The 242,457-nt window shown below is 46.8% G+C and overlaps 1 protein-coding gene across 50 annotated transcripts; it reads right to left on the reverse strand.

The window, feature by feature from the left end:
• Nucleotides 1–12,727: 12,727 nt before the first annotated feature.
• On the reverse strand, nt 12,728–238,511 carry SORBS1 (sorbin and SH3 domain containing 1). Of its 50 annotated transcripts, XM_035724152.1 has the most exons (35): nt 238,338–238,505; nt 176,523–176,607; nt 130,251–130,305; nt 125,696–125,764; nt 122,827–122,922; nt 120,330–120,458; nt 111,042–111,068; nt 110,811–110,923; nt 105,222–105,908; nt 104,249–104,611; nt 100,390–100,534; nt 96,564–96,593; nt 91,125–91,297; nt 89,003–89,066; nt 87,190–87,264; nt 86,804–86,866; nt 76,932–76,979; nt 76,677–76,806; nt 74,455–74,569; nt 69,469–69,552; nt 65,339–65,404; nt 64,667–64,768; nt 60,598–60,647; nt 51,826–51,998; nt 49,060–49,145; nt 45,763–45,930; nt 41,942–41,988; nt 38,107–38,221; nt 37,816–37,941; nt 36,138–36,332; nt 33,799–34,572; nt 21,916–21,975; nt 21,145–21,203; nt 18,824–18,936; nt 12,728–16,089 (listed from the first exon to the last, which is right to left on the reverse strand). In XM_035724152.1, the coding sequence occupies exons 3-35, from the start codon at nt 130,258–130,260 to the stop codon at nt 16,022–16,024; spliced, it is 4,623 nt and encodes a 1,540-aa protein (XP_035580045.1). In that variant the 5' UTR covers nt 130,261–130,305; nt 176,523–176,607; nt 238,338–238,505; the 3' UTR covers nt 12,728–16,021. The 50 variants fall into 50 exon arrangements, with proteins under 50 accessions (XP_035580045.1, XP_035580052.1, XP_035580042.1 ...); XM_035724159.1 differs by lacking the exon at nt 45,763–45,930 and having other exon boundaries at nt 238,338–238,511; XM_035724149.1 differs by lacking the exon at nt 21,916–21,975 and having other exon boundaries at nt 21,145–21,335; nt 238,338–238,506.
• Between the last annotated feature and the right edge of the window lie 3,946 nt (nt 238,512–242,457).

Raw genomic sequence — 242,457 nt, forward strand, 5'->3', positions numbered from 1 at the left:
CCTGGGCTGAGCATTTCCTGCCGGGCAGAAAGGCGAGGGGGTGACCCCCAGACTACGCCTACGCGGGGATCTGAGGCCGGCTCTGCCCTGGGGCAAGAGAGAGCCAAAGCTCTGATGTCGCCCCTGCCCGGGGCGCGGGAACACAGCGGCTCCTGAGTCCCCAAAGCAGGGGTGCGACTGCCTCGGGGCGCCCTAGCCAAACATATCCAAGAGACTTGCTTCTCTTTTCTTTAAAAAGAACCGAAACCCATGCTCACGGGCTTGAAAAACAAAGGCATCTGTCACTGCCCAGTCCTATCCCACCAGTCTAGTCCCTTTTAATCCCCAGCCCTGCTCCGAGGGTCAGCGGGTCCTTTACTAGGATCCCACGCAGGGCTCGTCCCCGCGGAGCTCCAGGACCGCCTGTGGCGGAACCGGCCGGAGGGGGTGGGGCGAGGATGGCCTCCGCTCTGCCAGGGACCGGCGGACAGTGAAAGGGCTCCTAATTCTCTCATTTCTCCCACTTCCTGCTCCAGCCCCGAGGGAAACCCTGAAGTGGCCGCTTGGGATTGGGCGCCTCCCGGATTCCACCCTGCACAGAGCATGCTCCGTGGCGCCGCGGGCCAGAAGGACACCTAAGCAATGAACCTGGCGGCAGCCCCCTGCGGGCTGGTGAGGGTGTGGACAGGTGAGCGGAGCTGGCAGTCCAGGTTGGCCCTGCGCGGGGCAGACAAGCAGCTCTTTTGTCTACCTGCCTCCTGGCTCCCTTGACAGGTGGCACAAAAGTTATCAAAGGCAGAGAGACACCTGGACCACTACCATTTCTCAAGCATCCCTGCATATTAAAAGAAGAAGAAATTCCGAAACTGGATCACAGATAGGGGATTCATATTAACTGTTTATATTGAAGAAGTTAAGACAAAAAGACAATGTCATATAATAGTGTTCACAAGATAATTAATGGATTAATAAACAATGTAATTTATCTGCTAATGGGAGAATTTAAAGTTGTGTTATGAACATATTTCATTGCTGTTATTGTATTTCTGTGGCTTTACATGTAACCTCATCTAGAGAAACATCAAAAGTCTAAATTTGAGTCTTTAGCTCCCCTGGAACCACCCCTCGGCCCCCTCCCGCAAGGAGGAAAGGTGGCTTGGGGTCAGAGTTACCCAACGGACCCTAGCGCAGTACCCAAACAATAAACATTGTCCTCATTACTAAACAGTGACTGTGAGTCAGAGTGTGCGCTAGAACTTGACAAACATAGTTGCATTTCATCGGGACAAGAGCCCAGTGGAATGTCACGATGCCTTTCTTACAGGAGGAAGCAGAGGCACTGAGCGACTGCCCGGATTCCCTTCATCGAAGGACTTGGTCCAGCTCCTGGGAGGTAGACAGCCTTAGGCTTCCAGCCCCTTCAAGGACTGCCTCCACTGCAGAGAAGCCTTGCCCAAGGGCTTGCCCAGCCCCAGGCTGCCTGTGTTATTTTGAAGGGACAAGTCTGATGGATCATTCTGGCCCCAGAGCTGCCTGTGGAATAGGTCCAGCCTGTCAGGTCTGCGTGGCAACTCTTAACTTCCTCTCCTCAATCTGGTTTCGCCCCCACTCCCTTGTACAGACATTGAGCCCAAGGGCCCTTCTTAAGAAACATCTCACACGCTACATTCTGTCCCTGGGACCAGGGAATCCAGCCTGCAATAGGCCCAGAGAGGTTACGAGACTTGCCTAAAATCACTCAGTAACCAAGTAACAGGGCAGAGTCTGGGCTGGGAAAGCAGAGGAGGAGCGGTAGGGTCTGCAGAGCTTTGTAATAGAACAGGGAGGGGGTTATTCAGAGGTTCCTAGGATCCCAGAAAGACCCCTCAGACTCAGAATTCATGGAGTCCCCAAGGGCCAGATCTTCCTGCTTCACTGGCAAGGGCACCCACAGCCCAAGTGCCAGCAACTCAACTAGACTAGATCCTTCGGGAATGGCTCTTTGGACTTCCTTCTTGGAGGAAGTGGAATCTGCAACAAGCTTTAAAAGCATGAGCACATATAGAAGCAGAGAGGCCATACCAAGTGGCCAAAACAGGACGAGGTAGTAGGAGGGGCGGGAGATGGTCTGCTAGAGTGACATTACTGGATGACAGACGGGCTGGAAAATTCTGTGGGGAGGGCTCTGAATGCCAGTGATCTGATGTGGTGTGCAATGGGGACAGGCAAAGGCATTTCCTTAGCCTCATCTCATTCCAACCATTCTCTCTCTCTCTCTCTCTCTCTCTCTCTCTTTCTGTGTGTGTGTGTGTGTGTGTGTGTGTGTGTGTGTGTGTGTGTGTGTGATATCCTCCCCCAAATCCATTTCCTCTCGGGGCTGGCCCATGCTGCTGGCCTGGTCTGGCAGGGGCTGATACTGAAACCAACTATTTATAGCATTTGAGGACAGAGTGATAGGGCCAGTTTCCATGACGCCAGGGCTCCTAGATGGTGGCTTCCTCCCTGCTGAGTCCCCACCGCCCCCTCTGTGTCCATCTCCTCTTCTATATGCTCTGACTCTCTACTTCTATGTGCTCATTCCTTGGGCAGCATCAGGGGTGGTGCTGCTTGAGAACAGAGCAGGAGGCCAGCAAGGGATGATAATGCCACCCACTGTCCCCCTACTCCCTGTGTTAGACCACATTCCAGGCTGAGGAGAGGTCCCAGCCGTCACCACTGGGTAATGTGACCCTGGGGTCTTTTACTCCCAAGCCTGGCCACCTAGCCTCCGCCTTCACCTCCCACCGGCTGACCGCCTGAGGCTATAAATCCCAGTGTGCATGGGCAGCAGATATAACCTATGGAGTTCTGGAGGTAAAAGAGTTCAGAAAAAAATTAAGGTGCGAAAATGAAAATAACTGCTCTCCTAGCCAGAGGTTTAGCTCCTGTTTTGGGTCCTGGAAGCCAAAGGGAAAGAGAGTTCTGCCATGTGTCAGCTGTAACGATTTGGCAAGTCATGTAGCCTATTGTTTCTTTCTTCTCCGTCAGTCAACAACTATTTATCGAACACTTCCCATTTGCTGCGCACTGTTCTATGTGATAGAAAATCAATAGCAAACCAAACAGCCACAGATTGTCTCCCTTGGGAAGCTTACATTTTAGTGTAATGGACAAACAGAATAAGTAAACTATATGGTATGTTTTGTATATGTATGTTTATGTAGGTGTGCACGTGTTTAGTAAGTATTTGTATGTGTACGTGTATTTGCATGCATATGTTTTCCGGCCAAAAGGGCCCACAAGCGAAGATACTCCAGAGCGATGAGTACACCCAGCATCCTTTTTTTTTTTTTTTTTTTTTTTAAAGATTTATTTATTTATTTAAGAGAGAGAATGAGAGAGAGAGAGCATGAGAGCGGGGAGGGTCAGAGGGAGAAGCAGACTCCCCGCTGAGCAGGGAGCCCGATGTGGGACTCGATCCCGGGACTCCAGGATCATGACCTGAGCCGAAGGCAGTCGCTTAACCAACTGAGCCACCCAGGCGCCCATAGTACACCCAGCATCCTGATGTTGGCTTCTAAACACCATAAAAGGAATCCAGGGTTCTCAAAGAAGTTCTAGAGCTGCAGCAGGATAGCTACCAGAGTAGCCTGCGATAGCTTGTTAGGCAGAAAGTAAGAAAGGGCTTGAGAAAGTGGCAGGCACAGAAGCCTGTGAAAGGGGCTCTCCCTGGCCAAATCTGAGACAATTCATGAAAATAATAAGGAATTCTCGCCTATTGGGAAAAATAAGAATCTAAAAGTCCACACGGTAGATAGATGGATAGCTAGAGAGATTAGACAGACGGACAAAGGCAGGAAGAAAGGCAGGAAGGGGAAGGAAAGGTTCTTACTTACAGTAGGATTTTAAGTCCCAACTAGCAAATGTAGAGTGAGTACCAGAGTTTGAAAACCATCATTTTGCAGCTATCATAATAAAGATTAAATTTGGGCACAAGTCATTGTTGAAGGCAAAATCAAGAGTGAGAATGTGATGAGAAGCAGGATGTTTTATAGGTTTTTTTTTTTTTTTAAGATGTATTCATTTGAGAGAGAAAGAGAAAACACTGGAGGGGAGAGAGGGGCAGAGGGAGAGGGAAGGAGAGAGAATCGCAAGCAGACTCCGCACTGAGCATGGAGCCCAACACGGGGCTTGATCCCACGACCCTGAGATCATGACCTGAGCCAAAACCAAGAGTCAGACGCTTAATGGACTGAGCCAGCCAGGCGCCCCTGCATAGCCTTAAAGTATCTTCCCACAGATTGCTTATTAGATGCAAAGGGATAAATAACAATACGTGGTAAAATCTAACACCACCTTGCCAGAAGGTCAACATTAACATCACTGGTGAGGGGCAAAAGTACACCGTGTGTGACTCAAACACATAATCCCGAGAAGGACACAGTATTGCTTATGTAACATGCTGGCCAGGAATGCGTAACCTGACTCTAATCACGAGGAAACATCAGACCACCCCTTTTGAAATCTAACAGGATGGGAGAGGAACTATATTCTTCAAAGATGGTAATGTCATAAAAGACAAAGTTTGTAGAAATATTCCAGATTAAAGAAGAATAAAGAGACCATCTAAATGCAATGTATCTGGGAAGACATTTGACCCTGTACTGGGGGGGGGGGAATTAATGGAGGTGGGAGCTTCAAGCATTGTATCAGTGTTCAGTTCAGGGGTAGAGAACTAGATCACGGTTGTGTAAGAGAATATCCCTATCTTTAGGAAACGCACACTGAAGCATTTAGGGGTAAAGGGCCACGTGGATGCAACTTATTCTCAAAAGGTTCAGGAAAAAGTTATGTGTGTGTGAGTGTGTGCTTGTGTGGCGGGGGGGGAAGGGAGGGTGAAATGGGATAAAATATTAACAATAGGTAAATCAAGGTAAAGGATGCATGGGGGTTCTTTGTATTGTCCTTATTCTTGGAACTTTTCTGTGATCTTGAACTGATCTCCAAATAAAATGTTTTATTTAAAAGGAAATCATATAGAATGATACATGGTGTCACACTCTGCGGAGAAAAGTAAATATGTGTTGCAAATGTGAATAATAAAAGTGATGAGGGAGGACTTCTCGAGGAAAGTGATCTTGAGCCAAGACCTGAACAGGTGAGTGAGTATGTAGCTATCTGGAGGAAAGGCATTCCAGGCTGAGGAACTAGCATGAAGAGGGGAACCAGTCTGGCACCTTCCTCAGCAAGGTGGCGGGAGGGGGGACTGGAGCAGAGTGCATGCAGGTGTAGAGGTAAGGTCAGACAAACCCGGGCACCTAGCTGGGCGGCGCCTCCTGCGTGGGTCTGTGAACTGCCGGTCTGAGGGCTTTGTGCGGTGGATTCACATGCTCTGCCTTTTGTTTCCAACACTCTGTTTGCTGTGTTGAAACAAATGGAAGAGGAGGCAAGAGCTGCAGGAGGGGAGCAGTAAGTGGGCTGTTGCAATAATCCAGGCGACAGGTGATTATCGGCGCGGACCCAGGGTGGGAGCAGAGGAGTCCGTGAGCAGCGCTGGGATTCTGGCTATATTTTAAAGCATTTGCCGCTGGGTGGGAAGCGCAGTAGAGGAGGGGGAGTCAAGGATGACTCCTGTGTTCTGGCCTGAACAGCAGCTCCAAGGATGGAATTGCCATTAACTGAAATGGGGAAGCCTGTGGGAGAAGCAGCTTTGGGGGTACACTGAGGAATTGGGTTCTGGACATATGTCAGTGTCAGATGCCGGGTAGACAGTTCCGTGGAGTGGGGCATGCGGTTAGTTGTATGTAGGAGGCTGGGGGACCTGGAAGAAACCCAGGCAAGGGCCGGGCACATGGGGGGTTTTTATACCCAGGAGTGGATGAGGGCACCAGGGAGTGGGACGAGAAGCAGGGGGCCAGGGGGTGGGCCAGGGAGATGAGGGCGAGCTGCTGAAACAGACCCCGAAGGAGCCAGAGGTGAGTGGGACCAGGACTGAGAGACAGTGGGTCCTGGGAGCCAAGGGAAGACGGGTTCGAGAAGGAGTATTCAGGTGTGTCAGAGAAGTCCAAGGAGTTGAGGACTGAGAACCGCCCATGGGATTAATGCTGTTGAAGTCATCGAAGGTCCTGACTGAAGAGCTTTGGTTGGATGGGAGCAAAATCCTAATTGGAGTGGGTTCCAGAGCCGAACAGAGCAGAAGAGCCAGAGACAGCAGGTACACACAGCTTTCTGAGGCATTTTGCCGTAAGGGGAGGAGAGAAACGGGGTAGTCGCTGGAGGAGGAACAGGATGAGGAGAGGTTTTTCCTTAACTGGAAAGGGGACCTTTCTTGCAGGGTCATGGAAAGGTTTGCTGTAAATAACGGACTTCATCGTTTCTAGGTAAACGGGACGCTACTGTTTCGTAGTCTCTCCCTGGCCTGACCCTGCTCTGGGCTGACCCTCCAATGCCCCCTGGATGAAAGCTCAGCTTCCTCCCTGTCATGTTCCTTTATGCAAAAATTCTTGAAAGCTCCAGTCTCTTTTCCTGAGCCCCTCCCCACGCCCTCTGGCCTCTTTCTCCCACGGGGTCCCGGACGTCCTCCCTAGTTCCACGCCACCCGCTCTGGCACACCCCCTGCACGATGGCCGCCTGCCTTGATCCCAATGCTCCATGTTAAGGAGCCCCACTTTCATTCTTTGGAAACTTCTCAAAAATACTAGCGACCATCATCTATAACTGGACTCCCCAGCTAAGGTGATGAGGGCACCTCTAAACCCACAATCACTTTGTGGGTATGAAGCAGAAGATGTTTCAGGGAGTGGTATCAGTTGAGGGAGGGCATAAGAGGATGAATTCTGAGTGACAAAGAGGTAAAGACAAATCCAAGAGAAGTGCCAAGAAAGAACGGACAGGTCTTGTCAACAGTTGTACGACAACGTGCATGTGTTAAAAGCCTTAAATATGGCGTGCCCTTTGATCTTGCCATTCCGCTTCTAGGAATTTGTCTAGAAAAAATGTAGGCAATCAAGGTACTAAGAGCATGTAAAAGGTTCACCATAGAATTGTCCATAATTGCAAAATATTGGAAGCATCCTGAGTGTTAACAATAGAGGGCTGCTAGGTATATCATGGCATATTTATACCATGGAATACCATGTAATCATTAAATAAAGATGTAGAGGTGAATAGGTCTTGTCAGGAAAGGTGTTTATGATCAGTGAGAAGAGCGGGTTACACACACACACACACACACACACACGTAGGACACAAAAGAGGTTATAGCTCAGTGGGAATGATTAGGTGAGTTCTGTTTTGCTTCCATAACTTTGTATTGTTTAATTTAAAAAGTAGAATAAAAGCAACATAGAAAAAAAGGGATAATATTAGAGTTAGGAAAAGAGATAAGATTGCCCAGGCAACAGATTATGGAGAGAAGCTTGGGGAACATCCATACTGAAGGAGTCAATGAAGAGGAGAAGCAGGGAAAGAATTCAAAGAACCAGTGAGGGGAAAGGCAGGGAGATCTGATGGAAGCCAAAGAACAAGTGAGCCACCAGGAATGGTTTGCTTGTGATCCTCACTGCTGGTTAGCGGACCCAGAGTCACTCCCAACTCTCTTCCACCTTGCCGATGCCCTCTGGCAATTTCTTTACAGCGAGGAGTAGCCATGGGATCAGCACCAGCCAATGAGATATGGGAAAATGTCTGCGGGGGTGGGGGGGGGGTGCTTTTGGAAAAGATTTTCCTTCCTTAAGGAAAGCATGTACAGAGAAAACCTCTGTCCTGGCTTGCTCCCCGTTTCCTGCCTTCAAATGCAGTTGTATGAGGATGTGATGCTTGGAGCTGCCACGCTAGCAAGCTTGTAATCACGATAGAAAGGCCAGGGGAGTCAGATAAGACTAACCCAGAGCCTGTCTTCTTTTCTGTGAGATAATGAGACACATCTGTCACATAAGCTGTCACATTTGGGGGCCATCTGCTATTATAGTTGAAGTCATTCTTAATTGATAGATAATATGGAAAGTACAAAGTTCTTGGCGGGGGGCCTCTGAGCTTTGCAGATCTATAGCCCTACAGAGGGGAACCACAGTGCAGGTGACAAAGGATTGGTGTGGTGAGGAAGTATGAGCGGTGAGGCTGGACCACACTTTGGAGAGGCTTGTGAGTGGTAGAAGATAAGATGACATGGAATCAGCAGGTACCCGAAGGTACCTGAAGGTTCCTTCTGTGCCTTTGCTGCTATCTTGGCTCTGGTAGAAGACTGAGGAAATTGACCTGTTTTTGAACTTCTAATGTTTAAGCACATAGTAGGTGCTCATCAAATGGTTATCACTGTTAGCATTATTCCATGAGGTCATTCTTGGAGATGTTATAATCTCTAGGTAAAGTTTAGATATTCCGAGGTACACAGATCTGCAGACTCGTCCTGGCTGGCTGTCCTGGCTTGGAGGCAGCAGGGTGTGATCAGTGGAAAGGACACTGGCTTTGGAGTCAGACCGAATCCAGTTACTTGCTGGATACCCTTGGGCTGAACTCTTTTGTCTCCAGTGCCTCACCTGTTAGTGGAGATCAGAATGCCTACCTTGTAGGGTTGCTATGAGAAGTAAATGAGAAAATGCATGAAAAATGCTGGTACGGAGTGGACACCGGAGGAACAGGAATGCTCTGGGTTGGGCACTGCAAGTTGCCTTTCAAACATCATGTCCTTTTCCTCCTTCCCTAACAGAACCCACCTTGGGCCAGGTGTCTCCCCCTCCCAGGCGAGGAAACCCCAGCTCAGAGAACTGAAGTGGCATTTCTGAGGTCTCACAACCCAAGTACCAGAAGCAGCACTTGAACAGAGGTCTTCTGACTCCCAGCCCATTGTCCTAATAGCCCTCCTTTTGGGAAGAATTAGCATATTTATCCAATATGACAACTAAGTCTTAGAACTTTTTTTAAAAGTTTTTATCTATTTGAGGGAGAGAAAGAGAGAAATCAAGAGAGAGTGAGCAGGGGGAGGGGCAGAGGGAGAGGGAGAAGCAGACTCCCCCTGAGCAGAGAGCCCGATGTGGGGCTCAATCCCAGGATCCGAGTTGACCTGAGTTGAAAGCAGATAGATACTTAACCAACTGAACCACCCAGGCGCCCCAGTCTTAGAACTTCTAAAGTGTGGTCTGCTTCTCCCCATGAACAAGGGACAGCAGCTGCAATGGCTTTTATGACCTAGTCTTGGAAGTGACATACCATTTCTTGTGCCATATTCTACTGGTTCCACAGACCAGCCCTGAAAGAGTGCAGAAGGGCGTGAATACTGGGAGGTAGGGATCACCAAAGGCATTCTTGGAAGCTGGCTACCACAAGCATCTTAACATTATTATTAAGACAGTTTTTGGCTTTAAAAATCTGCTGAAAGGGCCTGGGGACTCCAACAGGTCCACGGGCCATCTTGGAGATCCAGTGACCTTAATGATACAAGCTCAAGTCAATCTATATGGTTTATGCTACTATTTAGACGATGATTCTCAGCTCTACCTCTCCTTTGCAGATTCACCTAGGTTTGTCACCTCACTCTTTTTTTTTTAAAAAGGAATCTCTATGCCCAACACGGGGCTTGAACTCATGACCCTGAGATCAAGAGTTGCATGCTCCACTGGCTGAGCCAGCCAAGCACCCCTGTCAGTCTCACTTTAAAAACCAGTAAGCCAGAGGGCGTCAGAGACTTTTAATCTACCCAGTGTTTTCCCTCTGCTGACACCGAGGTGAGTGCTGGAGGAGCAGAGTCGTCTTCCCCCGGGACAGGCATCAGAAGCCAGCGTCACGTGGTCATTGAGATGGCTCATCACAGGCTTTTTCCATCTGTGAGTTCATCTTAAATTTTCTTGACTATGTTCAGTCTGAACCACCTGCCTGGCTAATCCATTCCACAGATGACTTGTATCAAGTAGTAACTTCTTTCATTTCTCTTAAGGGCCTCCGCTAAGCGTTCCTGAGACAGGTTTGATCTCGACATGCCAAGACTTGGCAAATACACCTATGTATGACTCATGCAAACGTTCTTCATGACTTTTGAGACGCTAATCCTTTTTCCTTCATAAGAGTCCTAGTGTTTTTAGCACGTGATACACTTGTGCCGTGTCCCCGTGGTCACATCAAACCCCTTGTCTGGGTGGCCATCCTGTGCTCTCCACCATGGTCTTCTCAAGACTTTGGCCTGCAGAGCTTCAGCACATAGCCTACATTCAGCTCACGGACATTTGTATTGATAGGGCAAGGGTATTCCATTTTCCAAAGCTTGTCACAGTAACGCTCAGAGTCTAGCTTGCACAGCGGACCACTGAGTTACCGATCCAGCTGCCTTCTTCCTTCTTCTAGCAGCACAGCCCTCCCCCCGCCTGCTCTTCTCCCCCTGGTCCACATGGTGCTGCTGAGGCTGTCACTCATACTACACCCGCTTCAGCCAGCGATTAGTCAAAGGAGGGATAACTACCCAAGTTGGACCTGGCAGAGTCTGGAATTGTTTTCAGGGAAGCGCAACAGGAAGGCCCTTTTCCCTAGAAAAGGGCGTCGGAGGCCCGTAAGAATGAGCCCAGGGCTGCCTATTGCTGCACTCGGTAGGTGACAATGTAGCCAAACAAGCCAACAGTGCCAAGAATAAGACAAGTACGAGAGTCTGAGAATCTGGATTCACTCCTGCCTGAGGCTGGTTCCAACTTCCTTTTTTCCAGCGATTTGACCCAAGAATGGCCCGTAGTGTTAGGTTTCTACCACTTATCATAGATGGGAGCCCCCATACGACTGACTCTTTCCGCCAAATTACATTGTGAGGGATCTACTCCCTGAAGGAACAGGTGTTAAGATAAAGTAACAGACGGCTGGGAATGCAAGTAAAGATCTAGAAGGAGGGCTGGCCAGTGAAAAGGCAGACGAACCAAGGAACAGCGTTCCATGGAAGCAGATTAACTGGGTGGTGGGGAAACAGACACTCCCATACTTGGCAGGAGTATAAACTGGTGTGATGTATTTTGGAAGGCAATTTGGCAGTATCTCAAGATTTGAAATGTTCTTGCTCTTTGAGCCAATAATTGTATTCAATGCAGCATTGTTTATTGTGGGGGGAAAACTGGCAATATTCGCATCATCAATAGGGGATTGGTTAAGTAAATTATGGAAACATGTCCAAGCTCTATTGTTAAGGGGGGAAAAGTGTGTAAGACCATGCAAAGCTTTTGTTTATAGACCATGTGTACTATACAAAGAAAGCTCAGAGGACCATAGAGCGGGTAGTCAGCAGCAGTAATCTGTGGGGAGGTGACCTTAATTACAGAAAATTCTCACCTGCTGTTTGTATGAGCTCAGAGTAATTTGAGGTTAATTGCTGTTCTATTTCTGCTGCTATAAGAAAAAGGACTGATAACGCATCCCTTCCTTATTAGTATTGTGAGTTCTAAGATCTCTGGCCCCAGGGGTTCATTTATTTACGCATTTACTTGATCAAGTGACTGAGTGCCGACTATGTTAGGCACTCTTCTTGGTGCTGGGCATATAAAAGGCAAATGGAATCATTATCCTCATGGATTTTACAGGATTGTGAAACACATATCAGATGCTGATGAGTTATAAAGCACAGAGGATGAGAAGGGGGAGAGGATGCTGGGTGGAAACGGTAGGGTCCTGTTATATATAAAGTGGTCAGAGAAAGCCTCGTTGAGAAGGCAACCTAAAGATGTAAAGAGAGGGCAGAAGAAAGCCACGCAGCTCCAGCAGAAAGGGTCTTCCGGGTACAGAAGACAGAATGGAAGATCCTGAACTTGCAGTGTGCTTGACGAGTCTGAGGCCATAAGGAACAAGAAGAAATGAAGCCAAGGTAAGGGAGCGGGGTGGGACAGTGTACCAATGGACCTGAGACCATGGTACCACTCAGTGATGTGAGAAGCCACGAGAGGGTTTTGGATAGACTTTAAAATGCTCACTCTGGTTGTTCTGTTAAGACCGGAGTAGAGGTAGCAAGGGTGGAAGCAGGAAGGTGAGTTAGAAAGCAAGCACAAGAATCCAGAGAGAAAATGGCTTTCTCCAGAGAGAAAAGGTTGGGTTCTGAAAGTACAGCTGACGGATTTGTTGGAAGGGATGAACGGCCTGAAAGTAGTGCCCATGACCCCGGACTCAGTCCTGACAGACCCCCTAGAAAGCAACCCTTCTCCCATGACTGTTTGAGGCCTAAGTCTACCGAGAGGGATGTCACTGAGTCACCCCCGAGAGGTGGCAGTGCTGAGTTGACAAGAGGTGGAGAAGGACAGAACCAGGGGAAGGTGGAGGTTTGATTTGTGCACAGCAGGCCCTGCCCCCCAGAGATGGGTGTGGTGCTAGTCATGGGATGCCAGGTATGCCACCATCCTGACACACTTGGTTTGAGAGGGGACAGACTGCATTTTCACCCATCATAGCAAGAGAAGGCTCATAGCCGATTTAACTCGATTTAGGAAAACCAAATGCTGTATCATTTCCTGTACCCATGTCTTGCGGAGCAAATCAAGACCTGTTGCATGTATTTTATAATGTTTCACTTGTGCTTTTAAAGACATCATTATTTTTGCAATCAGAATAGAAAGCATGGTGAGATGGTCAACAGTAGTCCATTCCGAGAAGGTCACAGAGTTAGCTTATTGAGAAAGGAGTAAGGTAAGAAGTGAGGTCTTCCAGGAGCAAAGCAAGACGGTATGTGATTAAGAACGGAAAGGAGGGGATGCGCTATCGAAGCAGTGAATACAAGCCTCCCTTGAGAAACCTGGCAAAGGAAGGAAAGAAACAATGAATGGTAAGAACAAACATATGCCACGCAATTCTGAATAAAGTTTATTAAATAATATGTACAGCAAATATAGTAACTCAACACATCCATTTATCAAATCAATCCACCGCAATGAAGAAAAATAAATGAACAGGACAATCTGTGTCGGCATAGTACATGCTCTCCAGGTGTAATTAAAATGGCAACACTTTAAATTAATTGGTTATATATAATGTCAGTTATTTTTCTCTCAGAATATAATCTTCTCTGTAGTAACCTATTCTAGCAAAAGAACTTAATACCTACTGTAGATAAATAGGACTGCAAAAAAAATCAAAAAACAAAATTAAAAAAAACCTATTTATATGAGATAGCAATTACCTTCTCTCCCAGAAAGAATGATTATTTGAAATTTTAACACTTTACAATGGCTATTTTTGTGCTAAAAATCTGCAGGTGAGTTATTTGGAATTCCTTCATTTAAATAAAAAGGCAAAAAACTTCATGACTTCCTTATTTTACCCCCCTTCGGTTCAAATTTTTAAAATTATTTTTCTATACAAAGTAGGTACATGGGCTATACAAAGTTAAATATACATATTTACAGTCCTACTTCTTACGCATATGATTTTTTTTTTTTTTTTTTACTGATCCGAGAGAGACTGCAAAAGATAAGTAGTTGGGGGCTTGCCTTTACCCAGAAGCATGGCGATTATATCAAAATGTGTTGCAAGGCATGGTGCCCGTTAGTTGCACTTGCTATTAATAAACTTGTATAAATATTTCAGCATAAAAATAGGTATTTTATATTACTAAATGAGGACAAAAGAGCAATGGGAAACCTTTGTTCCTTGTTTTGTCATACATAGGAAGCTGAAGTTCGATGCAAATTTTGCAAATTTTAACATGATTTTGTTAAAGACGGGCAAATTGGTGAGGCATACCTGGGTTTCTGGAGATCTACAAATGCGTGAGGCTGGCATCATATGCAAATGTGGCTTTACAAATTGGTTTTATTTTCTAGCTGTATTTAAAGAGGTGTTCAAAATTACCTACTTAATCAAGAAGCACCCCTAAAAAAAAACTATTAAGAGTAAGATCGTTATTAATTGTTTGCATCTAAGACAGACCAGGAAACATGTTAGCCAATACAGGAGTTACATTCCAAAAGTGAGTGAAATGCTGTCGTGCAAAATGCACGTGCATATGCACTTGTACTATATCCCCTCGGAGAGAGTCAAACGGCACCCTCGGATGGTGAAGTGGACCTTCCAAAGCAAGGAGTCTGATTCAAAGACTATCAGAAAGTCTCCTTCTACCCAGGAAGCTCCTCCTCCTCCACCACCAGCACCCCCTACACCCACCGTTAGTTCCACAGCCTCACCCCTTGGGGTTAAGGCTCTGCTCTGTCCTAGTTAAAGACAAATGTCTCTGGGAAGAAGTTAACACATTCCTCTTATCAGTCATTTACACTCTAGTGTGAAGGAGTAAGCAGCAGTTTCCTTCCTGAGACCAGGACTTGAAAGGAGGACAGGGAGAGAGTGAGGCTGTGTGATGGGGAAGGTGGGAGTGCACAGCTGATGGGTGGCAGGTGGGTGGTAGAGACAGAAGGTGAGGCAGAGGCACTGAAGACAAACTCCGCCTACTTGTAAAGACTCCAGACTTCGGGACAATGGTCCGCCAGCAATTCTGAGCTACACGCGGAGAGCCAGGGTTCCTGTAGACACCTTACCTACCTAGAATTGCTGCTTCTATTTGTGACCTTGGATGTGTACTTGTGGGGAGGATGAGAGTTTGAAGACTCTGGAAACAGTTCCAAGAACTTCCAGCCATAAACTACCCTCAGACAAAGGTTCTTCTAGCAGCCTCATTGTTCAAGAGTGAGCGAATGGAGAGAGAAATACGACAATGCTTTCTAGAGTCTCTCCAGGGAAAGATAACCTCCATCTCTCTCATACCCTTCTTAGCACATATCACAGTCTCTCTGGACCCAATATTCCTGTGTGTCTGCCCCTCCCGTCACCTCTGAGTTCCCGGCAGGCAGGTGGGCCAGTCCCTATTTCTTCAAGGGGTCTACCAGAGGGGCTGATGAACATCCTCGAATTGGATGGAGTTGTGACCGAGCACCCCGGGCATCACACGGGCCTCCCTCCTCACACGTGGCCCCACAGAGGGCAGGCCTCCCGCTGCCTCACACATGGGGCCGCTGCCTGTGTGCCTTCTGCTCTGAAGAAAGGCCTCTTCACCTCTCTTCAGGGTGCATCGGGATTCAGGACCCCGGGCGACCACCTTGTGGGTGGTCCCTGAACTACTTCGGGGAGCGAAAACGAGGACGCAGTAGGCCTACGGCATGGAGCACGTCCTGCTCACCGGTGGCCCTGGCATCTGGTGTGCATCAGTGTCTATTAAATGATTCACTGAATGCCATCCTTGGTTCTCTGTGAGAACAGGCCTAGCGACCTCATACTGCCCTGGCCAGAAACAATCCAGAAAAGAAAGCTTAGCACTGGCATTCTGGTAAATGAAATTGTGCCGAAGGTGACCACTTACAAAAGTCAGTGATATGGGAAAGGACCACACTGCAAGTGACCTTGACAGCTACAGAACTTAACTTCATCACTTGGAAACACAAATTTAACTACCTGACCTGGGCACCCCATGCCCATGGGCAAACCTCATGTGCTTTTCTGTCTGAACACCAGGGGCGTCGAGGGCAATGCCGCATGCAGGCTGACTGCGCAGGGCACCTCCATTCTGCTTCCATTTCTCCACGTACCCCAGGAGTGAGGCACACGGTCTTGGGTAGCCTGGGGGGCCCCCGCCACTGTCCAGGGATGGCCTCGGCAGCCCAGGCAGATTTCTAGCAATGTTGGGAAACCGGTGGGCTCTGGGGTGGCCGGGGTGCGGAGCCTTTGGAGAATGGCCGGGGATCTGCCTCGTGCTCCGAGGGCTGCTTGTGGCTAAATGACTGCTTTGAGCCAGAGCTGGTCAAGGCCTGGGCAGCAGGAGACATTTCTGACCTCACTGATCCTGGACTGTGTTACAGGTCAGATTACCCAAGAAGGGGAAAGGCTGGGAAGGCTTGGAGTGGCTCCCAGAAGCAGCTAAGTAAATACAGATTTGCCTCATTCCTTTTTCCTCAGTTCGGCTTGCCTGATACACTGCAAGCGTAGACAGGCTCAGGCTTTAGACACAACACTTCTCTGTCCCTCTCTTTTGCTTCTTACTTTATCCACTGCATTAGTTTTCCTACTGACTCAATGTTTAAATAAAGAGTCCAGTTCATGAATTACGCTTCATCCTCCAATAAAAATAATCTCTGGTTTTCAATCTTCTTTATAGATACAAAGGCTTTACATAGTTGCCTGGAAAAGTACCAAACTGCCTTGTCCTTCTTGAAGTACCTATAAAAAACAAACAAACAAACAAACAAAAAAACACAAGCAAAATCAGAAGACTCACCCATGTGAGTTCAGAGAGAGCCCTTTGTTTTTTAATTAATTTATTTGAGAGAGAGAGAGTGCACATGCAAGCAGGGGGAGGGGCAGAGGGAGAGAGAATTCCAAGCAGACTCCCCACTGAGCACAGAGCCCAAATTGGGGCTCGATCCCACAACCCTGAGACCATGACCTGAGCCGAAACCAAGAGCTGGAAGCTTGACTGGACTGAGCCACCCAGGCGCCCCTGGATAACAACCCTGTAGCATGAAGGACAGCATATGGTTTCCAAAGCACTTTTCCCTGTCTTATCTCATTCAGGCTACAAAATAATGCTGGGTGCTAAGCCAGGCAGGCATTCTCAATACTGCCCCCCTTTTCAGATGAGGAATGCGAAGTCAGAGAGCTTAAGTCCCACAGTTTAGCAAGCATCAGAAGCAGACTCTGAACCCAGGACTCTTGACTCCCAGCCCACTGCTCTTTCCAATACTTCTCCTTTCTGGAAAAAATGAGCCCATTTATTCAACACAAGATACCAGGGATTTAGAATTTCTAAACTGTAGGATTTCTAAAAGTCCACTGGACAGGACCACACATCAAAAGGAAATTCCTCTCAGAAGCCTGTGCCTAAGCCCCGGGCTGACTCCCCGTCTCTGCTGCCAACCTTGTCAGGGTTCCCACCGAGCCAGGAACACTGAGCTACCTGGGCACAAAGGCCTTCCTGTGCTGCTCCACACCCGGACTGCCGGATCCCTAACCTAGCTTCTTCCCTCGGGACTCTCTCTAAGGCTGTGGGTGGGGGTGGTGGCAGATCCAGACCATATCATTATTCCCCACTCACTGGCAGACAGCACAATTTGACAACTGCATCCTTTTCCCAGTTGGCTTGGATGCAGCTTCAGAACCCCAGTGGACACAGCATTTCAAGCTGCCACTACCAGTAGGTTGGAGCTGTTGCCCGAAGCGAAAAGACAGCGTCAAAGCTAAAGACATCTAAAACAACTAATTGAACCCCCTAGGGAGGACCGCCGAGGAGGCTGCAGAGAACGGAGATGATGATAAGGGTGAGAGATGTGCTCCTATAGCTGGTTTGCACCTTTCCTTACGGACGAGAAAAATAAGCTCCACTGGGTTACTTGATTCTCCTCTGAGCACTAGGCTACGTTTTGAAGCATTTGAGGGATTGAATAATATTTCCTTTGCCTAGCTGCCAGGCATGCCCCCATTAGAGAAATGGTGCCCCTCACCCTACCCCACGTTCTTGTAAAAAATGTAAATAGTCCTGGAGGAGTTTAACAGTGAATCTGTACCACAGCTGCACTCTCTAATACGACAGCCACGAAACGTGGCTAGTCTGAATCGAGCTACGCTGTACCTATAAAATATACATCAGAATTCTTAACCATCTGAGCCACCCAGGCGCCCTATACATCAGAATTCTAAGGCTTAGTGGGATAGTTTATGTTCTTCTGTTCATATACTAACATTTTTTTTACACCGATTACATGTTCAAATGATAATATCTTGAATGCATTGGTTTTAATAAGATATATCCCCACAATTAGTTTCAAGGGTTTCATTTTACTTCTTTCAAGGTGGCTTCCGGAAAAATTTAAATTCCATTCACAGCTTGTATTCTGTTTCCACTGGACTGCACTCCGCTGGAGTGTTGCCGACTTCTCAGACTGGCTTCCTTCTGATTGGAGGAATTCAAGGTAGTGAGGGGCCACAGGCTTCTGGGGGCCTGGGGAGGATGGGGCAGCTTTCTAAGAGGCCAGTGAGGCCCAGGCAAATCTTTCTGGCTTCCCATTTCTGCTGAGGCCTTCCCATTCTTACTACCCCAGCCCTGAGAGGACTTCATGTTAGCAAAGATTTTCCAGAGAGATCAGGAAAGAGCTGGTCTTAGAGAGAAGATAAAGGTAAAGCCATTTGTACAAGGGGAAAACAGAGGTAAAAAGTGAGTCAGTGGCTCCCAATAGCATATTTATGCCTGAGGAGAAAGAACAGAGGCTTGGGGACAGATGTGGCTGAGTCCAAGTACTGGCTCCATGACTGGCTACCTGGGTGACCTGGGCTAGTTACGTCACCTCTTCAGGCTTCAGTTTTTGAGGCTGTGAACTGAGGATAATTCTCGTCTTACAGGCTATTTGTTGAGAACTCCAGTAACAAAGTATATTAAGCAAGTATCTGCTTTGTAACAAAATCTCAAAGAATACTGATCTTTCTCCAGTTCTATAAGGGTGAATCTTTTAATCAAGCAGGTTGCTTTTTTAAAGTTATGAGAAGGCTGAAGTAAATAAGGTCTTTGGAAGGTCTACACATATGCTTGAGTTTCACAGTTGAGATCTAGGCTCAAATTTTCTTGTGCTGTTTCATGAGAGTTTAAAAAAGGAAAATTTTCAAATGTAGAACAGATATACACACAATAGAAATACAAACAAAACTCAAGTAATGAATTTGACAATTGCCCTTCTGTGCAGTCGCGTTGGCATATTTGGTTTTTGGGTCCAGTATCATGAGCGTCATCCACACTGTCTTCAGAGCAAGCATAAAGTGGGTGGCCCAGCATTCCTGACAGCAGTACCGGATTTGAGAAAGGCTCTTTTTTCTGTGCAGAGAATATTGCCTTTTGCGTGGCTTATCACTCCTAGTTACTCCTTCAATACACAGCTAGTAAGAAAGGCACGAGGAGATCACTTACCAACGAACCACCCGTCATCACATTTTTCCATGACATCGACAATATCTCCGTCTCGGAGTTCCAATTCATCATCATTCTGTGGTGTGTAGCTATATAATGCTTGGTAACTAAATCTAAAAATGAGAGACACTGATTCAAACACTGATAGGACCGAATAATGAGTTTTTAAAGCTCAATTCTGTTAAATCAACACTTAGGTAGTGTTTCGTACTCATCAGTGGGGATGAAAGTATTTTATTGGCTATTTCCCTGATAGTGTAGCATTTAGGGAGATCCATTCAGTATATAATAAGGAAATGAAGACTGATGTCAGGGGATGGGAAGCCTCTGACAAGCAAGGTTATGATCAGTCCTTTTATTTAGTTTCATTTGGTTACCATAGCTAAACATTTTGTCTAGATGCCCCCTCTTTAAAGTTAACCAAGGCTTTTTCTTAACATAGGAGAATGTATGTAGATTATCAAGGATAATCAGACGTTACTTAGGTCCAAAAAAAAAAAGAAGTTACTCAGGGCTAGAGATAGACACTATATTCTGGACATACACATTGGAGAGCATAAAGCAATTGTTGTATATATATAAAATTGTTGCATTAATATAAAGATATAAAAAGTACATTCTAATTGCTTACCTTGAGTTTAATATGCTGATACATATTTCATTGATTGTTTTTATTTATTCATTTAAGTAATCTCTATATCCAAAGTGAAGCTGAAACTCATGACCCCAAGATCAAGAGTCACACGTTCTTCTGACTGAGCCAGCCAGGAGGTGCCCCTCATTAATTGTTTTTAAATGTGATGTCGTTTTTTCAAAATTCTTGAAAGCTTTTGCTTTCTTTCCATCCCAGTGATGTTTGGGAGTAAGATTTTTATTTACTTGTTAGTTGGCCTAAGGCAATCTGGTCTGTGCTGACAACAGCTCATGGGAGGAGGCTGGCCTACTTGTAAAATCCGACAAGGAAAAGTTTGTTTTCATTTATTCCTTTGACAAATATTTAAGAAGCATCTACTATGCTTCTGTGAACTAGTAAGTTCACAATTCTGTGTACTTACTATTCTGAAACACAACAGTAGAGGGCAAAACTTTGCAAATGAGCCAACCATCTACCATTTCCAGTAGATGCCAGTGAATTCCAGTAAGTGGGCAAATGAGACTAGAAACAAGTAAGAGGAGCCAGTCCCCAGGAATGAGAGGTTCATTTTCCTCTGCTGAAACAAAGGGCTCATTCACTTTTATACATTTATCCAAATGTATTGATAATTCACTAGATGGATCTGTCTGCCAGAAGGAAGTCTCCAATGAGCAGTTAAGAGATGCAGATAGATTTCCAGTAGGTAAGCGAATACATTTTTGATGTTTCCATACTTGCCTGCTGTCTCCAACCAACTTGGACTCCTCAGAATGCCTTATCTTCCTCTTTACTTCCACCATGGCTGCCTTGCTAGCCTCAGCTCTGGGAAGTAATCCCTGATACCTGCTTCTCTATGCTCACTCCCAGACAGTGGAGACTGAGGGGCCAAGGTCCCAGAACGTCGCAGCTTGGGTCCCCCAGTCAGCTCTAATTTTGGATGGGCTTCATGCTGCTCAGTGCGCCATTCCATTGAGTCCTTTCCCCACATGGGCCTTCTCCGAGTTCCCCAAACACACCATCTACCCTGGGTCTTTGCATGTATGGTTTCCTCAGCTGGGAAGACCTTTTAACTCTCAAATCCAGTTTGTCTTTCTTTCCTCCTTTCCTTTCTTTTCTTCCTCTCTCTCTCCCTTTCTTTCTTTCTGTAAGTTCTACAGCCACGTGGGGCTTGAACTCATGACCCTGAAATCAAGTTGCATGCTCTACTGACTGAGCCAGCTAGGGCCCTTCAATGTGTCTTTCAATGCTCATTCCAAATCTCTCTTCTTCTGGGAATGGAGTTTGCTCCTATATGCTTAAAACATAGGAGATATCCAATGATTTTTTTTTTCTTTAATGAGTGGGATCAACTCTATTCCTCTAGGCAGAACCAATGACTCCTTCCTCTATATTCCCACAACACTAGTACTGAAGCCAGTCAGCACTGCCCTCATTCGCCCCTGGATGGCAGTTCATTCGTTCCTGGTCTCTATCTCTTGGTAGTCTGTGACCTCCTTTATTCACCCGCCCACCACCTGTTTCATGTTGGCTGATGGGAAACATGGCCTCAACTAGAAATCCTCAGAGAAGCCGGGGGTGACTCGTCCATTCCCCCAAATAGCTGCCCCCATACTTGGTGAATGACTCATTCTCTAAAGCCAAGAGTCTACTGAGAACGTGAGAAAGGAAGTTCGCCAAGTGTACTTACATATCTTGTGAGGTTTGACTCCTGTCTGGGGTGACTCTTCGCTGCTGGGCTTGAGGTTGCTGAGAAATGATTAAAGATGATTTATTGTCAGAAGGGGATACCTTGTGATGAAAGTCAAGAGGATGAGAAACAGTGCTGCAGTAATGAACAGATTTTTCGGCAATGTTTATGATCTCATTGCAAACTGCTTCCTGTGAGTGGCCCCAAGATATCCAGAAACCCCCATAAAACAGTCAACATGGGGACAAAAAACAAAAAGAAAAAAAAAAAAAGAAAGAGAGGAAGAGATGTAACATTCCAGACGAAGCACATAAGTCCAGGGAAACAACAGAGTTGAAGATCCAGGTTAAAAAAAATAGATATTCCAGTAGTGGAGTGCAGGAGGGATCCAGTCGTAAGCATGGAAGAAACAGGTAAGATACAGAAGAATTGGGAATTTAGTATGAATATTAAAAACAAAGGCAGCAGCATAAAAGCCTGTAATTAGTGAGTAACTGTCACAAATGGAATAACTTCAGGATAGAAATGCAAGTATGGACCCCCAATCATGCACTAACCATTAATTTAATCCCACATGTAGGCAGAGTACAAGTATGGTCTCTAAACTCCTCTGCTTTCTGAGAGGGAAGGGGGTGGGCCTAACATTTCCCTCCAGCACAACCGCCATTTAATTCTTGCAAATAATGGCTCTGTGAGTCAGCCAGGCATTACTCCAGTCAAGCCTCTAGAAGTCAGTAAGGGTTCTCTTTAGAAAAGCTACAGGCATCTTACCACATAGCTCTTTTCAGATTCTGTGAGATCAGGTCCTGCTCTCAGTGAATGATGAGAAGGCTGTGATCACCAAGCAAATTATAAGGGAGACATTTTAGCAGATGTCACATTGGAACGGATTCAAAATAAAAGTGTGAGCAAATACACGTACCACACCATCACACTCGATGACGCCGGATACTCATGGCCTACGACCATCGAGTTTCCATGACAACACGGTGGGTGCACAGGAGAAAACGCAACGTAGAGTTAGAAGCAAGCATCCAGGCAATGAAATGGGAGGTTGGGAATATGAGCACAGTGAGTTGAGCATGAACACAGGGTCCCCAGATTGGCGGGAAAGAGACACAGAAGGGCTGTCTTAAGGAACAGTTATGACCCTCCATAAACACACACATTGGTCCTTTTGCTCTCAGCTGGCAAGGTATCTACGGAAGGGCTGCTGAACCAAAAGCCAGTTTCAGTTATCTGGTCGACTAGAAGCCTCCTCTGGCAAAGCAGGCTCACAAAACTAACAGGTATGCCACATCTGCGTACTTGTGGAAACAAACAGAAATGCTTCTGAAAAACTCCTTGGTGATATCTGAAGTATCAAACAAGACTGTTTCCCTGGAAAAGTCTGCACATGACACCCTCCAGCCAGGAATAAGTTCAGATATCTCACAGGGCAGAGCTTGCTTCCAGAAATAGGACTGGGTGTCCTAACGCAGCTGCAGAAATAAAACCACCACTCTTCACTCACCAGCTCAGGTACCACATGCTGACATGGAAACACAGGTGCGACTATGGCCAAGCAGACCCATTATTTAAAATGGGTTTCCCATAGGAGACCAGGAAGAGTGTCTGGAATCACTTCCCTGAGAAAGGATTCAATTCCAAGCTCTAAGAAATCTCCCTAAATAAATATTTGAAGAGCCATCCTTCTTGGAGAAACCCTCTCGGTAATGTGCACCAACAGCAACAAGCCATGATAACTCCAGGGCCTTCTAGAAGGGTGCTCAGATTTTGCGTATATGACCCACTTGATTCAGAGAGAGGCCCAGAGAGGCCAAGGGCCTCCCCTGAGATCACATAGCAAGCCAGTGGTAGATTTGTCTTCTGGATTCATTTACTGTCCCACTGGATCTTCTCTTTCATCCTTGGACCATTTCCCACATCATTAAGAGTGCTCACTGGTTTTATTTTCCATGAGTCCCACAGAAACCCTGGAGATAGGCAGAACAGGGTTTATCACCCTGTTTGCCTTTAAAACCCAGGAAGCTAATGCTCAGGGGGTTTAGTTCATGCTCCAATGTCCCACAGCTAGTAAGAGGTCGAGCTGCTGGGCGGCCCCTCGCACGCCACCACACCATCCCCTCGTGTTTAGCATGTCTCGCAAGACCAACTTTCACCCCAGACATCACTTCTATATTCCTGTCCTTTTGGGAAACCTCTTCACGTTCTCTAAACTTCAAAACGGCAATCCTTTAAACCCTGGACTCTGGCAGGAGTAAAGGAAGAGCCAGAACTGCAAGGGGCCTTTTCATGGTCCTTCTCCAAGGTCTCAGGACCTGCTGGTCTTTGCCAGGTGACCTTGTGTGGCCCCACTCACCACCCATCCAGCCTCCGGGTCCAAGCGTCTGTGTAACAAAGGAAAGTAATGACATTTCCGAGCACTTGCTATGTGGGCTTTAACGTGGCAGAAGAAGGAAATGTATTCTGCGTGATCCCTAACAGGCAGATTTTGACAGGAGGGAGAAGTCTAAAAGTGCAAGCTGTCCAGTAGAAGGGCTCCCTGGGGAGGAAGGGAGCTGCCGATCCCAGTGGCTGTGGAAGCCGAGGCTGAGCTATCACTCGATGGGAGGCTGTGTGGCACTGCTTCTCAACTTTTCGTGGATGCTGCCATCACCTGGGAACCCTGTTAACATGCAGACTCTGACCGGACACATGCACATGGGGTGCATCCTGAGGCTCTACATTTTTTTAATTTTAATTTTTAAAATTTTATTTAAATTCAATTAACATATAGTGTATTATTAATTTCAGAGGTAGAGGTCAGTGATTCATCAGTTGCGTATAACACCCAGTGCTCATTCCATCACGTGCCCTCGACACTCTACAATTCTGTTGGTGATGCCCCTGATGCTGGTCCACAGATCAATATGGGGGACTAAGGCTGTAGAGGACCTTAATTACCCTTCACTGAGATTCTTTGGCTAGAGTGGGTCAAGACTGATCAGTGTGGGTCATACCTCATGAAAATGAAAGTTCTCATAATAACCAAAATATTTCCAAACTGCGGCTAGTGGTCTAATGACCTTGGGTCAAATGCAGGACAAAGAGAGGATGTGGACCACCTCTTCACATTATGTCCATAGCTTACAGAAGTCCTGTAGCATCTTTCAATGAATTTAATCTAAAAGGAGTGACTAGAATCGATCATCAAGCAAATATTTGGTGCTTAAAAGAGGTTTGTTACATCAGATATAGTAAAAAGGACCTGAATATTTCACTAGCTCTTTTTTGCAAAGCACTTAAAAACAAACAAACAGTTTCAAAGCACACAGAGATCCGTTACCTCATCTGACTTTTACACTAACCTTTTGACTTAGGGTGGAAAAGGAATTTTAAGGCTCAAGGAAGTGTGAAGATTTACACAGGGTGACAAAGCCACCGAATACTGAGTCCTCAGTGTCTAACCAACTTACACCACCTTCCTCTCGAGTCCTGTTGGGACACCTATGACCATAGCAACACCTGGCTTCTGCCCTTTGTGACAAGAGGTGCAGTCGCTTCTCTTCCTGAATACTTTTTCTTTATGTAAAAGGTACAGTGTGTGGTAACAGATATGGTCCAGTCCTTAACTCAAGGATGCAAAGTACCGGAAGGGGTACTAACCCAGCTAATATCTTCCTTGGTCTCAGGCCATATCCAAATCAGATAATCGTCATCATCGGCTTCACATCTAGACAAAGTTGACATCTAGTATAAACTTAAGTCATCCCCGAAAGGTAAGGATGAATGGACTCCGTACTCACAGTTTGTGGAATGAAGGACAAAAGCAATAAACATTTATTCTATTAGCTAAGATTCAATTTCTTCCTGTTTGAAATGCATTTCTTACATTTAAATCGAACATTTCATATAGTTGGGATAGAAACCAGTTTTGGGGGAGGTGTGTGCAGCATGTGGATCCTCAGAGGAGAAGGAGACCACTGATATCCGAGGCAGGGATTCGCCCTTCACTTTGAAGGCTATTTACCTTCAGATTTTTTTCCTTTGGCATATATTTTTCTTTCCCTGGCCCCATTCTCTTATTTTATTTTATTTTAGAAAGAGAGTGAGCACGAGCAGGGGGACAGAGGGAGAGGGAGAAGCAGACTCCCCAATGAGCAGAAAGCCGGACGTGGGGCCTGATCCCAGCACCCTGGGATCATGACCTGAGCTGAAGGCAGACGCTTCACCAACCGAGCCACCCAGGCGCCCCCCGCTCCCGGCCCCCTTTCTAACTGTGTATAGCTTTCTGTATCTCTTCCTCTGAATCTATGCTGTCTAATATGGTAGCCAATAACACTTGAGTTATGGCCAGTATGAAATGTGCTGTAAATATAAAAATACATACTGGATTTCAAAAACTTAGCATAAAATATAGACTGTAAACTATATCATTAATAGATTGATTATGTACTATCATGTAATTATATTAATAGTTTAAATACTACTTTAGATATGTTGGACTAAATAAAATATATTGTTAAAATTAATTTCACTTTTTCCATCTTACTACCAGAAAAGTTTAAATTACATATGTGATTTACATTATATTCCTACTGGATGGTGCTACTCTGAACCCTCCCCTGCCCGTACTTAAGGCTAAAAGTAGACAAAGTTCTAACTACGACCTCATCCAGGGTTAAGAATAAAGAGAGTATTATCTTATGCCAAGTACATTTCAAACTCTTGGAGATACACACCAGCTTTTTTTTTTTTTTCCACATGTTTAGAAAAACAGCCATCAGACCAACACACACACACACAAACACACAGGCTGCACTCCGCCCCCCCCCCCCCCCCCCCCCGCCAACAGTAAGCAGGGGTTAGTTGCTGATCCAGAAACTGCTTTGCATCCATATTTGCACACACACTCACAAACTGTCCCCCTTGGCCTGGAGTGCCGGTTTTATTCTCTCCAAGTGAGCAATCCTGCATGAATCCTTGCTCTGTTGCCTTTCTATCTGCAGTTCACAGAAGACCCCCAGGAATGTGACCCCGGCCTCCCTGGGGCTATTAATCCCTCTGGATCCACGAAACACCTGGTGCCACCAAGGAGTTAGTAAGCATTCTCTTCCAGCTTTGGGTGTGTGCCAAAGCCTTGAAACCCCAAATAAACTCTCCACAGGGTAAAGAACAGCAGGAAGTCCTGGAGATGTGAACAAGATGTGAACAAGGACCTCAACCTCAGAGTGGCCCAAGCCCCTGGAAGCATCACAGGTCCCTTCTGCCCTCCTACCCTCCCCTCTACCCCCAACCTGCTCAGAAACGACATTCCTCAACCCACTGCACATACCTATCTTGTCATCTGCTCAGACCCCACCCCACTTCTCTTTCTGGTGACCCATACTGGCTTCCAGGGGGAGACCAGACTGGGTGCAAGGAAAAGTGGGTTCCAGGCCAGGCTATGACACTAATTCATTGTCTTTTGGGCAAAATGTTGAATTTCTCTGGATTTCAAATTCTTAGTAAAATAAGAGGATTGGACATGATTTACATAAACATCCTTTTCGGCTCCGAGGTTCTAACATAAGGGTCAGACAGAGTGCACGCATCCTATGACTTGAGAACTAGGGTCTGGGGGGGCAGGAGCTGACCTGGCTTAAGAACGCGGGCACCCCACTCACAGCCCCCTGAGGACTGGGTAGAGGGCTTCTGACTGCAGCCTCTAGATGTGGACGGAGGGCTTCCTCTGGCAGTTTGTGGGAGGCGAGGGGTTGCCCTGCATGGTAGCAGATTTGCAGCTCTGGGAACACCACAGGCAAATGGCCAGAGGAGCCAGAGGCCTGAATGATTTGGGTTCCTGGCTTTCAGCTCTAGAACACCTCCACAGGACCCTTACAACAGGACCAAGTTCTCCCTGCGTTTATTAAGAAAAAGATCCCAGCTTAAACATAAAACAAATTACAGCCAATCGGTTCGACTGTTTCCCACCTAGACACAATCCCCTTCCTTGCAGACTGCTCCTCAGAGAACACATTACTTTGTCGTAACTCGAATCTGATTACAATGCTAAACTCACACTCAGCCTTCTCGTCATGGTCTGTAGTGTGTGGTCTGTTTCCTTCCTAAGGTAATCAGAGAAATGCAAATATGTATTCAAAGATGAAGAAAGCAAAAACTTTCCAAGAGGACACCTTCATACTCGAGGTGAGAGAGAACAGGGACTAAGCACTAAGTTACAGAATGCAAATTCTCAGTTTTCTAAATTCCAGATTTGTGGAACACAAAGTGGAAGGATTCTTCCAGCTTATCTTCTACTTTCTTCTTTTCCCTGCCCGCCCCCACCCCACACCCTCATCTTCTTCTCTTAGGTGGAATGGGGTAGGAGGATAAAGCAAACTGCTTCTGTTTCTTTGCCCTGTTATATCAGCATCACGTAACAGGTATTTACTGAGTCCCAGTGACAGGCTCTGTGCTGGGCGTGTTCATCTCCATGGCCTCTCATTTCATCCTCGTAACTCAACAAGGTGGTCCACGTTTACCTCACCCTACAAAACTAAGACCCAATATGTGTGAGTTGGGAACTGAAGAGCCAGGACGTGAACCCCAGGCTCTCAGACCCCGAGCCCTGGGCATCCCACTACACCCTGATTCTCTGAGCTTGAGCTCTGCCCGAGGGACACATCAGAGTAGCTGGAAAGGTCACCGATCAGGAGGTCGCCTCAGGGAGTACTCTGTAGCTGGCATGATGGTTGCTATGGCTACCTACCATTGCTCCTAACGCCTTCTGAGGGGTGGACACTTCAACTTGAGGTCTTAGTTCCCTACCTCAGGTGTTGAGAGAACACCTGCTGGTTATTTTTGGAACTGCAGCCAATGCCTCTCCCCATCCTGTAAATTGTTATTAGAGATTTCCTTTCTGAGTGAGTCAAAGGAAAACGTTTCCCATTTTTAGTTGGGTTATCTTACCACGTTTGATTTCCTTAATTTCCATGCTCAAAGCAGGACTATGTCTTTGTTACCTTTCTGGGAACAAAGCTAGCTTCCACACAGTAAGGGGCATTCCCTCTGAATCCACCAAAGCCTGTTTCTGTCATCACCTGAGCAGCATTCTCTCCTCGCCTTTCTCTAAGGCTGTGCAGTTTGTTCTGGTGCTTCTCAGACGCTCTGAGGATAAATGGCTTTCCCGAATACTGATTTTATTGTTGATTGGCTTCCTTCCCTTTGGGACCCAAACAAGTATCACAAAAGTTTTTGTCACTTTTCTCAACTCATCATAAAAGTAGAATAGACTAGGGGCTCTTGACCTGGGGGGCACGGACTCCCAGGAAGCTCTTGGATGGACTCAGGTGTGGATCTCCTGAAACTTGATGCAAAATTGTGTGTGTGCTCCCCTTGTCGTCCCCAGACTACTGGCCCAGAGTCCTCAGCTGACCTCAGATTCTCAAAAGTTCTGTGATCCAGAAAAGGTTACAAGTCACTGGAGTAGATGATTTGTAAAGACTCTTCTTAATTCAGAAATTCTATGAGGATCTCTCATGCCAATTGTAGGAACTCTTAAAAACCAAGGCTGGATGCCAGTCAGCAAATGGTGCCTCTCTCTTGGGAAAGCTCAGTAAACCGCTGATGATGCTAATGACTGAGATTTGTAAGATGATCTTCCCCTTCACGGTCTTGATCACCCTAATCCTTCTTGGCCAAAATGATGCACGACAGAATCCAAGAATTTGGTTGATAATTCTGAACTCTCGGGCATTTTGTTTGTATGCATGTTTTTGTCCTAGCACACCCCCCAAACCAAGGGAAAACTTTTCATTTTTCAATTGTGAAGGTCTGAAGGTTTAATAATAAACCCCCTTCTTAAAATTTTGCATTTGTTTCTTTTTTCCCTTTATTCACACAGGATTTTTAGCTAATCATAAAACATCAATGCTAAAAAGACCTTCAGTTCTCTTGTCTATATCTTTTGTTTATGGATGAGGAGGCTCCCAGAGAAAGGAAGTGATTCATCCAAAGACACACAGCAGGCCAACAGCAGTGCCGGGCCAGAGCCCGGGGATCCCGACTTCCAGCACAGGGTTCTCCCCATGACATCGTGGTTCCCCTAAACATGCCCTGCCCTTCCTTCACGCCTTCCACTGTCTAAAGAACACACACCTAAAAACATGAGCAACTGACCCAATGTGACTTCAGTCTGGGAGTCTACAAAGGAGTGAAAAGCCAAAGCCTTTCACCAGTGTTCATCCACCCACAGAGAGTTGGGGGCGGCAGGGGTGGGGCTGGACAGGTGACGAAGGGGGGAGGAAGCAGCCACGCAGGGACTTAGCACCAAATAGGGAAGTTTGACAACTGATTCACAAGGGGCACGTGACTGTGAGGAAGGTGACTAGACGCTGCTGGTGGGTGTCTACGTGCTTCCCGGCTCTATTCCCAGCCCCTTCCCCAGACTCCCCTCTTCCATCCACCTGGGGACCTCCTAAGCCTCACCCAAAGCTCACAATTCCCCGCACCCCCTTTCCTGTTCCCACCTGTGGGTCTTGGCTGGGTTATTTGCTTGCCTTAATTGACATCCTCTTGCTGTTCGCCTATTATAAACCTCCCTGTGCTTGAAGCCCCATGTCAAATGCCACTTTTCTTTACAAAGTCTACCAGACCGCCACCTTCTCCCTCCTGTTGCTTATTCTTTCTCATCTTGAACCTTCAGGGTGAACTATCTGACTCTCCTTCCCTGTCTGCATTATAATTATATATATAATAATATACATATTAATATATATAATTATCTTTTTTCTTTAAATTTTTTTATTATGTTAATCACCATACATCATTAGTTTTTGATGTGGTGTTCCACGAGTCATTGTTTGTGCATAACACCCAGTGCTCCACGCAGAACGTGCCCTCTTTAATACCCATCACCAGGCTAACCCATCCCCCACCCCCCTCCCCTCTAGAACCCTCAGTTTGTTTTTCAGAGTCCATCGTCTCTCATGGTTCGTCTCCCTCTCCGAGTTACTCCCCTTCATTCTTCCCCTCCTGCTATCTTCTTTTTTTTTCTTAACATATATTGCATTATTTGTTTCAGAGGTACAGATCTGTGATTCAACAGTCTTGCACAATTCACAGCGCTCACCATAGCACATAACCCTCCCCAATGTCTATCACCCAGCCACCCCATCCCTCCCACCCACCACTCCAGCAACCCTCAGTTTGTTTTCTGAGGTTAAGAATTCCTCATATCAGTGAGGCCATATGATACATGTCTTTCTCTGACTGACTTATTTCACTCAGCATTAACACCCTCCAGTTCCATGTCGTTGCAAATGGCAAGATCTCATTCCTTTTGATGGCCGCATAATATTCCACTGTGTATATATACCACATCTTCTTTATCCATTCATCTGTCGATGGACATCTTGGCTCTTTCCACAGTTTGGCTATTGTGGACATTGCTGCTATAAACATTGGGGTGCACGTACCCCTTCGGATCCCTACATTTGTATCTTTGTGGTAAATACCCAGTAGTGCAATTGCTGGATTGTATGGTAGCTCTATTTTCAACTGTTTGAGGAACCTCCATACTGTTTTCCAGAGTGGTTGCACCAGCTTGCATTCCCACCAACAGTGTAGGAGGGTTCCCCTTTCTCCACATCCCCGCCAACATCTGTCGTTTCCTGACTTGTTAATTTTAGCCATTCTGACTGGTGTGAGGTGGTTATCTCATTGAGGTTTTGATTTGGATTTCATATATAATTATCTTACCCCCCCGCCCCTCGCAATGGAGATCATACATAGCTTTAATTGGGGTCAGTCACTTTTTTATCTCTTCTTTCACTCAACAAGTATTTATTGAGTACCTTCCATATATGAGGTGTCATGGTTGCTGACCTTAGGGCGCTAACACTCTAATGGCGACACAGACAAGCGAAGGTAAGAAGACAATAGAGCTGAGATCCCCCATATCAGGTGCCAGGGCCGTGGACGCACAAAGTCGGAACACTTAACCCAGTCTTGCAGGGGCAGGGGGAAGCAGTCAGGAGGGGCTTCCTGGAAGAAGTAACATTTAAGTGGAGAAGTGAAGGACAGGTGGGAATTATCGAGGCAAGCCAGCAGGGAGGCTGTGGAAGGCGAAGCCGGCTTGCTGTCTGAAATGGCCAGATCACATGAGGCCTTCGATATATTAGCAATGAAAGAAGAAAAGATCCTAACATTTTAGAATGTCTTTTCATTTAAGGTACTCCACTAAATTCCCTCTACTTACTGGTCAGATATTCAACCTAGCTTCCTAAAAACTATCATAAAATTGAACTTTTGTTCAGTTCCCCACAGCAAGGAGAACAGTGACTGGCGATTTTCCTGATCACACACGCTGGTCTGGAATGCATTTACCCAAATAAGTGACACAGCCTGAGGCCACAGCAAGCTCACAGGCCACCAAAGAACAGTTGTCCCTGAAGTCCTTTCCATCTTTAGCTCTGTCACCCCAAAGAGAGCCTCAAGGGGTGGGGAGCTTCTGCAAGTCCCCCTTCCGTGAGTGGCTGGCTCCTGTTCCCAGTCACAGGAGGGGAAAGTAGAGGTGTTGGGAGGGAGGTATGGGGGCAGGGGCCCCCTTCACACAACCTTCCAGCTCTCAGCAGGGAGCAAGGCCGGGGCCAGGGCCGGGCACACCCATGGAGAAGGGGCTGGCGCTGGAAGAGCAGGAGGAAGGGCGGGAACAGGAAGTGGTACACTTGGGTTCTGGAGGCCCACCAAGAAAGGAAAACCAATTTTCAACGGGCCTGTCTTTCCATGTTGCCAGTTACCTCCCCCCCCCCCCGCCCCGTCCTCCATTAGGAAGCGGGAAGTATATACCCCTCAACTCACCCGGAGTTCCCGCACTATGCGCACTTCCTGTACACACTGGGTCCTGGAATCAGGCTGTGCTGATGACTCACGGCTGACAACAATGAGGTCTCCAGGCACTGTGAGCTGACTTAGGACGTTTACAGAACTGTTCCCACATCAGAGACCTTGAATTCTTTTCAGCTAGCCCCTTCACCATCTCTCCCCAACCAACTATTCTTTGCTTAGCTGGACACACCCTTCTCTTCCACATTCCAGGAGCACCTGCTCTGGGACCAGGTTCTGCTATTTTCCCTAGGCCCCATGCTCAGAGCTGGAGAAACAATCCACTTTATGGAGCCTCCCCACAGGCCAGCCATCACTCTTAGCTCATTTAATCCTTACAACTACCCTATGAAGGAGAGACCACTTTTACTCCTACTTTGCACAGAGAAGACTGTGGCTCGCTGGCCTGATTATTTATCACTATCCCACACTGCTCTTCCCGGGGAAAGCAATCTTCTGCTCCTAACCATTAGGCTGGGGCCAGAGGTCTGGCCTCGTCTGTGTCTCCGGCCTCTGAGCTCCTGTGGTCTTTGAGCACTTCTCTGTCACTGCAGTCATGATGCCACTGTGTCTGTGTTGTTGCTGGAACACGGGCTCATCCAGCGCAGGGAGGCACTGACCCCAGTCCCCTGCCCTGCTGCAGAGTGGTGTCTATAGGCCCGAAATAAATACTTGTTGAGTGACTTTAGAGAAAAACTAGGATGGCAGGTCTGAGCATCGGGCGGAGTCTACTGCGGGCATTGTACACAGTAAACAATAAATGAGGCTTCTTCAAGAATTGCACCTGATACTAAAGGCATTCTAGGATGTTCTCAGTTCCAGAAGCAGCTCCAGATCGCCCAACATGGAGAGCTTCCAAAGTGCTGACCACGTTCTGTTCCCAGTCCCCGCACGGGGTATTTCATACCCATTCCTCCGTGGAACCCTCTCAACCACACGGTGAGCCTGTTCTCCAGGTGAGGCTCAGAGAGGGGAAGTGACTCCCAGTCACAGACGCTGAGAGGCAAACCGGCATTCAACCCCAGCTACTTTGGAGAAACTGCCCGAAGTCTTTGACTTTTAGGGTACTAAACAGCATTGCCAAAATTAGAGTCATGACCTAATTGCCACATTTGTCCTCATCCCCATGCCCAATTTTTCAGCCCTCAAACACCCTAAGGCCACTCTGGTCCTTGAAATCTTTGTAGCTGACCCAGAGAGAAAATGGGACAGTGACCTAAAAACCTGGTGTGCCCACTCAAGGACCCCGTACCTGCTGGGGCCCCAGCGCTGGGCCTGCATGCACCTCCTTAGGACCAAAATGCATTTGTTCACCAGTGAACAAAAGCCCCGTGCTCCCACACGAACACAAGACGGGACGGAGACCTGACAGAGCTGAGCACTGGCAGAGTGCCACGCGTTACGGAAACAAAGTGCAGCTCACACCAAACCAAACCACACGGAGCCAAACTGAAGCCTGGTGTTCTCAGCTGTGTTAGAGCAAACCAAGGGAAGTCTCCGAGGCATGAATGGACATGAGGAAGGCCTTCCTTCTCGTGGGGCTTTGGCACCAGGCCAGGAGGCACCCAAAGTGGGAGTGACTTCTGAATCGCCTCAAGAGGCCAGAGTGCTGACTACCCTCTGCCTCCAACTGCCCCCAGGCTGGTACCTTAATCGATGGCCCCTCCGTTCCCTCCTGGGTACTATTTCTGCCCCCAAGGCAAGCGAAGGGCTCTCACCGGCATCCGTGGGGCCGCGGTAGACGGGCCACGGGTGAGACATCCAGCCCACCCTGCCAAGGCACATGCGGTCAAGCTGCAGGCCTACCTGGCTCACAGCACTCCGAGCGGCCCTCCTCTTGGCCTGCTCGCCACCTCTATGCAGGTCTGTCTGCTCAGTCTCCCTTCCCGGCAAAGGGCTACCCGGGGGCCTGCCGGGCCGGCTCTCCTCGGGCGCGTGGAGATCTGAGAGTCTCTGTTCCTCGCTCAGGCACCTGACCACGTCTGAAGGTCTCAAGCAGCTCTTCTTAGAGATCTTGGGTGCTCCGGGGCATCTCTCACCTGCCTCCCGCTCTGCTCTCCTCTCACACTGTCCGCGCTCTTCTCGCCTCGGCTGCCGCTTACCCTGGCTGCTAAAGGCGTTGCTGAGCTCCGAGATGACCCTATCAGAGCTCCCCGGCAGCAGCTGCGAGAAGCTATCCTGGCGGACACCTGGCAGTAGCACGTGGACACCACTGTCCCCGTTGACGTGAAGGGAGGTGGGGGCACCATGTGCCAAGGAGGCAGCTTTGTGGGGGGGAGGCAGGGCCAGCGGGGAAGCCATCGAGCGTGGGGTGGAAAGATCAGACCAGCTCGAATAGGGAAGGCTGAGAGACAGAGAGGAACCAGGCCTCGCCCACGAGGCAAGGTGGTCGGTGTTATAGACAGAAGTCTCCGGCAGAGGAGGCAGGGGTGGGGTCAGGGCCAGAGGCCGCCTGCCTGGGACCCCAACAGTCAGGGAGATCCACTCAGAGGTGACAGCGTGCATCTCGGGGGACAAGGCTCGGTGGGAGTGGGGCAGGGATGAGGGGGCTGGCATGATGAGCTTGCTGTGACTGGCAAACTTAAAAAGAAAAGGAGAGAGGAAAACAAAGGAAAGAAGCAAAAGGTACAAGTGTCAGCATAAAGAAGAAAGGAGGAAAATAATCACAAGGGATATACAAAGAGGAATGAAATGCAGAGGGCAAGGACACTCTGGTGTCCAAAAAAATGAAATCGTTTGGTTAGGTTGGAGAGAAAGTGGGACGTGGGTGCCTGCGTGTGCGCGTACCGTGTGTGTGTGCACGGCGTGTGCCGGTGGTGGAGGAGGGGCGGGCGAAGCGAGTGGTACGGAGGTGGGAGGAAGGGGCCCACTGGGGCGGTTACAGATGGCGCTGGCCCGGTTTGCAGAATCAGACTTTCAGAGGGACACACTGGAAGGCCCCCATCCTACCCCACCCCTCCCCACCCCCGCTGCCACCGAAGAGGCCCTGACCCACCACCACGAAGGAAAAAAGGTGCCCTGCCACTGCCCTGCCCCTTCTGTGGGCTTTTATTCTCTCTAGAGTTCTCAGCAAAGAGCCTTCCAGACAGGGGTACGAGCAGTGGAGTCATCTTGTTTCACAGTTGTGCTTGGCTACAGTCAAGTGAAGAATCTCGCTGAGTTACTCAAATTACTAGGAAGCAGAAGGGCCTGCACTGACCCCATGCCCTCTCCCCATGAGATCGCAGGAGATGGATCTCGCTGTGCAGGAGCCCCGGGTCAGCCCGTCTAATGCTTTCTGCCAGGAACCATCCCTGGGGTCAGGGGTGGGCAGGTGGGAGAAGAGGAAATGATGAGAGGATGACAGAAAAGAGGCACCACCCAAGTGTCATCCTGGGTCCAGGTCCGGGTTCTGCTCTCACGCCTCTGGCCATTCTCCCTACAACTTACCACGGTGGTATGGTCAGTGGTCTTCACAGGAAGTCACCCCACCATGCCTCTTCTGAACCCAAGGTCCTAATTCTTTCTTGGCTTTGGGGAAGTGGGGATGGGTTTGGAATAATTTATATTTTTTAAAACAAGTCTGTTCATAATTAATGTTTAGGGATGCAAACATCTTACTATGCCTATAAACCTACTTCCTCTCGGCCCAGTGTAGACAGAGATGCTATACGTTTCTTTCCCAGCCTGGTTTCTTACTTGCAAAGAATACTCTGGATCTGGTCCATATGTCTGAGGATGAGAACGTGATAATCTCTCTTTCAATCTTTGCCTTCTGCAGGCCAGCCTTGACCGAAAAGATGATGAAAAGAACCATCCTGGGTCATGGTATGTATGGGACACTGGTGGTCCCTAGACAACCAGCTTCCCCCAGGGTAGGCTGCTCCTATACAGTTTTGGGCCAACTGCTCAAGTCTCTCATTTCTCTTGCCCTAATCATCTTATCCCCAGAGCCATCACCTTAAGCTCTTTCCTTTCCCCACGATAATAGTTCTCCCTCCCAAGTTCTCGAAACGTGTCATTTGTATGCATGAAAACAAACCCTGGTGTGTATCCTCTGCATTACTGCAGATGGTCCCTAATCACAGTGCTGCAGAACCACCCCAGAGGGGCCGTGTGGACTGGTCGTGAGGAACGTGAAGACCAGGGATGAGAAGCTTAGGTACCTGTGGGCTCACGGTGCCACTACGACTTGGGGAGGAGGAGAAAGGCAGGTCGATGTAATCCACGGGGTTTTTCACCAGGGGCCGCTTGATCACATCCACGTAGGTGATGGGGAAGATGCCTTGCCGGGACGTCCCTGGGACCCTCCCTTCGTACCAGTTCTCGTCCACCTGTCGGAGCAGCATGATCCTCTCACCCTGCAAGATATGCAAGGAAGGGTCCTTGTGCCACCACGCCTCAGCAGGTCTGAGGCCCCTGCCTGCACCCTGTGCCATCCTTCATTGTTTATCACATCCTTTGTCCAGAAAAACCTTCCTTGCTAGACCCGGATAAAATCCGTTTCACGGAGATGAGGTGCTGACAGCAGGAGAGCTACCTGGAGGCTGAGAAGTGAAGCTTAGTTTCCAAATATTACAGTAAAGGAGAAAGTCAGAGTCATCCCCCTAACCAACTGCCAAATGGAGGGGTTTTGCCTCATTTATCACAAAACTGATATCCCGTTTTCTCTAAAGCAAAGGTTTTGGAGCGTTATCTTTTTTTTTCTTCCTTTTTAGAACTTTGTTTTTTCCCTGTACCACTACAGAAAAGTTAAAACACAAACATTAAGCAGAAAACTAGTATTACCCAGAAGATTATCTCTCGGGGTAACCACAGTTAATATTTTGATATAGGTATTTCCCAGATTTAATTCTGTTCATGTGAATTAGACTTGCACATATTTTTTTCTTATGAAAATGGAGTATGCACTGTATTCCCCTTTCCAACCTTCTTTTTCACCCTTTATGACATAGTACAAACCTCCTTCTTTTCAACAAATAGAATTCTACAGTTTTAATGTTATTGCAGCAACAGCATAATGGCCCATTGCAGGCCGTTCTATTGTACACACATATAATGACTCAATTACTGGTCTCCCGATATTGGGCATGTAGGGTGCTTCTCTTTTCCATAAGGTAGTTCCATCTTTTTCTAAGGCATGTGTTCATTTCCCTAAATCCTCACTAAAATTAGTAACTAATAACACTTCAGTAAAGCCAGGGAGTTCTGACACGGGAAGAGAGCATCTGATCGCAGGGAAGGAGGGCATCCCTGCACAGCTCACTCGTGTGCAAAGCGGGCACACTGAGCTCCTTGCGGGCACCGACTAGATGCCATGCATCATGCTGTGGGCTTCACAGAGGTGGTTTCCTTGGATCCTCTTAAAACAGCTCTAAGAGAGGGTCATTTGTCTTCATTTTACAGATGATCAAAGGGCGGCTTGGAAAAGTCTTTAACTCCCCAAAAGTTGACTTTTGGCTTCAAAGGACTTGCTCTTCTTCACTGGGCCATAGGAATATGTTGTAAAACCTAGTCACAACCACTTTTCACATCATTGGATGCTCAAAAAATGTTGGCTGAAGAGGTCTAAGACTCTAGAAATACTGCCGTTAGTCAGTGAACTTAATGTTAATTAAACCCTGACAAAGCCTAGGGTTTATTTTTTAAATGCCTCACCTCAGAAAATTCTCCACCTGCCCTTCATGCAATCCTTGATGGGGCACATCTCTCGGGCACAGACGGTACCACGAGACTAGTACATGGGTATGTATGGGACACCATCCCATATGCCGTGACGCCCCCTCTTGGAGAGAACAGGGCCATCCAAACAGAGCCCCAGGGCTGAGAAGAGAGGGTACTTACCTTCCTGAAGGACATTTCTACTTGCGTATCACCATTAAAGTTGAACTTAGCGATAGCTTCTCCATATTCCAAGACCTGCACCGGTGCCAACTTCTTGGGCTGAGCCTTCTCAGCGGGAGGAAGAAGCTGAGAAAGGGAAAGAGGCAGAGGAGAAGGAAAAGAGAAGAAAGCGAGGGGGTGAGAGCAAGGGAGGAAACAAACAAAAAAACAAAAACACACAAGTTCTTGGTAAGTGAGTGGTGCTTTGGGCATGACCAGGCTCTTCTGTGGAAAGAGAAGGAGGGATGGTACCTCTATGTAGGTGCGCGGGAAGATCCCCACCCGGCCGTGATGCTCTCCTTCATACCAGTTCTGATCAATCTGCTTGTAGATGTACACAATGTCCCCCTTCTGCAGAGGAAGCTCCCTGTTGACAGAAGGTCAGAGCATGTTAGCAGATGTCTCAAAATGTGTAAGATGAAGACACTCCATTTTTTAGCAAAAGGAGACTCTGAGTGAGGTCAAAGGGGACAAATCATAGAAGAGGGGCCTCCATATTCGGAAGGGAGAACCTCACTTTTCAGGAAGTTACATCCCTTTTGGCATCCTTCCAGTCTTCCGTGGGATGGATATTAACTTTCAAAAGGACTCCGCACTCCAAAGTGCTCACAGGCTGTGTGAGTTTGTCGTGGTTTTCTCAATGTATTTTTTGTGAATGCTGGTCTTATGCTCAGAATATTTATGCAACACGTAACAATGCACCCAGTAGTCTCAACTGATGTCCAGTAAATGATGATAAACATTTCCCTGTAGATACTTTCACTGTCTTCACTATGCTCCTTCTATGCCCTAGCAAGGCATGCTTTCATTGCTTGAAACGACCCTCAAATTACTTGTGATAGACTGACATCCGTGTGACCTCCCATCCAGTCAGCCAGCTAGCCACCCACCACATCATCCTCCACCCGTCTATCATCATGCAGCAGAAAAGCTCTGAAATCAGGCAGATCCGGGTTTAAAGCCCAGTTATATCATTTACTAGCTCTGAGACCTGGGGCGAGATACGTAATCTCTCTGAGATACTTTATCTGAAAATAGGAGCTAACTCAGACTTGCTGGAAAGATGTAGCAACAAATTGCAAGTAAAACACCCAGCACGGTGCCTGTTACAGAGTTAGCACTCAGGAAATGGGAATTCACTACTTCCTTTTCAACATGGGAAAGGAACCTTGGAAAGAAAAGTGGATTTTCCTTAAAATGTTCTTCATGTATTTTTGCAACTTTTCTATCTCCATCCATCCCTTTGCTGGCCTTAATAATGATGCTGTTAACCTCTAACCAGGGTTCCTTTAAAAAAAAAAAAAAGATGAAAAGATAAATTATAAGCAAAACAAAAACTGAAAAGGAGGATAACAACTGTAACTTGAAGTTTTTTGAATTAAAAAAAAAATGACCTAGATCTTTTCCATTTGCATCAAACCAAAAGCAATGGAAAGAAAGGCTCTGACTGCAATTTGGAGGGGGTGGGCCTGTCTCCTCTGCAATGTGCCAGGAAGCCGCACGGTTATGTGAGGGGCGCTGGCTAAACAATGGGGGCACATCTGGAAGACTTTACACCAAGTCCGCACTGTGCTGAGTGCAAGAACAAGGCAGGCTTTGTGGCGTCGCACTGGTAGAGAAGATGCTAATCCTGAGGAGGCCCGTGGAGGGGATCTAGGGCATTTGTCTCTGTAAGAGAGAATGTTTCTGGCCAGTTTTTTGCTATAGCTCTCCTTGGGGGTGTCTGAATCCCCTCCTCTCTTTACTCCCCAACCATGGACACGTGGATGTGCAGGACCCTCAGCATATCCACCCCTGCTGGAGATCTGTATGCTCCACGCTCTCCCACCCTCAGTGACTTGCAGCTGTAGAGGCAGGTGGGAGTGTCACGGCCCCGGAGGTAAGCAAGGAGGACGTCAGCTTGGGGGCGGCTGAGAGGTCTGCAGCCATCCTTCCTGCACTGCGGACCACATGCCCATCTCCCAAAGAACCACAGCGCAAGGTCTGGTGGTAATGAGGTTCCAGAAGCACTGATACGATATTCTCCAGGTCTTTTCTGGAGTGTCACCATGTCTATTATCAGCACAGGAGAGGCTCAGAGAAGTCCTGCGGGTAAGAAACCTGTTTAACTTTGTTGACTCGAGTGCTCCTACAGGACACTTTTTTGAGTAACATACTTTGGAGAAAAGTAGAACCCAGTGATTAAAGACGTTTAGAAGACTCAAGTCAATGGATCTGTCCTTTACTCTTTTAAAAAAAAAGTTTTATTAACTTTTCTGGGAGGGAGCCAGGGGTAGTAACAGCACAGAGCCAGGCGGTAGACTCCTCTCTCCAACATTAGCACCATTTTAATTCTTTTTTTATTTAGAGAGAGAGTGTGTGCAGGGTGGGGAGGGGCAGAGGGAGAGAGAGAATCTTAAGCAGGCTCCACGCCCAGTGGGGAGCCTGACGTGGGGCTCAATCTCACGACCCTGAGATCATGACCTGAGCCGAAATTAAGAGTCAGACACTTAACTGACTGAGCCACCCAGGCACCCCCAGCATTATCACTGTTGATAAATGGTGACAATTCTGTCTCAATCAGCCTTCTCCCCTCTTCTATTGGACAAAGTTGCTCTAAGGAAAAAATTGTTCTGACTTTGTAATGAAATCTCCGAAAATATAAGATTATCATCACAATACCATTCAATGATTATAGGGACCTCTCTCAATTCAAAGGAGAAAGGGGGAAAAGGTACCATTTGATTAAACTAAAAATTAATTTATAGAACTCTGTTATCTTCTCTCTGGTTAAAAAGAAGGGGCAGGGGGAGATGCTGACTTTTGCTACATTATGCAAAATGTTTTATAACTATTACCTCAGCTGCCCTGCAAGAGTGGCATTTTTATGTCCATTTTATAAATTTGGAAATTTGAGGTGGAGGTTGGTGACTTGCTCACTGTCACAGAGACAGTAAGGGGCCCAGTCACGACTCAAACACAGGACTTCCTGACTCTAGAGCCCATCTGTCCAGCACACTAGACTGCCACCTCTTGTTAGCTGATGAGCTAAAGGACTGGAGTGATTACAATCAAACCCAACATACCAGAATTTGTGCCTAGGTCTGAAGACTGTGGCCTGGTCACTCATTTTGTGTTGGAGGAGATCAGAATCATGGCTGAGTAGCCTTCTCCATGGCATTACTCAGTGTCCAGTGATGGAGAGCTTCCCCTCTCATCACCAAGAATGGAGATGTGGGGCCTCCCATCAGCAGGGCAATGGGGTGGCTGCTGGTTATTGCTACCAATGGCAACTCATGGCCCATTTTAATCCATAATTAGATAGGAAGTGAGCAGGTTCCTCGTAGAACCCAGGCTTGCTAGCATTTTCCAAATTTCCATGGAATAGAAAGGCTTCCCGGTCATCTAAAATTAGGTAACACTGGGTTAAATAAGCTAATCAGGTTTCTTCATTGAGGGCCTTCTAGAGCCATCATATGCCAATAGCAAAGTCCGTCTGGGAGGAAGGGGGCATGGGAGGTATTGACATAGTGTGCAGTGGTTCCTAGACTCCTTGCTAGGATGGAAGACTTTTTTTTGAGAAATATTTTATGGAGCTAGCCCTTTTGAGGAACATACTGCTTTCCTGTGGGTTCCCACAACCACTGAATGTCATAAGATGTAGCAAAACTAATGAAGTTATCATTATAGATACTGGTTCTGGTTCCTGCCATAGAAAGAATGGGTCAGATTGAGCCACCACGTCATCAAGCAAACTGAGTCCATGGATAGGAGGCGGCAAGGTGGCACAGTGGTAGGAGCCCAGGCTCTGGCACCAAGCTGCCAGGGTTTGAACCCCCTGCGTCTATCACTGACCAGCTTGGGCAAGCTCCTTAACCTCACAGCCTCTCAGTTTCCCCATTAGTGTAACAGGGATAACAATAGCACCAACCCCAGAGGGTTCTGGTGATGGCTGAATCAGTTACCACATGTAAGTAACTTGAATGGTGCTTGGCACGTAGTAAACTCTATAAATTATTGTTTTTAATCATCATTGTTGTTCTCCATCTCTTTACAAGTGAGCTGTGTTTCAAAGAGACAGTTATAAAAACAAATTGGTAGTACTTACTTTAGAGTCTGAGCTTTAAAGTCAAACTTGGCTCTGGCAGGTCTCATCTAAACACAAGAAACAGTGAAAATTTAAAATCACAATTTATGTACAATGAAAAGGACACATTTTTCAGAAGTTTCCAGAAAGCAAAGCAGAAAAATTCACTCTAACTAGTTCATTCTGGTGGAGAAATCTGGGCAAAATTCCACTTATCTGACCTCAGCAGAACATTAGATGAATGTTTGATCAACTATGTCATGCATGAGAATCTCCCTAAGGAGGACCAGATTTGGGGAAGAGATGTTTCAAAAAGTCCCAAAGCTGAAGCGCTGGTTCCCCAAAGCTGACCATGGCTATTAAAAACAACACACACACACACCAGTCGGCCAGAAGTCCTCAGACATTCCTACTCTTTGGGGGACATCTCCTATTCTCCTGACTTAAATTATGATCTGCAAGTGGACGAAACCCTGATTCACCTCTCACATCATCTGTGACTCTATAGATTTCTCCTGGCCTGTGAGATCATCCCAAAAGCCAGACAAAGCGAGCCCTGAGTTCATTCTCTTTCTCCAAAGCTTCCTTTCCTTTCGGGTAGCCCTCTCCTTCTGGACCCCCAGGCCTGGAAGTCCTCCTCAGACTCCAGTTCCTCAAGTCTGTCACTCAGTCATACCGACCTCCCTCCAGAACCCTCCACAAGCATGCTCAGGTCTGACCTCTAGCTCCTACACACACAAAGCTTCCTTTGACTTTGTCTTCTCTTCACTTTCATCTACTGTCACTCAGGAGCACAAATAACATTCCTCAAATACTTCCGTCCATCACTTCCTTGCTTTGAAGTTGGCTGAGGCTCTCAAGTATCCCTCAGATCAAATCTCAATTCCTGACGTGGGTTAAGGTCTTTGGGTAATTTCTCCCCAATTTCACATACTTTCTCTTCAATATTAGAGGACAAAGCAGAGGGGGAAAACGGGAGACTCGGTGAGAAAAAAAAAAAAAAGGTATTTAAAAGCTCCATCAAGGGGCGCCTGGGTGGCTCAGTTGTTAAGCGTCTGCCTTCGGCTCATGTCATGATCCCAGGGTCCTGGGATCGAGCCCCGCATTGGGCTCCCTGCTTGGCGGGAAGCCTGCTACTCCCTCTCCCACTCCCCTTGTGTTCCTGCTCTTGCTATCTCTCTCTGTGTCAAATAAATCTTAAATAAATAAATAAATAAATAAATAAATAAATAAAAGCTCCATCAAGCTTAGTTTTAGGTCCTAAACCCATCAGTGATATGTACCTTATTAGTAGGCTCCTCAAGCTGGGATCTTGTAGGGATTTTCTTAAGGGTGGTGAATTCCCCACAGGAATTTATTTTTGCATTTTCATGTTGATGTTTCGCCTCTATCTATCTGCTCACATATGTATTAGAGGTCAACTGAATGACTACTTTACAATCAATGCCACACAATTTCAATGCTTGCATTTGTGTCCGTCTGTGACCGAAGAGCACAATTTAGTTGTCGTAAGCAAATAAGAAAAGAGCGGATGTGGAGTTAATGATAAATGACATGTTCAAAAGAGAAGGCCAGATAACCAACATTGTAAGGACAAAAATTTCACAGTGATTCCAATCAAAAAAAAAAAAAAAGAAAAAAAGATGGTCGTTACCCAAGGACAGCCAGCTGTAGAGCTGTGGGGACTTTAAAAATGTGTACCAAACAGCACCATATTCACACTTTGCGTGGCAACTGAGTTCAGGCAAAGGGATTTCACCTATCGGTTAAATTAATTAAGTTTTGCAGGTGTGTCATTAACTATTTAACTTGTAAATTGTCTTAGGCCAATACTGGGGATTGGTGAAAACAAATTTTTTTCCATTAATCAGAATCCATATGTTACTCAAAGTTGAGAAAAACACTGATTCCATGGAACTGTTAAGACATATTCTGAGTCATCGTTGCCTATGCAAAGTAGCATCTCCCTCTTCATCTACCTGTCTCCCTGAGGCCCGATCCATCTACCCCTCCCCCGGCTCCCACAGCACAGACCAAGGTCATGGGGGTGCCTCCCCCACTAGACTCCCAGCTTCCCAAAGGCACAGTCTGGGTCCTATTTCTGCCTCCACATGGGGTCTTGCACAGAATTACTGGTCACCCACATTGTACTCAGTGGGCCTGGGGTACTTCTACATAGCCCTGTGCACCTGGGACTCGTTGGTCTCTGTTCTCCCATGTCTGTCAGTCAACATCCAGGGCAGTGATTCTCAAAGTGGGGTCTCTAAACTGGTATTATCAACATCACCTGGGAACTGGCTAGAAAGGCAATCCTTGGGCCCCACCCCAGAATTAGAATATTTGCGGATGGGGCCCAACAATCTGTATTTTAACAAGCCCCTGGGAGATTCTGATGAGCACCCAAGTTTGAGAATCAGTGCTCTGGAAGGGAGGCAGGGAGGGTTAGGCAGTTTGCCTGCCTCTCTCCAAGGCTGTTCTGCCCCAGCTGCATTTCTGTGTGCATGTTCCTATACATGGATCTATGCAGCCCTATGGTGCCTTGCGTTCCATTCCCCTCTTCCCCATCACTAACAAGCAGGTAGGCCTGTGAATGAGGATAATCCATCACCAGAGCTTTCGGAACAGGGTGGTTCTGAGGAGCTGGAATGCTGAGGGCTGGGGGCTGCCTTTCCCTTGCATCGGAGTTACCCCTGCTAACTTCTGCCTCTTCCTCATTATATTTTCTTTCTCTTCATCACCGTAGAGCGTCCTTCCCTTTCCCTGCTTTTCTTTCATGCTGGTTCTCTTTTCTCTCTTTGTCACAGAGAGACATTTCTTTCAAAACAAAACAAAAAACAAACCATTTGATGAGAATAGCCAGTGCCTCTGTCTCTCAAAGGGTAGAAACATGAATATCAAGCTCCTATTACACTGAAAGATTTATAAACCTGTATATGCTTTGGTGTCACTTCCCCAGCTCCCTGCCTCCCAAGCCCCAGACACACACAATTCCCCAGAAGGAGCTAATTCTTAGCGGACCACTTAGGGTCCCACGGCAAAACATACTCTGACGCAGGCAGCAGTGTTTGGCCGGCATAAGAATTTCAACATGTTGGCCTGAGCACAGGAGGCCAAGGCCTGGATAAAATCGCTTCAAAGGTTTGTGCTCTCTTCATGCCTTTTATATTAAGTTTTGTAATCTCAGCTGAGAAATGTCAAAATTAAAGGAACAAATGAAATGTCTCTCAGAGAGCCCTCTTTCCCTCGGTGGGTATATCCTAACCACAAAACTCCCTGGGTTTCAAAATTTTTCAGTGAGGCTTCAGCACTACTAAACACCTTATTCAACTAATTCATCATACAATACTAAGCGACAATATTATTCTCTGATTTTCGGGACCTGGGGAAATGGTGTAAACAATGCATTGCTTGCTAACTTTTATAATAAGTTTCACGAAACCATTTCTTCAAAGAAGAATCTTCTAACTGCCCACACAACAGCTACTAAGACACACGGGCTAAGGTATAAGGTTTCTAGGCAGAATACACAGGCAACACAGTGTCATGATAAAATGCAGGATGTAGAGGACTGGATTCGTGAAGACAGCCGATGCTCTAGGCATGCATGGGGGGGGTGTGCACCAGCAGATCCCGGTCCCACAGCCAGGCATGCTTGAACATACAGAGCACAGGACATAATGGGACTCATGTCCATGACCAGCCACAGAAGAGCCAAAGCAAGCCTACGGAAGCCAGGATGACAGATGCCGTTTGGAGAACTAATTTGGCCTACAGAAGGCAATGCTAAGGGAAGGCAAATAATGCTTTGGGTCAAGCAGCAGACCGAGGCAACCAAAACAGACCTCTGACCCAGATTTCCTTTTGGCCGTATCGTCTATATTGAGGAGGTCCCCAAAGCGCTCATTAGTGATAAACTGATGGTGCGTCGGAATGACGCCCGTGTGGCGACGAGCTGCAATATCGGCCTCTTCTTGCTCACGCTTAAGTCGTCTCTGGTCCGCTAAAAGTTTCTGCCATGAAATTGCATAAAATGGGCAGTGAATCATCTGGTCCAGGGTGTTGGAAAACTGCCAACAAAACAACTAAGGAAAAAGCTGCTGGGTGAATGGGGGGAAACGCTGAGGGTCAGGTGTCAGAGGGGCTTAATGGCCACAACTACCATGTCCCCCTGTAGCCACAGCCCACATACTCTGTGGAGGAGGGAGACGGCACCACGTGGGAGACACCTGGGGAACCCTGGGCCACGGAGGAAGGATGAATTCCAGACAGTTACAGTCTAGGAAACTGTCTCCTGGTTCAGCCAAAAGCCTCCTGTCCCCAATACATGGCCACGAAATCCAGGCCCTCTGGGGGTGGGGGGAGTATCTGGAGCATCCACAAGCATGCTGGGCTGGAGGTGGGGTCTGAGGGTATTGCCCTCACCTCATTTAGGCAGTGATGAGTTCTCAGTGTCTTCCCATGGTGGGGCCAGGGCTGGCTGATTCCTCCTACCCGAATCTGGGCTCTTACTATGCAGGATCTATGGCAACTAGATCATTTTTGGGCTTCCTAGGTCTATTACTCTAATATGCTCCAGAGTAGAGATGCCCATTTCAGAAACTATGGCACCCCTTCTCCTAGGCTGGCCAACTCCTTTCCTGAGCACAATGTCTAGGAGGCCTTAGCACACACACCAAAGGCTATTTATGTGACTGACAATATCAATTACTTTCTTACTGTACTTTTTACATAACTACTTCTTCAGTAGGTGAAATGAGGCTGAGTTTAAAGGAGTGATGTAGAATATAAATATAAAGGATGAACTTGGAATAAAAACACCTCAGTTTAGAAGAATTATGCTCCCCTAAATTAAGGCAACAGTCATCTACTTCTATTTTTAAGGGCTTGCTCTTTTCTTCCTCTATTTTTAAAGGCTTTTTCAAATAAGTAAACAATGTTGCCTTTTACCAAATGTCCTCATGCCCTATTGAAGTGACGCTATGGAATAGAATTTTAATGTGTTTTCTTATTCCATTCTGGTCGTACATTCCTGGGATTACCATTCCTTGTAGAAAAGCATTGTGGGGGCCTAGTAATTCTTAGCATTTTCAATAAGGCATTAGTCTTCTTCCAGCAGGTAGTTAAATGCCTCACGTGACACCCAGCCCCAAAGGATGGTGAGCCTGATTTTCCCATTTGTCACCAGGGACTACAAATAATCAAGAAACAAATTCTCAAATGGCTGTGGGATGTCCAGTGCTCAGGTAAGTTGTCATAAAGATTACATGAGAAAAGACATGAGACAGTGCTTTGCAAAGCCCAGCGCCACTGAAAGGGCACTGGCCCAGGAATGTGGAGCCCTGGTTTCTAGCTGTGCCTCTGGTGTCAGTTAACTTGCTGTGTGACCTCGGGCAAGTCACTACCCCCCTGGAGTCCTTTCCTGGCTAACACAAGGGGGCTTGGCTAGAGGCCTACTAACGTCCCTTCCAGGACTGACATGTTCTCATTTTCTGCAATGCCACGATCATCAATGTTCGTAATAAAGTATTTGCAAAGAAAGCTGTCAGGACTGACACTCCATTAGCTGGTAGTGTGAGTTGTTTCTGTAGCAGTGGGGAGGGACTGCTGTTGGAGGCTCCTGTGACCCCCGGTGCTCAGGCCACGGTCACATAAGATCAGTGGAAGTGGGCAGCAAAGGGAGCAAAGCTCCCAGCCCAGTGCTTGGATCGGACCTCAGCAAATCCATCGTCCCCACAGTTTAACCAGAGAAGCCAAACACCATGAATGAAGACACAACTGTGAGCCAGTGTTATTCAGGGAACAAGATGCTCCCCTTCTGAATGCACCCTGTAATACAGCAATTGCTAAAAAAAAAAAACTAACTAAAATATGCCTCCCATGTAGTGGGCATGATCCTATCACAAAGCCTTCCATGTTGGACACTAGTATTTATACTAGTAAAACGGAATGTCATCTTCTTCCTTGTATCTCAGGGACAGCTACTAGAGGTGAAACGGTCTGTGGCCTGATGGACCCTCACTGTGAGTTTTTCATCTGTTTTTACAAGTAAGTCTGCATATCACATGCTTCCTTCTTTCTTTCCCCGGACAGACACCGTCTTAATGAATACTGTCCGTATTATGCCTGCAGGTGGGGAGAACTACAGTCTTTTTTGTCTCAGCAGCAATGACTATTATCATCCAGCCCCCCAAGGCCAGCTTTACCCTAAATCCTGAAGGAAAATCCACCTCAACTCTGACACCACTCAACAAAACTGAGTGTAGGAAAGGGGCTTCGGACTTTACAGGGAAAGGGACAGAGCTGTGTACACACGGGCACTCTCTCCTCCTGGCACCAGGCTCGAAGCAATTCTTCCAGCTCCTAACTTGACACGGGAAAATGGTCCCTGGAGCTGGTTTAGTCTATTGGACCCTTCCTGCTGGGAATGCAAAGTCCAGAAACCATGTCTCGAAACACGACTTTATCACAACAGACCCTTGTGATTTTGCCCCCTTAGCTGATACGTAGAACTGCCTCTTCTGAAATCCCAAGAGAACACGCTCTTTTCCCAGTCATTCCACTGCTGCGTAGACATTTCAGCTGCTGCTAGAAGTGGTGTGTGCCCGGAAGTTCCTGGTGGGGGTTTCCCGGCATCTATGGGGGTAGCTCTTCTTCTTCTGAGTTAAAGGCAACTTCTTCAAATTATTTTATAAAATGTATCATGGTGGTCATTATTTGTTACTTTTCAGTCTCCTTTTTCCTGCTGCACCCTCCCCAACAGGAACTGTGCTTTGTGCCAACAGAGGGGTGGGCAGGACTGGGGACAGATGTAGAGAATAATAAGGCAGGGACTGGGGAGGGGGTGAGCGAGTGGAGCCAACTGCGGGTTCCTTCACACGGTGCTGAATGCAGTGGCGAACCTCCCCCGCAGGGGCACTAGTGGGACTTGGCATTTAGAACCTAGTGCCTGTGGGGAAATCAGTCCCACTTTTTGGAAAAGTGGAACAATTGAGCTTATGCCGCATAAAAAGCCATTTGTGAAGACGCCAATCTTTGCTTCCCATTCTCTAGGTCATGTCACCTCTCTGACAGATGCCTAGAATGTTCGCTTCCTTCACATTTTTATCTAAGAGCTAAGAGATTTTCAAGATGGCATTTACCTCTTTATCATCATGACGCCTCCGAATAAATTCTTCCGTGGATTCCAAATAGTCAGCAGGTATAAAATGTCTTGGTGATTCTGAATCTTCAAAACAACAAAGTAGAATTAAAACATGCAAAGATTTAGTGGGAAACCAGACTTGGATAAGATTTCACCCTTCAGCCATTATCAATATCAAGTTTTCACTGCTGTGGATTATTGACCAATACTCAAATTCTGAAGAAGACCCAAATCCCACCCTCCCCCCGCCCCGACTTTTTGGATGTACTCGTAAGCCAGTTTAATACAAAGCAAACTCATCAGAAGGCAAAAGGTGAGCGGAGAGAGGACCTTCTCTGAAAAGTGTCCCTCCTAAGAGGCGTGCAGGATCTTACAGGGACACACCACACACTCACACACACACAGGGCCACTGGGAGAGGCTGCCTCTCAAAAAACCGCGGGGTGACTGTGGATTGGCGTGAACTCCAAGGGGTTCAAGAGTTCAAATGGACGAATTTCTCAGCTGAGCTAAACGGCCAATTTTTCTTTCGAAACAGAGTTTGGTGGTTAGTCTAAATGACATGGGGGGCTTTGTTTTTAAAGAAGTGCAGCCACTACGAGCCATGATTAATTGCCAAGCAAAACAAACAGAAAACAAAAGACAGACCAGAAAATGAGCACCGAGGGCACACGGAAAGAGGGGACAGAGCAAGCAAGGTGGAGAGACGGGTGAGGTGAGACTGGGCAAATACACAAATGCCACCTCCGAGGGATGTTCCCAGTTCACTGTGTGGGTTGTTGTTCCTGTCCAGGCCAGGGTCTGAGTACGGCATGGAGTTGCCATTATGAAAGGCCCTCAGGCAGTCCTCTGGGACTGCGGGTCTCCCCTGAGGGGGCTCCGAGATCCGGCTCAGCCTCGCCATGGTGTGTCGGGAAGACAGGCGTCTGGGAACCGAGGGCTTCCCCCCAGAGGGGGTCTCGTCCTGATGGGGCTGGCTGGGCAGGTCTGGCTTCTGGCCGGCCAGGGGGGCTGAGAAGTCACCAGGGGGAGGCTGCCTGGGGTGGTATTGGAGGGGCTTTTTCAACCGGAAAGGGAGGGGGCTCATTAGGTAGATGTTCCTGAGGAGTGTGCTCCTGTCCCCCCTGAGATCTGGGCGCCAGTCGGGCTGCCTGGACGTCTGCCGCTGCTCGTGCTTCCGGATGGTGGTGAAGCGGGTGTACGAGGCCGGGCAGGTGCCCTTGCACTTGGGGAGGCGGTGCTTGGGAAAGTCTCCGTGGACACTGCTGCTGCTGCCCTCCCTGCTGTCGCTGGAGATGTTTGAACAGTGGTCCAGCTCGTCAGAGCAGGCAGAGAGGGGCTCAGAAGGCACGAGGCCCCTCAAGCCCAAGGTGGGTTCGGCCATGTTGCTACACGTCGGGGCGGCATAGAGCCCCCCCGGGTTCATCCTGTCCACCTCCCGGGGCCGGAGCTTGGTTGACTCCAGGAGGGATTCAGCCGAGCGGGCTGAGGTCAGGCCACTCCGGGACAGCAGAGGCGTGGGGGACTTGCTCAGCCTCCCGGACAGGTCCAGGGATGGCATGGACCGGGAGCGCTGGATCAGCTGCTCAAACGCTGTGATGCGGGAGGAGACGGTGTGCTTGGGGATGTGCTCCGAGCCCTCCTGGCTGGGGCCCAGCTCGCCCCTGGCCAATGCCAGGCTGCTCCTTTCGAAGTGGGAGGCAAGATCTCGCACGCTCGAGGAGGAGAGGGAGCCCAGGAAGAGGCCGGCTCGGTTGATCTGGTGCATGTCCCGGTAGAACATGGTGAACTGCATTCCGGCCTTTCTGGAGAGAGGGCAGGGCCGCCTGGCGCTGGTGCCACACTCCTGGAGGCTCACGGTGCTGCTCGACTTGCTGTCCCACTCCCGCCGGGAGCGCGTGAGCAGGTTCTCGATGCTCCCCCCTACTCGGAGGGGGAGACCTCTTTTGGAATCATTCAAAGACAATGAAACACAAAGGTTCTCACAGCTCTGAGCCTTTTCTGCCGGCAATAAGACACTCTTCTGTTCCTGCAAAAGAGCGCTGGGAGCAGAGAGCCTGGGTTTGAATTTGGAGGGAAGGATTTCCGAAATGCAGGCTTTTGCAGCGGACAGGGGTTTCTTGTGCTTACACACAGGGCCTAATGCATTGCTAGTGCTAACCGTTCGGCTAGGAACTGAAGATGAAGAAATCATGTGAGCATTCCCACCTTTACGATCCACTGGAAAGCATGCAGAATAAAATAAACAGACCCATTAGGTTAAAGCTGAAAGCTGCTTAAAAAGAAAATAAAAGGAGAGGTCACATGCTCGTTTGTCATAAGGGTTTTTTTTTTGTTTGTTTGTTTTTTGTTTTTGTTTTGTTTTAATTTCCAGTCGATGTCCGGAAGCAAAATAATCTGAACTGCAAAGCAGGAGCAAAGATGCAACGAAAAATGGCCACCCTGCTAGAGTTACAAAGGGTTAAGGCTCAGCTATGTCCTAAGAAAAGGGAATCAGAACAAAAAAGAGAGAGATGCTTTAGGGAGAGCAAGGTTGGGGTTCAAAGGAAGGGAAAATAATACCAGAAAGAAAAATGGCCGGTGAAAAACTGGGGGAGGGGGCTCAGAGGGCTCAAAGGCCTGGAAATGGACCTGCACCAGGCAAAGGATATCCCAGTAGCTGGAAGTCACCCGCTGCTGACACCCCGACACTGGGCCTGGACGGGCGAGAGGCATGTGGAAAACCGTGCAGCTGGGCCAGAGCCCCACAGGCTTCACCCAGTTACCTTTAGTGGAGGCTGAGCTGGAGGGTCGCTTGAGCCCACTCAGGCCCTGGAGGGGGATGTCTCCACCTTCCAAGACGCTTTTGTAAATCTGCCTCTCGTTCTCCAAACTAGTGAGATCCCCGGGAGCCCCGTCTGATTCCCTCTTCACTGCGTGGAAGTTGGAAGAATAGATACTAAAGACAATGTAATTTTAAAAGAGAGAAGAGAGAAAAAGAACGGGACTTAGAATGTTTGACATTTTTCTCAAAAGCACATTACCACCTGAGGACAAGAGGCACACTTTTTGGCATCCTAATCAAGCACTGCTCTTTCTAAAGGGTATTCTTATTTAGTTAAGAGTTCTTCGGACAAGACAAGCCCAGGGGGTCCCCAAATGCTCAGGAATCTGACCAAACAGCGAAAGTGCTGAGATGACTGCATCTGCGCTTTAAAAGAGTAACTGAGAAACTCGGCCTGGGGAGGGTAGGCTGGGAGGGGGTGGGGAGGGGTGGGTGGCTGCTGAGGGCCCAGCAGGTGCACACAAGATGACACAGTCCAGGACGTGAGTGGAGCCTCTGACAGGTCGCCTACCAGAGTTGGTGACTTCAAGTTCACCACTTGGATTATTTTTCTGGATTATTCTTCACAAGCACTTTGGCTAACGGAGCATTGAAGTCAACCGTTCTCCTGGGTCTCCAGGAAAATCAGCCACCAAGTGAAAGTGGAACCCGGGATTCTATATGCTGTTATCATCTCAGCCACATGTTACACCAGCTTCTTTCAAAATTCCTAGTCAGAACCTTATACATGTAATAGGAGTATAAACGTGGCTCGTTTACATCTTTCATTTATTTTTATCTTGTTGAAATTCTAGGTATTTTTGCAAGTTACCACAAATCCTTTTAGGAATGAGGTGGGGCACAGAAAAAATTAAGAGCACTTACTCACTGAGCCCCTCCCTCTCCTAATCCCAGTTTTCTACGCCCTCACCCACTGACACACAGAGACACACAGACACATACTCAGATAAGGGAACGACCTCCTTCCCACAGAAGTACTCAGGCCTCTGCTTGGCTGCTTTTTGGTCTAACTGAATTCGGTTTACTGGTATCAATATGGATTTTTTTTTTTTTTAAGCTCTGGAGATGTAAATAGCTTGATAGAATTTCTCTATACCAATATTTTATGAGTAGTAGTATCAAGTGTACATAAAAACTTAAGTAATTATAATAGTGAACCTCCACCTATTCTGGGCCCCGAGACTGGACACAGAACTCTGGGCTTCCTTTGCTGTATCACACATCTTCCAATCTCTTTCCCTCTCCCCATCCCTCCATGATGGGATTATTCCTACATTTCACATAGCCTCCCGGTCGCCATGGTCACAGATAATGGCAGCAACAACTCTACTAAACGTGCTGAGATGTCCTATGTGGGAGGCTTGACGATCCTTCTTTCTTTAATGCTCACAAACAACCCTACTATCCCCATTTTTAGACGAGGGAAGGAGGCACCAAGAGATCAGGGCACTGACTGGGGAACGGCAGAGCAGGAACTTGAGCCGCATCGTTGGGCACCACCCAGCACCCCCAGCCGAGCATTTCCCCACGAATGAGGAGGCAGTGCCTCCCGAGAGCCCAGGTGTGCACACTGCGGGAGGCCCAGGGATGCTCGAGCCCTGCCGTGAATGTACCCCGGAGCACAAGAGGCCCCGGAGTCCAGGAGTCAGAAATGGAAAGGAGGAGGAGCCTCTGGTAGAACAGGCAATATGTCCACCCCCAGGGAGGGAAGTTCCCTGAGCAATAGTACCACTTCCAGCCCTCAGCAGCCAGCACTTCCTAGCCCCTTCCCATGTGCCCACCCTGCCTTTCAGGGCTTTGCATCCTCTACTTCAGGGGAGGTTGGGGTTCCCCCCCAACCCGGTCCCTTCTCCTCGTTCTCTCTGGCCTACGTCAGGGGATCAAATGATTTTCCCCTCTTCTCAGCCTAGACAGAAGAACATTACTGAAAATTTAAGGGGAAAGAAAACCAACTCATAAAGCTGAGACCATAAAAGCATGTAACTGAACGCAGTCGGCACAGCAGCCGCCAGGGTGTCTCAGAGGGGAGAAACCTCCAGAAGGGGCATGATGGGGCAAGCCTCTTCCCCCCAGGCCGTGCCCTTATCTGCAGGGGCCCACGAAAGGGTCCATGAGTATACCCAATAAATATTTGTTGAATGAATACGAGGTCACATTTTCTGAAAGTAAAATTGGCACACATGATCTGATTAAGGAAATGCTTTGATTCATGAAATGTGTTTAGAATTCTTCCGTAAGTATAAGAATTTCATCACATTCACTTAGGCTCCTGATGTTAGTGACTATGGAGCCCTCAGAACGGTGGAAAGAGAGAGACTACAGGGAATTAGCATGGCCCAGGCCTAGGCTGGCCGGCCTTACTGGTGCCCTGGCTCCTGACCGGGGGTGTCCACTCCCACTCTGCAGACAGAGGCCTCGGGACAAGGGCTGCCATCCACACAGTTTTCGCTCTACCTGTAGGGGTGCTTGAAGATGTCCCCCCAACCTTCTGATTGATAAAAACATCAGCCCCAGCCAGAGGGTAGGAGGACCCTGAAAGGTGACTTGCAAGGCTGTGGCACTATATGCCAAGTTCAGTCAATGTAAGCTCATCTAAACGGACTTTAACTTTGAATTTTGTAATTAAAAATAAATCTGCCCCTCTTCTCAGTTTCCCTTTCAGAGCCTGCCTTCACTTTGGTTGCATTTTCCGGTTCTGTCCTTCAGTTTAACCCCACGTTGCTCCTTTTTATACAATCTCAACTTCTAAAAGGTCCATGTACAGGTGTCCTTTAGCCTTGCCAACCAACTGCAGTGGTGAGAGGACAGTCTCTTAGGCCCTGTTTGCCCTGGTTTGGGGTCACTAGACCGCCCTCAGCACTGGGGAGGGACTGCCAGAGGCTTCCATCCTGCTGTCCTTTGAACTGCCTCAGCCTTGGTCAGAAACTCCAAGCCGGTCTTCTCTGGTTCCACCTAACGTCATTTGGTCATGACTCTCGCCACACCCAGCTGCCTAATTTCACACCTCCCCTACCTCACAACCTGTCAGAAATCCCCTCCTGCCCTCAGCCACTCTACTTTCTGGCTTTATTCCACCCATTATCACCATTTTGTCCTGCTTCCCCACCAGAATGACAAACCAGCACTCAGGAAATCTATCAGAATGGATTTGCTATAGCTAATTGTTTTCTTTCTGATACTGAAGCCAACATGCTTTTTCCAGATGGGCAACACTTCCCAACTGAGGCCCTCCTTGGTTAAAAACACATCTACAAGCTCTGGAACAATGTTTTCAAATGTATCCTCACCATCACATCTCCTAATGTTGGAAAGACAGATACCATTTGTCCCGTTGTACCAAAGGGAAACTGAGGACGAGAGTGCTGAAGGCAATTGTCGAAGGTCGCAGTGTTGCTTGGTCTCTGCCATGTTCAAAGAGATCAGATGGGATGAGAAACGCAGCAGGGCTGATGAGAAAGCCCAATCAGCATTGGCAGCTACGACCCCGTTAACAGAACAAGCCTAGTTAAGCACTGGAGCCCAGCTCTTAGCAGCCTGGGCTGAGCCAGTTTCCAGGTCAAAGACAGTAGGCTGGAGGACACAGTGCAGACAACTCGCCCTCTGGCTAAGATGCAAAGGGGGCCGAGTTTCAAGGGGATTCAACAAAAACACACTCACTGGAAGAAGAAAGTGAGAGAGAATGGAATGATCCTCTTAGGGTCAACAGTTTGCAACCCTGTAACCAGATGTGCTCCGGAGGACTCCAGCCTGACTCCAACGAGCAATGCGCATCAGCTAAGGATAACCTACTCTGTTTGAAAAACTTAGAAACAATTTGTTGCTCAAGTTCTTTCATCTGTAAAACCAATAGGTATGATAAGACTGTCCAAGAAATCCACCTTCAAATCTGTTATTATACAGACCTTCCTTTTGAGGTCCAGATGCATACATTCAACTGCCTTCTAGACACCTCCACCTGGGTATTCCTCAGGCATCTTAAACTCCACATGCCCCAAACCAAACCCAGCTCTGTTCCTGTCTCCCATGGCCCAAGCCAGAAAGCCCAGGGAATCAACCCCTTTCTCCCTCTCCTTGCTCCCCAAGCCAAACCAGTCACCAAGTACTGCTTACTCCCTGTCCTGACGCAGTGTGCATCAGTCCCTTCCCTCGACCTCCCTGGCCACCACCTCACCATTGCTCACCTACACCTCTGCAGTAAGCACACCTTCACTCCTGCCTCTTCAGCCCCGACTCGCTCTGGTCATCTCTGCAAATCACTGCCAATGATATTTCTAGAAAAGATCTCACGAGGTCATTCCACTGCTCATTTTATTCACTCAAATATTTACTGAGTACCTATTAAGTGTGAATCACTCTCCTTGGTAGAGCTTCAACAGTGAAAACAACAGACAAAAAATTCCAGCCTCATGGAATTCACTGTCCAAAACCATTTGTTGTTTTCAGCAAGGAAAAAAAAAAGTAACTGCTTTAAACCATGGCTTTGGGGAAAGAAGTCTAGGAAATCTGGGGAGGGCAGTTTCATCTTTAGCCTCTGTACTGCAGGAAGAAAATGATCTTTTAGATTTATAATATGTGATTGTCATTCCTTCTCTCCTGGGTCCCGTCACTGCGTTTACCATACTGGATTCTAACTGTGATTTACAAGTTTGTGTCCCCATTATACTCTGAGCCCCTTGAGGGCAGGCGGTTTATCTTATTAATCTTTGCATGCCTAGCGCCTAGCACTGCTTTTCAATAAATATTAGTAGAATAAATGATTCTATAAAATTAAATGCTCGCATGCAGATTTCTGAGAAATGAAAATTACATTTTCAAGGCCCAGTGGAGTCTCTAACGTTTCATTTAGTTCTTCAGGTAATGATTTGTGTTTTGATCCTAGGTTAAGAGAAAGAAGGGTTTTTTGAGGAAAAATCAGCTTGTTCTTGAGCGCCACTTGCTGGCCAAATAGAGGAAAGCTCTTTGGTTAGGCAATAAAATGTATGATTGCTAATCCAAGCTGAAATGCCAACGATGAAAATGAGTAGTCTTCAGGGCTGATTTAAGATCTGATAACTCTAGGGAAATAAAATACAAAACTGGACACTGTGATTGCAAGCAAAAAAAAATATTTTTTGAGAGTAAGGACTGGTAGTTCTACTGGGATATTGGGACTCCAGGTAAATTTCTTCCTCTCTATACCCACATTCTTTTAACATTGTGATATGTAATCATGATAATGAATAAAATTCTAAAACTGCAAGTCTGTCCAAGATATGAAAATGGATTTAACACACTTCTCCAGTGACCACTTTTTTCTTTTTTTTTTTAATTACGATGTTTTTGAACCTGAGCCATTCCTGCGTCTTCTCCTTCAATCCCGGGGGTTAAGTCCAGTCCTGCCAACGTTTTTTTCCTTCCATACGTCCTTCCCAACCATCCAGTGAGAGGAGCCAGATTCAGTCTGCAAGGTGCCAACCTCAGTGCGGAGCGCGTTGGATGCTAGTTAATTAAGACTCACAAGCTCATTCATTTATTCAGCAAACATTTGCTGTGCACTTCCCTGGGTGTCAGGCTCCCCACCAATTCCAAATACTGAAAAACCATACTTCCTTGTTTGAACAAGAAAACCCCGCCTGCCTTACTGAAAAATCCCCAACTGGAAGAATAGCAGGAGGATAAAAGTTATCTATTTCTGCCAAGTAGTTCATGAGAGCCAGGCTACGGCTGAAACACAGAGGTCTTTGGAGACCTATTTCAATGACATAAATAAGAGCACTTGATAAATTAACCCAGCAAATATCTTTAGGTCCACAAATACTCAGAATGGCTGAAAGCAATTTGTTCTTTTAAGCAGTTTGTGTTCGGCCTCTCCGATCCTGCTAACGGTATTATACATAGTTACTTACACTGTTTTTTTAAATCACTCAAAACCAGTAAACTGTAGCATGCTTTCTGTGAATTTCCTGCCCCATTCTGAATCAGGACGGTGCAGACGAGACCTTATCGCTAACACCATCCCCTGGCCTAGAACTTCAATGTCCCTCCTCCAGCTACAGCTCTGCCAGGTGCCAGCTGTGGAATCATGGGCATCACGCTGCCTTTACGGACCTGTTTCCTCACCTATAAAATGGGGATTGATCCTGGAATGAAAGGTGAAAGGATCGAATGAGGGAATGAACATACGACGGCTAACCGCAGGGCCTGGCACATAGTAAACGTCCAGCAAGTCACTGGGATTATTTCATTCAAGACCTGCATTCCTAACTATGACAGCCCATGGGTACTGCTTTCTCTTCTGAATACATTTATGATTTTCATTCTTATTTATTATATTTATTAACTTATTATATTGACTGATTACACCCCCAGGGGCCCAAACCTGAATACTTTTAATCCTTGGTCTCCTTCCTTCATTTGCCACTTTGCCTTCTCATTTTACCAACATTTTTGGGGGGGGTGTGTTTTTGCTGCCAAAACTTCTAAGGGACTGTATCTTATGCTATGATAATACAGAGCATGGGCCCTAGATCCAGCAAGAACTCACCAAGTGAACTAAGGAATTCACTCGGCCAGCCACCGGAAGCAGCCTTTCCTGTCCCACGCACTCTGAGGAGACGGGGAAAGGAAAGGGGGGTGAGGGGGGAGACTAGGCAGAAGGGTTAACACTGAGCCATCCTGAAAACAGGATTGTAGGGGCAGGGAGAGATCTGGAGCAATCAGTGGGCAGTCAGGACTGTCCAAGTGACAAAGGTGGCCTCAGGGACCAAGGAGAGTTTGCAGGGAGCTGTGGCCTTATTTACTTATTTATTTATTTGTCAGAGAGCAAGCGAGCGAGCACACACAAACAGGGAGAGCAACAGGCTCTCCATGGAGCAGGGAGCCCAATGTGGGGCTCGACTTGAGCCGAAGGCAGACACTTAACCACCTGAGCCACCTGGCGCCCCCGGAGCTGTGGCCTTTATCTGCAGGTAGCCTAAGTTCATCTGGTGTACTTCATCTCTGAAAGCACATCTCTGGGGACCTAGAGGACCTGTGACTTGTCATCCTTGCAGCTAAAGGCACAGTTCAACTGGCTCTTTAAAGAGAATGAGCCTCAGAGCCCAGAGTGGAGGGAGATCGGGAAGATGCTAAATCTGAGCTTTGCTGTCTGTCACACTGCTGGCCTGATGACCTACCCCACAGTAGGCAAAGACTTAATGCCTGGACTTTTCCGAAGGCGGACTGTCTCCTAAGGTAGCTAACTTCCCTTCTAGCTGCTGTTCTAATATATCTTCTCAATTTCTTCTTGCGCTGGGGTACATTAATCATAATCATTAACACACATATTTATAGAAAAAAATGAACAGAATGGATCTAGTGAGAGATTTGGTCACTAAAAGAATTAAGACTTTTCCAATTTGGGGGCGCGTGGGTGGCTCAATCAGTTAAGCATCTGCCTTCAGCTCAGGTCGTGATCCCAGGGTCCTGGGATCAAGTCCCACATCGGGCTCCTTGCTCAGCGGGGAGCCTCCTTCTCCCTCCGCTTCTGCCACTCCCCTTGCATGTGCTCTCTATCAGTCAAATAAATAAATAAATAACATCTTTAAAAAAAAAAGATTTTTCCAATTTTCCACTGAAATACCCTAATCCCAGCTGACTGACTTTCAAATGAAACTACTCTTGTTGAATTCATTCTTTGGCAAGGTAGGTAGGATATTCCCAAGTGACCACAACATTTGCCAAAAATTCCATAAACTCAGCATTCCGATCCAGCCAGGCTTCTATTTGAAGAGGTGGGTTTTGCTCATTGTGGGTGTACCCAACCCCAATGGAACAGGCAACAGTGGTGCCTTTGTCCCTCATCAGACTTCCAAGACTCAGATACAGATACAATGGTGACGAGAAGCTGTTTCCACCAGAACGAGCACCCAATTCCACTGGTGCACCGGGTACCCCAGAGAGGCAGCCCTTGCCTTCAGGGAGTTTCTAATTTATCAGCAGTTATAAAAATACATGAGTATGATTCAGGTACCCAGCCACAGAAGTGCCATAAGAGGCCTTAACATTAAATTGGGTACAAGGAGGCTCAGGGCCTATTTATACGTGCTCAGAGCTCGCCATGTACTGTGTAGGAAAGGGGTAGGGGACAGCACCAAGACATTTCAGCTGGGATAATGGCCGCATGGCAAAGTACTGAGAAAAGTAATCCGTACAGGGCTCAGGATGGTCTGGAGAGGGGGAAAGAGGCTGGTGGCGACTCCATGAAGTGAACGGAGTGTGCGCTTATCACCCAGGCAGAATCCTGATTGGTATAAGGAAATAAATCCACATTTCTCAGCATCAGTCAAGTCAGCCCCCTCTTGGCTCCATCTTTCCCTGTGACAGGTGCCACCCGAGGACCCAACCCCACCATCCCCCCACCTTTATGCCCAGTGCAGCCTGTCTCAGTCACACATCGCCTCCAAGAACCAGCAAATGAGGTGAGCTTGGATTCCAAACTCAGACAAACTCACATTCTAAAGGTAAAGATGCCAACACAGGAAAAAGCTTCTCAAAGGTAATAGGAGTCATCACAAAATTAATTTGGAGGAGGAGGAGAAAACAGAAGAAAAATAATTTGAGGACGATGATTAAATTGCTCCTTATCACTAAAGCCACGAGACTGATACAAATAAAACATACTCGGATCCAAAACACAAGCCTCTTCCCATCTCTGACATTAATACATCAAGCCACGTATGTGGTGGCAACTTACTATCCAGGAAGCTCTGAAGAAATTTCCGGGCTGGGGCTGACTGCCGAGCTCTGTAAATGTCAAAAAAAGAAAGAAAAGAATGTAGATCATTGATTTTGCATCAGATGTTCCAAGTCAAGGGGGAAAGAGAGCAGCCCCTTTCCTTTCCTGATGTAGCCAAGGACCTTTGGGAGATGGGGCCCTTGGCCGGAAAGGTCTCAGTGCTGGACACTTTCTGGGCCAGTGGGTGCTCTTGCTCTCTGGGTGAGGTGGAAAATGGCCCCTTAGCTTAGACTTAGCTTTCATATAAATATAGATCCACGAGGTGGATAGCCCACCATCTGGCCAACATGCATTAGTGACATGGACAAAACACCGCCGTCATCAGCTTATCCCCCGTCCTCAGAGCCCCTGGCCAAGCCCACCAGAGACTCCTTCATGCACCCCGGATGCCACCTCCAGAGAGAGGGTCACTCAACACCTTAGGTACAGAAAATACAAAAAATGCATTTGAAAAGACCACACTGTATTTAGATCATTTGTTCACCCTCCAGATTTAGAAAGTGGAAATGGGGAGAAATGCAGTTTCACAAAACCTAGGAGAGGGGGAGCATTTTATAAAATGACAGGCCATTATGCAAAAGAAAGAAAACAACCAAAAGCTACATGCAGAGAAAAGGCAATATAATTAAGTAGTTTAAGGTTTCTGTTGTCTTGGAGAAAAAAAAGGCAAAGGGCTCAATATATTTTTAAAAAAATAATGTGGTAGTTGAATAAATCGATGAAAAGGTTAACTTTTAAAAGATACTCCTATCTCTAATAATAATCCTTTCAAGGAAAAGATGCTATCTGGAAAAGAGATATTGGGGGAAAGGAGAGAAACAGCAGGAGAAAGAAAAGGAAGATTGTCCAAGGGGGAGGAGAGGACGGGAGGGGAAGCAACCTTTATCGGGGCTCACCCACTTGGTCCTCTACCTGCTGAACACCCACCCTCAACCTGCTGGGTCCTCTCACTTTGGAGGGTGCCTTTGCCCTAGCATGAGGACTCTACCCTCCCCCACTCCCAGTTGCCCACCATTACTCCTCAGAGAAGGCACCCCTCTTGCCTGTTGTCTCCGGCCCATCTCCCACCTCGGCACCTGTCCTATTCTGGGTCTTCATCCACTTTGAGGATGATGCTCTGGTCTCCATCTTGGAAAACTTTTGTGTGACCCTGCAGAGTCCTCTGGAACAACCCCCGCCCCTTCCTTCCACATTCACATGTTTTCAACAGTGCTGTACCCCTGGGGGATCCCCAGATGCTTCCCTACTCTCTAGCTCCCAGCAACCTCTAAAGTTTTTAGAAACCTCCGGGTCATCAAATCCACTGACCTTTCCTCAGAGTCTACTTTCGGGGACCTCTCTGGAGCACCAGGTAGTTGTCATACTTTCTCTTCTTGTTCTACTACTCACTTTTCCTCCTCCTTCTCTGAACCGTTCACCCTCTGATCCTCCCCTTCTTCCCCTGCTCCATGTCATCCAACACCCCAGTGGGGAGTTACTGCTCTCGTCCTTCCTGTCCTTCAATCTTCCATCTGCTCCTAGGACTTCAGCCTTCATTTCTCTTCAGGTGACTCCAACTGACTTTGTAGGCCCCTTCCTCTCTTAGGAGACATAGTCTTATATTTCCAGCTGCCCACTGGATATGCCCTAGGTGACACCCAGCCAATTCTTCAAGAATGAATCACCTAAAACTAGCTCCATACTTACCTCTCCACGGATTTTCTCCCCATCTTTCTTAGGTGACATACTGATGTCCTCAGCTTCCAGCTTCCTGGCCAAAACCCTAGAGTTGTTTCTGTCCCTATTCCATCCCCCAATTCTTTGTTCTTCACACCAATTAGTTAAAAATGTCCCATTGCAATTTCCTCTCTGAGCACTCTCACACCAACCCTCCCCCCCTTCATGCTGATGCCACTGGAGTGTGGGCTCTCATCACTCCATGCCTGGACCACCACACTAGCCTCCCTGCCCTCTGCACCTCCAACTGGAGGTTCTCCTTTCAATCCAGCCTCTCTAGAGTGAGGATGCCAGCCTTCCTAAAACAACTCCTGAACCACATCATTGGGCTGTGCACAAAATCATCTCCTAACTGTATTTCTGAGCCTCTATAATCCAGGGTCAACCCCCTTTCCTACACCTACCCATCACTACTACCACCCCCAATTTTCTATTATAGCTGAATCTTCTACTTTATTCCTTGAATACATGCTAAACATGATCACTTCTGTGCTCCTTTTGTGCCTCACATGGATGCCCCCTATTTCTACCACGTACCTACACTGCACCCAGCCTTTAAGGTCCCGGCCAACTCCCCTGAAAAGTCTTCCCTCCTGTTCCACAAGATCACCCTTCCTCCTGGCACTTAGAGCCCATACCATTCTTTTAGCTCTTCGCAGGCACTGCTGTGTACTGTTGGAGATCTTTTATTTATGAGTGTGCCTAAACGGTCATGTTCCTGAAGGCAAATTTCATCATTTTTGCTGGATTTAGAGCCTCTCTCAGCATGTCCCATACCTATTAGGGACTCATGGGGAACATGTAACTGAACCAATGTGAAGAAGACTCATTCATGCATCAGATCCTTTTTGGTGCCCACCTTGGCCTGGGCAGGGGTTCAGGTACTGGAAGCTGTCTCTGACCTCAGGGAGGCCTCAGTGAGTTCAGTAATTCTCCAGCTGCCCCTCCATCCTTGCATGTGTTACAGGGCTGCTCTTATTAGACTACTTTGAAAAGGGACCCCTGATTCATTTTATGACCTATAATCTTAGCACTCCAGTCCTACCCCGGAGCACTTTAGGACTTACCTGCCATTAGTTCTCACTCTTGAACTAGCTCAGACCTTCCATCCCACAGTGGCTATAGCTGGTTCCAGTCTCTGCCCTGGTTCAAACTGAGCATCCCCTTACCCTGCTCCACGACCTATCTGCTTTGACTGTGTGCACCGTGGCTCAACTTCATGCCTCCCCAAAGTTCTGAAGAGGGGCTGGAACCCCAGCTTCCTTGATCGGCCTGCAGTTCCTCAGCATCTGACCTTATCTCAGCCCACCTTGGCTGCTGCCCGTAACCCCCTGGTTCTTCACTCCTTCCCTGGCTTGAGGGTCCAGCACTCAAGACTTTTCATAACCTGAGTCGCTCATGCTGGAGGTCTGACCCTCCTTGTCTTAGTTCTGCTTAAATAGAACACGATCCATAGCATTTTCCACTTTTCCTGCCACAGTCTGTGGACGTTCCTAGCCTCTTCAGCAGTGTCTGCCTGCCTTTTTTATTTTCTGTAAAGATACCCTTTCCTTGTAAGAGTCCTTTTTGTTTTGTCAGGGAGCCCTGGGGGGGTGGTTCTCCAAATACTTGGTATTTTTCTTCCCCTTGGGAACCTGTTTACTTTGGACTCTCTCTCTGACATAGCCTTCAATAAGCCACATTTTGATATAGCCCCCTCTAAAAATGTCAATACAGGTTGAGTTTCAAATGCTTGTTTGTGGCCAGGCTGTCTGGTCTCTGGAGTACATTTTTTCATTGAGGGAACTTTCTGACCCTTTAAATGACAAATACAACTACTTTGCCAGTACATGCCATGCATGTAAGACGCACTCAAATCACCGCCACTGTGTTTCTGAAAGTGATCTCTGAGGTTGGTATCTCCCAGGGCTGCAAAAAAAAAAAAAAAAAGACAAGGGAATTGCCCCCAAAAATGGCTCCCGGAAAATCTGGAGCAGGTATACGGAGGCAAAGGACAGGAAGTTATAACGGTCCCCTCCCAAAAGCAGAGAAAGAGAATGACAAGGGGGCGGTGTCGTTTAAATCAACAGCCACCCTGCATATATTTGAAAAACTCCCTTTAAGGAAGATGCCAAGCTCAAAAGAAATCCAAGCAAAAATTAGCTTGGGGGGGCAGGGAGAGGAATCGAAAATAGGAGTCAGAAAGCCATGCAGCTTATAAAGACCCAGCATAATCATTCATTGCCTCGACTACATCGAAACCCGAGAGCAGAGAAGAAAACAAAACCAAGCTGGAAGAGAAACCGACAGCGTGAGAAAAACTAGGAAATACCTGGGACAGGTTTGCACTGGGTGCTTTATTAAGCGTCTCCGTGTTTCCTAAGTGTGCCTCTAACTCTGCTGGGCAGAGGTTGAGATCTTTTTCTAGATTAGTCTGGTTCAAGAAAGAAAAGATGGGAAAGAAGGTTTTAGTTTAGAGGACAGGCAGAAAGAATGGAAAGTTAAGTTTGAAAAATGAATTTGTTTAGTGCTAGGGCTTTAATAAGGCAAAGATGGCATGACCGAACACAAGAGCTCACTAGAAATCAGGTGAAGACGTGAAAACAGAGAATGCAACATTAGGCAGAGAAAATATAAATCCTGAAGTCATCAGAGCTTCAAAAGTCTATTCTACTTGCTAGAGAGAACTACAAATACCACGGAAACCTACCTTTCATGAGAGACCTATTTTTTTCTCTTTTCAGAGTATAGTGACTGTGACAAAAAGGATGTCAGGAGAATAAGGCATTGCTTTAAAAACCTCTCAACATTAGTAGAAGTCGTAGAGACTTTGTTAAATAGCTTTATCATCAAGCCAAAAGAAAAAAAAAAACAAGTTATCAAGTTAAAAAAAAAAGTGATTTAAGAAAATAAAAGGAAAAAAAGAAAAAAACCCACAACACACTCACACTAACCAGGCTAGAGAACACACACGCAGCCCACGGAGGAGGCACAGCAGAATTACCTTTCTATCCTCTCTAGGAAGGATAGAGCAGTCTCCAGGAGTATAATCCCATATCTTTTTGGGAGGCTGACGGGAAGCAGAGGAGGAAATGAAGAAATGAGCATAAAGACATAAAGACAAACATGGAGACTGGCTCAAACAAAGAGGGGCACGCTAGGAGAACTGTATCAACACGGAAAAGTGAACTCAAAGCACAGGGAGTGGGCACTCGGCCTCCTGAGGAGGCTGCCCAGGGAGGGATTCTGCAGAATTTAGGAGCTGGAAACATTAACTGGGAAGTTTCTATGTCTACGTCTCAAGAGTAAGTCATTGTTGGATTCTAAACATTGAAAAAGTAAAAAAAGAAAACAGAAGGAAAAAAAAAGCATTAACACCAATTTGAACAAAAATCAAAACTTTAAGATTCCTCATTGTTCTTTTTTTTTTTTTAATTGAAGCATAGTTGACATACATCCTCACTGTTGTTTTCAAACTAAGATTGACACCGAGATTCTACATTTTTGAAGCAGTCTACTCCAAGGCAAAATTCATCATGTTTAATAAACGTGTGACTTGGGAGATTTGGCCAGGGGAGGGCAAATCAACCAAAATGTGCTTTCTGTGGTTTGTGGCAATGAGATCCAGGTACAAAATGGGTGTTCAATAAGTGCACTGTGTAACTAGATAATTCCACTAGACAACACTTAAATCTCCATTTACAGCTTAACCAGACTTTGATAATACTGCTGGTGGAATAGTCATCCCTTCCGCCTGCTTTAGAGAACGGTTTATAATTTGAATTTGAACAGCGGGACTGTAGTGTTATGTTTTTCTCCTTTAACTCTTAAGTTAGGATGAGAGCTGCATTCCTAAAACTGCCAGGAGAACTGTGAATTTAACAAGGGAAGGGTTCGGAGAGTAGGACATCTGGAAGTTACAAGCCTCCTGTAATTCTTGAACCTCTCCCCCACCAACTAGACCTCCTTGTTCTGTCTATTTAGACCTGAAATGTCTTATACGATGACCCCTGAAAAAGATAAGATCATTAGTAGCTCCTGGAATTTTGTGCAAATATCATTGTAACTCTATGCAAGCATTCAAATTGGTTTACATTGTGACATTCTGCCTTGAGCTTACTTCTAGAAATCACATGGATTTCTGCAGAAATTAGAGGGGGGGAAATAACATCCAGACTCTTAGTAATGAATCTGCAATTTGAATCCAAGGGACTTAGTAATGAATCTGCAATCTGAATCCAAGGGACTTTCATCACTGACAGGGATGGGTCAGTAATGCCATCTCTGTATATGTATACTCGGCAATTTGTAAAATAGTGCTATTAACAATTACCATTCATCTTTAAGTGCTTACTACACTTGAACTCTTCCCCGGGAGAAGTAGACTTTTTTACAGTCACTTAGGATACCTACTCATTTCTTTCTTTACTGCAAAAAAATAAGACAGTGCTTACAAATTAAATTGGTTTTAAATCCTTCCAAAAATGATCCTGGGAGTCTTGAATTATTTGATATTCTACAACAACATATCGGAGCTAAAAGGTACTACAGCCAGGATCGTGCTGCAATTTCAGCTCATTCTGGGTGGTGGGCTTTAAGTGCAAGAGTTGAGGAAGAAAGGAGTTCAGGGTAAATGTCTAGTGTCCAAGTTCTGGCAGGCTTCACTTGGGGGAAGTGGGTCCTGAGTTGGTGTGGAATAAAGAATAAATAAAAATGATGATCCACGTGATTCGGTAGGAGTTTTAATTTCATTCTGCTTCTGAATGACTGAAAAACCTTCCAAAACAATTTCTGTGGTTTACACCACTTTGATTTATCTCTCTTATTTTTATTATAGCCCAGAGTGATGATGGTAGGACAGAAATGAAGAAAAAATTTCTCCCTACCACACCTTCTTCCCCAACTCTGGCCGTAAGAAGCAGTCATCAAATTGGTTCAACCGGATGATAAGCTCACCCTTAGGATGCTTCTGACCATGAGGAACGGTTCATCTTGACACTGTTCCTCAGGATATGGGCACTGATTAAGTTATTTGGGCAAGTCTTCCACAGTATTATCTTTTACTACTTTAAAAGACCCACTCCTTTAAGAAGGACTCTAAGGTCTCTGCAAGGAACATCATGGCTCAGAGGAAATGGCATCTTGGAAAAGCACCATTAAGTCTTTAAATAATTAAGAGGCAGTTAGAACAACAGAGTAGGGACACCAATTCTAGGAAGGTCCCACTACACAAATGGACTGTGTTCTCAACATTTGTTTGCATTTGGTTGTGCGGTGCTCAGACCATGGTTTCCAGCAGAAACAGTGTTTAATCTACCAGGCTGTTCACAGAGCCGATTTAATGTACGCTGGGACTGAAATACTGTCCTTTGCTAACAAATATGGAATTATTTGCAATGACAGATTCAGTAAAACAAATGAATTACAGTATAAAGATTGTTTCATATCTTTCCCTAAAAGTTAATATTTCAGATGAAACTAAATTAGTTATTTGGCAAAGGAGAAATGGCTAGAAATGTGTGGATTCTGAGAAGGCTTTGCAAAATCAATGGCATGGACTCTTTATTGTACATAATTTAAAGCTGATAGCTTTTTGCTTTCCCTGATGAAAGGACAGCATTATTATTATATATACCAGTCATGGTCTTACTTTGTTTGTTTGGCAGAGGGGGGAGGGGACCACACAATTCAAAAGTAGCTTTTGTTGTGAGATAATTGAGCAAGTTTTAAGAAAAAGAAAAGGGTTAAGATATTGTTCAATATTTGAGGGTGGAGAAGGTTGCCTGAGGTAGACTTCTTTGATGTCTGAATGGTAAATAAGAAAAAGGGAGAGAACAGAGAAATGAGGTATGCACCACAGATCTGGGGAGAGAAGGTGGTGCAGACTTCAGGTTAGACACGTCCCTCTGCACTGGTCACTAGGTGGCGCTGTTCATTCAGGACAGCTCAGGAGGAAAACGTTCCTACCAGCAGGAAGTTTGCAAGTCAGGTGCTCCTAACTCAGAAGACACCTCAACTTTCTAACAAAGCTCAGCCTTACTGAATCAAACTAGAAATTCCACAGCACCCGCTTCATTTCTCTTTGTCTTCATCTTAATGAAAAAGTTTCACACGAACATCTAACAAAATGTCTTATCTTTATACACTTAACTTCCTCCACCTGTAAATTCTTTTTTGCAGCTGTAATAAGACTTTAAAATCCACACATTTCTAGCCATTTCTCCTTTGCCAAATAACTACATTAGTTTCATCTGAAATACTAACTTTTAGGGAAAGGTATGAAACAATCTTTATAGTGTGATTCGTTTGTTTTTACTGAATCTGTCATTGCAAATAATTCCATATTTGTTAGCAAAGGACAGTATTTCAGTCTCAGCGTACATTAAATCGGCTCTGTGATCAGCCTGGTAGGTTTAAAGTCAGTTTCTAGTCCTCTCCAGTGGAAAAATGAACTCAACTCTCCCTTCTGTGTGATACACCTTTGGGTGCAGGGCTAAGAAAATCCTCCTGTAAGTGCCAAAAATCAGTTTGTGCCAAGGCAACTCAGTGACATCACAGGGAAATTCTAGTAAATATAGCATTCAGCCTAACTCCCATTTCAAGTTTTGGGAAATATTACACTAACTCATAGAAATCATTCTCCAAAGCCACCTATAACAGGGATGCATTCGTGGATGACATCTACATACAGAGGCTGTTTGGGGCACTTCCTTTGCATATGTACTTAAATCTTTTTAAAGCAGTAACAATGCTGCTCCTCTCAGTGTGTAATGCATTTTCCTGCTTTATCTTCAGTTTGCCATAAAGACTCTGGTTAAGTAATTGAACCAATGGACAAAATAATGCCAGCTACAAGATATGTGATATTTGTTTCTAGTGCAATGATTTAGTCTTGTTTCTCTGTGATTTTCTCGCAAGAAGTAATTCCAGGGCTCACTGTCCTTTCTTGGTGAAGTAAAGCGCGGGAAAGCTTACAGGTTGTAGTGAGAAGAGACAATCCCACGATTGCCCACTGAAATGGCTGCCCCCCACTTCCTGCATTCCTTACAAATAGATCTGATTCTTTAGCAGCAACAATGCACCAACAGCATTATTTAAAAAGGTGTCTATAACCACTGAAGCTATTAAACTTACCGGTTTCCCAAACTCCAATTCCGAAAAGAATTTATACCAAGGTTCATTCTTTAAATCTATCTCTTCTGGGCTTATATCCCGACTCTATAGGGGTTGGTGACAGGGAAATGGAAGAGAGAGAAGGATAACATTACGCAGAGGTTACATAGGAACAGGCCAGTAGAGATGCAGTGGTTCCCAGGAATATACAGAACTGAATCCAACAGCAGCAATCATCCATTTTACGGACATCAGCAAAAACAAGGAGCTACAACAGGCGGGAGGGGATGCGTTTAGAAAAGCAGAGAAACGGAGGCAGGGGCAAGGGAGTGAATCATCCTCAGCCCTGAGGCAGAAGGCACACGGGCCACGGATGGAGAATTCTGCACCGCACCGCTGCCCTCCACGACAGATCGGAATATGGGCATATTTCTCAATAACCGTATCAGGGGAGAAGAGAAAGCCCGTATTTCCTCTTTAGGAAGAACCGTTAGCGAGGAGCAAATAACCTGGTGAGCACACCAAACATTTAGCCATCTACGCCAGATGAGTAGAGCAAATAATCTTTATTGGCTAGTATAGTTTTAGTACTTATTTGCAAAGCTGCCTTGAGGGTTTTCCAAATAAATGCAGATACCAACACTTTGTAAAAGTCAATTTGTTAATACTGCATCTTTAATGGCACATGAGTAGGTGAGAAATCATGTCCTATACACAGTACAGTGAAAGATGGTGTAAGTAAAGAACAGAGGACACAAGTGCAAAAACATTTTAAACGAGCATCCATGGGGGAGAAATACAGACGGAATATACTTTGTGCTTTCACAAATAAATGTTAAAGAACTGAGAAAAATAAAGTGAGGGAAAAACTGAACAAGACAGACGACAGAACAGGGGGGAGAAAACTTCTGGGTTACGTTGCAAAAATTAAGTCAGATATCTCAACTTCATGCAACTCTAAGAGGCAGTTCACAGACTGATCATTTGATTCCACGGGGTTTCATATCGAATCAGATCTTTATAAAGTCTTAACACCTCGCTCTGTGGAATCACATGTGTTTCTGGAAATCATTAGTTGGAAAACGAATGCCTGGAAAGCAAATCAGGTTTTCCCTTCAGACACTGGAGATACAAGTGCACAGCAGACAAAAGCATGAGGGGCTCATGACGTCATGAATTTCATCTACGTAGATATATTTCAAAATACCTTGGCAGTCACTACATGAGAGAGATATGGTGATCTTTCCGACAACAATATGAAATAGAAAAGGTATATTTTGCACCGAGATTGAAAACAGTATCTAAGAAACACCACTCCCCTCAGGGCAATGACACATGGCAGGTCCTGTGGCCACATTTTCCAAGCCACTGCTTCACGGAGCAGCTCCTAGGGGGCACGTTTCTCTTCACATTCTGTTCACAGGCCTTTTGCAGTTTGGAGAAATGGCTGTCAACTTTCTTTGCGACCCTGACCAATCCCTTCTTCTAAAATCCTTCGAAGGGTCTTCACTGTTATTTCTACTTTTGTTTTAAAAGGAGGAAGACGCGGCAGAGAACTTTTCTTTACGTGACATGCATTGAATATAAGTTAGTTGGACTCAGAGGGAAATGTCTACTGAAACGGAGTCTGCCCCCTTGCATCCAGATTAAAATCTCCAGCTGTCTTTAGGGACTTAGGGGCCTGAATCTCGAAGGAGAGGGTGTGCTCCTTCTCACTGGATTCTGAAATGATATAAAATAATGGATTCCAAAAGGATTCTTAATTTATTCAGTGAACTGAGGCAGAATAGCTGTAAGGACACAACTCTTCAGGAGGGACAGTTCAGGCTCTGGGACGTACTAGATCCTCATATGATGGGAGTTTCATGAAACCTATTTCATGTTTATTATCTTTGAACACTATTTATAACCACTCCCTGGGAATCGGTTGGGTTTTTGTTGTTGTTGTTTTAAATAAAATGTACCAACTCTTTCAGGAAATGGCCTGAATGTCTTGGTACTCAGTCCTGAAAGAATTAGAGCCCATTTTATTGCCCAAGGTTGCTTGCAGATTGTTCTTACTCTGAAGCCTAACAACTGTGCTGAGAACTGAATCAGGAGGCATGTCAACTGCTTGGGCCCAGAGCAGCTGCCTGGGGAGAAAGTGAAAGAGCTAACACCACACAGCACTAACATCTGCATTTGGTTTTGTCATTTATAACTCGGCTGTAGATCCCATTATGGAAGGGACAAATAGGAAACGTCCTTCTAGACGCAGGAGCAGGATCTCCGTCCTGGCAGGCAGGGTGGATTCCACAAGGCCAGGCTGAGTTCTCTGCTACCGTGGGCTATTTTCCCCAGCTTGGCCAAATTCTTGGAAAAGGCATATGACCTGCCAGAAAAATGCCTGATTCTCCTTGAGGATGGTTTTGCTTCTTGGATGGGAGCCAGAGACTAGCTTCAATTTTTAATTAAACAATCTGAATGTGGTACGTTCATGTGCAGAGCACTTGGTAACGTTCATATAGTTCCCTTACACATTTTACCGCACTTGGTCCTCTCATTGGATACTTCGGTGAGTATGCAATCCTACTCAGTACTCACTTCAATACTCAGTACTTCAGTAACGTTGGCAGGCCAAGCAATACTTCTATTTTATAGGTGAAAACACTGAGGCTCTGAAAAGTTAAAGGACTTGCCCCAAGATAGCTGAAAGCAGTCAGTATTCGAACTCAGATCTTCCAATTCCGAGTCCAGTGCTCTGTCCAGTATGTAACATCCCCTTCTCATAATCCTGAGAAGGAGGCAGACCCTCTGTGTTGGCAGAGGACCCGGAGCTAAAATAGGGGTAAGAGACAAACTTGAAAAGCCAGGAAGGAACTCAAAGTGACCGTGCACTGGGGAGAAACCCCCTTGTTTTACACATCCGAATCTGTATCGTGTCTGTAATTACTATTTTAATGTCTGTCCTTCCCAATATATCCCTGTGGGAGCAGCAGGGACCCCAACCTCTAACCCAGGGCTTGGCACATAAAAGTGATTTTATATCTATCTGTTGAATTGAGCTGAAGTTCTGGAAGGTACTCTGGAGGAACGTAAAAGGGATAAAGCCAGAAAAAGGCCATTTCTGACAAAGCAGGGCCTGACCACTGGATCTCTAACCCCGAGGCCGAAGGACAAGACGATGGACTCAGACTATGACGTTGGGAGACTCAGGAGTTATGAAGAACGTCGTCATAGGAGTTTGCCACATGGCTGAAGAGGTTGTAAGGCTGTAAACCTACTGTGGGGGATTCTGAAGGTAGCACAGGGTTTCCTCTGCCTGTGATGGTTTGGGTTTGCTCCAAGGATGAGACGAGCTCTTTGGCAGCCTTTACAAGTCTACCACCAGCCCTTCCTGCAAACAATGGATAGATGTGCCCATGAGGTCGCTGTTTCAGTTGGCAGGCTGAAGCAGACAGGAGTACTTCAAATGGGAAAAACATTTTTCCCCTCAAAAGGAGTTGTGCATTTCTGAGAGCAAGTTTAGATTCTATATCTGTCATTAGTTAGCATACTCATCCACAGTTAAGGACAAGACAAAAGTGTGTGTGTATGTGGTGGTTGGGGGTGGGAGGTGTCCTCACATTCTGGCAAACTAGATACTGGATGCCAAAAGGCAAGCCACATGGACACATTCCAACTTTTCTGTTCACGTGGCAAAAACAGCACGGAAAAAATTTCAAAAAAGAAAGGACTACATCATTTAAGTGTGTGGACACGTGATGGTGCATCCCTGGCTTGTTATTCAAGTATCAGGAATGTTCCCAAGCACATGACTGTCACTCTGGGCACACCTGTGTGTGGAAGGCTAACTTCGGTGCGTATGATCTTCTAACAGGGAGAGAACCCCCAGGGCAGGGTGGAGTCAGAGGCAAAATTCTCTGCTCCTTTCTGAACTTTTTGCTTAAAATAACTGTGGTGCACAGTAAATGCTAAAGAATGACAACCCTAAAGCATTTCTGTGAACTGTTGACCTTTCTTCCTAATTAAAATCACTTTCTCCCTTTGTGCTTTTAAAGATGTCACATTTTTATTTTAGTAAAAGTCAAATCAATTATTACTTAAAACATGTAAAGCAGAAGAGGTGGAGGGAAAATAATTTGAACCTGCATTTCAGAGGCCTACTTAATCTGTTCTCAGTGTGGTAACCGCATTTTAATAAAAACCAATCCCCAGCATGATAATTCCATCCTGCTGGGATGGCTGGAGGGCTGCAATATTTGTAGAGCTTTGGAGAATCCCTTTAACCGTGATCTGAATTCTGAACCAGCTTTCCTAACGAAGGGTGAATAAAAGGAAGCGTGAGGGGCAGATATGAAACTAATCAGTCTGCAAAAATTCTTTCCCGTTTCACAGAAGAAGCCGCTTTTCCAGGGTGGTCTTCTATGCCCAGACATGCCATTTCCCCCACTTGCACTTGCTCGGCAATGTGAACATGTGTAGAGAATTAGAAACCAGACTGAATATGAAATTCGTCCTCCATAGTGCACTTGTCAGAAAAGGAAGACCTATAAGACATATTCTAACAGCCTGGGTTTTTTCTTCCCAAGTCACAACAACATATTATTTAGCTTCTAATGAGGTGCTCGTAACTTCTACAAAATTTATGCCTGTTCGAGTAAGAGTCACCTAAAAAAAAACACCTGACTTTAGTCCAGTTAGTAGTAAGCCTGATAAATTAACGGTTAGACGTTTTTAAAAAGACAGCAGCAAAATCAATCTTTCATTAGTAGACCATTTTAAATTAGTTCAAATCATGCACAAAAAGAACAACAAAGCTCAATATGGCATCTTTCAAAGCAGACTCTCAGGACTCATTTTATAAACACCTGCAGAAATGAAAAGGGTAAAAATACTTCATTTTTTCATTTGTCTTCGAAACATAGTGAGTCTATCTCAGGGGAGAAAGAATATAATCCAAGCACACAATGCATCCGATTAAAGAACATGGCAGGGGAGACAAAAGAACTTTAATATACACATTACCATCTTTTCGTTGGTCAGAACAGAAGACTTGCCCGGCTGATAGTCGTAAATGCTTTTGGGCTCTGCACGGTATTTCCTTGTATCCACTTTCTTATCTGGGGGCTCCCAGTCGTTTCTGGAGAAAGAAAATCCTATTAGAGCTATGTTCATGAAAATTGGCATCCGACACAGTCTGACTTTGGTGGACTGCAGTCTAATCAAGGAATTTTTGTATCGGAAGCATAAAATTGGACTCTGTGCGAAGCATTTAGTTGAGCTGGTTTCCTTCTCAAAATAACTAGTTACATCTCTGTGTTGGCTTCACAAAAGGCTTGAGGTGTCCCGTGCTCAAAACTGGGCGCCGGACGCGCAGAGAACGAGGAGAAGGGTGGGGAACAGCGGCAGCAGAGCTTGCTTTCCTCTCAGGAGCTCATCATTCCCCAAACATGCCTGTGCTTCCCACTCCTGCTAGTGCAGTGGGAGAGAATGAAGGTCCTGGAGCCCGTGGTTCCAGTCCCTGCTACAGCACTCGCTAGCCAGGCGAGCTGAGCCAAACACCTCACCCACGGCTACTTTAGTTTCCTCATCTGAAAAATGGGGATACTGGAGGGATTAAATGAGACAGTGCATGCAAATCACTTAGCAGAGCACCAGGCCCATGGTGTAAGCACCGAATAAATGTGATTTGCAATTAATAACCACGTTCTTCCCTATTCCACACCCTGCCCCAGGAGTCACCCAAATCACAGCCTTGGGTACAGATACTTAACCTGAGCCAGCAATGGGCTCCAGAAGTTACGTGAACCCTTGGAAGTTGTTGACAAATTTTTAAGGCATGTACAGTATTGCATTTTGCACTGTGATTATAGTTACTTTTTTCCTGCAAAGCTATAAACCTCTCAAAGGCAGGGACAGTGACTTATATATGCTTATATTCCCCCATAGCATCTGGTTCAATCTGCGCACAGAATGTACCCAGCAGATGCTTGATGAATGCACTTGAGTGTGTACCCACAAAGACTTAAGGGTATACCCAGCCTTTCTTTCAAATTAATTATCAAAACCCTCAGGCAGATGCCACTTGTGTATGTGTGGGACGCAGCCACTCATTTGTCTATGAAGATGGAAAAGGTATGGAGGGGTGAAACTGAGTGTGTATTTAGAGGAAAAAAAATAATTTAGTTTGGTCAGAGCCTTGTTGGGAAGTGGTGAAAGAAGGAGCCTGAAGATGCATGGGACACCAGTCCAGATGGCATAAAAAGTTTGCTCCATCGGGAATAAGAACTCAATCGAGAAAAGTGGGTCATTCAGCACAGCCATCAGGAGATGATTAACACCATCACTAGGACCACTCCAAGCCTTATCTTTCAATGATACACATTGCATAATTATTAATAAGTGTGGCTTTGGGGTGCCTGGGTGGGTCAGTCATCTTGATTTTGGCTCAGGTCATGATCTCAGGATCGTTTTTGAGCTCAAGCCCTGCATTGGGCATTGTGCTCAGTACAGAGTCTGCTTGCGATTCTCTCCCTCTGGCCCTCCCCCTGCTCGCTTATGCATGTGTGTGTGTGCGCTCTCTCTCTCTCTCTCTCTCTCAAATAAATAAAGTCTTTAAAAAAAGTAAGTGTGGCTTCATTTTAAAATCATATTCTCTGGTATGACCCTTTCAGAATGCACAAAGAGTATGAAAACACATGACAAATTTTAAACAGTTAAGATTTCTCTTGTGAGAAGGGTAAAGTCATGATCATTATAGCCAACATTTGGGGCGCCTGGGTGGCTCAGTCGTTAAGGTCTGCCTTCGGCTCAGGTCATGGTCCCAGGGTCCTGGGATCGAGCCCTGCACAGCCTGCACCGGGCTCCCTGCTCCGTGGAAAGCCTGCTTCTCCCTCTCCCACTCCCCCTGCTTGTGTTCCCTCCCTCGCTGTGTTTCTGTCAAATAAATAAATAAAATCTTTAAAATAAAATTATAGTCAACATTCACTAGGCCCATACTGTGAGCCAGGAACTACTAGAAATGTTATATGCATTATCTCGTTTTATCCTCGCAACATTCCTATGAATGTAAAATGTATCCCCATTTAACAGATGAGGACACTGAGATTCAGGATAAGTCACAGGGATTCAAAATTGGTTTTGTGTGACTCTTGCCTCTAAGGCTGCCTGACCAGCAGAGGGAGTGCCCGTCAGTGGGGATGAGAGCCCTAACTCTCAGAGCTGATTGTGGGTGAGGGAGCACTTACCTTTCTGGGCTTGATTTTAGTGAGGAAGAGCGGGCTGGGAGGGGAAGTGTGGCCGACCTCTTAACCACCTTCTCACTGTCGATGTAGCTCATTTCACTTTTTGAGCGAGGCACAGAAAGGGGAGATTTTGCTGGAGAAGAAAAGTGGGTACAAAAGACTTGCAAACACTGAGGAAAACCAAAAACAGGAAAATGTCTTCCCTCGTCCACCACCCTCTGTTCCTCCCCGGCAAGCAGAAAATTCTACATCACTTACTGTCTTCAGAAAAGGAGTACCGAGGTGAGTACAGATCTGAATCATCATCTAATGAACAAAACAAAACGTAATCAGGGTCAATCCGGCTGAGGTAAGAGAACCAAGTGACATGTCCCCCCACTTGCACCGTCCTGTACCAGCATCCAGCCACACTGGGAGCCTGACACACAGAGGAGGGGCCCAGTGCCAAAAGCTACACCACCGCAGACCCCATCTGAGAGCCCACCCAACCAAACAGGATCTGCCGACCTGCAGTCTGGAAGGTCCACTCATGACACCGGGGGGGGGGGGCTGACTGCCACCTGACACCAAGGAAGCATGGGGACAAATAGCCAAAGATCCTCCTCAAGACAATTTCCACAAGCAAAGCGAGAACACAGGGTCCCCAGCCTGGGCTGGAAATGGGTGGAGAGAGGTCCCCGAATACTCACGCTGACAGTCTCTGGTCTAGCCTGCTGAGTCCCCCATAGTCCGCCAGGCCCATTACTGGATGGGTTGGGGGAGGCCCAAAGATGCGGTTTCAGCTGCCCACCGCGGTTGTGACCTGTTTTATACGCTGCAGTTCCACACACAATACCCTTCATCAAAGAGGAGCTGCGGCTAAGGAAACAGGCTGAGAAGACCCTCCTAGTCTCTTGCTTTGATTCCACCTCAACCTAGTTGCTTGAGTAGCTTGCTTTCCTCGAGACACAGCACAAGCTGACAGGTCTGCTCTGCAAAGGTACTGCCTGGGCTCAGTGTCTAAACGGTGACTCTGGAACCAACCAAGACCCATGGTTTTGTGGGCTTGCTCTGCAAGGGCAAGGTACACGTCCCACAATACAGAGAACCCTGGGACACGGACACTTGCAGAACCGAGATGAGAGCTGAGCCCCTTGTGGAAGTAGCTGCCCTGAACTCAAAACGAGAGCACACGGACACTTACCGAAACGGATTTTTAAATTGGAACTGTCCTGAGAATGCAGGATGTTTAGTCACTACGCCCGTGATAATCCCCCCCAAAGCACTTCTCCAACAAGAGTCAGGCTGCATCAGTCAGCCTGTCCCGTTTTCTAGTATCCTGCCAACCCGAATTCAGAATTCTTGAGGATGAAATGAAGACCCAACTCCTTCCCTTAAAATCGGTACCAGCTTTAACAAAAAACATGAAGTAACCTGCAATTACAAGCCAAAGACTCCAATGTCACATGTTGACTAAGTGTTAATCAAGTCCTGTCTCTCTGCAAATCATTCTAAGTTTCAGAGCAAGAAAGGCTGGGATATTCTGTGAAGTATAAACGAAACTAACACTGCTATTATTTTGAGTATTATTCAAAGACGGCTTCTCTGGCAGCCCCCTCCCTTTTTAAAATGTTTTATTATCTGACTGAGAGCACAAGCAGGGGGAGCGGCAGAGGGAGAGGGAGAAGCAGACTCCCCGCTGAGCAGAGAGTCCGATGTGGGACTTGATCCCAGGACCTTGGGATCATGACCTGAGCCGCTCAACAGACTGAGCCACCCAGATGCCTTCTGGCAGCCCTTCTTAGTCCCTCCTCTCCTCTCCCTATTTTTATCTGTTCCAGGTCTCCCTCCAGCCCAAACAAATAAAGGAAAGGTATCAGGTACCAAGTTACCTTTCCCTCCCTCCCTCCTTCCGCTTCAAGGATAAGAACTAGTCGATATCAAAGTTGAACAAGACTTGCCCTGCTATACATGCAATGTGCAAGGTGATTTACGTTAACTTCTGAAAATAGGGCAGAAGAGGTAAAATGCATTTTTGTCTTGCCTATTTTTGTTTTTAAATAGAACTTCTGATTATTCTGCTGAAAATGCCATGATGTCAAAGAAAACTAAAAATCAGCTCTGACTGCAGAGATTTGACTGGAAAAACGGTGGCTGCCAAATGAGAAATTAGCTTACTTAGGAACCAATGTATGTAGTGCTTAAAATCCAGCCTAGCATTTTAGCTCAAAACCCTGTATCTCTGAATCATGGAATGACAAACTATCCGTAGACAGTAAGGTTAGGGTTAGTTTGTAACTGTTACCTAGTCCCTGGGGTAAGAAGCAATGTTTTCATGTGGGAAGCATGACATTTAAATATTCAAAAAAAACTGTTTAAAGCCTAAGCTCTTTTTAAACAATTTTTTCTCCCCAGAGCTTCCTTATGCAGAGATCTGGAAGATTTGTTAGAAGGAAATGAGAAATAGTTCTTATAAGATGGAAAAAAAAAATAGCACAGTTTGGGGAGTTAAATAATTTATGTATTTTGAAAAGTAGGAGGAGAAAAAAATAGGGGTGAAGGCAACAGATGTTGGAATGACTGAATGCTCATAAAGCTAATTCCTGGGGCACCTGGGTGGCTCAGTCGTTAAGCGTCTGCCTTCGGCTTGGGTCATGATCCCAGGGTCCTGGGACTGAGCCCCGCATCGGGCTCCCTGCTCCGCGGGAAGCCTGCTTCTCCCTCCCCCACTCCCCCTGCTTGTGTTCCCTCTCTCGCTGTGTCTCTGTCAAATGAATAAAATCTTAAAAAAAAAAAAAATAAAATAAAGCTACTTCTTATTTGACGGAAGTAGAAAAAGCAAAGTCACCCAGCCACGGCCAACGCAGGGCAGGAGCCCCTCTGGGGGAGCAAACTCTTCATTTCTGTGTCCACGGCATCCGAGTCCGATATGTGGATTTCAGTTTGCCTTTGAAGACGGCAGACTGAAGTCCCACGGATTCAACTGAACACTAGCCATCAGGGCAGGTCCCAGGGGATGCAAAATTTACTTTGATTGTTGATGTTTGTCTTACAAATCTAATGCAAGAAAATTTTACCTCTGCTTATGAATAAAAGCAATCGCGGCTTCCATTAAGCACCAAACAGTGGCTGGTAGTTTACTCACATCATCTCAGTCGATCCTCGCGAAAACTCCTGGAGGCACGTACGTCTCTCATCTCACAGATAAGAAAAGGAGGCCCAGGGAAGTTAAGAGAATTTGCCTTTCGCCTCACAGTGAGAAAAGGACAGAGCAGGAATGGACCCCAGGTCGTCCGGACTCCTCCCCTCCCTGCGCTGCCCCTAAGCCCTGTGACAGGGCTGGGGGCTTTGCCCTACTCCTCAGCCCTGCCTCATCTACCCAGTCCTGGGGAACTGTGCCTCTCCTCGGGTGATTTTTATTGTGGAAGAGGCAGGGGAGGGTGTTGTTTTGAAACTCAAGTCGTGCACTCCGGTGCTGGCCAGACTGACCTCCAGCCCTTGAAGCCTTTGCTCTCTTTTTCTGCATCATCCCCTCCCTGGTGAGGCTGAAGCAAGTTCTTTCTTTTTCTTTGAAAGATTTTATTTATTTATTTGACAGAGAGCGAGTAAGTGAGAGAGCACAAGCAGGGGGAGTGGCGGGCAGAGGGAGAAACAGGCTCCCCGCGGAGCAGGGAGCCCGATGTGGGACTCGATCCCAGGACCCCAAGATCATGAGCTGAGCCGAAGGCAGACGTTTAGCTGACTGAGCCACCCAGGCGCCCTTTTTTTTTTTTTTTTTAAGATTTTACTTATTTATTAGAGAGAGAGAGCAAGCGTTAGCACAAGCAGGGGGAGAGGCAGAGGGAGAAGCAGACTCCCTGACGAGCCGGGAACCCGATGCGGGACTCGATCCCAGGACCCTGGGATCATGACCTGAGCCAAATGGCAGACGCTTAATGACTGAGCCACCCAGGAGCCCCCCTAAGCAAGTTTTCTGAGTTACCCACTTCTAGTTTTTTGCTGGTTTCTAGGGACAGTGGGTAAAACTGAGTCACTCTTGCTACTCCATCTACTTGCTATTTCTCTTGCTCCCTTCTCCTGGCAGGCTAAGTCCACACTGGGGTAGATGGGTATGAAGTTAAAAATACCAATGAATGGGAAAACTGGGTACACGTATCACCCTTCTGCATTTCTGCACACTAGAGTTAGCCAATGGAGTGTATGTTTTTAAGCACAACTAAGACACAGTAAATGAAACATTTTTCAAGCTGTTTGTGAACACAGACATTGCCTGTGTCTGAAATCCTGCCTTTATGGTTTTCTCCAAAAGTTCTTTAAAACTGTGCCTTAGGGGGCTCAGCTGAGCTGGGATCTTGTGATTGCTGCTCATGGTGAAGCCACATGCTGACGGTGCCCCTTGGAGCCTTGGCAGTGACACCCAGAACTTCCGGTGCCAGCGACTTCCAGGAAGCTCTAAGGCTCAGCGGGATTTACTCAGGGTGAACAATCCACTTCTGGAACCCAAAGGCCCCTGCTGGGCTCCGATGTTTACACATCAGCGACTGCCCTCTAGGCTTTGGCAATCTATCCTTGGAGGCTCGATTTGGGGATGGCTACTCTCCTAAAACTGCCAGGAAGCACATAATTGCTCTTTCAACCACAGTGACTTTACGTGAACTTCTAAAAAAGACTATTCCTGGATTTGGGGGGTTTCTTTCTTGAGAATTTATAACAATCTTAGAAACACGGGAACAAGTGCTGGTTGAGAATGATTATTTTATAAAAAATATGTAACTGACTAAAATGAGATGCACAAAAAGCAGTATTTACATAATCATGGGCCTTTATCAATTAAATTTTAATTTTATGCATTTCTTAGTCATTTAAACTTAAAATCATTTTTCTAACATCAGGGGCTCATTTTTGACACAATCTTTTTCTACTGCTCAAATTAATTCCTTCTGCTTCATTCCACACACTTCGGAAGAGAAAGGGTAAAGGAGTCAAGATAGACACACACACTCACCCCACAAACAAAAATATTCAAAGAAAAAGATGTATGCAGAAGTGGGGACAAAGTCTGGGTGGGATCAGAGAGGAAGAATCAGCAAAAGGAGAAACGGGGCAAGGTGGTCAGGAAGAGTCCAGGGAGCCCGGGGAGACATTCCCAAAGCCGCCTATGTTCTGGTTAAAGGCAAATTTTAAGGGATTAGGAAGGAGGAAAAAAAAAAAAAAGATCCACAAAGGGTATAGAGTAGCTATAGAAAAAAAATACAGGAAAAAAAGAGAAGGGTCTGAAGGAGAAGAGAACTAGACAGAGAAGGAAAGAAGTAAGGGCAGGACCAGTGGGCTGGAAGGAGACTCACCGTCCTCACCTCCAGCAGCGTCCCTGGCCCGTGGAGGTGGAGAGGGGGTAACCGCACGCTCTCGCAACTATCCCGCAGGCTGGTCTAAGAGTGCACTTGCCGGGCGGAGCCCTCCTGCCCGGCTGTCCTCAGGAGAGCAAAGGGGACCGCTGCGGGCAGCCGGGCCCCGCCTCCCCTGGGCAGTGCGAGCTGCAGCGGGGACAGGAGGCACACAGAGCCTGGCCAGGCATCTTCACGATAGAACTACTTGCTTGAACTCAGGCAAAATGAGGCTATTCTTAGAAAGAATAAAGGCCTGTAAGGCCAGCAGAGGATTACTTTAACTCAAATACAGACGTGCCTGAGAGAAATCAGCCTCCCAAATCTTTGTCCTGGCGCATCCTCATCTAGGAATGAGGACAAAGGTCCATGAGACAGACCACTATGGCATGATCTGTCACCACGCCCTGGGGATGCCTTGAGACACTTCACCAGAAGGTGGCAGTGGTCACCATTGGCCTGACACTGGTGGAAGGAGCATCCAAAAGCAAGAGGAAAGGCTGGTCTCTGGGACTTCCCCCTTGGCTGATAGGACAGCCCTCGCCCCTGACATGGCCAAAAGTATTCTCACAGGCGATAGGCCATGGAATAACACACCAGATACCTGGTTTTGTGCTGATTCGGAGGCGTCATTTGAAAAGCACGGTCATTTTGTGGACACAAAGCATGTCGAGAGCCAACATCATTTGGCCATGTTCAGAGTGGAAAGGCTAGCTCTTTTGAATCTGAAGTTCCCTCCACCCCATTCTATATTCCCATTCCCCTGGATTGCACTGGCAAGTATCTTCTCCTTCTTGGAGGGTGGGAAGGGTGGTCTCCTCCATTCCAGTGGTTCTCAGTCCTGGCCATGTGTCAAATCACTTGGGGATGTTTCCTAACTGCATATCCCCACATGCCATCCCGGGAGACGTTGGCGCCTGGAGTTAGGGGTCAGAGAGGGTCAGCCAAGAACACAGCGTGCAGCAGGAGAGGTAAAGGAATCAGCAGAGCAGTAGAACAGAGTAAGAAAGAGCCCATGCTTGGGGGCCCTGTATATCTGTGTTTAAAACCTGGTTCTGCTACTTACTGTGTGATCTTGCACAAATTACTTAGCCTTCCTGAGCCTACACCCTTTATTGACAAAATGAGGACTTACCTTGTGGGGTCCCTGCGAGGATGAGACAAGGTAAGAGTTGTGATGCACTCAGCATGTGAGGCCTTGTATTCAGTAAGGGCTCAATAAATGGTGGTCGCAGCAGGCGCTGTGGTGGTTATGCTATTGTTGTTATTATTAATATTATTATTATTATGAATGGAATCATGCCTGTGAGCTGCTGAGGTCTGAGCCACCACACTGCTATTTCCTAAAGCAGGAGGCAGGGGATGAGGCCGCAGCAGCGGGTCTGAAAGACCCACCCTAGCAGCCCCTCCACGTCTGGGTGCAGTGGTGGGTGGGGCTGGCTCTGGTTGCTGTCAACGGTCTCTCTCCCCACCCCCCCAATCTTTCTGACCAGACATCTCAGATACTACAGAAGGACATCTCTCTGCCTTTAAGAGTGAGAATAGAATGGAATTCATAGACAAGCAGCTTTGGGTCACAGAGGAAGGAATGATGGGGAGGAGAGTGTGCTTCAAGTGAAGGTTAGAAAAAAAAGAAAGTCATACTCATTTGCTCAGCCTTACTTGAAAGTTATTCCCAAAGGATTTCTGGTAAGTTATTTTTGATAAGCTTTCTACTGACCGAGGTACATAGTGAAATTTCAAGAAGTCAGTCTCCTGAATTCATTCTGCTCTTCCTCAGTTCCCTCGCCCCAATCTCTCCCAACTACCTCATGAAACAAAGAGCAATCCGCTTGTCCCACAGTGGTCTCAGAGATCACAAAAGAATTAGAAGGGACTGCTCCCTCTTGGGAGTTTACAGGTTTCTTTTCAAGTACATTTTAAACTTCACGGGTTAAGACATGATAATTCTGTTTATCTTCTGAAAGTCTGGACAAGTTTGCTTTTTCATTATAGTTGGGGGAAAAAAAGGTTGCTAAGCCGGCATAAACAAACTTTCCCGTAGTCTTTTACTAGTCAGGAGAATCAGCTTTCAGACACTTAGAAATATTTTTTTTTATACTGTATATGCAACTAGAATTTGGACGGAGGAAGCGGCCCTTAGGCTAGGTTTTGATAGGTTTATTGCAAATAATTCTAGTTTCAAATTCTGAGTGCAAGCAAAACAAAAAAACCTGCAGCAACAACAGTCTCCTCACAGAGGACAGACTCTGGAATGACAGCTCATATTTATCAGTAAAGCGGGCTATTTTTTAATGCTCATTAAAATCTATGGCTACGTGTTAATTTGTCCTTAACACCTTTCTTTGAAAGGCATAAATATTTCCCAGGTTAAGAAGGGCGTGCAGAGCGCAGAAGCACGGGGCTGAGGGGGACCTACCAAAGCTCACAGACATCACAACCACAAGCCAGAGGATCTCTGATTACTTAAAAAAAAAAAAAAAAAAAAAAAAGATTCTTTAAAGTGATCTAGATCAAACGTTTCCCTCATTTGTAAAAAGCCTTCATGTGATTGAATACATCTGTGGTCTATGTCTGGCTCTGTCATCTCCAGCAGGAGCAGGGGTGAGATGAAATCCACTCTATTTTTAAAAGATCTCCGGGGAAGAAGACTTCTTAGACACTTGTGTTAAAAGCCTAATCACCTTGGTTATTATTAATCTTTTATGTTCAAACTAATTTTTCCCCCTTTTTATCCTTTATGACAATTTCATCCTTTTTGGTCTTTGAAAATAAAAAATATTAAGGTCTGCTTCCTACATTCTAGGTGACAGGTTACCATATCATCCCTTACTGTTTATGCCTCAAGGCCCAATCACCCCAATTCCCTCTTGAGCCTGACTTGATGTGTACCAAAAGGCAGACGTCATTGTTAGCCAGGGTTGCTAGGCGTGGCAGCTGATGACGTGGCAGCTGTGTGTGTGAGGCCGCGAAACCCCATCTTCAGACCAACAGCCAGGCTGCCCATGGAAGCTGCCAGCACTGCCCGCGGCAGGCCTATGGCATTCTTCCAGTCTGACGGAGTCTCTGTATTTCTCCACAGGACTTCTCCAGGTGGCCTTCCTCTGCCTATGGGACACTATGCCTTCATGCTTGCCATGCACTTGTCATCTTCCCCAAAAGGGAGCCTGGTGCTGGATTCTCAAGTCCAGATGAAGCACCAATCCAAAATCGCATTTAGTCAAAATCACCCTAAAAAAATAAAACGTTTCCTTCACTCAGCTCAGTCAATTGTTTCTTAAGCTATGCTTTTGGCTAGAATCAGCACCCCAGGATAAACAGACTAGGTTACTGCACACCAGACAGATTCTTGTTGGAAGTGAGGTGGTCACTGATAACAATGAAATCATTAGCTTCGAGTTGGAAGCTGGGTTTGTTTGGGAGATTTCTTTTCTTCCAAACCCAGATATGAAATGGTTGGAAACCACCGACGAGCACATCAAAGGGAGAACCAAAATGGAATCTGGTATTTTAACTAAAACTGTATCTAATACATCCCAGGACGTCCTTTCATACATGAGAGGCAATCAGGAAGAGTTTGATGAATGAGTGAATGCACGATTTTACCAGTGACGAGAAGGCTTGTGGAGGACAGTCTGCTGAGCTAATGAGAGCAGAGAAATACCGAGGAGGTGGGGCAGGGCTGCACCTCTAAAAAAGAACTATGGTAACATGGTCCAAAGCCTCACTCATCAACATTCTCCAGATATATACTGAGGAGCTCCTTTGCACCAGCAAGCTTTCCTCTGGCCTTCTGGACAACGCTCTTGCAACTGCCACCACTCTGAACACAGAACAAGGAAGGGGCCTTGTCTAACTCTCTGCTGGATATGCACTTTTGAGAACAGAGGATATATCTTATTCACGGTACTATTTTCAGTTCCAAGGACAATGCATGGTACTAATGCTCAGTACTAATCGAATAAGTTCAGAGAGCTCAACATCTCATCCTAGAAGAGCATTTAATGAAATTTCCTCTTGTATACCCCCTTCCACGTCCCTCTTTCTGGGTCACTCATCCAAAGATCAGATAATCCCTGGGACTAGGGTAGTTCTCAGGATGGTGCCTTTAACTTACCTTTTAGAACCTTCTTCGACACCTAGATTTTTTGCTCTTAGATACAAGTGTGACCATCCTTCCCAGCAGGTCCAAATTCCTAGCCAGCAATTTCATGAAACATTTTCCAGCTTGGCCAAAACCCTTATTTTCAAGAGACATCATCTCCCACCATGAATGGACCTCATACCTGGATACCTCTTTGGGAATTCCCTACCAAGGAGATATACCCTGAAGATCCCCGAGGGGCCCAGTGACGGGTTATAGCACATATAGAAACTAGGTAATTCGTCTGTTGTTGACAGCAGGTGTGTCCACCTGCTGCCCATCGGCCATCACGACTGCCTCCCCACGTCACTGCCCAGCCACCAGCACCATGAGACCACCCCAAATACTGGCAGCTGTTCCCAGAGCCCCAAATGTTCAAAGCATTATAACTAAGCTACACTGGTTACCCCATTAATCGTGTAAACTCCAAGGGACCAGTACTAAAATCCATCCGGATAGACTCGTCATACAGTCAGCGAAGAGCGAGACTCCACCATAAAACACAAGGATGGGGGAAGCAAATGCTTGGGAGACAGCCCATTAGCCACCAGAAAAAACCCCAAGGTGAAGAAGAAAGTAACATCACCAGTACAAAGAGAGGCATGTGATTTTCCTTTAATTACCTTCAGATTTAGGACTAGGAGTAGATGCTGGAAACTGGTAGGTAGGAGTGTAAGGATTGTCCTCTGTAGCAGAGAAAAGCAGTGGATTTTGAAACTACCCACCATGAAGTGAAGGAACTGACAAATCCCGCAACTGATTCTTCTGAACGATTACCTACTTTAGTGTTATTAACGCACACGGCATCACACTTAACACAAGATTAATGAATTAGAAAGGCCTTAGTTATTTTAATACAGCACATCATGCAAATGAGTGAAATAAAATTTTCACCAACCAAAAAGGACTATAAAAACAAAATCTAAAAGCCAAATCTTATTCCTAGAATGGAACTGTAAGAATTAATTTAAGGCTAGGACAACAGATATACTGTCTAAGTTTATGGTACCTTCAGAATTTTGCTGGATTTCAGGAAGTTCAGGGAATTGGTACGTAGGGAAATAAGGGTTTTCTTCAGGAGTGTCTAGGCAGAGGAAGAAGTTTGGGAGAGAGAATAGAGGAAGATACAAATGGAGAGAATGAACGAATAGGGATCCACACACAGTTCAGGCTCCTTGAATTCTGGAACATACTAAGCTTCACTAGTGATATGAAAGAAATTCAGATTGCTTTTAAAAATCCAGTCCTTTTGCCTGAATTACTGAGACACATCTAAAAAGACAGTATCATTTTTCCTTTTGGACAAAGAATTACATATACACAGGCTCTAGTAAGTGAGAAGGATTTAGCACAAAGCTTCAAGTTTCCAAATAAACCAGTGGATTCTTAATTTTTTACACATCTATGTCTACCATTAGGGCAGCTGGTTTTGTTTGGAACCTGTAATTTGGATTGAGTTAATCCCTCTAACAGGAGAGAAGTGATGTTGCCCGTGGGACAAAATAACAGACTGTTTACATATGCACCTGTGGCTTGGCATTTGGGCTGCCAAAGCCAGGTCTCAAGGTGAGAGAGACACAGAGTGCTGGGGGAGATGGACATCAGCTTGAGGAAGTGACCAACAGAACTGACATCACCCAATCAGAGACCCAGCCTTCGGCATCATCACCATCACTGAGCTCATCCACCCAACCACAGCGGATTTACTCTTGGTTTAGAAACACTAAACACTGAACATCTCAGTATTCTGAAAGAGTTTGAAGAGAGGCACAGCCAGGTTCATTGTGAACGTTGTAAGAGCTCATTAACAATGATGTTAGTTGGCATCTGCAGCTAATCAGAAAGACCGGTTATTTGCGGCTTAGGCCAACACCGACCAGAATGCTTTTTCTTTGCCCTCATGTGTCATCTGTGCTAGGCGGCCAGACTGGATTTGGCCCCAGGGAACAACAGGATGCTCTACCCATGGGAGGAGTGGTACCCTTCCCATGGTGCAGCTGCATCCCCGTCAGCTGACTGGCAGCACAGGCAGATGGGAGCTGGTGGGGTCATGAGCTACCTGAGCGCTGGCCTGGGGTTCTCCCACCATGCTGGATCACCTGCTGATAGCCCAGTGGTCTCTGATTCAGAAGCACTTCTCTTCAAGCTTGAGCGGGCTTTTGGTGTGTCAGCTCTTGACTGACTCTCAGGGCTAACCTGCCAAGTGCTGGCTCCCAGTTGCAGCAGATTATTTTTCATTTTAACACCACCTTACAGGTGCACCATGCACTCTACTTCCTAAGGCAGAATTTGCTCTCTTTTGGACCCTGCAACATCCCTTGGAGGAATGGAAGTGGGTTGAATGCAGAGAGGTATGTGACTGGCCCAAAGTCACATGAGTGCTTAGGGGACTAAATCCAGGTGAGACCAGTTTTCTCCACTCCCAGTTCAGGGCTTTCTCAACTTGCTCTGCCTACAAGGCAGTCATGGGCTGACACGGGGGGCTGCACCTAAAGCTGGAAGCAGGTGGGAGTCAGAGCTGCTCACATCCCGGGCAGGCAGATGCTGGAGCATAGGTGGAGTGCTGGGCTCAACCTGCTGCATCCCATAACCTCTGAGAGGGAGGATTTGAGAGCTGACCTCAAATCCCACATGTGAGGCAGAGCACAAGCGTTCCCTCCCTGCTCTGCTCTGCAGGCGTATGGCTGGGCTCAGGCAGGCTGGTGCCCAATGACGTGAGCATAGGGCCCAGTCTTCTGACATCCTAGCAAAGCAAGTTTAAGTCCTCACCACAATAGTCAACATATGAACACAGCATAACTTCTACAAATGAAAATCAGTACCTCTATTTAGTTTGTGGATCTGTTTAAACATGGTCTTGTACCAGTCTTTTGATCTCTCGGTGTTCTAAAGAAAAACAGTAAAATAAAATGGAAATGTCAGCACATTTCAGAACTTCTATGATCATGAAATCATAATGGAAAGTGACAACATCTAAGGTCAAAACTCATGTAACTCTATACATCTTGGTGATCCCACATTTGCTTTTTAAAGATTTTATTTATTTATTTGACAGAGAAAGAGAGTGGCAGGCAGAGGGAGAAGGAGAAGTGGCTCCCCACTGAACAGGGAGCCCGATTTCAGGCTCAATCCCAGGACGCTGGGATCGTGGGCTCAGCCAAAGGCAGCCGCTTAACCGACTGAGCCCCCCAGGCGCCCCGGTGATACATTTAAATCTTCATTAAAAATGCAAAACTTTTAAGAAAGAACAGCCAAACCAAGGGGCGCCTGGGGGGCTCAGTCGGTTAAGTGTCTGGCTCTTGATTTCGGCTCAGGTCATGATCTCAGGGTCGTGAGATCGAGCCCCGTGTCGGGCTCCACAATCAGCTTCTCTCCTCCCTCTCCCTCTGCCCCTCCCACTGCTCAAAAACACACACTCTCTCTAAAATAAAATAAATAAAATCTTAAAAATAAAATAGCTAGACCAAGAGATTCAGACCTGAATCTGCAGAGTAATATTTGGCCAAAAAGGATTTTGAAAAAAGTAAACAAAGATCCACTTGAAGTGTGTCCATTCATACAATTTTTAAAAATTTCATTTTTTAGAGAGACAACTAAGCAGAAGTAAAGCCTCCTAGAAACATAAGAGGCAAAGAATATTTGCATGCCCCCACCCATTTCAGGTTATTCTGTAGAAGTGTAGTCACCTTGGAGAGGGCCAGAGAATTCTCATCCTAACCACAAAGCTGGGCTGTTTTTAAGAGCAAAATAAAACAAGGAAGGGTACAGATGGGTGGTTAGATCAGGCATATTCACTCCCACTTTACAGATGAGGAAAAAAGTCAAAATGATGCCCAAGGTCACAGAGCTGGTGAGAAGGTGAGTGGGAAGGCTGCCTCACATGATGGTTAGGGGTGTGGGTTTTGGAGTCAGAGACTGTTCCATGACCCACAGGTTGTGCAATCCTGGGCAAGGACTGTAATCACTCTGAGTCACTGTTTCCTCATCTATATAATGGGAATTCTATCTGTGTTCACCTTGTAGAGTGAATGATGGCTGACAGAGCAAATGACGAGATCGTGCAGTCCCCAAACGGTGGTGGCAATGACTGTCCATCACAGCTCCCTTTATACTTACTACTGTTCTTATATACTTAGTATTACTTAGGACCAGACAACAGTTCTTCCAAGGCTCAGCCCATTGCTGTTTCTACTCCTCCTCCAGAGGGACACAAAAAAAAACGTCCATTTGTTATATGGAGACCGTAGAGAAACATACTGCAGCTAGTGTTTGGAGGGGTTCATGGAAAACAAGGGGATTCACCCTAATCTGGTTTCAAAAGCAGGCTTCCCTTGAATTCTGTGGAGCCTGCAGGAGGCTGGCACGTCTGTGTGGAGGGGGAGAACTGGGGAAGCCTGAATTCATTCTGTGGTTCCTTTAGAGCTTCTTGCTCACCCTGGTTGACGGGAGTATCTCCCACCCAGAGGAACTTCTTCCTGAACCCATCAACAGGGACCCTGAGCCCCACACTCCCCAGGGCTTTGTAAGCCTAGACCTACAATTTCTGCGTGTGCTCCACAGGACAAAAAAGGGAGACTGGAAAACACTGCCCACAACATTCTCTCTCCCCTTAAACACGCACCGGCCCGAAGCTTCTCAGAGGTTCCCCTGCAGAGAACCCGCTCTGCCTATGTTCCACCCTGCTTTTCCCCCATAGTCCCCTAAACTCCAAAGCCCTTTCCTCATGAGACTTATTAACACCTAACATGCTTTGGGGGAAAGCTGCTGCACTCTGAGTGTCTCTGTGGTCCTCAGCAGGTTTGGAGAGTGGGCGGTGCCTCAGTCTTTGCGGCATTTCCTCGTGAAGCCTTCGTCAGCCACAAGTAGGGTCACATGCACTCGGGGGTATGCATGTCACCGGCGTAAGAGGAAGCCTAGGTAGGACTTATGGGTCTGTATTCGTACCCGGAGGGGGATGCCCACTTCATCCATGGAAACATCGCTCAGGTCCTGAGCACTCCTAGCCACCCGCCTACTGTCATCCTTCGCTTTTTTCTCAGTAGCCCTTCCAGGCGAGGTGGGCTTCTCCTGGGTTGGTGCCAAGCCCTGCTCTCCCACTCTTCTTTCTGAGACAGGATCTGGAAGCGAGAAATAGTCATTAGCTAAACCAGCTCTTCTGGTGGCTCCAAAGCAAAAATCTCCCAAACAATCCAGCTGGGGGAAGTGTGTTTGCTAACTCCCAATAGGAATGAGTTTCATTTAGAGTATGCGTTGGCAAACTACGGCCTGGCCATCTGTTTTTGTAAAGTTTTATTGGGGCATAGCCACACCCATTCGTTTGTGTATTATTTATGGATGCTTCCAAGTTACAGTGGCCGAGCGGAGTAGCTATAACAGAAACCATGGCTAGTGAAGACTGAAATATTTATCATCTAGCCCTTTCAATCACTAAGTGCACATGAGAGTTGATTTGATTCAGGACTAGAGGTTACAGAGAGAGAATAAACAGACCAGGTGTGGTCTACAGATTATAAAATTACTTCGTATACTCTGTTATTCCAAGCCACGTCACTTACTATGCGAAGGCATTATGGCTATGCATGACATGTCCTGTGGCCATGGGGGTGAGCCTCTCAGAGCACGGGCCTTCAAGGAGCTGATGGTCAGTGGGCAGAAAGGGCGAGAGAGCCAGCGATGAGAATGTAGGATGACCAGGGCAGATAGAGTCCGCATTTCACTTAGCTGAGGAACTTAGGTTCAGGGCTGACGTCTCAGAGGGAGTCACCCAAACAGGAAGTGAGGGGTGCCCCCAGCAGAGGGAACAGCATCAGCAAATGCAAGGAGGCTCTGAACTACTCTGAGCTACACAGGTGTCAGGCACTGTGCTCAATTCTTCATATACATTATCTCAGTTCATCTAATAACCCTATGAGGAAGAAACTATTATCTTGTCCATTTAAAAAAAAAAACTGTGAAGGGCACCAAGGCGCAGAGAAGTTAAAGTGCCCTGCCTGAGGTCACACAGCTATGTGGCCAAGCTGGGATTTGGACTAGGGACACCTGACTCCAGTGGCTCTCTCTGAACCATACCCGGTCATACCTCCCTCCAAGATGGCACCAAGGCTTTGAGCCTGGCCTGATCCAAACAGAAGTTAATAAAGGGACTGGGGTGGGGAAGGCAGGGAGAGATGGCTGCTTCCATTCAGACATGGTAACTTTTGATGGTGAGACATCCAAGCAGAAAGGCCCTCAAAGAAATTAGGGGAGCAGGGCCCCAGTGAGGCCATCAGCATAAAAGTCATGGAAGAGGTCAGGGAGATGGAAGCGCTCATGGAGGAGTACGTGCAGGTAGAGTCAAGGGCTGAGGTCACGCGCTGAGGGGTGTCACAGCTGACACGCTAAGGAGCAGAAGGGATCCCCCAAAGGACGTAGGAATTATCGGAGGGGGAGGAAATGAACCCAAGAGGAACAGTGAGGCATCACTGAAGCCAGAGAAGACAGAATTCCAAGAAGTGGGTGATCCAACCCATGAAAGGAAGGAAGGAAGAAAAAGAAACCAAAGCAGAGAAAGGGGCATTCGATTAGGCAAAAGAAGAGTCACGGGATCACTGACAGAGGGAGCAAGTTTCCGAGGGCAGTGGGGGTGGGTGCCAAGCTGCAGAGAAAGGAACAATCATGTGAGCAGGAAGTAGGGAAGGAACTGGGGTGGGGGTGGGGGTCAGCACACAAGGACAGACTATGGCAGGTGGCAACCATAGAGGTCAAGAGGCTAGGGGTCCAAAAGGTTTGAGCCGGGGGAGTCTAAGTCCTAGCAGCGACGCCCTGGTGGTGAGATTGAAGGGGAGCGAGAGGGGACTGGCACTCAGCCAGTGCTCAGGCAGGACCCGGTCACTGACTGAGGGAGAGCTTCTCATCTCTGGGAAAGGAAAGAGTGCAGATGGCTGGCTAGAGACTAAAATCCAGCGGAAAGGAGGGGCCCGAGGGCACACGCAAGGTTGTGCCCGAGTCTGAGATGTCCCCGTGTGGAGGAGGGGCTGGGGAAGAGGGGACATGCTGTGTCAGCATGCTCAGGTGCTACAACCTTCACAGCCTGCCCACCTGGTGGGGCGACCCAGGCGGGATTTCAAACTAACTTCTGAAACATGGACTCATTCTGTGACTGCAGAATGGTTTCTAAACCTTCTGTGCAAGACCCAGGGGCTAGGTGTGTACTTCAGACGACCCGATCCCTGGCATCACAGCCATGAGCCTTCAAGGATGGTAAGATCAGACCGGACTCACGGAATGAGTTCTCATGCTCCCAGGCAATTCCAACAGGAGGCCAAGGATTTGGCAGGAATCCTGGAAGTGCAGGGCAATTTCAAGTTACCCAAGTCTACCCTTAATATGGCTCTGCTGAGCATTTTCCTTACGCCTGGAAAGGTTTTCCTAAGTGTCACCAGGAAGCAGCAGGAGAGGCTGATTTCAAGCCATCTCACCCGGTGCTTGGAGGCGCTCACACTCCTCACTCCAATGTCCTCTCTTAAGAAGTAGCAGCAAATCACAGACTTGGCATTCTCAGGGTTCCCAGACCCAGAGACATTTTTTTAATCGTTAGGGCAAGTGGCTCTAACAAGAATCACTTAACTGCAAAACTCAGGCTGACAGTCCAGTGATTTGTTCCAAAGCTGTCAGAGTTCTTTGGCTCTACAAAAATTAGCCCTGAATTATTTTATTTTAGAAGCTTGTGATCATGTGATTCATGACTAAGTAGATTTTCAATGCACAAAGAGATGAAATGCGTCCTCAAAGAAAATTTTTTTTTTTTTTTTTTTTTACAAAGTGAAAACCTAACGTGACACTTTCTCGTACCAGGCAGGTGACAGGACCACCCTGGGACATCCAGAGGACAATGAGGGTTGCTGCTATTTCTCATGAGGCAAATACTGATCCCTCAACAGGATATCCTGCAGCATTTCCTTCCGGTTTTATACTGAGCTTTTAAAAGGTGCTGGAAAGGGCCACTCAGTGAGTGACAATGTTGACAACCTAGGACAGGGCCTCTGTGTTTGTGGGCAGCTTCCTTTTTCTTCACACCCAAAGCTCAGTGATAGAGGACCACAGCAATGCTGACATGTCCCTGAGGAAGATGTGCCGGACCCTCCGCCCCAGCCCAGACCTGCTTCCCTGCCCATCTCCCCAAGGGAACCATGAGCTGGAGGTGGCCAAACACCATGTGGGTCTCCATCCCGAATGAATCTCGTTGAACAAGAAGCCCCATAAAGGCTCAATAAAAACCTGTTAAGGACTGGGGTGTCGGGCTGAGGTGAGTGGCCCTTCAAGTGCCATGACCCCAGGTATGATGGGCAAAGCCTCACTGATGCTAGGGAGCAGACAGAGTCAGCCCAGCCAGCCCTCTCTCCTTCAAGAGCTTCTGAACAAAATGGTGCTGTTCTTTTTCAACAAAAACTAACATTTAGTGAGCACTTACTTTATGTCCCACTCTACCAAACACCATTAGTGGCTGTGTCCTAAAACTTAAGGAAGATGGAAACATTAGGCTTATTTTGGAGCCAAGGAAGTGAGCTGAGCCTGCCAGCCTGGTGGAGAAGCCCTAACATCGCGCAGCGCTTCCCAGCGTGCAAAGCATACCACGCGCCCCCTCCTGTTGCACGTGAGCCTCACGCCTCTCCGAGGATGGACGAGGACGATCCTCCCCGTTTCGCACATGAGGCAACTACGCTGCAGGGAGGAAAAGTCACTTACTCGGGGACAAATGATGTCAATAAAAAGAAAGAGCCAGGACCAAACTGTGGGCTTCCTAACTTGGGTTTGGGCCCCTATCTCATCCACTCCACTGCTCCTTCCCAAATCCCAAAGGCAGGACAGCGTTCACAGGAGCTCCCTTCGTTTCACAGCCACCCTGGTCTCAGCAACCTGGGCTGGGGCCAGGGACTGAAGAGGGTTGGTGTGGCAGAGTCAGGAGGGGGCAGCGAAGGGCATCTCGTGCTCAACCACGGCCTGTCCTGGTCCTGGGGCCAAGTCCCGATAAAGCAGAGTGGGTGTGAGAACCCTGTGATCTACCCCCGCCGGGCTCTCCAAGAATCCCAAGGGCAGCAGTAGCAGGAAGTAACACAGAAATCGTGAAGCAGCTGCTCAGAAAACGATGAAAACTGGTGTATCCACCAGATCAGGGATTCCTGCCCCAGATTCACACGTGTCTGTACAAACACCATGTGCCCATCTGACAGGTGTGGTTTCTTCTAGAGGTGAATCTACTGCCTTTATTAGATTCTTCAAATGAGTCCATCACTATGAAACGGTTAGGAACCATCACACCACACCATGGGCTGCTGGAGGGCAGCACAGCACCCAGACGTGGCTGCAGAGCCTGGCCCAGGGTCGGATACAAAGTAGACACTCAATAAAATGAGGAACGAATCAACGGTGGTGTCTGCTGACAATGGAAACTCCTGTCCACCAAGCACCTGGTGAGAGCCAACGCTCAGCGCTGGGCTGCCCGTACGCAGGACCTATGTGGCAGTACCGCGTTTCCCATTTGGCAGAGAAGAAAACGGACCTGTGGTTTCGATCATTAGCAGCCTGCCTGAGCTGCACCCTTGGGAAGAAGTAGCACCAGGACTCAAAGCAGAACGGCTACAGAAAGCCCTAAGGACATGGTGAAACCTTCTCATCCCTGGGCTTCCTCACAGTTCTGCCTACGTGCGGCTCTGCTTCAACAGGGATGGAGTCCTGACACCCGATTATCTAGCAGATCCATGCCCACCACTGCCAGTTCTTGATGAGACTTGCTCCTCAAGCGTGGTCAGTACACAGCATCAGCATCCTTGGGGACCCAGTCAGACATGCAAGTTCTCACCCATATGCATTAAATCCGAATCTCTGGAGCTGTGGCCTGCAAATCCGGGTTTTGGACCAGGTCTCCAGGAGACTCTGCTGGCTGCCCACACCCTCTTCCAGGCACTGCTGGTCTGGAGGCTCTCACCCAGGTCCATCACATGCCACTGACTGGCATCTGGGCTTGCCACCCGACAAGAAAAGAACCTGCCCACATTTTCTAACCCTGACTTATCACATCCCAGGAGAGGGATTAGAAGCAACAGAAAGGGGACTTCTTCAGCAAGGCCTGCCACAAACGCTCCACCTAAGCCATAACTCTTTGTTCTTTTTATTCAGAGGACCCTGTTCTTACCCATTAAGGCACTGATCACAGCTGCCCAGGGCCCATGTACAAGTTGGGGACACTGGTGTGGGGTGCCTCGTCTGCCCCACAGGCTGCACGGAGGAGGCAGGACGGTGCCTGCTTTCACCATCCTTGCGTCCCCAGCACATCAGAGGAAATCATCAGACTGTGCTGCTCACACATCAAAGATGTTAGCATGTAAAGAAATATTTGGCACCTACCTGGAAGGCTACTGAGTCGTTTTTGCTGTTCTGTGATAAAAGAAAAGATATACACCGTGAGATTTACACAGACATGGTAAGACCAGGAAGTCCTGCCAGAACTCGTGAGCATCCCCAAACTGGTGTCCTGTCCCCTGGGCTTAGATGCCAGACAGTGGCGTGGCCACCACACCCAGCCCAATGCTGTGGCATTACTTCCGTTGTCCAGGTGTGGTGTCTCCAAGCCCCCACTCCTACATCTGCACCAAGATTCAGGGAACGGTCACTGTTTTCTGGTTGTTTCCATCTGGTTTCAAGGTGATCGGATCATGGAAGGAGATCCTCCCAACTCCCCTGGTTTCAAAGGGCCAGGACGTTATCACGACCCCACTCTCAGTAATGTTCTGAGGGAAAGAGAACCGTGATCGTAACCATGGCAGCTACCCCCTCACGAGAGCTCGGTCAAACACCAGACATTGTTTTAAGAGCTTTCGTACGTTAACACTTTAAATCTTTGCAACAACCCTAAGCAGGTAGGGCAGGTGGGTTGAGACACCCCAGAGAAGCGGCACACACTACCCATGAACTGAACATCAGAGGAGGGCCTAGAACCTGGATCCCTGACTCCTACTGCGGGCTGCCTTCCAACCCTGATCGTCAGGCCACCGCTGTTCCCCAACACAGATGGTCTCTCGTGGAGGGGAGCCCAAGATCTCCTTCTGAGAGTTCTGTGTGCACGTGCTTCGGGATAAGCACAAAAATGACCTTTACCTTCCACGGCTGCTAAATATAAAGCAGCCGCATAGATAAAAATAGAGCGCTGGCCAGCCCCTGGGTGCTGTCATCATCCCCCTTGGCTGCAGCCCTACCCTCCCTCCAAAATCCATGTGGGCAAGAAGGAAACAGAGCAGTAGGGGTGCTCACAGCCAGTGGAACAGCCTGCCCACCTCTGCATGTGGACGAAGTTCACACCAGCTGGACAATAGGAGCCCAGCCGAGCTCTAGGCTCAGCTCTGCCAGCAACTTGGTAGGGATATTGACCAATCGCATAAACTCTGCCCTTAGTTTCCTCATCTGTCCAATCAAACTGCCCACCGGACCGATGGTTCCCAAACTCCAGTCTGCCAAACGGAGGCAAGGGCTTCCTCATCGGCAGGCAATAGCAAACTTATTCAACTTAAAAGGCTATGTTGTTCCTCCTTTTGGGATCTGAAATGGCCTTTCATAGAATGACATGTGATATGGATAAGAGCAGTTGTTTTTCAGGGGTGTTATTTACTATAGTTAAAAATGAGCAACCCTAGGGGTAGTCCCCAGGCTGCTTCCTGTGACCATGAGACCTAGAGTCTGGGAGCCACGGAGCTCTTAGTCTCCAGTGTGGTCTTTGGACCGGAAGCACTGATGTGTCCTACAAGTTGCTGGAAAAAAAAAAAGCAGAATCTCAGCCCTGCCTCAGAGCTCCTGAATCCAAATCTGCAAGTATGTACTCCCAAGACCGTGCGCATTGAAGACTGAGAAGCTCTGAGCTAGGGGGCCCAGGCACCTCTTCAGTCCTGAGTTTTCTGGTTCTAACCCTCCTTCTAGACTGATTGTAAGTGAGCTGCCCTCGGACATGTGGTCTAAACGTTGAGGAGAGGGGCAAGGAGCTGTGTGGTGCATGCCAGGGCAGACGTACGAGGGAAGCCCCCTCGTGTGTCTACAGTTGGGGGCCTGGCTTGCAGGGAGAGGGTTACTGTCACACTGTGCCCTGAGGCCATCTAGGCAAGAAAAAAAAGGGAACCTTTTTTAGGATGACTAAACTAGAATTCCAGAAGTAGAGTAAAGTTATCATTCCCTCAGGAGATTTTGCAATAGTTAAGAAATTGTCTCTACGGGTACTTTCTATGAGCACTGCTGCCAGGCTGGGTAAATTCCAAAGCAAGGCCAAAAACACATGACCTAAAGCCCACTGACAATTAGTGATCCAAAGCTAGGTGGCTAGGTGCCTCCAGTCTCCTCCACTCTTCCTGCTCCGCCTCCTTAGGGAACATATGGTTTGCTCTTTAGGAGAAGTTACTTTTAATTCCAAAACACGAATGTACTTATATCCTTTACTGAAGGATGTGTGACTGAGGCAGCACGATTCTGATCTTTAAACCCAAAGGGCAGAACTGCACAAAAGAGAAAGGCAAGAACTGAAAGCATTTGGGCAAATAAGAGGAATCCATTTGCCCAGAGAAGAAACAAAAAAGAACTACAGGCATTTCTGTTCCCCAAGATGTCTCACTAGGTGTCATCAGAGGAACTTGGTGGAAGCAGCTGACATTACACTTGGCATTTCCCAAAAACCAAGTTGCCTTGGGAATAAATCCCAGTTTTTAGAGAAACTGCCTTTCCTTCTGGGAACTAACTTGCTTCTGTTTGGATTTTTTTTTTTTTAAAGATGAGTCACAAAGAAGTTCATAGAGAACCAAAATTTCACTTTGTCCTGCATTGTGGACACTGTCTGGGCAGAGAAAGCTATTGCCAGTAAGGGGTATGGCGCTTACCGAGAATGGGGTCTCATATAATAGTTTAGGGTTAGGGTTGGGACCCTTGTCATCTTTGGAAGAACATAGATTCATGGAGGACGGTTAATATGGAGGCCATACATAACGAAAAAAAATGACTAAAATTACTATTTAAGATTCAAGTGGGAAGATTTTTAAGTGAGAGGAAATGTTTCATTCATCTGTTTTACAAGTTAGAAGCAGGAAACAGAAAACTCCATTTAATATGGAAAACAATTAAAAATAGATTCCAGTTCCATTCTCATCCAAGTTAATGTGGGGGGGGGGGGTCCTGGGGGAACTATGCAGTAGGCGAGCAGCGAGTCAAGAAAAGGAGAGGTTTGGTGCCCAGCTTTTTTTGAAACTCAGACTAAAAAGCCCTTTCTGCTCTAGGAAACAGCTTGACAACTTTACACTTCACACTGAAAAGGATTTTTATGAAGGGAAAGTTTCTCTCTCCATTGAATTCCAACTAGTAAAACTTGGGACTTAGAATCATCTCCTGAAATTTTAAAGCAGAAGGGTCAACAGATACAACTCTTACCTCAAAGCGCTTCTGCTTTACCTAAGATGCCCCTTCAGAGAAGGGGAAGAACCAACTAGAAGCAGTAAGAGAAACAACAGAAAACAAACATGGAAACCCTCAGCAGAGCTGTATGGGGCCATGGAGCATAAGGGACAAACAGCCACGTGAGCCTCACGTCCTCAGAGGGTGCACCGAATAACCGCCCAGTGTGATAACTGCTGGCAAGAGTCAAGGCCAGTGAGTCACCAAGAGAAAGTCCAGTGCCTGCTTTCGAGGCCACAAAAACACATTTGATATTTTATAAAGGTTTCTACCCGTTATGCTTTCTTTCTTTTTTTTTTATTTTGGTACTCAAAATTTTGCTTTTTAGAAAATTCATGATGTCAAAGAACCACATGACTTATTAAAAGAGGTATTATTGTATGTAGATTTTCCAGGCAAAGCTCTGATTCGAATGCTCATGATGAGGAGTTAAGATGCACAGACTTTTTCCCTTCTGTCTTTACTTTCTTTTTGGTGCTACCATCTGAAGACAACTGTGACTGCCCCAGGCGTGCAACACATGCTACACCAGCTTACTTACACAGATATCCAACATCATTCCAAATCAGGGGCCTGTCTCCCTGCTGTGGTCTACTCTGTGGGTCATGGGAGTAAACGGGGGGCAGACGGCCTTGGGGAAGGATGGGGTTTGTGAAAGGTTCTGTGGAATGGCAGAATTCTTGCCCCCAGAAGTCACAGAATAGTTATGTCAATGCCAGTGAGCTGGGGGCGCTCTGCGAAGGTCCCTTACCTCGATTGTGTTGCAAGAGTACAATAGTAGGATTGACAATTGTAGTAGAGGGGTAGGCAGATGATGGCTTGCTAACTGGTGCAGAGATTTGGGGATCGGTTCCAAGGTGGGATGAAGAAACTTCATTTAGTAGAGGACCTGAATCCTGAAAAGTGAACACACATTATAACCAACTGTAAGTACATGAAATCTAATGTTAACGCTTTTTAAAAAGAAGAAATTTACAGCTTTACAAGGACCTTAATTATAAAAAGAAATGTAATCAATGAGACATCACTAATTCCAGTTAGAAGTTTAATCTGGAAGGCTTAGTCTCTTCGTTGGTGTTAGTAAGGGTAGAGAGGGAAGGTGAGTGTTACTGGAAGTCTCAGCAATATCATTATTTTCACCTGGTAATAACTGTGGATCAATCCAGTTACTGAAAAAGGAAATTCAAAACAAAGTAGAACAACATGCAAGACTCATGCAATTCCAAATGTGATCCGAGAACGAGAGCTGGTTTAAGGGAAAAATCAGGAAAGTTTAGTACACTTGTCTAAAGAAACATGAGACAATGTGAGGACAAGAAGCCATCGATGTAAGAGTAGGGAAAAATTAAGTATTGGTCCTCCTGGAAAGCCACTCTTGTTATTTGCATCACTCAACAAACTTACTAGCACTTGCTGCTGAGATTTGGATGTTATCCAGTTCTATCCTGACATTTTTTTTTTCACTCCAGTATTGAGTGACAAAGATCTCTGAAGTGGTAAAGACTTATAAAAATCCTGACTTCAAAAACCTGAGGTTTCAGCTATAAAATCCAATAGAATCATTACTATTAAAATTACAATTTGCATGATGGGAATGATGGCAGTCTTTTTTAAAGACAGGAAAATAAGACCTCAATATGTAGTAAGGATACCTATACAGTTTCCTCTATCACACCTATTTATAAAGTTTCTATTTTTGAATTTACAGACCTCCAGCTGGAATGTCATCCTTAAGGAGTTTGAAAGGCAAGACTTTGATCATTACTCTCCAGATGCAAGTATGGCTCAAAGCAATTAGTATGCTCCAGAGATCAGCTTCTAAGCACCTGTAGAACAAAAGCCATGCCTCCCTTCCTCTTTTTGACCCCTGCACCTAGCACAACACCCTGCAGACAGCAGGTGCTCGGTAAATAAACACCACCTGAATGACTGGAGCCATCTCTTGGCAAAGATGTATCTGAACAACTTTTGCAGCAAGAAAACACGTGCCCATAAAAGAGGGAGTGTGAGTATCGGGACCAGGGACAGCTCTCGACACACAGTAGGGGCTTCAGTCCAATTCTTCTGAAAGTGCCCTAATGTTGCAGCTGCTAGTTATGAGCAACAGCTCAATTTAGTGAATAAAAGCTTTCCCGAGACTCAAGGGGCATAATATGATCTTGTTCAAAAGTGCTTCATCTCCATTTTTTCATTTGTAAAGTAGAAAAAAATTATACTTGTCTTAATTTACTTCCTAAGTGATTTAATAAAGATAAATGATATATCCGTGAAAACGCTGCCATAATGCAGCCAAGAAACACACACACACACACAAAATCAGGCATGTGGCTCCTTAAGGTATAAATGCTTATTGTGGTATCTGGATGGATCATGTGAACATGAAATATTCCACAAAATTTTATTCTGTGGCCCAAGTCTTATTTCTGGAACATCACAAAAATGGCTCTTGACTAAAGAACCCGGTTCAATTCACATGAATTTTCTTTTCCCCTCTTACTCTCAAATAGCTGCAGATGGAGCAAATCTCAACTTGTGGCTTGGCCACCATCCCCAGGGGCTCCTGCTCTTCTTGACAGTTCTCATTGAGTGGAGGATCCCAAGCAGTTCCCTTTCTCACCTTACTGTTACCGGGGACCAAACCAGAACTTATCAGGCCAGCTGAGGACTCCCCCAGAAGTCTATACCAGGCTGATCAGTCAGGTTTGAGAAACTGAGGACACTGTTCTAACTAGCCTGTTCTGGATCACCTGTAACAAAACTCGATATGAAAATCTAAATCTATATAGATGATAAATTTTAGAATATACAACAAAACTACTCACCATTGTATACTAGGGCACTAAAAATTCTCGCTTTATATACTGCTCCAGAGAAATACTCTGTGCCAAAGGGAAGAATATCTATACCCTCCAAAACAAGAATAGCTTCTCAATTCATCTACAAGCTGGGTTGGAGGGAGGGGAGTACATTAGAAACAATCTAGCATTTTCCTCCAACAGGATTGAGTTGCAAAGCTCAAAGCTAGAAGGATATCCAAAGCCCCTGGGCCATGTTTGCCTGAGTCCTGACCTAACCGCATTGTGTTGCATCTAGAGATTTGCGAAGAGGACCCAGACCAGAATGAAGCCATCCCCAGCTTTGGTGTGCCTGGTATCTGGCTATAAATTCTCCTACAAGCCAAAAAGAAGTTTCCCTGCCCTGCTTTTTGCATGACTGGCTTCAGTTTAACGAACACTTAGAGCCAGTTTTGTAGGCACACACCTTTACACAAAGGGGTGTTACTGAACTTTTAGCTGCATCAGCCAATTACATGACCCACTGTATCTTGAAATGTGGTCCAAGGCCCCTCAGCATCAGAATCCCCAGGATGTGTGTTACCAAGTCAGAGCCCCAGGCCCCTCTGCAGATCCACTCAATCAGGACTCTAGAAGTAAAACCTGGAGTTGACAACTTAAATGAGCTTTTTTGCCTCTCAGATAATCAATCCCATTTACACTAAGCTTGAGAGCCAATATGGTACCTAAGGAAAACCCTGAGTGCAAGGGCTGTGCCTTGTTCATAATTGTACCTACAGAATGTAGCAGAATGCCTGGAATATGGTAGGAGCTCACTAATTGCTAATTAGCCAATAACTTATTTTTGAGGGACTCTGGCCCCCATTTGTGAGCGTAAGTCCTCAACAATGTAGCAAACAGTTATTGAGCATTCTCTCCATCGGAAGCAGTACCCTAGGAACTTGAACATACTCGGTCCCACTGCACCCCACAGGCCTATGGAGTAGATCCATGCATTCTCTTTTTACAATTTACTCTGAGGTTCTTAGATCCTCTCGATTCCCAGGGCTCCTGAGGAGAAAGACTGGGTACCCTGATTCAGCTTTTCCCCTAAAGCACTTGGACTCTCCCACCTACAATGGGGACTCATCCCTCACAGGATGGGACCTGAGGTGTCAGGGCCCTTTACCTTCACGCAACCCCTGGAGCAACATTTTGCTATAAAGGCCCCTGGGAACCACTAGTCAGGGGCCCCGGTAATTCTCTGCCTTTGGAGAAAACGGTCCTAACATCTGTGCAGGGCTTTTAGTTCTGTTTACTCAATGAAACTCAACTCTTTTTTTTTTTTTAAACTACGCTCTGCCATCGGTGTATGTAAAAGAGTTTACTTGCTAACTCAACAAAAGAGGGAATCTCTTCCTCCCCTGGAGGCTCACTGCTCCCTGGTGGAGAGAATGCCATTGGCTTTCCCACACGGCTCTTCAGCTTTCCTCGGCTCTCAACACCGCATATCTGCTTGGCCTCTCAAGAGCATCACGAGCCAAAGGAAAGGCCACGGAGGTTCTCGGAGGGAAAACGGAGTTCTTTCAGGAAGATGTGCATTCCGAACAGGACAGACAGGAAGAGGGACGTGAGGGGCTTGTGAGCAGCTGCAGGAGACCACACACACGCACGGGAGGCATGCACTCTGGGGGAAGCAAACGGGGTCCAGTGACCACACGAGCACAGTGGCAGCGGACACGTCCCTCACACTTAGTACTTCAGTGAGAAAGGGGTTTTTCACTGCCAGGAGCAGACATTCAGGAAAGCTGTGAGGAGGGGATTCCAGAAGCTTACGGTACTTGAAACAGCTCCCGTGAGGTCAGGCTCCAAGGCTCTGCGGAGGCCCTCTGGGACCGGAGGGACCAGCGGAGGAGGTGGTGAGAAGGATGGTGGTGCCTGGCTAACGGGGGGGTGGGGGCCAGGAGCGCTGGCTGGCTGGCTGTGGTGGGACCGCCTCTGCAGACGAGGGGGAATGAAATCATCTAGAGTCGGGAAGGTCAGAGGTGTGCCGGCAGGGGCGGTCGCCGGGCCTGGGGGGCCAAGAAGCCCCCGAGATGCTGGAGGTCTGGCTGTGCCTTCTTGCCCTCTGTCGGTATTAACCAGGTAGAGAGGGACAACTATTATCTCAGGCTGGGCTGAACTGGAGAAAGTGGCATCCTGTAGGAAATAAGGGGGTCGTTACGTAAAGGGGCACGGCAGGGAAGAAGGAATTCCATATTTAAACAGTTGAGACTGGACATGCAGTGATGTACTCTGAGAACTATTTAATCGGTGCCCATTCCTCAGAGTACATGAGACAGTCGGTGCTAGCCAGCTGGCCTCCTGACACTCCATGACACAGAGGGAACCCCATCCAAGTTGACTTTCCATCCATCTATTTTTGAATCCTTTTAACACTTTAGAGAGAGAGAAAGAGAAAAACAGAACAGGCAGACAGGCTGTGTTTAGCCCCCCAACTGCTTGCAGAGCCCGAAAGCTTGGGAGCAAATATAGTTTCTTTGGCCCCTTGTGATAAAATATCGACACCCCATATCTCAGCCTATTAGTCTACGGATCCCACACTCCGGCATACTTACATACTACCAAGGAAGAGAGAGAGGGACAGAGAGGGCTGTGCCAAGGTGTTTAGAGAGCAGAATTCGGGACTCAGGCTGCGGCAATGTTGACAAGGAGAGGGAGGAGAGGCTGCTCAGAAAACAAGTGAGCCGCCTCCACAAGTTTGGAGAGAGATGGTGTAGAAGACACACAAACATTCCTCATTCCTTGCCTTGGCTGGATAACACGGCTGCAAAAGGTAAGGTTCTTTTCTCTTCCGGTTTTCGGGAGCAGAGGAAAGCTGGGGGCCTAGCACAGGTGGTCTCGCCGCGTCTGGGAATGGAGGCTGAGCGCACAAGAAAGGGCTCGCGCCCCCGTTAGCGGCATCTTTACGGATGTCAAAGAAGAGCTGGGGAGGGTCAGGAGGAGCAGAGGGTGGTGTCCCCGTGCCGGCTGTGCGGGACACAATGCTGGGAGCCGGTGCGTGAGCGCCTGCAGCTTCCAAGGGAGTGCCCGTGGCTGGGTCACGTGCAACACGAGAGGCGTCTTCTGCTGCCCCCCGGCAGATGTTATTGGATAAACAAGGTACGTATAAGCTGCTGACCTTTTTATTCCCATCTGCCTCATGACGTGGGTTAGAGCTCACATTCTCACTGTAAACTGTCCTGGTGGTCACATGGTGCTGCTGGGGTTGGGAGGAAGCACCAGGGAACATGGAACCTGGAAGCGAGGGCCCGGGGCGCGGCACACCTTTGGGGACAGGCTGGGGTCGTGAGGGTCTCTGCTGGCTGAGGGTGCTGGGGGGCACATAAGGCTTTGGTGAGCTCAGGTAGAGGGAGTCCTTGGAGGTACTGTGGATGGTGGGACGCTGCCATGCAAAGCGGTCTTTAGGGGGAGGAGGCCGAGGGGGAGAGAGAACCTTTAGCATTATTTTTAAGACATAGTATGAAAATGGGGAAAAAAGAAAGAGGAGGGAAATGGAAAGAAGGACCACCATTAGAAATAACACCATAACATGATCTGAAGAAAAACAATTCTTGACATGTTTTTAAGTAAACCCTGAGCTTAGCACTCCTCAAGGTCCCGACACTTCTCCGGGTGAAGCCAAGGGCTGAATCATACTCACCTGGAGTGGCAGGCCTGACTCCCATCTCAGCCCAGGAGAGGTCGTGTGCTAAGTCAGTTTGACAGCGATCCCTGGCTGACCTGCACCCTTTGCTAGCCCTCCTGACTGACAGGTGCCCAAGGTCTCAAGGCCGGGGCAAGAGGCCCCCGAGCCCCTCAGTTTTCTCACTCTCTTTTCCTCAAAGATTTCTCTCTCCATGCCCTTCATGCTAAAAGTTTAAGTTCACTGAAACGCTTGAATATCTTTCATTCTCTTCCCTTAGGAAATAGAGAATTGGAAGAATCATCCTTACTTGTGTTCACAGGAGACAGATGTCTTAATTGAATCACTGAGATTTAGCACTCAATTCCATAAGCATAACAAATTAAAGCTCACCAAGAGAATGCTAAGGATTTAGAATCCACCTGTGCTCTTTTCTCAGAGGAAGCAATTTGATGGAACTAATTATTAGGAGGAAGACAGGCATGAGATTAAAAGCACGTAATCTCCTGTTCCAATGCACAGAGAACAGAGGGACCAGGCCACGAAGCACTTGATTTGCCTACCGAATTGGACTGTGTCTGGTTCATCCAATTCCAGCCCCTTCCTCAGACAATCCCACAGTGGGGTGACCAGCCTCACACTCCTGGCTTAAGTAAGCCCAAAGCTCTGGTTCCAGGCTGAGAGATAGGAAGCTGTGGGTCACATCTCATTCCCTCCACACAGCTCCCAGCTCCTCCGTGGGTCTCAGTGGGGCAGAGGAAACGGGGTAAATCTCCAGAATGATCCTCATTTCAATGAGAACCATCTGCCAATCCATGGCTCAACTAGAAATTAGACCAGAAAATGAGAAAAGTTTCTTTTCCTAGTGTTATGGATTAAATATGCATGTCCCCCCAAAGTTCATATATTGAACCCCTGGCCCCAAGTGATGGTGTCTGGAGGTGGAGCCTGTAGGAGATAATTAGGGTGAGATAGGGTTATGAAGGTGGGGCCCCCATGATGGGGCCTTAGTGTCCTTATAAGAAGAGAGACCAGAGCTCACTCTTTCCACCAGGTGAGGACACAGTGAGAAGGTGGATGTCTACATGCCTGGAAGAGCGCCCTAACTAGGAACCAAATCAACTGCCACCTTGACTTTGGACTTCCCAGCCTCCAGAACTGGAGAAATAAATGTCTGTTGTTTAAGACACCTGTTTGTGGCATTTTGTTATAGCAGCCTAAGCTAAGACAACTAGGTTTTCCTCACTGCTCCCTATCTTTAAAGATAGCCCAGTACTGGGGCGCCTGGGTGGCTCAGTTGTTAGGCGTCTGCCTTCGGCTCGGGTCATGATCCCAGGGTCCTGGGATCGAGCCCACATCAGGCTCCCTGCTCAGCGAGAAGCCTACTTCTCCCTCTCCCACTCCCCCTGCTTGTGTTTCCTCTCTCGCGGTGTCTCTCTCTGTCAAATAAAGAAATAAAATCTTAAAAAAAAAAAAAAAAAGCCCAGTACTAGAGGAAAACCAGAATGTCCTCTAAACGGCACAGGTCACGTGTATTACGAGTTTGGTCACTACCTGGTGAATGGGTTATAACCAAAAACTGGGAGAGTGCAAGGGTGTGGGTCTGTTTGGGGGTTTTTATTTTATTTTTTGTGGACTGCAGGTAGAAAGGGGAAGGGTGAATAGGTGAGAAATCAAGTTTTTTCAGTGTGGATTAGAATATCAGCCCCAGAAACAGTAAGCAACCTATCCCATAACAAACTCAGTTTTCAAGCTACAAGTAACCCAGATCGAGAAGAAATGATCTGGATATCTTAGGTTAACTCGATGCCTATCCTTCCCACAGGGTGTCCATGACAGTGCCAGCAGAATGAGGCCATGTGCACCAGCCAAAAACACAAACCGAACGGCCTGTCTTCAGTAGTTAGCAGGAGGAAAACCCTCCAGCTGGGACTTACTTGGTTTCCGTGAACTTACACTGGAGGTTGGGGCATGTTTCAGACTGAACAATGCTCTCTAGAAACAAAACACTCGAACTAGCACGCAGCAAAGGGACTGCAGGCTAGGCTGAGTGAGAGTTGTCAGGGAGGTAAGCAAAAGACAATTCTGAATTTGGCTCAGATTTATTTACTTTTACTTTGAACTCGAGTGTCCCATGTGTGATTCCTTCTTGTCCAAAGATAGAAATTGGTTTCAGTGAGTTTTTAACTTAATTTGGTTATGGCCATATAACGTGCCAGGGTTGCATTACATCAGGCACAAGACTTCCCGGGGCTTTGACCCTGCAGAGAGGATGCTTCCCCAGAGTGTTGACAATGCACTTAGAGCCAAAGGCCTTCCTGTCCTAAAGAAGGAGGGGGATAGGCCCTGTCATTTTATAAGGAACTACTTTCTGATTTATTGTAAACATTGTAGGAACTAAATAGGCCGTTTTCATTCCTGCCTAGCTGGCTACTAATGAAATTCCATTTATCTTTGTAGAAGGTGGGGACAGGGAAGAAATGGGGCTGCTTGAAGAATCAGGTATGTTCCTAGTTGATATAGTTCCAGAAACTACCAATCTCTGCCTCCACTGGTGACCACACGATGATGCTGTCAGGGAGAAGGAAGCCCTGGTTCCCCGTTCCTGGAGGGGAGGAGAGAGGGCAGCAGGTCCAGGCTAGCAGGAGGGAAAGTAGCAAATGGAAGCACCAGGAGACAGGACTGCCCTCTGGCCCCTGGGTCTCCTGGCCCCAACTCATTCCTTATACGGAGATGCTAGGCCTGTGGGGCTCTAAGAGCTCTCTTCATCTGAAGCCGAGCCAAGGCAGTCGCCAGCCCAGCCCACCTGCTCCTGTCTGAGCCAGGGTATACTTACAGCTCTGGCAATGGCTTTAGGGACAAGAAACCATTTTTGCATTCAGAAAACAAATCCAAGAAATAATGTATGCCCCAAAGTTCTCCAAAGTTGGGTGGCCAATTTGACACTGAATATACAGAATAAAACCTCTGTAGCAGCAATCTGCCAGGTTCCCTTGAAGATACCTCAGTAAAAAAAAAAATTCTTGGATAGTGACAGACAAAAAAATACATGGTTTGTAGGGGCGCCTGGGTGGCCCAATCGGTTGAGCGTCCAACTCTTGATTTCAGCTCAGGTTGTGATCTCAGGGTCGTGAGATCAAGCCCCTCATCTGGCTCCGCACTCAGTGGGGAGTCTCCTTGAAGATTCTCTCCCTCTGCCCAACCCCCACTCTCTCTAAAATAAATCTGAAAAAGACACTATTTATAAGCGACACTACAGGATGTTTACCCTTATGACAAGGCTCACCCTTATAAACTCCTTGACCACAATGTTTAACATCATGATCTGAACACAATGAATGCTCAATAAAGCTGTAGTAAATAAATTTATTTAAGAGGAATTTTTATTTACTCCACATGCTATTAAAATTATCTCTTTAGAAGAGTTAAGAAGCTAAAAGGAACTTTGGGCTAAGGCACTGATAGGGGAGGAGGGTGTCCTTCCAAATTTGCCTTGAACTAATTAGTACCATTTCCTAACCCAGACAGGAGCCAACGGTATCCATTCCTGAGGCCGCAGACAGGAGCCTGGCGGAAGCACACTTACACACCAGGAAAGCTCTGAGAAGCAGAACGGCTATGGCAAGTCATTTACTGCACGGCTGTGTCCCATGGGGGCCTCAGGAGGCCAGGCATACTTGTGGCTCTGGCCTGGCATGCATGTGGCTGGGCCTAGGGGAGACAAGCATGGCAGGGGCAGGAGGGCTTAGCGGGGCTGTGCAGAGACACCTCGAAGCCCAGAAAGACAGGGTCTGCAGGGAGGAGGGAAGACGTCATCTCTGACTCGGTTGCATTTCAGAGGCAGGTGCAATTCTATGCCCTCAGGAGCAGGAGCAAGGGGATCACTGGAGAAGTGGGGTGGGAACCAGGGTGGCGTTCAGAGTCCCCAGGCCCCTGCGAGGTCTCAGAGCACCTTCGCAGAAGACAGGCCCAGGAAAGTGGACCACACAAGGAACACGGTCCCGCCACATTTTTTTGAGCAGCACAGCTTGCTTTAAAAGAAGGTACTGCTCCATTCCATGGATGTTACTTCTATGTAAAAAAAAACCACTCTTCACATATCACCTGAATTAAAACAGGGGCTATTCTTTCATCAAAATAGCAGAGTAGCCACAGGGAGGGGAAGGAAGAACGATCAGGAAAACTTAGGGGAAAGACTTGAGCAAAATTATCCCTCCTCCAAGCTGTCCAACCTCAGGCGTTGCTCTGGGCTGCTGGATTTGGGGCCGGCCACAGCTACCTGTTCGTCATCTGTAGGGCTAGAGTTGCTGGAACTCTTACAGCAAATTAACGGAATAAACACGACAGTGTACTCTTGACTATCCTGTTCCAGAGTATTTAACACACAGGCTCAGAACTCCCCCCGCCCCCCCGCGCTTACTCAGGGCTAAATAGAGTCCCTTGTTCAGAACATTTCCACATGTGTTTCAGACCTAGAAAACACTGGGCTTACATTTCCTATTCCCTGGTATAGACCATCCTCATCCATGCCTCTGCAACCCTTGATCCCCAACTTTTCACTCACTCTGGTCCTCACAGAGCTTTTCCCGAGTTGGCCAAAAGCGATAACAGAACCTAGTCTGTTATCCAGCCAGGCAAGCAGGAGGTCACAAGCATAGACTCAGAAGAGGTGCCGCTCACCAGTCCCCACCCCACCCTCTGGCACATGCCTACCTGGGGCTTGTCGGCAGGAAGGTTGGGATGCACGCTTCTGTAGCCCTTGGCAGCAAGTGAGGAGGGCTGCGCGTTTCCATTGGCATCGGCATTGGAAGAAAGCCTCCACTCATCTGAGAGATGGGGGAAAAAAAAGAAAGCAAGCCCTCACTCAGAGGGAACACTCCCTGGTTCCCCTCTAACCGAAGTCCCTGGTGGAAGGTGGGGGCAGAAAAAATGCAGAAGTCCTACCTGCTGAGGGAGTCTCTGAGTCCAGAACTACGTGCGGTGCAGAAAGGATGAAAACAAGAAGAAAAAGGGACAAACAGAAATGGTTACACTTGGAAGAAACAAGCATGTACCGCAGAGAAAGAGGAAAATCCAGCACCCCGTTGCCGGACACAAAATGCCCTCAGTCACGATGGCCTAATTACCATAGGAACCCACTCTAAACCATGATGTGCTCACAGGCGCTGACCTTTGAAAACACAAGGCTCACATTCACAGTAATGAAGAAACAATTGTTCCTTGACATTCTTATTTTACGGACAAAAAGGCAACAGAATTCTCCCCTGCCAGGTCCCCAGTAACTCCCATTCCCCTTCTCCAACCCTGATGTGGGCTGGGAATGACCTCTCCTCATTAGCAGGCTGGGCTAATGAACAGACACGGGAGAGGGAGAAGTAGATAAGCACTTTTTCTGTGGTGACTGGCGACTGGCACTGGGCTAGGGGGAGAGCATGATTTAAGCCCAGAGGTATCTGCTGTGATAGGACTTTTTTTTTCTCCCTGCCTGCTTCTCTTCTTTCCATTTAAATGAGCCACATAAACAATTCAAAATTGAATCACCCTGAGCTTTCATCACGCTACAAGGCACCCTCGTCTCCCTTTAGCTGGCTACCACCCTGCCCTCCCAGCCATGCCCGGCACATCTCAGAGGCCCTGAAACCCTCCTAATGTGAGCCCCCCTAGCACCAAGAGGCAGCAGAGCACAGGGGTTACCGGCTTGGCTGCGAAAGCAGTTGGACCTCAGCTCAAGTCGTGGATCCACCACTGATGGGCTCTGTGACCCTGAGCAAGTTCCAAGCCTGTTTTCCCATCTGAAAAGTGGGGATAATGAAATGCCTGCTTCCCAAGTGTTGCTATAAGGATTAAATGACATAATGCATGAGAAATGCTTAGCACAGTGCCTGCCAGAGCTCAGTCAATGTTTGCGATTTATCATCTTCCGCATCATCTCGTCTCTCCGCTCTATCCTTCACCTGGCCCGGAGATCAGCACGCTCTTTCTGCAAAGGGCCGGACGGTATTTTAGGCACTGTGGGCCGTATGGTAGCATTCGCAACCATTCAACCTGTCCTAGCACAAAAGCAGCCACAGATAATATGTAAATGAATGAATGTGGCAACACTGAAATTTGAATTTCATATAATTTTCGTATGCATCTAATACCATTCCTCTTGTGATTTTCCTTTTATCCATTTTTTCCTAAAAACCATTCTTAGTTCATGGGCTGTACAAAAAATAGGCATGGGCTAGATTTGGCCCACAGGCTGGTTTGCCAACTCCTGAACTAGCCAATCCCTTAACTTCCTTCTTCGTGCCCTACCTACTCCTACCTTCCCCGAGAGAAAGAGAGAGAGAGAGAGGGAGAGAGAGAGAGAGAGAGACACTAACACAGCAGCTCTCAGAGCCCCAACCCCATCTCCATGTGGATCCCTCCAGGACAAGAGGTGGGCTTTCCAGGTGGCAAGCTGAGGTTTACCAACATCACTGACCACCAATCCAAGTGCCAGACACTGTTAGTCACTTCTGTACCTATTTCATATTTGATTTAGTCACACAACAGGTCTGTGGGGTAGGTGATCGCTCTACTTCATGGATGAGGAAACAGAGGCCAAGTGACTTGCCCCAAATCACACAGCCAGGAAACACAAAGTACTCAGCCTAGGTCTCCAGAATCCAGGGCAGCACTCTGCCCACCACTGTCAGCCACCAACCCCACCATCAGCCACCTATGTTCCAGGGAGGTGGTGGGAGCCAAAAAGGAACAGAAGGCAAGGCAGAGGTAAAGGTTTTGGGTGACCTGCATCCGGATACAGCAGTTTGGTTGCATCAGAATCAGAAGTGCACCTATTAGAACGGACTGTCTCCCCCTGCCCGCCATGTTCCTGACTCAGTAGATAGGAGGTAAAGCCTAGAACTGGACATTCTTTTTTTTTTTTTTTTTTTTTTTGAGAGAGAGAGACACAGCGAGAGAGGGAATACAAGCAGAGGGAGTGAGAGAGGGAGAAGCAGGTTTCCTGTGGAGTGGGGAGCCTGATGCGGGGCTCGATCCCAGGACCCTGGGATCACAACCTGAGCCGAAGGCAGACGCTTGACTGAGACACCCAGGCGCCCCATAGAACTAGACATTTCTAACATGTTTCCTGGGTGATGCTAAGGCTGCTGGTCCACAGTCCACCTTTGAAAACCATGATAAAAGGAATACGCAAAGAATATCCTTTTTCTGGGAAATTATTTTCTATTAACTTTTAACTATTCTGCATCCATTTTTGCTTTGTTTTCCCCTCTAAAACAGTTTTCACAGCATGTTTCAGTTGTATGTTCCTTCAGCAGGTTGCTGGTTACATTTCTGCCACCCCCTTATGCACAATCCATAGCTATTTGTCTTCTCTTTCCAATCACATAGCTGGGGAACTTACAGGACTTGAGTTTCACGCACATTACTGCAATGTACTGGCTCCTGTGGCCGAGGGCAGGCTGCTAACCACTGTATATTTCCTTTTTCTCATCTATAAAATATGATCTGTACTCCACGGACACCTCACAGGGTTGCTGAAGATCCAGAGATCAGGCATGTGAAGGATCCTAAAAAAATGACCATTTTTAACACTCAACTGTAGCATCCATCCAGATCCCTGGCCCAGAGATTTCCCTACACATGGCAGGCCCTCAACCACTACGTGACACAATGTGACAGTGGTGCCCACACCCCGCCCCCCGTCCCGCATCCATCAACTTCTGTTCCGTCTTCCTTTCTAATTCTTTCTTGTCCATCTCTGTCAAGTCATTCTACCAAATGTAGTAGATCTACATGCACACTGATCTCAATAGGTTCGGAGTGAGGGGCTATCCAGTGAAGGATGTGAGCTTTCTACATGGATATGGGGGCACATTATTTTGCACGCTCTTTGGTTCTTGGCTCGGTTGCTTCTATTCAGGTGGCGCTGACAAACAGATGTGTCATGGACAGTTGAGAGGAGTCTGTCCCTCCAAAGCACTAGTCGTGCAGGGACTATAATTTTGGCATCAGGTTGCCTAGCTCGAGTCCTTGCTAAATGCACATCCTGCAGCCAAATGACTGTGAAATGAGGGGTTATCTACCTCTTTTGAGTCGTGAGGACTAAATGGGAACCTCTGGCATGAAGTAAGTGCTTAGTAAAAATGGACTCCAAAGCATAAGGAAAAAAAGTTTCCCCAAACACAGAAATAAGTAAGAGTTGTTGATATCTACTGTTTGATAAATAGCTTTAAGAACATAATATCCTTGGGGATCAACCCTCTCTTTCTTCTTATTCCAAGTCATTAAAACTGTTCCCCTCACCCTGCCCCAGAAAAGGCAGTTCCTAGGACCTCTCTGGGCATTCCTCTCTTCCTTAACAAAGGAGAGCCGAATTCCCAACATCCATCATCCTCTGTTACCTAGTCTTCTGAACCTTCAAGGTCGGCAGCAGCCCACAGCCACTTGCACCTGAGTACGGCAGGTGAGATTTTATATACATAGTCATCAGTTATTAACTCTTGGTTGAGGAGGCTGTCAAAATGCTTCTTTCAGTAAGTGTCACCTCAACGCTCCTGAAGGGCAAGGAGCATCTAGGAAAGCTGGATTCGAGATAGATTTTGCAGCCCTGAAGAGACCGAGCCTTTCCAGGACAAGTATAATTTGTTTTACTTTATCTTTTCCTCTATCTCTTCTTTATACATAATCTTTTCTAGCCTGTGGACACAGCCTCCTGATACTTTCTTTTCTCTCATTCTGTGCTAATTTCAATTTGGTCTGCTTTGAAGTTGTTCTGCTGATCAGTTCTTCTTGGGATCTTAGGACGACTTTTACTGAGTCAAATTTGATGTGTTCTAGTAGAGTATCCAAGAATTAGGTGAGGTGTTAAAAGTGGGCTTAATAGTGTTCCAAATCTTATTTGTGTTTATTTATTTATTTTTTATTCCAGTTGTGTGGTAAAGACTTTAACCTTACCCAAAAAGAAGTCCGGCCTTTGCCTTCTGGTAATTAATCTCTAAACCCCTGGAATGTCATCCCAATGGGAGTGGTCTTTGTGCCAGATCAATAATGTGATTTATGGTGGGGGCTCTGAGTCATCAAGAGCTCAACCCCCTAATGGACTGGAGAGTAAGAGCAGTGGATAGAAATTCTGGACACAACAGCTCAGAAGAACTTCCTGGTTGACAATACTCGGAACATGCTATCACATCTCAATGCTGGGAATTAATGCATTCTGACTCCCTAGGAGAGGTCAACAAAAGGCCCCATGCTTGGTTCTTCCCTAGAGTCCATGCTGGGCTTCTTCTCTTAGCCAATATTAATCTGTATCCTCTCCCTGTAATAAACCATAACCGTGAGCATAATAGCTTTCAATTGAGTTCTTTGAGGCCTAGCAAATTATGAAACCTGAGGGTAGTTTCGGGAATCCCTTCAACTAGCATTTAGTGTCAGAAGTGAGGGTGTTCTCAGGGCGCCTTGGGTGGCTCAGTTGGTTAAGAATCTGACTCTTGATTTCAGGTCAGGGTTGTGAGATCAAGCCCCATGTCGGGCTCCATGCTCAGCGGGGAGTCTGCCTGGCATTCTCTCCCTCTCCCTCTGCCCCTTCCGCCCCAAAAATAAATCTTAAAAAAAAAAAAAAAAAAAAGAAGAAGAAGGAGTGAGGGTGTTCTCTTGTGGAGACTTTTCCTTCCAACTGCTTAGTTTGGCCCTCATTCTTGTACAGGCGTTCATAAAGAGGACTCTGAGTTACTGGGGGTAGAGAGTGTCTTTAACTGCTTCCATGTCCATTTTCTCATGATATCTTTCTGCTACTGCCATTTCTAGAGCACAAACCTGAGAGTCAAACCGGAGGAAATGCGTCGATTTAGTTCCAAAGCTAACATGGTGGTCAAGAACCGGGTAGGAAGGACTGGAGCAAACTGGCACAGAATTAACAAGATGTAAGGGTTGACCTGGATTTTGGCTTGCGGGTCAGAACACAGGGATTGATGGTCCTCAGGCTATTATCAGACAGGAAGCTTCGTATCACACTCAGCAGTTCATTAGACTCTGTGTGTCTTCTAGAATAACTAACACCCTGACCTGGGGACATAGATGGAGTCACCCTGAACCAGAAGAGCCAATACCCAGACCTGGCCAGGCAAATGCTATCAGGAAGCAGGGATAAGGTAATACCTCTCCCAGGGGCAGGGTGTCAGCACTAAGATCACTGCAGTTCTTTCCAGATGCTTCTGATCCAAAAACCAAGGTCCACATTCACAGATTAGGAAGCTGGTCAGGAAGCTGTGGTTGGGGATCCAGAGTCAAGCTACCACTTGAGGGCCAGAGTCTGGGGGTGGGTTTAAACTGGGCAACTCCATGGGCTCCATCTCACTCCACCTCAGAGAGCACCTCCATCCTCCTAGTGTTTGTCTGGATGCACGTGGTTCCCAAATCTGCACTCCAAACTCCAAATGTCTATTAGAAACTTCCCCCAAAAGTCCTGCCCTTGCCCCGAAACTCAGTCTGGCAATCAATGGAATTCAATCTTCCTTTCCCCCTCCATAAAACCACTGTCTCCACAAATGCCACAGCCTTTCTCGGGGTCAAGCAGGGGAGGCAGCGCCTACTCAGCAGGGAGTCCACCTCTCCATGCTCCTCACACACACTGCACCGAGCCCTGCCACTTCACTCTTCCAAACGCACGTCCACCCTTCTTCATTCCCACTGCCCTCATGGCCTCTAGCTGAAATTACTGGAAGGCTTCCCCAGGCCCCCGGATGTGCACAACTAGAATGGTTGTGCACCTCAAAGAACACCTGCTGTATGCCGGGCTCGGTGCTAAATCTTGGTGTGAAAGAGCTCCCTGAATCCCAGCAACTCTACCGAGGTCATTCCCATGTCACAGAGGAAGAAAGTGAAGCTCACCAAGGTTGAATGAGTTGCCTACATCACAAAGACGGAAGCGGCAGAGCTGAGCCTCGACAGAGGGCTGTGTCACTGCAGAACTAGACCGTGTCTCACAGGATGAGGGAGATGGAGCAAGGACGGGGAACCAGAGACACTTCTGAAATGTGGGTATCAAGGGGTCACATAAGCAAAGAAGGTGCTGGGCAGTAGTACAAGACTGGAGCTTCCAGTCCGGGCAACTGATCAGCCACTCCTGGGCCTACTGGGAGGGAAGAAGGTGGTGAAGCCCGGGAGCGAGGCAGAGAGGAGGCAGACGGAGCAGCTAGGGGACAGATGCTGGCCCGGGTGACAGGCGAGGGAGCTGGACACTACCTGACATCAGCGATCTGTGAAGGCACTGGGGGTAGGAAGCATGGAGGAGACACTTGCTGCCTCATATTCAGGCTCCCAGTCTGGGCTGGACTTGGCTGCCTACAAATACTGCAGAAAGTTGTTTTCATGAGGCCCCTCAAGGCCCATGGACTCCCAGCCCCTGAGACAGGACTGAAGACTGGTGGGGGGGTGGGGGGGATGTGGAGCAAGTTGTCATGTAGAGGCCCAGGTGCAGGGAGCAGAGAGGGACGAGAGGAGAGCTGGGGAGCCACACAGACACAGCCAGTCAGGCGCCAGCAAGATGCTGGCCAGTGAGCAGTACGGAAAGAGGACAGGATCTCCAGCTGGAAGGTCCCACCCTGGAGTCCTATCCTCCCAGCGTTAACTCATTCCAGCCTCTTTGGTACCCTTCCCTCTACTCAAACCCAGCTTGTTCCTTCCACCCAACCTGTCCTGGTATGTAATCTCGAATTTGTCCTCAGTGAAGGCGATTTCGTTTGTGTCAGGTTAACTCCCACACTGCCCAAGGTCACAGAGCGTGTTGGAACTAGAAAGGCTTGGAAACCATCTTGCCCCGGTCCTTCATACTTTACCTGGGCTTCAAAGGTGTGGGTTCCCCACGGTCGGAAAGCACGCCAGTGGACGAGCGGCCCGTGCCTGACTCTTCTATTGCAGCAAACGGACTTCTGGCCTCATCTGATGCACCCAGAATTACGCTCCTTTTCCCTCCCTTCTCCCTATTTCTCACCACAATTCCCACGGACTACTTAGCACCTGGCACACAGATGATACTAAATGAATGTTTGCTGACTTGGAGTCAATGACCTCCACTTATCAGGAGGAAAATAATCTAAAATCGATTTACTATAGAGGTGTGCATGACTGATAGCTCTCCCCTAATTCTTCAGTGTATTCACATTTTAAAACAAGGTATTTCTTCACCCAAATTAGCTGTCAGAATTCATAAGATATAGAATTATTCGGAGACTAGGGAGCTTCCTAAAAGTGCTCACATCACTGCACGGTCCTGTAAACCCAAGCCCACAGATTGCCGTGTGAAGGCTACCCTTCAGCGCTCCATGTTAGTGCCACCCGATAACCAGGAGGGGGAGCTCCAGGACCCTCTCCTCCCACTGGCACTACATATTCATCCCCAGAGGAAGGGCCCTGCACTTGATAAGGTCATTTTATTGAGCCATGGGCTGTAGGTATGGTCTTTTTCTTTCAATTATCCCTGAGGATTCTCTCTTCCCCAAACATCCTTGGGAGTTGGATCTTCCCAGGTGGGCCAGGAGAAGCTGGATGAAGCTAGCCTTCGGAAGAAATGATTTTGCCTTCACTCCTTAGCCCAACCTTTCCAGGAGGGCTAGAGTGGGAGACTGCAGTGGGGCAAAAGGCAGGTATGGTTGGAGGAACACAGGGCCAAGAAGCGACTTTCAATCTATAGTGCTGGAGGCCACTTATGCCTTCCCTGAGACCAGGGAAAACATAGCCCTCCACAGGGCACAGCATTATCAGAACGGGGCCTGGGCTCAAACCCTAGCCTGGCTTCGTCCTTGGGCATCTGCCTTGGCGCTAGTTCTAGGTGGCTGGCACAGGAAGTCAGTTTCCAGGATGCCGGCCATTGACCGGCTCCTTCCTTCAGATTTCCTTCTCATCACAACACACTGCTCCCCGCTGCACCAAAGAGTCTGCGTGCCCCATCTCCTTTTGTCTCCAGTCCCAAGGAAGTGGTCTTCACCCTCACTCCTTTTCTTCCTTCATTTCCTTCAAGAAGGAAAGAAAACTCCCCTTCCCTATAGCAGTAGCTCTCAAATGTGATCCTGGGACCAGCAGCATCCCAGCATGACCGGGAACTTGTCAGAAATGCAAACCCTCAGACCCTACCTCAGACCTGTAAGTGGGAATAACTGTAACTCCTAAAGCCCCAGCCTGGGGCCCAGCAGCCTGCCTTTTACTACAGGTGATTCTGATGCAGCTCAGGTGTGAGCACCAGTGCCGTATGGAGTGGATTGTGGGGGAGCCGTGCCCCACCCTAATCTAGCTGTCCCTGTGAAATCTCAGTGTTTCTCAACGCCCAGAACACTTGGGGGGCTCTGGAAAACCCTCTCTAGAGAGGTCACAATAATCACAATCATAACCAACTAATAGCAGCTAACGTCTAGGCAGGTGCAAAAACCTCACACACTCCACACTCACAGTAATGCTCTGAGGCAGGTGCAATTATCAAGCCCTTTCTACAGAGGACACCACTAGGGCTGAGACAGGGAACATCCTGGCCACAGCTGCACGGCCACAGATGTGAACACAGATCTCTCGGGTTCCGAAGTCCCAGGTCTCAACACCACTCTCTAGACACCCCGACCAGTGGAGCCGGATGGGAGGTGGGCTGCAGATGGGCTTCTTGTGTCTCCCGTAGCTCCTAGGGTGAAGTGGCCTTGGAATGGCTCTTCTGTTCCTGCTGCTTCAGCAGCCAGGTCGCCTCCCCAGGTCTGAGCCCTGCCCCTCCCCTCTTTTCCTGGGAGCCAGGTCAGTCAGGCACCTGCACTTCTCAACCTCCCTTGGCTTCACCCCCTCCACCGCCCCAGCCCTGCTTGGCCACTTAGAGCCATTTCTCAAAAGTGGGGATGGCCTCTGAGGAACCTAACCTCTAGCCCATCTCACCATTCCCCTCCCATGCAGCCTAAGCCACCTCTGTCCTCGAGAATGCAGTCTGCAGAACCACCAGCTCTGTAACGAGGTTTCTCTTCATCTCTCTGGTCACTAGCTAACAAAGCGGTGGCCACTGCCATGCCTCTGCCCGAAGCAAGGGAGCACCTGGTAGTTCAGGGCACTGGTCATCACCCATCCCAGATGGAACAAGGTGCTGACGGTTCCAGGGACCTCTGGGAGAATCGGAGGCAGCCCGTGAGCGCACACCCTTCCGAGCAAAAGCAGGAGGGCCTCTCTCCCTCCCGGGGGGACTTTGAACCCCTCCCCCAGGCACAGGGGCCACACCTGGTTTGCTTTCATGTTGAGGGGTTTCCTGAGGGCTCGTGGGGCCGCTGCTCGGGATTTCCCTGTAGGAAGATGAGGCCCGGAGAGTCACTGCTCCCTTCCCAGTGCAGATTTTCGTAGGATCCATGTCTGAAAAGGAAAGATGCAAAGAGAAGCCTGAATCCAAGGCTCTTGAAGGATTAAAGCAATAGTCAGCTGGCAACTCATGACAGCCGGGGAATGAGATGAGCCTGCTTACAGCCACCCAGTCTTATGGTCAATGTGATAGTCAATGAGAATTAATTTGTGGGTGGAGGAGAGAGACGAATCCCGTTTTCAGAGGTTTACCACACATCATGAGGTTCAGGGGAAATGGAGGCGACAATGAGTTCTGTGTAAGTTATAATTATCAGCTGAAAACATTTCAAAATGAAAGCAGGTTAATTCCTTTTATTAGATGAGGCTTAGGTTGGTGAGTAGACTTCTGACCAATTAGTAAGGCACAATTCAAGAGAGTTCATGAGAGATTTCTCAAGCTTCCAGAGCACCCTTCTTATGAAAGAGCAAGTTGGCAATATTGGGATCAAGTTGTTCTGGGGAAAAAAAAATCACTGCTCCCTGTTCTCCAGTGGAAAAAGGAAAAGAAAATCTTCTGTCAGCAAGTCAAGACCCTTAAAATGATGACAGGATATGCTGCCTGTGGAGAAAGATCATGGGTGAGAGCCTCACATTCCAAACTTAATGAAGAAAATTCACACCAAAGAAAATGACAAGAAATACCAAATCCTTCAGTGAACGGTGTTTATTGCGCCCCCTGCCGAGCCTTCCCTGGGCCCTGACCTCTCCTACAGCTCATTGTGGCCTAACAGCACACTCAGTTCATCTTTCAGAATTCCATTGAGAAGGATTTCAAAATAGGCTTCAGAAGATCTGGATGCTCATCCTCTAGGAAAACCAGTGATGAGGAGTCAAGAAACTGACATAGATCACACAGTTCTAGAAGGCACGTGTTTCCTTCCGTGCAGCTCAGCTGAACTGAATGCCACAGTTCATTTTTTCAAGTTGCTCACAGCACAGCCTGGATCTCTGACCTAAAATTGTCAAGACTGGGATTATGGGGTAAGGCTTAAGGTGGGTGATGGGCAGGACGGAGGCTCAGACATCCACGCCTCCCCATTCCCATGCCAGGGCAAAGAGAAGCACAGCCTCCTCTCGCCTCCTTTCCAGTCCAGCAGCCTCTCCAACAACTCAGACGGACCGACCACTGGTGTTACAGAAGAGAACAGATCTGCCCCATCAGCACCTCTTCCCATTGAAAGCGAAGCACAAAAAGTGTGTGGCAGAGCAGGCAGTGACCTTGGTGGGCATATGACTTGTCCAACCCTATCAAGAGGATAAGTGACTGAGGTCACAAAAGTACTGGGAAAACTGATTCATGGCCTTTTCAAAAAGGATGAGCTGCAAAATGACAAATCCAGCCCATCCTAGGCTCCTGGATGCATGGCCAGATCTGCCCAACTCCAGAGCGCACCACCGGGATAAAGCACCACCTGGACCTCGCTTGTGCCACTTCGCACAGAAGGAAGCTGTATGTCAGAGCTGACACCTGAGCGGCACCCACTCCTCGGACAGGAGCAGCAGGAAGGGACTGCAGGTGAAGTCGGGGCTTGGAGGAGCACAATGGTGCATCTAGGATTGGCATCTAAAGCAGCTGCTTCAAGTTCGGCCCAACTCAGAGGTTCCCTGTGTAGACACGTTAATTCTCGGGGAGAATGAAGTTGTAAATAAAGTATTGGGAGCTGAAAGCCTCCAGGGAGAGCCACGTACCGCATATACCTCCATGTATCACGTACCCCACGTACCAGACACCTGTGCCAGAGTAAATTATGCAGCCTCTGGACTGACCCTTCTCCTAAAGAGAGGAGGGGCAAGGCATCTATCAGTATTCCTCTAGACATGCTGCCTCACAAAACACGCACGCGCACGCACGCACGCACGCACGCACGCACAGGAATAAAGGAAACCAGCTAAGGACGTGGTATTCCTCTAGACATGCTGCCTCACAAAACACGCACGCACACACACGCACGCACGCACGCACGCACGCACAGGAATAAAGGAAACCAGCTAAGGACGTGGTATTCCTCTAGACATGCTGCCTCACAAAACACGCACGCACGCACGCACGCACAGGAATAAAGGAAACCAGCTAAGGACGTGGTATTCCTCTAGACATGCTGCCTCACAAAACACACACGCACGCACGCACGCACGCACGCACGCACAGGAATAAAGGAAACCAGCTAAGGACGTGGTATTCCTCTAGACATGCTGCCTCACAAAACACGCACGCACGCACGCACGCACAGGAATAAAGGAAACCAGCTAAGGACGTGAGAGGGAAGAGCTCCTAAACATGCAAGAATTAAGCCTCCAACTCTTTGTTAGAAGGAAAGGAAGGAAAACCATGCATGATCTGCTAATAATTAAAAAAAGAAACCAACCCAAGAAGAGATACCTGGAGGGAGTACCAGGCCTGAAGAGCTTTTCACTGTCTTCACGGGAATTATTTTAACAGCAGAAATAGAGCGTGCACGTAAGGGGTCGGCAGTTGCTGAAAACACAAAAGGGTAAATGATGCATCCAGAAAGAACATTTGGGAAACACTCAGGCAGTTGAGGAACTGGGCAGGGACAATAGGAGGAAGTCGCCCACACAAAAAGAACAATGTGAAGAGCTAGATGCGGTCATTTAAAATAACCTGCTTTCTCTCTCCAGAGTTCCCTGCCGAGATGGCAGAACCCCATCCCCCCTGTCACCCATACGCAGTTGGTCAGTGTTAATCTGTGCCTCCTGCCACACCAGGAACGTGCCAAGGCCCTGGACAAAAAGATTTCCAGACAGGCAGATGGCCTGGCACACAGTGGAAGGGGAGAGCCCCCAGGGTCCAAGGGGCCCCTGGGAGAAGGCCGGGGTGTCTGTGCTTGGGGCAGGGCTGTGAGGAGGAGAGCCCTGGCTCAGGCCCCTGATGAGTGTGGGAGGGAAGGGAACAAGCTGGTGAGCTGCCTGGGCCCCTCAGACATCACGGCTGCCTCCCCACCATCACAACTTCTGGGGCCCTTCCTGTGCCTGTGGACCCTGACCACCATGGTCCTCTGTCCCTGAGCACATCACAACCTCCATCTGTTGGGCAGCAGATGGTCTTGCTTAAACCCAGCCCTTCCTGGACAAGAGGTTGCCAGGTGTCCAGTGCATGCTCAAGACTCTGGGCAGCGCCCACGTACACAGCCCGGGATCCTGACACTCAGCCGGGCCGCCAGCCAGCAGAACCGCCTGGGATGTGGCCAGGACTGCTGTCCTCATATCCTGGGTGCCCTACTTCTCCCTCTGAAGGCTTCCCTGGACCCCCCGCTTCCCCAGATCCTGGAGTCTCAGTGGTGGCACAGCCCCAAACCCTCCTTCTCACAGCCTGTGGGGAAGCCTCCCCTCACTCTGTCTCTCCAATGGCAGCAAGGAGAGATGGAGTTCAGGCACTATGGCACCAGGGTCACTCCAATGAGCAACACTCAGAGGTCTTCTGGCCCCACATCTACATAATGATTGGGGGTAAGGGCTGTTTGGGAAGCGAGACCTGTCAAGGGGACAGGAGGGAGGCAGGCCCCTCAGCCACGGAGAGTTCACTTTCCAGCCCATCACGCTGCCACCTCATAAGGCGGTCACATAGCCCACAGCCACTGATGACTGAGTAGACAATAACACCAGTGCATGTATTGAGATACAAACATGCTTGCACAGTGATCCCACTGCCTGATCCTTATGACTATGTGGGAGATTGGCCAGTGGGAGATTCTTGTTACCACTTTCAGAGGAAGAAGCAAGAGGCTCAGAACTCCTCAGTCATCCAGCTCCTAGGTGAAAAGCCTGGAGCTCAGCTGTCCTGGGACCGGGCTCAGTGACTTCCCCAGGCTGCCATGATGACCTTCGGGTTACATCTTCTGTCTCCTTTCCAAAGGAGGGTTGAGTCTACTGAGTTGAGAGTGGAATCTGCACCCACCTGCCACCCTCTTCCACACCCCTGAAGTCTGCTCTGTGAATGAATTCACGGAGATGCGGTTGATGGCCCCACAGGTTTTACAAACTTCAGAGCCCCCAGCCCTCCCCGTGCTCCCTGGATGCTGAAACACGCCCCTGGGGCCACTCCTCAGGCACTGCCCTTCAACACCCCCTAAGTGTGACTTAGCCAAGATTGCCCAAGGCCCTGAGAACGCATCCTGCACCATGAATGGAGAAGGGTGGTCGGGGAGGGAAGCAAGGAGCACAGAGCAGCAGGACCCCTCCTGCCACAGAGGAACCGACCCCCAAACTAACCGGGTCCCCCATTCCCTAGTTCCTCCCGTGCTCTGTACCTTCCCTCCCCAGTTGCTCCTCCTGACTTTACACTTTGCCTTGTCTCAAGAGGACTGCTTGGCTGAACCAGATGGAAATTACAAAAGCCAAACATGTCACGTTCCGAAATTATTCTTTGCGAGATGGTGCATTTTGACTTGAATGCCCAATGACAGGACTTTTGCCCCCTCCTCTCTTGGATGCCATAAAATTTAGTAGGATGAGCACGGATGGAATCACTAAAACCCAGAATTTGAAGAAGAACATCTCATTCCCTCATTTTCTAGATAAGGGGACTCACACCCATAAAAATAATGGACCTCCCCAGATGTCCGTCTGTGAGCACAGAAGCAGGACGCAGGTCCGTACCTCATCGCTTGGCCCACGCTACACTGAGGAAGTGACATGGGAGCCTTGGAGCCTGGCTACGTGGGCAGCCATGTTGAGAGGCTGCGGAAGAGAGACCACAGGGCAAACGGGACCTCAATGGTCATCTTACCACATCACTCACTTCCCACTTAAATCTTCTATCCTGAAATTTTTTAGAAACTGAAAATCGAGGATGCCCATGGAACTAATGTCACGGAAATAACTGATTTCAGCAATCAGAGGTTCTTGCCTCCAGGGCAGGACTGTGGATGCGTCACTATTTACTGCCACTGAAGGTAAAATGTCAGGTAAGGGAGACTCCACGTTGATAATGCCATTTGCACCAGGCGAAGGCCTCAGTCGGTGTACTTGACCTGTTGTTATCCACATCCTGGGAATGAGGGACAGGTTTTATTACCATGTGACCTCACGGTGGGAAAGAGTGGCCTCAGACCCATGAGATGCAAGAACGTGCTCCCAGTCTCAAAGTCGGCATGGTAAACAGGTCTCTGGTTCACAGCCCGATGCAACCAGTGACTGCTCGTACCAGGCCAGTGGCCCTGGTCCCACATACTCTGTTCTGTCTAGAACTGCTTCCTAATATCCAGCCGGGCTTCCCTTCAACAGCTTACCTTTGTCCTGCCCATTGCTGCTTGGCGCCAACCCGTTGACCACGGCTTTAGAAGCACCAACGTCACATTCTGAAAGAGAGACAAAGAGCACAAGGCTTGGGATTCTCTCTCCCCGACATTTATTGAGTCCTGCGTGTGTGACATGCTAGGGACATGCTGGCTTTCTCAGGCGCCCCCTCAGGCGCCATGGGAGAATTCTGAGAACGCTGTGTAGCTTGAACCAGGAGAGAACCCAAGAGCTGTTTAAGGATGGGAAGTATGTGGTAGGTGACATAAATTCTCCTGCCGTCTCGCTATGGCTTCATTTCTGACATTTTTAAAAAATCTGCTTCATTCCCTCAAAATGGCATCTCCTGACTGACTAAGGCTTATCTACTCACTGGAAGGCCAGCTCAATCGCATCCCTGAGCATCCAGAGTGAGAGCTGTCAGAGGACAGAGACCTCAGGCTCTTTGACACCTTCCTTCACCCACCCACATCCCCCGTCATCAGAAGCATGCTATCCGTCCCCTGGAATGTCTCTGGACACTGCCCCTCGCCCCCCACCCCCACTGCGGCCCTTCTGTTACTGTCCCAGAGATGACCTGGCTTCCCTACCACTCCCCCTGTCTTCATTCTGTCCCTTCTCCACCCCCACTGTCAGTCTGCATCCAGAGAGCACTTTCTAGCTCCTGACCCAACCGTGGCCCTCCCTGGGTTAAAAAGCCCCAGGGTGCAGGACAGATGAAAATGAAACAAGACAATGCAGTAAGATCTTCTACAACAACTCTACTTTAAGTAGATGGTATTTCATCTCTGTTTTGAAAATAAAAATATTGGGGTTTAGTTGGGAATTCAATCATGCATATGAGGAAAAAAAATCACCCATGAGGAGAAAATGTATTCCGAGTTCCCTCAAATGTACAAATGATTGTTTGAAATATAATTTTTTAGTAAGTTGCATGACTTATATCTTGGCCTACCTGGTTATATTTAAATTAACTGATCTTCCTGATAATTAAAAGCAAGCAAGGAAACAAGCCCCAGTGGCCAGCAGCTACCTAGGGGACAAAGCCCGGGCAATTCACATAGGATTCTGGGCTCTCCTAACCACTGGTCCTATAGCCTTTTCCTGCTGTGTTTCCCTCCTCCACTGCCTGCCATGCCCATCTCCTCACAACCCCTGAGCTTGTCAGATATGAACTTCCAGACCTTTAGGCTTGGTTCCGGCAAGACCCACACCAGGAATGCCTCCTCTGCTTTCCTTACTTTGGGGAAATCCTGTGCTTCCTCGAGGCTGGCTTACCGCAAATGTCACCTCCTCTAGGTCCAGGGAGACCTTTCCGAGTTCTGCTCAGCTAAAGGCACTGAGAGCAACCTAAGACCCACCTGTGTGGTTTGGAGTATCCCCACCCCCACCCCCCACCAGCCAAGCGCTAATCAAGCCACAAATATAATCGTAACAGCCATGGTTTCTTAAACATCTATTTGCCCGGATCTGAGGACCCACGATAACATTCCGTAAGTAGCATCTCATTTTCATCCTTCAGACCCAGTCCCCTGGAGCTGGGAGTCAGGAACTCCTATTTCACAGATAAGAAATTTGAAGCGCAGAGAGGATGCCAGGCCTGCCCAAGATCACTATGCTGGGGTCTCCAATCTGGTCTGCTCCATCCCCCAGGGCATCTTCTTGCCCCCAACAGAAACATTTTTTATTTTTAAAATAAAAAATGGCTCCTATATAGTCTATAAATGCAAACTATACGAAAGAGCTTATATACTATCTCCCCAAATGCTGGGACTGAAGCCCTGTGCCAAAACCCGGTGGCTCTTCTGGCTGAGACTAGGTCACCTACCTGGGCTCCCAACAATCAGCCTCCCTGACATGGCCCACACTGCCGGGCCAGCCCGGATGCTCCTGATCCAGACACAAGCAGGGCCACCACCCTTCCCCACCAGCAGCCTGGACCTCCCGACACTGGCCCCACAGATTCTGTCCTGCTCGCTGCCCCCACCTACCTGCAGATGAAGGCTAATTCCCCCCGATGCCAATATCTCCCTCGCACCTACATTCTTGGGATGGAGGAAGGAGGGTGTTGGCAAGAAGGCCAGATATCCAGGTAAAAGAAGTAACATAGGTTCCATCACCCCATCTGTTCTTTCTGTAACTTTCTCTTCTCCCTGCACCTGCCCTAGTTCCTCTTCACTATCTCTTCTCTGGAGCTGCAGGCCTTGCATCGGAACCCCCGACGCTAGACTCTGAGCTGCCACAGGGCTCAGCCCTGTGCATTTCCTTTCCTTGATTTCTTTTCATGAAACATAGTGAAACTTGAAGAAAATTTGCAAAATCGTCCCAGCACCTCCCATTCAGACCTCTGCGGCACAGTGTGCTGGTGCCCATGCCTGGCTTTGCCTTAGCTCCACTACCCACCAGCTGGCTATGCTAGACAAATCCTCCACCTCTCAGGACCTCAGGTTCCCCATGCACAGAATAGGATGGGGTACACCATGCTGGTCTTTGCGGGTCTGCCAGGAAAATCCAATGAGAGAACACAAGCAAAGCCCCTCCCCAGGTGACTGGCAGCCCAGGCCAAACTTGGAATAAAATGAATGCATCCATTTTCATGCTTCTCTTTCCACCGAAGGTTAAAACAAAAGTTTTCCTTATAGCTGCTTTCTTCCTAATGACCACTTTTAATAGTGGCATAATATTCCATCACATAATGAACCTACTCATTCCCCACCTTCATGTGGGTATTGTTTTTGCTTCCTCTGAATTAAGACAGGAATTCCCAAGAGTGCGATTATCAGGTCAGAGGGTCTGGGTTTTTTGGACTCTTTCTAGAAAATGCCTCCTAGCGCCACACCTGAGAGCAAGCCTGGGAGAAGTCCCACAGGCCTGTCCACACCCTCACCCTCCTGCCACGCCCTCCCTTCTTCTGCCTCCTGCCCTTAGGCATGCAGGAGCCTCAATGCCAGCTTAGGCTTATTCTGATAGAAGATCCAGAAATTTTAGGCGGCAGAGCAGGAAAAGAAAAAAAAAAAAAGGCGCTTCCTGGCCTATTTTAAATGACCACAAAACCAAAAAGCCAAGCAAACGAAAAGAATTACAAAGCAGGAGCTCCTGGCAGTACCCAAGTCCACTTGGAGGGAAAAAGAAGGTGTGTAGCCTCTTCACGTACAGCAAAAGGGCTCAAGGGATCAGAACAAGCCCAGTCCCCCTCCTTGCAAGGAGGAGATCTGAGCTGATAAGCGAGGACGGAACACTGGCCACGTGGTGGGCACAGTACATCGAGGCACTGTGTCACTTAATCCTCACAGAGTCCCAGTGAGCCGGTGCTTCCATGATGTCTGTTTCACAGAGGAGAATGCAGAGGAGGGTCCCCACAGGCCAGAGGCTGCACAGTTGGTCTGGAAGGAAGCCAAGTTGAGGCCCTGTGCTGTTCTACCTGGAGCCCCCCTCAGCCCTAAGCACACACCGTCCTGCACAATTTAGATTTGGCTAAAAGGACACTGTATGTCAATACATGGAAAGGCTTATTTTTAATCTGCAGAGATCTCTGATAACACTCCAGACGTAATGCAGAATTAGGAGACCCATGAATGAGCTGCTACTTGGTCATGTGCCCAATACCCCACACATAGCCTATGGGCCTCGGGAGGCTCCAGGGCACGCTCAGAGCCAATGTGGGCCTTAATATCCAGATGGAAACTTCTCTGCCTTGAATTCTGGACTGGAAAACTGACAACTTTTGGCTCAATAATGAGCAGGGAACTGTTCCCTTCTCTGACTTCCCTAGCCCAGCTCTAAACTAAAAATACACAAAACTGGTCATTTCTTTAGGTCTTGATTTTTACTACCAAAGGCATTGCAAAACTGTGAGCAAGCTGCTCTTCCAGCCTTGATGAAGGAAGTGTTAGATTAGCTTGCACCCTGGGACAATTATGGCCAATCTGTTTCCTTTTGCTGCAGTCACCAGGATTAAACAATGCCACTGAGGTATATACATATGTCAACATCTATCAAACTGTATACTGAAAATCTCTGCAGTTCACTGTATGACAATTATACCTCAATAAAGTTGTTTAAAAAGCGAGAAAGGGACGGGTGCCTGGGTGGCTCAGTTGGTTAAGTGACTGCCTTCGGCTCAGGTCATGATCCTGGAGTCCCAGGATCGAGTCCCGCATCGGGCTCCCTGCTCAGCAGGGAGTCTGCTTCTCCCTCTGACCCTCCCCCCCTCTCATGTGCTCTCTCTCTCTCTCATTCTCTCAATAAAATCTTTAAAAAAAAATAAAAATAAAAAAATAAAAAGCGAGAAAGGTAGATATCATAAAGATTAGGATGTGGTGCATGTTAAGCCTAGTGCTTAACACATAGTAGGCACTCATTAAATCATTCGTGATGAAGGCGACGGCAGCAATGACAACTTATGACAGAGCTTTGGCGCTTGCCCAGGTCTCAAAAAATAAAAAATGAAATGCAGCTGGGCCCTTAAGAGTAAGTGGGAAATCTGGGTAAACTACCCACTTTTGTAGATTTGTCCAGAAGAGAAAGACAGGGTTTAAAATGACTTACCAGAGCTCATGATGGTAACAGGACAAGTCTTCCGCTACTGGGGCTCCGAACTGCTCTGCAGGAAAACAGACAACACAACAGAACTGATGAATGGCGGGTTCACAGTTAGTCCCCATGGTTTGCATGAAAAATGCAGACACCATATATAGCCAGGAGTTGCCTGGCCAGGCTTCTAGTTCTTGGTTGGCTCCCTGTGAACATGACCTTGACCTTGGGCACAACACTCAACCTCCTTGGCCTCAGTTTTGTCACCAGTACTTGGTTTAGATACTAAGCAAGATCTCCTCCAGTTCTAAGATTCTATTAAAAACCTCAAGTTCCACGAATGCACATGGGTCAAGGAGAGGGTAAAGGAAAGAAAGAACCAAATTTTAGGAGAAAGACGTTAAAATCACAACACAAAATGATTACCAAAGGACAGTAAGTCATACATATATACTATGCACATGGAAATGTTCTGGATGCTTTAAATATATTCATTTGATCCTCCCAATGACCCTACAGAGTAAGCAATGACATTGTATTAGTTTACATGGATAAGGAGACAGAGCTATGAGGGGGCACAGCTTGGTAACGGGACCCAGACAGGCAGACTCGAACGCCCAGGCTGTTAGGTTCTATACTCTATTGGCCTGAGGGGGGAATGCATTCTCTTGATTCCCAAAGGCCACCCCCTCATTTAGTATGGTCTCAAGTCTGCAGTAACCACTGATCTGCTTTCTATCACCAGAGTCTAACCCTTTTCCTAGAACGTTACACCTGACTTTTTGCACCTGACTTCTCTCACTTAGCCCACCACCATTCAGCAATCAGCCGTATGTGTGTGGGTCTATTTCTGGACTTCATTCTGTTCCACGGATCTGACTTGAGCCCATAACTCACTCTCTCGATTACTCCAGCTTTAGAGTAAGTCTTGAAATCTGGTAGTGTGAGTCTTCCAACTTCATTCTTTTTCAAAAATCATTTTGGCTCTTTTTACATCCTTTGCATTCTCACAAAGTTGAGAGTCTTACCCACTTCTACCAAAAACCAAGCAAGAAGCGTGCTGGACTTTTGATTGGGACTGTGTTGAATCTATACATCAGTCTGGAGGGAAATTAACTTTTTACCAATATTGAATTTTCTAATTCATGAGAGTAGATCCTCTGTCCCTTTATGAAGTTCTTTCATTTCTCTCCACAATATTCTGTAGTTTCCAAAGCACTGGTCTTGCACACATTTTGAATAAAAAGCCTTAAGTGAACATACTGGAAAGATGATCTGAAAAGCAAGACTTTGGGATGTGCAGAACCTTGCTATTTAAAGTGTGGTCCAGGGACCAGCTGCACTGGGATCAGCTGGGCGCTTACTAAGAATGCAGAAACTCAGACTCGACCCTACAGTGACTGAATCCGAATCTGCATTTTAACAAGATCTCCAGCTGGTCTCTCTGCACTTTAAAATGTGAGAAGCAATGAGGGAGAGGAAATCAGCTCCCTAGTTCATGAATTCCGCAATAAGAAGGCCCAGGCACAGTCTGAGGGTCTGTGCAAGGAGACATGTGTTATTTTCCTTTTTAACACACTGAAGCCAGGCACTGTCCTTGCTCACTGTCCTTGGAACAGAGTAGAATGCTAGGGGCAAGAAGGATAGCATCCAAACGTTTTTATTTTTTTAAAATGATTTTAATAGTTTCATTAAGGTTTTCTTTAACTTTTAAAGTGATTAAAGAAGGGCTTTTGATTCAAGCATGAAGCTGTCTTAATAGAATGTGTGTCTTCTTTCTTTACAGTCCTTTCTAACCTCTATCTGCAGAAGTAGCATTTACATATAGTTGTAAACGTAATGTCTAGACAGCTTTATGTTTTACTTTTTAAAGATTTCAACATTTTTCTGGGTTTTTACACAGTCATCATATCCATTATTTTAATGGCTATGTAATATTTTATTGTATTAACCCTTCATAATTCATTTACCACTTCCCTCTGGACAGTTCTGTTTAATTCATCTTCATTTTAAAAATAAGTACATGGCACAAACGCATTCTTAGGCTAGGAAAGAGATGAATGGAAATGTCCTATGAACCAAACAAAAAAGGTGCCTCAGCTCACACATGATGAATATCACCACCATACGTGGGTAGCCCTTTGCGTGTGTAATATTTTTCAACATAGACACTAGTACTTTCTAAGTGTCAGCCCCACTCTTGCTTTCAAACTGATCTAATGTACATCTGGTCAAGGAGATTATCCAAAATACCATCACTTGGCCACAAATGCCCAGCACCCACAGTAGAGGTCAGCTGTAGCACTCTCTGGGAGGCCCCTCCATGCCAGGTGTTAACCAGTTAGTGGCTGGATTGTAAGATGGAAGGAGAATGGACCCCGAGTGCTAGGACACTGTTTTAATATTTTAAGAACTAGCATGACAGTAATGGGTGACAAAGACCATGCACAGGTGAGCACCAGCTCTGGACACAGCCTTTTTAGGTCACAGGTTTTGCGGCATGCTCTCATTTGGTGACTGAATCAGCCAAAGGTGACACAAAGAAGAACGGGACAGTTTAAGATCTCCAGCGAGGGTAACAGTGGCGGCTGTACCAAGGAGGGTGCCTGGTGTCCAGTCCTCACCAGTGGTGGCTACAGACTACTGCAGCCCTTTCCTGACTATCGCAGGGCCCAATTTCAGCTCTCATTCCATCCCACTTCGTCTCCATGAATTCCTGCCTCTGTTCGGAGGGCAGTTCTCCAGCCTCCCACAAATTCGGAACTACCCAAGCTCCTACCAATAAACCCCATTTCAGTTTGAGCTCAGTTTGAGAGGCAGTTTCCGGTCATTTGCAACCCAAGAATCTTGACCAGCACAAGGTGAGGGGGAGGAACAAGTCCTAGAGGTTTCATTCCAAGAGGAGAATCTTCATTCCTCTCTCCTGAAGTGAGGCCATCCAGATCTGAATCCCAAGGGGGCTCAGCAAAGGGTCTTGTCTCTACAACCTGAAGAGCTCAGAGTGGGGGCGGTGAGGATGGGATCAGGAAGCTGCACAAACTGAGTCTGACCAGCACGCCGTAAGCCTTGAAAGTCATCATCTAGTCCCTGCAGTTTATTCAGATAATGCAAGCTATTAAAATCATATGTAGAATGTGAGAGTTTATTTTACATAAAACCCCCTGACACTTAATATTTACTTAAAAACTAAGCTGTAAAGGGTTTGATTTGGTTGAGAACATGATGGCATGTCTTTGGAATTTCTCCCACAAGTCGCCTCCAAAGGAGGCAGGCACCTTTGGGTACAAGCCAAAAAGATGAACAGTGCCATCTAGTGGCAAAACCATACAGCTCCAAGTGACAGCTATCCCCCAGTAAATCGCAGGAAGCTCCTCATTGTCAGAGCTTGGGTGGACCAGCGAGGGTCAAGTTTGGGCAGCCAGGACCTACCGTACTTGGGTAGAGGGCCACAGCATCAACACAGACATTCCACCAGAAGAACAAAATGTAAAATAGCCAGACTTGTTAAGAATGTATCTGGATAATTGATGGTTCTGCATGGTCCCTCCCTAATTCCACGATCCTATAATTCTGAGATAAGTCTTGATGACACAGAGTGAATAATTACTAAAAAGCAAAAGTTATACTCATGCTTCCAGCTCAAATAGGATCCAATAACTAAATATGGGTTGTTTATTGGGGAAGGAAAGAAGGTCCTTCCTTATATGGATGGTTCAGGGATGTAGGACGAGGGAAGAATTGAGTTTGTCTGTAAAAATGAATTCAAGGTCCAGCAAAGATTCTTGGAAAAGAAGGAGTCTCAGATTGACCTCTCACAAAAGGTGCTCCAGCTTCTCCTATGCCCTATGGTGTCTGGCTTCCATTGCTTCTCCCCACATATGTACTAAGGATGTGTGTGTACACACATGCGCACACACACACACACAATTTTAAGTCTCCATAGGAGAGACACTGTGTCATCCCATGACCAAGAACTCAGTGGGTGCTCAGTCATGAACTCTGTCCTTGTCTCTATTTAGCCTTTAGAACCCAATGTTGGAGTCTTCACTTCAAGATAATCAGGACCCTCCTTAAATCCAACATAGCTGTCTAAAAACAAGCTAGCTCCCCATCCCCACCAAACGCTGGTTATACTCTGGCTTTGAAATCCAATCTGGGACTTGATTTATTTGCAGCTACTTCCTTCCAATGGCTTGAAAAGAATAGTGACAGCTCACAAAGCCCCAGAATAAATGCTCGGCCTTATTGCTTTTTATACTTTGTTGATCACACAGCAAAGTCAAATTTCTCCAATTTTTCGACAGCTCATCCTCTTCTCAATCTCTATTAATGGTCCTTTCTCTCCAAATGCACTCTCTACTTTGTTGAAGAGGGTGTAGAAGGTTCTTCAGAAAGCCAGAAGGGATACACACTGAGTTGCCGACACTGCCTTTCAAGGGAGGAAGATAGGATAAGCTCAGCCGTGACATTAACTTAGGTATGGAATCCCATGACATAGCTGGGGGCTCAAAACACAACAAGCACAAGGCTTTTGTGAAAAGACCGATGCTTCTGGAGAGGGAGCCATAGGAAAACACATCAGAAAGGCCATCCTCCACATCCTCTCATCTTCTCCTGGAGTCTCTCCAACTGGTTTCCGCTCTAACCAGTTATCTGAAATGGCCTTCAGAAAGATTTCCAGTGCGGACACGGCCAAGCCCAACACTGGCTTCTGCACTGGTCGGGGCCTCACTGACCTTTTCCACTGAATTTAAAACACTTAACTCCTTCTTCCTCCCACAAACACTTTTTGGTCCTGGTTTCTAAGTGTCACTGTGGGTTGGTTTACGTCAGGCCAGGAGAATCTTCTTTCTGGATCCGGGCTTCCACCGTTCTTCTAGGAGTTCAAAAATCTAGAGGACCCCACACTGGGTCCTCATTCCTTTCTATCTTCATGCTCACTTCCTTGGGGATTTTATCTGGAATATGAGAGCCAGAAGGATCCGTGTAGGTTACCTAGCCCACTTCACTAGCTTTCTGCCTGCTTTGGAAGGAGGTTCCATGAGCCCTCTCACGCCACAGTGCTGGTAACCCACCCACCCAATCCCCATCTTTCACTTCAACCAGAACAGCTCTACTTTTGTTGATTTCATTCATTTATACTTTCTGAGTTTTCCTTGGATGACTGGGTTCTGTGGCTACCAAAAAAAAGGGGGGGGGTCATAAACCAGAAATCCAAACCACACCCTTACTGGGGTGTAAAAACTGAGATTTAGAAAAAGTTTCCCTTTGTCTTGCTTTTTACTCCTCTACTAAGCCCTCTGTCCCTCTTCTTCCTCCTCAGGCCACCTGCAGCCTTTGGCCTCTTGGCAATGGATACAGAATTCCAGATGAGAATCAGTCCTCTACAGCTAATGCACAGACTGGCCAGTGCCATTTCCCCTTTTAGAACCTTCCAATATCCCCCATTACTCATTGAACACTAAGTCCCAATAATCAGCGACAAGAGATGGCTGAGTCTGATACTCATCTTGCCCCCACCTTGCCTTCCAGTCTGTCTCTGCCCCTCCAACCAGGCCTCAGGCACTGAGCCCAATAGACATGAGCACCATCCGGCAAGGCCGGGTCTTGCTCATCTCCGCGTCCCAACGTCTGGTATGGTGCCTGGCAAGCGCCCAATTAATGGTGGAGAGAATCCACTGCCCCTCGCACACACCAGTCAGTGTGCACTGCTTTCTCCTTTCCCCTTGTCACACCTCTCTTGCCCCACACCTGACAAGCTGCCTGGTCTAGTCAATTCTTCCTTCTTCATGAGTCCTGCGCCTCAGCTGCCTCTGGGTTTCCAACCTCAAAGTCACACTCACACTCCACCACCTCGTTCCTAGACCATGACAATGGCCTAAGAAGCCCAGAACCACCCTACACAGCCATGCAGGGCCACACTGTGACTTTAGCCATGGAAGACTTCCTAGGGGTCACATTTCTACGGGGAAAACAACCCACAGAGCCCCTGTGAGCTCAGAGGGCTGGCTGGGCAGTACAGAGCAAAAGGACAAAAGGCACCAAACCTCCTAGGAAAGAACAATGGGAGCTAAGACACAGACCTGGTGACACCATTCAAACAGTATTTCTCTTGCACCTGCTATGCATCCAGGACAGTGCTTCGCCCAGAGGAGACCAGCGTGAATCACACAGCTGCGGTCTTTGAGGCCACCGCAGAGTGGTACGGTGAGAGACATGTCCCACTGAAATATAATATGATGCAGAGCTGGGGTGCCTGGGTGGCTCAGTCGGTTAAGCGGCTGCCTTCGGCTCAGGTCATGATCCCGGGGCCCTGGGATCGAGCCCCACGTCCGGCTCCCTGCTCAGCGGGGAGCCTGCTTCTCCCTCTCCCTCTGCCTACTTGTGCTCTCTATCTCTCTGTCAAATAAATAAAATCTTTAAAATATATATATATATGATGCAGAGCCCTTCTGCTAGCAATCTGAGCTACGTGGTACAGGACCACAGAAAGAAAAGGAATAAGTTCTGCATGCGACAGAGAATCAAAGAATGAATGCTAACATTTTCAAATGTTCAGTGACATACTTCTCAGCTCACTTCGAGATATCACACTTTGGGAAACACTGGTCTAAAAACTGAGGTCTGAATTCCTGAATACACCATCAGGCCATGTCAAGTAAGGTCCCGGTGAGTCTTTGATCTTGCTTCCCCCATATATTCAGTAAGCCCTAAACTCCACGGTACCAGACTGTCATTCCTGCTGCACCCTGAGTAAGAGTTCCCCTTTCCAAGTCCTTCATCTCATGGTTTCTTCCCACTAATACCCTTTCCCTCACCTCCCCAACCTTTTAATGGCAACCCTAGTCGCCAGATGCACTGGCCCAACAAAAATTACAGGTTTTTATTTGGGTTTAGTTTTGTTTTTAATCTCCACTAGAAGTCATGCTGATAAGGAACTCATTTTAATAAGACCAATTTCCAATCACAGAATTCAGAAGTCTGATGCCCAAGTTCCCACTAAAATCATCACAGTCTCATCCCAGACCCTTGCCAAAGACAGGTCAGATCCAGAGCTGGAAAGCTAATTACCTAATACACCTGCAATTGTGTTTCATCTTTTATACCTAAATGAAGCCTTTAAATAAACATACAAAGTTGATTCTGCCAGCCAATTGCCAATAAGCAAAATACAGCCCCAAAATAGTTTCAAGTCTTATCAATGCAATATTATTTGAGCTCCAGACAATAGAATTTGGATGATAACTTGCAATCATATGTTACATTATCTATGTATTAAAATGCATGGTTTGCAGTATACATGATAGAGGATTAATACCCTGATCTTACAGTATGTTCATACTTATTGCCAGGAAAAAAATTAAAAAGGCATGAAGAAATAATTACCAGAAGAAAAATGCAAACAAACAAACCCATGAGTAAAGGTTCACTTAACCCGATTAGTTAAAAAAAAAAAAAGATGCAAATAATGACTATTTTTTCCACTTCTTAATTAGCCCATAAATTTAAAAACACTAACACTCAGTGTGGACAAAAGCAAAGGCACTGACATTTTTCTATGTGGCCAGTGACACTATAAATTGTTATCCCTGTCTTTAGCATTACACATCAAGAGCGACATACCTCAATCCCTTTGTGCTTTCGGCGAATCTAGCCCAAAGAAAGCCCCCCACATGACAAAAACCTACACAGAGATGTTTCTCACGGCTTTACTAATAATAGTGAAAACCTGGACACTCTCTGGTGTTCAGTGACAGGGGACCAATTACATGGTCACACACACCCCTGGGTGGACTGTTGAACAGTCATAAAAATAATGGCTCTGTAGACCACACAACACGGGAAGACACTTCTTATAAGAGTAGGTGAGGAAAGCAGGGTATAAGTCTGTGTGACATTTGTGATTATAGTTATGTAAAAAATAAAACATAGCCAGCGGCATCTGGGTGGCGCAGTTAAGTGTCTGACTCTTGGTTTTGGCTCAGGTCGTGATCTCAGGGTCGTGAGATCGAGCCCCACATCAGGCTCCAAGCTCAGCACGGAATCTGCTTAGAGTTTCTCTCTCCCTACCCCTGTGCTCACTCGTGCTCTCTCTAAAATAAAGAAATCTTTAAAACAAACAAACAAAAAGACATATCCATATATTTGAAAGGCAACATGCCCAAATTCTAGTAATGATTTGGCAGCATGGAATTATAGGCAACTTTGAAATTTCATTTCTATTTTCTAAATGATGTCTTTTTAAATGAAAAGTGATTTTTTCAGCTCATACCTAGCATTTGAAATGCAATTGTGTAATATTTAGAACTTTCAAGAGAAAATGTAGATGACAAGCTAAAAAACACGCCACTAACAATCTTGTCCATTAGAACATAGCCCCACATGATGCAATCTTCCACAAGACTAATAGCAAATGCCCTAAATGTGGGATTCCAACATTAATCGCCAGTGATTGCTTTTAATGAAGCCAAACTACTCCCGTGTAGTTCCTTATGAGGACAAGGGGGGCAATAAAACGACTAGAATGTTCAGCCAGATTTCCTAAGAAGCAATTGCACCAAAATGTTTCATCTTAAAATAGTCAGCAGGGGCTGCCAGGTGACAACACACACGGTACCCCATTGCTCCCTAGGCCTGCTTGCTGCCAATTCCCTGCCCCTAACCTGACTTCATGGCATTCCAGAGCCCTGAGCTCCTTCTCAAAACTCTTTATATGTACAACTCTGGGCACACGAAGTTTCTTAAACATGCATTGTTAACCAAGACGAGTCTTAAATACGAAAACTGGCCCATTTGTGTTTCCCAAATATGGCTGTGTCTACAGAACCAAAACAAAGATGTCTAATTGCAGCAACCCGCACATTTGGAACTCTCCACTGAGACAACCTAGAGAATTCAAACAAGGGCAGATTCCCAAATTCACAAGATAAACGGAAAACATCTTAGCTCGTTTCAATTGTAAAAACATAACCTCAAAGTCTGGGGTACAGACGAGGCCTTTCTTCTGCAGCCGTCACTACACGATGCCTACCTGCAGGGAAAGCACAGCCATGGGCATTCTGAATTCTCAGAAGAATCAAGGTTGGGCCAGAGTCTACAGTACAGGAAAAGGAGACTAAGAAGTTACTGTGTGTGGCTGAAAAAAATCCTAAAAAGCTGAAAAGGGGTCTGTTAGAACCTGAAAGAGGGTGGGTTTGATATGGTAGGAGAGGTGTCCACTCTTATAGACAATCCACAGTTCCCTCTCAACTTGCCTTTTGAACCACAACACTCCTAAGGCTATGTACCACATCATATATCACACAGACATCTGCGGTACAGGCCCATACCATGCTCAGGAATAAGAGAGCAGAAGTTCCATTCAGTAAAAAGACTCTGGGTCTTTTGCAAATACATAACTTAAATACTTCAATTCATAATACTGGCTTATTCAGGAATTGCTTGTTTTTCTTAAGGAGTTTTGAAATTTTACTCAAAGTACATTAAGTTAGCAAAGAGCCAATACGAAACACAGAAAACAGTATCTTTTCTGAGAAAATCTCTCTCCTCAGAGGTATTTGTTGAATAACTGAGGTAGAATACATATAGACAAGGCCCAGAATCAATGATCCTTTAACTCAGGCCTTTGAGGCTAAGGACTTCATCAGATCATTGGTCCCTACCAGTAATGAACGGGAGACCGTGACTTCCTTTAATCACTGAATAATCAGTGAATTATTTTTTAGCTACTTTTCTCTATTCTCACCATTTTATTTTGTACTTATTTTAGGCACTTTTTCAATATATCAGGTGTAAAAGCTGCATTTAAGCATTTGAGAATACAACACAAATTTCCAAAATGGGTTTTCTTCAAACTAGGCTAAAATCACTAAGATATAGTTGCAAGCTCACACATGGCAAACATTCAATAAAAGTATTTATCTTTTAAATATGACAACTCTCAGACTACTTGGAAATAGGTTGGCATCTATTATATATTTTTATATAAATTGTATATATATGCATATACACACTCACATTTCTAAATTCAGTTGTTGTATGTGCATCCAACTATATCAATCATCACTCTGAATATAAATGTTCTAAATGTACCAATTAAGACACATTATCAGAGTAGATTAAAAAAAAAAGAGCCAACTGTATGTTGTCTCGAAGAAACCCACTTTGACTACAAAGACACATACAGATTAAAAATAAATGCATGGAGAAAAATATACCTAACAGTTGCTACATGTGGTTACTGGCTGCAAGAAAACAACAAAAACCCATGGTGAGAACGGGGTTTGAATCCAAACCCTGCCAGGGCTGTGCAAATTGGGAAGTCCCTTAGTTTCTCAGCCTCGGTTTACTCACCTATACAAGGAAATGGATAATACCTAATTTCATAAGGTGTTTCTAAGATTAAATCTAAAAGTATGTACGAAACATTGTAAATTGTGTTGTGAAGGGAAAAGTGTTCTAGCTAAGAAGGTGCTGATCTAGTCCTGTCTCCCTTTGTTTATTGCTTTAACAATACTTACCTGTACAAAACATTAAGCTTTACAAACTGAAGGAGCATCTAAGAACCAAGAAATCCATCTTCGGCTCTGCCTTCCTATGCAAAATCAGACAACGAAGGACACTCTTGATAAAGGCATCATGCTTTTGTAAGACACTTCACAGTTGCTCTCTCTTAAAGGTTAGGTCTCAAGGAACCAAGCCGTTATTATCCAAACCCATTTATTGTGCATGCGTTCTGGGCAAGACCCTGTGCTCACGCTTCAGAGCAGACAGATGAACCAGCCACTATAACACATGCCATTTCTCATTTTGAGAACACCTTGTAAGGTTTCCATACCCACTTGGCGAATGGAGAAACTCATCCTCAAAGATAAGGAGTCTTATCGATGCAATAAGAAAGTAGAACATGGGGGCACCTGGGTGGCTCAGTTGGTTAAGCAACTGCCTTCGGCTCAGGTCATGGTTCCAGGGTCTTGGGATCGAGCCCCGCATCGGGCTCCCTGCTCCGCAGGAAGCCTGCTTCTCCCTCTCCCGCTCCCCCTGCTTGTGTTCCCTCTCTAATATAAGAACTCCTGCAGTTCTTATATTAACTTCTCTAGAGAAAGTGTTCACTGGGGGAGGCTACACTGAGTATGATTACACATAGCATTTTCTAGCAGCCTTTAGGAATCAACGACACCCACCAACACCCCATGACCCACACACACGCCTTAAAAAATGCATAGAGGAACTCTAAAATAACCTGGATTTCAGTTGCTGCTCTGTCACTTACTAGACTGAGGTTCGTCAGTTGACCTTGCAGGTCTGTTTGCTCATCTATAAAATGGGAATAACAGCCACAGGCTCAGAGTGTTACCGATGAAAGAGAGCCCATCAAGTGCCCATCCTGGGACTAGAAAGTTCTCAGTAAATGTTAGCTGCTCGCAGCTGATTGTCATCGTCCTCAGTAGCATCTGATGGGGAGGCTCAAAACCACTTTCCCCTCAGCTGGATTCTCTGAGTAGCTATTGGACAACAGGGAAGGGACTGTGCGGTTGGGGAAAGACAGACCATGTGACTGGTCTACCCTTTCATGGAACAGTTCATTCTCATGGATGTTACTGGCTATCACTTGACTCCCATGTAAAATTTATTGTCTTCCAGGCCCTTTGCTAGTCACAAGCTGTTCTCACGGAAGTGCATGAGCTGGGCTCTCCAAGGTGGGTTCCACGCCGGCAGTGTTTGGTCCACAGCATGGAACATACACAGAATAGACCCAAGCCCAGTCCAGTTGATGGAAAGGATTTTTACTGAAGAGCATATGGAAATAACATTGGGTAGGTGGGGCACACGGGCCATAAACTGGCCTCGAATGCCAGGCAATAGCATCTGTGCTTGCTTCCATCAGGCTCTAGAACCCAAGGTGAGCTCTTTAGACTTGTCCTAATTTGAGATCAATCTGACTGAGGCATGCAGGACGAACTACAGAGGTTGGGGCACAGGCGCAGGGAGTGTAGGTGAGCTGAGACCAGGCCAAAGGACGGGGCATTGACATCTACATCTTTTTTTATCAGAGCTCCCCCTCCAATTTCCATCAACCACATAGACCCTCCCTGCCCAGGAAAGCAGCTCCCAGCAAACTTGTTTTGCCTGTTTGGCTATGAGAAGCTCCACAGAGGCGTTGATTACACCAACCACAGCTGACAATTTCTACATTTGTCTTGTCTTGCTTATTTGCAGCAAAAACTGCTGCTCAGAGAGAATTTGATTTTTTGAGCTTACTCCTTAAATCTCATTCTGCCACTTTTGCCCACGGCCAATCTTATTTCTTGCCCAATTGCCTTGGCGGCTGACATAAAATTATCAGAAAATAAAAGGTGTCAAGAATCTTTTATAACTCAAAGAAGCTGACTAACTAGACACACGCTACAATTAACCACCACTAAAACAGAATAAAGATGACAGAGTCAGGGATCGGTTTCAAACTAATGTTAAAGAGAACAGTTCTCAACACAAAATAACCTTGTATTCACAACTCACAGTGCACGTAAATATGACACAAGATGTGGGAAGAAGAGAACTATGTATTCGACTACAGTTAATGTGGGATTTGGGGGAGAGGGGGAGGGACGACACAGAGATCCTGATTGAGAGAATATGAAATGGCTCACACTGGACTCTATCAGCAAATCATTCCAGGTGTTTAGGCAGCGATTCTACTGCTATGAAGCTCAGTTTCCCCCACATGTGAAACAGGGATTAGAACAGCACTAACTTCCCTGGGGCTGTAAGGAGTCATGGGGCCAAGTGCTACCCACAGAGCCACGGTGCATGTACACAGTCAGAACTCAACAAACCATCAGGTGGTGACAAAATTGGTTTATTTCCCATTAGTCTCATTCTAACTCCAAAAATGATAATACTAGGTAGGTGGAAATGCTGGTAAATAAAAGGCTCTGGTTCGTCACTGTTTTACTCAAACAACGGTTTCCTGGGATTCTGCTGGAAGGAGGCAGGGGCACTGCCAGGAAGGAAGGCTTTCTGCCCTGGACAGAGAACACACCATACTTGTGGCTGCTTCAGCAGCACCTGACATGTACGGAACTTTGCAGGTTCTAGAACAGCAGTGCCCTTGGCGGTCTGCAAAAAGGCTGGTAACTGAGTTCAATTAAAAAAAGGGGGGGGGCGCCTGGGTGGCTCAGTCGTTAAGCGTCTGCCTTCGGCTCAGGTCATGATCCCAGGGTCCTGGGATCGAGCCCCGCATCGGGCTCCCTGCTCGGCGGGAAGCCTGCTTCTCCCTCTCCCATCCCCGCTTGTGTTCCCTCTCCCATCCCCGCTTGTGTTCCCTCTCTCGCTGTGTCTCTCTCTGTCAAATAAATAAATTAAAAAAAAAAAAAAGGAAAAGAAATGCAATGTGGTCGATCTTTAAGAAGTTTTCATGTGGCCAAAGAACTCTGAGAGTATCATAATAGGTCAGGGTTGGAAAGGACCAGTTTCCAAATGTTATGAACCTTGAAGTCCTGACCAATCCATTCACATGAGAAAGCAAATCCAGACACACATCCTCCCTGAAAAAGACAGAACCCCCACCCTGACGAGTTCTTCCAACAGGATGGGGAGTGGGGGTAACACAAGCAAGTCAGCAAGAGATGTTACAGCTCCTATGCTTGTGTCCCTGCTGTGCTTTCTAGAAGCTAAGCTCCCTGGAGACAAGCATCCGAGATCATAGGAGTTTGTAAGTCATGAGGGCACTAAAGTATTCTAAATGGCTTTTGAAAATTTCATCGTGGCATTCTCTTTCCTTAAAAAAAACAAGGCAGTAGAAAATTAAAATCTAAGGTTTCATAACATTTATAGGAAGTCCAAATGTCTTTAAAACTGAAGTCTAAAATCTTACATAACAAGTACAAAGTTGGGGAATAAATGGCTTTCTCCTTTTTAAGAAATAAATCATTAATTTAAGGCAAGTCCACAATCAGATGCCCTTTGGTGCTGCTGAGCCCATTAATTCATTCAATAAAAGTTCACTAAATGTGAGGAATGAATAGTGGTTCTTGCATTTTAATTTATAGTATGTTGTACACAGCTGGAAGTCAAACCACCAGGATTCTAACAGAGGGCATTTTAAGAAGACTGCAGAGATGGGGGAAAGATAAAGGTCCCATACAAAAATCTCCCCTGCCCTTTAAGCATGCAACAAAAATCTGTCATAAAAATGTAACTTTAGAACTCTTGGGTTGGTTCCCAATCTTCTTCCAGGGAGCTGCAGTATTTGTGGAGTTTGGTGAATATATCACATGTCTGGAGGAAATCCAGTGTAAGAAATACAAAATTATAGACTTTATTCCTATCTGTTTAATAATAAAAGTGCAAAAATAAGTTTTTTCTCATGCAAAAATGTAAAACCTAAGTAAATACACTAGATTATAAGGGGGGGGGACTAAAATATGAGCTTAAAATTCTTAAAAACAGACATGTAAAATACTTAAACTCTCAGCATGGTGATAAAGCATTTCAAATTCCCACCTGCTAATATCACAGCTCTAAAAACGGACTGGCAAACTTAAATGCAGAGAATCAGGTGCAGTGAGGGCTTAGAGAGCTTGAAATCCGGGAGGACTATGGGAAGTTTGCCAACAGGCCTTGCTAGACTGTCACATCCAACCAGTGAATAAGGACAGAACATCTCAGTGACGCTAAAATTTACCTATAGGTGTGATTTAAAATACTTAGTGCTCCTGCTTCCCTGTTGGTTACACCCAAGTCCAAAGAGAAGGGAGGGAGGAGCAGGAGGGCTCAGAAGGTACCCCAGACACTGACCAGACAAGAACCAGCTGGAAGGGCCTGTTCTTGGAACAGCCCAGCAGTGGGCATTTACTCATTGAACGTGGACAAGAGGCTGAGTCCTTCCAATGAGGGGCCAGACGGGGAAACCCTCCTCTGGCCATTCGGCTCAGCTCCCTCATTAAATTCAGAGTGAAACCAGCTGCCAGAAAAGGCAAAGGGTGACCCAGCCCTGCCTCTGGGAATTCCTAGCAAAGAAAATAGATTGAATGCCTGGGTCGTGGGAGCTCACAGATCACAGGGCTAGAAGGCAGATTTCAGGCCTTCTGTGAAAGATAAGGAAATCATCCTTAGAGTATTGCTCTGCTCCTGCTGGAAACAAAGCGTGGTTTCTCTTAGAATGTGCTGAATCCATTGTCAGCAGGGAGAGAGAACAGATGGAGGAAGATACAGGCGGAGGGGCCAGGGGTCCCCAAAGACCAGTAAAACAGAGCTGATGACTAGCGGACTAACGCAAACAATATCTCAACAAAAATTATCGATTCTTCACAAGAATTATTAAAGTTATACGAATAAATACATATACAATTCTTCACTAACGAGGTGGAAAAGTTTTATTTAAATCTTATTCAATTCTTCTATCACTTAAATCTACACAAATGACATTAATATTTAAATAGAGATGGTATATGAAATCATTTTTAAGTCAAAGAAATTTTAAGATAAAGTGATTTTTTTCTCTCATGTTCTGATTATTTTCTCCTTGAAAGCTGTATCTGTAATATGGAATATGGCAAGACCCAGACTGACCTCTCACCGGCTTTACTTTTATTACTCTAAAAGCCAAAAATGCTGCTATGTGGTTGGAAGAGCCTAAGGCAATCATCATTGTCTTGAGGTGGAGAACTGGCTGATGGCTTTACTTTTGCCCCCAAATAAGTCGTATCTAGGTCTTAACACTGGATAGGAGGTAACACCGCGTCTTTCTCTTCATCCTTTCATCCCTTTCCTCCAAGCTTAGCAATTTCCTTTTTTATAAATTCAAAAATGACTTAATCATCAATGATTTCCCCAAATGTAAGTTTTCTTATGGATATCGAAAAAGGTATCTTAAAGTACCAGTTGCAACGCTGTTCTTAGTCAACCCTGATGAACAGAGAATGCAGAAAAGGAGCATTTTTAAAATTATTTGTACGTGTGCCCTTCGACTAAATTTTTAACTTGTACTTCAATTTTCTTTATAGGGCGCCTGGGTGGCTCAGTTGGCTAAGTGACTGCCTTCGGCTCAGGTCATGATCCTGGAGTCCTGGGATCGAGTCCTGTATCGGGCTCCCTGCTCAGCAGGGAGTCTGCTTCTCCCTCCGACCCTCTTCCCTCTCATGCTCTCTCTCAAATAAATAAATTAAAAAAAAAAAGAGTTAACAATTTTCTTTATAAATTTGAACTCTCTGGATCCAAAAATATTGTCAATTCAGATCACAACTGAAATAACCTTTGCAAAAATGTTCCTTCTGTATCAAAAACTGCTATCTGTTGGCCACGTGGAGGAAGCACTGGTTTAAAATGCAGTTTACAGGTTCTGCCCCCGGATGTGTGGATGGAGAAGTTCCAAGGGGGCCCTAGAATCTGCATTTCTGGCAGATAGGGTTTAAGGCCCTATTTTGAGAAACACCAGTCAACGTGACCAAGTTACTGCAGCATTAATACTGCAGTATTAAATGCCCAGAGCTTCACCACCACACTTGACACAAAGCTGGAAATGATTATGAATTTGTTGTATCAAATTAAATATAATTTATAATTTGCATCGATTGTGTCAGAATTTCATTTAAGTAGGGAGACAGTTTTTCCTTTTTTCCCTGCAAAATGTTCGCAGCGCATAAGACAAGGTGCAAATGCAATCCCACTTTCAGGGCCTGCCAGGCATGACGGCTGCCCCATCTGCACACTGTCTGGCACAGGGCTTCCATAAGACAGACTTACGAGGGGCACATTCATCTATTAGCTTAAATATTCCTAAACTGGATGATTGAGAAAGCCAAGGAATCAAATGTGCCCCAAATTTAGGACTGTTTCATACCAAAACCCATAAAATAACTATACTCTTAAAAAAAAAAGATAAATTTTGATACATCTATTGATGTCATCTCAAGAGCATTTTCTTTTAATTAAACAGACATTGATTCCTATAAGCCCATTAAATACTTTATCCTATATTATTGTAAGGGCAACATTTTACCTAACTCAAACTCCTAACTTCTCACCGTGTTTCCACTAGACAGTTCCAGTAACTATTCTGCAATGGCAAATAGTTTCTTGCAGATAGCAATCAAAAAAGCAGTTAAAACTGAAAAAATTCAAAAGTGGCTAAGTATTAAACTCTTTTTTAGAAGAATCTGTTTTTCATCTCAAGAGTGTAATTCTTTTTACATCTAACAGGTTTTTTATTTTTTTAAGTACAAAAGAAATATAAGCACAAAATTTAACATTTGAAAATTAAAGAAAAAGATCCATACTGTCACCACCCTAACACAACCTCTTCCTCTGTAGGTCCAAAGTTCGACAAATACCACTCATACCCTGGTGAACTTGTTTCTGATCCAGGTATCGGCAAAGTATTCAGGATTATACTACTCTGCAACGTGTAACCTTTTTTAACTTGGGGAGCTAGGGAGCCATATACTCAGGTCTGCTTCCTGTTTCTTCTGAAAGGTAGTCAAATCTGATTTGTCCCCCCAGCAATAAAGAAAATACAATTATTTTTATCATCAAGAGCGCCCCTTTTAAGCACAGGCACTATACTTAGCATGTTACATACAATATCTCATTTAACACTAATTAACCTTATGATGTATATACTGCTGTTACCAATTTAGAAAGGAGGCAATTGGGACGCCTGGGTGGCTCAGTCAGTTGAGGTTCCAACTCCTGGTTTCAGCTCAGGTCATGATCTCAGGGTCATGAGATTGAGCCCCAACGTCGTGCGCTACACTCAGCACGGAGTTGGCTTGAGTTTCCCTCTCCCTCTGCAACTCCCCTCCACCCCATGCTCACACACTCTCCCTCTCGAATAAATAAGTAAATAAATCAAGAAGGAAAGGAAAAGGAAAGGAGGCAACGGTTCAATGTCTTCCCCAGGGTCACGTGACCAGTAGGCTGTGGAACTGAGAGGTAAAACCTGAAGGGACCTTAAATCCCAGGCTCGTAAAGACCACCTCATGCTAGCTTTGCATTGCATTTCCCTTCCTTCCACTCCCCCCACTCGTTTTGTAAATGGCATTTATTTTTCTCGGTGTTTAAGAGAATAAGCGCGACGAAGCATTCCATAGACACAGCCAGGCTTTACGACGTCACACCACATGCTGTGCTCAGGGCTGGCTACAGAGATGAACGCCATCACTGCCCTCGAGAGGCCTATAACCCTAGCCATGGAGGGTGCTTAAAAGCCAGATAATGGTGGGTTTTTTTTGTTTTGTTAAAGCCACGTGATGCCCAGACATAGTCCATGGCTGGCTGCTGAGAGACTGACAGGGAACAGGAGCTTGGACTGAGGCCCGTGAGCAGATACAGGTGACCCCTTCGGTCCACAGAATGAACTGAGAACTAGTGAAGGACTATAAGCCGTTCACAGCAGATTCCAAAAACCAGAATTTTTTGTTCTACAAATGGAGATGTTAAAAGAGAAACATTAGTTTGAAGTAAAATGGAGTTTTGGAAAATTTGAAAAAAAATCAAAAAACTTTTTAGAGTTATGCTGTTGGGGGGGTCACTCTCCAATTCCATGTAGTTCTTTGAGTCTAGCTGTTTACTCCCTTGATTTGACTCTTGTCAACTCAAGTGGCAAAGATATCCCAAGTTCCAGTAAACACACACACAGCTCTTTTTAGCTCTGGCATGAGTGCTGGAGGGGAGGCTGGAAGGCGTGGTTTTGGCCAAGCGTGGGCCACAGACTTTACAGAGGGGCAGTATGTCCTGGGCTCCAGCAAGGCAGTGAAGGTGACTGAGGTGAGAGAACCTAAGGAAATGGGTCCGTGTAGGTGGCCATGGTCATGAATGTCCCCTTCTCCTTCCATCACTAATCCTTGGCAAGTCCACGCTTTCCTTCAGTAAGAAAGGCCTGCTGCCTCTCTCTACCCATGGCCTCACCTTCCCCAGAGGCATGGTGATTAAGAATGTAGGTTCAGTATCGATTATCAGCTCCATCAGTGACTGAGGGTGTGATCTTGGGCAAGTTACCTGGGTTTCCACATCTGTACAATGGAGTAATCACAGCATCCCACCCATGTGGAGGTTTGGTTTGGGTAATACTGGTCACACACTCAGAAGCACCTAGCACAAAGCTGGGCACGGTGCAGTGCTTGACAAATGACAGCTTTGACTCCGGGCACTCCCAGGCTGGTGGTCCACCTTGTCCCACTTCTGTGTTGGCTCTTGTATTGTTCACTCTTCTGTAAACGAGGGATAATTCTCTGAAGGGTGGCTGAGTACTCTACATGTTCACTCTACTCTTTGCAGTGACTGACTCTTGTAGGATGGTCAATAAATGTTTTGGGGTTTTGTTTCTGTTTATCTAGCTCTGAGGAACCTTTAAAAACTCACAGAAGTAAGAGACTCTCTTAGACTTATTCGGAACTATCTCTGTAACTTACATAGTGGAAAGTATTCAATAAAAATCACTGTTGGGTTTATTTTGTTATGAAGGACCTTAGAAATAATCCAGTTTGACACCTTCACTATACAGACAAGAACGCAGTGCAGGTGAGAAAGGAAAGGCCTGCCCACATGGTTGGAGTGAGCTTGTGACCTGGACAGGAATAAAACAAGGGCTTTTAACTCCCAATTCAGCACTGTTTCCCCCAAAGGATGTTGCCTTATTTTTCTATAGACCAATTGGTAAGGAGAATGTCATACTAACACCGTATTTCAAGAGGAACAAAATTCTTTATTTACTACAAATATTCTTTCTGAATTTTCACACAGTGCCTTGAATGTAGTAAAAGGGCAATAAATATTTTGATTTGCTTTTACATAAAAAGGCAAATGATGCTAAGAAATATACCCTATGAAAAACTCTTCTAGATACTAACTTTCCATATCCATATCCAAAGAAATAATAGAATGTTCCAGATGATAAAACTGTTGCCATGGTCTAAAGGCCTATGTCCCCCCAAAATTCATATGTTGAGAACCTAACATCCAAGGTGATGGTACTAGAAGGTGGGGTCTTTGGGACGTGATTAGATCATGAGGGTGGAGCCCTTATAAATGGGGTTAGTGCCCTTGTAAAAGAAGTCCCAGAGTGATCCCTCATTCCTTCTGCCATGTGAGGCTATGACGAGAAGTCTGCAACATGCAAGAGGGCCCTCATCAGAACATGATCGTGCTGGTGCCTTGACTTGGAACAACCCAAAACTGTGAGAAATAAATTTCAGTTGTTTTTAAACCACCCAGTCTGTGGTATTTTGTTATACTGGCCTGAAATGCCTAAGTCACTGGTTAACAACAATGTCCAATTGTTGGAGAATAAGAAATACCATGAAATGAAGTATACCAGCATCCTTAATGCACTTCATCTTTCTAGGAACCAAAAGGCGTCTAGAGAGCATCAGTGACCACGATTCTGCATTGTACTACACACTGAACACTATTAGGATAGCTCCAAATTCAAATTTTCTATCTCTTTGTACCAATAAACAATTTAAGTTCTCCCCCAAATTCCAGTTCTCCAGAAACTAGTCACCAAATAAATCGAGTCAGTAAGCATAATGTAAAATATAACCGTAAGACAAAACAGACTAAAAACCCGCAAAAAGAAGGCTCACATGCTCACCCCCAGGAGCACATACACTGAACCCAAGAGGTCTGTAGCTGTAGGTGGGACGCATATTTGTAGAAGCCCCCAATGTAGAGTGTGTGACAGCAGACAGTGAGCAGCAATGGCAAATTCTGCAACCAGAATCTTTCATTACCTATTTTCCTAAGAAGCAAATGACAAGGGAGGTGGGTAACACAGACTTCTTAAAAACAAACAAAACAGGGCGCCTGGGTGGCTCAGTTGGTTAAGCAACTGCCTCCAGCTCAGGTCATGATCCTGGAGTCCCTGGATCGAGTCCCGCTTCGGGCTCCCTGATCGGCGGGGAGTCTGCTTCTCCCTCTAACCCTCCCCCCATCTCATGTGCTTTCTCTCTCATTCTCTCTCTCAAATAAATAAAATCTTTAAAAAAAAAACAAAACCTTTTTTTCTCATGATATTATCGTGAAGCCAGAAATCACTGAGCTCAAACTCCTCAACTTTCTTTTCTTTAAAGATTTTATTTATTTGACAGAGAGACAGCGAGAGAGGGAACACAAGCAGGGGGAGTGGGAGAGGGAGAAGCAGGCTTCCCGCCGAGCAGGGAGCCCGAAGCAGGGCTCGATCCCAGGACCCTGGGATCATGACCTGAGATGAAGGCAGACACTTAACGACTGAGCCACCCAGGCGCCCCAAACTGCTCAACTTTCTTTACCATTATCAGGTTGAACCATATCAAATGCCCTGAGAGCCAAAAAGAGTCAAATATTGGAACATCACAGGACTCAAGTTAACATACAACATTATGAGGGAACCTAAGACCTCTATCATCAAAGACAGCCTCAAGCACGGTTTCAGGGAAATTCTTCCTAGTTCGTGATTGTCTTCAATGAGTTCTGAGGTGGAGAAAGCAGAAGGGCTTGGGGTTAACAGTTGTCTAAGTTACCAAAAACTCCATTGATGAGAACTCTTCATCTTCCAAGAGTCCCTATTAAAGTTTCACTGCAGAATAATTTATGAGATGTCTGAGGAATGTTGTGGGGGGAAAAATACGTCTGACATTTAAGACTATTTTAAAACACCTCTCTTGGAAAAAGAGCTTGGAGGTGTGGCAGGTGGGGCCTTGCTGGTGCCTGGAGGAGAGCTGAAGTGTTGAGCGGTTTGGGGCAGAGGCCTGGCACAGCTTCAAAGCTCCGAGGCCCAGGCGAGCTCTCCCAGCCCCTCTGAGGCGCAACCAGGCAGAGACGGCATCTCTGTTCCGATCTGGGGCCTCCGCACTCTGTTTGCCCTCCAAGGTTCCCTGCTGCCTAAGGAAACATGCAAAATATTTCCGTGAAGGACCGCTGTGTGGAAGCAACAGGAAATAAAGGTTTACTCCAGTGACTCCCTGCTAATAAAGAGGCAGGGGTCGCATCTGAGAATCACCGTTTTCCAAGCGACTTGTTATTTTTACCAGATGTTTTCAAAGGCAGGGCTTGTGCAGGGTATTTGAGAGGCGTTTTTGTTTTCTGGAACAAAGAGGACTTGACCATAAGATACATTCTAACTGAGCGGTAAAAGCCAACCCAAACTCAACACGACGTGGGAAAAGTAGCCTCCTCAGAAACAGGACTTTTAAATTTTCTTAGGGTATAAAAGGAATGAAGCATTCATATCTCAAACTTCCTGACGGAGGTAAAAATCGAGAAGTTCTTAGAAATTCAACCTTGACCATCCTCTAACAAAGGTTTTAGGCTAAGGACACTTCACTGGACCAGTGTGGCCCCAGTATAAAAACTGGAGTCAGAAGCACCTGAGGGTCCCACCATGACCTCTTCCTTCTCTCACCTGCTTGCCCACCCCCCACCACCAGCACCATCTCCATTTGGTGGAGGCACCTAGGAATAGAGCACTCTTGCATGCTACTCCCACAGCAAGCCTTCCCAAGCTGCGCCATATGTCTCAAAAGTTTCCCTCTATCTTGTCCCAGCCGCAACGAGCTAAGCTGCCTCATTCACGCCCTTCAAATGGCTCCCATAGACCGATCCCCAAAAAAGGATGGATGACAGATTTCCACAGCCCCAACCCACCTGGACACGGGAACTGCCTGTTGCCCGCCTTTCTCTCTCCCCCCCATATATGTAAGCTGCACACTTCTGTTAATTTACATATTTGCCTAATGCACTATCTTCCGTCTACGTATTGCTCAGAGCAACACATCTGGCTCAGAACATGAGCTTCTAGAGAGCAGTGTTTTCAGTCTCATCATACGGAGAAAGACGGAGGGGAAAGATGATGTTCCCCTAAAGAAACGTGTGGGGAAAGCGCCGGGTTGCGAGTCTGACAGCCATCACGACTGGACCTCCTTTCCCCAGCTAGCATCGAACGGTAACTTCCTTTGCCTCCTTTAACTTCACTTTCCTCTTCTGCAAAGCATGAAATAATAAAACCTCTCTTTGGGGTGACTGTGAGGACTATACCGGATACGTGAAAAACCTTGCATATACAGAGGAATGAGTCCTGCGTCAACCATTGTTGCTTTTCCCAAACTCTGCCTACACCTTTTATAAATAGTTCCTTTATTTAAATCTCCTTAAATTACCTGATTTGAATGTGCCATAGGATTCCTGCCAGGACTCCCAATATGCTTAGTAAGTGACATTTGCCTTAACTTGCCTTCCCTGCTTCTCCCCTAGTATATGGTTTTCTACCTAAGAAAAACTTGCTGCTTTAAAAATATATAAACTTGGGGCGCCTGGGTGGCTCAGTTGTTAAGTGTCTGCCTTCGGCTCAGGTCATGATCCCAGGTTACTGGGATCGAGCCCCACATCGGGCTCCCTGCTCGGCGGGAAGCCTGCTTCTCCCTCTCCCACTCCCCCTGCTGTGTTCCCTCTCCCACTGTGTCTCTATCAAATAAATAAATAAAAATCTTTAAAAATAAATAAAAATATGTAACCTTTTATTCTTCAATGTTTAGTTACTTCCATTTTGTTCCAATGCTCAAGTTGTTGTGTAAGCCTGATTTACCCAAATTATAAATTCTGGCATCATGTCTGATTCACCCTGAGTTTGAAGTTTCGGAGTTTTGCACTCGTTTACAGGGCTGTGAAATCTTAAGGTTGGGGCACCTGGGTGGCTCAGTCGTTAATCGTCTGCCTTCAGCTCAAGTCATGATCCCAGGGTCCTGGGATTGAGCCCCGGGTCGGGCTTTCTGCTCAGCAGAAAGCCTCCTTCTCGAGATCTCTCTCTCTGCTGTTCCCCCTGCTTGTGCTCTCTTCCTGTCTCTCTCTAATAAATAAATAAAATCTTAAAAAAAAAATCGCAAGGCTAACAGGACCCTCACACATCACCTGGGCCAGCATCTTCCAAAACGTGCTCCACAAAATACTGTTGCCAGAAAAGATGTTCTAGAATCTAACAAATTTGCAACTTCCTCGGTGACTCTCAGTGACATATCTAGGTATCTGAGTAGTCCGGCCATAGGGAATCCTGTTGAAATTCACCACGGCAGCATTCTGTTCATTTATTTGCCCACAGAACGGTTGCCCCACCCCTTACTCTAGGGCACCCGTTAACATCCTGCAGAACAAATTTCTACAAACTACCCCTGGAATGGGAGAGAAGAAACAGAAAAACTCCCTTCCCTAAGGTCAGTTAGCAAATGGCAGAGGTGGCGTCAGGCCTAGACCTCTCTGACCCCCAGACCCCGGTTCTTCTCCCTATACCAGAGGGTCTCTAACTTCATCATACAGCGGCCGGCCAGGAGTGCTTGTGAGTATTGCAGACTGCTGAGTCCGGCCCCGGGACTGTCTCACTCAGCGGGGCGGCTGTGCATTTCCAACAGTCCTGGGGGGCTGCTGCTGTGGGAAGGAAGCCACTTTGAGAACCACTGCCCTACACCCATCTACAGTGGCTCAGGAGCTGGGGGAGTGCCCCCGCCTAAGGGGTGAAGACCTGGCGGGGAAGGGAAGCCAAGGCATTGACACAGGAAAACGCCTCCATGAATCTACATGACAAAAGGGTTAATAACTAACAATTCAACACAGAAGGCTTTACCTAACAAACAGCCAAACAGTCCAGAGTCAAAAAAAAAAAAAACTACAAAAACCCGACAGGGGGAATTCGCTAGATGTGAAAGGATAGGAAAGCCAGAGTTTAAAAAAAAAAAAAAAAAGGATAATTGGGAAGAGCATTCCAAGTGGCAACAATGGTTCCTATCATCCAAATATTTGTTTGCGGAATGGAAGGGACCTGGCTGTGCATGTCTTTGGAGAGCACCCTGGTTCTTACATTTGAATATGGGTGTGACTGCTATTTCAAAAATTCACAGCAAAACACTTCATGCAAAATAGAGTAGCTCCTCTCCAAAGGAGTGATTTGGAGGATCTCGCAAAGGTCTTCCTGCTCCCTTTCCAGCTGTAGCTTCACTTCCCCTGCTGTGTCCCCAGTAGCCCACCTCCAAGACATTAAACCAAGGGCCAAGCAAAGCTGGCCACCGAGTCTATAAGCCGGCTGGCTCACGATTTTCTTGGGAAGTGGGAGCCAAACGGTCAAAACAGGCCTCCTGCAAGTGCCTTCTAATGGAGCTTTGATGAAGTGCAACACTTTCAAGACCTCTCCCCCACACCTACCTCCGCCCCCCCACCCAAAAAAGAATTATCTGGGAAAATAATTTTTATAAGTTGGCTACAGCACCTTTTCTCAAAAGGAATAGCCAAGTATGAAAACACCATTCTCTATGATCACTTCAGGAGCTAGTGTTAACACACCGTGACCCCTAATTGCAATCTTGCAGGGCTGTCGCTGGCTACTGCTTTCAAAGCAACAGTAATGACCTCACTAGGGTAGGGAAACGGCAAGCCTGACTCTCACTCACTTGCTGGCACTCAATGAAAACTGGTTAACATCGGGTAAGATGCAAGTGACAACCACTGAGACATCAACCACCCTCCCAGCTGAAGTAGAGAAAGCACACTGGCTAATCACAGGGCAAGTCAGGAGAAGAGTGGAGATGAAGAACACTGAGGTTCAGGTGGGAGAGGTTACTTCCAAGGGGCTGTGCTGATGGCAGGAGGAAGTGGGACGCAGGACAGGAAGGGTAAAAGAACTGATGATTCGTGAGCACCTGCTGTGTGCCATACACCGTTGGGTCCTTCACCTACTCTCCTGTCATCCTCAAAGTCCTATGAGGTGGATGGATGTCTTCATTTACAACACCCCGCAAGTGTAAGGTCAAACACCTGGCAAACACCAATGTGGGGACTTTAGCTTTGGTTTGTCTGAATCCAAAGGCGGTGGTCTTTGATGATGTAAGATTTACAGGTGACATAAGACCCTGTACCTTCCACTGAAGTTAGTTAAATCAGGGTAAATAAACTCTCCAGTCTTTTCCAAAGATTTATAATTTCAAATATGGTGAAATCATTATGTAAATTTGAGTCATACACACAATGTATTTGCCTAAATGTAACATATTTAAGTATCATGAAGTTCTACGCTAGTTATGGATGGGGGAAATTTCTGAACCATTTGTTAAAAATTATCACCATGGGCAATGCATTTGATGCCTTTGAAGGTGTCTGGACACATGAGTGGCCAGAAATTCAATCTTTCCTTTTCTCCTCCAGGATGTACACAAAAGCAACAAAGAAATGGAGGAGGGGAGGAGGAACATGGCATTTCAGTAAATCTAGGATAGAACCCACACACTCAAAAACTGTGTATTACTAGTAGTGGTTCAGAAACATGCAGAGATAAGTACATCTTCAAATTCAGATGTTTCCACATCATGCAATATGATACCACTAGTAAATAGGTACAGACCTGTCGACATGCCTGGCACTGTCTGTAAGCTTTCTATAGACCAAGGTTTTTAATCATCACATCCTGCCTCTAAGATAAAGACTATCTTAGAAATGATGAAACCAAGGCCCAGGAAGAATAAGTAACTGGCCAAGACCATAGAGTTCAACAGTAAATGGAGAAACTAAGACTTAAACCCAGGCCCTTAGGCTCTAGAGCCCATATTGATAACTACCTGAGAGGGAGTGCCTATCCCACAGCAGATGTATGGGATTATCAGTATTCCATGATTTTAGTAGCAAAAGAGGAAAAGAGCCTAAATACCATTCATAGACTACTGTTTATGGGCTCTGACACATCTACTCAACAGAAACAACAAAACTATCAACAACCATGAGGTAGCTCAAAATGTGAGATGAAATGATTTCTAAGATTATGGTTAAATAGAAAAGCCAAGTTCGAAACACCATGGATAGTATGAAGTCATTTGTGTGAAGAAAATAGACCTACAGATTTACAGATGCTGAGAAAACCTCCAGCATAGTTTACAAGAAACGAGTGCCCAGCATTGCTTCTGAAGAGACGGTTGGGTACAGGAATTCAGAGAGAGAGAGAGAGAGAGACGAAAGAGTTACTCTCCATCACAAATATTTTTCTAATTTTTGAATTCTGAACATGGTCACATATCACCTACTTATTTAAAGCAAATTCAAAGACAAAAATTATTTGAAGAAAATCACAATGGAATGTCTTCCAACTTAATTCTGAGAAGGGAGGGTGAGAAGTGACCAGAACACCCTGTGATAATTCTCTATTCATTTCATTGAATAATTTTTCATAGTAGTGACTCCGAAATACTCAGAACTAAAAAATAAATTTAAAATGCCATCCACTTTCTTCCACTGGGACACCTGCTTCTTAAAAATGCAATGGATAAATAGCAAGAAAGAATTCCCTGTGTAGATGGTGTAAGAAGTGTTTCAATGTTTGTACACACAGCGTGCATGAGAAAGCATGAGAAATCCCCAACAAAATCAAATAAAGAGAGCAGGTAGTGACCCAGCACAGCCACTGTGTGGCTAAAATAGCAATGGGCATGTCACCTCCGTGCCACTAAAGAAATGGAGTCTCTCATGTCCTACAAAACATGCAAGGCATCTTGCCTTGCCAAATTTAAACGGGGACATTATTTTTAAGTTACTATAATTAGTTCCCATTTGTCTATGAATCAGCCTTTATGAGGCAATAGCATCTAAGCCCCATCAGATGAAACCTGAGGCGACATCATCTCTGTTTATTATTTTGAAAAGAAAGAGAGGGTGCCAAGTTTCCTGCAACACCCAATTCAAACGCTGAAATTTGGAGGACAAAATGTCCTGTTGTCCACGTTTGAAGATAGGACTATATTTTCATCTAATACATCAGTCCCAGGTTCAGCTGGTAACAGGAAGGAATTGAATTCCAGAGCTCAAAAATAGGACTTAAGTACTAAACCACCTTTCACTGCTCATATAGAATTTTACATTTTAACCCCTGACGCTGCAGCATTTTTTAAAGTGTCCATGTTAAATGAACAAACACGAACGTATTTTAATCCAAGGGTATCTGCTTAAGCAACGAGAGACTGGCAAATACAAGTGTTTTAAACCGATACTCACATTCCTTGATACAACCCTTTCATAACTAAGTTTCTTACAAGAAATGAAGTGCTTCAATACCAAATATAAAGGCAGGGGGAGGGGAAGTGTTCCTGTTTGGCCTGGGCTTCCCCCGAATGAAACAGCTCCTTAAAGGGGCTCTGACAGGAGGTACATAAACACAGTAGAATCGTTTGGTCTCCAAAGGGAGTCTGGCCAGATAGTAGGCAGTTAGGATCTGGATGAGGTTTAAACTGGCAACCTTAGGAAGCTTCAGAGACCCAACTGCAGGGAACAAGTTCAATGCTGGAATTCACAGAGGACATCAGTTAGCAGCTCGCCAGGGGATCACGGCACACTGGAGTGAGGGCAGAAGGTAGAGAAGAAGTAAATACACTATTCACTTGTCACCAGATTTACTATAGCAAATGCTTAATGTTTTTGTGCACACCCATGTGCCCTTGATAAATGTGAAGAGGTACCGTATCTTCCATTGCAAATACCATGGGTTCTAGGCCCGTTCTCCACATTTACCAGCCAGGCTCCCTTTGGCAAACCATTTTAATCCATCAGCTTCTCATCTGTGCCCCTCAGATACAACAACAAGAGACAGATGACAAGGGAATAACATCTGTCCTATCTAATCTCACAGGAATTCTAGAATAACCAAAATAAAATAAGTTTTTTTTTAAAGATTTTATTTATTTTTCAACAGAGAGAGACAGAGCGAGAGCAGGAACACAAGCAGGGGGAGTGGGAGAGGGAGAAGCAGGCTGCCCGCAGAGCAGGGAGTCCGATGCGGGGCTCGATCCCAGGACCCTGGGATCATGACCTGAACCGAAGGCAGACGCTTAACGACTGAGCCACCCAGGCGCCCCAAAATAAAATAAGTTTTATAGTTTTTAAAATTTAGCAAATATTTATGTAACACGACAGACCAGGCACAAGGTGGTGTGCGAGCCGTACATTTTTTAGGATAAGCGCGCATATATAGCATTTAGATATACATGAATATAGATCAGAAAAGGGGAAATGAGGGTGGGTAGGGTTAAACATAGGCCTGAGATTACATCGGAATTTTAACTGAAAGCTGAGACCCAAACAATGGCTTTATTTTGCCAAAACCACAGGCAGGAGCTGCCTAGAATGCTGTCATACTAACTTACCCTCATCACCCTGGAAGACTCAGAGACTCCGGTCCAAGTCTTCCTTTTAACAACCCTCTGATACAGGTACTAGTATTATCCCCCTGTATAGATGAGAAAATGAAGGCCCAGAGAGGCTCAATAACTTGCCGATGTTTATATAACCAGGGAGTGGGCTCTGAACTTTGGCCGTCTGAGTCCAGAGTCTGTTCTATCATACACTATACTATGCAGCCTGTCCTAATTGTTAGGATGATGATGATGTATTATAATAAACCCCTTGTATTAATCCCGATTCCGCAAATGAGGAACATGAGGCTCAGAGGTGAAGTTACAAGCAAGCCAAGATCATAAAGTGAGCCCACGGCAGAGAGAATGTGAAACTGAGTCCATGTGACTCTGGCCTGGGCATGATTAACCGCCACGTTAATAAGCTTTGATCCACAAATATTTATTCTGCCCCTTCTGTGCCCTAAAACACTTTTTTAAAAAGGCAAGGGGTTGGTGGTGATGTTCCGTCAGGAGCTGGAAAGGCTCTCATAGCACCTCAATGCTAAATCAGCCCCACCTAACAGGGCAAAGACCAGAGCCCTGCACACAGCAGGTGCCCTGTGAGAGCTGATGCCAATAAGGATGACGATGGCAGAAAGATTTGAAATGTCAGTATGTGGTTTCAAAAGGGAATATGACTACTCATTTGGAGGGCCAAAAACCCTAAGGGCAGAATACAGACAATTTCTAAAACAATGTGAACAGGTGTGGTCTCCATAGACAGAGAGAACACTTTAGGTACTTTGTTAATTCCTATTCATCTTTCAACTCCTGAGGTAGGATCACCAAACACCCGGGTTCTCCATGGACTTTCCAGATAGTCTCATGTCCCAGGAAACCCCTCGGTCAGTCACCCTAGAGGGCAAACATCGGGTTTTGTATTCTTGACCTTTCATGCCCAGCCCCCTTGGTTCTAGCCCAGTTCCGTGCGAACAGAAGACGCCCAGTATGTCTTAGTTGGTTAGATGGATGAAAGGAGCAATACTTTAGTATTTCCAAGTACACTCATTTCCACTATACAAATGTTGCCAAGCAGCAGTCCCTGCACTGCTAAAATGACTATGTGAGAATCATTTTAATTAGCACTTTCATTGTTTGTATGCAAATGCACATTCCTAAAGTGGGTCCTCTAAAAAGCTTTCCCTAAACCAACATCCCTTACTGAGATTTTTCTCAGTAAATCCTTGTCCATAGACAGTAAAGAGATAAACTTCCAGCCAGCCTGAGTCTTAACGATCCAGAATCTGTAAAGGAGTTAAGAGACTTTTCTTTATAGGAATGGCAAATCTAAAATGAGGGAATGTGAGGCACTTCCAGGCGCCAGGATAGAGCTGCTCCTTGACTTACTCATCCCAAAATAGGATGGCGACTCAGAGGGCACTCTCCCAGTACCGAGTTCCTCTTGCAAAAAAGTGGAACGCCCTGTGGCTGGGCCCCCCGGATTAGAGTCCTCGGAGTTATCGAAAGCAAACTTCCCCAGATGTCCTGCTTCCAGATCAGGCAGCCCGTCCGCTCTGCTGGCCCATCCCTCGCCTATTCCCTTCCTTTGGCTCTCTGACCCAGGGGCTGGGCGGCCTTGGTCTTTTGCCTCAGCTCAGGGAGAGGCCCAGATGCTCCTTGAGAATTCAACTCTGGCAAAGGTATCTGTGGACCCAGCCCAGCCCTGCCCTGGGTGGGAATTCTGAAGAACTGGTCTCTTGGGGAGTCAGGGTGGGAATAAAAGTTCTGGGCGGTCAACATGGCTGACTCCTGTCCTGAGTCACTAACTCAGCTCTGCACGGTTATACCAGGCAGCCGAGAGAGCCAGTCACAACTTAAAATGAGAGAGAACACGATGGTGAGAAGCTTAAGTCTTGGAAAGGCAAACAGGGAGGCAGAAGTTATCTAAGCTTGGAGAAAAACTCCTGTGGTCCAAAGAGGCCAGGGAGGACTACAGCCAGGAAGGCCCTGGAAAGTCCTTTAAATGGCTGCAAAGCACTCCTGGCATGGAATGCTCTATTCTCATGTCTCGGCCACAGGAAGACGGAACAGAGTTGAGGCTGAACAAAGGACAGTAGCATTTATCAGCCAGACGAAAGTCCAAAAGGCTAATGTCTGGGATGCGTTAAAATACGTGAGAAATGTGAATAACCATCAGGGGTAGGTTTCTGTTTGTTGGTTTGTTTGCAAAGCTATGATCAGAGTGACAAGAAAAGCAAAGAAGTATAGGCCTGCTTGGGGAACCCAGTGTCATGTTACAGAGAGCAGAGAAACAGCTCCTCGCCGGTGCTGAGGGAATGTTCTTCATGCTGAAAAAGGCAACTCTGGTAAGAAGCGACTGGAGCGGAAGACAGGTGTGGAGCTGGGAGAGCAACAGCTACTTTCAGTCAAGTCAGGTTTCTAGGCTCAGATGAATCACATCCACAGACAGCCAAAGTACAGACACGTGTCACAGATGAATCACTGTCAGGAATCCTTCAGAAACCTCAAAGAAAGGAATGGTGTTCAAAGATAAGGAACTAATTCACAAAAGGAAGATTCTAGAAGTATATGCCAAGAGGCTTGGCATTCATGTCCAGCAAAATTATAGCCTGGAGTATTTTTTAAAAAAGATGTTATTTATTTTTTTGAGAGAGAGCAAGAGCATGAGCAAGGGGGAGGAGCAGAGGGAGAGGGAGAAGTAGACTCCCCGCTGAGCAAGGAGCCCGATGCGGGCCTCGATCCCTGGACTCCGCGATCATGACCTGAGCCGAAGGCAGATGCTTAACCGACTGAGCCACCCAGGCGCCCCTAGCCTGGAGTATTAAATAGATGAATACCCAAGAAAGAGTGAGGATCGCCAAAAACTGACAGAGGTTCACTATAAATAAGTATCAGACTAACAAATTCCTGCTTTTGTTAGATTTATAAGATGGATAGTTCAGATGAGCGTAACTTCCCTTGAGCCAGGCTTTAATAGGTCAATGATATTCTTGTGCATATGAATAGGAGCATTGAGGCAGATTTATACAGAGATGAATGAGCCACCAGCCTGCAGACGTGTGGACTCAACCCTGTCCCATACATGAGGAAACGACTTATATCTAGAGGTAATACACATGAGGGAGGGCTTGTCACCTTGTGAGAAGACAAAAGCTGGATATTAAAAGTTCCTCATAGGTTATAAGATGAATCAAATCTAACAAGATGAAATTTAAGATGAATACATGTAAAGTCTACCTATGTAGGGGGGGAAACTGGGGAGGACGTAGTACTCTGGTTGACCACCTGCTTCACACAAATTCCAAGATCCTGAATTGGTTCCTGAAAAAAGCAGTCAAGTTTAGTTGCATGAGGGGGTCCTTGTGATGATCCTCAGAGAGCTTCCAGCTGAAATCCCAACTCAGTTCTGGGACCCCAACAGAGCCCCTTCTAATGCTCTCATTCGTAACTACAGAGAAGTTATGGCACCACAGAGAAAGAGTACACACACCTGGATGAGAGCTCAGGGTGGGGGCTCAGAGAGGCCTCTACTTAGGGTATGTCTTAGGAGACACCAGCAGTGTGATAGCTGACACCTTAGAAACACCTTCTGGTCAACACCTGCTATAGTCAAAGCTGGTTCTGTTCCAAGATTGCCATTCTCAAACAAGCCAACATAGGGACCATTGCTGGCAGGGTGGGTCAGGAGGAAGTGGGTATCAGGAACATTTTACATTGGGTGATACCCTTCTCACCCAGTGACCTGTGACTGACAGGCCAAGATCTCTAAATGGAAGCGCTTGGTTGGAGTGCCTTCTTATTAGCTCATTGGTCAGACAAGCATCTTTGGAGTTATTTTTCCCAAGGAAGGGGATGTCCCGGGAGGAAATGAGTAGATGCCAAGCAGAAAATATAGCAAATCAAAATACTTCCTGATGCAATCCAAATCTTTGGCTGGTGTACTTCTAGCTCAATACCTGGAACTCAAGACCAGCCCAGGGAGGATCAGAAACAGGCTCCTAAGTGGCTGGGAGCCAAGAAGGTCCAAAGTGGCTTTGGAAGCCCTGCAAAACCAAAGACACTGGGCTTGTTCCAAGTCACAGGATTTCTGAGCTACTGGGGGCACTGGACATCATCTCACTTTAAAAAAAAAAAAAGGAATAGGTCATGATCCCAGGGTCCTGGGATCGAGTCCTGCATCGGGCTCCCTGCTCAGCGGGAAGCCTGCTTCTCCCTCTGCCACTCCCCCTGCTTGTGTTCCTGCTCTCACTGTCTCTGTCAAATAAATAAATAAATCTTAAAAAAAAAAAAAAAAAAGGAATATGAAAGCGCTAAGGGAGAGCAGCGTTGCAGAGCTCCCTAAAGTAAAAAAGAAAATCTGAAGACCCTGGTCTCTAAAGCATTTTTACCAAAATGGGCATTTTTTTTTTTTTTTGGCCATATACTGTTTGGTCAATTAACAGAGCAACCCCAAGGTTCACACCAGTCACCCTGCCTCCCAGCATTCAGTGAGTGGACCTTCTAGTCCTGGGACTGACCCTGCAGTACTTCCGACCAGGGGTGATGGGCAGGGAGCTGAGATGATCCGCAGTGAACTGGAACCAACCTCACAAAACTGCGTCATCCATGAAAAGGTGGTAAGGGAACTCACCACACCCCACCCTCCGTCACACCAAGACTTTAACCCTAGACAGAACATTCTACGCATCAGGTATCATCCAAAAGCTCAGAGGCAAGTTCTGGAGACGGAAAATACACAAGCAGCATTTCTAGACACCCCCCAATGTATTGTGTTCTCCAGGGATGGGTCTGGAAACCGACAGACACCCTGTTTTTTCTACTGGTACAGAATGGTTCAGGCATATGCCCACTCTCGTTCTCTGAAGGCTTCCCTTTCTCAGTGTTCTGACAGCTCTCTGCTTGCTCCAAGAAGGAAACTTCCACTGTGCACGACCAGTCTTGAACACATGCTCCATCAGGGCAATGTGGAGACAGAAGCAGTAATGACAGCAGCTAGAAGGGGACAGGCTGAAGCCAAAAGTACTGAATGTTGGACACCACCAACCCTGAATCTGCAATTCCTCTATTTACTTAGAAACAGTTGCCGATGCTCGCCCTGACCAAAGATAAACTAGGACAAACCCGGAAAGGGAAGGGGAAACAGTGAGGTAAGGGCTGTTGTAAACCTGGCACAATGCAGAGGAAAAGTCCCTCGCGTTGTCAGGACATGGTTTCCCTCCCTGTGAGAAGAAGGAGATAACATTCCCTGTGAACAGGGATGTGAGGCCGCGACCACGGGCTCGGCAGAGGCAGAGGCTCACCCTCTTCACACACTTAGAAGTCCTGCGCAGACACGCTTGGAGGCTGTCGTGGCCCTAGTGCAAAGGCCATGGCATTTGGAGTCAGAGAAGGTGAATGGGAGTCCTAGCTCTGCCTTGAGCAAGCTGTGTGACATCGGGTCAGGCACTCATCCTCTCTGAGTTTCTCTTCTCCATGAACTATAAAAAGAATAGTTCTTTCTGGGCCAGCTGATCTCGCAGTTTTCTTCCAGATCTAACCGTCTGCTATAAACTGATACCGCAACACAGCAGTCAGGCCTCCATTCAGCAAACATTTGCTGAACACATTCTGCATGTCTAGGGATGAGCACAGTCCTGTACTCAATGAACCAGGCAGCAGCCTGTAAACAAGTCTCTACAGTGCCATGGAAGAGACATGTGGACAGGGCAAAGGGTCGGCCCACCCAGCAGAGAAGGGAGCAGAGTGAAAGCAGGAACAGCGTCCCAGCAGCGATGCCTGGGCCAGCGCGTGGAGGAGGGAAGAATTTGGCCAAGGGAATAATTTGTATAAAAGCACACAGGAGGGCGCCTGGGTGGCTCAGTTGGTTAAGTGACTGCCTTCGGCTCAGGTCATGATCCTGGAGTCCTGGGATCGGGTCCCACATCGGGCTCCCTGATCAGCAGGGAGTCTGCTTCTTCCTCTCACCCTCCCCCCTCTTGTGCTCTCTCTCCTCATTCTCTCTCTCTCAAATAAATAAGTAAAATCTTAAAAAAAAAAAAAAAAGAGCACACAGGAATGGCCCAACGGGGCATGCACAGTGGGAGTTCAGAGCTAAAGGGCCTCATAAGCCATGCTAAGAAGAGCTGCCACCCAGCATCCCCAGACCCCTTCAACTTCCTTGCTGTCCACCTCAACAGCTGCCTGTATGGCCACACTCTCAGGGTGGGTGTATGCCTACACTGGGTCAACCATCAAGCAACCATCCAATGTCTACCCGCCGCCCCCCAGCCTATCCCTTTGTTCCCGAGTCACACAGCCAGGCCACACCTGCCGTCCACTAGGGTTCCTCCCAGGCACTTGGCAGGCCTTGCTCTTGCTCAGCCCCTCATGCCCAGCCCATCCATGGCAGCTGTGCCAAATAGTTTCCATCTTCCTCAGAGCCACAAGCATGCTCAGTAGGGGACTCCCACCTCCTCTGTTCCTGGGCATGACTGGCCAAGCCCAGCTCCCGTAGCAACCCTTCTGTCCACCTGTCCCAAGTTCCTTCCTACATAGCCCAGGCCAAGCTGCGGCTCTATCTACTCGCAAGTACAAAAGAAAGTAAAAAGACTCCATTAAGAAACAAAAACCACAGTCATCGACCAATGCAGGCTGTTGCCCACGCATCTGACCAGACTCTGAAACAAGCACATCTAAGTGGGATAAGGTACGGGGATATATTCTATAGGCCAAAAAGCATTACGTAAGTATTAACTACTCCACAGCTGTCGTCTGAATAAAGGACTACAAATAAATGTAAATCTGATGTTGAAGAGACAAAGAGATTTGTTTTGATAAATCAATGAATCTGATGTTGAAGAGACAATCTAAAAGCAGTGCAAAATCCACAGTCTCTTCAGGCATGTGAACCAAGAATGCAGCCTAGAATCTGTTGAGAGCCTTTTAAAACAATCCCGAGGCCCCTGCAAGACTAGACTCTGGTCCCTGCTGGGCTCCAACACACACAGCCGACTCAAGCAGCACAAAATCATGGCAGCGCCATTTATTTCTGAAATAAATGTCCTAAAGTATGCCAATATATTTAATATAAAATCCAGGGGCACCTGGGTGGCTCAGTCGTTAGGCATCTGCCTTTGGCTCAGATCATGATCCCAGGGTCCTGGGTTAGAGCCCCGCATCGGGCTCCCTGCTCAGCGGGAAGCCTGCTTCTCCCTTTCCTGCTCCCCCTGCTTGTGTTTCCTCTCTCACTGTGTCTCTGTCAAATAAATAAATAAAATCTTAAAAAGAGAAAGATTTAACATACAACCCATGTACAAGACAGTTACCGTGTATTACATACAGCATACTGGATGTGTATGGGTGACAGTTACCGTGTATTACATACAGCATACTGGATGTGTATGGGTGACAGTTACCGTGTATTACATACAGTATACTGGATGTGTATGGGTGTGTATCTAGTTCTATTTCCATGCTCTATGTGCCATTATAAGCTGTCAGCCAATGAAAAGAAGCTGATCACACCCTCGGCCAACTGCGGACACGGGCCCACCACAAAACACCCACAGCGGCCTCTAGGATACCATCCTGTGTCAATCATATTCTAGAACATGTCTTGTTTACTCTGTGAAAGCCTCTCTGTCTGCCATTTATTTATTTATGTTTTTATTTGTTCCGGTCAACAGTTTTGCCACACAGTGGCCAAGAGATGGTATGTAACTGGTGTTGGACCTGCCACGAAGACATAAAGGAAAAGTGTGACCCAGGATTGTACAATTCAAGTGTTAAAGACTGTCCAGCCAGTGAAGAGGAGTCCACTTCCAGACCTGGGAACACCAATCATCGGAAATATTCTACAGAATGCCAAGAAGATAAAAATCTTTCCTCCTAGTTCACCTCTGCCCCATCCACTAAGCAGAGTTACCAAGTTCTCTCCCAGTGCGGTGAGTGAAGGGTTGTGCCTAGAGCTTGCTGAGTACAAATCCCATTACACTTAGCTCTTCCACGTATATTAGAGGCAAGCGTGAGGAATTCCTGATGACATGAGGAACCTTCTCCACTGAGACTCTGCTGTTCCGACCCCATAAAACTTGTTATGTGGCCAGTACAGCACAGCTTCCCAAAACTCATGCCCAGAACTGAGAGTGACATATGACAGAGAACTCTAGACAGTTAACCTCTGAGGGGAACCCAGATACGATCTCATTTTATGCAAGAAACAAATGAAGCCCAGGGTGCGGAGGTTGTTCTAAGGTTGGTGGCAAGTCAGGGCCTGCAGGTGGCCAGGGTGAGGAGACCTGGCTCCTCGGTGATGGGCTCGCACTTTAAACCCAGAAACTGAAGGACAGAGATGTTGTCTGCATTCTGGCTAGCATTCTGCTTACAAGGAGGTTACAAGAATAATTTTAAGAGGAAAAAAGGGATTATTAGAAGAAACAAACTGCCCATCACAAAGCTCATAAAATGGGAATGGTTTAGATCAAATTCACATCCTTATTAAAGTGTTAGGTTGGTGTGTTGGCTTGGTCATGTTTGTGCAAAGTTCCTTTCCTGTAACCTTTCTAGTTACTTTGGAAGGTACCAGGGCTCAAAAACTAACAACTGTGGTTCGTGAAAATGGTGACTTCTGTCATCCAGTTTTAGGTTTTGGTCTTATTGTAAAAAGGGGAAAAAAAACCTGAAAAATGTTCCGCTCCTTCAAGTTCAATAGTTCAATTTGAAAGAAGGAAAAAAAAAGGGGGAACTATTTAAGAGAAAATATAATTAGATTTGTATAAATGTTCCCAACATGGTAATTTTATGAGCAAACCATATTATGCAGAGTACATATGTTTCAAAACTAATATAATGATTGGTATTTGTAAAGAATGCTCCAAAAATTACATTATTACTCTCTTTCCTTCCTCTCATTTAAAAACGCACAAATCTCTTTAAGGAAAAAATATTTGTTTTCACTACTCCACTGCTCCAAATATTTTTCTCCCTATCATTTTAAATTTAATTTCCATTATTTATAAAGGAGTATACCAAAATGATGTTTTGCTGAACCTCAAGATTCCCTGATTTTTTTTTTCCCCTGATTTTTCAAGAATAGGTTTTAAACGGATACTCTAAGTCATGGATTATGAAACCAAAAGCCTGAGAGGGCCAAGCAAGTGACAAGTGGGTGGTGTGGGGACTACAGCAAACTGGGACCCAAATGCCTCCCCCCCCACCACCCAGGGGACAACCACTGGTTCTCACTCTAGCCCATGCCGCTCCCATGCAAGAACATGGCTCGATACTGCAACATATTCTAATTGTCAAGAGGAGTTAGAAACCAAATTATGTGAAATCTTCCGACTTAAAATTCTGGCCACTTACTTCAAAAAACTTAAAACTGGTGTTTTGTGGGCAGCTAGTTTGCAACCTGCCACAACAGACAGGATGCCATAAACGCAATTAACTCAGGGAACAAATGCAACATCTAGAAACACAAACTTTGTTGGAAAATGAAGGATGATCTCTATATACTTTTTTTAAACCTGTATTCCCCTGTAATAACTTTTCTCTGGAACAGGGAGGCAGAAAGAGGGAATAAACGAACTTGAGAAAAACATGAAATTAGTTGCTGGAAAGCAAAAAAGGTAAAGGTACCTCTTTCCTTTTTTTTTTTTTTTTTAATTAAAATAGAAGAGCATTTCCATCTTTTGAGTCCACGTTGGGACAATTCCGGCAGTTGCAAATTTCACTGAGGTTAGGCTGCTTTGAACAGAGCTATCTTCCCTAATCTTTCTCTAACAGAAATGCCATATAGAGCCAGTAACCTGTCACTCAGAGTCACTTTTATAAGAGTAAGCTAATGGTTTGTGTGACTAAGCAAGAAGGCATGACAACTGGGTGGAGCGGTGTCACCTCCTAAAAATGTGAACGTATTATATATGCAGACTGGGCATGTGCATAAGTACCTTAGAGGGGTTCTTGAGCCCTCTCCCAAAAACGCCTAAGAAACAATACCTAACTGATTATAATAGTGAAAGTTCAAGCACAAGCAGTTATTTTTTTCCAGCATACCTCTGCAGGAGCCACTTTTTATTTAATCACTGCCATAATCAGCAAACCAGAGAAAATCTCTCTGAGTGAGGAAAACAGAGTGAGTCATCTCCACGTTGATAAGGAGACTGCAGGATGAGGGCACTGCGCTGTGAGGTAGGTTTCAGACGGTGCCTGGTCTAAATTAGTCAGTGGAGCGATCAGAATGATTTCTTCCCATGATGTTCAGTAATCACGGGAGATGATGATGAGCTCCCCGTTTTAGTGACAGCCACCAGGACCATCTAATGTCTACTTCCCAAACCAGGGAGGAAAAAGAAAGGCAAAAGAGGTTACTCACTCTCTATTTATGGTCACTGGATGGGAAAGGAGAAAAATATCTTGTTTTTACATGTGGCCAATAAATGTGATAAAACTTCCTGTTTGAAAAGTACAAAATCAAATGTGTAAAGCTCCCGGAGAAATACCAACACCTCAAAAATGTCACTGCTGCCAGAAATGAATAGCATGTCTTTGCAGGACATGGTAACTTTGGCTGGAAAGTAGCCCTATGAAACTGGTGACACAAACCAATACAGCAAGCCCAGGGAGATACTTTTAGACAGTGACCCCTGCGGAGGCTGCCTCCAAGGGCACACACACCCAACAGCAGCATAGGACCCTGCAGCATTGGTATTAGACCCTGAATTCCAGCCTTCACTTAAGGAAAGGTGACAACTCATGCAAATTCCACGCTGAGCATTTCCCTCCAGTAGCTGAGAGTCTTCAGGAAAATGAATTTGAGTTGCTTTTAAATTGGACTGAGCTCTGGGGTTAGAAACTGTCAATTACTGGATTCCAAATTCCATGTCTTATTCCACAATGCAACAATACTTTGCTTCAAAGGGCGGCAGAGAGATGTCCGGTTGAAAGAGCAATAATTTGTGGTTCAACTCACAGCAAGCCCACCTCATTTCAAATTCATATTTTGTCTAAAGCTGTGGAATAAAATATCAGCCAGAAACAGCCTTAAATCCTTTCTGAAAGAAGGGAAGGAAGGAGGAAAGAAAGCAACTGGACTGACTGATATATGCACAATATATGCAAAAATTTGAAATTCAAGTTAAAGAAGCCTAGTCCCAACCTGCTGATGAACATGGAGCCTCAGAACAAATAAAGGCAATGGACACTCAACAGGTAATGTCTTCAATCCAAATACACATCGAGCAAGAGCACTTAGAAAACCAAGTAATGAAGTAACTTTAAGCTTTCTATTTCTAGATCATATATTAAAGGCTAAAAGGGGTACTTATGCCATTTAAAGCTAATACATAAACATGATACAAAAAAATTTAGAAGTTGTTAAAAAACAAAACAATGGAGTATATTCAAAGATCTTATTGGTTTTATCCACTGAGTCACAAATCAGGCAGCCTCCCATCTAGCAGAAAGGAGCTCTGAGGAACGATACAAAATGGAAGATTTTTTATAAGCAGAAGGAGGTGGGGCAAAGAAGTTATTCTAGTGGATTGTTCCAGGCAAGGTCACCTTCCTTTGGGGGAAGGCGGGGGGGGGGGGGGGTCTATGAGGCAGATTCCCTCCTCAGTAGTGCTGACCAGGTAATTCCAGATTGACTGTTAAAGGTTACATAGTTAGGCTAGGTTTTAAGTCTTGGTTTGCAGACAGGGGCTTAGCACAAGTGACTCCACTTCGGATTTTTTTTTTCTTTTAAAGTATAAAAGGGTATAGAATGAAAAGTAAGCATCCTTCCTACACCACTGCCCTCCCCAAAAGGCTACTACTCTCTAGCATCTCCTCCTGAGATGGTCTACATGCATATAAGCACCAAGGCACTGTTCTGCTTTTCAACTTAAGGAGGATACCATCATTTTTTAATGCCTGACCACTCAGTCTCTGGGGACATGAGAAGGTACCAGCCTTTTCTTTTTCTTTCTTTCTTTCTTTTTTTTTAATTCCTAAAAGCACTTACTAAGAAGGAATCAGGGAGGAGAAATCCTCCTCCCATGATTGTCATAAGTTTCATTCTTTTTAATCACATTTAAGTTCCAAAAGACAAAATTAAAACCTGGGTTGGCGTCAATTATCACGATTGACATTCCATTCCACTGAAAGCTTCATTTTGCTATAAACCATTGCTTATGGATAGAGAATGCTACATAATCAATGTTTATTAGATGCTCCAGAAGTCCCACGGAGAATATTTTCAATGAAATATGAAGGCTTGGAAATACATGAAAATGCAAGTTAGGGCTTCCCATTGCCCAAGCATTATTTGAAACAGTACATTCTAGAAAGCTGCTTATCACACTACCCTCAACAACTGCATGGGTTTCCTATTTTGTCATGTCCAGAAAAGGCATGAAAAGACCAGGCCTGGGGAAGAGGTGACAGTGTCCTCAAAGAAGGGATTCCTAAAAGATCCTGAAAAGCCTCTGGAGAGGGCTGAGAGGCTCACCAGGGCAGTCAGAGGTGAAGTCCAGGAGGACAGGGAGGTGGCCAGCCAACTTTGAGTGGCGACTTCAAGAAAGCAGTGAAAATGTCTATGGGTCCTGGAGATAACAAGACTAAAGAAACTCACCAGGTAGTGTGAAAATGGAAAAACTAAGGAACCCAATGAGAATGTGCAAGAAGCTCAATAGGGCGATTTGTCTTAGAAACGGACAAAAACAATATGGAGCAGCTGCATTTTGTGCCCAAAGCCCACAAATAGATAAAAATGTGTAGGATTGAGAATGGATTTCCTCCTGTCAGCCAATGGCAGTTGAGGGATATGGGTGCTACCTGAAATGCATCTCTCTCCTACAACCATCATGGTATATTTTTGCTGCTTTTTATCTTATAACATTTATCCTTGATACTTCAGAGATGTTATAAGTATTTCCTACATTGTGGTTCTACAGACCAAAAAAAGGCATTTGGCCTTTTCATAGAATGTGATCATATCTAACTTTGCACAACTAATGATTTTCATGCACTGTTTTTCACTTTAGTGAGCCTTCATTTAATGAACTCTTGGGGCACTTGGGTAAGTGCCTGACTCTTGATGTCGGCTCAGGTCATGATCTCAGGATTGTGAGATCAAGCCCTGCATCAGGCTCCGCCTGCTTAAGATTCTCTCTCCTCCTCCTCCTCTGTACCCTCTCCCTCTCTAAAAAATAAATTAATTAATTAATTAAATAAAATTAAAAAATAAATAAAATAAAGAAATGAAATGAAATAAATAAATAATAAAATTAAATTAAGTTAAAATTAAAATAAAATAAAATAAAATAATAAAATAAAATAAAATAAAATAAAATAAATAAAAATAAATAAAATAAAATAAAAATGAACCTTTGGACGGTATGATTATAGGATGAAAAACCCGAACTGTATCAACAGTGAATTAAGCTTAGTCATCAAAATGGCTTGCAGAAGTTCTAGTACAGATAAAGAACAGTGTAGTTTAGTTTACAGGCTATTAATGGCAAAAGATGCTGGAACCTTCTGCTTGCCAGCCAAAGGCACAGCCGTGTGCCAATTGCATAAATGCAGTTTATAATTCACTCAGCCGACCTGATTTAAAATTATGCAACTCTAAAACTAATTCTCTTAATCTGGGTATTTCAAGTTTTTTATATAAGGTGAGGCTTTACTACTTTTATATCATTATCTCATTTGAATAATTTATATTCTTATCACATGAAATCATGCCATATTCATTAGCATGTGTCTTCATTCACCTCTTAGGAATTTTATATGGAAAATCCACCCTTTGCCTCTTTCTCCGTCCAAATCCGACTTAGTCCTCCTTTCTCTACCTAAGTAATCTCAGTCTCCTAGCTTTTAAATACCATCTACAAGCTGATGACTCTCAAAGATACCATCTCCAGACCCAGCCAACTCTAGATCTCCAGAATACCAAATGGGCACCTCAAATTTAGCATGTCCAAACTGAACCCTCAGGGTCCCCCGCCACACATCCCTCTTTGTTCCTCGTCTCAGTAAACAGCAACATCATTCACCAGCCAAAAACACTAGGCTCATCCTTAACTCTTTCTGCACCCAACAGGCATGACCTTCAAAATATATCCTGAGCCTGGCCAGTTCACATCATTCTATAATCCCCACCCTAATCCAAGTTGTGCCCGTATCTCCTGCTTGGACCCCTTCAGGTTACACTGATTCTACTCTTGCCCCCAAAGTCTATTCTCCACTCAAGACCCAGAGAAATAATTGTAAAGCACAAAGATGATTACTGTTCTGCTCAAACTCTCCAGTGGTGTCCAATCACACTCTCCTTATCATGGCCTATAAGATCTGGCTCCTACCTGCCACTGATCTCATTTCGTATCACTCTCCCCATACCTACCTCCCAGCTCAAGGCCAGCCAAACTGGCTGCCCTCCTGTCCCTCTATCACGCCAAGCTCAGCTTACGTCAAAGGCTTTTCTTTCTGCTTGCTGCTCCCTCTGCCTACACACTTCCCCCAAGATTCCTTCAATCCATTCAGGTCTCTGCACAGAATTTCTCCCCCTCTCTCCCCCATGCACAGAAGTCTTCTCAGGCCACTCTTTCAAAAACAGTCCCTTCAGCCCCTCATTTTGTTTTTTTTTCCCCCATGGCACGTATTACTACCTGAAATTATTATTTAGTGATTTACTTTGTTCATAAAATAATTTTTAGTGAACACCCATCATGTTTGCATGTGAGGTGCTCTTCTAAGGGCTGGGGATATCCAGTGAACAAGATAAGGAAAGATCTTTGCCCTTACAGAGCTCACATTATTTGCCACCCTACTTGAATCTAAGCTCCAGAAACACGGACACAGTCTGCCTTTAGACCCCTGAATCTCCAATGCCCAGAGCAGCGCCTTGGCACACAGTAGGCATTAATACATATTTGCTGAATAGGTAGTGGCCCACCCACCTGAGACCATCTGCTTCCCTGAGGAACCCCACCATGGAGCTCTTCTTGCCCACCAGATGGGACTCTGGTTGTGGGACCCAGAATGTCCACTGTGTCCCTTTAGACACAGCAGTCTGGCCAGCCTCCCATGCCTGAGTTGGGTCTCTAACCCTGGACCTACCTGTCCTTCCTGCACCAACCCGCAGGACTCCGCCAGCTCCCCACGTGGCCATGCCACTGAGACTTGTCTCACTAGGTCATACCAGCTCCTGGTCCCCATGGTGGCAGTTGACCAGCCAGTCAGCAAACAAACCAGCTTTTCTCAACAAAGAGTGGTGGGGATCCAGACACACAGGTCCTACTGCCTCCTTGGCTCATGGTGGACCTTCCCCTCAAAGAGTTCACACGAGACCTTCAACATCAACTAGCCAATGCTCCCCGGAGTGTCCTCGGCTCAGCCCCAACACACCGCCGCAAAGGACAGATCTTTGCCTCTTTCCACTGCCACAGAAGCAAAACGCTTACCTGCTGTGATGAGTAATTCAGTTTCTTTTGGAAAAACAAAGAACATTTGTTAACTGAAATTATCTGATCTCAAATAAAAATGAAGGTAACTGGGAAATGCAGTTAGTTCAATCTTTCAAGAAAAGGCCAGCTGTAGCAGTGGTGGGAAGGGGGTGAAAAGGACAATACAAAGGTCTTGAAAGACCACTCTGGAAGACTCAGAAAATAGGTGTTTAAGATCCATGTTTCCAAAATATCTGTTCACATTTTAATTTGTTAGCTTAGAACTACCCAGCTCTACATCTCAAAGCTAAATAGGATTACTTTCTATTTGTTCAGCACTTTATTCTGTATGAAGCATTCTCAGATATAGGATCTCTTTTAGCAGGACAGGATTCATTTCCTGTCCAGGGCCCAGAGAGGTCAAACAATTCACCTGCGATCCCACAGTAGAAGTGGCAGAACCACAGAGGTATCAGAACCCAGATATGCCTCGGCCCAGCCCAGTGTTCTTCCTCCTAGTACAGTAAGGACGGTGTGGTCTCTAAAAATCACATTCTACAATCCACCAAAAATATTTCCTTTCGGTACAGCAGAAGAAACAAAACAGAGGTGCCTGGGTGGCTCAGTCGATTATAAACATCCAATTCTTGATTTCTGCACAGGTCACGATCTCAGGGTCGGGGGATGGAGCCCCATGTCAGGCTCTGCACTAGGCATGGAGTCTGCTTAGGATTTGCTCTCCCTCTCCCCCTCCCCTGTTCCTGAACATGCTCGTGCTCTCTTTCCCTCAAAAAAGAAAAGAAGTATGGAAGGATGGAATGAAGGATGGAAGAATGGAAGGAAGGAAGGAAGGAAGGAAGGAAGGAAGGATGGAAGGATGGAAGGAAGGGAGGAAGGGAGGAAGGGAGGAAGGGAGGAAGGATGGAAGGATGGAAGGATGGAAGGAAGGATGGAAGGAAGGAAGGAAGGAAGGAAGGGAGGAAGGAAGGAAGGATGGAAGGATGGAAGGATGGAAGGATGGAAGGAAGGGAGGAAGGGAGGAAGGATGGAAGGATGGATGGAAAGAAGGAAGGAAGGAAGGATGGATGGATGGAAGGAAGGAAGGAAGGAAGGAAGGATGGAAGGAAGGAAGGAAGGAAGGAAGGAAGGAAGGAAGGAAGGAAGGAAGGAAGGAAGGATGGAAGGAAGGATGGATGGATGGATGGAAGGATGGATGGAAGAATGGAAGGATGGATGGATGGAAGGATGGATGGATGGATGGAAGAAAGGATGGAAGGATGAATGGAAGGAAGGAAGGAAGGATGGATGGATGGATGGAAGGAAGGAAGGAAGGAAGGATGGATGGATGGATGGAAGGATGGATGGAAGAATGGATGGATGGAAGGATGGATGGATGGAAGGATGGATGGATGGAAGGAAGGAAGGAAGGATGGAAGGATGGATGGAAGAATGGATGGATGGAAGGATGGATGGATGGAAGGATGGATGGATGGATGGAAGAAAGGATGGAAGGATGAATGGAAGGAAGGAAGGAAGGAAGGATGGATGGATGGATGGAAGGAAGGAAGGAAGGATGGAAGGATGGATGGAAGAATGGATGGATGGAAGGATGGATGGATGGAAGGATGGATGGATGGAAGGAAGGAAGGAAGGATGGTTGGATGAAGGATGGAAGGAAGGAAGGAAGGAAGGAAGGAAGGAAGGAAGGAAGGAAGGGGAAAAAAGAAACGGAAATAAAACAAACACATATTTACCAGTGGTTTAAGGTAGTGGGATGCATTGGTCCTGAGCTCTGGGCAGAGAGAAGGTTTCACAAAGTCTTCCAACAAATGCCAGCCCCTGCAATGACAAAGATACAAAACATGTGGTGTGAATCAGGCACTCTGTGGCCTCTCCCCAAGGAGGCCAGCCAAAACACCAATTGGCAGGCAGCCTGTTTAGGCTTATGCCCCCATCTTCCTCTTCCAGCCCCCACTCTCTTCTCACCCTGACTTCCCCAACTGGAACAAGAATCTTTAGTTCACCAGCTGAAATGGTCCCCGTTAGAATCAATGGATCTTGGACAGAAAGAAGCTTTAGAGATCATATATAACAGGGCTCACAAACTGAAAGCCCAGTGGGTTACATCTAGCCTATAGCAGTATTACAATCGATCTGTAGGATAGGTTTAGAAAATTTGAGCCAAAACTTAAAAATCACAGAGGTCACATAAAACCCAGACTTCTAAGTTCTTTTAAAACAACAACAAAAAAAATCAGTCAACATGGCCTACACATATGTCTAAAAATGATCAGCTGTGCTAAGTTGCAGCTGCCCCTCATAGGCAGGTTTGGCTACTCCAAAATGCCACACTCCCTACCACTCCCTAATGTCTCACCGCAGAGAGGGCTGTGGTTATCACTGCCCTTGTATTATTGGGTTTTTTGGTCATGTGTGTGTGTGTGTGTGTGTGTATGTGTGTGTGTGAGAGAGAAAGAAAGAGATACAGAAAGAATTCCCTCTACTTAATGAAAGTAGGAATGTAAAAGGAAAAGGGGCAGAGCTCCACGAGGAAAAAAAATGGTACAGCACATCAGCAACTTAAGTTAGTACCCCCACTCTGGCAGGCATGTGAAATCCCTGAACAAGTACACTTCCATATTATAAAAGTATAAGCAGGAAACTGACTTGCCTACTCCCACAGTTAGAAGCAGAGCTAATTCTAGAACCTAGGTCTCTTGACTGCCAATCTAGGCACTCTTCCACTATGTCCCACCGCATGGTAGTCTTATATTGTAAAACAAAAATATTTTATATACACAGGTGTGTATGTATGGGTCTTTCAAAGCTAATACTAAAGTCAAGGAGATAGAGTCGAAGTATCCAACCCGCTCCACTGAAAGGCTTGCCATACTCTTCTATCCTTTGACAAATGAAGGTAAATTCCATTAGGTTCCCTAAGGCTTCACTTCCTAATGTGACAGTCTCAAGAATGTGGATCCTTGGGCTCCTGGGTGGCTCAGTTGGTTAAGCATCTGCCTTCGGCTCGGGTTGTGATCCCAGGGTCTTGGGATCAAGCCCTGTGTCATCGGGCTCCCGCTCAGCAGGGAGCCTGCTTCTCCCTCTGCCTTTGCCTCCAACTTGGGCTTGCTCTCTATCTAGTGCTCTCTCTCTCCCTCAAATAAACAAATAAAATCTTAAAAAAAAAAAGTTGCTCCTTTAAGTACAAAAAAAGTCTCATAAATACCATGCATCTATTACTACAAAAGTGGTCAGTTAATGTCCCAAACTGTCTGAAATACTCTTTATGCTAGAAAAACGTCCCTTAATATGCATTTTGAATACAAGGCTACAAATAAGCTTATATAGAGGTACTAGACTATAATAAACAATATTCAACTAGAAGATCTTGGTAGCAGTTATTTATATCATCCCCTCAAAGAATGTACTGATTCATTGATCACTCAAGAGATATTTACTGAACCCAATTACATGCCAGGCAGTGTGCAAGGTGATGGAAACAAAAAGATGAACCAGATCCAGTCCCTGCTCTTAAGTTGCTCTGTCAAGGTAAAAGACAGATCTGATACTCAAAAACAGTTCTAACACAAATGGGTAAACCTAAAGATCTGGGAAGGCACCGGTGTTCTAGGAGCACTGGGCTGGGGCTCCTGGTGCAGCTGAGGGGAATAGACACTTCCCAGCGTGGACAGATGCAGAGGAAATACTAAAGCAGGGAGGGGAGTGGAGCAGGCAGGGGGAGAACAGAGGAGAGGGTGGGAATTATAGGCCATGGGGCAACATGGGCAAAAGCAAGGAGTGAACAGCCCCTCCAATTTGGTCTCATCCACATTTCGTGTTACCTTATCAGTCGTAAAAGTCCCTGCCACCTGGGGGCACCTGGGTGGCTCAGTTGGTTGAGTGTCTGACTCTTGGTTTCAGCTCAGGTCATGATCTCGGGATTGTGAGATCAAGCCCCATGTCAGGCTCCATGCTCAGTGGGGAGTCTGCCTGAGGTTCTCACTCTCCTCCCTCCCGCCCCCACCCCGCTCATGCTCTAAAATAAGTAATCTTAAAAAAAAAAAAAAAAAAAAGCCCCTGCCACCTGACCCAACATCTGCTGAGAGGTCATGTACACTTGTGGACATTTATCTCGTCAAGTGCCCATATCAAGAGTGCCACCATTTATCAGCACTGATTCCTGGCAATGCCCACCTAGGACTCCCTCAGAGTAACCAACGCTGTCCCAGAGTCTGCCAGGCCCAAGAAACATGGTGGTAGAAATACTACCCTTCTAGTATTTTTAGTACTTCCGTCACGTCCCTGAGAAGACAGCTGATAGTTTTTTTCTGTCCTGTGCCAGTCATGAGCCCATCCTGTATCGACCTCAGAGCCTGGATTTCTATGGCCAGCATCTACTATGCAGTCAAGCCTTAAGCAGGAAGTTTTGTAAGAAAATGTCCCAGAATATCTGCCCATCAAAATCCGCAGGTGGAGTTCTCCCATTCTTCATGGATGGGATAGGCATAAGCCGCCAGTCCCAATCTAGGCTGAAGCAAAGCCAGGGGGCAGCACCCCAAAAGAGACATTTTGGAAAGGGACATAAAGAGGAGTAAAGACCAAATATGTGTGCATGGTTAGGGTTGCTCAGGGTTCAAGACCAAGATGAGCAAACAAAGAGGCAAAATTCACCTCAAGAGTGGGAAGAACCTCCCTGGATCTGTCACTGGTGGGCAGGTTCCCAAAACTGGCTGACAATTAGAATCACCAAGAAAAAAAAAATTCCTGAGCCCCCGACTCGTTAAATCAGAATCTCTGATTTGGAGGTCCAGGCATTGTTCAGGTGATTCTGATGCCCAGAGTCCTACCCATTTGGAAAAAAGTATCTTTCACTCAGATGCTTCAGGAGCTCCAAAAAATCTCCTCAAGGTCATTAATTCAGCATCCTCCAGGCAGGATGCAAAGATCCAGGCTTCGGGGGCATTGCACATTCTTAGTGTGTTTGGCCACTCCCTACATCACATTAAGAGAACCATCATTTTACTCGTTTTATTCTAAATACATAAACACAAAATGCCAACAGCCAGGGAAGGCAGACGGCTCTGCCTCCGTCCCTGCATACGGTGACTCAGTGCCACCGCTTCCAGATCCCAGTGTCAGCAGCCTGGAGCCCTCATCCCCATGCAGGCTCATCCTGCAGGGCAAAGGGTCTGGGAGCATCCAGTCACCAAGGTGGCTGTCAAGGAACAGCTCCAAGGCACAAAGTACTCTGCTTCAAGTCCTTACTGCCCACCAAAGAGAAGACAATGAAGATCAATGCAATGCCTAGAAACCTGCCATGGCCAGCTGAGCACTTCTCCTTCCAGATTTCCACTTTGTGGTTAACTGATGGCCTGAGCAATCTCAAGCCAAGATGGCAAAGTAAATGCTGTGCGCCACGAAGATGACAGATGGGAATAAGTTGGTTCCATGAATGGGCCAACCTAAAAAGATTTCTCTCCTGACATCACCAGATGCTACCAGGTGACCTTCAGACAGCCCAGCACCAGAGAAACCCGCAGCTGACCAACGTCAGCCTTCCTGATCGCAAGGCCCAGCAGTACTCCACAGTACCCTTCACCAGAAGGAGGATACTCTTACGCATCCCCGCCAAGCTAAGGGTCCTCCCCTTGAGCCATAATGCAAATTTGGAAGAGTGTAAGTGGGACCGGAGGTCTAGGAAAAGTTCAAGATACTAATCTGCCCCTTCTGGGGGTCATCAATTTTTAGGCAACCCATTGTTTCCTGCAGTACCATTATGCCCTTGCCTAAAACAAGACATTTCTTGGACTTATCCTTCCAAAAGAAATCGCCAGCCGCCAAACACCCGGAACCATTACCTCTCTCATTCACATCCTCCTGTCTACCCTACCCCAAGAATATAGAACAATGCTAGGTGTTGTGGAAGTCACATTGGCCACCTTCATTCCTACCAATCTAGACCATCCAAATAGGCCTAGTCCAATGGGAGCCTCTAGGGTTACAGGTCCTCAGAGCACTATGTACCTCTGCATAGCACAAGTACTGACTCATGCTTACCTCCTTTGTTGTTTACCTGGTAAGGAGTCTTTTGCTTGTTTGCCCAGCTAATCACTGTATGCCAATATAATGCCTTCAAACCCTCCAGGGTCCCTCAAGATATACCTCAGATTTCATATCTCCCAGCTGAAGGATGATCAGGCTAACCCATCCCCTAACTACTTAGGTCTGCCACTAGACTCTGAAATCTAGGCCCCCACTAATTAGCCCACTAATTTAGTGGACTCAGAAGAACTCTGCTCAGAAAGCTAGTCTAGAATTAGAGAAAATCCCCAGCTGGCCTTGAGGCTGACCAACTTGGGAAGGAATCAAATAAAAATAATTATCTTTATTTCTTTTGTGCAGTATATATCATTTTATTTAAGATGATTTTCTAATATATGGAAAATGAACTTTTTTGGCCTGGAAAGTACTTCCCTATATCCCAGAACAAATCCCACTGGGGCCATGCCCAAATACTCGAGGCCAAGGTAGCTCAAACAGGTCTCGCCTCCGGTCCCTTGCCCAGCTGTCCTCCCTCCACACCCATTGGCAGAGGAAAAGTGGGTTTGGAGGAACTTTTTAAAGCCCTCCCACCTACTTCAGATTCAGTAGGAAGCAGAATGAAGGTTTCCAGGTTCTGTGAACGACACAAAGCTCATAAAATAGAATAAAATTAGTTGAAAAATAGCAAAATAATTTTTAGCTCCCCTTATAAAAAAAAAAAGCACGCCTACTTTAAATGACTCATTTAAGTATGAGTGACTTCATACTTTCTTCCACTGGGATATGGTTTTCTTCCTCACAAAGATTCCCTCCCAGCACCCCCTCCACTCCCAAGACAGGATACCTCCACAAAATACCTGTCCTGATTTGCCACCCCCCTCCCCCGCCCCGCCGAGAAAATCTTGACAAAGCCCAGAGTACTCCCCCTGCAGAAGGCCAGAGGCTCCTTCCCTCTACGGTCTTTGCATTTGCTGTTCTCTCTGCCTGTGAAGCTCTTTCCCTGTGTCTTGCCATGGCTGGGGTATTCTCACCATGGGGAACTCAGATCCAATATCACCTCTTGACTCAGGCCAGCCCTAACTGCCTAATCTTAGTCCCACCAGCAAAAGCTACTTTCTCAATAGGACTATCACAACCTGTAATAACCTTAACTTATCCATGCTTCCCTCCAGAAGGCAGGAATCTTGCCTGATTTGTTCGTTGCTGCAAACCCAGCACCATAATAGTTCCTGGCACAAAGCAAGTGCTCAATAAGTCACTGCTAAGTGGATGAACGAGGAGGTGGAGGCAGGCCACTGGAAACAGGGCTGAGAACCCTCCAAACATTTCCTATGGCATGACTTCATCATGGCATGGCTTCTGGAATGATCTCCTGGTTTCCCTTGCCTTGATTCTCCTTAGTCTCACCGATACTTAGATACTGATTCTACCACTGCATATTCTACTCCCTACCCCAACTGCTCAGACTTGGGTATTCCCCCTGGAGACTCAATTCCCAAGTTTGGCTTCTCCTACTCTGCTTCCATTCAGCCATTATGAGCTTGCAAAATACAGACATCCACAGGGGTAGCTGACCTGCAGGACGCTGACCGAAGCCCACTCTTCCAGCTGTATCACCAATATCCCAGTTCCCCATTTCCACCCCTATCACCACTAATCAGCTCACAGCTCAGGTGTGTGCAACTACCACTCCTAAAGTTGAAACCTCTGCTCAGGTCCCTCCTGCTGCCTCAGTACCTGCTAGCTTCCTCTCACCTCTCAAAGCCCCCAGAGCTTTCGGCCTGGGACCCTTCCCCCCTACCCCACAGTCACGATATTTACCCTAATATCCTGAAATTTGTTTCCCTCAATGGACTGTTCCTTGATGGTTCGGGTCCAATCTAACTCATCCCTGTTGGCCCTGAGCCCGGTACACAATAGGTACCCAGTAAAAGCCCCAAAAGTAAAAGCATACTTAAGTGAATTATCTTATTTTCTTTTTGACAGTTTTCATTTCCACAGTGACTCCATGAAGAACCTTAACACTCAGCACAAGTAACAGAAGACATTCTGCTGTTAGCATGCTTATTAAAACCGAGTAGTTTTATCATCATATTATAAAAACAAACAGCTGAATGGTGAGAGGCAGAAAGGTATGGTATTAAGAGTACTGGTTCTGGGTTCAAGTCCAGTCTTGGTCACTCACTAGCAGTATACTAATGGGTACATCACTTTCCCTCTCTGACTCCACTTCTCATTGTAAGATGAAAGGGCTAGTCAGACACAGAAGACCAAGACATAGAGTACCAGGATTCCATTTGTATGAAATATCTTGAAGAGACAAGTCCAAGGAGGCAGAAAGTAGATGCATGGTTGCCAGGGACTGAGGGGAGGGAGGGACGGAGCAAATGCTAATGGATACAGGTTTCTTAGGGAGTGATGAAAATGTTCCGTATTAGACAGTGTTAACAGTTGTACAACATTGTGAATATACTAAAAAACACTGAATTAAATATTTAAAAGGGTTAAAGTAGTGAATTCTGTTACACAAATTTTAAAGAAAGAAAGAAAGGGTGAGACTAGAACAGAGGTTGAAAACTGGAGGCTCAGCATGGCCACACCAGGCCTATGGCATGTACTTGAGACCTAAACAGAGTTTTTGATGTATCTGCAGAATTGAAAAGCCAGAGACTTTGTCTGTACAGGTGGTTACACAAATCTGCACTTGATAAAATTGCACAGAACATACACATGCATGCGCACACACAAATGAGTGCATATATAAACTGAACTAGTGAAATCCACGTAAGGACTGTAGATTGCAACAGTATCCATTTCCTGGTTTTGATACTGTACTATAATTATGTAAGGTGTTACCAATGGCCAAAGCTGGGAGAAGGACATACAGGAACCCCCGGACTTTTTTTTTTTTTAAACAACTTCCTGTGAATCTATACCTACAGTTGGCCCTTGAATAACCCAGAGGTTAGGGGCACCAACCCCTGCTCGGTTAAAAATCCATGTATAACCTTTGACTCCCCCAAAACTTAACTACTAGTAGCCTCTTGTTGACCAGGTCTTACCGATAACATAACCAATTAGCACATACTTTATGTTATGTGTATTATATACTCTTATAATAAAGCTAGAGAAAAGAAAATGTTAAGAAAATCATTAAGGAATTAAAAATACATTTATAGTACTGTAAATAATCTGGGTTAAGTGAACCCATGTAGTTCAAATCTGTTGTTCAAGATTCAACTGTATTTCTTTTTTTTTTTTTTTTTTTAAGATTTTATTTATTTGTCAGAGAGAGAGAGAGAGAGAGAGAGAGCATAGGCAGGGGGAGTGGCAGTCAGGGAGAAGCCAGCTCCCTGCTGAGCAGGGAGCCTGATGCGAGACTCGATCCCAGGACCCTGGGATCATGACCTGAGCCGAAGGCACACACTTAACTGACTGAGCCACCCAGGCGCCCCTCAACTGTATTTCTAAATTAAAAAAAATAAAGGCCAAGCTATATTACCTTTGAAATATTCTAGATGTGTGGCTTCTCCTTAAAATAACAAGATCTGGTAACGCTGGGCCTCAGGACAATTGGATGGAGCTGGGTAGTAGCTACGCCCCCTTAGAGGGGCATGGCTCTCAGATCCGTCTCCCTAAACACCAAGTGTCACTGCCATTTATCACAATGCTTACACTGCTTGTTCCCTTAGAGAAATGGTTGTCTCTCAACAGTAAGAAAATGACAGACCAAGAGGGTCCTGTGTTTCCAGAAAAAAGGGAGACCACAATCTTTGCGGAAGTGAAGAACATTCCTAAGATTGGAGTTGGAATCTCCTGCCCTTCACCACCTGTCACCTGGCAGACCTCGGAGGCATTTGAGGTTTGGACCCCAGGACTGTAACTCTTTAGGACCAGATTTCTTCCACTAAGTCAGCAAATAAATCTTAAAACCAAACCACTGGAAAAGAACACAGCTTAAGTATACACAGTATCCCATTCTCCCCTAAATATTTTTATTCTTTTCATCTTACCTTTCCTGAGAACAGAGGATCCTGCTCTCAGCCACCGAGAGGGAAGGTCCCACCCCTTATGCATGATCACATCCAGATAAATAAGCAGTCCTTTTTTTTTTTCCATTGTGAAACTGAAGTTCTATTTAGTAAGGGAGGAAAAGGGCCCTCAGGGCATGCATTCCCCCACCTTTCCCATCACACCACCACCCCACCCCCAGAGAACGTGCTTGGAATGCAAGTGTCCCTGAAAGGGGGAGGGGCAAAGCCACAGAACCGAGGGAAATGGCCCAGTGAATGCTTTTAGTGCAGCCATTTCCAGTCAGGTTACACAGAAGAATCACCTGGGACCCTAGACTGAGGACTTATAATACCCCCCTCCTTCAGATGACATTCATGCAGACTACCCAGCATTGATTCATCCTGTGGCCTTTGTAAACCATTAATTTAGAAACCCCTGGCTACCCTGAGCAGCAGGGCAGGACACACTTCTCCAGTCCAGAGATGCTAGAGCTATGCTGTCCTGTATACATAGTCACTAGCCACACATGGCCACTGAGCTCTTGAAATGTGGCTAGTGGGACTAGAGATGTTCTGGGAAGGTGACATACACATTGGATTTTGAAGACTTGGTATGGAAATAAGGAATGTAAAATATCTCATTGACATTTTTTATACTGATTAAATACTGAAATATTTTAGATACACTAGGTTAGAGAAAATCTGTAGTTAAAATTAATTTCACTTGCTTCTTTTTACATTTTCAATGTGGCTTCTAGAAAATCTTAACATGTATGGCTCATATCATCCTTCTATTTCACAGCCATGCTCAAGGAGACGCTCAACATTCCAGCATGGGGATCCTAGCCATCGTGGAAAAAAAATGAGGACTTTGGTCAAGCGTGGTCTCCACCTACCAACTCAACTGCACGATCCTAAGCAAGTTACAAATCTGACACTGTTTCCTTCCCTGTACCCAGCATCATAACATCCAGCACACTGGGCTGAGTGTAAATAAAAAAGGCCTGGCATCTTCCAACAGCTGGTACTCAACACCTGCACACTTCCCTCCCTTCTCCAACTTCCTTAAGGCCCTAAAATCTGAACCCAGGATCTCCTGGCATCAAATTTACCAAGCACAGGAGCGCCTGGGTGGCTCAGTCAAGCGTCTGCCTTCGGCTCAGGTCATGGTCCCGGGGTCCTGGGATCGAGCCCCGCGTCGGGCTCCCTGCTCTGCGGAGGCCTGCTTCTCCCTCTCCTGCTCCCCCTGCCCGTGTTCCCTCTCTGGCTGTCTCTTTCTGTCAAATAAATAAATAAAATCTTAAAAAAAAAAAAATTTTACCAAGCACAATGCCCACTTCTACACAATGGCTGCAGGTGGCACAGTGGTTCTCCACCCAGAGGGTACAAAGGAATCACTTGGAAGGCTCCCCATCCCCCACAGACCCCGACTCTGTCCACTTGGTATATGCATTACTTACAAGAACCGTGGAGCATTCTGATGCCCGCAGTCTAGGAGTCCCTCGGAGAAACACATGGCTGAAAACTGTGACCAACATCATCAGAGCCACATCGAGATTTCCCTGGCCAGAGTTGGGCCAGCCTGAACGAGGCAGGTGTGGTCCATGGACAGGCCAGGAACCGAGCAGGGCCTTTCCCCTGCAGAGTGCTGCGTTCCTGACAGCTTTTAAAGCTAGGTAGGAAATGACCGCCTGCCCTGGACATTGTTCCAAACACCAGAAGGCCACTGACACTTCCTGCCCTCACATAAGGCCTCTTAAGAGGATCAAAAAATATAGATAGGTAATTTCAAGGTGCCCAATAGCTTGGTAGTTGGGCTAAAACAAAAACAACTGTGCCGCTGAGCACTCCCACCAGCAACATGAGAGGAACTAGGGCGGGTCCTCTTTCTGCCCTTGCCTGGTTCCCAAAAGCACCAACGCTCGCCTGAACTTTCTCAGTATCAGGCCAATGCTTGGGGCTCTTCTCCAGAAGCATTTCTCCTGCTCTCCTCGGAGCCCAGAAAGGGGCCAGGACTTGATGCACAGACCTACATGGTCCAACAGCCTGTTTCCTCCAGGGCCTGCAAGAAGCCCTCTTACTGGATATGCGTGCAGGACGGGCAGAGCGCGCACATCAACTGGACCCGTAGAGGCATGCTGGCAGAAGAAAGAACTCTCTTTACCTAAATCAGGCAACGGTCCTTCCCTTGCTTTAAAAACCCTGTGTGCTAAGCCATCTGCATCTCAAACCAGTACAAGTGAGCAATTTCTTGGAGAACAAAAATTTAAATAATCTTCTCCAATAAAAGTTCCATCAGTAAAACACAACCAAGAAACTCAACCTTGTTCTTTTTCTTAGGGCAAACTTCCTCTCTGTGGAAAAAATACTATCTGAATGAATCGCTGCATCCCTCCCCACTACCATCCAAACTGCCTCGTATTTTTTTTTTTTTTCAAACAGGTCCAAAGTGATTAAGCACTGAATCTGAGAACTCAGACATATTTATTTATTTTTAGTGCAGGCAAATGATCTGGGAGTTTGGAAGAACACAATCTGCACGCTGACTCTGGCACGCCAAACCCCACCACAGGCCACTTCCCCCAGGCCACCCCCACTCTAGAGTCTACTTCTCACACTCTTCTGCCCCCCAGTCAGCCTCTGTCTCCCAGACAGAACACACCAGAAACGTCAATATAACCTGGTCTCCTAGTAGCCCCGTCTCCACTTGGTGGCCACGTAAGCAAACAATCCAGTCTAAACAAAAATTCAAAATGTTATTGCATTTCTTTTTGAACACCAACAGGAGAGAACGAAAAGTCTTAATGCACCAGAAACGATCTTTAAAACTGTTCCCCCTTCTCTACCACTTGTATCCCTCAGACAGACAGCAACTATTCTTCCAAGGTGACTCCTCTCCTCCTCCCCACTCTTCCCAATCCCATGAACACTTCTCCCTCCCGCTCCTTACCCTTCTCCCACATGCCTTCTTCTGTCACATAAGCATTGGACCTTCTCAGATACAAATACAGTTCCTCCTTACACTTACACTTTTACACACACACACACACACACACCACCCCCAGCTCCTGGTCCTCCAACTCTGCTTCTATTTGTTGCCCCAACTCTAGATGAAAAAGCCCAGGAACGGAGGTAACCAAGATAAAATTCTCCTAAGAAGGTAGGGTAACTGGGTGAACTGTTCAGCAAAGAGAAGAAAAAGCCCATGGACATTCACAGGGCCCGTGGCAAGGAGCAGGGCGAGCTCAGTAGTGCGAATGCCCTGTAGTGCTTTGTCACCAGTCAGATCAGCCAGCCCAGCTTCAGAAAAGATGCTCTTTATATCCAGCTTAGACCTCTGCTGGATTGAGAGCACCAGCACAGCCATTCACAAACTAAGCTTGGCTTCCCAAAGCTTCTGGGAACACATCGGCGGGGTATATCCACCATTACATGAATGGGGATAAAGTAGTATATGGAGAGGGGAAGCTCCCAGATCTCTGTCAACAGGAGAACTTCATCCCGGTGCATGGGGAAGTTACCCGGATCTGAATGTGTGAAGCCTGTGGGCCTAGCGCCACAAAGGTCTCCTGAGATGGCTCTGCTCATGCAGATGGCGTGGCTCCTTCATTCACCACACACTGAGGCAGTGAGAAAGAGGGAGAAACTATGATGAGAATGACCCAGCCTCGGGGCACCTGGGTAACTCAGTTAAGTGTGTGTCTTCGGCTCAGGTCATGATCTCAGGGTCCTGGGATCGAGCCCCATATCAGGCTCCCTGCTCAGCGAGGAGTCTGCTTCTCCCTCCCCGTGCTCTACTGCTCTCGCTTGCTCTCTCTCTCCCTCCCTCCCTCCTCTCAAATAAAAAAAAAAAAAAAAAGAAAGAATAACCCAGCCTCTACTTTCAAGGAAGTAAGTAGAGGGGATGAGGGCCACACAAGGTAAAAACTGATGCAGAGCTGTGTCTGGTTGACACAGGGACAGCCATATGGCACAACTGAAAGACTGCTAACCTAAGTTCTGGCTCTGCCATGGATTAGCTGTGTGGTCCTGGACAAGTTCCTATACCTCTTTAAGCCTATTTCCATTCCTGCAAAATGAGAAGGCTGGCCACAGGTGATTGGGAGTTCCTTTCCAGCACTAACATTCCACGTATCTATGATTTGAGGGAAACCTGCTGTGGGGGTCATGAACAAACAGGTGGGGAATAGAAAGGCAGACAGGCAGACAAGTACAGAGTACAAACTATTCCAAAATCTCATTAGGATCACCGATTGCCACTCTATGAAAATACTCTGTATCTTCTAAAGCTACAGTCGTCAAGCATGGTCAGCAGCCACAGATCAGTCTCTGGGTTCATTAATCTTAACAGAAGGATGTGCACACTACTTGGCACCAGCCATTTGCTTAAGGGCACTGCCTTCCTCCCACAGTGGTAAGACCTTCCTTATCCTAATGAAGGCCAGAGTTCATCTGCTCTGGTTTGCAGATGAGCAGACAGGCTCAGAAGAGTCTGAATGACTCCCCGAGCCACACAGCTTGGAGGGGCAAGACCAGGAGAGAAGCCCAGATTGTCAGACTCCCCACCCACCATTAAATGCCAATTAGATAACTGTGTGGGATCCCCGCAAAGCTGGGACACTTAGAAACCCCACGCAGATGCACCTAACTGGTCCAAGAGGATGGGGGAAGATTCTGCAAAGGGGAGCCAAGAGCAGCCTTTCCTTCCTCCACCACCTTGACAGCAGGTTGATCACCAGCTGTGGGGGGGTGGTATCCACCTGCTATCTTATTACACATACACATTTCCATCTGTAAGCAATGCAGGAGGTGGTTTGTACTCTAGAACTGAGGTACTCTAGCTCCTGGGGTCCAACTGATAGCATATGCAAAGGCCCTACCACTTTCTAAACATGTGTCCACAGGCAAGCCATTTAACATCCCAATGCCTCAGTTTCCTTGTCTGTAGAACAGGGAAAACAAGAGTACCTACCTAAACCTCATCGGGTTAGGAGGAGATTTAAAAGAGGTAATACCGGGCGCCTGGGTGGCTCAGTCGGTTAAGCAACTGCTTTCGGCTCAGGTCATGATCCTGGAGTCCCGGGATCGAGTCCCACATCGGGCTCCCTGCTCGGCAGGGAGTCTGCTTCTCCCTCTGACCCTCTTCCCTCTCATGCTCTCATTCTCTCTCTCTCAAATAAATAAATAAAATCTTTAAAAAATAAAATAAAAGAGGTAATACCTGTTCAAGTGCTCACAACACAATGTTAGTTATTATTACTATAATTTTTCTAGGGAGGAGTCCAAACTTTTCATCAGGTTCTCAAAGGGGTCCATGACCCAACAAAAATTAAGAATCCCTGTTCCACACGCTTTCCTTGGAACGGAGCCGAGCTCATCCTGTGACCAGAGAAGTTACCTCCCCTAGCTTCCTCACCTTTCCAGAAGAAAGGGATTTGAGGCTTTCTCTGCCCCCCACCCCAACTCCCGGAGGGAATTAAACAGCATTGAAGGCAGGGAGTCATCCTTTCTGTGGCTGGGGAATACCTTCACTCACCCCTCATGGCCCCACTCTAAAAGTGGGAAATTAGAAGGAGAGACCAAGTCCCAACTCCAGTCTCACACACTCAGGGATAAGCCCAGCCACGGCCCTGAGCCTCCACCATTGGGGTCTGGCCACCTTCCCCGTGCCTCCTGCTGAGGACCCATGAACCCCGAGCCCACCCACTCCAGACACACGAGCAGGTGATGTGTTGGGATGTGAGGAAGATCCGAAGCTGAGGTCCTGGTCTGAAAAGAGCCGACCAAAGAAGAAAGGGATTAAAGAGAAAGGGTATGGAAGGTGTGAGAGATAAGCCATTTAAATTCTAGCTTTGCGGCTCTTTGGTCTCATGACCTTGGACAAATTACTCAACCTCTCGGAACCTGTTTCCCCATCAATAAAACGGGGGCTGATGAGCAGTCTTTGCTTCTCAGAGGAGTTGTAAAGATCAAATGAGATCTGTGTAGACATCTAACACAGGATCTGGCACTCAGTATGTGCTCACTCAACTTATGCCAACTGTTATTACCATGATGACGATAATGACGAGGCAGAAAAAGGTTAGCATAGTCACGAAGCCTAACTGTATTATTGATTTGGGGCTGTTTTTATGTTGTTGCATTAGAAATAAAACCAAGGCAGATTTTATGGGAAGAGATACCAGTACTAGAGGGAAAACAGGATCTTGGGCCCAAAACACAGAAGAGCTCTAACTGCAGAACCCCAACCTTGGGTCCTCGGCTCAGAAAGTCTCACACCGGCAGCCAGGAAGATGGAGAACATAGATGAGTGCCTAACAGGGGGGCCAACATCACACCTTCCCCTCCAGCTGGACGAGCATCAACTCCATAAAGTAACCCAGGCAATTCTTACAGGCAGTTAGTCTATCTTGGAGGGATCAACTATGGGGGATTACTATTTAATAAACACAATGTTGGGTTAGATGAAATCTTTCGAATCAGGGACATTTAGAAGACAAATAAGTATAAAAGTAAAAATAAAAGAGAGGCATCTTTGATGATAAAAAGACAGGACAACAATTCCCATGGTAGCGCTGGCTCCCAACGTCCCTGGGTTCCAATCTGTTATCCATCCTGCATTCTCCACCTTGTTACCTCACTGGCAGACTAGGAAAGAGTTTAAAAGCAACCATGCTTTCTCCCCTCCCCCAGATAATTTTCTCTAACATAGATTAATATATGTTCATCACAGAAAGCTGGGAAAACAGGAAGTCTCAAAGGAAACACAATAATCCAACTACCAATGTTAACATGTTGATTTATTGCTGCCAGTCTCTCTTTATGGCAAGTCATTTTTATTTAAAGAATAATTATACCCAGTTTTCCTAAGATGGCAAGCATCTCTGAAGAACCCGTAAAAGCAGTAAGAACTGAGGAAAAATTTAGACCTGGTTGATGGAAGGGGAAATAGGTGTGCGCGCATGCGCACACGCGCGCGCACACACACACACACACACACACACACACACACACGTGTGCTGGTCTTGCTTCTCAGAGGACTCTTAAACTCACAATATAGGATTGATCACTATGGACACCCCTGAACTTAGAAGTTTAAACTCCGAGGATCAAAAAAGAATTACACCCTCTAAAACAATGTTCTTTAAGTATCAAAAAGTCTAGCATTTCAAACAAGCATTTTTAAAAACACATTTTTAAAAACCCCAAACCTATGAAGTGTTCCTTGGCATGAATCTGGGTCCGTTCCTGGTGGGGTTCCAGGATAGGATTTCAAAAGATACTGTAATTATTCCTCCTGTCACTGATACCATTCTATCAGACTCAAATAAATCAAAATCATAATGAAAAAGAAAAACAAAACTGAACCTCTCTGGCAACACACTCGGTGCTTAGAAAACATTAATTTTTACCAGCATCTTTTACAGCTGCCTCTTAAAATAATTTTTATTTTATTTTTTTTTAAAGATTTTATTTATTTATTCATGAGAGAGAGAGAGAGAGAGAGAGAAGCAGAGGGAGAAGCAGGCTCCCAAGGAGCAGGGAGCCCGATGCGGGACTCGATCCCAGGACCCTGGGATCATGACCTGAGCCGAAGGCAGACGCTTAACCATCTGAGCCACCCAGGCGCCCTTAAAATAATTTTTAATACTGCTTATGCAAGAGTAATGGGGGGAATAATTTGTTGACTAGTTTCAACAAACTGGACCTTCAAGTTTGCCCTCACCTGTTTAGTGGAGTCCCAGACAAGGACATTAGTCCAGTAGGAAAGAACTTCCCAATGAGATGAGCCACCCAACATTGAAAGGGGAGGCCTCTCAAAAGAGTGGCTCCCTCACTCCTGGGAAGTAGGCAAGCAGAGCTGAACCAACCACGTGGTTTCCAAGGTCCCTGACACCTTTAAGATTCAGTCTCATTCCTCACAGTGGAAGTCCCACCCTGTTGCCTTCCCTCATCCCTCATGAGTGAGAAAGACCGGAAGATCACTGCTGTAAGCCCAGCAAAGTCTCCTCCAGAACTCAGAAGGGCCATAAATAGAGGCCAAGGACAGGAGGTAGGAGTCATTCACGAGCCTGGAGAAAATAGGTGAGGCCAGAGGAATTGGCCTCTAGAATTGGACAAAGAATTCAGAGGTGTCTGTGGGTGGCTCTGGGAACAAAGTGAAACTCTTGAGACTCAGAGTAGAGTCCACATGCTCTACCCGGAGACTGGACTGCAGCAGCTTTTCTGGAAAAGGGAGCACTTTTAAAAGGACTTCACATAAATTCCTTAGGGTTCCCAGGACACAAGTATCTCTAGCACCGTCTCACAAACTCCACCAGTCAAATAGAGGCAGAAGCTATCTCCTTGAGAGTGTCCGAGACCCCAAGTCTGGCAAACAATGGCCCACCATTAATTAGGGTGGTGGATTTTCTCTACACTCTACTTTTATGGAAAAGCAAAGGATAACAAAATGAGTTGATATTTGGTCCAAAAAAACAACATCCAGGAGACACCCTAATTCAACTCAGATTCCAACAGGCTCTTCGTATTGGTTGGTCCATGGAGCTAGTAACAACACAAGGCTCAGTTCAAACCAAGAGCTTTGAATTTTGGACAGACTTCAAAAGGCTTGTTGGCAAGATCACGAAAAGCCAAAAGATGGCCTCACTCCACGCAAGGACCCTTTGTCCCTCTCGAATAAGTCATGATACGACTTTTAGAGAGGACAGGATTTTCCTTCCTCCAGAGTCAAAAGGGGATAGTATACAGGGAGAGGGAAGAGCTAAATGCTCATCTTATGTGGTGAGTCAACAGATAATGCCCCAAAGCAGCAACACATGCAAGTTACTGAAAATGTAGAAGTAAATACTAGAAGAATCTGTTAAGATTTTTAAATGAATGGGGCGCCTGGGTGGCTCAGTCGTTAAGGGTCTGCCTTCAGCTCAGGTCATGGTCCCAGGGTCCTGGGATCAAGCCCCGCATCGGGCACCCTGCTCCGTGGGAGGCCTGCTTCTCCCTCTCCCACTCCCCCTGCTGGTGTTCCCTCTCTCACTGTGTCTCTCCCTGTCCAATAAATAAAATCTAAAAAACAAATTTAAAAAAAAAAGGGTTTTAAGTGAATGCTACTGAGGAATGGGGGTGGAGGTGAGGAGACAGGAACCTGTGTGGTCCTGTAGAACTATTTGATTCTTGAAACTATACACATACGTAACTTTGATAAAAACTACAACTTTTAAAAGGAAGAAAGCGGGGAGGGGCTAGGGTACCTTGGATGCATCTACTTCCCAACTTTAGTTTTTATTAAAAAAACAATAGGGTTGGGGGGAATACTTTAAGTCAATGATATTATTTCCCCATATTTTCCAGAGTTATTATGTTTTAATAACTTTTTTCCTCCTCCAAAAAAGGGAGAAAAAGAGGAAGATAGTTATCCAGAGAGAATCACGGGATGGCTTAGAGGTAGTTTCTTCTGACATATGTGCATATGTATATCCATATATCAATAAAAACAGAATTTTCATTAACTCTTTGGATTCATCCAGTGATCATAAGGCTTTTGAGGGAGAAGGAATATTTCCCAGTGTATTAAACTGGGCCTTAGCTTCTTAAACCATCAATAAAAATTTCTTTCTGTAAGGACAGGCAGGTCAGGTTGTCCTATTACAACTACATGGTACAGTGACAAAGAAAAAACAAGCTCTTTTTTGATAGTGGTTGGGATTTCCCCAGAATTCCTGGATATAAAATTGCAATGGGGCGGAGGCCTTACTACAAACTGGTTTCACCTGATATTGTTGTTTTCTGACTCCGTGTCTTGTTTCTTCCTGTGCAAGTCTCTTTGCCTCTCTCTCTCCCCGCCCACCTGTCACTAGCTGCCCTCCCCAGCTTCCTGTTTTATTCCCCGCCCCCCACAGCTTCCCGTTTTATTCCCCTCTCTCACACCTATACCTTCTTCCTGCCACCCTTACTTAACCTGATGCACTAAGGAACTGAACTCATACTCTAATTACTTTTTGCACTGGCAGAACAGATCTGTCTTTAAGTTTAAAACAGGAATACAAAGCGTTCCATTTATCCATTTTCTACAGACCATGTTGCAGATTTTTTTTTCCAAAACAAAGGCAGCTGTCAGCTCCAGGGCCTAGGGCCTGATGAGGAAACCCTCAGAAATAAGAAGAGCTCAGACCCCTGCCTGGAAAAGCCAGTGCAGGCATGAAAAAGCCTTTGTGTGGGCAAGGTGGTGGTTTCTCAGAGAGGCCAGGGAGGAGAACTAACGTCAAAGCCAACTCACACTGTACCTGCGGTGCCTGTAGGCAGAAGGGGCATGTACCTAGCCCAGCTTTACCTTGGGGGGTGGGAGTAGTAGCTCCAGAAGGAAACCTAAAACTGTCAGGGCATCCAGCTAAAGAACCACCTACTCCCCTCTCCGTCCTTCCAAGAGGGACCTGCCTCTTTTTCTGATCTTCCAAAATGAGTCCTTTTCCCCTCATAAGAGCTTCTTTTAAAATCAGGTCACCCCCATCCTACACATACCAGATTTTTTTTTTTTTATAACCTAGATGCTGGACATATCTTTAAAGAGCTTTTTGGGTTCTGATTACTCTTTGAAATGTAAGCTCTCTCTCCCGGCCCTAAGAGATCTGTGCATTTCATATGGCTGTCCTCTACAGCTCCGAGTGTCTGAGAAAAAATACTGACCAGGATAGAAACCCAGCACAATTCTAGGTCTGCAACGAGCGGTCTCCCTCATAGAGAACTCGGAGCCGTTCTGGTAATCCGGCCAGCAGTGAATCTACTTGCAGCCTTATCACCCAGCCCTCACTTCCCATTTTAGCCAGAGGCTCCTCATGGGCTTCTGTCCCGGGAATACTGGTTCTTAATTACCGAGGCATTCTTCTCTGTAACTGTCCCTAAACCATCTCCTTATGAAGATTCATGAAAACTCCTAGGAAAAAAAGAAAAATGAGAGCGCAGATAAAGCAATTCTGCTTTCCTTAAGAAAGTCAGGCACTAGTTTCCATTTCGAGAAAGAAACCAGTAAATTCCCATACAGTAAGTTTTCTACATAGGATTTAGGCCCCTGGGGGAAGGGGGCGGAGGGGTGAATAGAAGGGATGCACCAGTTCTCATCAAAGAGTAGCAAGATGAGACGAGTTTTCGTACAGTGGCAAATGTTCCTTTTGGACTTGCTTCAAGCCTGTGTGTGGGCTGATTCTCCGAAATAAACAAAATTCCCTTGTATAACAGAGGTTAGGGGTGACTAAGAGGGTGAGGATTCTGACGGAAAAGAAATCACCCACAAATCACCTCTAAGTGAGATCCATTCCTCCACCTGCACTGGGTCTTGACTCGGCAAAGCCAGACCAGGGATGTGGGGCCGTATCCAGGTGTCCATGTAACCCCAGATGGGTGCATACGTGCTCCAGTTTAAGTTCAACGACAACCTGAATGGGTACAGCTCTTGAGAGCCCTGAAATGCCCTGTTCCACCCAGCAAAGAGCTGTAATGCCAATCCTGGCTTCAGTCAGCTCCCAGACGCCACTGCGGGAGGCATGATGTCCTGAACGACAGTTGGCCAAACACGTGTGAGGGAGGTGCAGCTGCCAGGCTTTCATGCTTACCAGGAAGAAAGAGTGTTGATTTTGCAGATTTTTGATCATGTTTTTACAGCCAGTGTTATTCCCAACCCATGTTAAAATGCAATCTGAACAACAGGCCTTTCCTCATTAGTCTCCTTGAACTTAAGCAGTTCCACTGGCCATTGGCCCTGGAAGCCCTCTGCTCTCCACGGGCCACACCTGTGTTCGGCCAAGCGGTGGTGTAGAGGGAACCAGGATCTCTGCAATGGCAGCATGGGCAGGAGTAGAGTATTTGATTCAGACACAGGGCCCCTGGGCTGAGGACCATGGCCCCAAGCAGCTGCAGGATCTCTGCGGGCCTGAGAGGCCCATCTGGGGAAAACTCTTGCCACTCCAACAGTCTTGGGGTCTGTGGTTGTACTATACTGATTCCATGCTCTCCCTTTAAATTTCGTTACCCAAATGCAAGAAGCCACGAAAACTAAAAAGAACTAGAATGAACTGAGAAGTTACTTTAGACTGAGAGCAAAGAATGGGCAAAGCAGCCGGCAATCTTGCCGGAGGGACCTGGCAGGCCACCACAGAAAGGATCCAGGCTAGAAAGGGCCCTTTACAAAATGCTGAGGGTTTGCCCAGGCTCTTTTGAAAATTGGGTTTTTGGGCTGTTTCCTGAATTTTTTCCCCACAATCTTGAACATTGACTATTATGTAGAAAAAAAAAAAGAAACATTTAAAGGGACAAACTATATCCTTGGGAGACACAGGAAGAATGCTGTTTGAAGTAAGGACCTTTTCTTTCTCTTTCTTCCTCATACACACACACTCAACCAGCCTTATGAGTAATCTGCTGCCAGAGATGATGCCCAGCGGACTCTGTGGTAGCCAGCAGCCTCTGCCAACCACTGATGCAGTGGAATAGTTATCTGACCAGTTCCCTTCCTGATGCTCATCTATTTTTGGTTAAAAACTCAAGCTTCAGTTAGGGCCCAGACCTTCCGGGAGCTCCCTCCTTGGAAGCACTATTTGACGGTAATCTTCAAGGGCCTAAAAAGAACACACACACACATACACATAAAAGACTTTCCATCTAAGACACTGGAAATCAAGCCAGTTCTAGCCCCTTATTGCCATGGTTCTGAGATCTGTGCAGGTATCAAGCAGCGGTCATCCCAGCCCAGAAAGGACATAGTAAACCTACCCATCCCCCCACTGATTAGATATCTATACGCCCAGTACCGTGCAGACATGATGCTTACAACAGAAATTCCATGATGCTTACAATAGAAATTCAGAGATAAAAAACCATCCAGTGAAAGCTAGTCAGACACCCATATAAAGCAAAAAAAAAAAAAAGGTTAAAAAACCATTATCAGTCACAAGAAATTGAGAGACTGGATCAAGTGTTGGCTACAAACGTCACCCAGACTTTACACCGGGCCTTGGGGTAGGCATAGTTTGGTAAGCAGAATATAATGGAAGGTAAATGATCTCTTTAGAGACCAAAACAGAAACCTTGAGGCTTTCTTCTCCTCAAAGAACCACTGGCTGAACAGAAAGGCAACATTAAGCCAACCAACCCTCTCCCCTCCCAGCCCCACAGCTTTGTCTCTCTCAGGTATGGTATATAGATTCAGAGGACAGACATCCAAGCAGGGGCTCCTGGGTGATTACAGTAAAAGCGCCCACCACATGTTGGCAGACTGAGAAGCACGTCAAATTCTCTTTAACTGTCTCCCCAAGTCTAGGTCTCAGATCCCTAAAATCTCTCCAGACCTGAGAAATCAAAGTCGTTGAGGGTGTAGCCAGGGAATCCGTGTTTTTAAGCAAGCCAATTTGATCCCCAAAGTGTGAGAATTGCTGCTAGCCTGTTCCAGCCTTTCTTCTGAAATGGGGATAATTAAGAGAAACGTTGGGTATCCCAATTAGGAAAGAGATTTCAGCAGAAACCACACATGTCATGGAGAGAGGGAGGAAAGTGATTGAGCAGTTAGGAATCTCCTAGGGTAAGAGAGAGAATATGGAGATGAGCCACCCAGCCGCACAGGGAAACTCTCCCTCCACTACCACCTGGGAAGATCACAAGAAAGGTGATTCCTTTACTGGAACCAAAGATGGCTTCAGTTTGGGTGGGTCTGGGCCAGTCTAGAGAATGAAAGAGTTTGCCAATGCAGATGGGGCTGTCCAAGTTTGGCCCAAAGCAACCTGTAAGAGGTACCTTCTGCTCCTGAGTAGTGGGGACTACCACAAGCCATCCTAAGTCCTAAGGGATTCAAAGAAAGTGAGTGCTCCCACCCAACTCCTGACATCGTAGCCACTGACCTAGGGTCACCAATGCCCACTCAGTTCTATGTGGCTACAACACGGGCCTGTACGGACCATCACATGCACTATCCTCCAACAATCAATGGGTTTCACCTAGCACTCTCTAGGCTTGAGGCAGTGGCAGGGCCAAGGGGCTCCAGATCTAAATGGTGTGTTTCAGTGGTTCTCAAAGTGTGGCCACACTAGCCCAACAGCATCAGCATCACATGGGAACGTGTTAGAAATACAAATCCTGGGGCACCTGGGGCTCCTGGGTCACGCAGTCAGTTAAGGCACCATGTCTTGGTTTCGGCTCAGGTCATGATCTCAGGGTCGTGAGATCAAGCCCTGTGTCAGGCTCCGTGCTCGGGGCGGGGGTCTGCTTGAGGATTCTCTCCCTCTCCCTCTGCCCCTCCCCCTGTGCACGCATGCTCGCTCTCATGCACATTCTCTCTAATAAATCTTTAAAAAAAGAAATACAAATCCTCTGGCCCCACTCTAGGGCTACGAGATCAGAAATTCTGGAGGAGCAGCTCAGCAATGTCTGGCTTAATAAGCCCTCCAACTGATTCTGATATAGCTGAAGTTTGAGAAGGGGCATGCTATGCTATTAATAATATGAACCATAACAGTAAATCAACAATGGAGTGGCATCCATTCACATAGGCCTACAAAACATTTTTAAACATTATCTTATGGATACCCTCTTCTAGTTCTAAGGCCCTGTAATTCATTTGAATCTCACAGCAATGCTGAGGAGATAAAGCAGCATTACCATCCCATTTTATAGGTAAAGAGATTGAGGCTCAGAGAGATGAAGTGACTGACACATGTCACCCCCACCCACAGGCCACTCACTGACAAGCCACAGAAGAGTGGCCAGAGACCTAACTCTAAGTAATTAAAAACTATCAGTCTAAACCAAGTTCTTTCCCCATGGCCCACAGGCAGACTGCGGGCAACAAGAATGAAATAGGCATCTCTTCTATTTGGCCCACTGTTACTCACCTCAAGTGACTATTTCTAAGACCATCCTCCATTAATGCTGGATTTGAACTGAAAAAGCGATTTTAAAACCACTGTGAGACAGATCCGCTTAGTCTCAATGCTGACCTGACACAGACAACAATCCTCAATGGACAAGTAGGCCATGCTCCAAAAGTTCATTTCTAAGTTGGAGGGCTGGAGCTCAGACTGCATGTTCCCCATGGACATAGCATGGACAAATGGTTGGATCCCCAGGTCAAGCCACAAAATTCCATCAGCAAGCGGGAGAGGCAGAAGGCACAGGTAGGTTTGGCAGTGGCCCAGAGGAATCAGAGCCCAGCTTTCCCATCATTAAACAACATGAGACAAAGCTCAAGTCCCTTTGCCTTTCTGAGCCTCAGCTTCTTTGCCTAGAAATCAAAATCCTCACCTTGCACGGTTGCTGGGAAAATTAAATGACACTGTACATACAGTGCTTGCCACACAGTAGACATTACAAAATATAAGCTATCACCACTTGCTGAACTCCTAAAGTAGCAGCCATGCTATATTTTTGCCCTGAAAACTATGCAATTAAAAAACAAACAAACCACACACACACAGCAAACATTTGAAATTACAAAAGGATTGATTGGAGGAGGGTGGACTGCCTCCTAAAAGACCCAGGGAAAGGAAGGAGGGTGGCTGGTCACCCCCAACTCTCCCTTCTGGTCTTCCTCCAGCTCTTAGCTCAATTGTGACTTCTTTGGGAACCTTCCTTGGCCTCCCAGACTGGGTGAAATTTCTCTAGTGTATGTTCTGAAGGCCCCAAAGTACTCTTCACAACCTTACAAGTATAATTTTATTCTTATTTGCTTAATGTCTATCTTCCCCACAACCATGGAATCAAGGCCTAGCTCTGTCTACGCTCACCACTGTGTCGTGCTCTGTGCCTCGAACATAGCAGGTACTCAAGATCCTCAGAGAATGAATCATACCAGGGCAGCTGGGCAGGGCTGGGTAAGGGAAACAGGAGGCCATGCACAGCTTGCTCTACACAGGAGCAGCTAACTCAGGAGCTGGTGGGCTGAGACCCAGGGTTACCTGGAGAAGCAGGCAACTCTTTTCTTCCTATCCCAATAAAAACAATCTGCCTCTGCCATATCACTCAGCCAGGAGAGGAGGATTATGAAACCCACAGGCGTCTCCTTCCAATGGGCGCACGCCCCCCCACGAGGTGGGGGGATGGCTGCCATCCTAGAGATGAGGAAACAGAATCAGGGAGGTTAGGAGCACACTCACAGTCAATAAAGTTAATGGGCAGCAAAGCCAGAACTGGAACCCAAATTAGACTGCAAGTGTTTGCTCTTAGCCATATTCAGCTCCTATCGCTGTGCTGATTCCGTGTAAGTTTCTCCAGACTGTGAAGGACACACAGGCCTCGGTGAGCCAATGTAGTGGTATAAACACACTGCAGAAAGCAGGCAATTCTAGTCTGGGATCTTCTGCTATCATGGGACCCAAAGTAAGTCATTTTACCTCCCTGGATTCCAGGGAGGCTTCCTCCCCAGTAGTGCAGAAGAAAGGACCAGATGACCATCTCGAGAGGAGAGCCAGTGCTGTTGGGCACACACAAAGGCCTACCCGTCAAAACCAGTCACATCTGCCAGGCTCTCACCAAGGACCCCACCATGCGGCTGCTCAGCCCTCCCTCACCCAAAGCAGAGGTTAAGTGGAGCCAAAGACCCTACGCTTGCTGGTGGGGAAGGAAGGACAGAGGCCACTGACTTTTCTACTAGGCCCCCTGAGCACTGGCTTGGAATGAACCAAGCATACGCAATAAGGGAAAAGGCCCAGTTTACCATATGTTTCGTGAAACACAAACCTCCCTTCTGCAGCAGGAAAATGAAAAAATATCCTTTGCTGTGAAAGAAGCAGGTGTCTATCCCCCAGTTTCCCTCAGGCTCCTGCCCACCAGCCGTCTATACTGCACCAGCTCCCTCTGGGAGGTCTTCAACATATAAGCCGAGGCGAACTGAAGGATCAGCCTTCAGAGGCCAAGGCCATCCATTCAAGCAATGATCTCTCCCTAGTGTCAGCCCCTGCACGGCTGTGCAGAGTGATCTGGGATTTACAGTCTCTCTACCAAGCCTTACAAGGTCAAAAATGCTCAAGTTGTGTAATTCCTAGGGTGAAAAGGCTGTGGAACAGCACAGACTTTATGGCCAATACAAACGACACTTCACAAGCCAAAACACAATAGCCGAAAAGCAGAGTCAGCAACGGGGGCAGCGGGAGCCAAGGAGCCTGGCACTGGCCACCACCCCCTGGGAAAGTCACCACCTCCTTCCAGGCCCTGCCAAGGGGGAGCACCGTCACCCCCAGCACCAAAATAGGAGGCACAAATAGCTGACGTCCATTTGTGGGAAGGTTGCTGATCCCTGAGCCATCACATCCTTTGCAAAACCCATTCAAACTTTTTTTTTTTTTTACATGTACAACAAGACACGGAGAATGATCAAAGCCATTTTGTAAAATGTTCGTCAACGTAAAGCCGAAGTGGGGCACCTAGCTGGCTCCGTCGGAAGAGCATGCCACTCTTGACCTCGGGGTCATAAGTTCGAGCCCCACGTTCGGTGGAGAGATTACTAAAAAAATAAACATGCTTTAAAATAAATAAACAAAGCCTGAGCTAGGAGGAGAAGGCAGAGTGGGGGTAGAACATCCCCTTCTTCTCAAGCCTCAATGTACTAAATCTAGCAACATATACAAAATACTTCAGTGGCACGGGAGTCAGGAGAAACTAGGGAAATCAAACGAGAAGAGGAGAAGAGAAGGAAAAACAGGGAATGGGGTTAAAGAGGAAGCCCAGCACCCAGTGAGCCAGCGCCCTGAAGCTGCCTGGCCCTACTTAACCAGGCTGCCTCCCAGAGGGAGGTGTGCAATTCCCAGTAAACATCAAACATCAAAGACACAACAGGCCTGACACACCAACTGTACTACATGAACACTCAATCTCCCACAAAAGACGAAAAGCAAACGGACAAATGTTGAGCGGACCCACCACCCAGATACCAGGCGTAGAACTGGAAGACATTTTCTAGCTCCTAAAATAAGCTCTTAACACCTAAATATACTCAGGCAAACCCTTGAAATGATAAAATATACATTTACAAAGTAAAAATGCTAAGGTATATAAAAATAAAGTGTTATTGCTTGCACCCTTGAAAGAGCACAAAGAACTGCCAGCATTGCGCATTTAAATGCTGGGAGGCGGCGGAGACCTGCAGCAAGATGGAGAACGGAGCTCAGCTGGTAGGTCCCAAGCGATGGTTCCACACATCAGGGAGAAGGGTAATGAGCGGCTAAACTAAGAGCAACAGATTTCCACGTTCTCTAAAATGTGTTAACATGGACATTCCTGCAAAGATATTTAAAGTGGTTTTTATATATTGACCTGAGTCCTCTGAATACCATCTCCTTGACTGTGCAGGTATTAAAAAAGACACACAGGATGGTTCCAGTGCTATCTGTGCCCTGAATTCAACATAATTACCACACATGGGGCTGCACCTGATGCCGAGACCAAAGAGTCTTTATTAAACACCTATGGTGTGCCAGCCCTCAGAGCGAAGGTCCCACTTTTGCCTGACTCCTTGTCTTCCCTGTGCCCAAACGGCTGTGCCAGGGTAAGAATGGACAAAAAGGCCCAAAGGTGTTCCCAGGCCTTCAGATACAGCCGGTATTTACCAGTAGGCAGAGGTGCGTGGCTTACAGAGAGCTCGGTGCTCCAGTAACTGAGGACTATGTCAGCCCTAATTTAGAGACGACTTTTTCACCTGAAGAGGCTGACAAATGTAGACTGATTAACCCTTTCATCATCCTTTCTCTGGTGGCTTTTTTTTTTTAAGATTTTACTTATTTATTCGAGAGAGAGAGAGAATGAGAGACAGAGAGAGAGTACATGAGAGAGGGGAGGGTTAGAGGGAGAAGCAGACTCCCCGCTGAGCAGGGAGCCCGATGCGGGACTCGATCCCGGGACTCCAGGATCATGACCTGAGCCGAAAGCAGCTGCTTAACCAACTGAGCCACCCAGGCGCCCTCTCTGGTGGCTTCTGAGCCAGCCCTCCCACCCTCAGGGCCTCCTGACTGAGGGCAGAACCTTCTCTCCTAATTTTATCTTGTTTCTGGTCACGCAGAAGACTGAATCTGGGATTCAGCTGGACTTCGGAGCAGTAAAAAAAGGTAAAAACTGGGGCTTTCCCAGACAGAGTATGAAGTCACATCACTGACTGCAAGAAGACAAATTTTCCAGGCCTTCGGAAAGCTCGGAGCCAGCTCCCAGTGTGGTTACAGGTTAGAGAAGGACAAGAAAGGTGAGGAAGCTTTTACACGGTCCCAAGACCCAACGCAGAAGGGCCTCCTTTTCTCCATTCTCCCCTGTTGCCAGTTATTCCCCTTTTGTTTTTCTAGTCAATCAACACCTATCTGAGGCCTTCACATTCAAGTGTTTCCCGCTTCATCATCAACACAATGCAACTGTACAAAGCACCTGACATTTTCTGCCGTCCACCCTTTGGGGATCTTATAGGAAGTCTTTCATGAATCATGATCTCTCCAGGTGAAATTCCGCCAAATGTTATTTTAGGCAGGCAGGTGGACCACAACTCCCATCAGTACCCCACACCCAGCCATCTTCCTGTCCATATTCAGAATCACTGAATTCAGTGAAATCACTGATTCAGATCAGCAAAGTGCTGATCATAACTCAGGGCCAGAGTTCTTTCTGCACAACCGCCTCCAGGACACACACAAGCCGATTCACAAGGCCGGCGCCAACAATCAAATGGTAGTAATGAGTTAACAGCAGCCATGATGCACGGAGCACCTGCTCAAAGGGTGGGCACTGAGCCAGTGCTTACCTACATTACTTACAACTGTGAGGTTCATTTTACCATCCCAGTTCGATGGAGGAAAAAAGCTGAGCTCAAACACCTTGCCTACAGTCACACAGGAAGGAAGAGGCTAAGCCAAATCTGGACCCAGGACAACCCGACAACTCTTCTTCTCCTCCTCGGTGGAGGACAGGAGTGAGATACGACTCAGTGCGTGCAGCACACGTGGGGAGGCCCTCCCCAGTCCTGGGTGCCCTTTGGACATGGCTGGTGGAAATGGATGCATGATGGCAGTAAACGCCTGGTTGTTTCTCATGATTTTTAAAGAGAGGGGGGAGAGAAATCTGCATGTATTATGTCCCCAGTAACATCACTTACCTCCCAAACCATTATCTCAAGCTTTTGCACTTGAACATTTTGAAAGTGACTCTTGGTATGTCAGCGGCTTCAGCACAGAGAAGCAAGGTCAGACCTAATCAGGCCGGGCTGCAAAGAAGCAATCTGTACCTTTTTACTCAAGTCACATCCAAGAATTGCTTAGAACTTTCAAATGTCAAAGCTAATATTGGACTCCTAGGGATCTGGCCTACTAGAGCATTATTGGCTTCTCAACTTCATCCTCGGGTGCCACAGATGAAAATGACAAGGCCGCACGAACCCTGCTGGCCCAGCTCGAGCTCCCGACCTGGCTGCAGACTGCAGACACGCTCTGCAACCCTGACTCACTGAAGACTGGGGCACGTGTGTGTGGTGTTAAGAAAAATACTAACAAGAGGCAACAGACTGCCATTTGGAAAAGCAGAGAAAATAAAACCACAATTGCCAACATTCCTAGCACAGTATTATTTTGGCACATTTCCTTGCAGTATTTGGTTTGTTGGGTTTTTTTTTATATACATCTAGCACATGATTGTGACTGTAGCTTAGATACAACTCCCTTTCCTGTTCCTCCAACTACTGCTTCTGCTTATCAAGAGTCACCTGTTCAGTGGAGTCTTCCATAGCCATTTCCCTATGCAGGTGAATCGGACCCTTTTCTCTTCCATGCTTCCACTACCCTCTGAACACACTTGAATCCTGCTCCTCTACAATTTTAGTAATTAGCTTATACGTCAGGCTCCTCCTACAAGCCAAAGCCCTTCCGAAGCAGTCTGATTGTAAGCTTTGATTATTTTTCAAATAGTTGGCAGAAATGAACCAAAATGCTACCAGGGGCCAAGTTGGAGTGGTGAGCCATGACTGATTTATTTCAGCATTCTTTCCACTTTTTTGATGTGGTTCCAAATATTCTTTACACAATATATTTCTCTCATGCACATTTAACGGACTATGAAAGTTTCTTAGAACTGCAATTGATCAACTTCAACAATCACACAAAGGAGAAGGGTTTGATGGCAGAAGACATGGGCAAATGTCCCCATGTTAAAGTAGGAAAGTGGGCAATCCCTCGACACCTACAAATAAGCCCTGATAACTACAAACCAATAATGATTCCTGGCAAAAGTGTACAACAAATTATTTGAGGACATTTAGAAAAGAATATGAACATGAGTACAGGATGACCAAGTCATGCCAAAAAGCAGTGTTTTCTTGTTGTGATAACCAAATGGGTGGAGCAGGTGAGATGTGAGCTACAATGTATCATGATGTCAGCAAAACACCTTCACCTCCCATGATTCACTGAAGTTAGGGAAACAGAGTCAGGCAGCTGGTGTTAGTGTAGGACTATGGAACCTATTGAACAACCACCCCCACAAAATATACCTCACTCCTGCTTTGGGGCCTACTGTACTTTGTACATACCCATACCCCTCTCACAGCACTTATTAAACTTGACTGAACTATTAGTCTGTCTTCCCACTAGACCGGGGGTCAGTACACCATCGCCCACAGGCCAAACCCAGCCAGCCACCTGTGTTTGTAACATTTTACTGGAACAACCAGGCTATTGTTTCCCATGTTGTCTATAGCTACACTACAGGGGCAGTTAAGTGTTTATGACAGGGTGTTATGGTCCACAAAGCCAAAAATATTTACTATCTGGCCCTTTAGAAGAAAAGTTCTCTAGCCTCTGTACCAAATGATTCTCTCTTCTCAGGCAAGAAGGTGGTCTTATTCCTCTGTATACCCTCAGCACCAGCACAGTGCCTGGCACATAAGGGGCACACACTGAACATCTGGTGAGTAAATAGGCACCCTGCCATCTTTAATGGCCCGATGACAAGCCAGAGAAAGGTTACTGATAACACGACACAGTATTCAATCCTCAGCCACACCCTGTCCCATGTCTTCTGGACAATGACTGGACTAAAGATGGACACAGGAGGCAGGCTTATCAAACCCCCAGATGGCACAAAGCTGAGAAGAAGAGCTAACGCTACAGGTGACCGAAACTAGATGCAAATGATCCCAACAGCCTGGCATCCTGGGCCAAACACAGAGCCGGGTGTGCAAGTACAGGCTGGGGGCAGTTCCAAACTTCCTCCAGTCCGAGAGGCCTGCCCTGGCAAGCGCTCCCGAGAACCAGAGCTGGGTGCTGCTGCTGACCACAAGGTCCATCGGAGCCCGCTGTGCCAAGAGTAATGCAATCTTAAATGGCATCAAAAGTAGGACACTGTCCAATTCAGGAGAAAATGGTAACACCCCTACTGTACTCCATAGCGGTCAGGCCACAAGTGGCGGATGCTGCTCAGGATAGCACACTTTTTTAAATGGTCTTTTCAATGGGTTACAATCACATAATTTAAAAGGCACCCAACAGTTTATAGTGAAAAGTCCCCCTTCCCCAGTCCTGTGGCCACCCAGTCTCCTCAGAGGCAAACAACGTTACCTGTTTCTCTGTTCCCTTCCATTGGTATTATATGCATATACAAGCAAATAAAGGTATACTGTCCTCCCCTTTTATTGCACAAATGGAAGCACACTATATGGGCAGTTCTGCTTTTTTCACCTGAAATATCGATCCTACAGAGTTCCCTGCCAGGACCTGAAGAGCAGCCTCATTCTTTGTGGGGCTGCACAGGATTCAACTGCATGGAGAGTCTAGACTGACGAACACTGAGGTTGTTCTAGTCTTTTGCTACTCCAGTGTGTAAGAAATCAACATACATATCATTTCTCCCCTCTGCAGGAGGTATAGCTGTGGGACAAATTCCGAGCACTAGAACTACAAGTAAAAAAAAGCAGGTGCATTTGTAATTGTGATGGATACTGTCAAATGGGCCACTGCCCTTTAAAGAGAGTCATGGACAAAGGGAGTTTCTCAAAAAGGGGGCAGGAAATTATGTCCCAGAAGGAAGAGGAGAGGCTTAGTGTGGAGAAAAGAGGGCTGGGAGAAAAGATGAGCATCATCAATTTCAAAGACGCACGGCTACCACCAATAGCGTCAGTCCTTGTTCACGTACCAGCATGCTGGATACATCCTGGGAGACTCGTACACGTCACCCCACTTGACTGTTAAGACAACCCTGAGGGGTGGGCATTTTTATCCTCGTAATGCAGATAAGGAAACTGAGGCCAGAGTCTTCTTGCCAAAAGCCACAGAGCTGATAATGGGCAAAACCAGGACTCAAACCAAAGCAAAGTACCTCCACCGTCTGTGCTCCTCACCCCATAAGCCCTGGCTCCACACAAGAGCCTGGGCAGTTTCGCATGGCCTCGCCTTCAGATTCTGATCTAACTCCTCAGGGCACAGTAGGCAGAGGCTGAAAAGCCCGGCTCTCAGGTGAATCCAAGGTGCAGTTCAGTCTAGTGATTCTCCAACTAGGCAGGCATCAGAATCACCTGGAGGCCTTGAAAAAACAATTGCAGGCCCCACACCCCACCCCGAGTTTCTGAGCCAGCAGGTCTGGGGTGCTGCTACAGAATTTGCATTTCTAGCTGGCTCCCAGGGGACACTGATGCTGCTGGCCTTGAGCACCAACCCCACCAACCACCCCCCACCCCGGGTTTGAGAACTACTGCTCTAGAAGCAACAGCTACTACTGCTCCTAATAATAATCAGCAATTAATACTCCGTAAGATACATCAACCCAGTGAATTTTCACTGCTTTAGAAGGTCGGAGGGGATAATGTCCTCTGTAAAATGAAGTGTCTTAGCCAAGTTTATACGGGTTGCAAGTGGTACAAAACCTTTGCTTTCTTCTTTTTAAATTTCTTCATTTTCTGACATCTAGTTCAATACTCCTTCCACTGTACTAACACGAGACTTTAAGTTCCAGGACGCAAGAACTCTATCTTGTTTACTCTTATTTCTCCTGAATCTAAAACCAACCAGTGCTCAACGCATATACTTGAATGAATGAATCATGGCATGAAAATATGGTGAGAAATGTGTCCTAAAGTAGAAAATTAACAGACAAGTTGATGATGGCTCATATTAAACAATCCTAATAATTAGAAGCATTAAAAAAATAAAAGGAACTGCCTCAGTGAATAGTGAGCTCCTTGTCCTTGGAGACACACCAGCAAAAGCTAAACAGCTAAGTGACAGAAATGTCACAAAGCAACTACATACTCCAAGGTGACCTCCTGCACCTCTAACAGCCTTTGCAAAGCAAAACTTTAATTCTTGTGTATTCCAGTAGAGATTAGGTCCTCTAAATCCTCCTTGATTATTGGTCAACAAACCTGCCAACAGCTTCGCTATGGACATTTACACACTATTTACTTCATTCCCGTGCCTCAGTTTCCCAGGACACAAAATGAAGGGGTTTGTCAATCAGTCTCTGGGGATTATCTAATGACGGGCAAATAATAAACAACAGATGTACCAAAGTACTTAACATGCATACCACATCTACCTTGTCTCTTCGCTGCCATTCCACAGTGCAACTAATCCAGCATCTAATGATATTTCCATGAAAATTCAACTTAAGAACCAAGGGCAAACTCGAAATCATACTGTCCACCCTCTGAATACCCTACCTTAACCAGTTTAATCACCAGTCTATCATTCTTTAAAAATCCATCCTTCCAGCAGCCACACATTGGGCACACACCAGGGGCAAGAAACTGCGCAAGCCCCTTAGGGAAGGCAGAGAAGCGTCACGCTGGCCCTGTCTGCTTGCGCCTATTCCTACATCTGGCACTTTCATCGTTTAAGGCCGGTTTTGGATTCCTCCCACCTGGGTAACATTGAAACGTTTGTCAGAATTTACTAGTATAGAATTGTGTTTACGGATTGATTTCGACAAGGAAAACCACAACACAGAATAAGAGAACCAGAACTGAACCAAGATCCAGAGGAAAGTTCTTAATTTTTAAGGTATGGAATACCAGGTGCCAAGGTTTCATCGTTATGATGGGCCAGACTATGTGCCTGGTCCTCACCGAAGACCGCTTCATTCACACCTGAATACAAGGAGGGGGTCAGGCTGAGAGTGGTCTTAGACAACAGCTTCTCAAAGTCACCAGCACTGTGGCATCTTAGGGGCTATTAGATTTCGGGGCGGGGGGGAGGGGTAAGAAGCTGGAGAAGATTCCCAGGCAGCTATATATAGCCCTTATTTACTCTGAACATTAAAACCTGTGCTTTCAGACACAATATCAAAAAAATGAGAACACATGCAGTGGCTATTAAAATATTGTGAACCTCCATTAATAACCTCGCAAAGATGATCGGAAGGGAATCAAAACGGAGATGACCTTGTCAGGATGCAGGAAGCTGAGCGGGAAGGACCCAGAAGAGGGAAGCGGGTCAAACATCCAGAGCCAAGATGAAAAGCCAAGATAGGTGTTTATCATAATGATTCATAAACAGATTCTGACAGTCACATTCGGGTGCGTGTTAACAAGGCTTTTCTTCCTTAAGCAAGAGCAAAACCAGCGTGCGGATTAGGTCCAGCCAGGACACCTCAACTATGGAGCAGTTTGCTGAAGGCATCCACTGCTAGGATAAAACATTAGGGAAGGATAACATTTTATCCTCCCAGTTCCTGTGGACGTATATGTGGCTGAGGAGATCAGGGCTGAAAGGATTAGAGGTTGCAATCATGTGGCCCAGGTGTCCCCAAACTCTAAGATGTTTAGTAATCACCTGGAGTGCCTGTTAAATGCAACATCCCAGGCCCCGCTCCCAAGAGTCTGGCCTTAAGAACAGGGAGGAGGCGCCACCCCACGAGGACGCTGCATTTCCACAAGCACCCTTGCCTTTCTAAAGGAGCTGGTCCCTGGACTGCTGTTTGAGAAACACGGATCTGATCCAACAGCCTTTCTTCCATAAGCGGGGAGGCTGGGCAGGGGGTGGCGGGCAGCCCAGACTAGTGAAGTGTTTTGCCTAAGTCCAGCTTCCTAAACCCAGTGCAGACTCCACAAGGAAGAAATCCGTAAGTACGAATAGATGTCTCATAGAATAATCCAAATTGTTGAAGGACAGAGTCCACCCCAGGGCAGCAGACAGCAAGCTAGCTTCCTAAACAGAGCCTCTCACCAACGAAAGACCTGCAAAGAGGCCCCGTAGGACAAAGACTGATAAGCCAATAGCACAACTAACTTCTGCAGGGCCCCGTTTCTGCAGACTCTGTCCATACGCTAAATCACACTGTCACCTGCACTGTCATTTTCTATTCACCCCTGACTGCAAGCACCTGTAGGGCCGGGCCTGAGTCCCATCCACCTCTGCCTCACCACTGTCACACAGCAGGCTTTCAGGAACTGTTTTTATTGTCAGGTGAAAGCTATTACCACCCTCTGCCTAGATTCCTTCCAAGAGGCTGGTCTGCCTGGCACATTTCCCTCCCAGCTTTCTAGCCCCGGCTCAGGTATCACCTCCTCAGAGAAATAACTGTCCCTCCCCCCGACCTGACCCAACCAGGTGTTCCCTCCTACTTCTTCCAGAGGACCCTGTACATACCTGTCAACACTTATCACACAGTTTTGTAATGATCTCATTTAGCAACAAGACGACTCCTCAAGGACAACGATTTTGGTCTTCAAAACCTCAGCACCAAGCTCAGCTTGCTATGCAGAAGTTGCCCAATATAAATGGGAAGGGTAGGAAGGCTTGGAGGGAGAAACTAATCTTAAATCTCTTACTACAGACTCAAAACAGATAGGTTTCACTGGTGGGGAGAACTCCCTCTGTTTCCTCTGTTCATATTTGAAGTCAGGTCGCTGTGTCTCCAGCACCACCATAATCAGAAAAGTATGTTGGCTGCACTTGGAAAGGGCCTCACCTGTCTCTCTCCTGTCTCTCACACACACACACACCTGCGATCCATCTTCAACACACACTGCTGGCTCCGTCCTCCCGGCTTGTCCAGTGCTTCCTGAGCCCCCAGGGTCCTCCCACAACCCACAGCAGCCCCGGTCTGTAACTTCTGTGCTCAGCGTGGGGCACACATCTCGGCCCACCGTGTACTACTACTTGTTATCTCCCCCTGGGCATCTGTGGGCAACACTCCGCAAGGCGTAGGCCAGGCAAAGCGCCATGGGAGGGACCCAAGGGTCCAGAGCTAAAAAGGGGCTTTTTCAGGCAAAGCGGATTTCTCCTTGAGCACAGGCCAAAGCCAGCCGGCTGCCCTCCACCAGCTCCGACATGCCCCCGCTAGGCAGCTAACAGCTCACGACCAGGTAGAGCTGCATCAAGTTTAAAACTCTGGGGTGTCGACTCTGTGGCGTACACCCTGACACTCCCTCACCCCTGCATAGCTGGCAAGGCCCACTGCCCCCCTTTGCCTCTCTGGTCCCCCTGCCCAGCCGTCTGCCGGCCAGGACCGCAGGCTACATGTGCGGACACTGCGCTGAAAGGCTCAGTGACTTGCCCGAGATCACACAGTCGGAAGCAGAGTTGGGGGAAAAGCGGGGTGTTTACTCTCCACCTCGCACTCCTGCTGGCTGCCACTCAGTCCACGTTCACCAGTCGTCTCCTGAACCCATAGAGGGTTTCCTCCGCTCTCAATCAGCGCCAGCCATTTTCAAATCCAACAAACCTTTAGGCCTTTTGGAGGGTTTTCCTAGTGGCATTTTAGCTGCTATATAGCAAACCAGATTTCCTGTTTCTTTCTTGTGTATATTATGCTCAGGATATTATTCCTGGTGCCCTGAGAATTATTCCCAGAGGAAACATTCAGCCCCCTAGGAACTCTTTTGACACTAAAACCCCCTTCGCTGAGAACTTTCCTTCAAGGGCATAAACAAGGCTGGCAGCCGCTGATAACCCCAGCGTGGAGTAGGGAAAAGGCACTTGAGCTGGAGCCGGCAGGCTTGGCTCCACCGCCCCCAAGCTGTGCAATCCACCACCGTCAGCTTCGCCTTCCTGCGACTCAGTTTCCCCATCCCTAAAATACGGAGAATAAAGCCTGATAGGTTGCTGCCAGGATTTAAGATAATGTAAGCACTGCACCTGGCATAGGGGCTGACGTGCTAGCCAACCTCCTTCCCCCCCAAAACTGGGGTGGATATCGTGATCTCAACTGCTTTCAGGTACAACCAAAGCAGAGGTGGGGGAAGCTCAGTGTAGATTCTTCCTCACGCCTTGAGAAATCTCCCCATAGGAAAAACAGAGGAAGGCCTCCTGCCATGAATAATTGCAGTCATGGAAGAGAAATCAGAAATGAAGGAGGCAGCTCTGACACGTCAGAAAGGCTAAAAACAAAAAACAAAAGTATGATTACTCTCCTAGGGCTAAAAAGGACGCACAAATACCTCAGTTCCCTCCCTCCCAACCCCCACAAGCTATGGGTGTGTTATCTACAAGTCACTGAAGCTCAGGGAGTCTCATTTCCTCATCTGCATGACAGAGATAACCTTACCAACAGGCCGGCTGCTCGGGACGACAGGAGGCAGTGCTGATCGGACCACCTGCACACTGGGACCTGGAAATTGCCTTCCGCACCGCTACTCCCTGCTCCTTCCTTCCTAGCAGAGCCTCCATTTTGTTCGGATACCTGCCTCTCTTCCAGATGGCCCCAGGAGTGTGATCACCTTCCAGTCAACAGTGATTGACTCAGGGATGGACGTCCAACCAAGCTCCAGCCAAGGAGGCATCATGGGAGAGAGTTGGAGGGGCCTCAGGAAGCTTCCTGGCCCCGGAGAGAGCCAGAAGTCCATCTAGATCCCTCTTCTTCCTCTGGCTGTGGTTGTCTCACTAAGACGTTTGGAAACGCCACAGCCATCTTATTCTCTGCAGACGAAGCCAACACCAAAGATGGCAGAGATGGGGAAGAACCTGGGGCCTTGCTGATGTCACTGAGCCACCGAAATGAGCCCAAAGCCCACCTCCCTCTAGATTCAGAACTGTCCCACTGCCAACTCCAGGGAGCACCATTCACACTGCAGCCCACGGGGCTGGTGGGTCTGGGAGTTATACAATGCACCCCAGCCAAGTTGAGAAACGAGTTTTGCTATAGTTAGCCAGTCTGAGCTGCAGTGTGTTATGTGCAGCTGACGATATCCAGAGATAGCTTGCCTAACCTAGGGGACACGTTAGAAATTCAAATCCTTGGGCCCCAGCAGGGAACGCTATGCATTTTTACCATGTACCCCAGGTGAATTCTGATGCTCCCCAAAGTTTGAGAACTGCCACTTTAGTGGGATGTGAAGACGCCCGGGGCAGTGCCAGGCACACAGTGAACACTCAGCATCGGTCCAAAGTGGATTTATATGAGAAACACCAGCCCCTCTGTCCTACTTCCTGAGTAAAGCTACTGCAGAAAGAACGGATGAGGGCAAGGGAGTGTGAGTTGTCAGACAGATCTCACCTCTTCCCACAAAGGCTGCTCTGCACACTTTTAGAAAAACATCTGCTAACGTTTGGCCAAAACCCTCTTCCAGGACAACCGGACTCTGTTCCCTCCTCAGCAGCCACAGCTGGAGTCACTCCCTGGGACTCTTCCGGTGCAGACCGCAGCACACAGCACGTGGCCCGGTGGCTGGCGGCCACACGGCTGGTCAGCCCCGCTCGCCCGGTGGCCCTTTCAGCTTTATTAAAAGGTCATTTTCCTGGCCTGGCTGTTTCTTATCCTGGACTGATCACCCCCTGTGGCACCAGGAAACTGCAGGGGAAGCTGGACTTCTTAGAAGGAGATAAAAGAAGCTGGCTGCGCCACAGCTCATTCCCGAGATCATTGTTTTTGAAATGTCAGAGGTGCAACGTCCTTGGGGGTCATACCCTACCCGCCTCATTCCACGGGGGAAACCAAGACCAACGGGGGTGGGACTTGGGGTTCCCATTCACACAGCTCTTTGTCAGCGTCAGAGTCAGGGGGCTCCTGACCACAGCGATGGTGACAGATGGAGGGGGACACTTAGCAGGGAGAGAAGGAAACTGAAGGGAGGGGCAGGCACTAATTTAGAGGGGCTTTTGCAGGATACCAGTTGCCTAGATAAACCGTTAAGGCCAAAGGCAGCAAAGAACATCTCACCTGCTCTTTTTGATATTAAGATCCTTGAGGCTAGGTCTACTTAATCAATTTGGACTTTTTTACTCAGTAAATATTTGAATGACTATGAAATGCAGAGCACTACACCGGGCATGCAGTAATGGGAAGGGGCCAGAGCTGAGGGTAATATGAAGGACCTCGGTTTAACAGTGAAGATAAGGCAAATACTTAGAGAAGAGAGTAAAAAGCAAGTCCCATTAGGGGAAGTGTCTTCAGAAAGCCTCCCTAGCCCTCCCCAAATTCAACAGCATTGGGGCACCCTCCACTCTGTGCTTCCTCAACCAGCCTGAGCACTGCATTGTAACTCAGCTCACACACCCATCTCTTTGTCTTCTACAGCAAGGAGCCCCTCCTCTGTTCATCTCTAGCACAGATCCTGTCACAAGGATGCGCTAAGTGAAGGCTGGCTGCCGAAACGATAAATGAATGGATGGATGGATGGATGTGGATGGATGGATGGACAGATGGAAGAATGGATGGATGGATGGAAGGATGGATGGATGGATAATGGATGGATGATGGATGGATGGATGGATGGATGATGGATGGATGGATGGATGGATGATGGATGGATGGATGGATGGATGGATGATGGATGGATGGATGGATGATGGATGGATGATGGATGGATGATGGATGGATGATGGATGGATAGGTGGATGGATGGATGAGTGGATGGAGATGGGGATGCCAAAGAATTCTGGCCAGGGAATCGGGGAAGGCCTCCTTCAGGGCTGAGGCATCTGAGCTAGATCTTGAAGCATTTAGACAAGTAGAGATAAAGGCAGGACCCACTTCATCCAAAGTGCCCAGTACCATGTTCAGCAGAAATCTGGTGCCTTAAAGCTTCCTGGATGACTTTACTACTGAACTGGCTTTCCTAAGGGAAGGAAGCTGGCTTCATTTCCCACAGTCTTTTGTTTCTCTCTAGGTAAACAGAAGCAACTCCTACACAGTAATTAAACTGATAAACCAAGGGAAAGTTAACTGCCCACTAGTCTCTACAAACACAAAGATACTTCAGCAAAATGAGGACACCCCAATTCTACTGATAGGTAGTTTTCCAAGGTATATTCAGTGACAAAGGCAATGTATGTTACCCCCCCTTACATACAGAAATTCTGGAATATAGAAATTCTGGAAGGAAATCTAAGAAACCAATAAAAATAATTACCTGTCCGTAGAGGAATATATCATTTAGTACCTAAACTGGGACATTTTTGAGTATGAAAGCAGGTGTCACTGACCATTCACTGGGATGTAAAACACAAACTAGGAGTGTCATAGGTAAATTGGAATATTACATTTGGCCCACCTAATAGGGGCCAGGTTGGAGGAGGGAGTGATGTGGACATCACAGGGGTAAGAATGAAAATTCTCTATGCAGGGGCGCCTGGGTGGCTCAGTCCATTAAGCATCTGCCTTCAGCTCAGGTCATGATCCTGGCGTCCTGGGATGGAGCCCTGCATCGGGCTCCCTGCTCCGCGGGGAGTCTGCTTCTCCCTCTGCCCCCCTCCGCACTCCTCCCTCATGCACGCTCTAATAAATAAATAACATCTTAAAAAAACAAAAGAAAATTCTCAATGCATACATTTAGTGTTTTGATTTCTGAACCATGTGCATGTAGCAACTATTTCAAAATGTAATCATTTTCGGGGGGGGGGGGGGCGCCTGGCTGGCTCAGTCTGAGGTGGAGCATGCGACTCTTGATCTCAGGGTTGTGAGTTCAAGCCCCACATTGGGTGTAGAGATAACTTAAAAATAAAATAAAATCTTAAAATGTAATCATCTTTTTAATGGGAATTTAAAAACCCAAGGAATTTGGCCTTCCAACTCCAAGACAGAGGCGGCTCATTTGGGGGCACCACAGAATAGCCACCCTGAAGAGCACCCCAGATACAGAATGAAGGGACTGCTCAGAGCATAGCCCCTTTGCAGCATGCAATAAGCCAGCCCTGGGAAAAGGGAGCAGTGCATGGCCTAAAAAGGCTTTGACTCCATGGAGAGCCAGCTGAGATGGGGAACATCAGAGGAATATAAACAGTGAGGTGGACATAAAGCAGGTCAGGTTTTACACAATCATGGCAACAAAGTGAGATTGATTCGGGACTGAATGAAGCTCTTTATATTGTTTCTACTTAAAAAGGAAATGTATTGACTACAGTCCTCCTCACAGATTTATCTTTCCTGACATCAAGCACATTCATAACCTATTTTAAATTCCAAAGAACAATGCTGGGGTTTAGGAAAGTGAATACCAGTGTGTTTCACCAGAACGTTTTGGAGGCTGGAGAGAAGCTTCTTTGACTTTTAATTGCTCAGGAAACAGGCACAATGTAGATGTTTTTCTTATCAGTCATAACTTCAAGTTAGAGGACAACTTACCCAGTGGGTCTGAACTTTAGAATGTGTCTATCGTGGGAAGAGCCACTTTGGGGCCATCTTAGAGACTGTGCATGGTGTCACTTTGGCCTCAGTCTCTTTTGTGACTCTCTCCTCCTTTCAGATGCCACTACTACTTCTTGGGATCAGGCCTTCTCTACCTAGACTGGAGAAGGTCCTGTCTCCTGCCTCCAGGTGCCACCAGGCACTGACCTTCCCCACACCAGCGGGACCGTGTGCCACCGTGAACACTTCAAGGGCTCCGAGTAGCCTTTAGGATTGCGGGGTCATACAATTTATCATCCAAACAGGGACACCTGTGAGCCGGCGGGGGGGGGCACTATTAATAATCACATGGGGACAACAGCCAAAGCTACGCTGGGAAACTGGAATGTGAGGTCATCCTACTGTAGGATAAATCCAAACCCTTTAACACATCTTGAATTCAGGACTCTCCACATCTGGCCCCACTTTACCTTTCCAGTCTTTTTGATACTGATCCTATCACAGGGTCCAGTCACAAGGGACTTGCAAGTTACCCAGCATGCCTTGAGCCTTGCTAGGTCTGTGCATTTGCTCACACATTTCCTCCTCCTGCCTCTACCCCACCCACATCCCCTGTCAGTCCATAATGTCCCCCTCCCCCATCTAGGTAGGTCTATCTCCCACCCTTCCTTCAAAACCCAAGTCAACTGGTACCATCTTTTACTGCACTCGTTCAACAAAAATCTGACTGCTCACTCTGTGTTAGGGGCATAGTGAATAAGACTGAAAAAAATCAACCTCTTACAGAACTTTAACTCATAGGCAGGGGGGGAAGTTATCACAATTGTGATAACTGATACTAAGCATGGACATAGGGTGATACGCTGGAGAGTCTACTCTATTACGGTGTAGACATACCCGGCCCCTACAAGGCTATGAGCTCTTGAGGACAAAGCCCAAGAGGCCCCAACTTACAGCCCTACTGCACCTACCACACACCGTTGGTTATAGCTGGCACTCAACAAACATTTGCTGAGTAAAGATTTAATATTAAAGAAGCTTGCGTAGTTGGTCCAAAGACGGTTCCTTAACAACCAGTTCTGAGTCCTCCATGAATCTGTGTGAGATCAAAGGGGAACCTGATTTGCCAACGACCTTAGAAAAACACCCCAGGTCCTATGGCTGTAACTCTCTTCAGCACTGATGCTGGAACTGAACTGAAGTCACCTGACTTGCTTCAATCCTATGCTACTTCTCTAGAGGTTAAGTGACTCATCCGAGGTCACACGGCTAGTTAGTGTCTGAAAGGTGACACAGGAAGCCTAGAATTCACTGACTGAATAAAAACTAAAGGACTTACTGGAACAGAGGGTGTCTGGAGGAGGGAGGTGACCCTGCTAGCTGGAGTGGCCAGGGAGCTTTGGGGTGGGGCCCAGGGGATGGAAAGTAATGGGGGATCATTCCTGTCAGCAAGGCCAGCAGGGGGAAAGGCACTACAGTAGAAAGCTTGGTCAGGGAGGGATTGCTTGAAACCAGGGTCACAGAGGGAGGCGAAAATCTTCCCTGGTGATATAGACCATCTGAGACCAGGACACAGACCCACCTTTTCCACGTCTGACCTGGAAGAGGGGCCTGAAGAAAGAGCAGTTTGGGCTGAAGCAGGGAGGCTTTCCTTAGGACTGCCCAAGCGGTGCCCTCTCAGGAGAGGGGGCTGTTCTGTCAGACTTATCGGGCACCAGCAACACTCAGCAGAAGCTGCTCAGAGAAGCTCACGTAAAGGCCAAGGGTCCTGGGGCTTCCCCACATTTGTTTGCTGTTCTGCCCTATGTGGCGTGGAACAGACCAGAGTTAAACAGTAACCAGTAACAAAGATGTCTGGCAAGCATTAGAGTACTACCCAAGTTAGATGCACAACATGTATACCCCTTTCTCAGACCTTTCTGATGGTGAGTAGTCATAGGAAAAATTTTGCATTTTGAACTACACAACTCCCTGGACCTGACTTATTTCAATTCCACACACAGAAACAGCTGAATCCATTCTCGGCAGCCCAGACTGCACCCCGCCCACCTCTCACCTGTGGCCCTGGGCCACCCTGGCCTGTCACGCCTTGCTGGAATTTTTCTTCCTGGCCTCCACCCACCACGACCCCACGCCAGCCTCTCAGGGCTCAGTCAATGGGGAGCCCAAACCGCAAACATCCACTGAGGTACAACAACGTAAGTCCCTGAAGATAAGGGAACAAACTGAGTTCTTCAGACGGGCTCTCCAAATGGCCTTCCACTAGCCTTGTGCTCTGAGGGGAAAACAGAACCAGGTCCCCAAAGGGCAAGGCTCCTGGATCTCAGCACACTGACATTTGGCACAGGATACCTCTGTTGTGGGCCGTCCTGGGCACTGCTGACGTTTAGGAGCATGCTGGCCTCCACCCACGAGAGGCCACAGCACCCCTATACATCGCCACAACCGAAAATGTCTCCTCCAGACATTGCCAAATGTCCTATAGGGATAAAACTGCCCTTGGCTGAGCACCACTGCCAGAGGGTGAGCTCCCTAAATGCGTTAGTCCATACATCTCCAGACTCAGGCACCCGGAACTCCTAGTCCTACAAAACAGCTTGGGCATTAAAGGCAGAGCTTTGGATTGGGTGGGCCTGGGTTGGAGTCCTGCCTCTCTCCGTCTTATCAACTCTGCCACTTTAGGTAGGTCACTTAGCCTTGTTGAGCCTCAGTTCCTTCATCTTTAAAATGGGAGCAATAAAATAGCACCTACCTCATAGGGAGGCCCTGAAGTTACATAAAATGACACCTAACGATTGCCTGGCACAGTAAGTGAATTTAACATTCCATAAATGTTAGGGATTATTTATGGGCCTGGAAAATTCCTTTTGGTCAAGCCTAGAGTTTAGTCTTCTATTTCTGTGGCTTCTGATCTTCCCCCTTCTTCCTATGCCCTTTCCACCTGTTAAATGCCTTTGGTCTTAACCTTTGGTCTTAAGGAATCCTTCCCGTGGTTCAAAGGCATCTGAGGTTAAAGTGAAGGAAAGAAAACACACACACACACACATACATATGCACGCACGCACACACAGAGAACCTTTCAGATCCAACCCTGCCCAGACCAACTCTCCAGACAAAGGTTTCCATTGTTGTCTAAAAACAAACTTTTCCACAGGGAGGCCTTAAAAGAGCCACGAGTCTCCAAGCCTCCAGACTCTTCTAGTTCTCATCCCCACTCTGCCCAGACCCTGGCATATCCCTTCTCCTTACTGGGCCTCAGTTTCCTAACTGTGAAATGAGGGCTCCAGGCCCCGAGGAGCTCTAAGTGCCCCCCCATTACCATTCTCCAAGATGCCACATTGCGTCGGAATGCTGCGTGTGGACGGCGGCTAGATCCACATTTCAAGTAAGTGCTTCGCTGGGAATAGAGGTCACAAAGACAAATCACCCTGTTTTTCCCCATGTTCCCCCAAGAGCCAGCAGAATATGGTATTTACAGAATACAGAAGTGGGTATTTGTTGCCACTGGAGTCAGATCTGAATAAAATAAAATCCTGCCAGACCACCGAGACCTTGAGCAAATTAACACTATTGCGTATCTGTAAAATGGGATAACAAGAGAGGCAGAAATGATGTACAGATTACGAGACCCACATCAGGAAAGCACCTACTACAGAGCTGGTACACACGCTAGGTATTCAAAACACATAGCCCTTCCTTTCCGGACTCGAGTTCAAATTGGGGAAAATAACTCCATGTCATCTTCCTCCTCTGGGAAGTCCTTTCTTCTCTCCTTTCCCAGGCCTCTGTCCAAGTCCTCCTCTGCCAGGAAGCCTTCTCTGCATGGACTCTGCTTCTAAAGGTCCAAGGCCATAAGTTTCCCAAAGACTGGCTCGGCGAGGGAAGGGGAGGTGGGGAAGAGGTTCCCTGCCTGAGAACTGTCTGTCTGTGAATTCGGGAAGATTAACCCCTCCCCTGCTCCACCCCCGAATGGAGCACTGACCGCAACATCTGTGTAGGCGTGGAGTTTACACACTCATTATGTCTGAGTCCCATAACCAGCCTGATGGGCAGGAGGAGTCAGGACAGCATCCTCTCCCCCGCAGCTCAGTCACCCCGAGTCCCTCCCATTGCTCACTGCCCACTCACTCCAGGAAGACAAGGAAGAAGATCATGTGGTTTCTTCTCTCCCCTCCATGGGAGGGCCTCACACATCTCCAGCCCAGACCCTTCCTTTTGCCCGAACCCTAGGACTATAATGACTCCACGGTCTCCGGTGAGCTTGAATCCTAAGGTAGAAATGCCTACTGACCAAAAATTTGACGGCAGGAGAGGAAGGAATAGGCCCAAGGTCTCAGCCAGTTCAGAAGTGGGGCTGGGTTAGAACGTGGGTCTCTGGGCTCTAGACACACCAGGCCTCTGTGCCCACCCCCCCTTTCCCACTAGCTGCACCCCCTCTTGTCTCAGGTACCACGATTCTCCCAGGCTCCGAAGGCAGCAATCACCTCAGCTTCTTCCCCTGCCCTATTTCTCTCATCCTCTTATCACCACGACCAGGAGCCCTTTGTGATAAGGGCCTGCAAACAGCCAGCCCCACCCTCCCAAACCCACTGCCTGGTTCCCATCACCTCATGACAAGGGGCCCAGGCTGAACTCCCCAGAAGCCCATTCTACAGAGCAGGGCCAAATTCCTCTCCCCTCAACATACCTTTTCCATGCCACTCTCTGCCCCATGACCTCCCATGGACTCCTCTGTCCCACTGGATCTCCTGCCCAACAGGCCCGGGAACCCCATTCACCTACTCCAGCCCACCTGGTTTTGCCCTGCTTCCCTATGTGCCCCCTCTCCTCTCTCCTGGATGATCTCCTGGCTCCCTCCCTAGACCTTTGCCCATGTCACTCCCCTCCGCTGGCAAGCCTCCCGCCCTCCCCTCCTCCCATCCTGTCGGCCCCTCTATGAGGACACCTCCTCTGAACTCCACAGCCCACAGTAATCTCTGACTCCTCTATGAGGAGTCACCACTGTGCAGGTAAGGGCCTAAGCCTGGTGTTCTCCTGGCCTCATGTTGTCCCTCTACTGCCTGAGCTGCATGAACTTTACCTCATCAAACTGCAAATGGCCACCCACCAGCTTGGCCAAGTTCCTTCCAACTCCAACCTCAGCCTGGCATCCATTCCACAAATATCATCTGAGTGCATCTAACTAAAGGGCCAGAGAGTCCTTGGCCTTACTCTCGAAACCCTTCTTACCCTTCAAGCAATCTTAAATGCCACGTGATCTGTGAATCCTTCCCCAACCTCCCCCATACACACACACACACCCCCACGAAGGAGTCTTCATCTCTCTACCTTAGGACCTCCTGGTTGTTCTCCAGTCAATCTCTCCACCACCCCCATGTCCTCCCTAAACGCAGACCTTCTTTTCCTCACCCACAGCTGGGCCTCCTACATTGCCTGATACCAAGAAGATGCTCAATGAATAGCTTTCACAGTGAACTGAAAGAAACAGAATCTGCCCAATTCTCAGGCCAGTCTGGGCTCCTGGGTGGCCCCAAGCTCCGTACATCCAAGTGACCTCTTACTGTTCTTCCAAGACTGGATTTGGGCCCAGACTGAATCAAATGACCTCTTACCATTCTTCCAAAATTAGGCTTTCCTCTTTAATTACACCTTATCTAACCATACTCTATGCGGATTCTAATTACATAATTACTCCAAGCCTTGGGACTTAAGGGAAAAAAAGAAAGAAAGGAGTGTGTATCATTACACAGGTAAGTAAACACGTCAAATACGCATATTTCTACATGCCATATGCCATTTTTCTGTTCATATACCATTTTGTAACCCGGAAAATATAGTTCATGGAGGTGTCTAAATCACATTAAGGTAAAAAAGCTCACTGGGTAGGAGTAGATGAAGGAGAACTTCATGGAGAGCCTAACCCTGAGATGGGCTTTGAAAGAGGCTTAAAGTCAGTGGCCAGCCCTCCTCCTTCCCCTCCTGCATTGAAGAGGGGGCTGTGTGGTTGGGCACAGTAGATTTTGAAAGCATGACCAGCCTGATCCCCCCCTAACCCAAATATCCACCTTGTTCTGAATCCAGGCACTCACTGCACTGTCTTCCCCTTAGGGCATGCATGCACAATTCTCTCCCCAACTAGACTATGTCCACCCTGCAGGCAGGGACCCTGTCTCAGCCATCTTGGTATTCCCAATTCTCAATCCCTCCCCAAACCAGTAGGGACATCTAGCAGGCCCTCCCCTGGCCTTACACTCCTAGCCTTATTAAAGTATTGACCTCTCCCAATGCACTAAGCCTTCTCATGCCACCCCACTTTTGTTCATGCTGGTGCCACTGCCTTTTATTAGGAACCCTCCTCTGGTCCTCTTCCAGCCCCCTCCCACCTCCACGGTGGCCCCCACTGCAGCTGGTACTTGCTCTAACTTAAGTGTTTATCACACCTGGGCACAAAACCTTTTCACGTGCCTACCTCTCCCTTCAGACCAAGTCACCCAACTTTCTGATCATACCTTCCTGTTAGTAAAATAGCTCTGAGCATATTTACTTATAAGTTAATTATAAAATCCGTACTACTATAAATAGGAAATCTACATCTTTCTTATGTTTGAGTTAAAGAATAAATAGAACTTTAACTGATGTTTTCTTCCTGCCACTCAATCGATCTCCTGAGAGCTCACCCACTGCTCTAGATTAGGAACAGCGTAAGGACAGCAGGGGTGTTTTGTTCTCTTTATATTCCGAGAATCTGCAGCAGAACCCACAACTTAGTATATGAATTAATTTGCTCACAGCTAGTGAGCCCCTTCTGTGAGCCAGACACATGCTGGGCACTGGGGACAGAATGTGGCTGAGAAACAGCCCTGGCCACGGCCATCGTGGATCCTACGGACTGGAGGGGTGGGCAGACAAACAATGATTTCCCAAACAAGTGTAACAAAGCAGCTGAGACAGACGCCGCGAAGAATGTTCTGTCTAGAACCACTGAATCATGAGAGCCTCAAACGGGAGGTTTTAAACTGCTCCAGGGGATCAGAGAAGGCTTCTCCAGGAACATGCTGCTGTAGGTGACATCTGAAGGATGAACAGAGCTAGCTAGGTAAAGGAAGGAGAGAACACTCCAGGCTAAGGAAACTGTACAGGCAAAGTCCGGAGGCTGGATGGAGAAGCCTAAGTGCCAGGGACTAACAGGCCAATAAAACAAAATGCATGAACAAGCCCCAAAAGGATGGCGAGTTCTCCTTCCCTTTGCTCCCCACTACTTATCAAAACAAACCCCAGCTTCCAACCTCTGAAGGGGTCGCTCAGTGCCAACACTGCCCGGCCTCTGGACCAAGCGGGCAGGTGGGCCTCCTCCAGGCCTCCCAGCCGGCCGGGAGTGGGGTCCCGCACCCCTTCTGAGAAGCTCAAAAGCTTATTAGGAAAACACTCCTAGGAAGACACTCCTGGAAACCATGCCTGTTACTATGGGCATCACCAATCAAAGACTCCCGGGCAGTTTAATTTTTTAAAGAGAGTATTAAATATTTTACGTCTTCTAACAGCACTGTTTCTTCCTTGCTACAATGGAAAGGAACACCCAGCGAAAATACCCATCAAGACAGCCCAAGGAGGTGCGCACCCTGCCATCAAGGGTAACCTCTGGATTTACTGGTTGCCCAGGTGTTTGTTCCTTGTGGGACCAACCTGGGGAATCCAGAACCACGGCCACAAAACCCCTTCTCTACTGGAGCCCCTTGGACCCCAGGGATGGGTATTTTCGCTGGGTGTTCCTTTCCATTATTCACAGCGATGCTTCAGGTGAGTGCTGAAATAGCCCACAACCTTAATAATTCAAGATCAAACCAAGACCGTCGACGGTACCGTAGGCTGACAGGCTGCAGGGCCTCCTCCTGCAGCAGCTGTTCTGAAGAGGAGCCCATCTTCTCTCCGTGCTCAGGCATGACTAACATTTCCCAGTTCCCGGGGGGCCTCGCCCCCTCACACCTGCCAGTCCTGGCTCACTAGTGCACCAAGCCCAACATAAAGGCCCCACAAAGCAAACACAAAACTGTCCTAAAAGGCCTGAGACTGTCTTGGGCCAGGCTCATGGGCTTGGCAACCGGTCTGTCAGCAGCCGGCACCCGACCCGGCTCAGGCCCTCGGGCCTCCCGAGTCCAACTTTCTCTAGGTACTCTATCTTCCGTCCCTGCTGGGGTTTTTCTTTCTCTGGAGATGCTATTCATTTTGTCCTGCTTACAGCGGCCCAGTTCCTCCTGTTGCCTTGGCTTCTCCATCCAGATCCCTGGCCTGCTCTCAAGCCCACAGTGACAGATCCCCCAGCTCCAGCTCCGGCCCATCTCACCTCCCCTCCCCCACCACACCCCCCGCCCCCGGCTGCAGGATCCCCTCCTCTCGCCAGCCTTCTGCGTGCACTGTCCATAAGGAGAGGTGCACCCACAGAAGAGTCAGCAGTGTGTATGGTACAGCAGCCTGGGAAAGACTCCCAAACATCAACATAACACGAAAACGTTTACATTGTCTCCCCTCAATGTAGCATCAGTAGCTGCAACCCCTGACCATCATTCTGTGCTCGCAGGAAACAGTCACTCAACCCTGGATCTGCCCCAACAGACAGACGAAAGACAAACTCTAAATAAGAGCAATCAGCACATGAACGAGTTCTTAAAGGTCACACTAGGAAACAGCTCAGATGCCCAGCTGCCAGGTTCCACACAAATTCCAGGCAACAAGAGAAACTGTTTGTATTTCAAAAGATATGTCCTGGTGACCCTTCATACTGGGAAACCAAACTCAAAGGTTGGCCTACAGGCTGATGTTAATAATCGATGCACTAGGCATTATATAAATGAGTAATGAGTTTGTGCATTGACACGTGGGCAATTCCGGGATCTTCTAAGCACCCATTCCTGTCACAGCTGCTCTGAGCTAGAACATCGTCCATGAATAGTGGAAAGTCGCAGGCCAAAGGAGAACGAGCCTGGCAAAGCCAAGTAGAGGATAACGTTCAAGTATTCAATACTCCTGGTCACCGGTCCTCAGGCAGCATGCATATGGCATGGTGAGAATCCGGGTAGCCAGGAGCAGTCTCCACCCAGGTCAGTCTTGGGTCCACCATCACCAGACACCTGACTTGGGGTCTGTCACTGGCCTTGCTCTACCACCTGCTCTGTGTGCCTCACCTGGCCGAAGCGTGATGCCGTATCGGTCAGGTGCGTCTAGAGCACCGTCACCACCCCACGCCCACCCACACTGTCCTACCAAAACCTTCCCACCTCAAAACCTGAAACAAACTGCCGGATGCCTACTGGGGAAGCCAAGAGCCCCGCACTCTCAGCGGGAAGGAGGAAAGAAGTCGGGGAGGATGGGGGCCATGGCTACATGTTCACCAACACTTGTTTGAAGGATGAAATGAGCCCATGGCTTTTAAAGTGCTTCTTAAAGTTCCACGTGCAAGCAGGGATCCGCCCATCGAATGGAGCACCCTCCCGGCCCTGGGGCAAACATCAGAGCTCCCTTTCTCCACAAAACGGGGCACCCCGAGCACATCAGGCCATACCAGGTGGACCTGCTTGCAAGACTGAGCAAATCACCAAGTGACAGAAACCCTAAAGAGAAGCCAAAAAGCCAGCTGCCAAATCACCCAGGATCTGTACCTTCTCTCCTCCACACACCTCTGGCCATCCCTCTGCTCCATGGGGCTGACGGCAAATGTCTGACACCCCATCCCTCCAAGGTGGAAATACAGTAAGGGGAGAAGAAATGTTTGGGGACAGGAGAAAGGTCCATGGGTAGAGGCAGACCAGAAGGAAAGGACATCAAAGGGATCCTTGTTCAAGTGTCAGTGATGAGTACTGGGATTGAGAGAGCTTTGCTGGCATTTTTACATCAGCTCTCACGCCCAAAGCAGCTCCTGGCTTAGACACATTCGGTTCTGTGTCCCTCTCCAGGTGGTCAGTCAGCTCTGCAAACACAGCCTCGCCTGCCAACGTTCTTTCTCCACTCTACAGTCTCCTGTTTGAAAATGCCTCTTGACTCCACCAATAACTTGTCTCCTTCTCTTCAACATAGCAACCAGCACTACCACACGTCAGGCACAGTCTAAAGACTTGCATCATTGAATCAGCCACAATCGTGTGAGGTAGGTACCATTATTTCCTCCATCTGACAGGTGCAGCACCTGAGGCACAGAGGAGTGACTTGCTCTAGGAAGCAGCAGACACAGGCTGTGGACTCAGGCAGCCTGAGCACAGAGACCACGCTCTTCATCACTCTGCTCCCCACCTCACTTCCAAGCAAGAAGAGCCAAGCTCCATGAGAAGAGATCTGCTCCCAGCTCGGGCCCATCCAGCGACATGGCCTAAAACAAATGGCTTCTCTCGGCATCAGCTGTCTCCGCTGTGAAACAAGGCTAATCACAGATGCCTGGTCTAGAAACACAGAAGTTTAGCTCTGTAGTCCACTGCAGGCTGCCCGAGAGAACTTCCTGGGATGATGGGAACTTATGTCTATGAGCACTGGAAATGTGTCTGGTGTGAACAAGAGACTGAATTGTAAACTGTATTTCATTTTAATTAATTTAAAATGAATATGGCTGGTGTCTACCACTGGAAAGCTCAGCTCTAGTCTATAAATTCTAGGAGGGCAGAGACCATTACTCTACGGTCACCACTGTATTCCCAGAGCCCAGCCCAGACCCTGGTGTACGGTTGGTACCCAGTAATGATTTGTTGAACAAACCAAAAGCAAAGGACTTTTCAGGTGCTCTAATAAGACTTCCTCTCCCACCCCGGGATTGATTTCCCAGGCTCCCTGGCTAATGGACATCTAGCCTTGGCTTGGCGAGGAGCTCAGGGCCTCCTAAATGCAACAGCCAGGGAATGGCTCTCAGGATGAAAAGTGCTTCTATGAAGCCAAATTTATCTCCCTGAAATTCCTACTTACTAGTCCTGGCATATTAGCTCACAGGTTTAGGAAAACCAAAATAATTATGAAAAAGCACTTAAACATTTGTAAACACTGTAAACACAGGATTATATCTATAATTCACTTTCTTAGTTAAGATATATGTGATCTTAACTTGTAACAGTATGAGGCTCATTAAACAAATACATTTGGTGACCTGTTTGGGGGAAACAATCCTCTAGTGTCAGGGCTGTGGTACAGATCGGCTATCTCTGCTGACTTTCCCATCAATGCACTTGAGATTTGGGCCCCTAGCTCCAAAGCTGCGCCAGGGAGTGTGCAGCTGGACTCCCAAGGAGCAAGGCCTCGTTCTCCAAGCGGCGTCTAGGGATTCTGGCAAAGCAGCTCCTGTTTGCTATTTCCTTGATGTATTCTAAGTGGAAAAACCTAACATGCACCAAGGGCTCCGCACCCTGGGCTCTGCACCTTGGGCTCTGTCAGACACAAACATGATTGCGACGTTGCCCTCACAAGGAGCCCGCCGTCCAAAGGGAGAGGTCAAATCCGCAGCGTACTGACTGTATCAGGCACGGAATACAATCAGGAGCAAGACACACAAGCCACAGTCATTCAGTGTGACAAAAGTCCTCACAGACGTTCTCTACAAAATACTGACCTGACTGCCTTAGAAGAGATAGAAAGATGCTGGCACCATGCCTTGACACAGCAGGTGTTTATGGAGGTGAACTGCATCAAATCTTGACCAATAGCTCATTTTAAGGCTGGGGAAACCAAGACCTGGACAGGTCAAGTGACTTTTCAAGGTGACCCAGGTCATTAGTGATAGGACTGGAGATAGCACCTGAGCCTGCCTGGTCACTCACTTGGTCCTTTTCTGAAGGTTCTTCTCCCTTCTCAACAGCTGACAATGCTGTCTAACAGTGCTTCTTATGCTACATGGGAGAAGGGAGGATCTGCTGTCTATCTCAGAATAAACAATGGATTGACTTTTGTTAAGACTGTATGCTTGGGACTCTCTTGAAATCTCATGACTAACTGTATGCATACCACCTCAGAAACATGCATTCAACCAGTATACAAACAGTTCTTGAGAATATATGCTACATCTCGCAGGTACCAGTTTAAGGGCTTGAATAAACAGATGAAACTTCTGGTCAAATCGAAGGGTTAAACACCCATATTTATCCCTGCTCTCTGTAGAACCCCACTAAAAGGACAGTAGAAAATTTTGATTTTTGATGGAAAGAAGACAACAGCAGATGAGATGTATCAACAGAATTCTGGAAGACAGAGAACTGATTGCCCTGCAGTAGCTGATTCAGATTTCTGCTCTGCTAGGTGCAAGCAGGGGAGGGAAACACTAAGCAAGTGGGGACTTACGCTACAGAAACAGAAGAAGCCTCAGAAATTGGAAGGCACCGAGGACTAAGAGGGGAGGGGAGAGGGGCTAAAAAGAGAGTCCACTAAAAGTTTGTTGAAGGAGCACTTCCAGCCCAGGGCTGCCTCTCCTACAATCTACTCAGTCTGATGATTTCCCTCCCCCAGGCAGAAGAAGGCAGAGATTCATTGTTTAGGCAAACTACACTAAGAGACTCTGGATCCAGACACAGTTGAGGGAGGGACACAGCTGAGAGAAGGGAGAGAACCTTCAGAAAAGGACCAAGTGAGTGAAAGTCTGCATACCAAACAGGGTACCTAGCCTCTTTTCCCATCAAGGCTCCCATGATGCAGGACATCCAGGCTATTGCACCACCAGGCAACATTTTTCTCCAGGAAAACCCAACATCCCCCTGAAAAAAGATCTATAGGCACAGACATTGAAAGTGGGCTCTCTTCTGGAACCCTACAATGAAGTTAAGCCCCCTTCCTTGTCACACAAATGCCCAATCAGCAATCTTAAAATATAAATGGACAGTCAAGGATCAGTAAAAGAACAGCTCCAATGGGAAATTCAGTAACCAAAACAGGCAGAAAAAGGGGCTTGGAGGAAACAAAGACAAAGCAGAAAACAGCAGAAAAACACCAAAAACAGAAACAAAAACCTAACCTAAGTGAATTTATTGTACCCATGAAACAAGAACAAGATACTATTAAAAAAAAAAAAAAAGTGAGCATCAGAGAACGAGGGAGTTCCAGAATACATGTAAGCATGTTTCATGCAAAACCATGAAAACATAAATTTGAAAATTCAAAAGGGTTAAGAACAAAGCTGAAGAGGTCTCTCACAAAGTAAAACAAAAATAAAATGAAAAACAAGAAATAAAAGATTTTAAAATTATAAACTCAGGGCGCCTAGCTGGCTCAGTTAGTACAGCATGTGACTCTTGATCTCAGGGTTGTAAGTTCAAGCCCCACACTGGTGTAGAGATTACTTTTAAAAAATAATAAAATGTTTAAAAACATAAAATAAAAATAAAAATTATAAACTCAACCCAGGAAGTCCAACATCCAACTAATAGAGGAGTTCCAAAGACAAAAGAAAAAAAGGAACTTCTCAAAGAAAAATAGAAGAAATTTTCCCAAAACTGAAGAATGTGAGTCTTCAGATCAAAACAGCACACTAAGGACCTAGCACAATAATTTTAAAAGCAAGAAAATTTCCAGTACAGAGAAAAAGAGATGATCCTAAAACTTTCAGTGAGAAAAAAAGCAGGTTATCCATAAGTGATCAAGAATCAGAATGGCATCCGAATTTTTGCCATTACTATTGGAACCTAGAAGACAGTGGAGCAATGCGTTCAAAATTCTAAGGGACCATGGCTTTCAACCTAAAAGTCTAGACAAATTAAACCACCAATCAAGTATAGATGTAGAATAAGGATATTTCAGACATGCAAGTTTGAAGTGATCAACCTCCACAGACCCTCTCTCAGAACCTCCTGGGGAAATAAACCAAGAAAGAGGAAACAGAGGATCCAGCCTAGGACAAGGCAAAGGAATCCCCAGGATGAGTCATACCACAGGCCTACAGGTCAATCGACCCAAAAAAGAGGAGAGGGATGGAGGCCTCTGGGAGGGAGGTCTCCAAGGGGATAAAATGAAGAGGAACATGTGTTAGAAAACATAGATGTTTTAAAATTCTGTCAGAGACTTTGAGAATTAGTAATAAGTACATACAAAACTAAATAGAAAAAAGAAGGTAATTATCAACTAAAAAAAAAAGATGTACAAAAAAGAAAATATCATTATAGCACAACTATATGGCTCAGCCATGAACACTATTTCCACAGCCAAGATAATGTAAGCATTGAATATCAATATAACCCAAAACTGTGATGTAACCATACTGGGGGGACAGGGTGAACAGAGGTGTATGGGGAGAAGAGGGGAATAAGGGTTCCTCCAATCCATGGTAGGACATCAAGAAATAATATCCAAATTGAACAATCAGGAAACAGCACTGTAAGTAGGGAACTCACAAATATAATAGTAATACCAGGAAAAATAGCTAATATAGTTGGAAGTGACTGTAGTAGGCAGAACAATGGCCCCTCAAAGATGGTGTCCATAACCTAATCCCCAAGCCTATAAACATGTTATCTGGCAAAGGGGAATTAAGGTTGCAAATGGAATAAAGGTTGCTAATCAAGGGAACTTAAAATAAGACTACCCTAGATTATGAAGGCGAGCCTAAAGTAATCACACGGGCCAGGGAATGCAGGCAGCCTCGAGAAGCTAGCAGAGGCAAGCAAGGAAACAGATTCTTCCCAAAAGGGGTTCTTCCCAAGATTCTTCCCAAAAAGAATCTGCTACCTCCTTTATTTTAGCCCAGTGAGAACCTTTTCAGACTTCTAACCTACATAACCATAATATGAATTATTTTGCTTCAAGCAACTGTGTCGGTGGTAATTTGTTACTGCAGCCATAGAAAATCACATTCAGTGACTGACTCTGGGGAGTAATCCCTGGAATGAGAAGGGGTGACAGAGCGTTTCTTTATAAGCCTTGCAGTGTTACTTGACTTTAAAAAGTATATATATACATACTTTTAAGAAGTATGTATGTATACTATACACACGCACATACATACATATATATAAATAAAATAGGACTTTGATGTAAATTAAACATGAATTTAAAAAGAGATGAAACACAGGTTCTGTCTTGCCAGATCTCACATCTGGTAGAAAAGACAGACAGGGAACCAGCTACTGCTTAACATAGGAAGAAAAGCACCTCGTTCAGATGTGAGGAGAGCCTGAAAGGAGAAGGAGCAGTCAGCCAGGCAAAGGAGAGGAACAAGCCCTGGTGTGAGGGAGAACCTGGTATTTGGGGACATGGATGAGGTCTTTGTGACTGGGACATCCAGTGAGTCTGACAGAGCCAGCAGGAAGGGCTGGGGGCGGTGGGCAGCTCTCCACACCACCAGGTTTGATGCCTGCCCCACTGCTGGCTTCTCCAGCTGGAGGACGGGACCTGCTGTGCATAATTCAAGTGGACATGGACAAGTGAAGGCCCCATATAAACACAGCATTTTCCTGGACCATCAGTTGTACTCAATAGCAAAGCATTTTTTTTTAAAGATTTTATTTATTCATTTGAGAAAGAGAAAGAGAGAGAGCACGAGCAGGGGGGAGGGGGAGAGGGAGAAGCAGTCTCCCCACTATGTGGGTAGCTGGACATGGGGCTCGATCCCAGGACCCTAAGATCACAACCTGAGCCAAAGTCAGATGCTTAACCGACTAAGCGACCCAGGCACCCCAACAGTAAAGCATTTTAAATACCTTTATACTAAAACCAGCACAGACATATTATAGAGTAGAATACAAAACTCATGTGAATTTTTAACATATTAACTAGAGATTTCAAGGAGACTGCTCGCTTGCAAGGCCAGCTTTAGACGCTAAGCTATCTGCTGACCACTGAGCACCAAGACTCGGTCTTCTCTGTAATTAATCTGAGTCAGAAAAAAATTTTAAAGCACTACAGCAAGCATCCATCAAAGTACCCGGAACTTCATACCTACAACCTGTCAGTGGGTGCCTACCCTCCTTGTGCCTAGCTTCCCTTGGGTCCCAACCTTGATGAATCAGAAAATTGAGATTCTTTTCCAAAGGGGTCTGGGTCTTGCCACTGACTACTGGGTTAGCCCAGCTTAGGAAAACAAAGAAAAACCATCACCCTGAATTCTTAGATGTCCTCTCTTGGCCATAAGCCCACCCACCACCCCGACTTTAAGCATTACCAGAATCACAGACAAGAGCCCCAGCTTCACCATCAACACCCCCAACCTTTACAGTACAGGCCTCTGTTGGAGATTACACTGCAGACACTGTTTCCATGGAAGGAAGTCAAGAAACAGGGCACATCTCTTGGGAGAGGGTGTCCCTTGTGTCCACAATACAGAGGTGGAAACTTTTTCTATTGTTGTAACTGTTTTTGTTATAAAAACAATAATATCCACATGACAGTGAGCTGGAAAATTTTTTTCTATAAAGAGCCACTACTGACCACAGAAGAAAAGGAGGGGGGGGAGAGAAGGGGAGGCGGAAATCAATGGAAGGCCACACAGAAAGAAGTAAAAAGGAATTTAATAGGGTTTGTTTTGTTCGTTTGTTCTGTGTATAAAACACATACCCACACATTGCAAGGGAGTGAACTCAACTGACTGTAAATTAAGAACAGAGAAGATTAAATTTTAATAACAGTAAACACATTAAAATACACTACAAAGCTGTATTATTGACAGTAAAGAAAGAATGGGGGTGGAGGGTAAGAAAAAAAGAAAGATACAGCAGGAGGAGAGAGAAAGAAATGTATAGAGGAGGGAGATGGAGACGTGGGAAAGCAAGAACGGAAGACAATGAGATACACAGACACACAGGCCTATCCATATCCTATTCGGTGAGGAACAAGCCCTGGTGTGAGGGAGAACCTGGTCTTTGGGGACATGGATGAGGTCTTCGTGACTGGGACATCCAGTGGGTCTGACAGAGCAGGAAGTAGCCGCTAGGGGTGGTTCCTATCAAGGGATCTACAGAGACACTTCTGGGGCCTGACCAACAAGCCAAAGGAAACTACACCACACAGGCCGGCTGTTGGCTTGGGCTATAGACTTCAAAGTATTATCACCTTTCATCCTTGCCTTTGAATGGCTACTGATCCGGTTAACCACTGTTCACAGCTCTTTAATTGCTCATTGAAACATTCAGAGGTTTAGCTCAGGTCCCAGGCCAGAAGCTCCCCACACATGAGCTACATCAGTGAATCAGCCAGCTCCAAGCGTGCCTTTTGAAAAGGGAGTACGTGAAACGCTATCTCATAAAACATACAAAACACCGATGAAAGTCAGAGGAGAAACGCTTGAGCTGAAAAGAAATTCTACAGATGGGGCGCCTGGGTGGCTCAGTCGTTAAGCATCTGCCTTCGGCTCAAGTCATGATCCCGGGATCCTGAGATCGAGCCCCGCATCGGGCTCCCCTGCTCTGTGGGGAGCCTGCTTCTCCTTCTCCCTCACTTGTGCTCTCTACCTCTCTCTCTGAATCACTCCAATAAATAAAAAAAATCTTTAAAAAAAAAAAAGAAATTCCACAGAAAACTTTCTTTTGTTTTGCATTAAAAATAAACTGGGACTTCAGCAGAACTGGGTCCCACCTCAGTATTGTCACCACCAGCACACCTGACTTCCCACATGTTCAAGTTCCATGTATGTACCCAGTGGCTCCAAAGGCCTCAGCTGACCCTACAACAAAGCAGCTTCTACCACATTCTGCAGTCTGAGGGTCAACAGGAGAGATCCCAAGGCGACTCCACCTCCGCCCCAGGCCCAGGCAGGTCCACCCACTCTCACCCCTGTCTAAGCCAAGCCCCTTCTTGCTTCCTCCACCCAAGGGCTGCAGAAATCTGCTCTTTCACAGCTGGAAGAACTCCCCTTTCAGCTCCATCCCTCCCTCCTCCAAGCTTGGAGGCTGTGTTTCCCCTTCCCTACCTGACCTGCCTCCAACCTCTCCCTTCTTCAGCCCTATTTCCTCCTCACTTTCTCTATCCCATTTTAGAATCTCAGAGGAGGAGGGAGTAAAAGCTACATCTAGAATATAGGACCTAGAATCTACCCACCTGGGGTCCTGTCCCAGCTTTGCGTCTTGCTACCTGTGTGACTTTGGACAAATCACCAAACTTTCCCAAACCCTCCTCAAGGAGGGGGGGCAAAACATGGCAATCATGGTTTTCTTCCAACACTCATGCTCTAAATAACTGAACATTCACCTGTATAACCATAAATAAAGCAGTGAGTTAAACATACACAGGAAAGGAGAATGAATTCTAGAAACTCCTTTTCCTTAGCATTCTGTCAATTCAAGTCACCCCAGTCAACCACCACTCAGAGGGTCTGTGCCTCTCCAGGCCATTCTAGCTCTGAAGTATTTACATACAGTAAATCCTCATAAATTGTACTAATTGAGGAAAAGGTGAGTCTGAAGCCATCAGAAGCCTGAGTTCTGGAATACTTCTTTCATGCCATTGAGAAACATTATGACTTTAACATCGTTTAGCAAACAAAAAAGAATCTTAAAAGGCCCTCCCACAAACTGGACTTGTGAATCTAAGAACAGTAATGCTGTCAGGAACCCAGGAAAATAGTCTGCTCCAAAGCCTTCTGCTTTTTCCCCAACAAGGACACGGGCCCAGAGCATGGAAGCCACAAGCCCAAAGCCCAAAGCCCAAAGCAGGTCAGTGGCCAGGATCAAAGCCAGCTGCCCCGCCTCTGGTCCAGAGCTCTTTCACCAAAGTTTTTTGGGACCATCCATTTCCTTTTACAGAGACAGATTAAATCCTAAATGACCTGTGAGTGCCCTCTACAGCAAATCTATTTCCACGTCCAGGGAAGGGTCCAGAGCTAAGTCTGGATGACCAGATGATTACCAATGCTGCCTGGTAAAAGCCTTCTTTCCTGAACCCTGCCCATTCATACTCTGCAAAGAAAACCCCAGAGTCTGCTATCTACATAGAACTCTATTTTAGGGAGGGGGAAAGAGGGGAGCGCTGAACAGGTCTTTGTTCTGCCAGTAAGAAGCATCTGCTCATCCCTTCCCAGCACTCCAACCTCACCCCTCATTATTCCCAATCCCTTCAGAAAAGTTCACTGAAACTCTCCAACTAGCAGGAACGTGGCAGGTAAGAGTATCGGGCCAGCGAACAGGGTGGGCTCCAAGGGAAGACAACAACACCCTCCCAGCTCTTGGCCCTACAGGGTAGAAAGCATTTCTTTTCAGTTGCTAATTCCCTGCGGGGAAGTCACCAGAGACAGCTCAACTCAGGGACCTCCAGCTGAGAAATGAGCTCTCTGCAACCCCAGAACTACCCCTTTGCTAACAGTCCTCTCTAAAATGCCCAGAGCAAAGGTGCCAACAGACCCACCCTTCCCTGCCATCCCCTCAGGCCAAGAGCCCCAGACAGCCAAGCTTGGCGGGCAAGGAGCTATTTAAGGCAGCATCAAGAGGGTGGGGCAGAAAATTGCTGGCAGCATCCTCTTCCTCCACCCCTCCCTCAAGCCAACACACAACACACACACACACACACACACACACACACACACACACACACACACACACACACACACACACACACACACACACACACACACACACACACACACACACACACACACACACACACACACACACACACAGGGTAGACAGCCATCTATCTCACCTGTGTCTCTAAGGGCTGTAGATCTGGAGTCTCCAAATGTCCAGCATGTGCTTTCTGTCACTGAAGCTGCTGTCCCCATCTGCCACCCACCCCACTTTTAATCCACCCCCTTCTCTTCAACCACCACCAAGCTTCCTTTCCAATTAAAAACATAAAGCTGAATCTGAATAGAGGAGCTCAAAAACCAAGGAGAGTGGAGACAAACAAGCCATCCCTGGCCTTCACTTACGAGAGGAAAAGGGATGTGTGTGTGGAGGGGGGGGGTGATGTCAGAGGCCTGACTGCCAGATAGGTTCCATGATGTCTCTAAATGAACCTCCCTCCTATTGACAGTGAAATCAATTCTGGCAATTTCAGCAGGTCGGCCCTGTGACAACAGGAGCATCCCAGCGCTCAGTTTAAAACAAAAATCCAAAGGTTCAGCCAGAACATGCTGGGAAAACACAGGGTCTGGATAAAAGGAGCCGCGCTCAGTGGGATCCCTTCTGCTTTTATGTAGCAATGTAATAGCGTAATAAATTCTGTCTGCCCAAAGAAACCATGCACTGGTGAATTTCAAAGCCATCTTACGACAGCGGATGCAGGGGGGATGCAGAATTCGACAGCACATCCCCCCATGAAAGGTACATAATGACTTCAAGCCTCTCTCCCCCTCTGTCTTGAATGGCGCTACCGCTAGTCAAGGAAGCCACATCGGAAAGCAGCCAGGTGGGAGCTAGGGATGCCCGGGGAATTCGGAGAAAGGAGTTGCTTTCCGTCCATGTCGGTGATGAACCGCCTAGCAAGATGCTGCCAGTCACTCCGGGGGATGAAGCAGCATGGGCGGATGGGCACGCACGGGGTTCCCGGACCCACACACGTACCCGCTCATTCAGGCGGGTCCTTAGGCCAGACGGATCGTCCTAGCGCCCCTCCCGCCGCCCTCTCCTCCCGGGGGATGCTGATGAATGAACACACCTGCGATGCCTCCATCCTGCCGCTCGCTCCCTCCTTCTTCCTCTGGCTGCTGCAGAGGAGCCCCTCCTCGGTAGTTTCACTTTACAGCGCAAACCCCCCCGGGCTTTGATGTCTCCTCCACCCACCCATATTGCAGCCAGCCTGAAGAAGTGGCCATGATCGCACGTACCCCCACCCACAAAAAAGAAAACAAAACCTGAATCCCGGGGACCCCCGCACCCTGGGGAACTTTCCTGGAGAGACTGGGGATCCACCCAGCAGGAAGGAAGGTTCGGCCGAGGAGGACCACGGTTTTCCCCGTGACTACGGGGGATGCTCTGGGGGAGGGCGTCCCCCAAATCCTTCCAACAGCTGGCCCTTTAAACGCACCTCCTTCAAGCGCGGAACAAAGGCGCCGCCCGCGGGGGCCGGGCCGCCGCACGCCCCCGGCGCCGCGGCCGCCGATCCGTAGAGCGCGGGCGGGCGAGCGGGCGGCTGGCGCGGGCTTACCTTGCGGGTCTCCGGGCGGGCGGGCGGCGCGCGTCCTGCCCCACTCGCACTACACGCTACAGTTGGCCCCGCTCTGTTTTTCTGGGACTCGGCGCTGACTTCACCGACACTCCGCGGCCGGCCAATGGGCCGCGGCGGCCGCCCCCTCATTAGCATGCGTCTGGAACCGTCCACTCCGGCAGCGCCCGGGCGGTGGGTGGTGCCAGGGGGCGGTGCCCGGTCTGGCAGTGACAGGAAGGGGCGTGTGCGCCAATGGGAGGCGAAGAAGCGTCCCGCCGCCCCGCCCCGCGGCATTGTGAGCCGAGAGCGCGGGCCTGCGGATCCTCGGAGACTAGGCGCGCGCGGTCTCAGTAACCCTTTCTGTCCTGGCCGGCCACTGGCTGGGCCTCGCGCCCTCTGGTCCTTGAGAAGGGTCGCCCGCGGGGAGCTGGGAAGGAACCTAGGGCATAAAAATAACAGCGAACGTGTCTTGAGTGCATATGTTACTTAACCCCTGTGCCCATTTTGCTCATCTGTAAAATGGTGTAATAGGTTGTAGTGGGGTGTCTGGGTGGTTCAGGCGGTTAAGCGGCTGCCTTGGGCTCAGGTCATGATCCCACCTGGGATCCAGTCCAGCTCGGCCTCCCTGTTCCACGGGGAGCCTGCTTCTCCTTCTCCCTCTACCCCTGCTTGTGCTCTCTCAATCTCTCTGTCTCTCTCAAATAAATAAATAAAATCTTTAAAAAAAAATAGGATGTATTCAAGATTAACATAGTTAACCTATGTAAAGCATTTAGATCAGTGCCTGGCCTTTGTGCTACATTAAGGTTTGCTACTATCATAATTATACTCTGTACAAGCCAGTGGACTTAATGCTTCCTGGATATTTTCTCATTGGATCCTCAGAGCCTTATAAAAAAGGCACTGTCACTAATCCCTATTTTTCAAGCGGGAAAACTGTTGAGGTTTAAGTGGCTTGCTCAAGGTCACACAGAAAACAATGCAACCAGGATTTGAACCCAGGCTCTGAAATTTCATTCGTGCAACACACATTCAAGGACTCCATGGCAGGCATGTGATGGGCCCTGGGGTTACAGCAAAAAAGTGAGGCTTCCCTTCATGAGGCTTCCATTTTAGTGAGGGAGACAGACAAGTGAAAAAATAAAATCATCTGCGAAGTGAAACAGAGTGAATAGAATAAAACAGGGCAATATGCAAGTGAAGAGAAGGGTAGAAGGGTACTTTGTTAAGTTCAGAGCTAACCACCGCTGGGCATACCATCCTGACCTCCTCCAGTACCCCCTCAGTGTTACAGGAAAGGAATCAGAGAGGGGAAGCTGCTTACCCAAGGTCTCAGGGCCAGCAAGCAGCCACGCCTAGCTCCCAACATCCCCAGGACATCCCTGAAGGTACAGCAGTCATCCCTTGGGCTGAACAAAACACTTTTGTCAGCTGCCATTGACAAGAATCTTCAGCCAAAGCACGTTCCCAGTTAACAAGCTGTGTGTGGTGCGGTAAAGACCAGGCCTTAATGACTGCACGGGCTGATGGGAAACACATCTGCTAAGGTTCTTAGATGTCAAGGAACAGTGACGAGTTTTTGCTGAGCATCGGCTGTCCTCTTCCCTGTAAAGAAAAAAAAGATTTCGAACACTCATAGCCGCCTGGGAGCCTACTGTACAACTGAGGAGGCAAGGGCCACCAGGAACTCACCCTAGGGAGCTCCCAGCCCATGTCTCCTTCCACTTTCACCTTATCCTGTGGCTCTGCAAAGACTAGATTAGGAATCAGGCTTCCCAGGCTCTACTATTAGCTTACTCCCTGATCTAGGCAAGACCGTTCCTTCTGCGCCTGTAAAGTAAGAAAATGACTTTTAATCAAGCACATCTAGTCGGCTAGGCACTATTCTGTACTGAGAGCTTCACATGCATTAACTCACACCACACAACCACCCCAGGAGGGCATCCTATTGTTATCCCGAGGTTGTCGACAGAGGAGGAAAATAACAGGGAAAGAAACCAGATAAGTTGCCAACCTCGCAAAGTCAAGGCAACACCGTTCAGAATAAAAAAAAAATTAAAACAATTCAAATGTCCAATTTTAATTGGACAAGAAACCTATCCAGTACAACCATATGACAGAACACCATATGGCCACGATAAAAGGAAAAGTACAGCGATACTGACACATGAAGATGTCCATAATACATTATCAAATAGAAAAGTAGACTAAGGGGTGCCTGGGTGGCTCAGTCGATTAAGCGTCTGCCTGCGGCTCAGGTCATGATCCCAGGGTCCTGGGATGGAGCCCCAGGTCTGACTCCCTGCTCAGTAGGGAGTCTGCTTCTCCCTCTGCCCCGCCCCCCACTCGTGCGTGCGCACTCTCTCTCTCTCAGATAAGTGAATAAAATCTTTTTTAAAAGAGTAGATTGAAAACTAGTTTAATACTGCAATCCCATTAGAACTATTTTTTATGGAATTGCGAGTATTTTTTGCTCATCTGTATTTTTCTGATTTTTTTTCTTCAAAAATATCTATCAAATTGTTTAATTAAAATAAAACAAAATAACTTTATTTTTTTTTTAAGCAAAATAACTTTAAAATGAAAAACCAGACTCTACCTCTGGAAATTTTATATATAGACAAGTCCATCCCTGTAAGTGGGAAAGTGCCTTGAGGAATCTTAAGTGAGGTCTAAGTCTTTGAGTCATCCCTCAGATATCGTACTCAACTGGTTCCAATCTGTGTGTTTATGAGATAAATGGAAAAATACTGGAAGGACAGGAGGGAAGAGAAGAGGGGAAAACAGAGAGAAAGAAAAATCCTACTATCCTTCAAGACTCAACTCAAATGTCTCCTCCAAGAAGTGGTCAGAGTCATGGTCTAGTAACACCTTAACGCTGAAAGCCACCCAAGAAATCAGCGGGTGTAACCCTGTCCACTCATTCTTGTCTCCAGCCATTCACTGATTCATCTGAGTCACAGGCCCTGTGCTGGGCTGGTGAGACCTGACTCCTGACCTCCCAAAGGTGACCCCTGAGGAAGCAGAGGCCCAGGGAAGGCCAGCTCCATGGGTACACAACCTGTGCTGAGAAGAGTCCCACTCTCAGTTTATTACCATCTTTAAATTCTTCAAGTGAGGGCCCTCACATTTTCATTTTGTGCTGGACCTTGTAAGTTCTGGGGCCTGTCCTGGGAAGGAGAAACCCCAAGCCTTTCTCAGGGTGTCAGTAACCAAGGGCTTTCCATTCTCATCCCATCTCTTATCACACGCGCATTCCTGGTTCCCAGGGAAAGTGAGCACCCTGGCCTTCCAGTCCTACAGCACTTCACTTATTCCTTTCTCATGGAATTCACCATATTTGGCATGAACTCATGTACCTCTGTGTATGGTCCTATTCCTCATCCTCTCTACCCACCAGATTGTAAATTCCATGAGGTTCTGGCTTGCGTCTGCTCATCTCCAACAGTGCTTAGCACTGTGCTTTACACACTGTTAAAAAGGTGCTTAAACTTAATTTAATCTTATTAGTAACTCCTTGTTTTCTCTTCATGTGCATCAGATCATTCCCAGCAGTCCTGCTGCTGCTGGAGAGAAATTACAGTATCAGGCAGGAGAGGTGAGCACACAAACTAGGATCATAAACATGCTATAGGAAGCAACCCCCCGGCAGGCCGTAACTGTGAGGAATTAGGGGAACAGGGAGAAGGATTTTGCAAAGGACAGCCCAGAGTTGTCAGCTTTTCCTCCATCTTTAGGGTCACACAGACTGTAGGAAAGGGAAATAAACAAGACAATCTAGAGATGGCAGTGAGCACAGTGGTTAAGCCTGTGGACAGAATCCTGGCTTCCAACACCTAATAGGGAACTCTCATGTAAGCTCTTCAGTCCCTCATCTGCGACATGAGGAACACACAACCCTCCGAGGTTTACTTGTGGGCTGTAGATGAAAGCATGCATGGAAAGTGCTTACACACTGCCTGACACATAAGCACTCAGTAAGTGGATATTATTACTAATATTACTAGGAGGCCAAGTCGTGAAAGACGCTTTCCTAAAATGTGTTGGTTTTGTTAACTTCTTTCCCCAGTTACCCAAAAGATGAACCATAATCATTTTCAGCCATACCAGTTGGAGAACG

This window comes from Zalophus californianus, chromosome 15 (genome assembly GCF_009762305.2).
Source record: "Zalophus californianus isolate mZalCal1 chromosome 15, mZalCal1.pri.v2, whole genome shotgun sequence".
Classification (NCBI taxonomy): domain Eukaryota; kingdom Metazoa; phylum Chordata; class Mammalia; order Carnivora; family Otariidae; genus Zalophus; species Zalophus californianus.

Coding starts and splice junctions, on each gene's coding strand:
- SORBS1 (XM_035724191.1), bottom strand. Junction 100,535..110,810: donor TTCCTGCCGACAAGCCCCAG/GTAGGCATGTGC, acceptor TTCACTTTTCAG/GATTCAGGTCCTCTACTAAA. Junction 76,980..89,002: donor GATCCACAAACTAAATAGAG/GTACTGATTTTC, acceptor TTTGTTCATTAG/ATGATGATTCAGATCTGTAC.